This window comes from Bos javanicus, chromosome X (assembly GCF_032452875.1).
Source record: "Bos javanicus breed banteng chromosome X, ARS-OSU_banteng_1.0, whole genome shotgun sequence".
Classification (NCBI taxonomy): Eukaryota; Metazoa; Chordata; class Mammalia; order Artiodactyla; family Bovidae; genus Bos; species Bos javanicus.
In genome coordinates this window covers 16,035,667-16,324,024 of record NC_083897.1, presented here as the reverse complement: position 1 = coordinate 16,324,024, position 288,358 = coordinate 16,035,667, and the positions used below count along the sequence as shown (strand labels likewise).

Here is a 288,358-nt window from a genome sequence, read left to right as displayed (position 1 = left end):
TAGCACAGAGAACTATATTCAACACCCTGTGATAAACCATAATGGAAAAGTATATGTGTGTATATATATAACTGAATCACTTTGCTGTACAGCAGAATTTAACACATCATTGTAAAATAAGTATACTTCAATTAAAAGATGTTAAAAATCCCTGTTTTCTTGGAGATGACATTCTATTTTGTCATTGTAAGAGCACTTATCCCCATTTCTAACTAACTGGTTTCTTTGTTTACTTCTACCCTACCCCTCCCCAGAATGTAAGCTTCATGGCAGCAGACAATGATTTTAGTTGCCTTTCTAGCTTTCGTTCTCCTTTCTCCAGACAACAGCCCCTGACAATTTGGGAAATGCCCCAAAGATGAGTTTCAGCCACATGCTTGGAGTTCATCTGTTGGCCCTATTATCTACTCCAAACCCAGTGGCATGATTTACACCCCCTGCTGAAATTTTGATGATTGTGTCAGAGATGGAAATGTATATCCCGGGCTTAAGCTGGTCCAGTTAAGGTAAACCTTAGGACATATGCTCTTCCGTGGGTGTGAAAGTGTGGGGCTCCCACCGCTGATGGCCATGAGGGGAACAGTCCGTGCTGCTGAGGATCACCACGTGAAACCTGAGAGTAAGGCTGACACTTCAGACGAGAGCACACAGGGACACAAAGAACCCTGGTGACATTATTGAGTTGCTAGGTCAAGCCTCATTGGAATCCAAATCTGCCTCTAGACATTTCAGTTAGGTGAGCCAGTTTGAGTTAGATTTTCTGTCATTTGAAACAAAAAGGTTTGAGAAAGGGACTTTATTTTCCTTGTTGCTGTGTCTTCTCTAGAACAGTACCTGGCACCTAGCAGGAACTCAATATTTTATTGAGTGAAAAAGGGGGTTAAGGGGGAAGTGACCCCGTCTTTTTTCAATGTATTTAAAAATTAATATATTGCTTTAGGTTTAATTTTTCTGAAGCACATCACACATACAGAAGTGCTTGTCCAACATAGGTATATTTTAAAGACTAATATTAAGGAGAACGTCTGTGTAACTTTCACCTCAGTTAAAAATAGAACAGTGCCATTTCATGGTGGGGAAGGGGGCCGGCAGGGTCCTCTCTGGTGGCTCAGCAGTAAAAAATCTACCTGCAGTGCAGGAGACGCAGGAGACTAGGGTTTGATCCCTGGGTTGGGAAGACCCCCTGGAGGAGGGAATGAAAACTCACTCAAATATTCTTTTTTTTAATTAATTTATTTATTTTAATTGGAGGCTAATTACTTTACAATATTGTGGTGGGTTTTGCCATACATCAACATTCTGAAGGAGATCAGCCCTGGGATTTCTTTGGAGGGAATGATGCTGAAGCTGAAACTCCAGTACTTTGGCCACCTCATGTGAAGAGTTGACTCACTGGAAAAGACTCTGATGCTGGGAGGTATTGGGGGCAGGAGGAGAAGGGGACGACAGAGGATGAGATGGCTGGATGGCATCACCGACTCGATGGACATGAGTCTGAGTGAACTCCGGGAGTTGGTGATGGACAGGGAGGCCTGGCGTGCTGTGATTCACGGGGTCGCAAAGAGTGCACACGACTGGGCGACTGAACTGAACTGAACATGAATCAGCCACGGGTGTACATGTGTACCCCCTTCCCACCAATATTCTTACCTAAAAAACCCCATGGACCTAGAAGCCTGGCAGGCTGCAGTCCATGACTGAGCAACTAAGCACACAGCACACATTTCACATGGAGAGATTAGATAATGGATGAACCACAAACATACTGAAGCAATTTTAAACATTAGAGCAGAACTTGGCATATGCATTGCAGGTTTTAGATGAATTTCTTCCCAGTAAAACTTGTTGTCAATTGAAAAAAAAAAAAAATAGAACAGTGCCAGCATCTTGGAAGGTCCCTTTGCTTCTTCCTCACTTTCTTCCTCTCCCTCACAGAGCAAATCACAGTGCTGACTTTGCATTAATGATTCTCTTGCTTATCTTGCCATTACCTACAATACCCTGTAGTACTGAGCATGCATCTCTATAGTTTGCCTGCTTAAAAAATAAACTTTATGTAAATTGTGGAGTTATGCTGTAGGCTGTTATGAATGGCATGGTTCACTCTTTATATTTGTGAAACTGATCCTTGTTGCATGAACTGGTAGTTCATTCATTTAATTGCTGTGCAGCATTACATTGAATAAAAATCTTCTAGTCTTAAAAAAGAAAAAAAACATTTCACCACGTATTCATCCACATTATTATTATCATCTGCGTTATTATCAGTGTTGTTATTACTTACATTTAGGCTGCTTCCAGTTTGAACCTCTTAAAATAACAATACTGTGGACATTCCTGTGCACATCTCCTGGGACACAGGTGCCCAAGTCTCTTGGGTATACACCTAGGAATGGCTTCACCGAGTCAAAAAGTACCCGTATGTTCATGAAGGTAACTGTTTTTAGACTGTTATACCAGGTTGAAGTTTATTTTTTTTATATTTAAATTTTTAATGGAGTATAGTTGCTTTGCAGTCTTGTGTTAGTTTCTGCTGTACAGAAAATGAATCTGCCAAACGTATACATATATCCCCTCTTTTTAAATTTCCTTTCCATTTAGATCACCACGGAGCAGTGAGTTTCCAGAGTAGGTTCTCATTGGTCTTCTATTTTATGCACGCATGCGTATGTGTGTGCACGAACTCAGTTGTGCCTGCCACCCCATGGACTGTAGCCCACCAGGCTCCTCTGTCCATGGAATTTTCCAGACAAGAATACTGGAGTGGGTTGCTATTTCCTTCTCCAAGGGATCTTCCCAACCCAGGGACTGAACCCATGTCTCTTACGTCTCCTGCATTGGCAGGCAGGTTCTTTACCAGCTGAGCCACTGGGGAAGCCCATTTTATACATCTGAAAGTTAGTTAAGTCGCTCAGTCGTGTCCGACTCTTTGTGACCCTGTGGACTGTAGCCCACCAGGCTCTCTCTGTCCATGGGATTCTCCAGGCAAGAATACTGGAGTGGGTTGCCGTTTCCTTCTCCAGGGGATCTACCCGACCCAGGTCTCCCACATTGCGGGCAGACGCTTTAACCTCTGAGCCACCAGGGAAGCCCCATTTTATACATAGTAGTGTATATATGTCAGTGCCAATCTCCCAGTTCACCCCATCCCTCCCAACCCCCCTTGGTGTCCATACATTTGTTCTCTAACTCTGTGCCAATTTGCAATCTAACCAACAATGTGGGCGAGTTCCCATTGCTCCACAGGCTCATCAACAGTTTGTATTTTTAGATTATTTCTTTCTCAACAATCTCTTGGGTCTCTCCTTGAGGTTTTCATTATCCTTCAGTGCAAATTAATTTCTGACTTTCAGTATAATTTATTTTACCCATTTAAAATGTTTCTTAATTTACAAATGATTTTCTAGCTATCTTTGTGGTTATTGATTTCTAGCTTTATTGCATTGTTGTAAGCTAAAGGGAATTGTGTGGTTTTGAAGACTGAAAATTTGTTGAAGCTCTAATTTTATAAACATGTTCTATGAATGCTTGGGGAAAACGCATATTTCGCAGTTTTGTCATGTTAAGACCGCTATTTGTCCCTTGTGTATTACATGTATTATTTAGATCTTTCCCCTCCTGCTCGTTCTATGAATGACTGAGAAAGGTGTGTTTGAAATTTCCAATTATGTTTTTTTTTAATAGGCCTCTTATATTTTTGAGGCTATGGTATTAGGAGATACAACTTTAAAATTGTCATATTTTTATGAATTAAGTTTATTCCCACTACAAAGAGATCTTCTTCATCTTTATTTTTTAAATTTTATTTTATTTTTAAACTTTACATAATTGTACTAGTTTTGCCAAATATCAAAATGAATCCACCACAGGTATACATCTTTAGAAATAATCATACTTTGTGCCTCAAAGTCTATTTTAAACAGATATCCCTTGCTACACTATATTCCTTTTTTTAGCATGTTCATGGCCTGCCTTCACTCCATGTTTTGCTTCCAACCTTTCTATATCTTTAGTGTTCCACTGGGTCCCTTGTAAACAACATTTAGTTGATCTTTTTACCAATTCAGCCTGAACGTCTTTCTTATTACCTAGAGCTTTTAGTCCACTTACATTTGATTTAATTAATTATGTCTTTGGGTTTATATCTACCATATTATTTTTGTGCTTTCTAATTGCCTCGGCTCTTCCATTTCTTTTGTGCCCTTGTTATCTATTTCTTTCTCCATTATTTTAGATGGATTTAGTATATTTTGCCATTCCACTTTCTCTTCTACTAATTTGGACGTTATAGACTCTGTTTTATGCTTTTAATGGCTGTGTTTGAAATGGCAAAGTGCATACTTACCAAAAATATTTTGCTCATATCCTTACTCTTCTGGACAATTATTAGACCTCATAACACTACCTACATTTATCCTTCTCCTGATAGAAAGATATTTGCTGTATATATTTTAGTTTGGTTGTTTTGACCCCACAAGGCATGATAATTATATAATCAGTATTTTTTTTAATCAAAGTCTAGTTGATTTACAACATTGTATTATTTTCAGGTATACAGCACAGTGATTCAGTGTTTTTGTAGATTATGCTCCATTATAGGTTATTACAAGATAATAGATATAATTCCCTTGCTATACAGTAGATCTGTGATCCTGGTCTATTTTATGTCAGTATCAGATCTAATCCTGGGTGGCTCTGGACTTAACCTTTTGTCACCCACACCTCAGGAGGCTGTGACAATTTAAATTGAGATGCTCCAGGTTTAGTAAATGCCTTTAGTTCTGAAGTACTATTTATGCTCAGGTACCAGCCTTCACTTATGCTTTGGCTCAGTAGCTCCTAACCTTTTTTCCAGCTCCTCGATGCATTAAAGATATTTGGGATATTTCATTCAACATTTTTAGTTTTGTGTGTATGTGTGTGTGTGTGCGCTTGTCTGTTTGTTTAAGGCAGGAGCATCAGTCAAGACACTTATTCTGTGAAAGCACGGGAGATAAGCTTGGTCTTGTATCTTTCTATACAATTTCATTTCAGTCTCTTTTGTAAATTTTGGGCTTTGACCACCTTTTAGTTATTTCTTTCTTTCTCAACTCAGAGTTTACCTCAGGAAAGTTTCTTTTTTTTTATCCTTGTCTCTTTCTATACTCATCTCATTTGAGTGTCAAAAAGAAAATAAATAATGACTCTAATCAGGTCTAAAATGCATAAGAGTAATGATAGTGATATACTTGAATCAAGGAGAAATTCATAAGTTATGATATGAAATTATACAAAGAACCAGTGCCCTACACTGCTAAAGTCCTTGAAACTGTCAAAGACCCCTTCAAAATGTCAACAAAAGTACCTGCCTACCTTTCTCATCTTCTTCTAATTAAACCTGCTTTTCCTTAATTACCACCACCATTCAAGAGAAGTTAAAAAATCTATTTTTTCTGTTTATTGCAACAATGTAGTTTTATACTGCTTTTAAGTAGAAAACTCAGAGTCTTTGACTTATATTTTGGTTATCTTCAGGAGAATGTTTTAAAAATATTTGAGCCTTCCCACCACTACCATGTATAATATTTTGGTGTACCAAACACACAACTTACAAATGAATCTCAGGATCATAATCTGTTTTTAAGATGTGCTGTGTGTGCTTTCAGAGAAGGCAGTGGCACCCCACTCCAGTACTCTTGCCTGGAAAATCCCATGGACGGAGGAGCCTGGTAGGCTGCAGTCCATGGGGTCGCTAAGAGTCGGGCACAACTGAGCGACTTCACTTTCACTTTCCACTTTCATGCATTGGAGAAGCAAATGGCAACCCACTCCAGTGTTCTTGCCTGGAGAATCCCAGGGACGGGGAGCCTGGTGGGCTGCTGTCTATGGGGTCGCACAGAGTGGGACACGACTGAAGCGACTTAGCAGCAGCAGCAGTGTGTGCTTAGTCGTTCAGTCATGTCTGACTCTTTGCAACCCCATGCACTGTAGCCCACCAGGCTCTTCTGTCCACGGGGATTCTCTAGCCAAGAATACTGGATTGGGTTGCCATGCCCTCCTCCAGGGGATCTTCCCCACCCAGGGGTCGAATCCAGGTCTCCCGCATTGCAGGCAGATTCTTTACCATCTGAGCCACCAATTTTTAAGATGCGGTCCACTTATAACTTAGTTTTTTAAAATAATTGTTAAAATAATGCTATAATCATATTAAAGGGCATTTAAAAGAAAATGTTTTCAATCTCTACAAACTAAATTTAACTGTTTTCATGTCCCCTTATTCCCTTCCAAAATTTGTGTGTGTGTGTGCACGCTCAGTCATGTCTGACACTTTGCAACTGCATGGACTGTAGCCTGCCAGGCTCCTCTGTCAGTGGGCTCTTCTGGGCAAGAATAATGAAGTGGGTTGCCATTTCCTACTCCAGGGGATCTTCTTGACCCAAGAATCGAGTCCATGGCTTTTTGCATCTCCTGCATTAGCAGGCAAATTCTTTACCACTAGCACTACCTGGGAAGCCCTGAATATACAGTGCCGCATTCTCCTTTTGAAACCTTTGAGTGCTTCATAAATACTCCTTTCTGTTGCTATGCGCTTTCTTGTCCATCTTTTTCAATGGCAGCCTACTATTCCACCAAGCTGACAAATTTGCTTAATAGTTTTCCTACTGTTGAACTTTTAACATATTTCAGCATTCTTCCTATATACTTTTGTAAATGTGTTTGTGCATGTATTCATTTTCTTCTTTTGACTTGTTGTTTAGAAGTTTCCAGAATTGAATTTACTGGGTTTGAGACTGGTAACATTTTATGGCCTTTGACAGAGACTGGGCCCTAAAAATATTGTACCAGTGTATCCTGGCACCACAAGGTGATGTACGGTATGCTGGCAGAACTGACAGAAATGAGAAATCTAAAAATTATTTTTCTCTTTTTTTGTCAGTTGAATAATGTGTATAAGTGGTGCATGTATTCAGCATGTCTGTTGAACTCATACTGAGGGGGACATTGTGCCAGGTACTAGGGAATCTGTGTGCAGGTCAAGAAGCAACAGTTAGAAATGGACATGGAACAACAGACTGGTTCCAAATCAGGAAAGGAGTACGTCAAGGCTGTATATTGTCACCCTGCTTATTTAACTTCTATGCAGAGTACATCATGAGTAAAGTTTGGGCACCACCTAGAAGGAATTCACGACCCAGTGGGACAGATAAGAAGAGAGCGTGGTATAACAGAGGCCTGTCTGTATTTCCACAGGAATGCAAATGAGGGGGTAGATTAATGTTTACTTCTGTTTTTCTGGAACATAGGCAGACTTACCCTGAAAGTGGATTCCTGCAGAATGTGTTGGAGTTTTCCAAAGGATAAGACATACCTCATTCTGGGTTTTGTTTTCATCTGTATTCCCTTATTTATTACATTCACTCTCAGTGTGTTTGCTTTCTGTAGTTTCTCTTGCATGGATTACCTGTTTATTTATTTTTTGTAATTTTCAATTGCATTAATAGTAATATTTGTGGGAACTTAGTATCATAACAAAGCAAAGCTAACAAGGATAATAATGTCACAACAACCATTTGTTGGAAGGGAAAGAGAAAGGATCATAATGTTGAGCTGAGATGTAGGAGAGCATGAATACCTACCTCAGAAAGAAAAATGATGTGCCTAAGCTCACTCCCAAGACCAGATAATGACTTTCAAAAAAAGACATATCTACTTCATTTTAGAAATCATTTTGAAATTTATTTGTCCTTGAATCATGGCAGAGTAGTTCCCAAGTACTGGGCCAGGCTTATGAGCTGGTTCATCATATGATAAGCAATAGAATGTCATACAAAGAGCATGAATTTTGGAGGGAGACAACCTGGGTTTAAGTCCTGGTTTGACCACATACAAGCTGTATTGGTTTTCTCCTGTTTCTACCTTCTCAGCCTATTTTCACATCTCTTAAGTTGGAGGGTCAATCATACCTACCCTCTAATGAAAGTATTAGAGTTAAATTAGGTAATAGGTAGAAAGTAGTTGAAGAAGGAAATGGCAACCCACTCCAACATTCTTGCCTGAAGAATCCCATGGACAGAGGAGCCTGGCAGGCTACAGTCCATGGGGTCACAAGAGTCAGACACAACTTAGCCACAAACTACCACCACCATAAAGTAGTTAGTACATCACAGGACACATGGTATCCATTCAATAAATCCTAGTCTTGCTCATTGTTACTGGGTTGGGAAGATAAGACAAAATTCTAGGAAGGACTAATTCTCTCCCATCTTGTTGACAGCACAAATTAACTGAAGAATCCTAACAAGGAGAATCCCCATACCACCAAGATGGAGAAAGTCATGTTATGAATACATAAACAGTCTGATAAGACAATAGAGAATTTCAATTCAGTTCAGTCGCTCAGTCGTGTCTGACTCTTTGCAATCCCATGAACCACAACACACCAGGCCTCCCTGTCCATCACCAACTTCTGGAGTCCACCCAAACCAATGTCCATTGAGTCCATAATGAGAGTGGAGTGGCTCTGATTCTCCAGGGTAGAGTTGAAGAGATTTAGAGGTAAATTGCAATTCTGCTTTCAGCATGACTAATTTTCACTTTGAAAATTAGCAACTCTTTAGTAAAACTCTTGATAGAGCTCCATTAGGATTTATGTGTGACAAAGAGTAGCTACTAATGGCCCTTAATGACGAGTATGTGTTTTGCTCCGAATATGACTTATTTAATGGAAAGTAATGGCTGTCTCACTGCAGCAAGAAGAGTGATGCTAAGTGGCCTCTTCACATGTATGTTCCTTTTAGTGCTGGCCTTGGGTGGACCACACATACTTGAGAGACACTAAACAAAAAGGACTGAGGCCCACCTGGTAATAACCAGTATACAATGCACCCAGAAATTGCTTTCAGTCCATTTTCCTCGTACTCCATGGTGCTTCCTAACCATTCTCAACCTCTTTGTGGTTCTAAAGGTGGAGACTATTGATTGAATGGAAACAAACCAGAAAGTAAGGAAGTCTAATTATTTTCCCTCTCCGAATCAAATCTCCACTAATCGCACATGAGAACATCTGTATCTTCATCTAGAAAATGAGGCTTGGGCTCAAGGACCTTAAAGGCCTGTCCTTGTGAATCTGGTTTTCAGTGTTCCCCAGCTTCTGTTTCATTTCTAAATGGAAAGATGGGATTACTGAAGCACACACTTGAAACATGAAATTGATAGGTTGATTGAAAGCAAAAAACAAAAAAATGCTTCGCAGGCTGGCTGACTTCTGCATGTATTCGGCATGCCAGAGGGTAGCACCCTAGCCCACTTTCTTCCCCAAAAGTATTTGAGAGCTGTCATAGCAAACACCCTCTTCCAACAACACAAGAGAAGACTCTATACATGGACATCACCAGATGGTCGACACTGAAATCAGATTGATTATATTCTTTGCAGCCAAAGATGGAGAAGCTCTATACAGTCAGCAAACACAGGACTGGGAGCTGACTGTGGCTCAGACCATGAACTCCTTATTGCCAAATTCAGACTGAAATTAAAGAAAGTGGAGAAAACCACTAGACCATTCAGGTATGACCTAAATCAGATCCCTTATGACTATACAGTGGAAGTAAGAAATAGATTTAAGGGACTAGATCTGATAGACAGAGTGCCTGATGAACTATGGACGGAGGTTCGTGACATTGTACAGGAGACAAAATCAAGACCATCCCCAAGAAAAAGAAAAGCAAAAAAGCAAAATGGCTGTCTGAGGAGGCCTTACAAATAGCTGTGAAAAGAAGACAAGCAAAAAGCAAAGGAGAAAAGGAAAGATATACCCATTTGAATGCAGAGTTCCAAAGAATAGCAAGGAGAGATAAAAAAAGCCTTCCTCAGAGATCATTGCAAAGAAATAGAGTAAAACAACAGAATGGGAAAGACTAGAGATCTCTTCAAGAAAATTAGAGATACCAAGGGAATATTTCATGCAAAGATGGGCTCGATAAAGGACAGAAATGGTAGGAACCTAACAGGAGCAGAAGATATTAAGAAGAGGTGGCAAGAATACACAGAAGAACTGTACAAAAAAGATCTTCATGACCAAGATAATCATGATGGTGTGATCACTCACCTAGAGCCAGACATCCTGGAATGTGAAGTCAAGTGGGCCTTAGGAAGCATCACTACAAACAAAGCTAGTGGAGGTGATGGAATTCCAGTTGAGCTATTTCAAATCCTGAAAGGTGATGCTATGAAAGTGCTGCACTCAATATGCCAGCAAATTTGGAAAATTCAGCAGTGGCCATAGACTAGAAAAGGTCAGTTTTCATTCCAATCCCAAAGAAAGGCAATGCCAAAGAATGCTCAAACTACCGCACAATTGCACTCATCTCACACACTAGTAAAGTAATGCTCAAAATTCTCCAAGCCAGGCTTCAGCAATACGTGAACCGTGAACTTCCAGGTGTTCAAGCTGGTTTTAGAAAAGGCAGAGGAACCAGAGATCAAATTGCCGACATCCGCTGGATCATGGAAAAAGCAAGAGAGTTCCAGAAAGACATATATTTCTGCTTTATTGACTATGCCACAGCCTTTGACTGTGTGGATCACAATAAACTGTGGACAATTCTGAAAGAGATGGGAATACCAGACCACCTGACCTGCCTCTTGAGAAACCTATATGCAGGTCAGGAAGCAACAGTTAGAACTGACTCTGTTCTGGGTCTCCTCCTCGGTGGCAGCTCTTCAGGCTTTGGTCTCAGGGGAGCACTCTGATGTCTCCACTGAAAGCTCACAGAACACTTGCCTACTTCTCTGGTCATTCTGGACCTCAGTCTGTCCAGGTCATTTGGTGCACCCAGCAGGCCACAAAAGAATTCTCTTTTTAGTGGACGCCAACTCTTGCCTGTCCCAATATTTCAGTAGGAGATTTCTACCTAGGCTAATCTGAAAATGCAACAGTAGAATGAATGGATTTGGGTTGGTCATGACAACAAGTTGTTTTTATTTCCTTGTGGCAAATCTGCTTAGTGGGGCAAGAGAAGTCTTAGTTAACAGACAGGACAAAAAAGGTGGCCTACCTACATGATGTCATTTAAGATCTGGGAGAGTCCCCTCCCCATCTCCACTTTGTTCTCACTCATCTTGTCTTTGATCCATCCCATTGGTTTCATTAGCGTCCTCTTCCAGATGAAAATTTCCCTAGATTTTTGATTGTTTGAGTCATCATTCTGAAAGTTCTAGCATGGGTATTGGTACTATTTCTTGACTAGATATTCAGAGATGAGTCAGAACAAGGAGTAAGAAAACCAGAGAAAATTAGGGGCAGAAATGCTTAAACGTTATATTCATGAATAAACTCATAGATAAGAGAAACTTGATTTCCTTGGCCATCTGGTGGTTCGTGAATTTAATTTTTTATTTTTACATGATAAATAACAGAGCCATGGATGACTTTGGATATCTTGTTTCCTTTGCTGGGTTCAGGATTAGGAGATAATCCTGAGACTGTTCATTGTGTATTCTCAACACATGTAGGCATTAAACCCATCAGGAGGTTGAGTACTTTGTGTTTGCCAGAAGACCATTTCAGTTGAAAATGCTTTTTAATTAACAGGGGCTTTGCATCAGCTTTCCTATCTACCCAGCTAGAGTTCCCAAGTCTGGGCAGGTGCATCCTGTTATATATTACAGAACAACAAAGGGGAGTACAAGCGCAGGGACACTTCAGACAATCATGATCCGATGCGCACTTGCTTCCTTGCGCTCTGTCTCCAGGTGATTCTGTTGCTCCTTCTGCCAAATTCCCCAAAGAAGTTTTCTTTAAACAAACTGTGTCTCTGGTTGCTTCATTCATTCACTCATTCACTTAAGCATACCTCCAACAAATTATCTACTGAAAATCTTCTCTGTGTTATGGGCTGGGGTAGGCCCTGGGCATATAGTGTTGAACAAAGACAGCTTACTATCTAAGACTGAAGACAGTTATTCATGAAATCATAAAGATTGATACTTTAGTGCCAGAAGTCTTGGGAAAATTTCCCACGTGGATTCATACCCTTTCCTCTCAATAGTGTTTCTTTTTCTGCCTTTAAAGGCCTGTCTCTCTGATGAAAATGGAATACCCCACTCAATGATTCCATGGAATCCTAAGAAAGATGTCACTGCCCCCACTGCCCAGGAATTTGAGGTGGTAAGGAGTGCTCCCAAAGCCAAGAGCTGGTAGGATCATAGAACCGAGTGTCAGGACTACTAACACACATTTTATATACAGCACACAAGCAACTGGACTTGGAATATGGGGCCAGATGTGGCGGTGGTCTTCCTGAGTGCGTGCGTACTAAGTCACTTCAGTCTTGTCTGACTCTTTGTGACCCCATGGACTATGGCCCACCATGATCCTTTGTCCATGGGATTCTGCAGGCAAGAATATTGGAGTGGATTGCCATGTCCTTCTCCAGGAGATCTTCCCTACCTAGGGATTGAACCCGCGTGTCCTCCGTCTCCTGTATTGCAGGGAGATTCTTTACCGCTGAGCCACCAGGGAAGCCCAGTGATCTTCCTAGTTCCCCATTTTACCCACCTGCCCAAACCAGCAGAGTCACTGAAGGCTGATATCTGCGGCCAATCCTGACCCACAGTGTGGAGAGACAGGGGTGGGAAGAGAGTGGTAATTACACATAAGGATCATAGAATTTCAGAGTTGGTGTGGTCTTCTATACACTTGATACCCATAGTATAGTCCATAGACCAGCAGCATAAACATAAGCTGGGAGCTTGTTGGAAAAGCAGAACATCAGGCTCCATCCCAGACCTACAGAATCTGGATCTGCCTTTGTACGATATCCCCAGGTGATTTGTAAGCATATGAAATTTTTATAAAGATACTTATATAAATTAATTTTTATTTATTTATATTTTGGCCATGTCACTCAGCATGTGGGATCTTAGTGCAATGGAAGTGTGGACTGCTTAAGTTGCAGGGGGCATGGGTTCGATCCCTTGTCAGGGAACTAAGATCGGACCCTGACCATCCTCTCTCTCTGTCTTTTAAAGGATTTGCAAGCCTCAGTGATAAGAAGAAGAAAGTCTAGAAAGCAAAGTTGAATCTTCAGATTACCAAAGGGTTGCTGCTGCTGCTGCTGCTAAGTTGCTTCAGTCATGTCCGACTCTGCAACCCCATAGACGGCAGCCCACCAGGCTCCCCGTCCCTGGGATTCTCCAGGCAAGAACACTGGAGTGGGTTGCCATTTCCTTCTCCAATGCATGAAAGTGAAAAGTGAAAGTGAAGTCACTCAGTTGTGTCCGACTCTTAGCGACCCCATGGACTGCAGCCTACCAGGCTCCTCCGTCCACGGGATTTTCCAGGCAAGAGTACTGGAGTGGGGTGCCATTGCCTTCTCCGACCAAAGGGTTGGGGGAAGTTAAAAAGAATAGCTTTCATTTTCCAAAGATGAAAATAAGAGCACCTCTTTTCTGTGTCTAGAGTATAATTCAGGACAACTCAAGCTGATTTAGATTCCCCAAAGGTCAACATTTTTAAAAGGGCAGATGGTAGGTAGATAGTATCTTACTACTAATGCAATTTATTGCCTTTAATTTTGATATCTTTGCTATTAATAAGGAATATGTCCCTGAATACAGTCCTAAGAAACATGATGAAGTCCCTGAACCATCTCACCTGCACTTGGGGCCCAAGGCTTGCCCCAGGTAGCATAGGAAAAGAGTGAAGCTGATCTAGAACATTCTTCTTCCGTTGTCACTTCTTTTGGGGCTGGCTCTTGCCCCTTTAGGTAATGCTCCCTTTTTATTTGGTCCCTAATGCTCTCTCCCTGCCTGTTCTCTCCCCTAGCAAAGAAGAGGCCACCTTCTAAAAATATCCAGTCATGTAACAGGTTACTAGAGTGTCTGAACATGAAAAAAAGAAAAGAAAGAAACCCATGAAGAGGGGAAAACTTAGCCCAAAAGAATGGTTGCTCAAGCTGGAACTCAAGCTATGAATGTGGATGAATGTATGAATGGGATCAGTGGGGCCCTCAGATCCCATCCATTGCTGTTTGCTTGCTTTTCCCATAGAAAAGGTCAGATCTGAGGATGACACCTGCCCCTGCCTGGCTTCGTAAGAGGATTAGTAAGGAAAAACTAGGTCAGAAATGTGAAAGTGCTTTTGACACAAATCAAATCAGGGTTTTGATTTTTCCCAATCTAATATCTCCATGCCTTAGGGTCAGTTTCTGCCCCAATCTCTCCACCTTTCAAACTGAGAATACTATATACTCGCGTTTCTTTGCAAAGCTGCTGGGTTAAAAGGAAACAATTGTGTTGATTGCAATGCCCATTGGATCAAAAATGTGTGAGATGATTGTCTTAACTGGACCAATGGCATCACAGAAGAACTGTGGTGGTTTTCAGCCTGCATTTCAATTTGGTCTGGAGTTAAGCAAGGCTCAGGCAGGTGAAAATTTGGCACCTTGGAACCACACACCAGAAGAATGAACACTCCTGCTGTGTTTGATGGCTGGAGGACAGAAATAGTTCCGCTTCATTTTAAGAACTAACCGCATGCCATTTACTTGTTGTTTTCTCTGGAAGTTAACCCAGATGCCTTTGGGAGACAAAGGATACTTCTGAAGGTGTGGTCTTTGGACCCACTGCATCAGAATTCCGTGCTTGCTACAAATGTAAATTCTTGGCCCAAGCATCTTGCCAAAGCCACTGATTCAAGATCTCTTGGGGTGGGACCAGAAATGCCATACAGTAAACAAAAGGATGATTCTCTGACAGACTAATGTATGTGACCCACAATCACCAGTGGATTGAATTCTTCAAGTACTGCTGTCAGAAAGTGGTTCTCCACCCTGGCCATGTACAAGAATCACCTGGAGGACTAGTAGATAAAACGCCCGTGGCCCGCACATCCTGGACTGATTAAATGAGAATTTCTAGGGCTGAGGCCCTAGTATCTGCATTTCTTAAAAGCTCCTCTGGTGATTTTAGGTGTGCAATCAGGGCTGGGGACAACCTTTAGTACCATTGTTGGAATCCCTCCCCAACTCCCCCTACTCAAGGGCGCTCCCAGCCCAGGTACACTGCCTCCCAGCCCTTCTCGAGCTTCTTTTCTGCATGCTTGTTAAGGGTCAAAAGACCCCCAACGGCACATACCGTGTGCTTCATACTGAGGAAGTCAATGATCAACCAAAGAGGAATAGATTTTGTTAAGGAGCCCAGTCCAGCAGGAGAAACAGTCCCAATCACAAAAGGCAGATAGAATCCATCTCTCTAGTTGACCCCTGTTGATACTCTGGGTTCTTGACATAAGGCCCTTGGTCTACCATCCACCAGAGAATTACGTGCTTATGAAGATCCCTTGCTTTACCCTTCTCTTATCTCTTTGTTCAAAGCATCTTTTAAAAGATCTGATTTTGAAAGTCCCTGGAAGGCATTGTAGTCCTCAAATTATTTGGGCCTATGTGACTTTCTACCTAGATCCTGACAATTCTGTCAGGTATGAGTTACAAATTGTTTGGTCTCAGCCCTGGGACCCGGCCCGGGCTAGCACGTGAATGTAGCAGAGCAGAGGGAGGGTGACAAGTCCTGACTCACAATAAATCTTTATGTTCGAATTCAGTGTCTGTGAAAAACCCTTTCTTAAACTCATCTCATTGGATTCTCCCTGGAGATGATGAGGTTTTAGGCAGCAATTCCATTCAGGCTACTGTATGGAGTTATTTATAATCTACTTCCCCTCCTATAAAAGGACTTAATTAAGGTTAGAATTTTACTCTTTAATCACCTAATGCAGAACAGAAGGCATTGACATTAGACAGCTCCAAGAGTCAAAATGAGTCCTCCTTATTTTTTTTTAACTTTATTATTTTTTAGAAGTCTTTCTTGAACTTGTTACACTATTGCTTCTATTTTCTGTTTTCTTTTTGTGGCCGTGAGGCATGTGGGATCTTAGCTCCCTGACCAGGTAGTGAACCTGTAGCCCCTGCATTGGAAGGTGAAATCTTAACCCACTAGACCACCAGGGAAGTCCCATGGGCCATCTTTAGGCTGGCTGCCTGGTTTTTCAGATGGTAGCTTTTGCTTCTTCCCCTTCCTGTAATAAGTAACTTTTTATAATCTATCAGCTAAGAAATTATTTAGGCACTGTAAGTCATTTCCTACTTAACACCAAAATGTATTCTCTTCAGAAAAAGGGAGAAGAAAGTTTTCGGTAACCATGATCTTGTTTACTTTGACATTTGAAGGAGCCACAAAGGAACCTTTCTCATTTCATTTTATGGAATTCATATGTTCTCACTCCTACTCTGATCTGGTATACCTTTCAGAAATCTAGCTTTGTGAGAAAAATTCTGCTTATTTTTTAACCCCAACTTGGAAATGATGAGTGCTTGCCTGGAACAGATAATTTAGGCTCCTAGCTTCTCATTTAATGTTAAAGTTTGTCTCTTTTATTTATACCCATTTAGGGAATGGTTACAGTTTTGATTAGCTACCATTTGTAATACCTCAGCTGCTCAATGGAGGAAAACTGACATTAATGGCCAATTGCAGAGTAGTGGGAGGCTGTGGCAACAGACCTAAGCATAATTATCAACTGAGCAGAAGGGCACATGGAGTGAGCTAGCACTCAGTAATATGTAGGAAATTCATTAAACTAGCTAAGGATCAATAGTAAGGAACTTAGAGTCCTTTAAACATCCGGCAAAGGGATTACTTTTATCACTTACAAATATGTTATTTAATAATGATTAGCCTTTCTGCTTCCACTGAGTTCATTAGTTCTATTACCACACATGATAAGCAGCAGTGGTAGAGAAGGGAGTAGTTTAGGAGCAAAATAAACATTCTGAATCCCAAGAGAGTCAATTATGAACACGGGATATAGCAGTGGGATGTTTTAACACCTGTATGAAATATGGTTCATTCTACATGCATAAAATACAGCTCACCCACTGAAAGTGTACAGTTTAGTCATTCTTGTAATCATCACCACTACCTAACTTTAGAACATTTTTATCACTCCAAAAAGAAACCCCACATCTATTAAGCAGTATCTTCCCTGTCTTCTCTCTCCTCAGCCCCTAGCAACTGTTAATTTACTTCCTGTTCCTGTAGATTTACCTATTGTGAATATTTCAGATAAATGGAATCATACAATATGTGATCTCTTGCATCTGGTTTCTTTCACTTGGCATAATATCTTCAAGGTTCATCCATGTTGTATCAGCCACAGATTTTTATAATTTTTTAATTTATTTGTGTTAATTGGAGGCTAATTACTTTACAATATTGTATTGGTTTTGCCATACATTGTCATGAATCAGCCATGGGTGTACATGTGTTCCCCATCCTGAACCCCCCTCCCACCCCCTCCCCACCCCATCCCTCTGGGTTATCCCAGTGCACCAGCCCCGAGCACCCTGTCTCATGCATTGAACCTGGACTGGCGATCTATTTCACATATGATAATATACATGTTTCAATGCTATTCTCTCAAACCATCCCACCCTCGCCTTCTCCCACAGAGTCCAAAAGACTGTTCTTTACATCCGTGTCTCTTTTTCTGTCTTGCATATAGGGTTATCGTTACCATCTTTCTAAATTTCATACATATGCATTATTATACTGTATTGGTGTTTTTCTTTCTGACTTACTTCACTCTGTATAATAGGGTCCAGTTTCATCCACCTCATTAGAACTGATTCAAATGTATTCTTTTTAATGGCTGAGTAATACTCCATTGTGTATATGTACCACTGCTTTCTTATCCATTCATCTGCTGATGGACATCTAGGTTGCTTCCATGTCCTGGCTATTATAAACAGTGCTGCGATGAATATTGGGGTACACGTGTCTCTTTCAATTCTGGTTTCCTTGGTGTGTACGCCCAGCAGTGGGATTGCTGGGTCATATGGCAATTCTATTTCCAGTTTTTTAAGGAATCTCCATACTGTTCTCCATAATCAGCCACAGATTTTTTAACATACTTTTCTTTTTTTTTAAGTTCATAACTAAAATGTTTAATTTTAACATGCTTTTCTAAGTTTAATTGAATTTAAAGGGATTGTAAATGAATATGATGCATAGGTTTGAGCCTAATTTTTTTCTTGTTACCATATGTGAAGTTGTATTTAAAACTCAAAATAAGCTGACGAAAAGACATGAATCCTTCAGTTTGCTTCCTAATTAGATGATTAGTCACATCTGTACATTTTAATATCTTATGCAGATACTCTGTTTATGAAAGAAAACAATTATAGAGTGATAATGCATGAACTAATTTTGACAGTTCCCTGGATGTTCCTTCCTTAAAATGAATTTGCCTAAAGAAGAAGGAAGAAAAATAGCTTTTCCAATTTGACAGGTAAGTGGTCGGCTATGTTCTTAGTTGTTATGACCACAGGTGTGACAATATCAGAGCTTGAGGGGCCCTCCTAAGGTGTAGTCAAGACAGGCTCAAATGGAATGAAGTCCAGGCAGTAGAGGTAAGGAGAGTTTGGGAAAATAGGGCCAACTTTGCAGCTCATTAATTTTAACATGCTTTTCTAAGTTTAATTGAATTTAAAGGGATTGTAAATTAATCCCTTTGGTGGACGGTACTCAGACAATAGCAATATCACATTTTCGTAGTGCCTTTGTATAGCCTGCCGGTGTGCGAAGTGCTTTATATGCCTCATTTCATTAAACCCATTTTACAGGTGGGGAGACTAAGGCCCAGAGGGTTAAGTAACTCAAGGTAACACTTATTTAGCAAGTACTTATTATAATATATATTACATATTATAATATTTACTTGTAATAAGTAAATATTTGTTGTTGTTCAGTCGCTAAGTCGTGTCTGATTGTTTGCGACCCTATGGATTGCAACACACCAGGCTTCCCTGTCTTTCACTATCTCCTGGAGTTTGCTCAAACTCAAGTCCATCGAGTCAGTGATGCCATCCAACCATCTCATCCTCTGTCGTCCCCTTCTCCTCCTGCCCTCAATCTTTCCCAGCATCAGGGTCTTTTCCACTGAGTTGGCTCTTTGCATCAGGTGGTCAAACTACTGGGGCTTCAGCTTCAGCATCACTCCTTCCAGTGAGTATTCAGGGTTGATCTCCTTTAGGATTGACTGGATTGATCTCCTTACTGTCCAAGGGACTCTCAAGCATCCTCTCCAGCACTACAGTTCAAAAGCATCAATTCTTCAGTGCTCAGCCTTCTTTCTGGTCCAACTCTCATATCCGTCCGTACATGACTACTGGAAAAACCATAGTTTTGGTTATACAGACCTTTGTCGGCAAAGTGATGTCTCTCTCTCTCTCTCTTTTTTTTTTAGTATGCTGTTTGACATAGCTTTTCTTCCAAAGAGCAAGCATCTTTTAATTTCATGAACGCAGTCACCATCCACAGTGATTTTGGAGCCCAAGAAAATAAAAGCTGCCATTGTTTTCAGTTTTCCCCATCTATTTGCCATGAAGTGGTATTATAAACAAGTAAATGTTTACTTATTATAAGTGTATAAGTGTGAATAAGTAAATCCTCCTCTGTCCATGGGATTTTCCAGGCAAGAGTACTGGAATGAGTTGCCATTTCCTTCTCCAGAGGATCTTCCCAACCCAGGGATGGAACCTGGGTCTCCCACATTGTAGGCAGATGCTTTACCATCTGAGCCACCAGGGAAGTCAAATAAGTAAATAATAAGTGTAAATAAGTAGAATTCAAAACCCAGGTCTGTCTGAATCTAGAGGTCAAACTCTTGAAACTTTTTTTTTTTTAAATTGAACTATAGGGACTTCCCTGGCAGTCCAGTTGTTGAGAATCTGGGCTTCCACTGCAGGGGGTGAGGGTTCTATCCCTGGTCAGGGAACTGAGATCCTGCATGCTGCACCATGAGACCCAAAAAATAAATACATAAAATAAAAATTGAAGTAGAGTTGGTTTTAAACCTTGTGTTAGTTTCTGGTGTACAGCAAAGTGCTTCAGTCTCTCTCTCCATATATATATATATGTGGACAGAGGACACGACTCAGTGACTAAGCATAGTGTCTTTGTGACCCTATGGTCTGTAGCCCACCAGGCTCCTCTGTCGATGGGGATTCTCCAGGCAAGAATACTAAAGTGGGTCGCCATGCCCTCCTCCAGGGGATCTTCCCAACTTAGGCATCAAACCCATGTCTCCTGTACTGCAGGCAGGTTCTCTACCATCTGAGCCACCAGGGAAGCCTATATATATTTATGTTCTTTTTCATATTCTTTTCCATTATGGCTTATTACAGGATATTGAATACTGTTCCCTGTGCTATACAGTAGGACCTTGTTTATCTACTTTGTATACAGTAGTTTGTATGTGCTAATCCCAAACTCCTAATTTATCGCTCCCTCATCCCCTTTCTTCTTTGGTAACCATAAATATGTTTTCTGTGAGTCTTTCTATTTCTTAGATAAGTTCATTTGTGGCATATTTTACTTTTCACATATAAGTGATCTTACATGGTATTTGTCTTTGTGTGACTTACTTCACTCAGTATGATACTCTTTAGGTATCCATCTATGTTGCTGCGAATGGCATTATTTCATTCTGTTTTATTTAGAGCCCACCCTCTTAACTACCTAAACTCTACTGCAAGGAGAGTCTAACTTTACAGCTATGTACTAAGTCTTCTTGTCCTACCTAAGAGCTTTAGAGAATTGTTTTCTCTTCCATACATTCTGGTTACCAAATGGCAGTGAAGGTACATGTTTTCAAAATGGCCCTTTTGTTTCCAGATATACCATACAAATAGCCTAAAAGGGAATAGGAACTTGCTCCTCCATCTCTAACTACAGTAACTACATGTTCTGGATTTTCCAAGAAGGAAAGGAGGGGAAGAGGAAAAGAGGAGGGACTTGCAATACTTTTCCTGCTCATGTCTCCATTCTCACCTCCAGCAACTTGCCCTCATATGTTATGCTTCTCTCATACTCAAGACCCAAATGATCATAGTGTCTTGCACACTTGATGTTCCTCACCTTTCTGACCTCTGGCCTTTGCTCAGATTGCTTCTATTGTGTGGAATGCCCCTCTACTCCCCTCCAGCTGAGAAAGCTCCCAATTAATGATTAAGGTTCATCACGTACTTCAGAAAGCCTTCCTTAACCCTTCCTTCTGTTTCTTCATGATAGCCTATGCATAGCTTTATAGTGTCAGATTTTCCATACAGTATCTTGTAGGTTTCTGGGTCTTTAGGTCTTAATTGTGACCTCCTTTGGGCTTCCTTGATGGCTCAGATGATAAAGAATCTGCCTGCAGTGCAGGAGACCTGGATTCAATCCCTGGGTTGGGAAGATCCTCTGGAGAAAGGAACAGCTACACACTCCAGTATTCTTGCCTGGAGTTCCATGCACAGAGGAGCCTGGTGGGCTATAGTTCATGGGGTCACAAAGAGTTGGACACAACTGAGTGATTAACACTTTCACCTTCTAAGCATGAACACTCTATTCCACTTCTCTTGGTAGTCCCAGCACCTAGCACGAAGACTGCTATACAAAGAAAGTGTTTTATAAATGTTTGTTGAATGAATAAATAAACTATTATTTGTGGAGCACCTATTATATAGGCCAGGCCTTTTAAAAATACCAAGTCATTGAGCCCCAAAAATAAACCTGGAAAGAATGTACCAATATGTCAGTGTTGAAAGGTGAAGGAATTTAAGTCCAGACTTACTCAGTTATTAAGCGGTGGTGCTGCGATTCAGACCCAGGCCTCAGTGACTTGAAAGCTTGGCTCTGTCCATGTACCCTTACTGTCTTCTACTATAGAAAACTGACTTTGGATTGAAAATATCTGTTCTGTGTGGCCACATACCATGGAAATGGTCCCCAAGTTCAAACATTTCCACATACAAGTTGAATTCAGTTGCTCAGTCGTGTCCAACTCTCTGCAACCCCATGGACTACAGCATGCCAGGTCTCCCTGTCCTCACCAACTCCCGGAATTCAAACGTTTCCACATGCAAGTTAGTCTCTCAAGTGTTCTGTCACTTAGAAGCAACTCACAAATCCTCTTTCATACAGTATGCTGCTGCTGCTAAGTCGCTTCAGTCGTGTCCGACTCTGTGTGACCCCACAGACGGCAGCCTTCCAGGCTCCCCGTCCCTGGGATCCTCCAGGCAAGAACACTGGAGTGGGTTGCCATTTCCTTCTCCAATGCATGAAAGTGAAAAGTGAAAGTGAAGTCGCTCAGTCGTGTCCGACTCTTAGCGACCCTATGGACTGTAGCCCACCAGGCTCCTCCATCCATGGGATTTTCCAGGCAAGAGTACTGGAGTGGGGTGCCATTGCCTTGTCCGCTTATACAGTATACCTTGTTTTTTTTTGACAGTTTTGTAAATAGAGTCATAGAAGTTTGGCTGGAATTCAATACCAGCTTCTTCATGAAGCTCTATCATTCAGTATTTTCAATCAAGAGTGATCACCCCACTATGTTTGTCAAAGGCAAGCAGAGATGATTTTCTGCTACTGATAAGCATGGAAAATAAAAAGCAAGCAGTAGAAATTCAAGAGTGATATACACCATTTACTGCCAACACTTCTGTAAGATTAGTTTTGGTTAAAGAATTTAATATTTTAAAATTCACACAGCATCTAATCAATTCATCCAGATGGTGGGCAAGGGCTCCTGGAAAGGCTCAGAGGCTTTTAAAAGTCTTTGTTTACACTCAGATATAAGATCTTTTATACCTTCCCACTGAGATCATCGTCTGATTTTATCAGGCAGTAATGGCTGGTTTATGATCTCTGAAGCATTGCTAGAACCACCAGATTTGTTATAAATATCTTTCTTTGATATAGATCATTGCCCTCACCTAGCACAGGCCTCTTTCTTTTTCTGTCTTTCATAAACAAGAAGTCATCTCAGGCCACCTCCATTGTTATAGGCTGTGAAACTGTGTTCTAAGTTATTAAGAGGCACTCTTCCTTTTCACAGCTGGCACAGCGGTAAAAAATTCACCTGCCAATGCAGGAGACACAAGAGACAACAGTTCAATCCCTGGATCAAGAGAAGATCCCCTGCAGTAGGAAATGGCAACCCATTCCAGTATTCTTGACTAGAAAATTCCATGGACAGAGGAGTCTAGAGGGCTGGAGTCCATGGGGTCGCAAAGAGTCGGACACAACTGAGCACCTGAGCATGCACTTCCTTTTTCCTCCTCAAACTGTGTTCAAGGTAAAAACATAAGTAGCAGAGCCAGAATTTAATGCCTCATCGGACCCCAAGGCCTATGTCTTTCCTGCTACATTAAGTTGCCTCCCAAGTTAAAATCTGTTGTTCTTCTAAGTCAGTGGAACCGTTCCCCAAATTCTAACATTTCAGTGTCCAAATCACCTCTTCCTTGTGGCTCTTTCATTCCAAGAAACAACAGAAAATATCCTCTATATTTTCTTTAACAGGAAGATTTTATGTTATTCAGAATAAGGTTCATTCTGCTAACCACAGCAATAAGAGATTTATAGGAATCACTTTCCTTGAGGACACTTCTAGGAGAATTGCATGGGATACTTCATGTAACTTGTCATTCATTATGTACAAGCCTTCCAGCCCAACGGTCAACATACCTTTAGTCAAAGATGGGAACGAAAACACCATATTACCTTCTTCAAACAGCTGTTACTGTGCTATCATTCCTAATCCTCTGGTCTTATTCATCTTTGGCTATATTTTCCCAAACTGGAACAAAGAGTTTGATTTCTTTGATATTTAATCTGTATTTGTTCTCAACATACTACCTAGATTCAGATATGTCTGTTTGAAAATAAAGAGCTTGAAGTTACAGATGTAGATTGGAGATGATTGTTGAGGACAAGAGAAGTGGAATTTCAACATTTTGATCTCCCAAGTGATGGGGAAAATGATCTGATGCATGTAAGCATCAGGAAACTGTCAAAAGTACATGAAACCAGCTATGTAATGTGTGATACATTAATTTTTTCAACAAATATTTATTGAGTGCCTGTTGTGTGTCGAGCCCTACTTTAGATGCTGGAAATACATCACCGAAAAAAATGACAAGAGATTTCTGCTCCCACGGAGCTTGTATTCCAGCAGGGAAGGAGAGACAATAAACAGCATGCATATACATGACTGCTGCTGCTGCTGCTAAGTCGCTTCAGTCGTGTCCGACTCTGTGCGACCCCATAGGCGGCAGCCCACCAGGCTCCCCGTCCCTGGGATTCTCCAGGCAAGAACACTGGAGTGGGTTGCCATTTCCTTCTCCAATGCGTGAAAGTGAAAAGTGAAGTCGCTCAGTCGTGTCCCACTCTAAGCGACCCCATGGACTGCAGCCCACCAGGCTCCTCCGTCCATGGGATTTTCTAGGCAAGAGTACTGGAGTGGGGTGCCATTGATGGTTATAAATGCTATGGGATATTTAACAAGAAGGTAGAGCAGAGTGAAGGGGATCGGTAGCACAGGGTGGATTGGGTGGGTTGCTCTCTAGAATAGGATGATTGGGGTAGATGATACTGAGAAAGTGATTCTAGAACAAACTCCTGAAATAAGGATGTGAGTTAGCCTCCAAAGACCTAGAGAAAGAATATTCCAGGCATACAGAAGAGCCAGGAACAGTGCAAAATATATCAAATTTGATATATTATATATTTTATTTTATATAAATATATATATATTTATAATAAATATATATAATAAATATATATATAATAAATATATATTTTATTATATCAAGATAGAATAACCTACTCCTACTACATCAAAGTAATCAGTAACCTTTGTCCCTATTTTGCATATATTTAGTTGCATTATGCCTATATTTCTAATTACAAAAATCTCTGTTTCTGAAGCTTCTATCTAAAAGGCAATTTCCTTTATGGACTATGTTATCTTACAATGACTTCTAGGTAGAAAGAAATATATTTTTTATGATTTACTTTTTATTGAGGTAACTGGTTTATAACATTATATGTCTCATGTGTGCAATGTTATATTTCTAATGCTGGCGTGCTCACTGCTAACAATTTTATTTCCATATGTCACCATATAATTGATCCTCTTTACCTATTTTGCCCTCCCCAACCCCGATACCCCTTACCCTCTGGTAACCACTACTCTGTTCCCTGTAGCTACATTTTTGTGTGGTTTGTTTATTTTGATTACTGTTTTTTATCCCATGTATGAGTGAAATCATATGATATTTATCTTCCTCCATCTGACTCATTTCACTTAGCATGATACCCTCTAGGTTCACCCACATTGTCCCAAATGGCAAGATTTCTGTTTATGGCTATGACCAACCTAGATAGCATATTCAAAAGCAGAGACATTACTTTGCCAACAAAGGTCCGTCTAGTCAAGGCTATGGTTTTTCCTGTGGTCATGTATGGATGTGAGAGTTGGACTGTGAAGAAGGCTGAGCGCCGAAGAATTGATGCTTTTGAACTGTGGTGTTGGAGAAGACTCTTGAGAGTCCCTTGGACTGCAAGGAGATCCAACCAGTCCATTTTGAAGGAGATCAGTCCTGGGATTTCTTTGGAGGGAATGATGCTAAAGCTGAAACTCCAGTACTTTGGCCACCTCATGCGAAGAGTTGACTCATTGGAAAAGATTCTGATGCTGGGAGGTATTGGGGACAGAAGGAGAAGGGGACGACAGAGGATGAGATGGCTGGATGGCATCACTGACTCGATGGACGTGAGTGTGGGTGAACTCCGGGAGTTGGTGATGGACAGGGAGGCCTGGCGTGCTGCAATTCATGGGGTTGCAAAGAGTCGGACACGACTGAGAGACTGAACTGAACTGAGTATTCCCTTGGAGAAGGCAATGGCACCCCACTCCAGTACTCTTGCCTGGAAAATCCCATGGATGGAGGAGCCTGGTGGGCTGCCATCTATGGGGTCGCACAGAGTCAGACACGACTGAAGTGACTTAGCAGCAGCAGCAGCAGTATTCCCTTGTATCTATATGCCATATCTTCTTTAGCCATTCATCCCCTGATGTGCACTTAGGTTGTTCCCATGTCTTGGCTGTTGTAAATAATGCTGCAATTGAACATAGGGGTACATATCCTTTTGGATTCGTGTTTTCATATTCTTTGAATAAACACAAGAAGTGGCATAGCTGGGATATATAGTAGTTCTGTTCTTAATTTTTTTAGGAATCACCACACTGTCTTCCATAGTGGCTGCACCAATTTACATTCGCACCAGCAGTGTATGAAGGTTCCCTTTTCTCTATGCCTTCATCAACACCTGTTATTTCTTGCCGTTTTGATAATAGCCATTCTAACAGGTGTGAGTTGACTTGTTATTGTGGTTTTGATTTGCATTTCCTTAATAATTAGTGATGTTGAGGATCTTTTCATTTGCCTGTTGGCTGTCTGTAGGTCTTCTTTATAAAAATGTCTTTTTATCACATTCCCTGATTACAAACTATATTACAAAACCATAGTAACCTAAATAGCATGGTATTGGCAGATAAACAGACACCTAGATCTATGGAACAGAACTGAAAACACAGAAATAAACCAATGCACATACAGACAATTAATTTACAACAAAGGAGCAAGAACATACAATGGAGAAAGGAAAGTCTCTTCAGTAAATAGTGCTGGGAAAATGGGACAGCCACACACAAGGAAAAGAAGAAAGAGAAAGAAAGAAACTAGACCACTATCACATACCATACACAGAAATCAATACAAAATGGATTAGAGACTTAAATATGAGACTTGAAACCATAAATCTCCTAGAAGAAAACATAGACAGTACACTCGCTCTTTGACCCTGGTCTTTTTTCTTTTTTTAGACCTTTTTTTCTTTTTCTTTCTTAAAAGCAATTTCCCCATTCTCAAGTTGACCCAATAAAGATTACATGAAAACTGGCACACCTATCAGCTGAAACACAGATGTACTAAATGAGGATTTAAAAACTTTCAGAGTGGAAAGTAGAACAGAAAGAAAGACGAATCTCCTAGCATTTTCCTCAAAGATTTCACTCTCCTGCCACACACATTCTCCAGATCCAACTCTGCAAGAGAGGACAGAGCAGTGATACCGGTCTTAGAAATATCTTTCTAGATATACTTCCTCAGGCAAGAAAAATGAAAACAAAAGTAAACAAATGAGACATCAAAAGAAAATGTGTTTTTGAAGCAGAAGTACCCATAGCCAAGGGTGTCAACTGAGCAAACTCTTATTGTAGCTGATGAAGGAATTGCTTTAAACTAGATTTTTCAGGCCAGCAGGATCTTTCCTACCTCTGTCATGACTGAATTTCTCAAATTCTTGAACATTAAATCACAATTTTTTTTTCCTCACACTGTGAAGAAGATGTAGCAAGCCCAGAGATGGCTACAAGGAATTCTGAACCGATGCAGAATTCAGAAGCTACCCTTCTCTGCACTGTGTCAGACTTTCTGTACAGTTTTCCTTGGGCTAATTTAATCTGCCTCTGTGATCTATCACACCATTCTTTCAGCTTTCAGAGCAGTAATTATGGTCTTCTACTTGCCTCTGGGTGGGGGGAGGGGGCATGCTACCTTTTTCCTCCCCTGCCTCCTGCTCCACCTATTAATCTACTTACTGTGAACTCTGGTTCTCTTAGCTTCAATCATGCGCCTCCTTGTCAACCGTTCATCTCTGCTTTCCATGAAAAGCATGGAATCTGCCCACCTACCCAAGAGTGCCTCTTTAAACCCACATCGACACCTATTGTCCCCCACTTTCCATAAAGGAGTCTTTCTAATAGTGTAGCTCATAGCTGTCTGGGCTTTGTGAGAGTCCTTCTCCACAGTGCTAATTCCCTTTCCATCACCAATATTTTACTCTCCTGTTCCCTTTACTTGTTTGTCCTAACGGAAACTTGTCTTTCCTCAGACCCAGAGACCTCTCTCAGACCATTTATCTAACATAGTCATTCTGCCATTTTTTTTTTTTACTACATATCCATTTTTAAACTGTGTGTGTGTGTGTGTGTGTGTGTGTGTATTCACAGAGAGGTTATGGATTACCTCTGATTCTCTTTTGAATTCAGATTTTATTTATGTTATTTGCTTTTATTTTTACTGAGATCTAATTCATATATTATAAAATTCACCCTTTTAAATAATTCAGTAGTTTTAGCATATTCACAAAGTGTGCAGCCATATCTATGATCTAATTTCAGAATATTTTCATCACCTCAAAAGGACACCCCATGCCCACTAAGCAGTTGCTCTCTATTCGCCTCTCAGAACCTTGGCAACAACTGTGTAATCTTCTTTATATATAGATTTATCTATTCTGGATCTTTCTTGTAAATGAAACCATGCAATATGTGGTATTTCGTGGGTGGCTTTTTTCAGTAGCATAATATTTTCAAGATTCATCCATATTACATCATAAAAATCCATTCCTTTTGTAGATGAATAATAGTCCATTGTATGAATACACCACTTTTTATTCACACATTCATCAGTTGTTGAACATTTGGGTTGTTTCTACTTTTTGGCTATTGTGAATAATGCTGCTATCAACATTCATGTACAAGCATTTTTTGAATACCTGTTTTCAATTCTTTTGGATATATATCTGGGAGTGGAATTTCTGGGTCATATGATAATTATTAAAAAGTAGAGCCATCATTTTGCCAGCAAACTCCGTATAATTAAAGCTATGGTTTTTCCAGTAGTCATGTACAGATGTGAGAATTGGACCATAAAGAAGGCTGAGTGCCGAAGAATTGATGCTTTTGAACTGTGGTGTTGGAGAAGACTCTTGAGAGTCCCTTGGACAGCAAGGAGATCAAATCAGTGAATCCTAAAGGAAATCAACTCTGAATATTCATTGAAAGGACTGATGCTGAAGCTGAAGCCCCAATACTTTGGCCACCTGATGCAAAGAGCCGACTCACTGGAAAAGACCCTGATGCTGGGAAAGATTGAAAACAGGAGGAGAAGGGGGCAATAGAGGATGAGATGGTTAGATGGCATCACAGACTCAACGGACATGAGGTTGAGCAAACTCAGGAAGATGGTGAAGGACAGGGAAGCCTGGTGTGCTTCCATAGGACTGCAAAGAGTCGGACATGATTTAGCAACTGAACAGCAAAAATAACAATGGTAATTATGTACTTAACTTGTTGAGGAGCTGTCAAGTTTTTCCTACAGCAGCTGCAAAATTTTACATTTCCACCAGCAATGTTTGATTGTTCCAATTTCTTCACATCCTTATTGACACTTGTTATTGTCCATTTCTGGAATTTATAGCCAGCCTAGAGGAAGTGAAGTGGTATCTAACTGTGGCTTTGAGTTGCATTTCTAGCGTGACTAATGATGTCGAACATTCTTCTATGTCTTTATTGGCTATTTGTATATCTTCTTTGGAGAAATGTCTATCCAAATCATCTGCCTGTTTTTAATTGGGTTATTTGTCATTTTGTTGAGTCATGGGTTCCTTATATTTTCTGGATACAAGTTATATGATATATGATTTGCATATATTTTCTGCCATTCTGTGGGTTGTCTTTTCACTCTCTTGATGATATTCTTTGTGGCATAGAAGGTTTTAATTTTAATTTTGATAATGTTCAATTTATTTTTTTCTTTTGTCGCTTATAATTTGCAAGTCATATATAAGAAAAAAATTGCTAATTTAAGATCTTGAATATTTACTCCTATGTTTTCTTCTGGGCTTCTTGTAATTTTAGCTGTTGTGTTTATTTAAGTCTTTAATCCACTTTGAGTTAATTTTTGTATATAGTGATATGTAGGAGTCCAAATTTATTTTCATGAATGTAGATATCCACCTTTCCCAGCATCATTTGTTGAAAATATTATTCTTTCTCTGTTGACCAGTCTTGACACACATGCCAAAAATAAATTGACTGTAAGTTTTAGGGTTATTTCTGAACCCTCAATTTGATTCCATTTATCTGTATGTCTCCTGCTGCTGCTGCTAAGTCACTTCAGTCGTGTCCGACTCTGTGCGACCCCATAGACGGCAGCCCACCAGGCTCCCCAGTCCCTGGGATTCTCCAGGCAAGAACACTGGAGGGGGTTGCCATTTCCTTCTCCAATGCATGAAAGTGAAAAGTGAAAGTGAAGTCGCTCAGTCGTGTCCAACTCTTAGTGACCCCACGGACTGCAGCCCACCAGGCTCCTCCGACGATCCTTATGCAAATACCACACTGTTTTGATTACTGGAGGTATGTAGTAAGTTTTGGAATCAGGAAGCGTGAGTCCTCCAACTTTGTTCTTTTTTGAGATTTCTTTGCCAACTTTTGGTCCCTTGAATTTTCAGCTAGGGTTTTCATGGGGCACTTTGTTTAACCTGACTTGATGGCTCAGATGGTAAAGTGTCTGCCTGCAATGCTGGAGACCTGGTTTGATCCCTGGGTTGGGAAGATCCCCTGGAGAAGGAAATGGCAACCCACTCCAGTATTCTTGCCTGGAATATCCCACAGATGGAGCCTGGTAGGCTACAGTCCATGGGGTCGCAAAGAGTCGGACATGACTGAGTGACTTCTCTTCACTTCACTTTTGTTTAATCTGTAGATTAGTTTGGGATGTAGTGGCATCTTAACATTCAATCAATGAACGTGCACATCTTTCCATTTACTTAGATATTCTTTAATTTCCTTTAACAATGTTTTACAGTTTTCGGTACACATGTCTTTCACTTCCTTTGTCATATCGGATGCAAATATTTTATTTCTTTGACACTACAGTAAATGGAATTGTCTATTTAATTTCATTTTATATTGTTCATAGACACTATATAGAAATGCAATACGTTTTGTGTATTAATCATGTTTCTTACAAACTTTGAGCTCCTTCATTAGCTCTAATACTATTTTTAGTGAAATCTTTTAAGATTTTTTTATATGCAAGACCATGTTATCTATGAAAAGAGATTGTTTAGCTGCTTCCTTTCCCATCTGCATATATTTTATTTCATTTTCTTGCCTAACTGCCCTGGCTAGAACCTCCCATAAAATGTTGAATAGAAGTGGCCAAGTAGTGTGCATAATCCCAATCTTCCAATGTATCCCCCCTTACACCCTAGTAACCATGTTTGTTTTCTACATCTGTAATTCTATTTCTGTTTTGTAGATAAATTCATTTGCAGCCTTTTTTAGATTCTACATACATTTGATATCACATATGACAATCTCTAGGTCCATCCATGTTGCTGCATATGGCATTATTTCATTCTTTTTTATGGCCAAGTAGTATTCCATTGTATTGGGTTGGCCAGTATACATGTACTACATCTTCTTTATCCAGTCCTCTGCCGATGGACATTTAGGTTGTTTCCACGTCCTGGCTATTGTGAACTATGCTTCAGTGAACACTGGTGTGCATGTATCTTTTGGGATCATGTTTTTCTCCAAATATATGCCCAGGAATGTGATTACAGGGTCATATGGTAGGTCTACTTTTAGTCTTTTAAGGGACCTTCATACTATTCTCCATGATGGCTATACCAATTTACACTCCCACCAACAATGAAGGAGGGTTCCCTTTTCTCCACATTCTCGCTGCTGCTGCTAAGTCACTTCAGTCGTGTCCGACTCTGTATGACCCCACAGATAGCAGCCCACCAGGCTCATCCATCCCTGGGATTATCCAGGCAAGAACACTGGAGTGGGTTGTCATTTCCTTCCCCAATGCATGCATGCATGCTAAGTTGCTTCAGCCATGTCCGACTCTGTGTGACCCCCATGGACAGCAGCCCACCAGGATCCTCAGTCCATGAGATTCTCTAGGCAAGAGTACTGGAGTGGGTTGCCATGTCCTTCTCCACCACACACTCGCTAGCATTTATTATTTGTAGATTGTTTGATGACGGCCTTTCTCACTGGTGTGAGGTGATACCTCATTGTAGTTTTGATCTGCATCGCTTTAATAATTAGTGATGTTGAGCATTTTTTAGAAGAGAATTTATTTAATAATTTTATTTTTTTTATCTTTTTGGCTGTGCTGGTTCTTCATTGCTGTGCAAGCTTTTCTCTAAATTTGTATTGGTGTATAGTTGATTTACAATGTTGTGCTAGTTTCAGGCATATAACAAAGTGAATTAGTTATAACATACATATATTCACTCTTCTTTAGATTCTTCTCCCATATAGCCATTACAGAGAACTGAGTAGACTTCCGTGTGCTTAAAGTAGGTTTTTGTTAGTTATCTATTTTATGTGTGTGTGTGCGAGGCGGGGACTGCACTCTAGTGGAGGTGCACCTGCTTCTCATTGCAGTGGCTTCTCTTGTTGCAGAGCATGGGCTCTAGGGCATGCAGGCTTCAGTAGTTGCGGTTCCTGGCCTCTAGAGAACAAGCTCCATAGTTGTGGTGCACGGGCTTAGTTGCTCCATGGCATGTGGTATCTTCCCAGATCAGAGAGTAAACACACATCTCCTGCATAGGCAGGTGGATTCTTTACCAGTAAGCCACCAGGAAAACCCGAGCATATTTTATGTGTTTTTTTCAATAGCTATTTTTACTCTGCATGCAACTCATGCTTCACATGTTCTCCTGCCCACCCAGCTCTCTGCTTCACTTGACAACCTGTGTTCCGAAGAAGATGAAGTAATAGAGTATGAGTTTTCAAAGTATCATCTCTCTCTGTCCATCCTCCAAGGCCTTCCCTTAAATCTCAAGGATATTGATGCTGCTCCTCTAATTGAGTATTACATTGTCTTCAGCTCATGGCCAAAACCCTAGATTGAGTGATTGGCAAATGCTCCATTGTAGAGTGATACTTCCACCAGACTGACTGAAGGTTGGTGAAAAGGTTCATTTGACAAAAGGTCTCTATCTCTGCTGCCTTTACTTGTCACCATCTATTCTCTCTCTTTTTAAAATTAATTAATTTTAATTGGAGGCTAATTACTTTACAATATTATATTGGTTTTGCCATACATTGACATGAATCAGCCATGGGTGTACACGTGTCCCTCATCCTGAAACCCCCTCCCTCTTCCCTCCCCATCCTGCTGGAGAAGGTGCGGAGAAAAGGGAACCCTCCTACACTGTTGGTGGGAATGCAAACTAGTACAGCCACTATGGAGAACAGTGTGGAGATTCCTTAAAATAGTGGAAATAGAACTATTCTCTCTTGAATCCATGTACCTTGGCTTCCTCCTGCAATAAACATTTTTTTTCAAAGATATCCAGTGATATCTAAAATTGTGAACCATAGCCTTTTCTTCTAATTCCATCCTTCTCTGTGACTTCCCTGATGGGTCAGATGGTAAAGAATCCACCTGCAATGCAGGAGAGCTGGGTTCAGTTCCTGCTTTGGGAAGATCCCCTGGGAGCAGGGCATGGCAACCCACTCCAGTATTCTTGCCTGGAGAATTCCATGGACAGAGGAGCCTGGCATCCTAGGGGTCGCAAAAAGTCTAACATGACTGAGCAACTAAGCACAAGCACTGTGACTTCACTATGGGATTAACATGGAAAAGTCTTTCCTTTGCCCTTTGTGGGAAAAAATATGTGGAATTTTCCTCTACTCTTCCCTATCTTTTATTACTCTTACCCCAGAAACATCAGCATTTCTCAAATGTCCGTCCTAAAGTCTCTTCATTTTCCTCTTGCTCCTCTCACTTTCTCAAAGTACATATTCCTACCACAACCGTCTCCTAGTCGTGGAACACTTATAACTCTTCCTCCTTACACCTCCTTTCTGTGCTCAAGCCTATGTCCATGTTTGTCTTGAAGATTTCCACTGAGATGCTCAATTGCTGCCCCAAATACACCTGTTGAAAACACACCACAGCCTCTTTCCTTCAAAATATTCTCCTGTCATAAAGTTTCCATTCCTATTAATGGCTCCACCACACTGTCAGTTACATAGACACAAAACCACTCTTACCTTGTGCTTCCCAACCGGTCATCCACCAAGCCCTGTTGATTTCAATTCTTCCATTGAAATAACAGATACCTCTATATGTTCTTTTATTTCAGTTACTACCATCACTATTTTATTTTTACACTTATTTTTCATTGGAGGGTATTGCTTTACCATGTTGTGTTGATTTCAGCCATACAACAACGTGAATCAGCCTTAAGTGCACATACGTCCCCTCCATCTTGAAGTTCCCTGCCCTTCCCTACCTCATCCCGCCCATTCTAGATGGTCATGGAGCACAAGGTTGAACTCCCTGTGTTATACAACTTCCTGCTAGCTATTTATTTTATATATATGGGAGTGTATGTTTCAGTGCTATTCTCTCAATTCGTCCCATCCTCTCCTTGCCCTGCTGTGTGCATGTCTGTTCTCTCTGTCTGTGTCTCTATCCCTGCAAATTGGTTCATCAGTACCATTTTCAGATTTCATAAATATGTGTTAATATATATCTGTTCTCCTCTTTATGACGTACTTCACTCTGCATAATAGGCTCTATTATCCACCTCACTAAAACTGACTCGTTTGTTCTTTTTAATGGGTGAGTACTATTCCAGTGTGTGTACCACATCTTCTTTATCCATTTATCTGTTGATGAACATCTATGTTGTTTCCATGTCTTGGCTATCATAAATAGTGCTGCAATGAGTATTGGGGTACATGTGGCTTTTTGAATTATGGTTTTCTCGGGGTATATGCCCAGTGGTGGGATTGCTGGGTCATATGACTACCATTACTATTTTAATGGTGTTAAAATACCATTACTCTGGTATTTACCACTACCATTACTATGTAATGCATACTATGTAATGCTGAACAACCATTGACAGGAGAATGTTGGATCCAACCACAAAAAGATACCCCATGTCCAAGGGCAATGGAGAAGTCCCAGCAAGATGGTAGGAGTGGTGAAATCACGTTTAGAATCAAACCCCAAACCTGCCAGAGACTCTTGGAGGGCTCAAACAAACCCTGTGCACACCAGGACCCAGAGACTCCAAAGAGACTAAGCCAGAACTGTGTTTGAGTGTCTCCTGTGGAGGCACGGGTCAGCAGTGGACTGCTGCAAGAGCAGGGCCTCAGGGTGCAGCAGACCTGGGTGTGGCATAAGCCCTCTTGGAGGAGGTCACCATTAACCCCACCATAGAGTCACCAGACCTTACACAGGACTGGAGAAACAGACTCTTGGGGGGAACAAACAAAAGCTTGTACACACCAGGACCCAGGAGAAAGGAGCAGTGACCCCGCAAGAGACTGACCCAGAGTTGCCTGTGAGGGTTCAGGAGTCTCCGCAGAGGCCTGGGTCGGCAGTGGCCTACTTCAGGTATCAGGCACTGAGTGTAACAGTGCCTGCGTGGGACCTTTTGAAGGAGGTCACCATTATCTTCATTACCTCCACCATAGTTTGGCCTTAGGTCAAACAACAGGGAGGGAACATAGCCCATCAACAGAAAATTGGATTAAACATTTACTGAGCATGGCCCTACCCATCAGAACAAGACTCAGTTTCCCACTCAGTCAGTCTCTCCCACCAGGAAGCTTCCATAAGCCTCTTACCCTTCTCCATCAGAGGCCGATTGAACCCGGGTCTCCCACATTGCAGGCAGACACTTTACCATCTGAGTCACCAGGGAAGCCCCCATCAGAGGGCAGACAGAATGAAAATCACAATCACAGAAAACCAAACAATCTGACCACATGGACCACAGCCTTGTCTAACTCAATGACACTATGAGTCATGCCCTGTAGGGCCACCTAAAATGGACGGGTCATGGTGGAGAGTTCTGACAAAACGTGGTCCACCAGAGGAGGAAATGGGAAACCACATAAGTATTCTTGCCTTGAGAACCCCATGAACCAGTATGAAAAGGCAAAAAGATAAGACACTGAAAGATGAATATCCCACGTCGGTAGGTGCCCAATATGCTACTGGAGATCAGTGGAGAAATAACTCCAGAAAAAATGAAGAGATGGAGCCAAAGCAAAAACAACATCCAGTTGTGGATGTGAGTGGTGAAGAAAGTAAAGTCCGATGCTGTAAGAGCAATACTGCATAGAAATCTGGAATGTTAGTCCATGTATCAAGGCAAATCGGAAGTCGTCAAACAGGAGATAAGACTGAACATGCACATTTTAGGAATCAGCGAACTAAATTGGACTGAAATGGGTGGATTTAACTCAGATGACCATTATATATACTACTGTGAGCAAGAATCCCTTAGAAGAAATGGAGTAGCCATCATGGTCAACAAAAGAGTCCAAAATGCAGTACTTGGATGCAATCTCAAAAATGACAGAATGATCTCTGTTTGTTTCCAAGGCAAATCATTCAAAATCACAATAATCCAAGTCTATGCCCCGATCAGTAATGCTGAAGAAGCTGAAGTTGAATGGTTCTATGAAAACCTACAAGACTTTCTAGAACTAACACCCCCAAAAATTGTCCTTTTCATTATAGGGGACTGGAATGCAAAAGTAGGGAGTCAAGAAATACCTGGAGTAACATGTAAATTTCACCTTGGAGTACAAAATGAAGCAGGTCAAAGGCTAAAAGAGTTTTGCCAAGAGAACGCACTGGTCATAGCAAACACCCTCTTCCAACAATACAAAAGAAGACTCTGCACATGCACATCACCAGATGGTCAACACCCAAATCAGATTGATTATATTCTTTGCAGCCAAACTTGGAGAAGCTCTATACAGTCAGCAAAAACAGGACTGGGAGCTGACTGTGGCTCAGATCATGAACTCCTTATTGCCAAATTCAGACTGAAATTGAAGTAGGGAAAACCACTAGACTATTCAGGTATGACCCAAATCAAATCCCTTATATGGTGGAAGTGACGAAAGATTCAAGGGATTAGACCTGATAGAGTGCCTGAAGAACTATGGATGGAGGTTCATGACACTGTACAGAGGGCAGGGATCAAGACCATCCCCAGGAAAAAGAAATACAAAAAGGCAAAATGGTTGTCTGAGGAGGCCTTACAAATAGCTCAGAAAAGAAGTGCAGCTAAAGGCAAAGGAGAAAAGGAAAGATATACCCATTTGAATGCAGAGTTCCCAAGAATAGCAAGGAGAGATAAGAAAGCCTTCCTCAGTGATCAGTGCAAAGAAATAGAGGGAAACAATAAAGGGAAGAGACTAGAGATCTCTTCAAGAAAATTAGAGATACCAAGGGAACATTTCATGCAAAGGTGGGCTCAGTAAAGGACAGCAATGGTAGGGACCTAACAGAAGCAGAAAATATTAAGAAGAGGTGGTAATAATACACAGAAGAGCTATACAGAAAAGGTCTTCATGAGCCAGATAACCATGATGGTGTGATCACTCACCTAGAGCCAGACATCCTGGACTGTGAAGTCAAGTGGGCTTTAGGAAGCATCACTACAGAGCTAGTAGAGGTGATGGAATTCCAGCTGAGCTATTTCAAATCCTGAAAGATGATGCTGTGAAAGTGCTGCACTCAATATGCCAGCAAATTTGGAAAACTCAGCAGTGGCCACAGGACTGGAAAAGGTCAGTTTTCACTCCAATCCCAAAGAAAGCCAATGCCAAAGAATGCTCATACTACTGCACAATTGCACTCATCTCACAAGCTAGCAAAGTAATGCTCAAAATTCTCCAAGCCAGGCTTCAATAGTATGTGAACCGTGAACTTCCAAATGTTCCAGCTGGATTTAGAAAAGGCAGAGGAATCGGAGATCAAGTTGCCAACGTTTGTTGGATCATTGAACAAGCAAGAGAGTTCCAGAAAAACATCTATTTCTGCTTTATTGACTATGCCAAAGCCTTTGACTGTGTGGATCACAACAAACTGTGGAAAATTCTTAAAGAGATGGGAATACCAGACCACCTGACCTGCCTTCTGAGAAATCTGTATGCAGGTCAAGAAGCATCAGTTAGAAATGGACATGGAACAACAGACTGGTTCCAAATCAAGAAAGGAGTACGTCAAGACTGTATATTGTCACCCTGCTTATTTAACTTATATGCAGAGTACATCATGAGAAATGCTGGGCTGCATGTAGCACAAGCTGGAATCAAGATTGCCAGGAGAAATATCAATAACCTCAGATATGCAGATGACACCACCCTTATGGCAGAAAGGGAAGAAGAACTAAAGAGCCCTTGATGAAAGTGAAAGAAGAGAGTGAAAAGTTTGGCTTAAAACTCAACATTCAGAAAACTAAGATCATGGCATCTGGTACCATCACTTCATGGCAAATAGATGGGGAAACAATGGAAACAGTGAGAGACTTAATTTTTCTGGGCTCCAAAATCACTGCAGATGGTGATTGCAGCCATGAAATTAAAAGACACTTGCTCCTTGGAAGAAAAGATATGATCAACCTAGACAGCATATTAAAAAGCAGAGACATTATCTTGCCAAGAAAGATCTGTCTAGTCAAAGCTATGGATTTTCCAATAGTCATGGATGGATGTGAGAGTTGGACTATAAAGAAAGCTGAACACTGAAGAGTTGATTCTTTAAACTGTGATGTTGGAGAGGACTCTTGGACTTCAAGGAGATCCAACCAGTCCATCCTGAATTAAATCAATCCTGAGTGTTCCTTGGAAGAACTGATGCTGAAGCTAAAACTCCAATACTTTTGCCACCTGATGCAAAGAACTGACTCATTTGAGAAGACCCTGATGCTAGGGAAGATTGAAGGCAAGAGGCGAAGGGGACAACAGAGGATGAGATGGTTGGATGGCATCACCAACTCAATAGACATGAGTTTGAGTAAGCTCTGGGAGTTGGTGGTGGATAGGGAAGCCTGCAGTCCATGGAGTCACAAAAAGTCAGATATGACTGAGCGACTGAACTGATTATTTTAATTCAAATTCTTCTTGTTACATGTCAGAATTAATTAGATAGTCTCCTATTTTCTTTCCTGTAATTTCTCCCATATCCTTGTCCCTACTACACAAAGCCACCAGACTTTTTATATTAAGCATTTATTTGTCCATGTCACTTCCCTGCTCACAAAGCATCAAGGACTGTCTACTGGACAAAGTACAAACTCTTTGTGATATAGTTAAGTCTCTATATTTTCTGGCTCCAAGACAGTATTTTGTTCATGTCTATTAATATTCTAATTCCATTGTTGGATAAGTACTCAATAATGTGACCATCACCATCACCAAACTATGAGTTCTTGCTGCTGCTGCTGCTGCTAAGTCGCTTCAGTCATGTAACACTCTGTGCAACCCCAAAGATGGCAGCCCACCAGGCTCCGCCATCCCTGGGGTTCTCCAGGCAAGAACACTGGAGTGGGGTGCCATTTCCTTCTCCAGTGCATGAAAGTGAAAAGTGAAAGTGAAGTCGCTCAGTCGTGTCTGACTCTTCACGACCCCATGGACTGCAGCCCACCAGGCTCCTCCATCCATGGGATTTGCCAGGCAAGAGTACTGGAGTGGGGTGCCATCGCCTTCTCCTATGAGTTCCTAGAGGCCAGGAACTGCTATATTCATCCTTGTAGCTCTAGACCTGGCTCATATTTCATGTTCAATACCCATAAGTTAACCTGAATAACACCCTCGTCATATTAGATCTCAGAAATCACCTGAGAGTGAAGTAGATGGGTGGGTGGTCCAGTATGTTACTTGTCCTTTGCATGAAGGAACCCTTTTTTCTCACTTTTCCTCCTGCTCTGCTTTCTCAAATAGAAAACTGCCCTTCAGATTTCAGGACTGCAGTTGGTGGCTATAGATTTTATTACCCTGTTTGCTCTGGCACATGCACATCCAATTGCTCCCCTTTGACACCATAAATGTTCTCTCACCACACAAGACTAACAAAGATTGGTCAGTGTTTCCCGACCAAAGGCCTGCAGGTCCACTCTGATCGCCCACATCCATGAATGGCTCCCAGGAAGCCAATCACATTCATGTTCTGCCTTTCATCAAACAGTAGCCAAAGTGACCATCTGAAACTCTTAGAAAATTAATGACACCACAGCCTGGATGTTATTACAGATGTTGAGACTTCTAGGTAATTTTTAAGGTTTCAATCATAATGAGCTACATTTGTAAGTGCTATTAGCAAACTGAAAGAGAAAGTTTCTATGAAAAAATTAAGAACTGAGAATATTCAATAACTTTGCAACTGTGTTCTGTGCTGCTGTGCTTAGCCACTCAGCCATGGACTATATACCCTTCAGGCTCCTCTGTCCATGGGGATTCTCCAGGCAAGAATACAGGAGTGGGTTGCCATACCCTCTTCAAGGGGATCTTCCCAACCAAGGGATTGAACCTAGGTCTCCCACATTGCATTACCATCTGAGAAATGTATTTATAGTAATTGGTTTAAACATCCATTTTACCACAAAGCCATCTGAAAGTTATAATAAAAATATGGCATCAATAATACTCTTGCTCGTGTACTTTAACAATGATTGTAAATATAACCATTATTAGATGTGGGCCCTGACTTAAGAAAATCTGTTGTAAGAAAATTTGAACTTATGAAATTGATAAATTAGAATAGGCCATTATTTATACTAAAGAAAGATTCTTAATTTGTACCAAAGGGTTGCTGAACTCATGCTTCTCTAGTTTTGCTAGTTTATTTAGTTCTATTGTTTAAATAACTTGTATCCTCCAAAATCCATCCGGTCCCATCACTTCATGGCAAATAGATGGGGAAACAATGGAAACAGGGACAGACTTTATTTTCTTGGGTTCAAAAATCATTGCAGATAGTGACTGAAGCCATGAAATTAAAAGATGATTGCTCCGTGGAAGAAAAGCTATGACCAACCTAGACAGCGTATTAAAAAGCAGAGACATTACTTTGCCAACAAAGGTCTGTCTAGTCAAGGCTATGGTTTCTCCTGTAGTCATGGATGCATGTGAGAGTTGGACCATAAAGAAAGCTGAGCACCGAAGAATTGATGCTTTTGAACTGAGGTGTTGGAGAAGACTCTTGAGAGTCCCTTGGACTGCAAGGAGATCCAACCAGTCAATCGTAAAGGAGATCAGCCCTGAATATTCATTACAAGGACTGATACTGAAGCTGAAGCTTCAATACTTTGGCCACCTGATGTGAAGAACTGACTCATTAAAAAGACCCTGATGCTGGGAAAGATTGAAGGCAGTAAGAGAAGGGGACAACAGAGGATGGGATGGTTGGATGGCATCACCGACTCAATGGACATGAGTTTGAGCAAGCTCCCAGAGTTGGTGATGTACAGGGAGGCCTGGGGTGCTGCAGTCCACAGGGTCACAAAGGATCAGATATGACTGAGCGACTGAACTGAACTGAACTGATCCTCCAAAATATTAGTTAGGTTTGATGCAGGATAAAATCTATTATTCTTGTGTGTCTTAGTCAATATCTAACACTTTGTGTTCAGTTCAGTTCAGTCTCTCAGTCGTGTCCGACTCTTTGCGACCCCATGAATCGCAGCACGCCAGGCCTCCCTGTCCATCACCAACTCCCGGAGTTCACCCAGACTCACGTCCATCGAGTCAGTGATGCCATCCAGCCATCTCATCCTCTGTCGTCCCCTTCTCCTCCTGCCCCCAATCCCTCCCAGCATCAGAGTCTTTTCCAATGAGTCAACTCTTCGCATGAGGTGGCCAAAGTACTGGAGTTTCAGCTTTAGCATCATTCCCTCCAAAGAAATCCCAGGGCTGATCTCCTTTAGGATGGACTGGTTGGATCTCCTTGCAGTCCAAGGGACTCTCAAGAGTCTTCTCCAATACCACAGTTCAAAAGCATCAATTCTTTGGAGCTCAGCTTTCTTCACAGTCCAACACTCATATCCACACATGACCACAGGAAAAACCATAGCCTTGACTAGACGGACCTTTGTTGGCAAACTAAGGTCTCTGCTTTTGAATATGCTATCTAGGTTGGTCATAGCTTTTCTTCCAAGGAGTAAGCGTCTTTTAATTTCATGGCTGCAATCACCATCTGCAGTGATTTTGGAGCCCCAAAAAATAAAGTCTGACACTGTTTCCCCAGCTATTTCCCATGAAGTGATGGGACCAGATGCCATGATCTTTGTTTTCTGAATGTTGAGTTTTAAGCCAACTTTTTCATGCTCCTCTTTCACCTTCATCAAGAGGCTTTTTAGTTCCTCTTCACTTTCTGCCATAAGGGTGGTGTCATCTGCATATCTGAGGTTATTGATATTTCTCCTGGAAATCTTGATTCCAGCTTGTGCTTCTTCCAACCCAGCGTTTCTCATGATGTACTCTGCATAGAAGTTAAATAAGCAGGGTGACAATATACAGCCTTGACGTACTCCTTTTCCTATTTGGAACCAGTCTGTTGTTCCATGTCCAGTTCTAACGGTTGCTTCCTGACCTGTATACAGATTTCCCAAGAGGCAGATCAGGTGGTCTGGTATTCCCATCTCTTTCAGAATTTTCCACAGTTTATTGTAATCCACACAGTCAAAGGCTTTGTGTTAGCTCAAGGTTATATGAAAGATTTTGCTATTAAGGTGTAATGTTTCACTGAATAATCTTAAAAAATAAACAGAAATCTGCATTTGCTTTCTTCATTCCCAGAATAAATCTATAGGTAAAATGATTCTGTCCTTTTTGTTTGACTGTGATGTGTTATGTCATGAGCTTTCTTTTTGCTTGTGTTTATTTCTTTAGTTCTAACAACAACATATACCAGACCACCTGACCTGCCTCTTGAGAAATCTGTATGCAGGTCAGGAAGCAACCGTTAGAACTGGACATGAAACAACAGACTGGTTCCAAATAGGAAAAGGAGTACGTCAAGGCTGTATATTGTCACCCTGCTTATTTAACTTCTATGCAGAGTACATCATGAGAAACGCTGGGTTGGAAGAAGCACAAGCTGGAATCAAGATTTCCAGGAGAAATATCAATAACCTCAGATATGCAGATGACACCACCCTTATGGCAGATGGTGATTGCAGCCATGAAATTAAAAGACGCTTACTCCTTGGAAGAAAAGCTATGACCAACCTAGATAGCATATTCAAAAGCAGAGACCTTAGTTTGCCAACAAAGGTCCGTCTAGTCAAGGCTATGGTTTTTCCTGTGGTCATGTGTGGATATGAGTGTTGGACTGTGAAGAAAGCTGAGCTCCAAAGAATTGATGCTTTTGAACTGTGGTATTGGAGAAGACTCTTGAGAGTCCCTTGGACTGCAAGGAGATCCAACCAGTCCATCCTAAAGGAGATCAGCCCTGGGATTTCTTTGGAGGGAATGATGCTAAAGCTGAAACTCCAGTACTTTGGCCACCTCATGCGAAGAGTTGACTCATTGGAAAAGACTCTGATGCTGGGAGGGATTGGGGGCAGGAGGAGAAGGGGACGACAGAGGATGAGATGGCTGGATGGCATCACTGACTCGATGGACGTGAGTCTGAGTGAACTCTGGGAGTTGGTGATGGACAGGGAGGCCTGGCGTGCTGCGATTCATGGGGTCGCAAAGAGTCGGACACGACTGAGCGACTGAACTGAACTGAACTGAACTGAACAACAACATGGAAGTAGATGTCACTGTTTTTATTTCAATAGAGATTAAGAAAATGAAGCTGGAAAAGGTAAGCAATGTTATTTATATAAGTACACAAATGAATTACTAGTACAGCAGGAGAACAAATCCAGGTCTATCTGACTCTAATTATCCAGTTTTTCCTCCTGCTTGCCTAGATAGTCTTGTACTATGGCGGCCCCTTTTTCTCTACCTACCCCTTATGTAATAGCATTCTTGCTGTTTCTATCCTGCGTTCTTGTCTCTTTGCACTCTGTATACTCTCCCCTGCTGCTGCTAAGTCACTTCAGTCGTGTCTGACTGTGTGTGACCCCATGGACTGCAGCCTACCAGGCTTCTCCATCCATGGGATTCTCCAGGAAAGAACACTGGAGTGGGTTGCCATTTCCTTCTCCAATACTCTCCCCTAGGACATGTTAATACATCTCATGGCTCTCATCACTGGCTGTACACTGAGGACTCCAATCTCAATGTCTCCAGCTCAGAGCTCCTCCCTGAATCTAAACCCATGTTGCCAACTGCTTACAACCTATTGGATCTTCCCTTGAAAGTTCTGTTGACACCTCACCACAAACTACAGTTTCAAAATTGATCTCATTGGAACTTCTCTCGTGGTCCAGTGGCTAAGAATCTGCACTCCAGGGCTCAGGTTCAATCGCTGGTCAGGGAACTAGACCCCACAAGCTGCAACTAAGAGTTTGGATGCCACAACTAAAGATCCTGCATGCCACCACAAAGATTCAAGGTCCCAAGCACCACAGCTAAGACTGGGCACAGCCCAATAAAGAGTTTTTTTAAACTGACTTTGTCATCTTTCCCCTAAAGCAAACCTGCTCCTCTTCCTATCTATATTTTCTGGCTCCATGAACAGTGTCACCATCCACCCAGTTGTCCCAGCCAGAAATCAAAGAGTCTTACTGAACATCTCTCATTCTCCTCCTTTATACCTCCCATATCCAGTTAATCACCAAATCCTTTTGCGTTTCTCTCCTAATATCTTGTTCAGCTCTTCACTCAATCTCCATCTTTCACTCCATCTTTTCTTACCCAAACCACTGTACCACCCTGTAATTGGTTCTCCTGCATTTCCTCTTGCCATCATTCCTATTCCCCACCAGTTTCTTTGGCACACAGCCACAGTGATCTCATTATTTCATTTCCCATCTTAAGCTCTTGAATAGTGTCCTATCACCCTAAAACTGAGGCTCGACTCTATGGCCTGGAAGGCTTTCCGGGACCCTCAGGGCAAGCCTTGGTTGGGGCCCCCTCTGGCTGCTTCCCCAGTATCCTATGATCAGTTATGCTCTTGGAACATTCTCAGTTTAGATTGAAACTTGCCAGTTTTTGTCTCTCTGTGACTGTGCTGAAGACTTTTGGAGGGTAGAGACTATGCTTACCTTGTATCTCCAGGGCCCATCGTGCGTGCTCAGTCCATGCTCAATCCTGACTGACTCTTTGCGACCCATGGACTGTAGCCTACCAGGATCCTCTGTCCATGGGATTTCCCAGGCAAGAATACTAGAGTGGGTTGCCATTTCCTTCTCCAGGAGATCTTCCTGACCCAGGGATCGAACTCACATCTCCTGCATTGGCAGGTGGATTCTTTACCACTGAGCCACCTGGGAAGCGCCCTCCAGGGCCCATGCTGTCCCACAAAATGTTTGTTGACTAAAATAATTCCTAAGGCAGTCTGTACTTCTGTGTTTCTGTTTGTGATACTGGCTTGGTCTCAATCGTCTTTCGGTATCCACTCGTGGCAAAGTCTGAGGGGGCAAATAACTGGTGCTTTTCAACTACTTAAAGTTAGTAGTGATTGGGCAGGGAAGCAGAAAAAGGATGCTTTGCTTTCAAGAGCAGAGGGACTAACTAGTGTGCCCCTACTGCTAGTTCAGTGGATTTAGTTAATGTGAGGAGCTGAATATTTGGTCCTGTGTGGAATCTTTTGAGCTCAGTATGAACACAGTGCATCAATACGTATATCAATACTTTCTTATTGAATTAGTAGAAATGAGCAGTGAAAATCTCCCTGGACCTCTTCTTTCTAACAGAAGTTTTCTAGTTTCTCCAGAAAAATGTCAGATATACAAAAAAAGAAAAGTAAGAAATCATTTTGCAAAAAACAAAAATAGGAAAATTCAAAAAGATCTGGGTCTGTATCAGAAGTATAGGAATTCTCCATACCTTACCTCCTAAACCAATATCCAGTTACACAATTCAGGTTGTTGAAAATTGAAACTAGAGCTGTATTACAATCATGCCAACGGGATCTTGGTCAAGATATGCCGATGTGAGGAAAATCGTGTCAGCGCCAAATCGTGTCAGTTGCAGTAATGAAGGCTGCATTAGCTTGTCACTAAATAGAAAGCTACAAGGTAGAGTGTATGTGAGTGTATTTTCACACACACAACTAAATGAAAATTAAATCAATTATCAGAATAATTCAAGCCCCAATTCCCCAAGGTTTGCTTCAATTAGATAATTGATGCAATTAGGTGAAAGGTTTTGGGGTGGATTTTTCTGGTCTGAATTATCTCAAATTACTTTAATTCTCCACTTCACTTTGATTATGTAGACCCAGCTCATGCTTGAGTGTGAGTGAATTTAGCAGATAATTTCTTGTTATATGAGCATCGATTTTTTTCTCCCATAAAATGTGCATGGCATAGTATGTTTACAAGCTAATTTTAGTGACAAAATCATCACTTTATGGAATAAAAGTGTAGGACTTTCTGGTTAATGCATAATGGAAAACAATTACTGGGGACAAAAAGTTAAATGAAACCTGGTTAAGAGTGGACATTTCTGCCTCTAATATTTTATTCCTTTTGTTGGAGAGGTTAGGCTGGGGGGCAAAGTTGAGTCAGGACAAATAATATCAACTTATGTAGTCTTGGCCTTAACTGAAAATATTTTACAATGATAAGAACTTACTGCCTTGATGGGAACACCTTGATTAGCTTCAAATCAGTTCTTTCCAATCTCAACAACTGTACAAAGATGTCAACTGGGAAGTCAGTGTCAAAGGATTCTGAGAAGCAATATGCCACACTGGAGTGAAAGTGGCTTCAGGTCAGTCTATTGCCTGAGAATTGGATACAAATCGTGGCTTAATAAACTTAATTATTGGTTTTTTCCTCAGTTCTTATTAGATTATTGATGTGGGAAGAGGAGCAGAGGGAGGAAGAGAAGAGAGGGATGTTATATCCCACACACTAGAATATGATAATGTAAGGAAGATAGGAGAATTTGGGGCCTTTTTAGTGTGGGAGCGAAGAGTCCAGAAAAACTCATCATGACTTGAACCTTCATTTAAAAAGTAATACTGATTAATATTGAGCATAGTCTTTTTAAGAAATCAGGAGGTTATATGGTACATTTTAAGGACATATTTTAGCCCAAGTAGCCAAAAATTATTGGGTATCAAAACAGGTATGCCCTAGGTATTTCCAAGGAACTATGAATTCCTCTATGGTAGCATTTAAATGATGTCATCAGATTGCTAAAGTAGACTTTTAGAGCTGTCTATGGCACCCCACTCCAGTACTCTTGCCTGGAAAATCCCATGGACGGAGGAGCCTGGTGGGCTGCAGTCCATGGGGTCGCTAAGAGTTGGACACGACTGAGCGACTTTACTTTCACTTTTCACTTTCATGCATTGGAGAAGGAAATGGCAACCCACTCCAGTGTTCTTGCCTGGAGAATCCCAGGGATGGGGGAGCTTGGTGGGCTGCCGTCTATGGGGTCGCACAGAGTCGGACACGACTGAAGCAACTTAGCAGCCACTAATCTTGCCTCAAAAGCAGACTAAGCAAAATGTAAAATGCACATGTCCTTTGACTCCTCAATCCTCAGTCTAGGAATTTACCCCAGGAGATTTTCACCCAAAGGCAAAAGACACATAAATATCATTGATCTCTTTTTTCCTTGTAATGAAAAGTTTGAAACACCACCAGTGTACAACCATAGGTAATTGGTTATGAAAATTATAATTGATCCATACAGCAGATACTAAGGGGCCATTAAACAAGATGTTATAGAAGAATGTTTAGTGAAATTTGAAAAGATAGTTATATTTTTAAGTACAAAATTCAAAAAGTACTGTGAAATAACATGTAAGGTATGACCTCATTCTTGTAAATGCCTATTTCTATGTGTGTACATCTAGAAAGATGAATAGAAACAGGCCTCCAATGTGTTTAAAATATGGTGGTTTCAAATGTTCAATCAACATAGTAGCTATTTGACAGTTCATGGCACTATTTTTTTCAAACTTTTTGTATGTTTGAAAAACATCTAACAATAAAAAATTGAAAGAAAAAAGACCACTAAGATTTGGCCTGGGCTATGTGTAATATCACAGGGTTTTCTGATTTATGAGGAGATTAATCACATTCCAACTGTATTTAAGTGTCAAGTGTTAGTTGTAGAACCATTAACATCAGTCTGTTCAAATACTATTGGAAGAAATTTCATAGTTCCATACCTGATCTCCATTCCCCCAAAATCATATCACTCCAACGGCATGCAAGAAATTATGCCAACTGAAGGTTCAGACAGAAGACATCTCCTACTCAGCTCTAAATGATGTAACAGTATTCAGAGAAGATGGAGAAATTGCCTGGTCAAATAACCACAGCCTTTCATTTGTGAAACACCCAACAATGGGCTTCAGTGAATCTGGTAATTTGCTATTCATGGGAAATAAAATGACAATGATGACATCTATACCAAAAGAATCCATATGTTATACTCGTTTTTTTTCAAACACAAGTGTTTCAAATAAAAACAAACTAAAATTGCTATGTGATATTTTTTCCAAGTCCGTCATTACTAGTGAGGCTGATTGTCTTTTCATTGTATGAGATGGACATTTACATATCTTCTTTTCTGAATTGCTATTTACATTGTTTCCCTATTTTCTCTTGAGATATTCATTTGTCATTTATCTGTTAGAGCTCTTTGTTTATTAGATCTAATAATCCTTTGTTATATGGGACAGTTATTCCCCCATCCCCAGGCTTGTTATTTACCTTGACTATGCTGTTCTTGCCTGGAAAATCCCATGGACAGAGGAGCCTGGCCCACTACAGTCCATGAGTCACAAAGAGTCGGACATGCCTCTGACTTCACTTCACTTTATACTGTTCTTACAATATATAAATGTTTTTCATTCATATATATTCACATCTATCCATCTTTAATGGATTTTGCCTTTTATGTCATCTTTGGAAATGCATTCTCCACTACAAAATTATAAAAATATTCATCTATAGGTCCTTGAGGGCTTCCCTGGTGGCTCAGTTGGTAAAGAATCTGCCTGCAATGCAGGAGACCTGGATACGATCCCTGGGTCAGGAAGATCCCCTGGAGAAGGGCATGGCAACCCACTCCAGTATTCTTGTCTGGAGAATCACGATGGACAGAGGAGCCTGGCAAGCTATAGTCCATGGGGTTGCAAAGAGTTGGACTCAACTGAGAGACTAAGCTCAGCATGGCATAGGTCCTTAAATACTTTTTGTATTTCTTTTACTTTAGTATTTTTTTTTTACATTTAAATCTTTAAGTTATGTGGAAATCATTTTGATTTAAGGCATCAGATAGGATTTGATTCCTCTCCCCAAATGACTAGCCATTTCTTCCAGTATCATTTATTTAAAAATTCTTCCTTTTCCTCTACCTTCATCTTACTTTTTCCGGAGAAGGCAATGGCAGCCCACTCCAGTACTCTTGCCTGGAAAATCCCACGGATGGAGGAGCCTGGAAGGCTGCAATCCATGGAGTCACTGAGGGTCGGGCATGGCTGAGCAACTTCACTTTCACTTTTCACTTTCATGCATTGGAGAAGGAAATGGCAACCCGCTCCAGTGTTCTTGCCTGGAGAATCCCAGGGACAGCAGAGCCTGGTGAGCTGCCGTCTATGGGGTCGCACAGAGTTGGACACGACTGAAGCGACTTAGCAGCATCTTACTTTTTCTGTATGCAGATCAAAAGGAAAAGATTACCTAAAAAAAAAAAAAAAAAAAAGGATACCAGCATTCTGATGTGCATGGACTATAACTCGGCACTTATGTATAAGTCCAATGGTAATTTCTGTCCCAAATAAAAATAAGCTTTGTAGTTTACATGCAATATCTGGTTCCTCTTCTAACATTGCTATACATACAAATGGAAATCTAACCTTTTGTGTAGAAGTTCAGGTTCCGATTAGATCATACCCATATTAAAATTGTTTTTCAAAAGTCACTTCAATGTTATTGAAAATTCTATTTGCAGAAAGACATGTGAATATTATAGAAACTCAGATTCTGTGTGCAATGATTTTTCATACTACTTCAAGATTTTTTTACCAACCCACAGGCTACCATATCATCAGGTATAGAAAATGACATATAATTAACCTGACAATATATAAATCAACGTATAATTTTTGATGTGCCCAAACTCCATGAAACCTCATTCTGGGAAAATAGCCAGCAATGTGGCTTTATCATATTTCTCAGTAGCAATATAAGTCAGCAAATTGCAGATAATTTGGCCAGGTAATTTTTATTATTTTTCAAGGTTTATTTTTTTCTTTACCTAGTAATCAAGAAAATGAGACTAAAAACTCAGTGACAGATTAGAAAAATGTAGTCTAGCATGTTATTTGATTCAGAAAACTCACCCAAACCTGAGAGTAAAAACCAAACCAGTTAGCCCTTATAAGAAAACTATCAGAAGGAATTGGTCCAATGGTTTGGACTCTGTGCTTTCACTTCTGGGGACCCAGGTTCAATCCCTGATAGGGGAACAAAGAGCCCACATACTGAGTGGCAAGATAAAAAAAAAAAAAAAACTATCAGAGACATTTTCCCTCCATCCTTTAGTTCCTTATTGACATTTTTGAGGCTTTCTTATTTGGCAAAAATGCCATCACAATGCTAATACTTTTTATTTTTATGGAATAATAATATTTCTGTGGTATGTTACTGGATATAAAACTTTGTTGCCTTTTTTTGACTTTTCAACTTGTGTCATGACCTCCATTCTTGAAGCCTAAAACAAGAAGGAGCACTAAGCTGGGAGAACACCTAAGTAGTCTTGACTCTACTTCTCTCTAGCTGTTCTGTATCCTTAGGCAAGTCAGCCCCATCTTTAGGCCTCAATTTTTTTTTTCCATCTGCAAAATGAAGCATTTGCTTACATGAACTGAAGATTTCTTTCGGTTCTAAAAGTCCACATCTTAAGTTCACTGACACAGTTGCAAATGTTTATTTCTTTGCAGAAACTGCCTGTGGGTAGAATCCAGCAGGTTTTGCCAGGCATGTTAAATGGAGCAAGTCCATCCAGATACAGATTATGTACTATCGTGCCCTAATGTGACCTTATGGGTGGTACACAGTGTTCCCTATCAATGAAAGAATGATTGATCATTAGAGTTTGACAGCCCCAGGGAAAGCAAGCCAAGGAAATCCCCAAAGGCTTGGCTCTCCTTTTGCTCTAAAAGTGCGTGAAGTACAGGCTGCACCCTATGCCACTGGGCATATGTCCAACAGCCTTACGAAAAGCCATAATGTGAGTTTTAGAGAGAATCTAAACAGAAACATCAGATCAGACAAAACCAAAACTTACAAAAATCCTTAATTTTTTCATACTTAATTTCAAGATATTGAAATATTTTTAACAGATGAAAAACTATGTGTAGTATGAGAGTCTGGGAATCTATGGTTTCTATGAAAATTACAAACATTAGGATAAGAAGATTGACTCACTTGCTTATTTGCTTCATGTGGAAAAGAACGTGGGATGATAGACTTGAGGAATGACTGGGGACCAAACGGAGCTACAAAAGTGAAATTGCACATCTTCATCTCTATTACTTTTCCAGTTTCTCCATATTGTTCTTCCTGCTTTGCACAGTATCCCAAGATGAGATGTGCATAATGAAGTTACAAAGCAAAAGACAATTCTAGGGTATTATTGAGTTAGTTCAAAAGTTTGTTTGGGTTTTTCTCTAACATTGTATGAAAAACCCTGAATGAATTTTTTTGCCAATCCAATACAGATAGTATTCATATTCAATCACTGGCTTTATAACGTTGAAGTCTTACATATTAAGCTCTAATTAAATCCTTCTTTATAGAACAAAGTAGCTGTTTTGTGACTCCAGAGTATGTGGCCTTCAACAAAAGAATTCCTCTAAAATAACTCTGGGCTCTAGAACTTGAGTCAGATATTATTTTTGAATCTGCTCCTATCCGGTACATTAAGAACACTCCCTTTTTTTCTGAGGCCAAACACAGGGCAATGAGGTTGTTTCTAACCAAGCCTCGGTGTCGCTGGATCTGCAGAAGAGAAAGAGAACTATAACCATTTGCCAGCTACATCAAGCCAAAATGAACCCATCCCTAACTATGCAGAAATGGAAAGTAAAATGGATTTGGTTTGGATATTTCCAAAAGCTCAGCAAACCTCCATGCTTCTTGATTCCTTAATATTCATTAATACAGTTGGTGACAGGTTAGGCCTGCACATTTCACCATTTTCCCTATGATATTTAGAGCTTCGATCAGGTTTACTCTATTTAGTCTTTACAGCAGCTCTACTAGGTATGTATTAGTATTCTTATTTACAGGTAAAAAAAAACAACTGAGATTCAGCCCATTGGATAGCTTGCCTAGAATTAATCAACTAGGAAGTACAGAATTTGTAACCCAGGTATGTTGAACTCCCAATGTCTGTTGCAAGATTTGATACTTAGCTATGATAGAAACTCTCAAAATGTGCTTTTTAAAGAGATTTGCACAGTCTGTTCTCTGATGGGAAGAAAACATGCATCAATGCAATCATATTACAATACTCAGTAGTATGGGCTGAGAAGGGGAAGAGATAGCTCAGACACATGGGAACATTCATCATCTGAAACAAAGTTCTATGAAACAACAATACCTTATAATTTTTTTAAAAAAAGGAAAGAAAGAAAGTGAAGTCGCTCAGTCGTGTCCTACTCTTTGCAACCCTATGAACTGTAGCCCACCAGGCTCCTCCATCCTTGGGATTTTCCAGGCAAGAATACTGGAGTGGGTTGCCATTTTCTTCTCCAGGGGATCTTCCCAACCCAGGGATCAAACTCAGGTCTCCCGCATTCCAGGCAGACTCTTTACCCTCTGAGTTACCGGGGAATCCTTTTTAAGCAGTAATTTTGCCATTAAAAAAGTTTTGGTCTTTTGTTGTAGCATGTGGGACCTAGTTCCCTGACGAGGGATTGAACTTGGGCCCCCTGCATTGGGAACACAGAGTTTTAACCACTGGACCACCAGGGAAGTTCCTACCTTATCACTTTGATTTAATCATCTGCCCATGATTTTTCACATACTAAGTGCACAGTTAATATTTCACCAACAAATAAAATGCACTTACTTCAAAAGGCTTTTTCAGTCTTATAAACGTTCAGCCACTGATGATAATAATGACTGAGATTTATTGAGTACTTGCTCTGTGCCAGGCACTATTTTAAGCATATATTCCTGCATTATTTCATTTAATTTTCATAATCACCATGGACAGTCAATATTATTATTGCACTTATTTCACAGATGAGGCAACTAAGACTTCCTACTGTAATCAATTCTGATCGTGTTTCTGCCTGGCTTAAAATCCATCACAAACAATGTTCTTTTTTGTGAACAGCAGCTTTCAAAGGATTGTTGGTGGACCCCTGGGCATCCCTAAGACCCTTTCACGGGTTGACAAGGTCAAATCTATATTCATAGTAATACTAAGAGATGACTTGCTTTTTTCACTTGTTGACAATTTCACAGATGGGGCAAAGCAACAGACATTATAACTGCTGGTGCCCTAGTGTAAATCAAGGCACTGGCACCAAAATGTACTTGTTAGGAATTGTATTCTTTACCACCACACACTTACAGTTAAAAAACATAAAGCCAATTTCATATAATAGTGTCCTTCATAAATGAGTAAATCTTTTTACTTTTTATGAAGTATTGGCCTTTGAGTATATTAGAGAAGGAAATGGCACCCCACTCCAGTACTCTTGACTGGAAAATTCCATGGATGGAGGAACCTGGTAGGCTACAGTCCATGGAGTCGTAAAGAGAAGAAGACTGAGTGACTTCACTTTCTTGAGTATATATTTTTTAATCTTCCGTGTTATAAAATTTAAAAAGTACATAGTGCATCTCTGTTGTAGATTGAAGTATGATGGCTGCCTTGAGGAAAAGCACCTATGTAATTGTTTGAATGGTGAGCTGAACTAGCCACTTTCCCCCATGGAACCCCACTTTTACATGAAAGAACTACTGGCAAACAAACAAACTATGGTTAAACAGGCTTGGGTATTTTGCAGATATTTTCTTAAAAAATGAAATAAATGAGCCTGGCACTTCAAGGAAAAGACAGCATTTTGTGGCCATGATGAAATTCCCACTTTCAAGTGAAAATTAGAATTTTGGAAGACTTACACCTGCCACTTGAACATGAAAGATTCCCAGTATATAAGACTTTTCTGATGAGACTGGTAGTGAAATCAATGAATGTGATTTGGTATATTGGATGTCAACACTTGGAAGGTCTGCATAAATCACTCAACCAATATTATTGAAACTACCAAAGCAATGTGCTATAAAATTATGAGTGGGCGGAAGACTCATTCAAAGGGTGTACCAATACATACTTTTCAAAATGAGTGCATGAATTTTGTTGATATGGTTTCAAATTTCACATTGAACTTAACATTTTAGAAGCTGCTATTCACTGAGTTTTGGTCTAGTATCAAAAATGAATATTCAGATGAACCTAGTAGAGAACAGATTTGTGGACGCAGCGGGGGAGGGGGAGGGTGGGATGAATTGAGACAGTAGCATTGACATATATGCACTATCACGTAAAACAGATAGTTACTGGGAAGTTGCTAAATAACACAGGGAGTCCAGTCTGGCCCTCTGCTTTGACCTAGAGGGTGGGATGGGGGAGGGGAGGGAGACTCAGGAAAGAGTATATATATGTATACACACACACACACACACACACACACACACACATATATATATAGTCTTCCTAGGTGGTGCTAGTGGTAAAGAACCCATCTGCCAATACAGGGGACAAAAGAGATGCTGATTTGATCCCTGGGTTGGGAAGATCCCCTGGAGGAGGGCATGGCAACCCACTCCAGGAACCTTGCTTGGAGAATCCCCATAGACAGAGGAGCCTGGCGGGCTACAGTTCATAGGGTCACAAAGAGTTGAACATGACTGAAGCAACTTACCAAGCATGCATGTATATACATACAATTATTACTGATTCATGTTGCTGTAAGCAGAAACCAACAGAAAACTGTAAAGCAGTTTTCCACCAATTAAAAAATAAAACAAATTAAGAAAAAAGAGAAAGAAACTAATATCCACAGTTATCTGAGATGGCTATTTAAATATCTCTCCCTTTTCCAACTATATATCTTGGTGAAGCCAAATTTTCTTAAAATAATTCAACCAAAACAATATAGCACAACACACTGAATGCAGGAAAAGAGATGAGAACCAAGCTTTTTTTATTTTATTTCAGTTTCGTTCAGTCGCTCAGTCGTGTCTGACTCTTTGTGACCCCATGTACTGCAGCACACCAGGCCTCCCTGTCCATCACCAACTCCCAGAGTTCACTCAGACTCATGTCCATGGACTCAGTGATGCCATTGAACCATCTCATCCTCTGTCATCCCCTTGTCTTCTCACCTTCAATTTTTCCCAGCATCAGGGTCTTTTCAAATGAGTCAGTTCTTCAACAGGTGGCCAAAGTATTGGAGTTTCAACTTCAACATCAGTCCTTTTTTTGTTTAATGAGAATTAAAGATGTGCAAAAATGTTAAACAATGCCACTCTTCTTTCTGGTTTGTTTTAGAAAATACAGCTAATTTTCATTTTAAACTGTTAATGGGTTTATTTGTCTTAAAATGAATAAATATTTTTAAACATTTCCTTGCTTTCAATTCTAATGGAGTAACTATCTGAAAATATAACTCATAATAACAAAAACCTTTGGTGGTAGTTGGTGAGGGTTCTCCATAATTTTTAAGAGCATAAAGGGGCTCTAAGGTCTAAATTTTGAGAATGACCACTGTTTTAGAAGAACAAACTTTTTACCTCGGCCCACAAAGGTACGTTGGTCTCCTGATGACCTGGCTCCTGCCTCTCTCTCCAAACGAGTTGGGCTGGTGTCTCTCTCTAGGAGCCAGTCACACTGGGTTTCTTTCGAGCCTCACCCTTCCATCCTTCCTCCTGCTCAGGACCATGCGTGTTACCCTGTCTGCTTATAATAAGTCTGTCTCCTCCACTCCTCTACCCTTCACCCAACTGAAGCCTAGTCAGCCCTCAGATTTCAAATCTGCAGCTAGTTTTCTACTGCTGTGCAACAGATTGCCACCATATAGTAGTTGAAAGCAATCTATTATTTCACGCTTATGAAGTCAGAAATCCAGATGGGCTTAACACAGTTTTCTGCTCCAGGTTTTACAAGACCTAAATCAAGGTGTCAACAGAGCTGTGCTTCTTTTTCTGGAGGTTCTGGGGAGAATCCATTTCCAGGCTCATTCAGGTTGCTGGCAGAATTCATTTCCAAATGGTCATAGAAGTCAGGTCTCTATTTCCGTGCTGGCTAGAGGCCAGAAGTCATTCTCAGTTTCTAGAAGCCACCCACATTTCTTGCCTTGTGGTCCCCTCCATCTTTACACCAGCTGAGCCCAGCTGAGCCTATGCATAACATCAGTCTCTGCAGCAATGGCCAATTTGATTATGAGCACAGTGGCAATGCTGGAGATGGCTGTGGAAAGAAGCTAATTGGTGTTTACTTGGTAATTAAAATCCTCCTCTCCTGAAGTTGCCCTTTGGTGGGCATTCACACGGGACACAAAGTATCTACACGTGTTTTGACCATTCAGAGAGGTCTGCTGCTGCTGCTGCTAAGTCGCTTCGGTCATGTCCAGCTCTGTGAGACCCCATAGACGGCAGCCCACCAGCTCCGCCGTCCCTGGGATTCTCCAGGCAAGAACACTGGAGTGGGTTGCCATTACCTTCTCCAATGCATGAAGGTGAAAAGTGAAAGTGAAGTCGCTCAGTCGTGTCCGACTCTTCACGACCCCATGGACTGCAGCCCACCAGGCTCCTCAGAGAGGTCTATCCATGTACTTTCCCCCCAAATTTCTTTGTAACCAATTTCCCAACTGTGATCCTTTCAAGTCTTAGAACAACCAGTCCAACCACTGGACACAACCCATGAGTAAGATACATAGTTGCACATCTGGCTATTTCTCCTTCCAAGCAGAGTGAACACACTGGTACACCTTTTGGAGTTCTGCCCACTGGAAGGATGTTTTTCCACCACTGTCCTTCAGAGATGTCCTAGAAAGAGGCTGCAATGCTACAGCTGTGCGCTTTGGGATAGTGCCTGCTTATTGTGCAGAACCATCCCTAAACCAGGTCCAAGTCTTCTCTTTCTCTGTCAACTGATTGTGCCATAGGTGTGCCTATGTTGTGCCATAGGTGTGGCTATGTAGCAAGAGTAAGGACAATGAGCACTTGAGCCACTTTCTCAAGTAACTCACTGTGCCTTCAGGGCCTGCTCCTGTCTGATCACGTTTACACCACTTCCATTTGATGCCAGATGCTGCTCTGCATGCCCAGCTTTATGGCTTGGTGGGTCAGATCACACCCAGTTCATGATGGGCAGCTCAGCCCATATGGTAACTTGGTGGCTCATAGGTAAACATTCAGTCCTTGCTAATATGCAAAGGGCTTCCCTGGTGGCTCAGCTGGTAAAGAATCTGATTGCAATGTGGGAGACCTGGGGTCGATCCCTGGGTTGGAAAGATCCCCTGGAGAAGAGAAAAGCTACCCACTCCAGTATTCTGGCCAGGAGAATTCCATGGAATGTGTAGTCCATGGGGTTGCAAAGAGTCAGACATGACTGAGCAACTTTCACTTTCAACGTGCAAAGAGCTATTTTTCAAAGGCTTTCCCTTGTGGCTCAGTTGGTAAAGAATCCACGTGCAATTTGGGAGACATGGGTTCAATCCCTGGGTTGGGAAGATCCCCTGGAGGAGGGCATGGCAACCCACTCCTGTATTCTTGCCTGGAGGATCCCCATGGACAGAGGAGCCTGGTGGGCTGCAGTCCATGGGGTCGAAAAGAGTCAGACACGAGTGAGCGACTAAGCACACATGTATGTTTTTCAAAAGGAGACAATTATGCGTGGACAATGGTAGATCCTTGCTTCAAAATCCTAAAGGCCTGCATGGCCATTTACCTATGGTGCTCTACCAAAGGCTCCAAACATCGTCCCTTGTCTGTACTAATGCTTCAAGCACCTTTGCATCTGCTGGATCCTCTAGCCCACGTGGCAGAGCAACTTGCACAGCAGCCTGGACCTGGTGCAGAGCCTTTGGTTATAAGCCCCATTCAAAACTTTTTGAGTTATTTGGTAAACAGGCTGGAGTAATACATAAATAAAGAATATGTTGCCTCCAAACTCTGCCTGGCACCCTGGGATCCAAGCACTCCAACTGCATTTAGGTTTCTCAGTTCAGTGACAGTGGTTCCCACTGTAAGGTCTGGCTTACAGAAGAGTGATCACGGAGCTCTTCAATGATGCCTAAGTTCCCTTCACAAATGAATTCCTCACAATACGGGTGAAAAGTATGTCTTCTGGAAACTCCGAATACATATGAGCACATTTTAAATGACAATCCACTCTAATATTCCAATCTTCCTAAACTTTTGGGTCCCTTCCTCTACAATAAACCAACAAATGTAGAAGATTTCCAGCTCACCCCACAATGGGCCACCTTTTAGTCCACGATCGAGTCTACCACCAACCAGACTGTTAGAGCCCTTTTCTTTCACCACTTTGTCAAGGGACATTAGGAGCAAGCAGCTAACAGCATTATACTTGTTAGTGTTCCAAAATGTTCAAAAGTATTATATGGGAAGTCATCCAGCTCTCTGCTTCTCCTAAGCAGTCCATTAGGAGTATCCAGTAATGAAAGTGTTAGTCACTCAGTCATGTCCAACTCTGTGACCCCATGGACTCAGTAACCCCATGGGCTACTCATGGTAGCCCACCAGGCTCTTGTGTCCACTAAATTCTCCAGGTAAGAATACTGGAGTGGGTTGCCATCTCCTTCTGCAGGGGATCTACCCAACCCAGGGATCAAACCCAGGTCTCCTGCACTGCAGGCAGATTCTTTACTAGGTCTGAGCCACCAGGGGAATATCTCTGTTGCCAGATCACACTGTGGACAATCAGTGTTCTTGCTATTACTGGAAATACTATAGAGTCATTAGTGTATTTTAATCTAAACAGATTAAAGAATAAATTCCAGGAATCTTAGAAGCAATTCAAAAACTCATCCTTAATATTTTGTTTCTCTAGAACCACTCCAGACCAAAACCAGTCTAAGACCAATTTAAAAATATAGCTGTGTGATAGTTTCTTCATTAACGCTAAATTTTGAAAAATATGATTTTTATCACTTTCCTTGTTCCTATGATATGCCTTACCAACTGTTGCTCTTTTTCTCTATCCCTTTTTTATTAAAAAAAAAAAAAAACATTAAAACAATTTTACATTCCAAATGAATTATTTCTTATTTTTCTCTTTTCTAAAAATAAAAATGCCAATGTGTACTTCAAATATTGAATATTTTCCTATTGGAATCATCCTCCTCTTTATCTGTACCAGATACTCTTTTTGATGTAAAGAATTTTGATGCTATTAGTCACAGTCGTGATCTTGTCTTTTTTCCCTTAAGGTAACTGGTCCAATGATTTAATGGAATAATTAAGTGTTCCAAGATAATTGCTGTCATTTTTAATTCTAAAAGGAATACCATTCAAGAATGTTTACAAACTATTTCCCCCAACACACCACGAAACTAGCACAGCCTTCACAAAGTCCTGGAACATCTGTTCAGTTTAAAGGCGAATAAAAACAAAGAAAGAGAGAGAAGGGAGAGAGGGAGGAGAGAGGAAGGGGGAGGGAGGGAAGGAAGGAAGGTGGAAGGAAGGAAAGAAACAAAACTTGAATACATAACTCATATTTCCAAAAACCTCAATATCTTCTACTTCAGTTACCAGAGAAAATGGGAGCTACTGTTAGATCCCATCTGATTCATGGTTATCTATTTATTTCGGTTACCTTGGGACGATACTAGAAATTCATCTGGTGCTAGGGTATGTTCAATTCTTTCCTTCCTTCATTTATTCTGTAACTACTTACCGTTGATTTCTTTATGCATAACACTATGCAAGATGCTATGTAAGATATAATGAAATTTAATGCAAGGCTAATTCCTATCAATGTTCTAAAAAACATTAAATACCCTTGTGGAAAAAAAGAGACACACAAATTTAATTAAAGTTTGTCAGAATTAAGGTGATTCATGCTTCAGAAGACCTAGTTCTCTGAAGTCCAGATTATGTGTGATACTTTTATGAAGCATCAGTTGCTGAGATACCAAAAAAGAAAAAAAAAGCCTTTGTGAATGTCAGATGAATACAAAATGGTACTTGCAGAATTCACTTTATCCCTGCCCCTTGAAACTCATCACTTTGAGTGTGAAGGACATACTCTGGCAACCTATCAAATATTTGGATTATTTTTACGTCACTTAAATTTTCAAAGAACACACTATGTTACTTACTCTTCAATTAAACAGATTTTTATGGAGTGCTACCATGTGGCTTCCCTGGTGGCTCAGAGGGTAAAGCGTCTGCCTACAATGCAGAAGACCTGGGTTCGATCCCTGGGTCGGGAAGATCCTCTGGAGCAGGAAATGGTGACCCACTCCAGTATTCTTGCCTAGAGAATCCCCATGGACAGAGGAGCCTGGTGGGCTACAGTCCATGGGGTCACAAAGAGTCGGACACGACTGAGCGACTTCACTTCACCATGTGCCTCACACTGTCCTGGTCTTGAGGATACAGCAGAGAACAAAAGTGACAAAAATTCCTGTTCTTCTGGAGCTTACCTTGCAGCAGAGGGAGATAAACGAGAAATCAAATAGGGACATGAAACAGGAAAATCTCATACAGGGATGTGACATGCAGTTATAAGAAGAATTGGCATGCTCATTCTCAAATATTAGCTATTTTTTGTCCCATAGCAAATGGAACTAACAGTGGTTTCCTGTTTCCCACTTTGCTCTTCATTTGTGCTGTTAACAGGCTGTATCTGCAATATCTAACCATCTTGTTTGAGGGATACTTTCATAGATTCAAAGATTCATTGAAATAGAGTCTATTTTCCCCAGATTCCACTGAGCAGATTGTACTAGGATTGTGGCAAAAGTATCAAAAACTTGCCCACTCTTCAGATCCCACTTATTTGACCAATATCACCTTCGATAGATACCCCCAATTTTTCTGAGAATTCCCATGAGTGCTGTCAGTTGATGACAAATTAGTCCTGGTTATCATTTACCACATCATAAAGAGCTTAGAATCCACAGATGCAGACCCCAAATAATGTCCACCACAGTCTTCTCTGACACTGGAACTCTGTTTTAATCACTGTGATCACTACCCTCCCGTTAGATATTGAGACTGGAAATCTATTAATACTATGCTTGACGTTGGGGATGTGGCACCCTGATGCTGAAGATCTATCTCACAGTTCTTACAAAGTTAAACTACTCTCCTTTCTCCATTATTTTTTAAATTAAAAAATGTTTAATGTATTGACTATGCTGGGTCCTCGTTGCTGCACACGCTTTTCTGCAGTTGTGGCGGGTGGAGGGCTCCTCTCTAGTTGCGGTGTGCGGGCTTCTGGTTGCAGACCACGGGCTCTAGAGCGCGTGGGTTTCAGCAGTTGCAGCACGCGGCCTCAGTAGTTCTGGCATACGGGCTTAGTTGCTCCGCGGCAAGTGGGAGTTTCCGGGATCAGGGATCGGACTCCTATCTCTTTGGCAGGCAGATTCTTTACCACTGAGCCACCAGGGAAGGCCTCCTTTCTCCATTCTTAATTGCAGGTAGAGAGGCTGCCCACAGAAAAGTTGTAGTCCGCTGGGGCACACACATTCTGTCAGGGTGGTATACCGAATCACCCCTCTTCTCTCAAGGCAAGGCCTTGGGGAGACCTGCTTGTCATTATAGATTCCTTATTCTTTCATTTTAAAATCTCTCTTGCAATCTGTTTTGTTTCTCTGTGCAGTGTGAGTTCACTTATGGTCATTGTAGTCCATGAGACCCAGAAGGTGGACACAAGTTAAATTCTTTTCCTCCAGTAGGTTCTTCAATGTCTATAATGAAGAGTACAATGTTGGATTTTGGCTACCTAGCATCTTGATTTTCTCAAGGAGAATGAACTCTTTCTTATGAAGGTCCTGATGTACCTTGGCCATGGGGTAGGCACATAACCCAAGCTAAGCCATTCTCAAAATATTAATCTTGAGAAGAAATACCTAAGGGTAGAAAAATGACTGAAACGTGGTTATTTCAGTGTGCTCTCCCTAGCAAGACTAGTGAGTAGTTCCTAATTCCTACCCCTGGAGCTGCTTATTTACTCCTTAAAAAAAAAAAAAAACTTGGTTCCCCATTTTACTATAAGCTATTTTATTTATTTTATTATGAGTCATTTTATATTACTTCATTTTCTACTTAAATTAGCCAGAAATAGTTTCTGTTTCTTCCAGCCCAAATTTAAAATAGAGTCTGAATATGAAATAGCTAATGTAAGCAACTATGAGGCTGAACAGTTATCTCCTAATTCCACTCACCAGAAGCATTTGAGCCCCAATGCCTTCCCAGTCTACACACCTTATTACTAAAAATCAGACTGTACATCTTTTAAAGGCATCATAATCCACATCTCACATCTCATAGGTAAGCTAAAGCTTAGAGAAAGGAAGAGGCTTACCAACGGGCGGCCATGCCAACTATAAGCATGAAGTGTCTGTTGAGCACAGGCTTTCCTTTAAGTACTGAGGGCATGAGAGGTAAAGCTTCAGACATAGCCCATGGACAGATAAATGGATAAACAAAATGTGATACACACACACACACACACACACACACACAATGAAATATTATTCAGTGTTAAAAATGAATGAAATTGTGGCACATGCTATAACATGGATGAACCTTGTTATATTAAATGAAATAAGCCAGATACAAAAACACAATTACTGTATGATTTCACTTATATGAGTCCTTAGAATCATTAAATTCACAGATTGAGAGGAGAATGGTGGTTTCTAAGGGCTGAGAAGAGAAAAATAGGCAATTATTGTTTAATGAGTACAGAGTTTCAATTCGGGACAATGACAAATTTCTGGAGATAAAGAGAGGTGATGGTTGTGTAACAGTGCAAATATACTGAATCCCACTGAACTCTACACTTCAATGTTTAAAATAGTACCACAGTAAAAAAAAGAAAAAAGAAAAGAAAAATCAGACACAAATATAGTCCTTAGAGAGTTCAAAGTCTTCCATGGCATATAAATCAAGTTTGTAAATAAATGAAAACTCATGGTGGAAAGTGTTAAGCACCAGTGCAGAGACATTGATACAGTGCTCTGGGATGGGAAAATTCTAGTTTGATGAGTCAGTTGAGCTAGTCATGGAAGGACGAGTTGCTAATAGAGGGAAGAATAATCCAGGCAAAAAGTATAAGCAAAAGCATGTCCTACATACAGATGGGGCAAGGTTTGTGGGGGAGAAGGAAGAGTAATCCCATTAGGTTGTCATCAAAGGCCCATGCTGCTGCTACTGCTGGTAAGTCGCTTCAGTCGTGTCCAACTCTTCACAACCCCATAGAATGCAGCCTACCAGGCTCCTCCATGCATGGGATTTTCCAGGCAAGAGTACTGGAGTGGGGTGCCATTGCCTTCTCCATCAAAGGCCCATAAAGCAGAGTAATAGGACATGTAGTTGGAAAACTAGATTTATGTCAAATAATAGAAGGTGTTAAAAGCCAGCCTAACTAGTATGATGAATGAAGAAAATCAATTGTCATGAAAGGTTTGGAAACACAGGAATGAACTAGCACAGTGAAATTTCAAATAGAAAGGAATCAACAGCAGAGATCTGAGAAGGTAGAACTGAGAAGCCTCGAATGTGAAAGTCAAGGCAGATGGAGGACTGAATACTTTCTAGGGAGAAGATGTTGAATGAATTTGGTGATGTTCTGCATGTAGGGTACTGTTGAGGCATCCAGAAATGACAGGTAGACCATGGGGAAAGGATAGCAGTAAAGATTTGGGAACCACCCTTAGGCAAATAATATATGAAGGCATAAGCTTGGGTAGCTCATCCACAGACAAGAGAAAGGCTGAAAGCAGAGACTCTCAGAATCCATTTGTCTGGGAAGGGGAGGGAAGGAAAGAGAAACAGAGGGGCACACAGCCGGAAGTGACAAAGTGCGGACTTTGCTTTTGTGTTCTTCTCTCCACACAGCTGCCAGAGCTGTTTTCCCCAAGGTACAAATATACTCATACCATTGCCCTTCTTAAAATATTTTAATGCAATCTCTGTAAAGATGTCATCTGTAGAGAACTTTGCCTGGTTACCTTACCAGCCCCCCTTTTTTCTTTTCTTTATTTGCTGTTTTATTTTTTTTCCCTAGTTGCCAGTCACAAAGAAACAGTGTGACACAAAGCATCAGGTGTGGTTTAAAAAGGCAGGTTTCCAGGCCTGTCCTACAGATTGTGACTTATATTCTTGAGGAAACTTTACTTTTCAGAGTGTAAGAAACAGTTTTGTAAAGAAGACTGAGGAAGAAGAGTAAGAGAGGAGAACTAGGAATGCAGTGTCAAGGGACAGCTGTTTCTCAAAGTTTGGGTTGACTTTATCAGGACCACCTGAAGGATGAGTTAAAATGCAGATTTCTGAGCTTTGAACCTACCAACTCACAGTCGGTCTCTGGAGGGGGGGTCTAGGAAACATGGATTTTAAATGGTGATTTCCTTTGAGAGCCGCTGGTCTTGGCACCTCAGGCAGCCTCAGGAGCAGGAGGGTCTGTACCACACAGCAGTAAATGGGTTGTACATATGGTCCATGGTTTAAGATGGCAGATTGGAAAGGGTCCCTATTCAGAGGTGACTCAGTTCAGTTCAGTTCAGTCGCTCAGTCATGTCCAACTCTTTGCGACCCCATGAATCGCAGCACGCCAGGCCTCCCGGTCCATCACCATCTCCCGGAATTCACTCAGACTCATGTCTATCGAGTCAGTGATGCCATCCAGCCATCTCATCCTTAGGAGAGGCTAAGATACAAAATGAGGAGATTACTGCCCCCCCCCCCCAACAACAAAAAATGATAGCTGAGGATCAGAAACTAGTAGAAAGAGTTGAGGCATCTTTCAGTCAATAACCATCTTCAACGGGCCATTGGCTGCTCTATGGTTGTTCTGAGGCCTCTTAAAAACGTTGCCCAGCAGCCAAAATAAGGTTTCCTATAACCTCAAGATTCTCTGATGATTGAACCAACAGGTTTCCATTGTATGTATGCGTGCTAAGTCGCTTCAGTCATATCTGACTCTTTGCAACTGTGTGGACTGTAGCCCACCAGGCTCCTCTGTCCATGGGATTCTCCAGGCAAGAATACTGGAGTGAGTTGCCATGCCCTCCTCCAGGGGATCTTCCAGACTCAGGATCGAACCTGTATGTCTTATGTCTCCTGCACTGGCAGGTGGGTTCTTTATCATGAGTGCCACCTGGGAAGCCCAGGTTTCCACTGAGAATAATGCTTTCTTATTGTGGTCACATCATCTGATGAGCACTGAAAGTGTTAAGAGTAGTATGGGGGTGCTGGTTATGTTCTAAGTTTAGAAAGTATAATTCTCAGAACATTCACATCAAAGTAGTGAGTCAGCCTCCAGAATAACATCTTATGAGAGAAAGGAAGCTGGGGTGCAAGGGGAGTATGAGGCCAGGCACCTATAGAAAGAAAGAAATACAGTAAATACAGAATGTTGTCTGTAAAGTTCAGTTTCAACCAGGCAACTTCTGATTACAAAGCCCCATGCGACACTTCCTTCAAAGCCTAAACAAGCACATGGAAGACAAGCACATATTTCAATGTTAGCGTCCCAGGGCCTGTGGAATTGTTGGCAACAGAGCAACAGGATGTGAGGGAGCCAGAGGATTAGGTGGGTGGGAGACCGGGAAAACAACGGCAGGGGTAGCAAGAGTTGCCGGATAGGAAATTCCACAGCCAGTCCCATAAAGCTTTTTTTTTTTTTTTTTGACAAGTAAAGGCTCCGTCTTCCTATATCTCCAAAGCATTATATATTACTAGTCAGGAGAGCCCAAATCTCTCCACCAGAGAAGCAGGGACCAAATTCCATGGCTGGGTTGGCAGAGCAATCGCAAGGGCATTTTCTTCCATTGCTCAGGAAAAATGTTGAAAGCAAGAGTTTAATAATGAAACAACTTTCTCAACAGTTTTCTTGGACTCCTGCTTGTCACTGTCCAGCGCTGGCTACATAAATCAAGGGTGTGGAAACTTTTTCTTCTGACCATTGGTCTTCAGGGGAAAAACAAGTCCAGGTCATATAAGTAAAAAAGAAACCTTGTTCTCCACCCCCCGAGAGGAACAAATATAGGGTTTTCTTTGTCTGGTTTTTTAAATTAAAAGTTACATTCAGTTCAGTTCAGTTCAGTTGAACAGTCGTGTCTGACTCTTTGCGACGCCATGAACTGCAGCACGACAGTCCTCCCTGTCGATCACCAACTCCCAGAGTTCACTCAAACTCATGTCCGTCGAGTCGGTGATGCCATCCAGCCATCTCATCCTCTGTCGTCCCCTTCTCCTCCTGCCTCCAATCCCTCCCAACATCAGGGTCTTTTCCAATGAGTCAACTCTTCCCATGAGGTGGCCAAAGTACTGGAGCTTCAGCTTTAGCATCATTCCTTCCAAAGAAATCCCAGGGCTGATCTCCTTCAGAATGGACTGGTTGGATCTCCTTGCAATCCAAGGGACTCTCAAGAGTCTTCTCCAACACCACAGTTCAAAAGCATCAATTCTTCGGCGCTCAGCTTTCTTCACAGTCCAACTCTCTGAGGTAATTTGGAGCCCAGAAAAATAAAGTCTGACACTGTTTCCACTGTTTCCCCATCTATTTCCCATGAAGTGATGGGACCAGATGCCATGACCTTCGTTTTCTGAATGTTGAGCTTGAAGCCAACTTTTTCACTCTCCACTTTCACTTTCATCAAGAGGCTTTTTAGTTCCTCTTCACTTTCTGCCATAAGGGTGGTGTCATCTGCATATCTGAGTTATTGATATTTCTCCTGGCAATCTTGATTCCAGCTTGTGCTTCTTCCAGCCCAGCGTTTCTCAAGATGTACTCTGCATAGAAGTTAAATCAGCAGGGTGACGATATACAGCCTTGACGTACTCCTTTTCCTATTTGGAACCAGTCTGTTGTTCCTTGTCCAGTTCTAACTGTTGCTTCCTGACCTACACACAGGTTTCTCAAGAGGCAGGTCAGGTGGTCTGGTATTCCCATCTCTTTCAGAATTTTCCACAGTTTGTGGTGATCCATACTGTCAAAGGCTTTAGCGTAGTCAATGAAGCACAAGTAGATGTTTCTCTGCAACGTTCTTGCTTTATCTATGATCGAACAGATGTTGAAATTTTGATCTCTGGTTCCCCTGTTTTTCGAAAATCTGAAAGTTCAGTTCACATACTGTTGAAGCCTGGCTTGGAGAATTTTGAGCATTACTTTACTAGCATGTGAGATGAGTGCAATTGTGCAGTAGTTTGAGCATTCTTTGGCATTGCCTTTCTTTGGGATTGGAATGAAAACTGACCTTTTCCAGTCTGTGGCCACTGCTGAGTTTTCCAAATTTGCTGGCATATTGAGTGCAGCACTTTCACAGCATCATCTTTTAGGATTTGAAATAGCTCAACTGGAATTCCATCACCTCCACTAGCTTTGTTGGTAGTGGTGCTTTCTAAGGCCCACTTGACTTCACATTCCAGGATGTCTGGCTCTAGGTCAGTGATCACACCATCATGATTATCTTGGTTGTGAAGATCTTTTTGTATAGTTCTTCTGTGTATTCTTGCCACCTCTTCTTAATATCTTCTGCTTCTGTTAGGTCCATACCATTTCTGTCCTTTATCGAGCCCATCTTTGCATGAAATATTCCCTTGGTATCTCTTTTTTTCTTGAAGAGATCTCTAGTCTTTCCCATTCTGTTGTTTTCCTCTATTTCTTTGCATTGTGTGCTGAGGAAGGCTTTCATATCTCTCCTTGCTATTCTTTGGAACTCTGTATTCAGATGCTTATATCTTTCCTTTCTCCTTTGCTTTTCACTTCTCTTCTTTTCACAGCTATTTGTAAGGCCTCCTCAGACAGCCATTTTGCTTTTTTGCATTTCTTTCTCTTGGGGATGGTCTTGATCCCTGTCTCCTGTACAATGTCACAAACCTCTGTCCATAGTTCATCAGGCACTCTATCAGATCTAGTCCCTTAAATCTATTTCTCACTTCCACTGTATAATCATTAAGGATTTGATTTAGGTCATACCTAAATGGTCTAGTGGTTTTCCCTACTTACTTCAATTTAAGTCTGAATTTGGCAATAAGGAGCTCATGTTCTGAGCCACAGTCAGCTCCCAGTCTTGTTTTTGCCGACTGTATAGAGTTTCTCCATCTTTGGCTGCAAAGAATATAATCATTCTGATTTTGGTGTTGACCATCTGGTGATGTCCATGTGTAGAGTCTTCTCTTGTGTTGTTGGAAGAGGGTGTTTGCTATGACCAGTGCATTTTCTTGGCAAAACTCTATTAGCCTTTACCCTGCTTCATTCTGTACTCCGAGGCCAAATTTGCCTGTTACCCCAGGTGTTTCTTGACTTCCTACTTTTGCATTCCAGTCCCCTATAATGAAAAGGACATCTTGTTGGGGTGTTAGTTCTAAAAGGTCTTGTAGGTATTCATAGAACTGTTCAACTTCAGCTTCTTCAGCATTACTGGTTGGAGCATAGACTTGGATTACTGTGATATTGAATGGTTTGCCTTGGAAACGAACAGAGATCATTCTGTCGTTTTTGAGATTGCATCCAAGTACTGCATTTTGGACTCTTCTGTTGACCATGATGGCTACTCCATTTCTTCTGAGGGATTCCTGTCCGCAGTAGTAGATATAATGGTCATCTGAGTTAAATTCATGCATTCCAGTCCATTTTAGTTCACTGATTCCTAGAATGTCGACGTTCACTCTTGCCATCTCCTGTTTGATCACTTCCAATTTGCCTTGATTCATGGACCTGACATTCCAGGTTCCTATGCAATATTGCTCTTTACAACATCAGACCTTGCTTCTATCACCAGTCACATCCACAACTGGATATGTTTTTGCTTTGGCTCATCCCTTTATTCTTCCTGGAGTTACTTCTCCACTGATCTCCAGTAGCAATTTGGGCACGTACCGACCTGGGGAGTACCTCTTTCAGTATCCTATCATTTTCCATTTTCATACTGTTCATGGGGTTCTCAAGGCAAGAATACTGAAGTGGTTTGCCATTTTCTTCTCCAGTGGACCACATTCTGTCAGAAAATTACATTACACTGGCAAATTATCTTTTTTTTTTTTTTTTAACCCTTGTTCTATGTTATAGCCAATTAATGGAGGGTGGACAAAGATGGATGGAGGGAACAGGGAAGACGATACTATAACAAGGATTGGATGAGGAAGAAAAAAATGGATATTCACCTAGTGACAGAGGCGTGAGGTGAAAAGATACAGATGGAGACGCCTGTGGAAGATGGCGGCCGGACTCCCTGAGGCTTTGTGTGGACACTGGCCTTTGAAAAGTTGGTGAACGTTTTAGCAGTTTAAAAGCATTTAGCAAATTTCAGCCATATTTTCTGCATTATAAGATCACATTTCTGCTTTTATTGTCAAATTTCAAAATTGATTTTTCAAAGAAACCTTTATTTTCTCGTAGAATCTGAAAGGCTTTGCATGTTTGAAAAAGAAGGTGTTCTTTTGTTCCTGGAGGTGTTTTAAATTTACTAGCTAGACCTCCAAAGTCTTGATATAAGGAAAATAAATTGCCTGGTTACCTTATTAGCCCCCCCTTTTCTTTTTTCATTTCTTTAATTTGCTTATTTTGTTTTCTTTCTAGTTGATGGTCATGGAGAAACAGTGTGACCCAAGCTGAACTAAAAGTCTGGGTAATTACATTTAGGATCAAGTAGGCATTTTTCATAACTGGATTTCATAAATTAAAAATCTTCTTTCTGATAAGGCCTTATTGGATCAGTTGACATTTATGAAACACTCAATTATCTAGAAATGGGTTAGCGTTTCCTTGGTATTGAATCTGCCATTTAGGTCACTGCCCTGTTAGTGGCACTTGTCAATGTAGTATAGGTCTCTGTAGTTCAGCTTTCTCCAGGGTTACATCAATGAGAAGCAAATTTTAAAAGATGCAATACAATTAAATGTTGCTCCTTTCTTTTCCTTTAAGATATGCATAAATATAAAAATAAATTGTAAGATATGAAATATGCACATAAAATGGATACCTTTTCTTCAGTCTCAAATTTTGTTTTGTTTTGTTTTGATTTTTTTGAGTCTCAAATATTGAACTAATCTACATGGGTTTCCCTTCCCTGGCTGAGCTACAGCCCCCTTACATTCACCTTGTTCTTAAACTCAATAGAGTCTCACAATCCTGCTAGTGTTTATCCAAACTCTTGTGTTGCTACTTACACAAAGAAACAAACTTGTCTGCTTGTGGAGCATCAAAACCTTGTAAATGCCTACTCTTTCTCACTTACAATATCATGTCTTAAACTGCCAGCTTTTTCTATTCCTTCTGTGGGTCTACTGTGGACTCATTTAGGACCTTCTGATTTTCAGTTCAATTCAGTTCAGTTGCTCAGTCATGTCTGACTCTTTGCAGCCCCATGAACCACAGCAGGCCAGGCCTCCCTGTCTACCGGAATTTATACAAACTCATGTCCATTGAGTCAGTGATGCCATCCAACTATCTCATCCTCTGTCGTCCCCTTCTCCTCCTGCCCCCAATCCCTCTCAGCATCAGAGTCTTTTCCAATGAGTCAACTCTTTGCATGAGGTGGCCAAAGTACTGGAGTTTCAGCTTTAGCATCATTGCTTCCAAAGAACACCCAGGGCTGATCTCCTTCAGAATGGACTGGTTGGATCACCTTGCAGTCCAAGGGACTCTCAAGAGTCTTCTCCAACACCACAGTTCAAAAGCATCATTTCTTTGGCGCTCAGCCTTCTTCACAGTCCAACTCTCAAATCCATACATGACCACTGGAAAAACCATAACCTTGACTAGATGGACCTTTGTTGACAAAGTAATGTCTTTGCTTTTTAATACGCTGTCTAGGTTGGTCATAACTTTCCTTCCAAGGAGTAAGCGTCTTTTAATTTCACTGTTGTAATCACCATCTGCAGTGATTTTGGAGCCCCCAAAAATAAAGTCGGACACTGTTTCCACTGTTTCCCCATCTATTTCCCATGAAGTGATGGGACCGGATGCCATGATCTTAGTTTTCTGAATGTTGAGCTTTAAGCCAACTTTTCCACTCTCCTCTTTCACTTTCATCAAGAGGCTCTTTAGTTCTTCACTTTCTGCCATAAGGGTGGTATCATCTGCATATCTGAGGTTATTGATATTTCTCCCAGCAATCTTGATTCCAGCTTGTGCTTCTTCCAGCCAGCATTTCTCTTGATGTACTCTGCATATAAGTTAAATAAGCAGGGTGACAATATACAGCCTTGATGTACTCCTTTTCCTATTTGGAACCAGTCTGTTGTTCCATGTCCAGTTCTAACTGTTGCTTCCTGACCTGCATATAGGTTTCTCAAGAGGCAGGTCAGGTGGTCTGGTATTCCCATTTCTTTCAGAATTTCCCACAGTTTATTGTGACCCACACAATCAAAGGCTTTGACATAGTCAATAAAGCAGACATAGATGTTTTTCTGGAACTCTCTTACTTTTTCGATGATCCAGAGGATGTTGGCAATTTGATCTCTGGTTCCTCTGCCTTTTTAAAACCAGCTTGAACATCTGGAAGTTCGCGGTTCACATATTGTTGAAGCCTGGCTCGGAGAATTTTGAGCATTGCGTTACTAGCATGTAAGATGAATGCAATTGTGTGGTAGTTTGCACATTCTTTGGCATTGCCTTTCTTTGGGATTGGAATGAAAACTGACCTTTTCCAGTCTTGTGGCCACTGCTGAGTTTTCCAAATTTGCTGACATATTGAGTGCAGCACTTTCACAGCATCATCTTTCAGGATTTGAAATAGCTCAACTGGAATTCCATCACCTCCACTAGCTTTGTTCATAGTGATGCTTCCTAAGGCCCACTTGACTTCACATTCCAGGATTTCTGGCTCTAGGTGAGTAATCACACCATCCTGATTATATGATTTTAGGCTGCCATAATGTTCCCTCTTAAGTCCATTCAATATCCAAAGAGTTACAGGGAGTTTTAGAGAAAGGTTTGGTTTACTGGGCTGCACTACATTAAAAATTTTAAGCTTATCACTTTTACCAGAAAGCGCCTAAGTCATAAAAGAGCTTATCCTTTTAATTTTATTTTTAAAACCTTTAAACTATTGGAATACACAAAAATATTTAAACTTTAGTTTCTAGTTAATATCTTCACGAACATATATCATTCTGCCTATTGGTACTTGCCCCAGTAGTTGGATGATACAAGGTAAAACTTGGATTTAGTGTTTCTCTTGCAAGTTTTTGCTCATTTGGCTTTCAATCCTTAACCTTTATTCTGCTGCTCATTAATATACACTTCTAGGACAACTTCGGTGACTCATCTAAGGGTTTACAATAAATATTGACAGTAATCTATCTGTGGATCTTCTCAAGGGTACCTGATGAACCTGTGCAGAGAGGAACTGTTCCTCAGTACTAATGTCAGTTTCTACTCAGAAAAGAGCCAACATTTGCAGAGAATAAATATTTTGTTTGCAGCTTCCTAGGTGGCTCAGTGGTAAAGAATCCACCTGCCAATGCAGGAGAACCAGTTTAGATCCCTGTGTTGGGAAGATCCCCTGGAGAAGGAAATGGCCACCCACTCCAGTATTCTTGCCTGGAAAATCCCAAGGACAGAGGAGCTAGGTGGGCTACAGTCCATGGGATTGGAAAAGAGTTGGACATGACTGAGCAACTAACAACATGTATTTTACTTAGCCTAAAACCTAATGTGAGCATCATAAATGCCTTTGCCTTAAAGATAATTTCTAAGTCTTAGAGAAAGGACCTTATTTTCATTTCAAATCAAAACATGAAGAGGAACACCTTTCTTTTTAAAAATCTTTATTGAAATATAGTTGATTTACAATGTTGTGTTAGTTTCAGGTGTGCAGCAAAGTGATTCAACTATATATGTATTCTTTAAAATATTCTCTTCCACTATAGGAGGAATCCTTTTCTGATCTCTCCCTCAAACCCCTGCTACCCAACACCACTTCATTCTTCAAGTAGGAGTATATCCCCAGAGGAAGGATAAAATAATTTTCTGCTGCCCTGAATCTCCATCTTTGTGAAGAAGAACAGGAAACAATTAGCTCTTTTCAATTTATTGTTGTTGTTAGTGGACATGGAGCTGCCTATATTCCCATAAATTTTTGAGCTGCAGGTGCTCTGAGATGAAATCTGAATTTATTTATTTTTTGCCCATAAATTAACCTGGAAAGTTCTATCCCAAGTTAGTGGCTGTTGTTTATATTAAATCTTTGCAAAACCTGGTTGCCAAAAGAAGGAGAAGAAGGAGGAAGAGGAGGAGGAGACATGGAGCAGGAGAGGGAATCTATCATTTATCTACCTTAGAATCTAGGAAAACAAACAATTGACATCCCCCTTTTTGTGAACAGAATTAATTAATCCTCAGCTTTTGTGTAGGTTTTTGTTCTTGTCTTTAAATTTCCGGAAAAAAAAAAAAAAAAACAGTGTAACAAATATTAGTAATTTTGCCACTACTAAGTAGATAGGAAAGAATGGGGAGTAGTAGTTACTAGAGGCAATAGATGAGAACATAAACGTAGTAAATGCCAGTCATGTACCAGTCACTCTGCTAGCCACTTTTTAAAAAAATATTTTATAGCTGTGTGGCTTTTTATTTTATTTTTATTTTTTGGCTGCACTACGCAGCATGTGGGATCTTATTTCCCTGACTAGGGATTGAACCCTTGGCCCCTGCATTATAAGTGCAGAGTCTAAACCACTGGACCACCAAGGAATTCCTTAGCTACTTAAAAAAAAAATTTATAGAGATTTAATTGACACACAATAAACAGGTCATAATTAAAGTGTCCATTTTGATAAATTTTGGCATCTTTACACACTCATGAAACCATCACCACAATCAAGATAATATTCATTACCATTCACTCCCCAAAGTTTCTTCATGAACCTTTGACTCTGTGCCCCTCCTCCCTCCCCTCTTCTCCTGCTCCAGGCAATCATTCTTCTGCTTTGTGTCACTACTGATTAGTTTCCGTTTTCTAGAATTTTCTATAAATGGAATCATTCGGTATGTGCTTTCATTTGTCTGGTTTCTTTCACTCAGTATAAATATTTTGAGATTATCTAACTTGTTGTATGTATCAATAGTTAATTCCTTTTTAGTGCTAAGTAGTTTCCCATCACATTTTGTTTACCTATTCACCTGGTGATGGGTATTTGAACAGTTTCCAAGTATTGGCTATACAAAGAAAGCTGCTATGAACATTTTTATACAGGCCTTTGTGTGGAAATATGCTTTAACTTCTCCTGGGTTAAAGCAGTGGAGGGGCTAGATTGTAAGTTCAAGTTTGATTTTTTAAACAAATCTCAAAATATTTCCCAAAGTTGTTGCCCTGGTTTTTAAATTCCTACTAAAATTGTAAAATAAAATTGCAATTTTAGTGAGTGTGAAGAAGTAAATGGTAGTTTTAATTTACCTTTCTCTAATGACCAATGAGATTTGTCACCTTTCCATGTGCTTGTTTGCTGTGGGTATATCCTCTTTGATGATGTGTCTGTTCAAATATTTTTACCATTTTCATTAGTTTTTTTGTCTGTTTTGTTTTATTATTTGGTACTGAGAGTTCTTTTGCTGTACTTCTAGCATTCTGTATTTTCTGCCATTCTCTGCATTGCCCTAGTTAGTTTATGTAGAGAATGGTGTTAGAGACCAAGGTCCCTAACTTGGTCTTTTAAAAATTTAAAAATTTTTAAAATTTTTAAAGCTTTTTAAAAATTTCCTGTGTTTACCATCTTGCAAATTATTATGGATTTTTGGATCCAGGTCTTTTATTTGGATACAAGTTTTTCGTATGTTTTACAACTCTTTTCTCCTAATACATGGCTTGTCTTTTCACTCTCTTCACAGTGTCTTTCAAAAGCAGAAGTTTTTATGTTTGATGAAGTTCAATTTACCAATATTTTTATAGGTGTGTTTTGGGGATTGTATCTGAGAAACGTTTTACTACTAAAAGTTTTTGTTTCCTCTTTTCACTTAGAAAAAAGTTCAAACATACAAAAATATTGCAAAAGTCAGATAGCATAGAGTATACATGTATAACCTTTATCTAGAGTCACTCTTTTTAACATTTTATCTCATTTGCTTTATCATGTACTTGGCCCTCCTTCTCTCTCTCCTGCTCCTTTCCTCCCTCCTCTCTCTATTTCTGTCTCTGTCTGTCTCTCTCTTCCTATCCACTCTTTTCCTAAAGCCCTTGAAGGTAACTTACATACATCATGTCTCTTTACCACTAAATACTTCAGTGTATGACTCTATAGAAGGCAGTGGCACCCCACTCCAGTACTCTTGCCTGGAAAATCCCATGGACAGAGGAGCCTGGTGGGCTGCAGTCCATGGGGTCGCGAAGAGTCGGACACAACTGAGCGACTTCACTTTCACTTTTCACTTTCCTGCATTGGAGAAGGAAATGGCAGCCCACTCCAGTGTTCTTGCCTGGAGAATCCCAGGGACGGGGGAGCCTGGTGGGCTGCCATCTCTGGGGTCGCACAGAGTCGGACACGACTGAAGCGACTTAGCAGCAGCAGCAGCAGCATGACTGTATAGGGAAGTCACCAACTTCATAAATTTCCATAGATATGCTACTTTTATCTAATCTAACATCCATGTTCCATTTTGCACTATTTTTGGCTTACCTCATAACACACTTTATAGTATTTCCCTTCCTCCAGGGCAGAATTTAGTCTAGGATCAGGTATTGTATATGGTTGTCTTGATTTTTAGCCTCTTTTAATCTGGAACATTCCACAGGCTGTCTAGATTTTATATGACATTAACATTTTCAGCATTTCTTTCTGGGGGAGATTTTGTCTGATCCATAACTAGATTCATGCTGTGCATTCTAGGCTTGAACGCTACATCAGTGCTGTAATCTTCTCAGGGCATCACACTGAAGGCACACAGTGTTCATCTGTCCATCAATAGTGAAGTTAACGCCCATCACCTGACCAAATAGTTGTCCAGTTTCCTCACTATATAATTACTACTTTCCCCCTTGCAACTAGTAAGCAGTCTGTATGAAGACATTCTAATTCCATGCAAATATCCTGCTCCTCACCAAAATTTCCACCTAGATTTAGCATTCATTGATTTTCATTTTATCCAATATTCATTATGATGCTGACAAAATACTAACTTTTCAACTCCAGCACCTTGTCCACATTTCCCAGATAGCATTTAGTATTCGACTCTTGGCAACAGCTATCCCTTCTCCCTGGTTATTTATTATTGATAGGACCTCATCATTTCCTAGTTTTTCCACAATGGTTTATAATTATTACTTAATTATCATTATGCTCAGATTGTCCCAGATTTGGCCAGTGGAAGCTCATCCAAGTCAGCTTCTGTGTTCTTGTGACACGTTCCCTTTATTTTTTGAGCACCTCATTGCTTTCTGTTATGACAAAATGTCCCAGGCTCATCTTGTACCTTCTCTGTCCTCACCTCAAAATCAATCATTTCTCTCTGTTGACTTAATTCCCATAGGCGGAGATTGATGTAGAGACCAAGGTCTTGGCTCAGATTTCCAGTATTTATTACCATGCAAATCATTAGTTTATAAGTGTAAGTCTACATGGTGAAATAGTGCTAAACAGCTATTTGGAGAATTACTGGCCTAATATGATTGTATGACTTTTATTCCAAATTATGTCTTAAACATTTGTTTTCTAAGGTAATGCCATGAGTCTGTTGACTGCAATGCAAATCTGAACACAGAATTTGAGAAAGCAGAGCTGCAAGAGCCCTTGGTGATCAGCTATTCTATCACCTCATTTTAAAAATAAAGAAACTGAGTCTCAGACAAGATAAGAGTGTTATCTAAGGTCATAAAATCAGCCAATAGAAGCTATCATCTGATTTTTATCCAGTGCTATTTTCATGACACTACATTTACAGCTATGTTTTCTTTCACCAAAAAGTTAAGAAATGGTAATCATACAATATTTTTAAACCAAAATACTTGAATAAAGGAAATTCCTGTGAATTCTAAGATTCTACAAGGACTCTAAGAATAGTTAAGAGTTAATACTTTGGTTCTAGTCTGGGTGAAACTCTCCATCCGGTGGTCAGCATTAAGCACAATTTCTTTAACAACTTTATTAATCGTTTCAAAGAGGAGGGCAGCTATTCATCAGCTTTGCAGCTTTTAGAAAAATAAGCCCAGAGCTAGAATCTTAATTATCTAAGCCCCATACTGGCCTGTCCACTGCTTTTGCCTCCGTTTACCAGACAAAGTTATTGAAACTCAGGGAGCTTAAGTAACTTGTCTAAGATCAATGCATGTAATGACAACAAACGGCATTGGTTTTTTTTTTTTAATCAAAGTAGAGTTGATCTACAATATTATGTTTGTTTCAGGTGTACAACAAAGTGATTCAGTTATATATACAAATATATATGTATATTCTTTTTTTATTCTTTTCCATTATAGTTTATTACAAGATATTGAATATAGTCCCCTATGCTATATAGTAAACCCTTGTTCATTTTTATACAGTGGTGTGTATCTTTTAACCCCATACTCCCAGTATATCCCTCCTTCTTTCCCCTTGGTAACCATAAGTTTGTTTTCTATGTCTGTGTTTCTGTTTTGTACATAACAAAGTCATTTGTACTATTTTTTAGATTCCACATATAAGTAATGTTGTATAATATTTGTCCTTCTCTGCCTCACTTACTTCAGTTAACGTGATAATCTCTACGTCTACCCATGTTGCTTCAAATAGCATTATTTCATTCTCTTTTATGGCAGAGTAGTATTTCAGTCAATATGAGTATCACGTCTTCTTTATTCCTTCATCTGCTGATGGACATTTAGGTTGCTTCCTTGTCTTGGTTATGATAAAGAGTGCTGCAATGAACATTGGGGTGCATGTATCTTTTGGAATTCGAGTTTTCATCTTCTACAGATATAGCATTTGATGCGTTTGATATGACACCTGGTGTCTCTAAATCCTTATCCCTATAACTGGTCTGTTGTTCACCTCTGCAACATGAGGGTAGGGCATATAGGCCATCCCCAGAAATGACTGAATATGTCAGCTCAGGGAGAAGCAGAAGCCTGGAGAAATGAAAAACTGCCCTGAGTTTCACTGACACAGATGTCTGAGGCTGGCAGGGAGCCTAAAATGGAGGAGTTATTAAGTGCTGCTACGTTAGCTTGTGGAATGAGAAGTGCAAGCCAGTGGAATCCCCTTTGCCTGAGGTGTTCTAGGAGAGATTATATAACCTTCTCTCTGGAGTTACTAAAGTGATATGCATCTATATAGACTGGTTTATACGATGGTTCTAGACTTTGGATCACAGAGCTCTTGGAGGGTAGTCAGTGGGATGGTGCTGGAGAAGTTGCCTAGAGTTATAAGCCCAATAAATGTTATAGAGAGATTGAATAAATGATAAACCTTTCACATACATATCTTCTCATTCTTCAAATGCATCTAGATGCTATTATAAGATAAGACCATTGTGCTGAATTCATAGGGGATTTTTTTGGTCACTATGCATTTTCTCATTCAACAGATAGCAAAAGTCCACAACTTTTCTTATGCTCACATTCTAAAAGACAAAGCCTTTAGACTATACAATTATCAAAATTTCCTTATGCAAAAGAAAATTTTCTCACTCAGAAATGAATTTCTGTATACTTTTACATAACCCACTTTCATCCCTGAAATAGCAAAGACATCATTCAAGGATCTTCACGTCCAAAAAAGGCAGAACAAATTGGAGAGAGTTCTGAAAAGTGCAGTGCCATGATTAAATAAAAGATCGATTACAGAGACTTCTTACAAAAAATAATTGAAGTGTACATGAGTTTGAATAAGCACCAGCAGGGAGATAAACAGTGGGGGTTTATAAACACCCTCTCACAGAGAGGGTGAGAGCATCATGATTACCTAGGAGATGTAAGTGCCAAGAGTATAGAAGTGTTATTTTGCTGCATGGGAGCTAAAGTAGGCTATCTGTGATTAAAGTAAGGAAGAACAGGAAGTTTGCATTTCCCACTGGTACTTCCTGTTTCACAGTGATCATGACACAGTGAAATTCAGAATAGAAAAGTTAAGAAATAAATCCATTCTGCATTCAATATTTTGAAAGGAGAACCATAGAAAAGCTGTGGATTTCAAGGAGAAAACCAAAGAGTTTATACATTCAATAACTTACAAGATGTTGAAAGACTATTTTAAAACAACTTGTTGGAAGACAAATGTATGCCAGAGTTCAAAAATTATCACGTGCTTGGAAAAGAAAGTCCTGTATGGCTTGCTGGGCTGTGAGAAACTGCCAATGTTATTTTTTAATTGTGTTTTAACCACATAACATAATATTTACCAACTTAACCAGTTTTAAGTGTACAATTCCCTAGTGTTAAGTATATTTATGTGGTCGTGAAACAGATCTCCCCAAACAGATCCCAAAACAGATCTCCTTTCAAAACTTTTTCATCTTGCAAATCCGAAACTCTATACCTATTAAACAATAACTTCCCATTTCCCCCTCCCCCCAGCTCCTGGCAACCACCGTTATATTTCCTATTTCTATTAATTTGACTACTTTTAGATACTTCATATAAATGGATTCATACCGTATTTGTCTTTCTGTAACTGCTTTATTTTGGTTAGGATGATGCCCTCAAGCTTTACCCATGTTGTAGCATGTGTCAGGATCTCCTTTCATTTTGAGGCCACATACTGTTTCATTCGGAGAAGGCGATGGCACCCCACTCCAGTACTCTTGCCTGGCAAATCCCATGGACAGAGGATCCTGGTGGGCTGCCGTCTATGGGGTCGCACAGAGTCGGACACGACTGAAGCGACTTAGCAGCAGCAGCAACTGTTTCATTGTGGGGGCTTCTCAGGTGGCTTAGTGGGAAAGAATCTGCCTGCTAATGCAGGAGATGTGGGTTCGACCTCTAGGCCGAGAAGATCCCCTGGAGGAGGAAATGGCAACCCACTCCAGTATTCTTGCCTGGAGAATCCCATGGACAGAGGCACATGATGGACACAACTGAGCACACACGCACGCACGTACTGTTCCACTGTACGTACATACCACGTTTTGTTTATCAGTTCATCCATAGAAGAACACGTGGACTGCTTCCACCTCTTAGCTATTGTGAATAGAGCCTGCCAATGTTTTTTACTTGGATTTGTCATCTGAGGTTTAATCCATTTATATGAACACATATGTGTGTGTGTGCTTTGTTCCTCAGTCATGTCCGACTCTTTGCAACCCCATGGACTGTAGCCCAGCAGGCTCCTCTGCCCATGGAATTTTCCCGTAAAGAGTACTGGAGTGCGTTGCCATTTCCTCCTTCAGGGGATCTTCCCGACCCAGGGATGAACGCACATAATGTTTGCTATTTCCTCCAACACGAGGGATAGAGGATTAACTGTTCAAAACTGGTCTTTTCCTGTCTTTAGCAAACAAGCCAAAAATTTAAAAAAATTCTACCACTAATAGCCAAAAGAAGCAAGCAAGCAACAAACAAGTAAATAAAAATGCTGAATATCTGAGTAGTCTGTCACCAAACAGCAACAGATCCACTGGGTGCTTATTAAACTGTTAAAGTTACACTTTGTCTTGAAAATAGAAGGGAATTTTATGCTCAAATATCACAGATTTACAAGTAGAAATTATCTGCAAATTCTTTGTTTATTATATAACTCTTTAGAAAAAAAACAGTTGGATAATATAGCCTAGATAGAATTCAGGTCGTTTTTGCATTTACTTCCTTCTGAAACAGTGGTTGTCAAGCCTGGCCATGTATCAGGATCTCCTGAAGATCTTAAAAATATATTTTCTTGATTTCCATTCATAGTTACTGAATAAAAGACTCAGGTTGAGAGCCAATGCTTCAGTTTGATCCATAGACTCTGACTAGAATGGATCATGTGGTCACCAAGTCATCCTCCTTTGTTATCATGGAATCTTAAGCCCTTTCAAGAAACCTCTAGTTTCACAGAGAACTCTGCTCAATACTCTGCAATAACCTAAATAAGAAAATAATTTGAAAAAGAATATATACATGTGTATGTATACCTGAATCACTTTGCTGCACGCTTGAAACTAACAACGACAACAAAAAAATAGAAAAGGAGAAGAAGATGATGAAGCCTCTGGCTTCTTCTTTATCAGAGGCTTCTTTTTCATCAGAAATGAATATAGCCATTTTATTTCTCTGTGGCTCTAAATGATTTCCGTGGTGTCTACCCTGTCAGCACTCTGTCATTATGGGCCACCACTTCCATGCCCAATGCCCATTGATCTACACAACCACCCTTGATTTTTCATGTTACCACCCCCAATACAATGTCCTTTTTTTCCCATCTCTGGATCAGAACCTCTGTGATTTCCAAAATGGCATTTAGTCAAACTGTTAAAGTATTCATTGAGAGGTACCAATAAGTTGCTCCACTGTTCCCAAGTGACATGTTCCTTTTGTAGAGGCTTCCAATGACCATGCCTTTTACTTTACAGGTTATCTTTCTCTCTCTCTCAAAGCCAGTACCATTTTTGTTGCCTCATCTGGGAAATATATATTTTAGACGAGATGAGAAAGGGAGGGAAAGAAAGATTTAATATCTTTCTCATTATGCTTGAAATAATCAAATCCCTGGCCTCTGCTCACCCATACCCAGCTACAGATGTTTTCCAAATTGTCACAAGTTTGTCATTTTTCCCCCTCCCTTAAATGTTCCCAAACTAACAGGACATTAAATGAGAAAATGCCTCTCCATAAAATTTGCTTATTTTACTATTTGTCTCCCTCAACATAGCATCCTTCTCATCATTTGTAATGTGCAATCAATCGCATACCCCTGGGAAGGTTGTTCATTGGTCATTTACATGATTAAAGAATGGAGAAAATGAGACACTTCAAAGAATAGAGGTGTTTTAATAACCTCCAATTTGAATCTCTTCTTACTATCTACCCCCTGCTGACATAATATAACGAATATCACTACCTTCACTCTCTGAAAGCTTGGTTCAGATTTCCCCCCGTGTGATGCAGTGTTTTATTTACTAAGGATGCTAGAAATATGTCAGGCCATTAAGCCCTATGGGAATCCCTATTCTGGCTGGAACAAGAAGATTACCATGGATACGTCTCTGCTCCACTGGATGATCAGTAACAGCTGTTGAGCCAAGCTTGGGAGCCCTCTCAGACTGTTTATCACACAAATTGCATTAGGTAAAACTATAAATGCCACATCTCACTAGTGTCAGAGGAATTAGACATCTTACAGTAGCTTTGCCTGAAAGCAGAGTAGTCAACAGTTCCCAGAATTTCCCAAACCTATTTGCAATTCCCTGACCTTCAGTGACTGTCCTTGCTATCCAATGAGATGGATAGAATTCCTCTGTAATTGATCTCCACCCAAAGTCCACCCCAAGCCATGAGGTTAGCAGGTGGGGGAGAACAAGACAGTGGGGGGGAACCACCTTCAGAGGGCAGCTTAGAGTCCTTGGATTTTTTTATATTATATAACACAAATATAGGGCTTCTGCCAAATATACATTGAGTCCTGTAAGTGTCAGACTTGCAACTACAATATGTCATAATCAACTTGCTTTATGAAAGTATGGCGAACCTTGGAGAATCAGAGCTGAATTGACAGCCAGCAAAGAAGTAAAAGACCTTGAGTGTCCTGTAAGAGTATGATAAGCAAATACTATGGCTACATATCATTCACAGCGAGCCCAACCCCCAGGTTAATTTATTTGTGAACCTCACCACTTCTACTGTGCTTCATATTCCACACTTGTGACCAGCAACCTGCGCTCTACCACAAGTGAGTTTCTCCTGTTGGTAAGGGGGAAAGTGGTGCTGGGGAAGTGAAAGTGATGGAGTTCATGTCACAAATACTGATGATGAGTTAGTTAGATTCTACTTCGGAGTGATGATTAACTCTTCACTACCTACAAAGTCTGGTCTCAGACTTGCAGCAAAGGTGGAGTCTGGGTTCTTTGATATAAAGTTAAAGAAAGACAAGCAAAGTCATTTTTTCTCATCAGTAGTGTCCCCATGGAAGGTCTTTCTTGACAGCATACTGCATTTAACACACCTTAAAAGAACTCTGCCCAGATAACTCTCTACAGGTGTCATTTTGTACTAGGCAAAACAAGACTTACTTTTGAAAAAAAGCTTCAGGGATATTGAGATACATGGTAGGGCAGGGTTTGTGGAGATAGTGAAAGTACATAAAAGTAATAAATAAAATGAAGTTCTAAACAAACAGTTCTATAAAAGAAAAGGCCAATGAAGAAAACACATTACCAGGGATATCAAGAAATCTCCCATTTTCTCTTTGAACAATGCAGTCAGTCTCCAAATGTATATACCAATGCTGACAAACCTGCATTAAGAGCTCCTAATGACAGCATTAACACAACCTGAAAAAGATATTTAGCATTAATTATATGAAAATTAATCAAATTAATGAATATTGATGAAAATCAGAGCTTTGAGCTGTAAGAACTCAAGCAAATAAAGCTATATGTAGAGACCTGATTAGCATCAAAAAGGAAGCTCCTAGATTAAAAGTGAGAGAAGTAGCTCTAAATTCAAGTTTAAAAACTCATGATCACAAACGAAGGAAGAGCTGTGTATGTTTCTTGATTAAGAAAGCAAATAGAAACAAAAAGCATGCATGCACTCTCCAACATCAAATTGGTTAGCACAAACCTTCCAACTAGAAGGAAGAGAAGTCCCAATGACAGTAAACACTCACTGAGTGGGGGCTTTATCATCAAAGTTCAGTGCACACCCAAGGATTTTGCAAGATTTTTAAACACAAGGATCAAAGACAAAAATCTGAAAGGAAGCAAAACATAGAAGATTCTTACAATACCAAAATAAACACATTGCTCTATTTCAAGATATAGCATAAGAAACATTAAGAAAAGGACAGGAGATGAAAGTGATAATAGAAGTCCTAGTCATTGCAGAATGTTGAAGCTCATTGGACTGTTAACTCATTTAAAACGTGACATTTTTCTGCAAAGATTCTTGGACTGGGATTCTAAAAAGCTAGGAACAGAGCTGGCTTTATGAGTGTGTGACTTGTGCAGTCACACAGGGTTTCACACGTCGAAAGGCCCTGCACTTGGTTTAATGCTCTCCTGTTGCCATCTTGAAACTGTTAATAGTTTTGGAACAAGGGACCTCACATCTTCAATTTGCACCCAGCCCCATAATTTATGTAGCTGACAAGCTCATAATCGAGGAATTTTTGAAGATGTGGAAAAACATGGCCTACTTAAAACAAAAGTATTAGAAAGTGGTCATTATTTTTAATTTTTAGTTTCTGTAACAGTTCTTGAAGCTACTGGTTCATCTATTAGGAAATTTACCCCATATTAAAGATCTTATTCTGAGATCTCCCCATTCCCTTACTGTTAGTTTTTTTAAAAGATGAATATGCTGTATATTTATGGTTCCTACCACTAAATTCAGTTTCTAATATTTTTGGTACTCAAAATGGATTTTTAACCAAAGATGTTACCAATCCTTTCATGAAGTAATATTGAGGATTTAGAATCCATACCTGAAGTGGAAATTGTTGAAATCTTCCTAGCACAATTAAAAAGTTTCTAAAGAAAAACAACCCGATGTGGTTGTATTAGAAGAAATGCATGACAAATTGTCCTCTCAGTCACTACTGAATTATAAATATTTTAAACATCAGCTTATTGCTTCAGGGATCTCAAAAGCAAGAGGTGATGCCTTCTAATTGCTTTAAAAATCCCCATTTGATGTTCAAGGGCTTGAAGCAGAGCCTGATGGGTAATTGTATCTTAGCTAAAGGCAATCAGCTAAACAAATCATTAACAACATGCTCACTTTAAGCGCCATGTGCCCACAAAAGGCATTTTATACCTCAATCCTTTGAAAAATACATAAAATTTGGTGATGGGCGATGGATAACTAGCAGACTCTTTAATGCCCTGCTAAATGCAAAAATAGATCCATCCTCTTTTCCTGTCACTAATTTGGAAGTAAGTCACTGGGGAGTCTCACACTGCAATCTCAGCTGTCCAGTGGACAGACCATCTATAGGAGACTATTTTTTTATTCAACCATCAAAAAATTACTCCATATTGGATTATATTCTAACTTTCTCAATTTGAGCATGTCTGCATCAGCTGAAAAATAACATTGGCCAAAATTGCCTGAGTCTCTTACAAGCTTTCTGAAAATAGAAACATTAAAAAAGGGTTTAGAATGCAAGCATTGCAACTCCATTTTGTGAAGTGACAAAGTAGTAGTCAAGCTTTAGCAACAGTTGCTTTTTATCTTCACCCTAATTATACATGTGGGGTATCATGTGATATGCTTAAGATGCATTTAGTCTAATGGTTAAAAGGATCTGTGCTATTGCCATCTTAAAAAGTGTGAAGTTCTGAGAAAAGAAAATTGTTGCTTCTGGCTGAAAAGTAGGTGCTCTCACCAGGAGGACTTCCCCATAATTCTCCATAATAACACTGCTGCTGCTGCTGCTAAGTCGCTTCAGTCGTGTCTGACTCTGTGCGACCCTATAGACGGCAGCCCACCAGGCTCCCCCATCCCTGGGATTCTCCAGGCAAGAACACTGGAGTGGGTTGCCAGTTCCTTCTCCAATGCATGAAAGTGAAAAGTGAAAGGGAAGTCACTAATGGTGGTCAATTTGTATTTTATGCTTAACCTATGTCAAATACTTTGTACACGTTATCTCCCGAATCCCAACCTGACTTTAAAGATGAAGAAATGAAGACTCACTAAGACACCCGATGAGTAAAAGGCAGAGCCAGATATAGAAGAAAGGAAGTCTATCTGACTCTCAAGCCCCTGTTTTTGACCAGTCCATTCCACTGGCTCTCAGCACATGGCTAGAGATGCTATGAGCAGAAAGAAAGAGGTATAGTTCCCATGAGGCAGGTAGGGTCTAAGACATTTAAGTTTGAAACATCCACTTAACCTATGCATTTTGTCTCTTTTCTGCTCAAAAACCTTTGTCTGGCATAGCAGATTTCTTACCTGGAATTCCAAATTCTCTGTGATCTGGCCCCACCCGCATTTCTACACTTATTTTTTCCCACTTTTTTTTCACGTATTTTCTGACTCAATCATTAACTGAACCAAAGAAAGAAAAAAAGTAGGGGCCCCTGAGCTAGTTCCTAAACTGTTTTAAATGAAATACTCCCCTTCCTCCTTTCTCAATCACTAGTGACTTTAAGCGTTTTGGGGGTCACCAACTATTTGCCTCCTCAGACTTTGCCACTAAGAGTCTTTGAGGACTATTTCAACCAAACTGGTATCACAGAGAGAAACATGTAAGTACATACACCTGAAGGAATTATTTCACTTAGCAAACATGTAGTGGGACTGGACTGGGTCCTAGGGGCCAAAGCAAACACAGTCCCTGCCTTCCAGGAGTCTTCAGTCTAAAATCTCAGGATCTTTTCCAACTGCTGCCCTAATCTTTTCACCTTTATAGTTACACTTCTTGAAAAGTCTGTATTCATCGCACACACTGCCTTATCTCCAATTCTCTCCATAAACCACTGCAGTATACCTTTTTCCTCATAGTGAAATCCTTTTTAGCAAACCATTAACTACTTCTCCCACCTTTTTAGTATAAACTAAACAGAACTGGTTAGTCTTATTTCTTAACATCTCTGGAGTATTTGGCATTATTGACCTCATCTGCCTACTTGAAATTCCCTTTCCCACCCTCCCCCCTTTTTATGGCATAATGCTCTTCTGGTTTTCCTCTCTATCTTTCCCTACTGGATCACTCATACGGGTTCCTCTTAAATGGTGGTATGCCTCAAGGTTCTGCTCTTATCTCCCTCCTATGCTCACTCTACATCATTATTTTTTAAGTATGATTCTGAGATCACTTGGGTCATCATGCCCTAAGATGCTCAGCACAAATGTAAATTTAATTAATCGCCCCTTATGACTTCCCTGGTGTCTCAGATGGTAAAGAATCTACCTGTAATGCAGGACACCCGGGTTCAATCCCTGGGTTGGGAAGATCCCCTGGAGAAGAAAATGGCAACCCACTCCAGTATTCTTGCCTGGAGGATCCCATGGAAGAGGGGCCTGGCAGGATATAGTCCATATAGTCCATGGTGTTGCAAAGAGTTGGACATGACTGAGAGACTAACACTTATCATTTGAGAATCTCACAACATCCCAACATCTGCATTTTAATTCAGCATCCTAGGTGATCCAGATTATACCTTAAATACTGAAAATCAGTGTGCTATGTACACACTATCTCCTAGACAATGTTAATCTTTCTCACGGCTTCAGTTACCAGCTATATACTGGATGTGGAGAATGGTAAGTTAGTGGCTGGAAGACAAGGAAATGAGAAATTTTCCTTGAGATGGCTTCTGGTATCTCTGTGAAGCAGGAGTTGAAATTATATTCTGAAAATGAGAGCATAGATAGGTTGGGAATGGAAAAAAGCAGCAGATCAGGGAAATACAGAAACTCAGCGAGTAATGTGGAAGACCCAGTTGAGACAGCAAGCAAATTAGGAAGGTATCATGAAATTCTCTGTATATTGCAGAATTTGTTTCCCCAGCAGCCTTGGTATTGAAGTAGAGAAAGCAAATCGATTGATTGATCCAGAAGTTGAATTTTTGCCAGGAGGTATGAATATAAAGTTATGTTTCAAGTAAGGGAAGATACCAATACGAATATGGACGCTGTAGACCACAGGATCCAGGCTACATAGAGAAGGGAGTAATGAGACGGGACCAATAGAGGTCTTGGTACCATCAAAGTACAGGTGTAGTAAGAGGAACAGAATGAAAGAACTGGAAAAATGCGTGTCTGTTGATAGAGTGGGAAATAGTAACAGAAGATGTCAAATATGAAGCAGTTTTTGGTAATGACTAAGTACAGAATGCTGCCATGGAAGTGGGGAGTTAACAAAGATAAAGGAATAATGGTGTTGGAGAAGACTCTTGAGAGTCCCTTGGACTGCAAGGAGATCCCACCAGTCCATCCTAAAGGAGATCAGTCCTGAGTGTTCATTGGAAGGACTGATGCCGAAGCTGAAACTCCAATACTTTGGCCACCTGATGAGAAGAACTGACTCATTTGAAAAGACCCTGATGCTGGGAAAGATTGAAGGCGGGAGAAGAAGGGGACGACAGAGGATGAGATAGCTGGATGGCATCACTGACTCAATGGACACGAGTTTGAGTAAACTCCAGGAGTTGGTGATGGACAGGGAGGCCTGGCGTGCTGCAGTCCATGGGGTCCCAAAGAGTTGGACACAAGTGAATGACTGAACTGAAACTGAAAGAAATAGAGGCCAGTATATTAGAAAGGTTGTCCATTTTGGACATTGGTGTAACCAAGGATGAAGGTGGAGCGTCTGAAATGGTGAAGGCTGTGAGTCAAAGTCCCTAGTGGATGAGGGAATGTGGTCAATGGCAGCAGAAGGGACTGAGTATCTTGTGTGCTGGAAAACATCTAATTTATTTGTCAGATTTTCTACCGCAATATCCAAGATTTTTCATAGTCTATACCAACCTAAATTTCTAGCCTGATGACAATGTATTCATCTTCGTACAACCTTCATTTCAGCCTCAGTGGCTATTGCCATTCCATGAACCAATGGCATATGGTGCATTATGCATTTCTTTATTCCTTCTCTGAACTTCAGCAGTACTTGACTGGAGCCACACCTACAATTAAGTTCTTTTATTACAGTTATGTGCATACATGCTTTCTAACCCTACTAGTATCTTTGATTCCAGGGATGATGTCATATTTACCATTGTAACACCATTTTAGCACCTAGTACAGGGCTTTTCACACAGTAAGTAATTGACAAATATTCAAATATTTGTTGAATATTGATAAGGTTGTAAAATTATGAATGGAATATGTCTCAGCTAATTACAGAACTGCTAAGTTAGTTAAGCAAAGATACATGTTTATTCATTCCCATTAAAGAAGTAATTTACTTTTTATGGCTGGAAAGTTCTACAAATTAAACATTGGCAGAAGAAGAATCTGCACAGAGTCTGGCTCAATAAGATATAGAGTTTTTGATAAGAGGTGAACAGTCATAACAGATTGAAACATTCTTGTAACTCCAAGCACAATATTGATTTCCTAGGATGTAGGTGTCTCTTTAGAAAATGTCATTGACAAGAAGGTTTGAAGGTAATCTATAGCCTATGAACACATCAAAGAATAATGTAAATAGGATGAGATGACATAAAATAAAATGAGACATAAATATCCTCGTTATTATGTTCCCTGTACATTGTGTGCCTAATGCCTAATATTAAGATATGTTATGCAACCTGATTTTATGTTTCACTTTCTAATAAGTTAATGTTAATCTAATATCTATATGCATAGTTGTTACATAGACTATAGATATAGGTGGCTCAGGCTGTAAAGAGTCTGCCTGCAATGTGGGAGACCCAGGTTCAATCCCTGATTTGGAAAGATCCCCTGGAGAAGGAAATGGCAACCCACTCCAGTATTTTTGCCTGGAGAAGTCCATGGACAGAAGAGCCTGGTGAGCTACAGTCTATGGGGTTGCAAAGAGTCAGACATAACTGAGCTACTAGCACACACACATTATATACAGTATATATGTTATATATGCCCATATTTTTAAGTAGTATATGTACATATTTTTAACTTAAAATAACATTCCTTGATATTTTCAGCATAAAATTACTCATTGAAAATCTAAATTTGTGAGATAAAATAGATCTCCTTTAAGATTTTTCTTTAAATTATAGAGAAATATAACAATCTATTCAGGAACACTCTCTTTTCTCTCAGAGCAATCCTGAAAACACATAGGTCAAATTCAGTAATAATGAAATCAGAGGGTCGAGTCCTTTTATTGTTCACTGTTGCTTAGAATAAGTAAGCTATAAACTGCACGTTTTTTCTTTAAAAATTGATTTGTTAAGATATGATTAACAAATAAAAAGCTTGCATATGTAATGTATATAATGATGAGTTTGGAGGTAAGTATACATTCATTGAAACCATCACCACAATCAACACCTCAAACCTACTTATTATTTCCAAAAGTTCTCTCCCACCTTATTTGTTTGTTTAATATGATAAGGACACCTAACATAAAGTTCACCCTTTTTGGCAATTTTTAAGTACTATTAGTTATCTAAAACAATCAAACTTAAAGAAACAGAAATTAAAATGTTGGTTGCCAGAAGGTCTGGAAAGAAGAGATAGAGAGCTATTAGTCAAAGTGTACAAGTTTCAGTTATGCAAGATGGGTAAGTCCTAGAAATCTAATTGCAGCATATACATAAAAACCAGAGCTTTGAAATTTTTTGTTATAGAGGTTTTGTTACAGAGATGGCACTTTACTAGAGATGTACTTTTACTTTTAGCATAAGGGTTAGCGTTTTCTCCCCCAGAATAAGAGGACCTTGGAACATGAACAAAGAAAAGTGTAGAAGTAGCAGAGTTTTCGGAGAAGGTGATGGCACCCCACTCCAGTACTCTTGCCTGGAAAATCCCATGGACGGAGGAGCCTGGAGGGCTGCAGTCCATAGGGCCGCAAAGAGTTGAACACGACTGAGTGACTTCACTTTCACTTTTCACTTTCATGCATTGGAGAAGGAAACGGCAACCCACTCCAGTGTTCTTGCCTGGAGAATCCCAGGGACGGGGGAGCCTAGTGGGCTGCCGTCTATGGGGTCGCACAGAGTCAGACACGACTGAAGCGACTTAGCAGCAGCAGCAGCAACAGAATTTTAGTTGGGAATTTAAGAGAGACATACAGGTTTCAGTTTACAAGGATAAAGGTGCAGTCACCATTAGGTGAAAAGTATTAAAACTAAGAACTTGTTCATATTTAAAGTTGAAAACTAAATTCCACATGTAGCCCATTCTCAGGTGTTCCTAACGTATTATGGTACATAATAATGGAGACCACTTTACACCTAGAGTTTTGTCTTGGGCATGATATAGTCAAAGGAGTCCTGAAACCACCCCACAACTAACTTTTTTTGCCAATATCAGAGCTGATACCTGCTCCGAACATGTATTCTTCAGAAGGGCCCACTGAGCTCCCTTAATGTGGAAGAATCAACTATAGGAAATGGCCACCAACAAGGGCTAAAAAGAGGATTTTTTAAAAAATAGATAAGGCTGAAAATTTTCACCTTGGTAAGCTAGCTGAAAACTGCCTGTTATGGGAAGGCGAGATGGAGAAGTAAATTTGATTGAGGTTAGTAGAGGGAAGGTCAGAGAACTTCAGTAGGACAGGTCTGGGAACCGTGGTGCTGGGAGGTGCACAGAGTAAGCCTTGGACAGTCAGGAACAATGGGCAGACGGGGTGGCAGAGGCCCCAAATGGACAGCAGGATCCCAAACCACAACTGTGTGCTTTATCATTTTTTTAATTAGCTTTTTGAGAAATAATTTACATAAGGTAAAATTTACTCTTTTAAAGTACACATTAGTGAGTTTTGAGAAACATAAACAGTCATGTAACTACAACCCTAGTCAAGATCCAAGCTATTTTCACCACATCAAAGACTTCATTTGTGCCCCTTTGAAGTCAGTCCCCTCTCACACCCTGGTCTGTTTTCTCTCTCTGTGGCTTTGCCTTTTCCAGAACTCCATATAAATGGAAACATATAAGATGTAGTCTTTTGTATCTGAGTTCTTGTAATCATCAGGCTTTCGATACCCTCCAGTGTTGTGTTAGTAGTTCATTCTCTTTTTTATTGCTGAGTCGTAGTCCACTGTGCAACTGTACTGCAATTTGTTTATCAGTTCCCAAATGGCAGACATTTGAGTAGTTCTAAATTTTTGGCTTTTATGAATAAAGCTTCTGTGCACATTTTCATACAGATCTTTGTTCTAAATTTCTCTTGGGTGATTAAGAATTGGATTAATAGGAGACATGTGTATATATGTATGTATGTGTGTATCATAAGTGCATGCTTAATAAGAAATTGTCAAATTGTTTTTTAATGGCTTATTACTTTGCATTGCCACCAAAAATGCCTGAGAGTTTCCTACTTACTACCACAGGTAAGTTTTTGTCTTGTTTTAGATATTAGTCATTGCAGTAGGTGTGTAGTGATATCTCATGGTAGTTTTAATTTGTATTTCCTTAATAACTAAAGACATTGAGCATCTTTTCATGTACTTATTGATCATCCATGTATTTTTTTTGGTTAATGTCTATTCAAATATTCTTTCTTTTAAAAATTTAATTGCTTATCTTCCAACTATTGATAGCAAGAGTGTTATACGTTTCCTGAATACAAATCTTTTATCACACATGTTTTGCAAATATTTCCTCCCAGTATGTGGTTAGCCCCCTCCTTTATTACTTTCTTTTTTAATAAAGACTTTCAAAGACTAGCAATTTTTAACTTTTATGAAGTCCAGTTTATCTATTTATAGCCTCTTATGGTTCATGCTTTTATGTCAAATCTGATTTCATCAAAATTTAAAACTTCTATTCTTCAAAGGTAAATGTTAAAAAAATGAAAATATAAACCACAGAATGGGAGGAAATAATTGTAATAAAATATTTGCTGAGGAACTTGAATCCAGTGTGTGTCTATATCTATTTATAGATATATCTGTATATATCTATATATCTATATATATGTATATCTATCTATAGATGTATCTATAGAGAGAAAGAGACAGAGACAGAAAGAGAAACTCCAGCATAAGAAAGCAAACAACCTAATTTTAAAAGATGGCAAAGAAGATAAAAGGATGGCAAATAAACCATACAAATATGTTCAACATGGTTATTATTAGGTAAATTCAAATTCAACTCTGCCATGACAATAGGAAAAACTAGAAATGAAAAGGCAAGGGAAAAGAAGAAATTGAGAAAAACAAAGGGGCCAGTGGAGGAAAGGTAAAGACAGGAGAGAGAAGAGGAGAAGGAGGTGGATGGCTTGAGAGGAGAGGATGTCAGCAAAGGAAGGGAAAGAACAGAAAGCCCGTCAGCACAGGGTCCATTTGGGTCCCAGGAACACCTTTCGGGGGGCTTCCCATGTGGCTCAGCAGTAAAGAATGTGCCTGCCAAGAGGAGACTCAGGTTCAACCCCTAGGTCAGGAAAATCCCCTGAAGAAGGAAATGGCAACCCACTCTGGTATTCTTGCCCAGGAAATCCCATGGACAGAGGAGTTTGGCAGGCTACAGTCCATGGGGTCTCAAAAGAGATGGACCTGACTTAGCAACTAAACAACAACAGCTATCAGAGCACTAATGGAGTCTATCTCCTTTCTGTAGGGTGGGAGTTGTTCCCCATCTTTCCACTGGGATTCCACTGTGGGCCAATGGGCCAAAATCTTTTTGAGATTCTCAACAGCTGGGATCTTCCAAGTCAGTGGCTTTTGGGTATAGTATCAATCAATCCACGTTGAGCAGTCATTTGCATTTGTTATTTGGTAAGAGGAAATCAATTTGAATATAGACAAGCTATAAGATGCCCTCATTCCATTAGACAAAAAACTATTAATAGATAAGCCCCCTGCTTGAATTAACAATTGAGAATGACATCCCAGACATGTGTAACTCTAGTTTATGACATACTTTTTCTCCTTCCCTCTTCAAGGCAAAAGATACAGTGTCCTGTCAGTAAAGACACTTTCTAATGAGGCGGCAAGAAAGCAAAGGTCTTTCGTGCAATTGAAGATCAGGGCAAAAAGTACTCCTCCTGCATTCGCTTTGGTACAATTAATGATTGCTAAATTTAGCGTGGATTTTCAGAGGTATTTTCCCCTCCAGCCCTCCCCCAATAGGGCAAATGGCAGATAAAAATCTTCTACTGATGGTCAGCAAGTTATCACAGCATACTTGTGTGGAGTCTGAGTTTTGTAGTCAATGGTTTATTTAGCTACTTTCTTTAGGGGCCTACATCACATCAAAGAAATACTTTGTAAAGTAAGAAGCAAGCAACTAGCCTCAAGAATAAAAGATTCAACACAAATAGAATGCATGCTATGCTTACCGATGCCATTTAAATCAGCAAACAGCAGCTAATGATGTCAGCAGCCATATCTTGTGTTTTGGAAGACACAGGGACCAGTCTAATAGAAGATTCAGAGTCAGGATAGCTCTTGGCATGCGGCTCCTCCCTAAGGTCCATTTTAGATGGAAGTGGTGCCCCAGCATCTCGGGTGCCCAGGAGCACTGCCCTAGCTTCCCAGCTGAGCTCCTTGTCAGTAGGCTGCTCTCAAAGTGGCTGCCTTCACTGTAATATCGTCTCAGTTTCTCTTCAGAGAGATAACTGCTTTCACACTGACCTGCTGCAGAGCCATCCTGGGGGTTGGGCCCTGGACTTCTCTGCTTTCTCCCTCTCTCCTGTTCCCCTTCGCATGGATATCACTTCAGCGTTGTTCTGGGACAGTTCTGAATTATCAGCTTGAACTCTGCTCGCCCTAAAAAATTCATGCAGAAGCTCCCCAGGCAGTTTTCAAGAGCCAACCTCTGTCTGCTGCAACTGCCACTCTAGCCTCAATCAGAGTGGCCTCTGTTCCAATCTCTGGGGCTGACGGTGTGAGGTCCTGGGGGTCAGACACGTGTTCTGCTGGGATTGAAAGCAGAACCCCCCAGGCTTGACTGGGAAACATCCCTGTTGAGCCAGGTTGCCTCTGTCAGTGACAAGTCTGTGGAGGAATATACCTTGCTATCTCCTTGCTGGGCAACCTTTACCTAGGCTACTTGGATGAAGAATGTACACTCTAAATACGTAGATTTCATTTTTGTTTGTCAGTCAGACCTCAGTAAAGCTCTGGGGGAGAAAAAATAAATTTAAAAAGAAAAGCAGTATTTTATACCACTGAACTATACACTTAAAATGTTAAGATGGTAAATTTTATAGTATATGTGTTTTACCACAAAAAAAAAAAAGTTGAAAAAAAATGCAAGAATTCAGCTTTCAGTTCAGTTCAGTTCAGTCGCTCAGTTGTGTCCGACTCTTTGCAACCCCATGAATCGCAGCACGCCAGGCCTCCCTGTCCATCACCAACTCCAAGAGTTCACCCACACTCACGTCCATCGAGTCAGTGATGCCATCCAGCCATCTCAGCCTCTGTCGTCCCCTTCTCCTCCTGCCCCCAATCCCTCCCAGCATCAGAGTCTTTTCCAATGAGTCAACTCTTCGCATGAGGTGGCCAAAGTACTGGAGTTTCAGCTTTAGCATCATTCCTTCCAAAGAAATCCCAGGGCTGATCTCCTTCAGAATGGACTGGTTGGATCTCCTTGCAGTCCAAGGGACTCTCAAGAGTCTTCTCCAACACCACAGTTCAAAAGCATCAATTCTTCAGCACTCAGCCTTCTTCACAGTCCAACTCTCACATCCATACATGACCACAGGAAAAACCATAGCCTTGACTAGACGATCCTTTGTTGGCAAAGTAATGTCTCTGCTTTTGAATATGCTGCTTCATAGCCCACATCATTATGCAATAGGCAGCATAATAGTTAACGGTATCAGTTTTGCAGCTGGCCATCTTAGTTTCTATGCCAACTCTGACCATGGGCAAGTTACTTCTCTGGGCCTCAGGATCCTCATCTATAAAATGGGAATATTGAAAAAGAATAGGTATGGATGTCAGTAAATGAATCACTTTGCTGTACACCTGAAGCTAACACAACATTGTTGATCAACTACCCACCAATATAAAATAAGTTAAAAAATAAATAAAATGGGAACAATAATCATAACTACCTGACAGGATTGCTGTGAGCATTAAATGAATGAAGACTTAGGAAGCACTTAGAATAAGGCCTCAGCATTATAAACACATTGTAATTCTTAATTATTATTACGATCCTTGGTTACTTGTCATGACCTCTCTATGAACTTTCAAGGTCACAGACAGACCCCTCCTACTGAAGCAAACACACACACACACCCTTTGTGCACTCTCAGCATTCTCTAAGGCTCACACCGATTTCATGAACAAACCCCAAGGTTGGAAAATGAAATGTCAGCTTAGGACCAAACAACTACTTTGTCAATCCCTGATGGACATTAACCAGTTCCCTTTGGCTGCAGGACAAAGTTCTGCATTTTTCTTTTAATGGAAGGAGGTTAATCCAACCTAATCATAACACACTTAGACTGGACAGATTTACTGATTTGCTTACGTTTGGGAGGATATGAATCTTTTAAAACACTTACATAAAACAATTGCCCTTTGAACTACAGACTACTAATTTAGTGAGTTACTTCACTATTTCTAGATGCTCTGATAACTGAGGTTAATGAGACAGCCACACGAACAGACAAGAGGCTGGATCGAAGTAGGAAAGGCAAATTCACAATCTAGGACAAAATGACAAGAAATTCAGACTCTATCTCCAAGGTAGTTCTGTCCTTTTTTATGTTATGTAAAGTGCTGAATTTAATATGAGGTAAAGCACAATATTATGTAAAGCACTAAGGATGTGCGTCAATTGAACAGCATAATATCTGAAAGAAATATCATCAGGAACAGAAAACTGAGCAACAGTCTGCAAAAAAGGAGCAGTGAGTGAAACCCTGACAACCGACTTCTCTTTACAGCAAGACACTGAGGACGAAAAGGAGCTGCCACAGACTGAATATCTATTCCAGGCTAAATTCTATACACACCTGACCACACCACTTCCTCACAACATTCTATACGGTATTATTATTCCCATTTTTCAGATGCAGGAAATTGAGCTTGTGAAAGATTGCCCAACATGCCAGAGAACCCCCAGCGAGAAAGTGGGTGAACTGTGGTCTAAAACTGAGCTTATAATCCAAAAGACATCTTGGTTTTCTAAAAACACTTTATGATTGGTTACTGTTGGTGAGAAAAAAAAAAAAAAGCTTTCATGTTTTGTAAGTTGACCTTACTGACAAACTTGCAAAAACAAACTTAGCTCGGTTTCATTGTTGTTGTTTAGTCCTTGAGTCGTGTCCAACTCTTTGCGACCCCATGGCCAGGAGCCCTCTCGGCTCCGCTGTTCATGGGATTCTCCAGGTAAGAATACTGGAGTGGGTTGCCATTTCCATCGACAGGGAATTTTCCCAAACCAGAGATTGCATCTGCATCTCTTACCTCTCCTGCCCTGGCAGGCACTGGCAGGCAGATTTGTTACTGCTGAGCCACCAGGGAAGCCCTTGCATTATCTTACTGATTAGAATTATTTTCTGATTGTGTCTTTTTACTAGCTAGAAGATTATACTATTTGCAAATAATGCTGGGTTTTTTTCCTCTGTCTTTTCCCCCAATCAAGACACTTTTTTCTTTTTATTCCTTTATAACATTGGGCAGATACCTCATCAGTTCAGTTCAGCCACTCAGTCATGTCCGACTCTTTGCGAACCCATAGACTGCAGCACGCCTGGCTTCCCTGTCCACTACCATATCCAGGAGCCTACCCAAACTCATGTCCAGTGAGGCGGTGATGCCATCCAACCATCTCATCCTCTGTCGTCCCCTTCTCCTCCCGCCTTCAATCGTTCCCAGCATCAGGGTCTTTTCAAATGAGTCAGTTCTTTGCATCAGGTGGCCAAAGTACTGGAGTTTCAGCTCAGCATCAATCCTTCCAATTAATACTCAGGACTGATCTCCTTTCGGATGGACTAGTTGGAACTCCTTGCTGTCCAAGGAACTCTCAACAGTCTTCTCCAACACCACAGTTCAAGAGCATCAGTTCTTTGGTGCTCAGCTTTCTTTATGGTCCAACTCTCACATCCATACATGACTACTGGAAAAACCATAGCTTTGACAACACGGACCTTTGTTGACAAAGTAGTGTGTCTGCTTTTTAATATTCTGTCTAAGTTGGTCATAGCTTTTCTTCCAAGGAGAAAGCATCTTTTAATTGCATGACTGCAGTCACCATCTGCAGTGATTTTGGAGCCCCCAAAATAGTCTGTCACTGTTTCCATTCTTCCCCATCTATTTGCCATGAAGTGATGGGACCAGATGCCATGATCTTAGTTTTCTGAATGTTTAGTATTAAGCCAACTTTTTCACTCTCCTCTTTCAATTTCATTAAGGGGCTCTTTAGTTCTTCTTCACTTTCTGCCATAAGGGTGGTGTCATCTATATATCTGAGGTTATTGATAGTTCTTCTGGAAATCTTGATTCCAGCTTGTGCTTCATCCAGCCCAGCATTTCACATGATGTACTCTACATATAAGTTAAATAAGCCACGTGACAAAAGACAGCCTTGACGTACTCCTTTCCTGATTTAGAACCAGTCTGTTGTTCCATGCCTGGTTATAACTGTTGCTTCTTGACCTGCATACAGATTTCTCAGGAGGCAGGTCAGATGCAGTACTTGGATTCAATCTCAAAAACGACAGAATGATCTCTGTTCGTTTCCAAGGCAAACCATTCAATATCACAGTAATCTAAGTCTATGCCCCGACCAATAATGCTGAAGAAGCAGAAGCTGAATGGTTCTGTGAAGACCTACAAGACCTTCTAGAACTAATATCCAAAAAGGATGTCCTTTTCATTATAGGGCACTGAAATGCAAACATAGGAAGTCAAGAGATACCTAGAGTAACAGGCAAATTTAGCCTTGGAGTACAAAACAGGTCAAAAGGTAACAGAGTTTTGCCAAAAGAATACACTGATCATAGCAAACACCCTCTTCCAACAACACAAGAGAAGACTCTATACATGAACATCACAAGATGTTCAATAGCAAAATCAGATTCATTCTATTCTTTGCGGCCAAAGATAGAGAAACTATATACAGTCAGCAAAAACAAGACAGGGAGATGACTGTGACTCAGATCATGAACTCCTTATTGGCAAATTCAGACTTAAATTGGACCTAACAGAAGGAGAAGAAATAAAGAAGAGGGGACAAGAATACACAGAAGAACTATACAAAAAAGATCTTCATGACCCAGAAAATCACAGTGGTATGATCACTCACCTAGAGCCAGACATCCTGGAGTTCGAAGTCAAGTGGGCCTTAGGAAGCATCACTATGAACAAAGCTAGTGGAGGTGATGGAATTCCAGTTGAGCTATTTCAAATCCTAAAAGATGATGCTGTGAAAGTGCTGCACTCAATATGCCAGCAAATTGGGAAAACTCAGCAGTGGCCACAGGACTGGAAAAGGTCAGTTTTCATTCCAATCCCAAAGAAAGGCAATGCCAAAGAATGCTCACACTACCGCACAATTGCACTCATCTTACACGCTAGCAAAGTAATGCTCAAAATTCTCCAAGCCAGGCTTTAACAGTATGTGAACAGTGAACTTCCAGATGTTTAAGTTGGATTTAGAAAAGGCAGAGGAACCAGAGATCAAATTGCCAACATCTGTTGGATTATCAAAAAAGCAAAAGAGTTCCAGAAAAACATCTATTTCTGCTTTATTGACTATGCCAAAGCCTTTGACTATGTGGATCGCCACAAACTGTGGAAAATTCTGAAAGCGATGGGAATACCAGGCCATCTAACCTGCCTCTTGAGAAATCTGTATGCAGGTCAAGAAGCAACAGTTAGAACTGGACATGGAACAATAGACTGGTTCCTAATAGGAAAAAGAGTACATCAAGGCTGTATATTGTCACCTTGCTTATTTAATTTCTATGCAGAGTACATCATGAGAAATGCTGGGCTTGATGAAGCACAAGCAGGAATCAAGATTGCCAGGAGAAATATCAATAACTCAGATATGCAGATGATACCACCCTTATGGCAGAAAGTGAAGAAGACCTAAAGAGCCCCTTGATGAAAGTGAAAGAGGAGAGTGAAAAAATTGGCTTAAAACTCAACATTCAGAAAGCGAAGATCATGGCATCTGGTCCCATCACTTCATGGGAAATAGATGGGGAAACAGTGGAAACAGTGTCAGACTTTATTTTTTGGGGCTCCAAAATCACTGCAGATGGTGATTGCAGCCATGAAATTAAAAGATGCTTGCTCCTTGGAAGAAAAGCTATGACCAACCTAGACAGCATATTAAAAAACAGAGACATTACCAACAAAGATCTGTCTAGTCAAGGCTATGATTTTTCCGGTAGTCATGTATGGATGTGAGAGTTTGACTGTGAAGAAAGCTGAGCGCCAAAGAATTGATGCTTTTGAACTGTGGTGTTGGAGAAGACTCTTGAGAGTCCCTTGGACTGCAAGGAGTTCCAATCAGTTCATCCTAAAGGAAATCAGTCCTGAATATTCATTGGAAGGACTGATGCTGAGCTGAAACTCCAGTACTTTGGCCACCTGATGCAAAGAACTGACTCATTTGAAAAGACCCTGATGCTGGGAATAATTGAAGGCGGGAGGAGAAGGGGACGACAGAGGATGAGAAGGTTGGATGGCATCACCGACTCAATGGACATGAGTTTGAATAAACTCCAGGAGTTGGTGATGGACAGGGAGGCCTGGAGTCCTGCAGTCTATGGCATCACAAAGAGTCGGACACAACTGAGCAACTGAGCTGAACTGAAGACTTAAATTGAAGAAAGTAGGGAAAAGCACTAGACCATTCAGGTATGACCTAAATCAAAACCCTTATGATTATACAGCAGAACCGACAAATAGAATCAAGGGATTAGATCTTGACATAGACAGAGTGCCTAAAGAACTATGGACAGAGGTTCATTACATTATATAGAAGGCAGTGATCAAGACCATCCCAAAAAAAAAGAAATGCAAAAAGGCAAAATGGTTTTCTGAGGAGGCCTTACAAATAGCTCAGAAAAGAAGAGAAGTGAAAAACAAAGGAGAAAAGGAAAGATATACCCATTTGAATGCAGAGTTCCAAAGAATAGCAAGGAGAGATAAGAAAGCCTTCTTCACTGATCAGTGCAAAGAAATAGAATGGGAAAGACTAGAGATCTCTTCAAGAAAATTAGAGATGCCAAGGGAACATCTCATGCAAAAATGGGCTCAATAAAGGATAGAAATGGTATGGACCTAACCAAAGCAGAAGATATTAAGAAGAGGTGGCAAGAAGACACAGAAGAACTGTACGAAAAAGATCTTCATGACCCAGACAACCATGATGGTGTGATCACTCACCTAGAGCCAGACATCCTGGAATGTGAAGTCACGTGGGCCTTAGGAAACATCACTATAAACAAAGGTAGTAGAGGATACCTCATACTTTGTTTAATACTAACAGTGATATTGTCCCTGATTTTTTTTCTAAAGGGAATGCCTCTTAAGGTTTCTTCATAAATTATGAGGTACATTGCAAGTTTTTGATATATCCTTTACTAGCTTAGTAAACTTTCCATCCCCATCTAAAAAAAACTGAATTTGGTATCAAAAACTGTATTTACTACATCAGACCACCAGTTCAATATTTATGTTTGATAAAACCAATATCCACAAGAAAGACTCAAAGCTACCTATGCCTTCTCAGTAGAATAATTGTCTGGGAATTTCACCACTGCCCAAGGACCCTGAGTAGTATATGCAAAGGGTGAGGTGGCAGATAAAGTAGAGAGAGGGGAGATCAATGAAACACAGAGGAATCAAAAGAAAAGCATTAAGAATCAAAAGAATGGGTCATTGACAACACATTACCTCAGTGAAGCAGTTTTGAACTTGGATTACTAGATCTCTCTATGTCTTTGACCCTTTACTTGGATCACATCTACTCTAATATGACCTAACAGAAATGGCCATTTTACCCAACTGAAGCACCTGGAGTAATGGGGAAAAAACGTTGAATTTGGGTTCTGGTCTCAGCCCCATCACTGTGGAAGCAATTCACAATTTCTCTGGACTTCAGCTTCATCCTGTTAAAAAGAAGGTGGGGGGATTAGGATTTCTGGAATGATGGAAGCAAAGAACTCAGTTAACCCTCTCCAGCAAAATAGCAAACTGTTGAAATTTATATAGAATAATCATTTAAAATCTTGGGATATTGTCTTCAGTTCAGTCCAGTTGCTCAGTCGTGTCCGACTCTTTGCAACCCCATGAACCACAGCACACCAGGCCTCACTGTTCATCACCAATTCCTGGAGTTCACCCAAACCCATGTCCATTGAGTCGGTGATGCCATCCAACCATCTCATCCTCTATCGTCCCCTTCTCCTCACGCCCTCAATCTTTCCCAGCATCAGGGTCTTTTCAAATGAGTCAGCTCTTCGCATCAGGTGGCCAAAGTATTGGAGTTTCAGCTTCAACATCAGTCCTACCAGTGTACAGCAAATAGAGAAACATTCACTGAAGCAAGGTCTGCAAGAACAGCAAAAGCCTTGCTCACCCCTCATAGTTCTGTGTTGCAGAAGCTCTAATTTGGGTACATGCCACCAGGAAGACAGGAGCTCCCTATATCCACAGTTTCCAGTGTGGGGCTTTACCAGGGAGGGTCAGGATGCTGGTGTTTCTCATCTCCCTGGCATCATGTTGTACAAATTCTGTTCCAGTGTGGCCAAAAGAACTGGCTTCTTCTTCCCCCCACCAAGTCCCCACTTGTAGGGTGGAAGCTGTACCTCAGGTACAGCAAGCCAAGGATACTGGCCTGAATCACCCCAGCTTGCTCACAGGTTGAACGTTTTGAGCCTGGAGAGGCAAATGAAGAAGATCAGAAGTTGCCACAACTGCTCAGTATCAGAGAAGGCAATGGCACCCCACTCCAGTACTCTTGCCTGGAAAATCCCATGGACCAAGGACCCTGGTACGCTTCGGTCCATGGGGTCGCTGAAGGTTGGACACGACTGAGCAACTTCACTTTCAGTTTTCACTTTCATGCATTGGAGAAGGAAATGGCAACCCACTCCAGTGTTCTTGCCTGGAGAATCCCAGGGACGGGGGAGCCTGGTGGGCTGCCGTCTATGGGGTCGCACAGAGTCGGACACGACTGAAGTGACAGCAGCAGCAGCCATTCAGTATCAATCTCATAGGGTGAGGATGTCCACCTGGGAATATTTGTCTGGCCTCTGCTTCAGTATAGTGGCATAGGGATTCTTCCCAGAGGGAAAGGCAAACTATGAGGGTGAAGAGCTCCAGAGCTCTCATTCAAAAGGTGGAAAGAGTGAGGGAGCTCCCCAGGGCACCTTTTATAAGGGCACAAACCCTGTCCATGAGGGTTCCATCCTCATCACCCAATCACCCCAAAGTCCCTGCTTCCCCATATTATCACTTCATGTATTAGGATTCCAACATGTGAATTTTGTGGGGACACAAACATTCAGACCACACCATGCAAACTGAAGAACAGAATTTTTGAATGAAGAAAATTGAACAGACCTTCAGAGAAGTGTGGAGCATCATTTAGTACACCATTCTACCGCTGTTGTTTTTAATCATTTCCCTACTTCTTTCTCTTTATGCTGGTCATTTCCTTAAGACTGAGGATGAAAATATACAAATAGTCACGCTTCCTCATTTCCTAAACACAACTGTTTCATGACAGGCTTAAAAGAACAAGAGTTCATTTGTCTGTTACTTGTAGCCATGATTGCCTCATATATTTGCCAATTTGTGAACTGAAGGAGCAATCCCCTTGGGAGTAGAGCTAAGTTGTAGATTTCTAAAGCTAGCATTTGGGAACAAATGTGCCAAAATTTAATTCATATTTTAGAATTTTAGGTAAGCAGAAATTTAATCGTTGCAGTTATCTCTTACAAACTTCAATAGCTGTTATGTATTTATTGTCACCTTTCTAGAAATTATTTATTGTGTTTAAACATATAAAACTGAATAATTAGAATAATTATCTCTAACCAAGAAAACAAAAGGCAAAGCATGAGAGAAGCTAATTATTTCTAGACTCCTCCCCTAAGTCACTTTCCGAGTCCTATTTTAATAGTTTACCCAGAGACAGGCTTAAGAGTACCAGTTTTGCTGAACGCTGGTTACCTAACAGCTCATCCTCTCAAATTACTGACCAAGGACTGGTCATTTTCAGAAATGGGACTTGAAACAAAATGGAAAACATTATGCTCCATTTCTTCTATAAAATTAGAATTCTGTCACAACATAGACCACTATGTGCAGGTCTGGGGAAGAGTCAAAACAGGAGAGTGAAATGAGAACGTTTGCTCATAATTTTACATAAGGGAGAGTAGCAGAATGACATACCAAAGAGAAAAGGTGCCTTCAATATGAAAAGCAAAGGAGGGTATAAAAAAATATATGAAACTCAAAACGGCACTGTGTTGTACCGAGAAGGCCACCCACCACAGGATTGTCACATGTGCTGAACCTTATGTGCTTAGTCACTCAGTCGTGTCCAGCTCTGTACAACCCCATAGACTATAGCCCACAAGGATCCTCTGTCCACGGAATTCTCCAGGCAAGAATACTGGAGTGGGTTGCCATGCCCTCCTCCAGGGGATCTTCCCAACCCACGGATCGAACCCAGGTCTCCTGCATTGCAGGCGGATTCTTTACCATCTGAGCCACCAGGGAAGCCCTAATATTTCATTCTAGAACCTGGAGAAGGTGTTAGGATAGATGAAATTAAAATGAAGTAGTAAAAGGAATGACAATCAGCACAGAATAGAGGTTAAGAATACAAACTTAAGTCATTCTGTCTGGTTTCAAAGCTTGTATGGACAACTTACTAGCTGTATGACCTTGGGCAAGTTACTTACCTTCTCTTTGAAATGGGGTGACAATAATATCTACAAATATTCTTTGTTATGAAGATTAGAAGAGTCAATATTGCTATAAAAAATAGACTCTATGAGTGTAGTGTTCGTTGCTCAGTCTTTTCCGACTCTGTGACCCTATGGACTGTAGACGTCAGGCTCCTCTGTCCATGAAATTCTCCAGGCCAGAATACTGGAGTGAGTAGTCATTCCCTTTTCCAGGGGATCTTCCCAATCCAGGGATTGAACCCGGGTCTCTTGCACTGCAGGTGATTCTTTACCATCTGAGCCACCAGGGAAGCCCCAGTAAGCTCTATGGAAGTACTCAAAGAATTTAAAAAATAATTTCAATAATGATGACTTATATTTTTTCAGAGAACATTAGAGTTCACGTATCACTTATACAAATGTTATCTTGGTTAATACCCTCTGGGATATGCGTAAATAATCCCATTTTAGAGGTGAAAAAAAGGAAGTGCCAATAATGACAACAATCACTAACATATATGTGGCATCTATAGTGCACCAAGCACAGTAGTAACCCCTTTACACTTGAGTGTGTGCTCAGTCCCTCAGTTGTGTTCAAGTCTTTGTGACCCCGTAGACCGTAGCCCTCCAAGAGCTCTTCATGGGATTCTCCAGCCAAGAATACCAGAGTGGATTGCCATTTCCTCCTCCCAGGAATCTTCCTGACCCAGGACCACATCTCTGGCTCTCCTGCTTTGGCAGGTGACATCAAAATATGGTCATGCCTAAAACTTTATCATTCTAAACACAGGTATTAAAATGAAGGCAAATAATGCAACTAGGGATTACCATACTAAGTGAAGTAAGTCTCCTGCAGCTTTCTCTTTAATCCTTAAAATGTCTCTACAAGGTAAGGACTTTCCTACATATGTATATGTAACATATATGTATGTTGTGCTGGCTCAGGTGGTAAAGCATCTTCCTGTGATGCGGGAGACCTGGATTCGATCCCTGGGTCAGGAAGATCCCCTGGAGAAGGATATGGCAACCCACTCCGGTACTCTTGCCTGGAGAATTCCATGGACTGAGGAGCCTGGTAGGCTACAGTCCATGGGGTCGCAAAGAGTTGGACACGACTGAGCGACTTCACTTTCACTTTCTTTCCTTCATACACATCATATTACATATATACATATAATATATGCAATTAGACATTATTTTATATGCATGTTATTTGTCCAAGTCATTTGAGAATAATTCGTAGACATAATGGCCCTTTATCCCTAAATACTTTAGTGTAAATTTCCCAGGGGTTTCCCGAGTGGCCCGGTGGTAAAGAACCTACCTGCCAATATAGGAGACATGGACTCAATCCCTGGGTTGTGAAGATACCCTGGAGAAGGAAATGGCAACCCATTCCAATATTCTTGCCTGGGAAACCCCACAGACAGAGGAGCCTGATGGGCTACAGTCCATGGGGTCACAAGAATTGGACATGACCTAGAGACTAAACCACCACATAATTTCCTAAAAGCAAAGACAGTGTCTGACATAACAACAGCACTATGATCAAAATCAGAAAATTAACATTGACACAGTATTTTTTACCTGTCTACAGACCTCATTGGAAAAGTCCCTGATGCAGGGAAAGACAGGGCAGAAGGAAAAGAGGGTGTCAGAAGATGAGATAGCTGGATGGCATCACCAATGCAATGGATATGAACTTGGGCAAACTTTGGAAGATGGTGAGCGAGAGGGAGGCCTGGCATGCTGCAATCCATGGGTTAGCAAAGAGTTGGACATGACTGGGTGACTGAACAACTACAGAGCTAGTTCAGATTTTGCTACTTGTTTCAATAATGTTCTTTTTAGAAACAAAATTCAGAAACACATGGTGCATTCATTTAGCTGTCACGTCTATTCAATCTCCTTTAACCTGAAACACAATCTTTTATGTTTAAAGACTTTTTAACAGCACTGACTAGATAGAATATCCCTGTTTATGTTTGTCTGAGGTTTGAAAGTGAAGTGAAAGTTGTTTAGTTGTGTCTGACTTTTTGCGACCCCAATGGACTTTATAGTCCATGGAATTCTCCAGGCCAGAATATTGGAGTGGGTAGCCTTTTCCTTCTCCAGGGGATCTTCCCAACCAAGCAATCAAACCAGGGTCTGTTGCATTGCAGGCAGATTCTTTACCAGCTGACTCCTACTTATATTCAGGTTATGCATTTTGGGCAGGAATAACTCTGAAGCGAAGTTGGGTTCTTCGTGCACCTTATCAGGGGACACATGATGTTGATCAGTGCCATTAGTGGTTATGTTAACTTTTTAATTTATTTTTTATTGAAGTATAGTTGATTTGCATTGCTGTGTTAATTTCTGCTGTACAGCAAAGTGATTCAGTTATATACATTTATAAATTACTTTTATATTCTTTTCCATTATGGGTTATCATAGGACATTGAATATAGTTCCCTGTGCTATACAGTAAGACCTTGATGTTTATCCATTCTATATATAATAGTTTGCATCTATTAACTCCAAACTCCTCCTTCATCCTTCCTCCATCTCTTCTCCCTGCTGGCAACCACAGGTCTGTTCTGTATGTCTGTCAGCCAATTTCTATTTCATAGATAAGTTCATTTGTGTCACAGTTTAGGGGCTTCCTTGGTTGGAAGAAGGAAGTAGGTAAAGAATTATTTACCTGATGGTAAAGTATCTGCCTGCAATGCAGGACACCTGGGTTCCATCCCTGGGTCAGAAAGAGCCCCTAGTGGAGGGCTCGGCAACACACTCCAGTACTCTTGCCTGGAGAATCCCATGGATGGAGGAACCTGGTAGGCTACAGCCCATGGGGTCGCAAAGAGTCGGACACGACTGAGCGACTTCACTCCACACACGTCATAGTTTAGATTCCACATATAAGTGATATCATATGATATTTGTCTTTCTCTGGCTTCTACATTTATTAGTTGGCTTCCTACTCTAGGAAGGATCTTCCCCTTCTCCTTTTATTTCTTATATTAATATGGACTCATGGATTCTTATTTTATTTAATGAAATAAAACCCTTTAATATCATTTATTTAGAAACTTGAATTATCCTTCATCTGGTTGGTGGAAGTCCCTAACAAATGGTTCCTGTTTCCTTTTGACATATGCCCTTCATGCTTTGGACAGTTTCCTACTTTCTGGCACACTTAGGTATTACAGACTCATCTTGCTTTTTTTTCCTGCCCAGTCTTGAAATCAGCCATTTAATGACTTTAGGTTCCTTTGAGCATTTGGAAATACCGGGCGTTAGATGTGCCCAATGTTTCTTGGATGTTATTCCTTCTAGGCCCCCTCTGTGAGCAAAGCTAGAAAGTAGACACATATATTCACCCATATACATCTATATCTATTTACATATCTATATATTAGTACACATTCAGTTCAGTTTAGTCGCTCAGTCATGTCCGACTCTTTATGACCCCGTGAATCACAGCATGCCAAGCCTCCCTGTCCAGCACCAACTCGCAGAGTTCACTCAGATTCATGTCCATCGAGTCAGTGATGCCATCCAGCCATCTCATCCTCTGTCATCCCCTTCTCCTCCTACACCCAATCCTCCCAGCATCAGTCTTTTCCAGTGAGTCAACTCTTCGAATGAGGTGGCCAAAGTACTGGAGTTTCAGCTTTAGCATCAGTCCTTCCAAAGAAATCCCAGGGCTGATCTCCTTCAGAATGGACTGGTTGGATCTCCTTGCCATCCAAGGGACTCTCAAGAGTCTTCTCCAACACCACAGTTCAAATTAGGTCACTCTAAATCCAATGGCACCCCACTCCAGTACTCTTGCCTGGAAAATCCCATGGATGGAGGACCCTGGTAGGCTGCAGTCCATGGGGTCGCTAAGAGTCAGACATGACTGAGCGACTTCACTTTCACTTTTCACTTTCATGCATTGGAGAAGGAAATGGCAACCCACTCCAGTGTTCTCGCCTGGAGAATCCCAGGGACGGGGAGCCTGGTGGGCTGCCATCTGTGGTGTCGCACAGAGTTGGACACGACTGAAGCGACTTAGCAGCAGCAGCAAATCCAATCCAACAATACATGGTTCATTCTATCTTCCCCATCTTCTGCCATTTGTAACTTCCTTCTCCAACAATGAGAAACCTGGCTGACTTTATCTACAGTATATCTATGTATTTGGTCAATCCTAGAATACACAGAAAGTAATTCTGCATGGCAAACCCATGCCTCTGAGTAAAAGAAGCCTACAAACTAGAGTTTAATATTTTTTTTAGGGTTCTCTCCATCTTCACCCTGAGGTCATTGTCCAAATATTGTGTTTAAAAGTTACTGGAGGGCAGAAGGAGGGACAGACTGGCATCCCTGCTTCCAGAAGTGTCTCTGCACTAAGCAGCTTGTAGGCTCCGGGCACACGCCAAAATGCCCCAGAGGAGGGTCAGCGCAGTCCAAAGTGCAGTGAAGAGAGAGCCCAAGAGATGTGCAAGGTTGTCAGTTAAACTTGTTGCTACAAATGTGAAAATGAATCCCGAGAAGGCAGCAGGAAAGGCTAAATCCTTAGGCAGAAAAGTGCAAACAAATGGGAAAAGGGAAACAAATGGCAAACAGGCTGAAGAGACTAAGGAGCTGAAGACTGACCTGCCAGAAAAGAACAGAGACCGAGCAGAATCTGGCCTCTCATGAAGCAGGAGAGAAAGAGGCCAAGTCAGATAATGAATGAATGAAGCTTGTATCTCTGCACCACCATAGCACTATTTTTCTCAACTATTTTGTAAATGCAAGCTTTTTTAAAGTAGCCTTAGAAACCTTCTTAAGAAGGGAATGCCTCTCCATCTCATTTGTTAAGTGCAAATGTTTTTATTCCAAAAGTGAAATCATTTGCTTCATTTTTGGTTTTGATTTGCTTTGGTTTTTGTTTGGGTACAAACAAAATGGGGGAATATTGAATTATGGGTGGGTTTGACTATCGTAGGTATACATCTAATATTTTATAGATTGAGAGGAGGTAGATTTTATATCCTATAATACAAAGTATGTGAAATGGCAATTTGGAACCACAGTCATGCATTTAACATCTTCATCATTTTAAATGATTTCTATCCCATGTTGTTTTTAATAGAATTGCTTCTTAAAGAAAAACAGTCCTTAACCTTGGTTTTCCCTGTCAGAATTGTGTGCACTTTGTAATGTATTTTTGGTTGGGATAGTTTGGTTTTCCTAATAACTTAGTTATATGCTGTGAAAGATAAAAAAAATCATGTATGTAGTGTGTATGATATTAAATTGTGAACCAGTGAGACACAGTGCAGCAGCTTACCAAACTTTTGAAGGTATTGGTACTTGATACCTTTTTAAGGAAAATTTGCCTCCAAATTTTAAGCTGAAAATCACTTAAATAACTATTTAGAAAAAATTACAAGTACATGGCTTTGTATATTTTTGGTGCATTCATTAAAACTTGAACAAATTGTTTATCATATCTGCATACTGAGCTTGAAAACAACCAACAAAACTGCATAACTTTACAAATTAATTAAAAAGGTATTTGAATTAGTGTAGTTATGTTATTCATTAAAAATAAAATCTACTACATCTGTTACTATTCATGTTCCATTGTAGGGTTTTCCCCAATCCTTGTTGATTTTCTGTTTATGAGTGTGTGCAACATTAGCATGGTTCAAAAAGTTAGAAATATTCACAAAGGAATCGTCAGAGAAGTGTCACATTTACTTTTCCACCGTGTTCCCACCCACCCTAGAGGAAACAGATCTGTTAGTTTCTAGTTTGTTCTTCTTGTGTGTTTTGCATAAATGACCAGATGCATGTACATTTTCTTATTTCCCCTTATTTCTCAAACAAAATGTAGCATATTGCAAACCTGTTTTACACTTTGCTTTTTTTAACCTAACACTATCTCCTGGAAATCACCCCACATCAGTTCATAGAGATCTTCTTCATTATTTTCTGAAAATTTTTATTTTATGAAACTGCATAGTACTCCACTGTATGGAGGCACCATAGCTTAGTCAACCACTTATAATATTTTGCAGCTATAAATAAGGCTGCAATGAATAACCTTGTGCATGTCTATTTTTGTATTGGTGGAAATGAATCTTCAAGGTAGAGTGGGCTCACTAGGTCAGAAAGCAAATGCACTCGCAGCTTTGTTAACTATTTCCAAATTCCCCTCCATAAGAGCTGTACCAATTTGCATTTAACCAGAAAAGCATGAGAATGCCCATTTACTCACAGCTTCACCAACACAGTCTTTATACTTTTTTGTTTTTGAAAATCTGGTATATGAGAAATGGTATTCCAGTGTAATTTTACTATGCATGACTCACTATGAAGGAAATTGAATATCTCTTTATATGTTTAAGGACCATTTTAAAAATTGGGTGTCGGTAATTTTCTTTTCATGTCATTTGCCCATTTTCTAACAGATTTTCAGCCTTTTCTTTCACTTTTTTATATGGTAGAGATATCAGCCCTTTGTTTATGATATATGTAGCAAATATTTTCTCCCAGTTTCTCTTAGTTGTTTTTGCTTTGTTTCTTAATATTTATTTATTTCTATTTTTTGGCTGTGCTAGGTCTTCGCTGCGGCACGTGTGGCCTTCATCGTGGTGCGCCGGCTTCTTTCTAGTTGCAGCTGGTGGGCTTAGTTGCCCCTCAGCATGTGAGATCCTAGTTCCCTGACCAGGGATGGAACCCTCGTCCCTGCATTGGAAGGTGGATTCCTAACCACTGGATTTCCAAGGAAGTGCCCCTCTCAGTTGTTTTTTGATCTTGATTGTGATGGGGGTGTGTGGTTTACATGCATCAGTTTTTATGTAATCAAATTTATCCCCCTTTTCTTTTATTTCCTCTTCATTTTAAGTCATATTTAGCAAGCCTTCTCCCACATCTAGGTTAAAGAGGAATTCACTCATGCTTTTTTCCCCCTAGGATTTGTTTGCTTTCATTTTTTCCATTTAGATCTCTGATCCATATAAAATTAATCCTAGCATTTAATGTAGAGTTGTATTCTAGTTGTATTCTTTTTCCAAATGGCTAACTAGTTTTCTCAGAATCATTTATTAAAATCTCCATCTTTCTTGATAAGAACTCTACTGTCTTTTCCTTGATAAGGTCACTGAGGCTTAGAAAAAGTGAATGGCTTACCCAGTGCTACACAGGTGAGAAAATATAATCAGACATCTCTCTCTGAGGGGATGATGAAGACCTGAAGGGTAGGAGGGCTACTGCTATGTGAATATTTGGGGGAAAAAATGACCCAAGTAGGGGTAACAGCAAATGCTAAGACCCTGAGGCAAGAGCAAAATTGGCCCATACAAGGAGAACGTGTCTGGAGAATGATAAGCATGGGAAGAGTGTATGAAATGATGGCAGTGTTGGCAAATCCTTGGTGAGGATTTTGATTGGACTACAAGTGCCATGGGAAATTTCTGTAATAGTTTTAAGAACCTAAGTAGTGAGCTCTCATTTATGTTTTTGAATAATCAGAGCTGGCTACTGTCTGAAGAATGGCCTGAGAACTGGGAGACCAAATATGAGCCTGTTGCAGAATTCCAGGAGAGAGTTGCTGGTAGTTTGCACCAGCATGATGGCAGTAGAGATGGAAAGTGGTAGATAGATTCACTTATCAATGAATGTAGTGAAGTCCAGAGCAACAAAGGGCTTTGCTTTGGCAAACTGTACCTCATCCCCTACCATTCTAGCAATGGTAATTTGAGTTGAGCTCTACAGTGATAAGCAGACAAACTTAAGATGCTTAATCTACTAGATCTTTATTAGCTTCAAGTATGAAATGGTATACAGACAATTGTGTTCATCTTTGACGCTTCATGGTTTATTAAAACGATGACTGCAGGCTTTCCTGGTGGCTCAGTAGTAAAGAATCTGCCTGCCAATGCAGGACGTATGGGTTCCATCCCTGGTTCTGAAAGATCCCTCATGCTACAGAGCATCTAAGCCCTTGTGCAGCTAAGCCTGTGCTCTAGAGCCTGGGAGTTGCAACTACTGAACCCAGGTGCCACAACTACTGAAGCCCACACGCCTATGTCCTGTGCTCCACAAGAGAAGCCTCCGCAGTGAGAAGCCCACGCACGGCAACTAGAGAGCAGCGCTGGCTCCCTGTAGCTAGAAAAAAACCCACACAGCAATGAAGACCCGGCACAGCCCAAGATAATGAATAAAGAAATAAAACTTGGCAAAAAGACAGAGACGAATAACAAGTGTTAGCAAGGATGTGGAGAAATAGGAACCCTTGTGCCCCTGTTGGTGGGAATGTAAATCGGTGCAGCCACTATGGAGACAGTATGAAGGTTCCTCCAAAAATTAAAAATAGAACTACCATATGATCTAGCAATCTCACTTTTGCTTATATATCCGAAGGAAATGAAAACAGAATATTGAAGAGATATCTACACTCCTATGTTTATTACATTATTTACAATAGCCAAGATATGAAAACAACCTAAGTGTCCATTAATGGATGACTAAATAATGAAAATGTTGCACACCCCCCCACACACACACCTGGAGGAATATTATTCAGACTTGGGAAAGAAGGAAGTTCTGACATTTGTGACCACATGGAAGGACCTTGAGGGCTTTATGCAAAGTGAGATAAGAAAAACAGAGAAAGACAAATACTAAATGGTATTACTTAAATGTGGAGTCTCCAAAAGTCATACTCTTAGAAACAGGAAGTAGAAATGGTGGTTACCGGGGTCTGAAGGATAAGGAAAATAGGCAAAGTTGGTAAAAAAGCTAATCTAAACTTCCATTTGGAAAATAAATAAGTTCTGGCATCTAATGCATAACATGGTAAGTATAGTTAACAATACTCTATTATAATCTTGAAAATTGCTAAGAGAGTAGGTCTTAAACATTCTCACCACATGCAAACTAGTACAGCCACTATGGAGAACAGTGTGGAGATTCCTTAAAAAACTGGAAATAGAACTGTCATATGGCCCAGCAATCCCACTGCTGGGCATACACACCAAGGAAACCAGAACTGAAAGAGACACGTGTACCCCAATATTCATCGCAGCACTGTTTATAATAGCCAGGACATGGAAGCAACCTAGCTGTCCACTGGCAGACGAATGAATAAGAAAACTGTGGTACATATACACAATGGAATATTACTCAGCCATTAAAAAGAATACATTTTAATCAGATCTAATGAAGTGGATGAAACTGGAGCCTATTATACAGAGTTAAGTGAGCCAGAAAGAAAAACACCAATACAGTATGCTGCTGCTAAGTCGCTTCAGTCGTGTCCAACTCTGTGCGACCCCACAGACGGCAGCCCACCAGGCTCCACCGTCCCTGGGATTCTCCAGGCAAGAACACTGGAGTGGGTTGCCATTTCCTTCTCCAATGCAGGAAAGTGAAAAGTGAAAGTGAAGTCGCTCAGTCCCGGAGAAGGCAATGGCACCCAACTCCAGTACTCTTGCCTGGGAAATCCCATGGACAGAGGAGCCTGGTAGGCTACAGTCCATGGGGTCGCAAAGAGTTGGACACGACTGAGCGATTTCACTTTCACTTTTCACTTTCATGCACTGGAGAAGGAAATGACAACCCACTTTGGTATTCTTGCCTGGAGAATCCCAGGGACGGGAGCCTGGTGGGCTGCCGTCTATGAGGTTGCACAGAGTTGGACACGACTGACGTGACTTAGCAGCAGCAGCAACACATATATATGGAATTTAGAAAGATGGTAACAATAACCCTATATGTGAGACAGCAAAAGAGACACAGATGTAGAGAACAGTCTTTTGGACTCTGGGAGAAGGCGAGGGTGGGATGATCTGTGAGAATAGCATTGAAACATGTATATTATCATATATGAAACAGATCACCAGTCCAGGTTTGATTCATGAGACAGGGTTCTCAGGGCTCGTGCACTGGGATGACCCAGAGGGATGGGATGGGGAGAGAGGTGGGAGGGGGTTCAGGATGGGGAACACATGTATACCCGTGGTGGATTCTTGTCAATGTATGGCAAAACCACTACAATATTGTAAAGTAATTAGCCTCCAACTAAAATAAAGAAATTAAAATAAATAAATAAATATTCTCACCACAAAAGAGAAATGGTAATTAGGTAAGGTGATGGAGGTATTGACTAATTGTGGTGGTCATCATATTGTAACATATATATATCAAATCAATACACTGTACACTTTAACTTACACAATCTTATGTAAATTATATCTCAAGAAAGCTGTAAAAAGAATTTAGTTCATATTGTGTAAACAAAATTAAAAGAAAAACTAAAATTACAGGTTGAAGCAAATATAAGATTCTCATTTTTAATTTTTTGTTAATAAGAAAAACTTCATTATTTCCATTGGTTGATGTTATAATGAGTGAATATTATAACTTACAAAAAGCCTTTATACTAAAAAAATCTTCTTATTGCTTTTTATCAACTATTATTAATTATATTGTGTTAAGCTTTAAAATAGTAGTCAAAATAAGCACTTCGCCCCTCCCCACCCCCGACCCCAGATATCTCCACATCCTAATCCTCAGAACTGGTGGATATGTTACCTCACATGAAAAAAACTTCAAAGTTAAGATTAAGTCCTGGATCTTGTGACTGGGAAATTATCCTGAATTATCTATGTAGGCTCAATCACAGAGGTCTTCATAAGCAGAAAGGCAACGTGACCATGGAAGCAGAGAGAGAGAGAGAAAGGGAGAGAGATTGGAAGCTAGCTTTGAAAATGAAAGAAAGGAGCGAAGAGCCAAGGAATTCAGGTGGCCTCTAGAAACTAGAAAAGGCAGGAAAGGGATTCTCCCTTAGAGCCTTCATATGGAACCAGTCCTGCCCACACACTGATTTTAGCACAGACTCATTTCAGACTTCTGATAACCAGAATTGTAAGAACCTAAATAAGTCACTAAATGTGTGGTAGTTTGTTAGAGGCAATAGGAAATTAATACAGATTGACTATAATAACGTCTTAGATTAGTTGTTCATTTGGACAATCAAAGGATTAGATTGCCTTTTTAGGCTGAAATTTGACTGGTGTACGTTCTGATTAATAGAATTTGCAGTTTTATCTTATTTAGTTAAATATGAAAAATTTTAAATACAGAAAGTACAGAAAATAATATAACCAACTATGTATCTGCTAGCTAGACTTAAGAAACGACATTTTGTCATATTTGCTTTGGAACTCTCTTCCTTCTTAAAGCATAAAATATTACTGAAAATATGTTACACTCTCCAACTTTTCCCCTTCGCTTCTCTAGAGCTTGGTATATGTAAATACAGTGTATATTATTACATTACACTATACATGGATGTATTCATAAACATTTTGTTTCTGTGCTTAAGCCTATGTCCAGCTATGTGCTGGAAATTGACACTAAGATGCTCAGTTGCCTCTTTCCTTCAAAGTATTCTCCTGTCATAAACTTGCCGTTTCTATCCACCACACTATGAGTTCAGTTCAGTTCAGTTCAGTCGCTTAGTTGTGTCCGACTCTTTGTGACCCCATGAATCGCAGCACGCCAGGCCTCCCTGTCCATCACCAACTCCAAGAGTTCACCCACACTCACGTCCATCGAGTCGGTGATGCCATCCAGCCATCTCATCCTCTGTCGTCCCCTTCTCCTCCTGCCCCCAATCCCTCCCAGCATCAGAGTCTTTTCCAATGAGTCAACCCTTCGCATGAGGTGGCCAAAGTACTGGAGTTTCAGCTTTAGCATCATTCCCTCCAAAGAAATCCCAGGGCTGATCTCCTTCAGAATGGACTGGTTGGATCTCCTTGCAGTCCAAGGAACTCTCAATTCTCCAACACCACAGTTCAAAAGCATCAATTCTTCGGCACTCAGCCTTCTTTACAGTCCAACTCTCACATCCATACATGACCACTGGAAAGTTACATAGACACAAAACCATTCTTGTCTTTCTCAACTGCTCAGCCACCAAGTCCTACTGATTAATAGAGATAACAAACACCTCTACATGTTCTTTTATTTCAGTTACTACCATCATTATTTAATTCAAATCCTTCTTGTAAAATATCAGAACTAGTCTCCTAAGTATTTTCTTTCCTATAATTTCTCTCACATGTTTGTCCTTACTACACAAAGTCACCAGATTTTTCAAAACTTTTACTTGACCTTGTTGTCAATTCCCTGCTCACAAAGCATCAAGGACTCTCTACTGGACAAAGCACGAACGCTTTGTGATACAGTTAAGTCTCTGTGCTTTCTGACTCCAACCTATAGCCCTTTGTTCACACATCTGTTAAAGCCCTAATTTCATTGTTGGGTAATTACTCATTATTGTGCCTTAAACCCTCACCAAACTATGAGTTCCTAGAGGCCAGGAACTGCTGAATTCATCCTTGGTCTGGTTCATGTTTCATGTTCAATACACAGAAGTTTACCTGAATAACGCTGTAATTTTAAATCACAGAAGTCGCCTGAGAGTGGAGTAGAAGGGTGAGTGGTCCAGTATGGTACTTGTCCTTTGCATAAAAGAGAGCTGTTTTCTCATTTTTCTTCCTCTCTTCCTTTCTCATATGGAAACTAAACTTTTGAGGTGCTGCTCTATAGTTTTCTTTTCTTACAATGTCCTTGTCTGGTTTGTTAGCAGAGTAATAACTGGCTTCATAAAATGAGTTGAGAAGTGCACTGTCTTCTATGATCTTTTGGAAAACTATGTGAAGTATTGGAGTTAACCTAATTTAAACATTTGGGAGATTTTACCAGTGAAGCTCTTTGGAACTGGGCTTTTCTTTATGGTATTTTTAAAATTACAATTTTAATCTGTTTATTTGATATAGGTCTACTCAGATTCTCTACCCTGATATCTCAGTTGGTGAAGAATCCGAGTTGATTCCTGGGTGGGAAAGATCCTCTGGAGAAGGGATAGGCTACCGACTCCAGTACTCTTGGGCTTCCCTGGTAGCTCAGCTGGTAAAGAATCTGCCTGCAATATGGGAGACCTGGGTTCCATCCGTGGGTTGGGAAGATCCCCTGGAGAAGAGAAAGGCTACCCACTCCAGTATTCTGGCCTGAAGAATTCCATGGACTATATAGTCCATGGGGTCGCAAAAATTCGGACACAACTGAGTGACTTTCACTTCACTACTCAGATTCTTTACTTCTTTTTAAGTCACTTTCTGTAGTTGGTGTCCTTTTCTATGTTAGTTTATTGTCTTGCAATTGTTAATAATTTGTTGTTTAGTCACTAAGTCCTGTCCAACTCTTTTGCAACCCCATGAACTGTAGCCCACCAGGCTTCCCTGTCCATGGGATTTCCCAAGCAAGAATACTGGAGTGGGTTGCCATTTTTCTTCTCCAGGGGATCTTCCCCACCCAGGGATCAAACCCTTGTTTTCTGCTTGGCAGGCAGTTTCTTTACCACTGAGCCACCAGGGAAGCCCAATTGTTAATAATATACTTGTATAATAATCTTTTTTATTTCTGTAGCATTGGTAGTAATATCTCTCGTTTAACCACAAGTTTAGTAATTTTAGTTTCCTCTCTTTTTATCTTGGTCAATCTAGCTAAACTTTTGCCAGCTTTCTCTGTCATTGCAAAAATCTAATTTTGGTTTGGTCAATTTTGTCCTTTTTTTTTTTTTTTTGTCCTATTCTCCATTTCACTCATTTCTGCTCTAATCTTCGGTATTACATTCATTTTGCACACTTTAGGTTTAGTTGGCTCTTCTCTTTCTAGTTTCTTAGGTTAGAAGTTTGGACTATTTGTTTTAGATCTTTCTTGCTTTTTAATTTAGAGCTATAAATTACCCTTCAAGCTTAGCTTTTGCTGCATTCTGTAAGTTTTTGTTTGCTGTGTTTTCATTTACATTTATAGTAACATACTTTCTCTTTTGTTTTCTTCTTTGACCTGTTGTCTATACAGTGTGTGTGTATTTGGTAGTGTGTTAGTCTCTCAGTTGTGTCTGACTCATTGCAACTCCATGGACTGTAGTCTGCCAGGCTCCTCTGTCTATGGAATACTCCAGGCAAGAATACTGGAATCGGTATCCATTCCCTTCTCCAGGGGATCTTCCTGACTCAGGGCTCAAACATAGGTCTCCTGCATTGCAGGCAGATTCTTTACCACCCGAACCACCAGGGGAGCCTTATTTACACAGCGTGTTGTTTAATGTTTACATGTATGTGGCTTTCCTAGATTCTCTTCTGTTACTGATTTCTACTTTTACTCCATTGTTGTTGAAAGATGTACTTTGTGTGATTTCAATCTTTTTGAATTTACTGAGACTTGTTTTATGGTGTACCACATGGTCTATACTGGGGAATGTTCCCTGAATTCTTGAAAAGAATATTTATTCTGCTGTAGTTGTGAGGCATGTTCTATAGATGGACGTTAGGTCTAGTTGGTTTACTAGTTGATTGTTCAATTCCTCCATTTCCTTGTTGATCTATCCATTATTGTTCTATTGATCTACTGTAATTGTTACATCCATGATTGCAAGTGGGGCATTGAATTCTCTGTTTTTATTGACCAATTTGTCTCTTCAATTCTGTCAGTTTTGTTTTATGTATCTTAGGGCTGTTAGGTGTCTTCTGTTGTCAGGTGTCTATATATTTATAATTGCTATGTCTTCTTGAACGATCAACTCTATATCATTATGAAGTGTTCCTCTTTTTCTCCATTAACAATTTTTGTCTTAAAGTCCATTTTGCATAGCTATTCTAGCTCTTTGTAATCATTTGTATGGTAAATCATTTTACAGTACTCTGGAAATTAACAAAGACTTTCAGCTATCCAGAGTTCAGCAAAAGTTGTTTCTGAAAGTTTTTCCAGTTTTTTCACTGCTTTTAGGAAAGAAATTTCAGAGGTCCCCACTTTGTCATTTTTGCTGATGTCACTTCTTGATTCATTCTATAAGGACATTTAAATATTTTCCTAAGCATCAAGTTTTGGAATAATTTTGGTATTAATGTCTAATATTATTATGTTGTGATCTGGGAACTTACTCTATATGAATAACTTTATTTTGTTAATTGATGGAAGTTTTTGTTTTAACCTGGAATTTAAGAATTAGAAAAATCCATATTTAACTGAAGTTTAAATGGAAGCCTGCTTTAATTTCATTTTTTGCTGAAACTTTTTCTTAAGTATATAAATTTACTTTCATGGACCACTCAGGACAGAGATATTAATGAATATCAACACAATAATTTTATGCTGATTGAGGATTTTGCAATGTTCAAGGGTTATTCAAACATGTGCTATGGTATGTAACAGACCTGGGTTCAAATACCAGGCCTATTACTACTATGTGAACTTGGACAAGTGACCTAACTTCACGGCCTCAGACAAGTGACTTAATATCACTAAGCCTCAATTTCCTCATCTACAGAATTAAAATATGTGACTTTTTAAAAACAGAGTTATTGTCAAGATTAAACAAAATGGCAGATGTTCAGAATGACTGGAAGAGAGGATATGTGAAGAAATACGTGTAAAATGTTACCCAGGGCCAGATCACAGAGATGGGCACATGCAAAGTGTTTCATAAACCTTTATTGCTTTCCCTATTTCCTTATATAGATATCATAGGAAAATTGTAGAAAACTGTGCTCAGTGTAAGACTAAGACATCCTTCCTTCCAGAAGATTTGGGGGTATTAACGAAATTGGCTGACTTCCATCTGTTTTTTGTTATTTGCTTCTCTCTGTGTAAAAGTTAATAACAGCAAGATTCCAGTAACTTGAGAGTTCTGATTGGTTGAGTTCCAATGAATTGAGTTTTTACCTACCACTAATAACTGAGAGTTGAGTTTAACTTGAGAAATAGCCTCATGATTCTTTGAGTATATTATTTGCAAAGGAAAAGTATTAAAACATGGGGAACACATGTATACCTGTGGCGGATTCATTTTGATATTTGGCAAAACTAATACAATTATGTAAAGTTTAAAAATAAAATAAAATTAAAAAAAAAAACTAATCACTCAAAGACCTATGATAAATTCTGTATTTGATTATTTATTTTAACAGTCTTGAGCAGCATCAAGTATTATACTTCTACGAAGAAATTCATTCAATAAAGTTTTCTTCAAATGAACTAAAATTAAGCTTTTCCCATTCATTTAGCTTCCTTTGTTTAAATGTGTTTTGTGTTGAAATACCAGTAGAAGAATAAACGCTCTTAAGTCAATTTGGGAATAATTTAGCAGCAGCAGCAGCAGTTACTGAGAATTCTTCTTTCATTATATTTAAATGTAGTCCTCTCCTCAAGGGTTTTAACCTCTTTTCAATAGCACCATTAGGCATTAACATAGAAAAAGTGAATCAATAGTAAATCTCAAGCCTCCTTATTCTACTTTTAAGTCGACATTCACCTTTCTATTCTATTAATCTATCTAAATTCAAAAGTGTATTCCTTTCAATTCCATTCTCTTCAACTCTTTCTTATGTTCCCTTATAGAGATGACAGGAATACAATAGCATTGGTTTTTGTAGTGTGTAAATATGTATAAATATTTATCCCTACTTATCTACATACACATACATCTTATTCTTGAATGTCTGCTTTGGGGTCTAAAAAATGTATCCATCTATCTCACTTATTTATCACAAAAGCCCTTTGAAATCAGTGCCTTTAACCCCAGGTTTTGTCTTCAGAAATAAGGGAGCCTAGATTTTCTTAATCCATCTTAAATTGAGTTTCTTACCCTTTCCTCACTATTTAAATAATATTCTATATTTTTTAAACATAGAAATAAGTGTTGTCCCTTTGGGGGTCGTGCATTTATTCCAGTGGGATTCTGAGATTTTGACCCACACTTTTGGGAACTGACTTCAGGGCTTATTCTAAGACTCTCAGTGGTATAAAAATTTGGTCTTTTGAGAGTGGATTTAATTTTTGGAAAGGATATACTGTCTCCAAAAGCCAAGCCTGATGAGCAACTGGGGGTGGATCAAACTGGGTAATGCTGTTTTTGTTCATTGATAAGGTGTGAATCTGAAGGAATGAGTGTGCTTTTTTTTATATGACTCAGATACAGGCTCTAAAGGCATTTTCCCAAAGGTGCTCCAAAATGTGAAGTACTGGCACTTAAGAGGTTACTTTTGAAAGACAAAAGTCACTTGTTTTAAATGCTGAGAATTTTATTGAAACAAAGCAGGCTCTTTGCTTTTTAGGCAGGCAGTGGTCATTACAGCACAGGGGACCAGCCTGTTCTGTGATGATTTAAGTATAATTTTACATTCACTGACCGCACCTTCTATAGAACAAAGGCTCCAACCACTCAGTAGGAGTCACTTACTTTGAAAACTCTAGGCTTTGCCTACTTAAATAACACATAACCTCTTCAATGTCCTTAGTAAGCACTGGATCAAAATGAAGAGTGGACTGAATGTCCTGCTGCCGTAGAAATTGAAGTCGCTCAGTCGTGACCAACTCTTTGCTACCCCATGGACTGTAGCCCACCAGGCTTCTCTGTTCGTGGGATTTTCCAGGCAAGAATACTGGAGTAGGTTGCCATTTCCTTCTCCAGGAGATCTTCCCAAGCCAGGGATTGAACCCAGGTCTCTCGCATTGTAGGCAGATGCTTTACCATCTGAGGCACCAGGAAGTCCTGCTGTGCTGCTGTAGGAAATACCTTAATGAAGAGAAGTGCCTCTGTTAATCGGATTGAAGAATCCCAAAAGTTAGGTAACCTACTCCAAACCTCCCAAATATAAAGAACTGGTTGTAGATTTATCCCGTGCTAGTAGAACTGAGTGCTAGTAGAACTCAGTTCAGGACTGAGTAACTAATGGAATAGGCAACATTCAACATCCTTTCAATCCTGGGTGGCCACAGTGTGAAAAAGGACTTTAAGGGTCCAGTGACAGAAACATGCTGGAAAATAAATAATGGGATTCAGGAGAAATCACACTTAAAAGCAGTAAGGAGCAGTCACAGCTCTGTGGCACCTTTCTTCTTGCCACTGAAATGTAGCCAACACTTCATGGCAGGGTGTGCAGCGCATTGCACGCAGCACATGGCACAGTGCTTTCCTGAGGGTCACTAGATTTTCATATTCCTTTGAAGAAACCCTGATGCCTCTCCTTCTAATGCTTTGTTTGCAAAGTACAAGCATATAGAAATGAGCCTTGCTGGAGTTCTTAGAAGCTACAAACCCACGGTTGCCAGCTTTGGGTTTTTCTATTATATTATGCAATGACACAATCAAGGTGCTCAGTTCTTGAACCATTATGCAGTAAATGAGCACACAGGTACTCCTTTAAGAATGTCCACTAGTAATTCAAGTTTGTTCTGTGGCATATGTTTCCTTAAAAGAGAAAGAGCCCTTCAGAGGGATGGTACTGGCCAGAGAGGGCTACCACTAATGGATGCTTTGACAAGTGACTTTTACAGCTAAAGTTGGACTACTCTTTTCCTTCTGGCTTTGATCTAAGCCTTAGTCATTCATTACACATTATTATAAACCGTCGATTTAAATTCCACTGCCTTTCCTCACACTATCCTCCTTGGTCTTCCTTTCTAGGCCCATTAAAGGAATTGTTTCTTAGAAACAGTATGAAGAGAAACCAACAGCCCTGCGATATCTCCATATTTCCTTCTTTCCCCACCTCTTACTTCTCTCTCTCAAAATCACCTGCATTATGAAGTCTTCCATTTGTACCTGAGTGTGTGAACCTTTTAAATTTCACATAATACCAAAAACATAAGAAAAAAACTTTAATAAATGTACTACTTAAGCATATGCCATTTTAAACGTTAACTTTTCCTCTGACCTATGTAAAATGTAAAGATCTAAACAGTATCATAATCACCCTCCCACTTAATTGTCACCAAGGCAACCGGAACCTTCAAGCAACTGGCAAAAGTTTCCATTGCAGGTAAAATCTGGGGAAGCACTGCCCAGGAAGCCTGCATTCCAAAGCTGGCTGTCTAGGTCTTCCCACACATGGGAAACGTTGAAGTTACTCAGAAATAGATTACATGTGCTAATTGCAGCCATAGATGGTTTTGGAAGAGAAGGGATTCTGTGACTTTCACCTGCTGATTGTGACACATTATTGGTTTGTGTGCATCTGGGGCAAAGGGTTCAGGGTGGTATAAAAAGGGTTGCGTTTACTAAAGAAATATTGTTCCATACACGAATTGTCTTTAAGGTGCTAGAAAGTGGGTTTCTTTTATTCTTTTTTAGAGTAAACAATGACACAGACTAGTGGAGAAGTGCAAATGTCAATTTCTTTCTCTCTTTGCCTTATGAAATAGAAAAGCAAATCTTAGCCCTTAGGATGAAGTGGACAAAGATGGAGGGTACTGGGGGAGGTAGCGAAAGGAATCTGAGAGATTTAACACATTCATCTCTAATTTCCTACATTCTTCTGAATCATTCTCTTCTCTATTCTTGGACCTATACAAAATTTGGTTTTCATCGGTGTAGGGAAGTACTGATTCAGCTTGTCGTGGGGCACTCTCAGAAGATATCTAGTCCAGCCCTTTTCACTATTCTTTTGTTCTTTCCTTCATTTATTTACCAAACATTTTAAAACACTCACTCCATTCAAGGTGAAAGTGATACAAATATAAATAAAGCATAGTCCCTGCTCAGAAAGAGTTCACAGCCTAGTCGGGGGAGGCAGAGATGTAATAACAGAAAAGGAAGGGATTGAGTTGTGTCCAAAGTACAGTGGAGGCACAAAAGGGAGAATGATTACTTTTTCCAAAGGAAGTTTAAATAATGATAATAATCCAAAGAGCAGGTGACACCATTACTGATGAAGAAACGAAGCACAGAGAAGGCAGGTGAGTTGCCTAAAGTCTTGTGGGAGGCAGACTGTGACATCACCTTACCATCGTCACCGATGTCACACTTCAGCACAGTAATAATAAATTTTAGCCTTATTCCTATACATTAGTGAGGATACCGGAACCATTCCCTCAAAGAACAACACAAACAAAATTATATTCTCTTGTGGAACACAGGATGCCAGAAAGAATGATTAGAGGGAAAATTCAATACTTCCTCTCCTTTTACTTCTTCTTTCTTTTACTTCTCCCCAGCATTATTCTGCTCAGCCAGAGCTACCCAAGACAGCCTAGACTTGGGGCTTCATAAGTCTTTGTCTAAATAAGCTGTCACAAAGGTTCAAGGTGTATTTGTAAGAGTGAAGTCTTAGAGTTGATAAAAGATTGTATTTCTAAACATCCATAGCTGAGAGCTTACACCAATGAGTGCACATGTCACCCTCATCTGGGAGTAACAAGGAGTCCACTCTGCTGGGGCAGCATCAGTAGAGAGGAGTTTTACTGCATGAAAGGAATACAGTCTTCCCTTCTCTCACATTAATCTAAACACCTCATTCCCCAACGATGCCACTCTCTGGAAATGTTACTCAAGTTACTTACAATACAGAATTCAAGGGGCTCCTTTATGAAGCCATCATCTGAGGGTTTTGCTTCACAAGGTTTGAACATTAAGAAAAATAACAGCAACAGCCGACACAATCTGGTAATCTGCTTTTATCATTACTTGTTAATAATAAAGACAAAGTTAAGGAATAATTAGCTTACTTCTTTCTGTAGCATATTTGTGAAATACGCCCATATCCCTTTTAGAGATAAGACATGTACATTAGAGGCCTTCCCAGGTGGCTTAGTGGTAAAGAACCCACCTGCCAATGCAGCAGATGTGGGTTTGATCCCTGGGTTGGGAAGATCCTCTGGAGTAGGAAACGGCAACTCACTCCAGTATTCTTGCCTGGAAAATCCCATGGACAGAGGAGCCTGGTGGGCTGCAGTACATAGGGTCACAAAAGAGTCGGACACAACTAAGCAACTAAAACAACAGCAATAATGTATACCAGAGGGAATAAGATGGTGGATGATTTATCTAAAGAATATGGAAAATATAATAAATCGGTAGTGCTAGAGGCAATGACACAGACACTCAGACTATATCTCAGGAGCAAAGATGGCTTGGGGTCCATGTATCATGACATGCTAAAGCTGAATGCTATTTTATTGCTCTATGTTCTCTTACCCAAGACTTCGACTGTCTTATTGGCTAATTTTACTTGTGTGAAAGAGGGAGACCAATGGATCCAGCTGCCAAGACAGACAGTGTGGACATGCGGTGCCAGGTTCATGCCGTAACTGGTGATCACACCTCAGTAGAACCTTGCAACATTTCTTGTAATCCCAGTGGGGCATCCCCTGAGAGGAGACAGCAATTACGTGTAGTGGCTTTCAGATGTAAACAAATGTTCATGGGGGACTGGCTTTTAATCAGTCAAGTCATTTCATTCATGGCTTGGGTCAAACTGGAATGAAGGTTTCTGATCAGGGAAAGAACGTATTCATTTACTGTGTCAGCCAGTGTTTTAAGAACTTAGGTACATTTCTCTTTTCCTTCAGAGATCTGACTGTACAGTATATTTAAGGCTCAGAAAGCACTTTAGAAACAGACTGTATCTTAAAAATAACTCTGTATCCCCTTTTGTACTTATCTCAAGTACACTAGTATGCATTTGACCGTTTTCCATGGCTATTATTTCTTATGACTCAGGGCCATATGCTGGAAAGGGGTAACATAGAATATTATGTTTTTATGGGAACTGTGGTAGTACCATATGGCTTTTGTTTCTCTGTCTCTATCTCTTATTAACTGTTCTTCACAAAATGCTCTAAGATGATAACAACTGAGAAAATCATTTTAAAAAATCCACAGAAAAGACATGTTAAAACTTTATATCAAAACGAGTTAGAAACTATAGTATCATTTCTTCATTCATTGGTTGGAATGAAACCAAAACTGTGCAAATGAATGGGCAGATGTGGAAAATGTGCGCTGTATACACCAAAGGATCCTGAACCATGATAACCTGCAATTCCCTTGTCTCACTGAAAATTTGGTAAGACCACAATTCCTCTGAAGAGCTGTGGGCAGGATGTCAACCCCAAACAAAGAGAGATGCTAGGCACATTGTGGCATAAAAAGAGGTAAGTCAAATCCTTAAGGAGAGTTGTATAAGCTAGTCTGGGAAATGAGATAACATGCAGAGGAAAGAAAAACACGAAATCATTAGGCTAGCAGTCTGTGACTGATTATTAAGCTGTGAATCAAAGTAGGGAATGGTTAGGGGCAAGTTTTCTGGGAGTTTGAAGACTTCAAGGAGTCCTTGCAGAAAAGTAAGATTTGGGTTTGGGTTCCTTGGAGGAGTCAAGAATTGTGCTAGGACTGAAACCTAGACAGTGTATTCAAATGCAGAGACATAACTTTGCCAACAAAGGTCTGTATACTCAAAGCTATGGTTTTTCTGACAGTGATGTATAGATGTAAGAGTTGGACTATAAAGAAGGCTGAGTGCTGAAAAATTGATGTTTTTGAATTGTGGTGTTGGAGAAGACTCTTGAGAGTCCCTTGGACTGCAAGGAGATCAAACCAGTCAATCTTAAAAGAAATTAACTTTACATATTCATTGGAAGAACTGATGCTGAAGCTGAAGCTTCAATACTTTGGGCACCTGATGTGAAGAGCTGACTCATTGGAAAAGACCATGATGCTGGGAAAGATAGAAGGCAGGAGAAGAAGGAGCCGACAGAGGACGAGATGGTTGGATGGCATCACCAACTTGATGGACATGAACTTGAACAAGCTCCGGGAGATGGTGAAGGACAGGGAAGCCTGGTGTGCTGCAGTGGGTCGCAAAGAGTCAGACACGACTAAGCAACTGAACAACAGCACTCATTTAACATTCCATAAGTGGTAGACACACTTGTAAGTGCTTTGTAATTCATTTGTCATAATCATTCTATGAAGTAAGCACTATCATTACTCTCATTTTTACTGAAGAGGAAACTGAGGAACAGAGAGATTAAGTTACTTGCCCAAAACCACCCAGCTAATGAGTGGCAGAACCAGGATTCAAATCCAAACAGTCTAGATCCAAGTCAATGCACTTAGCCACTACAGGATGCTACAATTTGCTGAACTTTTCTGAGATCAGTTTTCCCATTTAAAAAATACGGAAAATAATTCCTTTTGGTCCAATTTTGAGGAAAGATTAGACAGGCAGTGAAAGGAAGGCACTCCATAAAAAGCTGCTGCTTTTCTTAATTTCCTCTCTTGGAAACTCAGCCTTTTTCTGGTTCTTAGAAGGAACCCTGATTTGGTATTTTCCAGAATACCTTTCCACTTGGATCTTCTACCCCTGCTTGATTCTTGAGCCCATCACCATATTCCATTTGTTTTTTGAGTGCTCTCTTAGTACATATTATGTCCCCAGCCTCCAGTGCCTCCCTCACTGTATGGAGTAAGTAAACCTCCAGAATATAAGCCCTCCTGGTCAGTAGTTACAGAACCATACCCAGCTGTGTTAAGACAGCACATCTCCGAAGTAATTGGAGACTTCTGTCCACTATAGGCACTTATGTACTCAGCAGGTACTTCATAAATATCTCTGTTGATTGTGGGCTTCACTCTGTGCTATGTGATGCATAGTATACAAAACAAATAGAAAAAAGAAAAGGAATACAAAACAGGATAAAGGGAGTAGGGAAGACAATAGGGGCCAAGAAGTTCTTCCTCCAGGGTATTCTTCCTACCCCGCCCCCACCCCTGCCTGCACCATTTAGCCATTCTTCATCTGCTGGGCTGAGGTGCCAGCTTCCAGTGTCTAAATAATCTGATAAAAGTAACCTGTGCTAAAAGTGTTCATCTAGCTAACAGGTTAATGTGTTATTCTTCCTGGGTAATTTGTTCATTTAGAGAAGGGTTTTTTGAGGACATTATGGCATGATGTCAGGAAATTTCACATCTTTTTGCAGCTTGGAGAGGAAGAGAATGCCCCCCTCCAACCTAGGCTTTCAGGATTAGCCTTCGTCTGATTTCTGTGGTCATTTTCAAAATCTCTCTGGTGCCAATGCGACTGTCTGATGTCTTTTAATATGCCCCACCCAAGTGTGATTCAAAGGGAAAAACTCATGGTCCTCTTCTTTTGTATTTGGGATGCATGTGATCAGAGGTAAAGAATCTGCCTGCGGTGTAGGAGACTTGGGTTCAATCACTGGGTTGGGAAGATCTCCTGGAGAAGGAAATAGCAACTCACTCCAGTATTCTTACCTGGAGAATCCCATTAATAGAGGAGCCTGGCGGGCTACAGTCCATGGGGTTGCAAAAAAGGCAGACATGACTTAGCAACTGAACAACAAAAATCTCTCTGGCTGCTAAGTCACTTTAGTCGTGTCCGACTCTGTGCGACCTCATAGACGGCAGCCCACCAGGCTCCCCTGTCCCTGGGATTCTCCAGGCAAGAACACTGGAGTGGGTTGCCATTTCCTTCTCCAATGCATGAAAGTGAAAAGTGAAAGGGAAGTCACTCAGTCGTGTCCGACTCCTAGCGACCCCATGGACTGCAGCCTACCAGGCTCCTCCATCCATGGGATTCTCCAAGCAAGAGTACTGGAGTGGGCTGCCATTGCCTTCTCCGAATCTGGACCCAGGAAGAAAATTCTCCTGATTGCAAGAGGAGCTGAGAAATGGGCTATTTGTCCATGGATGAAATTAGTCAGCACTCTTGATCTGGTAGGCAGAATTCTAAGTGCTTTACCTATGTTATCATTTAATTCTCACCACAAACACCATGACACAGGTGCTATATTTGTCTCCAGTTTTAAAAATGAATCACAGAGAGAGTAACTTGTTCAAGATCACACTCTTAGTAAGTGAGCACAGGGAATGGGGCTGTAGGATCTATACTTTTAACCATCACATTGTATCAATCAACATCTCAAATTCAAGTTTCCCTTCTTGAATAGCAACAGCAGATGGACCAGACATAGTCACTGGCTCACAGCGATTCACTACTGAGGCACACATTCTCATGCCACGCCTCCCATTTGCAGGCCAGAGACAGATCACTCATCTGGCACTCTGACCTTGCTAGTAAGAGCTAGTAGGAGTTACTCTGGGGCTGATATCACCTTGTTCTTTTCTGTGTTGCACAAGATTGACAAGGAACTGGCTCTCAAGTTCTCCTTTCTCCAGTCCACACCAAAAAGGGAAGGAGTGCTTAAATCCCAGTGGTTACTCTGAAGGTTTGGTAAGGAGTCATTCAAGTGTGACTAATTCTATTTTCTAAAAGTAAAAGGAAGATGTGCCAAATTATGCCTCCTGTATGACTATAGCCAAGACAGTCTTGTCTTTGTCACAGGCAAGCCCTCCAAATCTGCAATGGCCTCCACCTACTCTCACGAGTGGAGCACTGTGTTCCAGGGCCTGTAGGTGCTTTCAAACCTTCATCATATATAACACTATAATATATGCTAAAAGGAAGGTTCTAGAATTTTCTGAATTTCATTCATGAGGAAATTGAGAGAGATTAAATATTGTCTGAGGTCACTACATTACCAATAGATATTTTTTAGCTTCTTGCTCATTTTCTGCCTTTGTTCATTACCATTCAGTATCATCTCAGGTTCCATGATTAAAGGTACTGGTTCATACTGATATTATATTCATAATATCATGAAAGCAAAAATGTAATGAGATCATAATTATTTTTTCAGAGACCATAATCATTGTACCAACATGTTGCATGGAGGTTAGAGCATGTTTTAACATGAGTAAAAGTTAGATATTTAAAACCTCAAAAATTGGAATAGGAAGGATTTCCTATACATGCGAATGTAAATCTTTCATATTTATGTTTACTGTTTTTTCTGTGGTGACAAATCTAATGAAATTATGATATGGAGTGTTTATTACTTCACATCGTTTAAAGCCTGGCAAAAGTATCTGATTCGGCCTTGGTCAGGCACAGATTGTTAAAAGACAATTCAACTTGGGTGCCTTTTAAAAAAAGAACTCAAATCTAATGAATTTGTCTCTCATTTTTAAAAGTAGTTGCTTTACAATGTTGTGTTAATTTCTACTGTGCAGCAAAATGAATCAGCCATACATATACATACATTGCCTCCCTTTTGGACTTCCTTTCCAGTCAAGTCACCACAGTACATTAAATAGGGTTCCCTGTGATATACCAATGTTCATTCACTTTCAAAATGAACAAAAACAGGAGGACTTCCCTGGTGGTCCAGTGGTTAAGAATCCACCTGCCAATGCCCAGGACATGGGTTTGATCCCTGATTCAGGAGGATTCCATATGCCGCAGTGCAGTTAAACCTGTGTGCCACAGCTACTGAAGCCTGCGTGCCCTACAGCCTGAGCTCTGCAATGAGAGAAGCCATAACAACAAGAAGCCTGAGCTCTGCAACTAGAGAGTAGCCCCTGCTTGCTGCAGCTAGAGAAAGCATGCTCGCAGCAAAGGAAGACCCAGCACAGCCAAAAATAAACTAATTTCAAAAATGAACAAAAACAGTGTTTATGTCAACACTTAAAAAGAATACATTTCTGTCTCATATTTTAACCATTCCAAAAGCAGAGGTACAAGAAAAAAGCTAAGGAGCATAAAAAGGGGGAAAAAATGTGGAGTAAAACAGGAGATGGGCCTCCCAGGTGGCAGTAGTGGTAAAGAATCCATCTACCCATGCGGGAGACGTGGGATCGATCCCTGGGTTGGGAAGATACCCTGGAGGAGAAAATGGCACCCCACTCCAGAATTCTTACCTGGAGAATCCCATGGACAGAGGGACCTGATGGGCTACAGTCCATGGGGTCGCAAAGAGTTGGGCATGACTGAGCAACTCACAAACAAAGGGGGTGATAGAAGAGAAAAAGAGAGTTGAAATACAGAGAAATGAAGAAAGAGGCAGAGGGCCAGAGGAATATTCATAAAAAGTAAAAGAACAGACGTTGAGAAATGCAGGGGAAGCAGAAAGAAAAAGCAGAAGGTGAGAGAAATAGAAGCAGTTTGTTTGATATAGAGGTCAAATATTTCTCGAATTTAATAGTGTTTTATTGGACAGGTTGCCAAAATAATAAAAAATTTTTTAAATGTCCACTATTAGGTTTTTTAAAAAAAACCTAACAGATTTAGATATAAATCTGTAGGCTTTCCTGATCATTATCCTTATGAATACTCATGGATGCATTTAAAGTGAAAAATCTAATCTTGCAGTGTAACATTTAATTAATGTTATTTCTTGTACAATTTTCTGCTTTTCTACAATGCTCACATTATTTCATTGTATTAATATATAGTAAATAGCTCAATCATTCCTCTATTGTTGGATATTTAGGTTGTTTCAAGGTTTTTTTGATATTCAAAATAAGCTGCTCTTTTTCCCCTTTCTTTTGAATTATTAGTTTAGGATAATTTCCCAGGGTTGGGATTCCTAGTTTGAGGACTATGAACATTTCTATGATTGTTGACCCAGTTAGCAATGCCATCAGCAACTTGAATGAGTCTATTCTTCCAAAGTCTGTAGAGTATTGAGTTTTATATTGTTATTTTGGGCAATTAAATTAAATATCAAATGGTGCGTCCTAGTTAGAACAATATACAATTCTTCTAGAGTGATATTCTTTGACCATTTGTCCCTTGAGGATCTGGTAATTGTCTTGTACAGCCTTAGTACCTCTGTCTACAGTTTAGATGCTAGTTCTATATCTGTGATCTTCCTAGCATGCTCTGGTGCTCAGTAGTGTCCGACTCTTTGTGAGCTCGTGGACTGCAGCCCACCAGGCTCCTCTGTCCATGGGATTCTCCAGGCAAGAATGCTGGAGTGGGGTGCCACTTCCTTTACCAGGAGATCTTCCCAATCCTGGGATCTAACCCTAGTCTCTTATGTCTCCTGCATTGGCAGGTGTATTCTTTACCACTGAGTCACCTGGGAAGCCCCTCTTCCTAGCATTTCCACCATTTAATCCTAGTTTTGAAAATGGTTTTACATTGTTTTTTTATGTTGTACTCTCCAACCAGTTTTTCCTTTACTATGTTTTCTATTACTTCAAGGGCTTCCCTGGTGGCTCAGCCAGTAAAGAATCCACCTGCAATGTGGGAGACCTGGGTATGATCCCTGGGTTGGGAAGATCCCCTGGAGAAGGGGATCTCCAGTATTCCGGCCTGGAGAATTCCATGGACTGTATGGGTTGAAAAGTCCATGGGGTTGGAAAGAGTCGGACATGACTGAGCAACTTCCACTTTCACTATTCAAAACTTTAAAAATTCCTATGAAAGTGAAAGTTTGATCTCTTTGTTACCCCAAATTCTCCAGGCCAGAATACTGGAGGGGGTAGCCTTTCCTTTCTCCAGGGAATCTTCCCAACCCAGGTATCAAACCCAGGTCTCCCACACTGCAGGCTGTTTCTTTACCAGCTGAGCCACAAGGAAAGCCCAAGAATACTAGAGTCAGTAGCCTATCCCTTCTCCAGGGGATCTTCCTGACCCAGGAATTGAACCAGGGTCTCCTGCATTGCAGGGGGATTCTTTAACAACTGAGCTATCAGGGAAGTCATAAAAAAAATATAAGAAAAATTCCTATAGTTAAGTTAAATACTCTAGTCTATTCCTATTTTTTTTAATTTTGTTTTAAAGAAAATTTTAAAAATTAAAGAAAATTTATTTAATTTTTTATTTCACGTGGCAAGAATCACTATATCTGGTAAGAGATAAAGCCTTCTGTTGATTCCTCTCCATACTCATGACCAGTTACCCCAGGTGAATTTACTTAATAATAGGTATTTTCCCCATTGTTTTGTTATGCTTTATTCATCACATATTCTATTCTTACATTTATTAGAGCCTTTTTTGAGGTCTCACTTTTGTGTTTACTGATCAATATTTCTGATTTTCATCTGAATTCTGCCATTTCAACTAGTGTTAATTTATAACACATTCTAATATTTGATAATTCTTTTAGACTTTTGTTTCCCTAGGATGGTGATGCACAATTAATACTACAAATGAATGTGGTATCTTTTTTGGAATGAGAGAGAGCTTCATTTGAATAGTCTGCCTTTATAAATCAATTTGTGAAGTATTAGCTTTACACTATTGTTTCTTACCAAAAGGACTATTAGCTCAGTCGGTAAAGAATCTGCCTGCAGTGCAGGAGATCCGGGTTCGATCCCTGGGTCTGGATGATACCCTGGCAAAGGAAATGGCAACCCACTCCAATATCCTTGCCAGAAAATCTCATGGATAGAAGAGCCTGGTGGGCTGCAGTCCACGGGGTCACAAAGAGTCGGGCACGACTGGGCGACTAACACTTACTGACTTATTGGTCTTACCATTCAGAAATGTAGCATGACTTTACATTTTTTCATACTTTCTTTATTTCTGCCATTAAGATTTCATATTATTTCTTTTTCTCACACTCTTGAATATATTGACTTATTTCCAAATACCTTAGTTTTTTTCTTTTTTTGCTTTATTGGAAATGTATTACTTTTCTGACTTAGTGATAGGTATTTTGATGTGTTGAACTCTGTAGTTTTGTCTAATCGCTTGAAGTCAATTCTGTGGCTTTTCCAGGTATCTACTAATGTTATCTAAAAATTATCTATCTTTAATTTCTTCCTTTCCAATAATTCTAATTTATTTTCATACCTTATTACCCAAACAAGAATTTCCAGAAACACCAAACTTATACATGAATAAAAGCTCTCTTGTTTAGGTCCAGTTTCTAGGAAATGACTTTGTTTTTCTAACAGGCAGAAGACTAATTCTTTGTTTTTTAAATACACATCCTTTATTATATTAAAGAGGTAGCTCACTATTCCTATATTTGAAAGATGTTAACTATAAGAAGGAGTTAGATTTTACCAAATGCCTTTTTGGCATTTACTGAGATGATCACACATTTGCCAATAATATTGATATTTTTTACTAACATCTTTACATTTCTCGGATAAACAATATGTGACCAAGGCTTAAAATTATTTTAGTACATTTCTATATTTTGCTGGCATCATTTTGATAATGCCCACATCAGTGAGAGGCAGTATGGCATAGCAAGTGTCTGAATTCAAATCTAACTGGACCCCACAATTGCTTAATTCAGTACTGGGTTGTAATTAAAAGCATGGGCCCTATCGGCTGAGACAACTAACTTTAGATCCTGGTTCTGCCACCTAATAGCTTTGCTAGTTTCTTACTTTGGATAGCCTCACTTTCCTGTTCTTAACATGGGGACATGATAATATTTACCTTATAGAGATTGTTGTGAGGATCAAGTGAGCTAACTTGTGAAAAATGCTTAGCACAGTGCCTGGCATGGAGTATTTCCATATTAGATGGCTGCTATTATAAAGATCAGGCTTGCCTGGTAGCTCAGAAGGTAAAGAATCTGCAATGCAGGAGGCCTGAGTTTGATCCCTGTGTCGGGAAGATCCCCTGGAGAAGAGAATGGCAACCCACGCCAGTATTCTTGCCTGGAGAATTCCATGGACAGAGGAACCTGGCAGGCTATAGTCCATGGGGTTGCAAAGAGTCAGACATGACTGAGCGACTAACACTTTCACTTTCATTTTAAAGATCATATTCCTAAGTGATAATAAGCCATGTTTTTCATATCACTTTATCTTTTGAATCTATTCTTACATTTGCGCATCATTTTTATCTGTATCATTCTTACTATATTTCCCTCTGAAGATAATTTTAAGAAATATACTGTACATTTCAAAACTCATGGATAATTTGTATAATGTATCAAAGGATAGATTATATAACGTATTCAAAGGATCCTTCAAAGGCTTGGGGAAGAAATTGCCTTATAAATCCATTTGGCCTGGGTTTGTTTCAAAGAGAGTGATTCATTAATTTCCTGTTTTCTTCTCTGTTTATGAGAATATATTCAGGTAATTCTGAAAATTTTGTCAAAGTGAAAAAAAAAACTGAATTTCAGAAATTTTCTTTCCAACCTGAGAACTGTTGATCTACTTATCTATCTTTGCAATGATTTCAGAATGCAGGCTGGTTAATGGATGGCTTTATCATGCCTTCTGTAAGAAATACGGTCTTCATCACTTTACAAAGGGGTTACCTTGGAAGCTGACATTTATTTGATTGTCTAAACCTTTTTAACAACTAGACTCTGATGGGTTTTATTTTCCTGTTTATCTAATCAGAACTTTGTGTGAATCTCTCAATTCCCAACTACGAATGGAAAAGACTTTTCAGAAATGGATGAATAATTAGTGTCTGTAGCCCTTCAGTTGAGTTCAGTGGGCTCTTTGCCATCTCATGGACTGCAGCATGCCAGGATTCCCTGTCCATCACCAACTCCCAGAGCCTGCTCAAACTCATGTCCATCGAGTTGGTGATGCCATCTGACTATCTCATCCTCTGGCGTCCCCATCTCCTCCTGCCTTCAATCTTTCCCAGCATCAGAGTCTTTTCCAATGAGTCAGTTATTCACATCAAGTGACCAAAGTATTGGAGCATCAGCTTCAGCATCAGTCCTTCAAATGAGTATTCAGGGTTGATTTCCTTTAGGATTGACTGGCTTGATCTCCTTGCAGTCTTAGAGACTCTCAAGTCTTCTCCAACACCACAGTTCAAAAGCATCAATTCTTCGGAGCTCAGCTTTCTTTATTGCCCAATTCTCACACCCATACATGACTACTGGAAACACCACAGCTTTAACAAGACAGACCTTTGTCAGTAAAGTAATGTCTCTGCTTATGCTGTCTGCTGCTGCTGCTGGCTAGGTCACTTCAGTCGTGTCTGACTCTGTGCGACCCCATAGATGGCAGCCCACCAGGCTCCCCCGTCCCTGGGATTCTCCAGGCAAGAACACTGGAGTGGGTTGCCATTTCCTTCTCCAATGCATGAAAGTGGAAAGTGAAAGTGAAGTCGCTCAGTCGTGTCAGACTCTTAGCGACCCCATGGACTGCAGCCTACCAGGCTCCTCTGTCCATGCTGTCTAGGTTGGTCATAACTTTTCCTCCAAGGAACAAGCGTCTTTTAATTTTATGGCTGCAGTCACCATCTGCAGTGATTTTGGAGCTCAAGAAAATCAAGTCTCTGTTTCCATTGTTTCACCATCTATTTGCCATGAAGTGATGGGACCGGATGCCACGATCTTTGTTTTTTGAATGTTGAGTTTTAAACCAGTTTTTTCACTCTCCTCTTACACTTTCATCAAGCGGCTCTTTAGTTCTTCTTCGCTTTCTGCCATAAGGGTGGTATCATCTGCATATCTGAGGTTATTGATATTTCTCCCAGCAATCTTGACTCCAGCTTGTGCTTCATCCAGCCCAGCGTTTCTCATGATGTACTCTGCATATAAGTTAAATAAGCAGGGTGACAGTATACAGCATTGACGTACTCCTTTTCCAATTTGGAACCAGTCTGTTGTCCCATGTCCAGTTCTAACTGTTGCATCTCGATGTGCATACAGATTTCTCAGGAGGCAGGTAAGGTGGTCTGGTATTCCCATCTAAGAATTTTCCAGTTTGTTGTGATCCACACAGTCAAATGCTTTGGCATAGTCAATAAAGCAGAAGTAGATGTTTTTCTGGAATTCTCTTACTTTTTCTACAATCCAGTGGATGTTTGCAATTTGATCTCTGGTTCCTCTGCCTTTTCTAACTCCATCTTGAACATCTGGTAGTTCTTGGTTCATGTACTGTTGAAGCCTAGCTTGCAGAATTTTGAGCATTACTTTGCTAGTGTGTGAGATGAGTGCAATTGTGTGGTAGTTTGAAGATTCTTTGGCATTGCTTTTCTTTGGGCTTGGAATGAAAACTGATTTTTTCCAGTCTTGTGGCCACTGTCAAGTTTTCCAGATTGGGTGGCATATTGAGGACAGCACTTTCAAAGCATCATATTTTAGGATTTGAAATAGCTCAGCTGGAATTCTATCACCTCCACTAGCTTTGCTCATAGTGATGCTTCCTAAGGCCCACTTGACTTCGCATTCCAGGATGTCTGGCTCTAGGTCAGTGATTATACCATCGTGATTATATGGGTCATAAAGATCATTTTTGTATAGTTCTTCTGTGTATTCTTGCCACCTCTTCTTAATATCTTCCACTTCTGTTAGGTCCATACTGTTTCTGTCCTTTATTGAGCCCATCTTTGCATGAAATGTTCCCTTGGTATCTCTAATTTTCTTGAAGAGATCTCTATTCTTTCCCATTCTACTGTTTTCCTCTACTTCTTTGCATTGATCACTTAGGAAGGCTTTCTTATCGCTCCTTGCTATTCTTTGGAACTCTACATTCAGAGAGATATATCTCCTTTTCTCCTTTGCCTTTCGCTTCTCTTATTTTCACAGCTATTTGTAAGGCCTCCTCAGACAACCATTTTGCCTTTTTGCATTTCTCTTTCTTGGGGATGGTTTTGATCACTGCCTCCTGTCCATAGTTCTTCAGGCACTCTGTCTATCAGACAAACAGATTCAAGGGATTAGATCTGATAGACAGAGTGCCTGTAGCCCTTCAGCCACCCTTAAATAGCCAGAGACTTCTGTATGGAGTCACCACAAATAGTGTTGTGGGTTGTAGGCTGCGGAGCTGTCGCTAGAACACAGCAGCAGCAAACAGTACTATTTGCTAATAATAATAGGTAATTATCACACAAATTCAAAAGAGGAAGGTGATGTTTCACATTTCTCTGCATAGCATGACCCTGCCTGCATGTCTAGCAGTATCAGCTGACCATCTTTTAAAATGAATAATGAGTTATGTGACTTAGGAAAGGAGTAAAAGCATAATTCTGATAGAATAAATTGAGAATTCAAAAATCCCTCGGAAGCATGGTGCACTGATATATGAGAGAGTTTAACTTTTCACCTATTCAGTATCTTTAAAAAAAAAATACAGCAACATTTGTTCAGTGGTGGATTACAATAATCCTTTTGTTACTAAACCATTACATAACTTTTAGAATTCTTTCCTGTATCAGTCAAAGTTAATTAGATTTATTGGAAGAACACGCCACTTGAGAGGCTTCTACATCCTTACCTCCAGTCTTAGCTTTTACATCTGTATGTGAGAATACGGAGAGTATGTTCCCTAAGTGTGTTTAAATGTTTGGTTATCCACCTCTATTTGACTGATGGAGGGAGAGTGAAGATCCATTAGGACTAGTGGTTCTGAGACTAGCCCAAAATGCAAGGGGAAAAGAAGTGTTAAGTATTCAGAGACTATAATGTACATACATTAAGAACTCATCTAGTGGATCAGTGAGTATACAACTTAATTTTTCCTGGGTCGTCCCCTCCAATCATGCCTAAGGAAAAGAAAATAAAAGAAAAGGTTGTCTAGCTCTACCCACTCTACTAAATTGGAAAGTAATTCCAAGGTGAGTCTACCCCCTGAGAGTAAATGGACCCTTTTAAAATGCTGAGGGAAGGGGACAGCAATTTCCTACCGCTTTTGAAAACACTCCCTAATGAACCCGTAGCATGGAAATTTGCCTACCTTCATTTGTCACACCAGCCTGGATACAAGGAGGACAGTTTACCAGGCTCAAATTTGTTTATAAGGTTTTTCTTCCCTTCAGTGTGGAGAAGAGAGAATAATGAAGTCTCATTTGCAACTTTCACCAGTCAGAAATGTCCAGCAAGAGACAGTGTTTAAGCTGTGCTACCCAGAGAACAACCAAGCTGTCCTGTTTGTGACCTGAAATTTATGATAAAACAATTATTTCAGCCATGAAGGAACACTAAAATCAAGCCAGCTTGTGTGGAATTAGGGAAAGCCAGTGTCCCATAGGAGATGTGGTTTGCAGTGGTGGGCAGAGGTAAGGGAACTGGTGTTGACCCAAGTTACGTTTAGTATAAAGAGGCCTTTGTTGACTTGCTGTGATAACAGTTCCTCATCTGTTAGATCATTGGGTATAGAGTTATATAATTCAGCCTTGCCCTTCTCTCCAGCCTACTGCGGTAGCCAACACCTCCTACTTTTAGTCTCTGGACTGCAAAAGCCACTTCCTATACATCAGCCAAATTTGATTTTTAGAGTAGGGCAGGTCATTTGGTAAGTTGGAAGGGAGGTGCAGAAAGGTGGCTAGGAATTAGTCTCTTTTTTCCCCCTCTCCTTCTTTTCAAATAACTAGAAACTCCTGCCTTTTGTTTGACTCATGCTTAGGATTCTACTCAGTATTACAAACCTATCAGACATCGCCCCTGCCTGTTGTCCTGATAACTTTCACAATGCTTGTCAAATGCCACAGAGGGTTTTTCTCAATTATTTAAAGGACAGTTTGTGCCAGTGTTCTTCCAACCATTATGATCCTGCTCCTATTATCTCACATTTAACAGAGATTGATTTCTTGCCTAATATTAGCTGGAGAATTCTATTTGGATCAGTCCGGTAGAATTTTTAAAAATGTAATTAGCCTGAGAATTCACCCCACTCTTCGATTTAACTGCTGCTTGAATACCTCCTGTGACGTTTCTGCACTTTCTGCAGGGCACGTGGAACTCTGTTACTGGGGTGAAGCAGTTCATGGCAGGAGAGCAGCCCATGAATTGCTATGAGCTTGTCACGGAGCATCCTGCATATACGTGTGTTTCAGACTACAATTGTCCTTCTAAGATTAAATAAAAAGCATGCATTGATTACCATTGGGCTCCAGTTAAGGAACAGCTGGTGTTCCTATCACACTTGCATTAAAAAGAAACTTGTAATTTAGCTATCCAGATGTACATTTTTTGAAAAAATCAAAATATATAATTGCATTTGCTTTGTCCACTTGTCATTCAAAAGTATCTGGAACTCTACCTTAGGGCTCCTCCTCCCCTTCAAACTCCGTTAAAGAGGGGAGCTATTCGTACAGACCAACATTTCCCTTTCTGAGATCAGGGTTTTAAAGGGAAATAAAGAATTTATAGAAAAGAGAGGACTCAGGAAGGCAGCTGATGAGTGTTGGTGAGTATATAAATATATATGTATTTTGTCTTCAGTGGGCCGACGTATTTATTGACTAAGGTCATTTTTGGAATTACCTATTTCATCTTATATCCAGAGTGTCTAGAAGCGTCCAGCTTCGAACCGCACTGCATTTCTCATTGGCACTTCAGTTCCTGCAGCTCTACAAACTTTGCTGCCTCCCTCCCCCACCCCCACCTCCACCCCCACCCCCATCCCCTCTGGGGCAGTGTGTAAGTTCTGTTCTCGCTTTTGCAAAACCTGAGCGTTATGATTTGCTGCCCCAGCCCCTTCCCTTAATAATGAAATGGCAAAAAGCCCTTGAAGTGGGGGCTGGGCTGGCGGGCTGGGGGAAGAGGCGCCACACCCCCTGAGAATAAAGCCCGCGCTCCGCTCCACGAGACCCGTGAGCTAAAGAAAGACTCAAAGAATATACACATCGCTACAGGAACACAGTGCCAACACTCGGAGCGAGCGGGATCTGGAGCGCTACTTTTTGGCGCTCTCTGGGAGCAGCGAGGGAGGCGGAGGACCGAGAGTCCCGGGCTGGGCGCGAAGTCGGGGGCTGCACGCCGCTGGATTCCCGCCGCGTCCGGAGCTGCGAGCCGCGCGCGCCGGGCCAGGTGAGGTCGGCGGCGGCGGTGGGGCCGGTGCGGGGCGCGCCGCGCTACCTGGCCGGGCGGGGCAGCGCGCCGCTTCCCAGCCCGCCGGAGTTGGGCGGGAGTTGCCGCTGGGGCGCCGGGAGTCCCCTTGCCGGCGCCGTGCCCTCGGCGCGCCGCGCGTGTGCCGGGCGCGGGGCACCGCGAGGGCCGCCGGGTCGGCGGGCGCTGCCGAGGACCGACCGACCGGCCGGCCGGCGGGCCGGCGGAGGGCACGCCTTTGGCTGCGGCCGGGCGGGGTTTGGTCCCGGGTTGCCATGGCAGCCGCTCGCCGGGCCCGGAGCCCCGCGCCCGCCCGCCTGCCGCCGGGGAGCCCGGAGCGCGAGGTGTGCTCCAAGTGGACTAAACCAAGCGCTCGGGAGGCGCGGGGAGGGCCGCCCCCGGGCCCCCACTGTCCCCCAGCCCGCCGGCGGGCCCCAGGAAAGGGTCCCGGAGTAGTGGAGAAAAAGAAAATCCTCAGGTCTCTGGACTCGCAAGGAGGCTCGCCCGAGCCCGGGGGGTGGCGGCGAGGGGGGAGGGGGTCGGAGGGATGTCGCCTCCGTCCCGGAGTCCCTGTGTGCGTCTCTCACTTGACATTTTCTACCCCACCGCGGCCGACTCGAAGCCGGGTTGCCCGTCCCAGCCCCGAAGTTCTGTAGGTGGGGCGGGCTTTAATTTGCTTATATCTAATGATTTCAGGAGCCTCGCTTTAAAATGGCGGCATTGGGTAGCCACCCGTGCTAGAGGCTCTCCCCGCATCGGGGCCACCTAGCGCAGCGCGGCTTTTGCTTCTGTCGCTAACAGATGGCATGTGCCACTGTCCCCGCCACCGCCGCCGCTGAGAGCGGGACCCCTTAGCCCCTGGGTTCGCGCTAGCAGCAGAAGGTAAGGCCGGCGAGGAGTTGGGGTTGCCGAGCGTGGCTGCCTTTCTAGGGCGCCGGCGAAATCGAATGCTTTTTAAACTTTTATTTTTCAAAATGGCAAGTAGAAGGAAAAGTAGTCCTACAAGTTTGTTAACGTTAGGGGCTTTAATCTTTCTTCTTTTTCTGCTTCCTTTTTTCTCCTTCCTTTATATTTCTGTATGGCATATATAATGCCTATTTTGTCATTGAAAGGAACTTCTTGTATGGCATACCATCCGCAAGTGCTTCTAGCCGCTCACGTTCCCGGGGCGGTGCGGTAACGTGGGCAGTGCCCTGGCTTTCCTGTTGCGCGGTCTGGTCTCTCTTCCCGCTGCAGAACAACACATTTAGGCAGCTTGCTTTTACTATCGGCATCCGAAAGGGACTGAAGGTAAATTTCAGGAGACTCTTGAAAAGAGAACGTTCATTTTTAGCGTTCACACGATAAGCTTTTATGGTCAGAAAATGAAATTAAATAGACCAGCAACCCAAGTTAACATTCGGGTGATTCAGTTGTGTAGTTTTATCGTTAGAAGACCTACTGTGTGTTTTTCTGTCTGCTGACCCTTAGTTGGTGGAGCTTAATACAACAGTGAGGGTGAATTTATTGTTGCTGTAATTAAGATAGCATGTTTTCCAAAAGTTCTTCTTTTCAGATGTTCCTAAATTGCTGGTGTTTTTGAATTGGGTATGAATCCTCACAGCATAATGCCACAGGTTAATTGACGAGAAAACACCAATTAAAACAAAACTTGCAAGATTTAATTTTGAAATAATTGCTAATTTTTCACTATGTTGACCCCTTGATAAGTCTTTGGGTAGTTACTGGTATAATGGTTGGAAAGTGGACTGTTGAACTAGCTGTACTAATGACCACACGTTAGTGTTTAATACAGTTCACCTGAGGTTTTTCCCCTCCGATGAAAGGCATATTGACCATGGAGCTTACCAGCGCCCTCGGATTTTTCTGGTTATAATCACATTTTTCCATTTTGCCTATGAGAAATCTAGTCCTTAATGTTTAAATACTGTTAAAAGTTGTTTTTGAAATGTTTCTCAATGTGTAATACTTCAGGGAAATGCTTTCATATTTGTTGAAACTTCCCTGAACATAGCCTAAAAGGGCTTCTACCCATAACCCAGGTGATATTCTTCTACCTCTGTCCACTTTTGACTTCTCCCAAAGCAATAGGAGCAACTTGGCTGGCAGATTCTCCTGTTATTAAAATAAGCAAGCTCCCCCAGGAGTGGTGGGGGTGAAGAGATTGTTTTGCACCTGTGCGAAATGCTGCAGTTTTCCTGTCTAGGTGCTGTGGTGTGCCTAGAAAGAACTTCACTGTTTGCAGTGGAATTTACTGTATAATCCATTTTTCAGATTATTGGTGGCAGAAGTGTTCAGGGAAGTTCATCACTTCACATCGAAAAGGAGAGTTCCTCTTGCAGGTAGAGAAATAGATACCTGCATTTGTGCAAGAGAGCAGCGATGACACAAAGGACCTTCTCTAGCTTTTAGTGATTACATCCTTAGACTCCAGCTCATGAAGCTTTGCTTCCTCACATCCTGCCTTGTTGCTGAATGACTTTGGGCAAATGTATCCTTAAAAGAGTGGGGGTGGCATGGGGTGGAGGGCTAAACCTTGGGGACAGAATAGACAAGCTGAACTAGTGTCAGACATTAGAAGACATTTTGTCAGTTACACATTCAGTGGCTTTCTAGACTGATGAGATTGGAGACCTTGTATGAAAATATAAGCAAAGGAGTTTGTCAGAAAAAAAAATATTTTGAGAGAGAATTGATATGGTGCTGGGCTAGAGGTGGTGACTGCATGTTTCACTCTGTTTCTTACCTCTTAGGTACTTCATTTCTCCAATTTCCTTTGCTGCTTTAATGATTCCCCTCAACTGTTCAGCCCACACGTTTCACAACAGGTGCCTTTTATGGGGGATAACACCTATGATTCTGAGCTGGTATCCGAATTCTCTTTGGTAATCTCCTGCACCTACCTAAGCAATGCTTGGCACAAATTAGGTGCTTAATACATGTTGAGTTAAAAAGAAAAATGAGTAGTTGGTAAACTCACAGAGGAGCAGATTTTGTGCTCAGCTTTTAATTTAAACAGAAGATAGTTTGCTTTTTGTGCCCTGGCTAGAACCTCAACATTTGAAGTCATTTAGAACATTCTTTCCCTTCATTTCCTGCATTGTATTAGCCTCAAATGGGTTCCCTCGCTTCTCACTGCACTGCTAGGCTCCTGTGTAATTCATCATTCTGACCGGTAGGTGTACTATTATCTGCCCAGCTCTGCCATATGAAAAAGTAATCACAGCAGCCTGGGGAAAGAAAGGTCTTGCCTTTGGAGGCTGTACAGTACTGCACGTGCTTGGAACAGTGGCCGTGTCTGGGCTGCTGTGCAGATGCTTACTGTGTAGCTGGAGGTACAGTTTTGTCTCTCCCCAGATGTCTTTATATGTGAGAGGGAAGGGAAGGGAAGAAAAGAGTAAAAACTCCTAATGTGATGAAGATTTTCCTTCTGAAAACTGCACATTTATCCTGCTTATTAATAGCACAGTCCTTTCAGGAAGGTGGCAGAGTTGTTCTGTTTTGAAATAAATCAAACTGTCTGATAGGATTACAAACAGAGATTGGGGCCTAGCAGACAAGAATAAGTTACAGTCCATGTTTGACAAGTAATTTGATCCCGTAATTAAAGTTAGATAATGATCACTGCCATGTTACAGCTCTCAAGTGTCTGAAAGAGCATGCAGGCTACGTACACCTTGACTTTGTCAAGGTGCTCCATATGGTTGAGTTTTCTTATAACAGTGTAGTAGGGTCAACAGATGGATTTTTCTCCCTTTATAAATGTATGTGATGTCAGGAGAGTATAATTCAGAAGTTTTGTTTCTTTTGGGGGGTTTTTCTGTCCCTCGGTCCATGTGACAGAGCTCTCAATTCAAAAATAAAAGGAAACCTGTGCCTCAGATGAAATGACGTGGGCCCTTTCCCTCTAAGAGAATAAACTGGGAGCAAGTACCTTTAATTGCTGACCAACCCAAAACAAACACAAATTATGACCCAAAAGAAAGCAAATAGAGCCATATTAATGTAGGCTTTTAGATCTTATGGAATCTGGTTCTGAAGCATCCTGCTCTTCCTGAATGGTTATATATTGCTTGAAGACAGCCAGATGACAGTGTTGGAAAGACAACTTTGAGAATTAGGATAAATAAGTTATCAATTACATTATCAGGTGTTAATGCTATCCCTTTGACCTAAAAGGGGTCAGAAAAGTTTTTTGCCCCAGATCCTTCTAATAAATACACAATATAAAACCATAATTTACTTCTCCTTGGTATTAAGTTGAGCGACTATGGGGAAAAAAAGAAAAAAAGAAAAGAGGGATGGGGAAATAATGCAACTGGAAAGAAGGACCTTATTTTTATTTGCGAAATAAAGGTACGCCCAGGTTGTCTGGGCACATAGAAGCACACGCATGTGCACAGTGTACAAAATAGTCTTCATCTTAGGACAGTTTATACAACCATGCATTGATTTATTCCCAGATGATTATAGAAAAATACCTATTTTTACAGCACTCCTCCAATTCTAAGAATGAAAGAAAAAAACTTCACAATAAACTATAGTAAATGTTTGCATTACACTATGTCTCTCCAAGGCTCTGTATGTTGAACTCCAGTAAGTTAATTAGAATATGTTGATTAGAACTCAAGAGGAAGCAGAAATGAGAAAGCTTGATTTAAGTATGTGTGTGTGTAGGGGTGTATACATGTAAGTTAATATACATGTGAATGTATATAACATGTACAGTATATATAACATGTATGTTATATATTCACATACATGTCACACACACATACATATATATTTTTTTTTCTCCTTCTATATGTATATGATCCTTTTCAAGGAACTCAAGCATAGTAACCCCAGAACTCTTCATGATAGCCATGAGACCAAAGTGTTAAGGGAAAAAAAGGAGACTGATTAATAGAGACTTAGAAATCAATTAGGCATGCTATTTAAAATATTATGTCTACTCTTAGGGCCTTTTTTTAATCAGCATTACATTGGCTCATGAGTAGAAGGAGTGATTTGTTTTTAACATTAGACAGAGGTCAGTTTTATGACGACACAGTGGATGAACTTGAAGGGCCCAGAAGGAAAGGGCCTCCAATTGAGAAAGGCAGTCTGGGCAGAATTGCAGGAGATTGGCACTGGACTTCTGACAGGCTGTGTGATCTCCTTAAGGCCGTAGGAACATCCTAGAGACCGGCAGTTTGCTTCATCTTGTTGTCCAATGTGGATTACTCAAATTAACTTAAAATTGTCCCACCAGTTTTTTTGAATCTTGAGCTCCTTGGCATCGCCTGCAACTGGTGTGGAAATTTGAGACTACTTTCTTAAGGCTTATTCAGGTTTCCTTGAATGTATGCTGCTGCTGCTGCTAAGTCGCTTCAGTCGTGTCTGACTCTGTGTGACCCCATAGATGGTAGCCCACCAGGCTCCTCTGTCCCTGGGATTCTCCAGGCAAGAACACTGGAGTGGGTTGCCATTTCCTCTTCCAATGCATGAAAGTGAAAAGTGAAAGTGAAGTATGAGTAACTCCTTAGTAGGCAAGTTCCTGGGTCTCCTTTATATCCCCAGTGCCTGGACATAGTAGCTGGTACTAGTGTTAGTCACTCAATTGTGTCCAGCTCTTTGCAACCCCACAGACTATAGCTCCCCAGGCTCCTCCGTCCATGGGATTCTCCAGGCAAGGATACTAGAGTGGGTTGCCATTCTCTTCTCTAGGAGATCTTCCCAACCTAGGGATCAAACCCTGGTCTCCTGAGTTGCAGGCAGATTCTTTACCATTTGAGCTACAGGGAGGGCTCTCAGTAAAACCTGGTTAAGTAAATGGGAGAATATTCTTTCTAACTTGTTGTTTTATTTTATGAACAGCCTTTCTGTGATTTCAGGTAGCGTTATCTATTTTTTATTGACAAAAAATTATCAGTAACAACAAACAGGATATCGTGCTTGACGCCATGGTAGCAGCTCTGCCACAAGTCCAGGGAAAAGCAGGCAATGGCAGCCTTTGGGCTGAGGCCTCAAGGAGTAGCCTGAAAGCCAGCTGCTCTTTTCCCGTCACCTGTATTTGCATTTAGTGTATCCCTAGCACATCCCAGAGAAATCAGTCCGCAACCAGAAGTTGTGTAGAAACAGTCCTTCAAACCGTTTTACCAGGTTAAAAAAAAAAAAAAAAAGGAACAAAATCAGAAATACCGTGACTCAGATGCCTCATGTCATGTATAGTTTAGAAAGTGATGAAGTCAGACAAAACCCCAAAAGGACACTGAGAGCTGTCTCATTTTCACTCAAAACACTGATTGCCCATTTAGAGGGTGAATTTGCATAGGTTTTTATTTACCAAGATACAGGTGTGAATAGCGCCTCTTTTTACTGTATCCAGAAAGCAAAGTCCACCCAGTGGAAGAGACGAGCTGCCATTTCAGATCCACCACAATCATCTTTTGTGCCCAGAGGACCATGAGGCTTTAGGTACAGCTTTTGCAGTCTCTCCTTATATAGCAGCATGAAGAAACCAGACAAGGGGCTGTGTTTTTATTTGGCAGGGGGCAGTTGGCCTGTTAGCAGAAACCAAGAGAGTGGAAGAACCAGAGAGCTTGCATTTCAACTTTTGTTTTTAGTCTTCAGCCTTCACGCTGGAAAACAAAGCAGAAGAAAAGTACCATGTATAATATTAATTTGGACATATGTCCCATAGTATAATTTCTCACTTTTGTTTGCTTTACAAACTGAGAAAATGAGATTTTCACATAATGTTAGGGTGGTTGCTTTATTATGATTGGATCCATGTACTCTGTAGTGGTTTTTCCAAGTTCTATTTAAAATATATAGAAACACACTCAACTAGATGCGTGACACGCTGGCAGAGATCACATTCCTTCTCAGCACCCTACTGTCCACCGAAATGCAGGCACTCCATAAATAGCCCAAATTTTTATTAAATAACAAACACATTGATGTGTCCCCCCGTCCTTGCTATCTGTTATCAGTGAGGCTCCCAGAGAAGAGGAGTGGATTCTTTTCAGAGGTGATTTTGAGCAAAATTTAAACTCAAGTTGTTGATGTCAGCATCTTTCCTAAGTGATTGGATAGCATGAAGAAAACCTTCTTAGCTCACCCAGAAGTATGAGGTGAAAAATATACAGATTATAGGGTCACTTTTTATGTCTAAGAGCTTCAAAATGTAGAAAACCATGGGGGTGGAGGAGGTGCTGGGTAGTCTGATCTTTTATAAATGCCTGTAGCACTGACCACAGCCACGGGAAGGGACTGTCTATAAGTGTTCTGCCGGCTTTCTGAAGCCAGGGTCTGGGCTGGGATCACACTCACAGTGTCTCCCCAAGGGAAGGCCTTTTTTCGGAGAAAGAGTTTGGCAGAACTTTGGCCAACTAGCTGCCCTGCTACCGTTTAGTAATCCTCTTTCTTTGATAAACCTGGTTTTGCTGGGGGATTCATTTGGACATCCCGAGAGCTTCAGTGTAACAATAACATGAGAGCAAAACGCTTGTACTTTCCAGTTAAACTTCCCCTCCGAAGATCTTTGGTGATTGAGAAGTTGAGAGGCTACAGAAATGTGACATAGGGCTTGGCATTTCACAGTTCTGGAAAAAAGACAGGAATCCCTCCATATGGTGTGAAGTGTGTGTTGACAATAGTGAAGGATCTAAAATGTGATTCCCTTAGAGACCTCTCATACCTGCACATACTTTGAGGTTACACAGGTCATATTGTGGGCTGGTGAGAGACAGAGGGAGAGAGAAACCAAATTGAAGACGCTAGTTCCTCTTCTCTGGGGTATTATAGTCTGCAGTTCTCTCTTTACTCATCAGGTGCATGCAAATTGTTCTGAAAACTGACCTGAAATTAACAGGAAACATCTAGGTTATCTAATGTCTGATCCTGAACACTTTTACTTTTTACTTTTTCTCATGTGGTCTGTTATTCCTGTATTCATTAAAATGCAGAAGTTCAAGTGACTGGTTGTGTGACCAGTCCTAAGGAAATTTTTTGGTAAAAGTTACATTTTTCACTTTCAAGTCTAGATCATCTAACAGCTCCCTTCATTGCCTTCCATCTTATCCCCAAAGAAATTTCCATAATATTTTTAGCCATCTATGAAAACAGTTCCGACAGAGGCACTGAGAAATAGTGACAAGCAATGACAGGAAATGCCGTTTGCTCTGGTCTCCTTCATAACTTAGTGAGGCCACAGCTGCCTATTTGCTTTTCGCTTCCTGTTTGGGGGCTATTTGGGTCAAAAGTAGCAGTGTTTTCCGTATAGAGATGATTTTTTTTTTTTTTTGGCTTTATTATGTAGGGCCACGGTAAATCTGTCACTGGACTGTATATTTTGTATATTTTATGAACTGTATCATGTGGTTTGAGTTTAATTTGGAAGGCAGTGCTTTTACAATAAAGATCTGCTCACCACCCCCCCACCACGTGCAGCTTTAGGGTCTGGGGTTGCAGGGGCATTCGAAAGTTTATAGCTCTATTTACACAATAGTGATTGCTGAGAAGGGCATTTCCTGCCAGTTAATGACTGGTCGGAAAGGCCAACGGTCCAAATCCAGGGAGAGAGGACCATTCATTAGATGCCACGAAGGGAGCAGGACGCTTTTATCATGAAGTGGGGGGGAGAAAGTGAAAACACAGTCTGCCTTTTGAAGAGCCCAAAGCAGTGCAAGCAGAGCCAGATATGGAGGTGCTGCTTTGTGGTGTGAAAAATGGACCTTTTTTTCATGACCAGGACCAAGTGACTTTCCCAAGAGGGTACCCAATCAAGACGTGGATGAGGAGGGCATTTCCTGCAGGTTGATGACCCATGGAGAGAAGACAGAGAAAGATGAGGGCCCTGAGCTGGCCCAGGATTAGCTGCCGAAATGGTCAACTCACAGGTGTTACAGTGCCCTTAAAAACCTTTAAGATCACAGGATTGAATTTCCTAACTGGTTGGATAACCAATTCATTGTGAAGTGGACAAGCATTTAGGGATGGGAAGAATGATCTCTTTTCAAGGTCAGTTAAGCAGGACACCAATATTCTGTTTCAGTTTCCTAATATAAAGAAGGTAAATAATATGTATGAAGAATGCTTCACCTCTTGTGAAAGGAAGTATCTTTGAGGGCTGTAATAGTGACCATTTAACCTAAGACATTCTCAGGAAACAGTTTCGTCACAAGTATAATTCTTGCCTGCTATAAAGCAGCTGAGGTGTGAAGCATTTGGCATTGATTTAGAGCAAAAGCAGAATAGGCCCAAGATTAGGTTCACATCCAGGAATCCCTGACTTCCTGGCCTGTCCTTCACTCCCTTAGCTTCTTAAGCCTTCATTTTGCAAAAATGTTAAATGTTTATAAAGGGTAAACATCTGCTCTAAGTTGTTTAATAGATACCTCCATGTAAGGGGGTTCTGGGACACCCCCACTTCAGAACTTGGCTTAGTCTTTTACCTTGAAATTTCCTTCCATATCTTCCAAATTTGGTAGGGGAATGGCAGGGGTGGGCCCGGCCTCTGAAAAACAGGCGATTGTAATAGGCCAGGCACCTGGATTTCTTCATGGGATTGAGTCATCTGTCACAGGCAGAGCACACCAAATATTAAGTTTCATTTTTGGGTCTGGAAAATGTCATTATATGCTTTTTAAATATTCAGTAATCCAAAGATTGCTGGTCATCACCAGCTCCAAAATGAAAAGAGTTTTCTGAAGTTTAAAACACTCTACAAATTAACTGTATACCAGTTACTGTTGTTATTATTAGATGATACCTCGAACACATTTATAAACAAAAAAGTGACTTGGATGAACTAAACAAAAAATTACAACATGATTTTATTGTTGAGAATTCTAGCATTTGAATGTTAAGATACACTCAGATTTTTCAAGCTCAGATTCAATATAATATTCTGATTTACAAAATGTTTTGGATTAAGAACAAACAAGGTTCTTCTGAGTAGATGTCCCAATGACCTGAATATTAACATGCATTTATAGTTAGCAACACGGCTGCGTTTAAATAATGATCCAGAAACCTTAGAGGTATCTTGTTCTAAGAGGTTAAATACCCCTTCCATCTTCTTGACATCATGTTTTGTTTAGCAAACCCTTTCTTTGTGGGTTATCCCCAAATATATTTCATGCTGGTTCGGATTCAGTTACTGTAGTCTGTACTAGTGGCCTCATAATTAATGAAGATTTACCCAACTATTAGCAGAGCTAATACCATTACCGTGTGTCATGTGGTAAGTCTATTTTTTCTATCAGTGCAGTCTTCAAGTGGTGGGCAGCAAGTCATGTGCATAATGAAATCCACTTAGGAAGTTATGACTAGCATTTCTTTTAAACAAAATTGAATAGAATATGTAGCAAGAAAACATCAAAATATATCAGGTAATACATTTAAATATTTTTGATGAGACTGTTATTTCAGATCTATACATATATATATACTTAAGATGTTGAACTGTGTTTCTTATTATTTGTTGCTGTTGTTTAAAAGTTTAAAAGTCAATGTTTTAGTAGATTTTATTTCAAACCAGGTCAAAAATGATTTTTCCTCTTTTTTTTGAAGGGAAGGTAGTCAAGAGATACAAGGGACTTGGTTGCTGACATATTGAATGATGTTGTTTAAGTACCCTGACAGTTGTGTGTCTGTTTTTCAAACTAAGAAGTGAGACATTGCTGTAGGAATGCTGTAAGATTTAACATCTATGATATTGTTGTAGTTCTCAGGGTATGCACTTTATGTAAGTATTATGTTTTTACCAAGTGATGTTGATAGACCATGAGACACAGGAAACAATGGTACCTATGAACAGAAGTCAAAAGAGGACATCTTAGAAAAACAACAACAATAACTAAAAATCTTGAGATGGCTGGATGTGAGGTGCTTCTAGCAGCAAAAGAATGGTCAAAAAATTTATGTGTAGAAAAAAAGCTCACATTATTGTAGGATGAATTTAATGTAAGTGTAAAAAATTTAAAAATTGGTTTTTACAAATCTAAAATGGTCATATCAAGAAAGAAGAAAACTGATTTTTAAATAAGTTGTAAATGTACACATTTACCATATGTTGGAAGAAAAACCTGTGAGTGGCTTTTTTTTTTTCTGCAGTGAACAAAGGCACACATTAAAATGAATTGTAAAATTGTGGATGGGAGGTGTAAGATGGAAGTTAAATATACCTAGGATGTTGATGAGAAAGTGAAAGTCACTCAGTCGCGTCCAACTCTATACCACTGAGCTATCAAGAAAGTCCTGTTGATGGGAATGATTACACAAATAAAGACGACAATAGTCATAGAGCCTTCCTAATTACTTTTTTGGGGCTTCTCTTGTGTCTCAGCTGGTAAAAGAATCCACCTGCTATGTGGGAGACCTGGGTTCCATCCCTGGGTTGGAAGATCCCCTGAAGCAGGGAAAGGCTACCCACTCCAGTATTCTGGCCTGGAGAATTCCATGGACTGTATAGTCCATGGGGTCGCAAAGAGTTGGACACGACTGAGCGACTTTCACTTTCGCTTTTCACTGATAAGAATTAAACCCAGCACTAGAGAAGAAAGGATTTACTCACATAAGGTACTGAGTATAATCCATTAAGAGGTTGGAAACAGCTTTAGAAATCTGGACAATTTGTGCATATTCCTTTGAATTAAATCATTGTTAGGGAGAGTACAACATAGCCATCTAGGGTACTGTTGTGTGTCCAGTAGGATCATAAGGATCCACCCCCATCCCCAGTTCTCTCCCAGTGCCATGAAGCCTCTTTTATGACTGGACATGTTGACTTCATTCCCAAAGGTCTTTTACTGTGGACATCTTTCAGAGCCTTTAAGCACTGCTGTTTTCTCCACACTAAGAATATGAAATGAAATTAGGCTTTTCATCACAGACATTTAAATGTTAAACTTAAGTTACTGCTCTGGAAATAAAATACAATCTTAGTTCTAATGAGTTGATAACTAAACTCTGTCACTGTAAATGAGTTTCATCTCCCTCTTCAGATATACCATATTTAAAACTTAAGAATAGAGAAAGGCTTACACATCTAATGGTTGTGTAATTAGCAATCAATTTATTAAATGGGATGTAAAACAAATTAAGCACTGTAATAAAGTGTTATACCATCACTGACAGAAATGTTCCGTGAATTACTCTATTCATGATGATAAAAACTAAAAAAGGATGGCTGAATCTGCATATATTTCCCTATCTTTGGAGTGACAGGTTTTAACCATTTCTTGTTCTGTTCATTAAAGCTGTTTAGAGAGCACTAATATGTATGTTTTTAGGCCACAGGATAACTTTGCCTATAGCATCTGTTTCATCATAAACATTTTAGTAGCTAGAGTAGTTAAAATAAGATGTGGGCCATTAAAGTGTGAGTTATTCAGGATTTTCAGCTGCAACAAGGATGTGATGGTTTTGTGTGTTTGGGGCAAACAAAATTTGCCATTGATTTGGGATGTCAGCTACTTTTCAATTTTTTAATACAATTTTAAAGGTTCTATTCCATTTATAGTTACTATAAAATATTGTCTATATTCTTTATGTTGTACAGTACATCCTTGAGTCTTTCTTATACCTGATATTTTGTGCCTTCCACTCCCTCACCCCTCTGTTGCTCCTCCCCTCACTGGTAATAACTAGTTTGTATCTGTGAGTCTGCCTCTTTTTTGTTATATTCACTAGTTTATTTTCCACACATAAGTGATATTATACAATACTTATTTTTCTCTGTCTGATTTGTTTCACTTAGCATATGTCCAGCATAATGCCCTCCAAGTCCATTCATGTTGTTGCAAATGGCAAAATTTCATTCTTTGTTCATTGCTGAGTAGTATTTCAGTATATGTATTTATTTTTATTTTTAAATTTTATTACAGTGTAGTTGATTTACAGTATGTTAGTTTTCTGTATACAGCAAAGTGATATATGATCTATACATGATATCTATATATATTCCTACTATATATATGATCTAGTCTATATATAGTAGTGTGTACATATTAATCCCAAAGTCCTAATCTATCCCTCATTCCCACCTTTGGTGACCAGTAGTTTGTTTTTGAAGTCTGTGAGTCTGTTTGTGTTTTGTAAATAAGTACATTTGTATAATTTTTTTTTAGATTCCACATTTAAGTGATATTGTATGATATTTGTCTTTCTATGTCTGACTTAGTGTGATAATCTCTAGGGCCATCCCTGTTGCTGCAAATGGCATTATTTCATTCTTTTTTATGGCTAAGTAGTATTCCATTGTGTGTGTGTGTGTGTGTGTGTGTGTGTGTGTGTGTGTGTAGCACATCCTCTTTATCTTTTCATATGCTGATGGACACTTAGCTGCCTCTTTCACTTTAGCCCTGTGGGGTTTTTTGTAAATACTTGGCAAATTAATAGGAATAAAAAGAAGCTATGGAAGAAGGTGTGTTACATCTGCCTAAACCCCAATCTGTCATTCATTTCACATATCATCCTAGCTTTTCTCAAGTCTGAGAAATATAATGATCTCTTGTGTAACACATCTGTCAAATTTCACTGAAAACCTCAAGGTATACACGGAACATAAGACCCTCAGTTGGTGAGTTTGTTGATTGTGAATGACTATTTCCCTTAGAAGGCAGTGAGACTGTGAGGGCATACTGTCTTCTAGAATGAAGAAGGAAGATTGAAAGAAAGAGATGCTCTATTTACTAGTCTTTTGCTTTTGTAATTCCCTATAACTTATTCCTCATTTTTGTGGGACCCTATCCTAAAGGAGATCCGTCCTGGGTGTTCATTGGAAGGACTGATGCTGAAGCTGAAACCAGTACTTTGGCCACCTCATGTGAAGAGTTGACTCATTGGAAAAGACTCTGATGCTGGGAGGGATTGGGGGCAGGAGGAGAAGGGGACGACAGAGGATGAGATGGCTGGATGGCATCACTGACTCGATGGACGTGAGTCTGAGTGGACTCCGGGAGTTGGTGATGGACAGGGAGGCCTGGCGTGCTGTGATTCATGGGGTCGCAAAGAGTCGGACACGACTGAGCGACTGAACTGAACTGAATGGCCAAGAAAAATTAAGATGTTGGTATTCCTATTGGCAGAATTTTTCCTAAGTGAGGAAAGCTTCTTGGTTCTAAGAATTGCCACCATTTTATTTCAGGAAGCCTGCAACAATTGGACATAGGAAAAACAAAAGCTTGGTCCTCTCGGTTTCAGGAGAGGAGCTCTGGTTCCTGTTGTTCCTCATGTCGGGTAATAATTCAAACAAAACAAAGCAAACGCCTCTTGAAATGAGAGGTTGACTGGTTGGTTTGTTCTTAAGTGAAAATAAGCTGGTTTCCTTGAATCCCTGTAGAGGGAGTGTTGTGGAGGACACATCCAGACTTTGGAGTCATTAAACTTTTAGCTTCCTAGAGCAGAACAGAACTGAGGCAATAAGAAGTCGGAAAGTAAAATCAACACCCATTGCTTTTGTGTCATGAAGGGTCCCTTTCTGATTTGCTAGGTATAAAACTTAAGCATGTGAGATGTCAGAGGCTTGCAACTTCCCTTGACACCTTCTTATGCTGGCAGGCCCGGAGTTCTTGGGTGGCAGTGCTTACTACCACCTTTGCCTCTAGTAATGTATTATACTTTTTAAATCTTAATATCTGTAGGCAGGAGTTTATATATAGGAATAAAATTTGAACCCCCATTTTCACAGCCAATAAAAAGGTCCTATAATAGGTGTTTATTTAGAGTCAACTGACATTTATCGAATAGTTACTGGAGCCAGATGCTCTGTGCCCTGCTGCTGCTGCTGCTAAGTCACTTCAGTCGTGTCCGACTCTGTGCGACCCCATAGACAGCAGCCCAGCAGGCTCCCCCGTCCCTGGGATTCTCCAGGCAAGAACACTGGAGTGGGTTGCCATTTCCTTCTCCAATGCATGAAAGTGAAAAGTGAAAGGGAAGTCGCCCGTCGTGTCCGACTCTTCGCGAAGCTATGGACTGCAGCCTACCAGGCTCCTCCGTCCATGGGATTTTCCAGGCAAGAGTACTGGAGTGGGGTGCCATTGCCTGTGCCCTGCTAGGTGCTTTCATTGTTGTTATGACATTTCCTCTAGGTACAAAATGCAGTTGGTTCTAGCTAGGCAAGTACGCTCTTTCACACCAGTAGATATTGGGCTAAAGATTGTACCTTCAGCTCTTTGCTCACTTTTTAATACAACCCCATACCACCGTCACAAACACAAACTAATTTCTTCATTGTCCAGTCATATTCTCTTCATTATTTGGGGACCATCTCATGACCTATGGCCTCCCTCTTCCATCAGTGAAGAAATTTATTTCCTTTTCAGTCAAGCCAACATTAGTCTCTCAATCATCTTGATAGAACAAATGACTGGTGGATGGTGCTACAGTTGTTGTTGTTGAGTTGCTAAGTTGTGTTGTCTCTTGATGACCCCATGGACTATAGCACATCAGGCTCCCCTGCCCTTCACTAGCTCCCAGAGTTTGCTCAGACTCATGTCAGTTGAGTCAGTGATGCTATCTAACCATCTCATCCTCTGCTGCCCCCTTCTGCTTTGCCTTCAATCTTTCCCAGCATCAGGGTCTTTTCCAGTGAGTCAGCTCTTCACATCAGCTGGCCAAAGTATTAGAGCTTCAGCTTCAGCATCAGTCCTTCCAATGACCATTCAGGGTTGATATCCTTTAGGACTGACTGGTTTGATCTCCTTGCTGTCCAAGGGACTTTCAAGAGTCTTCTCCAGCACCACAATTCAAAGGCATCAGTTCTTTGGCACTCAGCCTTCTTTATGGTTCAATTCTCCTATCCATACATGACTACTGGAAAAACCATAGCTTTGACTAGATGGCCCTTTGTCGGCAAAGTGATGTCTCTGCTTTTGAATACACTGTCTAGGTTTGTCAGTTTTCCTTCCAAGGAGCAAACGTCCCTTAATTGCATGCATGCAGTCATAGTCCACAGTGATTTCAGAGCCCAAGAAAATAAAATCTGTCACTTTCCACTTTTTACCCTTCTGTTTGACATGAAGTGAATGAAACTGGATGCCATGATCTTAGTTTTTTTAATATTGAGTTTCAAGTTCTACAGTAGGGTGGGAAATAACAGAGGATGAAGCATAAGGAGTCAGGAGTGTGAAATGATGTTGAGTGAAAGTGCTGCTGAAACAGCTACATAGAAAAGCCTAGAACAAAGTTGTATGAAACTTTTTAAAAATGCAGAGACATAGCAGAGTAAAGCCTTGGAGTCAGTCAGAGGAGGAATCGCTTTGTGCCACAGAAGCAAAGTAGAAAGTTTTTAGAAGGAGAGTGCGATATCAACCAATATCAAAGGTATTATGTAAGTTGAGTTTTGGTATTTTGGTATTTGGTTTTGGTATTTTAAATGTTACGGGTGACTTTTTAAAGACACGAAACCAGTTTGCAGAGGGTTGAGGAGTAAATGAAAAATTGGGAAATGAAAGTGGTAATGATTGCTTTTTTGAGACACTTGATTAAGAATGAAAAATGTTGGAACTTAACAAGGAAATAGGATCCAGGGAAGGAAGAGTTTGTTGTTGTTTTAGGGTAGGAGTGGCTGAAATGTGCTTACTGGCTGACAGGGAGGCAGAGGTGAAGCGCTCTTTCATCCTACTTTTACTCTTCAAATGTAGAATACGAGAAATGTTTGTAAGTCACCAAATAGATATTGAGTGCCTACCCTACTTGCCTTGCGTCTCGGTTAATATGCACAGTATTATTTGTGCAATCTGATTGAGTAATCTGTGAAGGGCTCTGGTGTTTATTCTCTTTGTACAGGATTAAGCCCATCGTAAAAGAACTGGGATAGGTTTGGACAAAAACAAGACAGTGGAACTCAGCCAAAATAATAGATAGGGTTGTTTTTAAGTAGCTTTAGAGACAAGTCAGTGCTACTGAATTAGTGAAAATGTGACTGACATCTTTGTATAAGTCAGGCTCAATGAAAATGAAAGAGAAGGTGGTAAAAGCTATAAAAAATAATGATTCCAATATAACTGCCAAGGATGGACTTTTACTCTGTGATTTCCCTTTAGACTCAGATTCAATGTCAGTCCTTCATCAAGTTAGAAATTTTAACATGGTAAGCAGCTTCCCTAAGTTGTATCTGGCAACTTTAGTTTTTTGTGGATTTTATACTTTTTAATATGTAATTTAAAAAATAAACTTTGGGTCCAGATTCAATTCCCCTCATTTTAATCACTCTCCCAATTCTCTCTTCTAGGATGTATTTTGTTCTTCCTTTCTTAGAAGCTGATGATAATTGGTACGAATATCTCTAATGTAAGCCTTGTATTTAATGTCTAGGGTGATGTCTGATTCTAGACAAAAAGAAATGGTTGCTGCTTTGAGATTCTGAAAATGCTTTTTACTCTGGAGAGAAGACAAAATGATGCAAATTTTGTGTCATGTTGAAAAACTTAAATCTTTGAAGTTACTGTAAAGGTACTGATGAGCTAAATCAGCATTTGCCAAACTGTGTTTATTTTGCCATATTTTCTTAAGTGGAATGCCTGGGACTTGATGGTTAAAATAAATACCATATTCTGAGGATTAAATTATACTAAAGTTACCATCCCTTTTCCCCCCACTCCCAAACTATGTATGTATGTGTGTGTGCTTAGTTGCTCCGTCGTGTCTGACTCTTTGCGACCCCATGGACTGTAGCCCACTAGGCTCCTCTGTCCATGGAATTCTCCAGGCAAGAATACTGGAGTAGGTTGCCATGCCCTCCTCTAGGGGATCTTCCCAACCCAGGGATTGAACCCAGGTCTCCCACATTGCAGTCAGTTTCTTTACCATCTGAGCCACCAGGGAAGCCCCATATATATATATATGCACATACATATGTATACACACACATATATGTATAGATACATATATACATACATATGAGTGGGTATGTATGTGTAAATACATTTTTTCAGCTTTTTTAATGCTACATTATAAATTTCTGTGCAAACATGACTTGTTGAGAAGAATTTAAGAATACTCCATCAACAGAAATCAAAATGGTTTAATAATATATTCCTGCCAAGAAGACACACTCTACAAAGTCAGCAGTAACTTAGATTAAAAGATGCCCCCCTCCGCTGCAAGGGAAATGTTTGTTAAGTATAATTCTAAAATGACTATGAAAAATTTGCCTTTAATTTCTTATTTATGATTTCTAGTTTCAGCTTCTTCCTTACCATTTTATACTGGAGAAAATAGTATTTCTATACTATCCTAAATAAAGAAGCAAACGAATTGGTCTCACATTTAAGTTACTGAGAGTATCTTTTTACTTTGTTCTGGTAAAAACAGGCAGCAGATCCAAACTTGAAATAATAGCCTGAATGCGCTGATTAAATCTGTGATCAACAATTTAAAACTCTTTGCTTGATAATTGGAAGAACTGCAAATGAAGACAAGTTTATATGGTTGGTTTAAATTAAGGCTATTGTTTTGAGGGAACCAGACAGCTTGATAATCAAGTTGTGAACTCTGTGCATCTCTTAACAAGTTAATTTAATCTGATATGTCTTCAAAGGCCATGTTCCGTGTTACCAGTTAACAACACCTCACAGGCATCTGAGCCCCTTCTCCAGAGTCTGCTCTCTGGTTTATTACTGTAACAGTGATTTATTGGATTCAGTAAAGACATTGAATTTGCAAATGAGCCCTTTGGGGGTTATAGTATCAATAATAACAACCTCGCTGAAACTATATTTTTTAACAATGATGTTTACACATTGAAATTAAATAATCAAAATTATTGATACTCATTTGAATTTTTCACAATTAGTGATTAAAATAATTTAAAATATATATAGAAAATGTATTTTCCCCAAAGTCTTTAATGCATTATCTTTGTATGTGTGTTTGCATGTATGATTAATACTGTAATAAATGCCGAAGAAATGACAACTTGTTTGTCGAGCTTTGAGTGGAGAAATTCCAGCAAGGAAGACAAAAGTGAGTGATGAGAAAGTATTTCCAAACAAACCTCTCTTAAAATGGCTTTTCAGTAAAAGCCTTTGTGTCCACTTCTGCCCAGCTGCATTAAGTTGCGAGAAACATTTAATTTACTTTAGAATGCCAAGTAACTTGTCTTTTTCAAAGCTAAGGAAGTCTGGTTTTGTCAAACTTGCTGTCTTTTTTTTTTTTTTTTGAAAGCACTAGCCGTCTGTCTTTGAGAGGTAGTTACTCATTTCTTCAGATTCCACTTCTATTCGATTTCTCTTGTGTCTGTTCATCACTGGAGCTCCCTTTTATCTCAAAAGGTAAGCTTGCATTTGTCCCTTTAGCCTCAGTTCCTGGAACAACAGTAATGTTCCTCAACATCCATGTTGACATCCAACGGTCTGTAGTTTCTTTTCTTGGCAGGAATTTGATTCTTCCAATATTCAAATTGAAAACCATAGTCTTATATGTGCAGAGCAGTTGACAAAGAGAAGGGGGAAGGGGCAGTTTATCTGACTGCAGTCAACAAGCTAAACAAATTCATATGGAAAAAAAGCAAATCTGCAAAACATACATGGAGAAAAATTAGGTATACCAGCTATGTGTGATTTGTGCTGTTGATTTTCTACAGCATGTCAACCCTGGCACCACTCCCGCACCCCCTCCACAACACATATTCACACAAACATACACAGGAACGGTTTTAACTTACGTTATAGATTTGTAGTATCTGTGGATCTTTTGCAAGTATATCTTCCTATGTAACATCTGACCTAAAATAAAACAATCATACTTTTTTCTTTAAACATAACATTAACTGACAACCAGTTTTTTAGTGTCAGAGAAGGCCTAACCCTAGAACAATTTACTAGGAAGAAAAGAGGAAAATGGAACTAATATTAAGACTATATTAAGAAGTGATAGGAAGAGGTGATGCAATTTTGTACTGTTTGCTAATGGAAACAGCTGCCGACTTTGTGCCAGGCACTGTGATAAGCACTATACACGTATTATCTCATCTAACCCTCATTGCAACCTTGTGAGGTCGGTGTTATATCTCCTTTTTACAGATGGTGAACCTGAAGCTCAAAGAGATTAGGTAGCATGCCCAAAGACGTTCTGCTAGTAAACAGCAGCGTCCAAACTTGAAGTTTTTCAACTGTGACTCCATACTCTGTTTATATTGTGGAAATATAGAAAAGGTTTCATTGAGAACCTGAGTTTGCTGCCTGTCGCTTTCACTGTGTGATCTGGGAGTGAGCACTGGATAAAGCAGTGCTGCTTGAAGGAAGTAAAGATCTGGAATGACCAGACGCTGTAGACTTTGCAGTACACTTCTAAGTTACAGACCTACAAACTGCTACAAGTGGGAGGGAGAAAGCATCACTCAGGCAATAATACCTTTGTGCAGAATAAGTCTGCTTGGCACAATATTGTCAGTAACAGCAGACTTTTTAAAAGTCATATTATGGTGGGATAGAATATTAATTTATTTTATTTTATATTGGAGTATAGTTGATTTGTGATGTTGTGTTAGTTTCAGGTGTACAGCGAACTGATTTGGTTATACATATGTATACATTTATTCTTTTCTGGATTAATTCCTGATTAGGTTATTACAGAGTATTGAGTTTAGTTCCCTGTCCTATACAGTAGGACTTTGTTTATGATTTTATATAGAGTATATATGTTAATCCCAACCTTCTAATTTACCTATCTCCCCACCTTTTCCCTTTGGTAACCATAAGTTTGTTGACTAAGTCTGTGAGTCTGTTTCGGTTTTGTAAATAACATATACTATTATTTAATGGTGGTAGTGCCTGGTATTTTTATAGGAATTGTTTGTTTAGGAGATTTTCATGTCAATTGTGCTGAATGCATGTAGTTATCACACACATTTTAAATCTCAGGTTGATTTTTCCCTGATACTTGACTTCCCAGGACTCTTTCTGTTTCACTCTGCTTTCTATCCCACTTTCAGCTCTCTTTCTTCCTTTTTTTTTTTTTTTTTTTTTGCATTGGTTATTCATTCAGCGTATCTTTATTGAGCACATCCCGTGAATCAGCCATATTTCTTGGTGCTGAGGTTTTAACTCTGAGAAAGTATTCAAATAAGTTGTAGTATTAAGATAAAGAACCTAGTTTTTTTTTTTTTTTAAATAACCTGAGCATCACAAAGCATCATTATCCATAATGCCTTGGGTCTCCTTCTTTAGCCTAATCATGTTGTTTTAAAATTGTACTGACTTATTCATAATAGCCCAAAATAGGAAACAATCCAAATGCACATCAGCTGATGAATAGGTAAACATATGTGGTATACTCACACAATGGAATACCATTCAGGAATAAAAAGGAAGGGTATGTGTATTCAACAACATGGACGAACCTTTAAAATTTTATTTATTATTTATTATTAAAATTTATTCTTAGGGAAAGAAGCCAGACACAAAAGGCTACATACTGCATGATTCCTTTTATATAAGATGTCCAGAATAGGCAAATCCACAGAGACAGAATGTAGATTAGTGGTTGCTCAGAAATGGAAGGGTAGGGGCATGTACAGAAATGCTTTGGCTAGGGGATCAAAATATTCTAAAATTGTGATGATTTTGCTCATATCTGTGGATATACTAAAACCACTGAATTGTACATTTTAAAGGCTGAGTGTCATGGTATGTGAATTGTATCTCAATAAAGCTGTTACTAGAAATTATATTGACTTATGTATGATGACAGTTATATTATTCCCATTTTAAGAATTACAAAAGTTAAGGAACAGCTAAAGGGAGGGGGTTGTTGATCTCTTAAAGAGAAGCAGTGGATTGGGACATGTTGAGATTCGCACTCATTCTATAACCTTTATGGGGAAAGTTGATTTGTTACAGAAAGATTCACGCTCACCTTTTCTGTTATTTGGGGCGCCGCCACTATTGCTCCCACTTTGCCATGCTACCCTCCACATGGAACAGATCTTTTTCTCCCCCACCAGCAGAGTGTCTTCCATATAGCAGATACTCACTGCTTAAGTTGGTTTAGGAAGTGTTTTGTCAGTAACTTAGTATATATGAGGTATTGAGCCAAACACTGAAGATGAATAACACATGCCCTTGAGGAGCTCACAGTTGAGCAGATAAGCAAGGATTCCACTATAGTATGACAACTGTTGAGATAGAGATGGGCAGATGTGTTTGATGGGGATGCTGAAATCCTGAGTATAGTTCTGTATCTGGATCTCATTCATCCACTCATCTGATATGCGTATCACGGCTGAGGCATTCTCCTCTACATTTCAACACATCCAGTAAGAAGGCTTCCCTGGTAGCTCAGCTGGTAAAGAATCCGCCTGCAATGCAGGAGACCCCAGTTCAATCCCTGGGTCGGGAAGATCCCCTGGAGGAGGGCACGGCAACCCACTCCAGTATTCTTGCCTAGAGAAACCCCATGGACAGAGGAACCTGGCAGGCTGCGGTCCTTGGGGTCACAAAGAGTCAGACACGACTGAGCGACTAAGCACACGTGCACATAATAAGAAGGCTTTCCCCTTTTACCGACATGGTGAAGTTTAACTGCATTTTTCTCATCTACCAAATGCCATGTATTTTGACATTAAATCTATGAATACAATGCAATTACATACTTCATTTGTAAATAAAGCTTAAGTAGAACTGTTGTTAGTATTGCTTGGCACCTCCAGAAATGATATCCTAATAGAACCTAAAAGTACTGGGATTCATTCTGTGCCCAAATATCTAGGAATACGCCTATAAATTTTAGGTTATGTTTGTGTACTTTTGTGCCCATGGGAGGCAATACAGACTAGTGATTGCAGCAAGCATTCTAGAGCATGCCCCACATTGACAAGGGCTTTTCCACTAATCCACTGTGTGACCTTGGAGCAAGTTACTTAGTCTTTCAGAATCTCAGTTCCCCCATTTGTAAAATTGGGAAAATGCTGGTGTCTACCTCATAGGATTGTTATGAGCAGTAAATGAATTAATGTACATGAAAATGCTAAGATTAGTGCCAGGCTAAGATTAGTGAACACAATGTGCATGTTTCCTGTTGTTATATTTTCAAGTCATCTGAAATTTTATGCTTTAGTATTCTGTTTTTCATAAATCATACATACTCACCTTTAAATGAAATTTAAATCACTGGAGGTTGATGTGAAGTTTTCTCTATAGTCCTTTGAGTCTTTTCACCCCAAAAGCCAAGCAGATTCTCCATTATCTGTACTTGGAAATGAGAGGTCAACTTTGACATTCCTTTCTGCTCCTTTTACAAGGCCGCAGAATTTTACAGTAAATTACGTGGCTATCTGTCAATTATCTTGATAAAATTTCCATAGCTCACACACTACTCGTGCTAAGGGATCAGTGCTTTTAGAATGTTTGATGTGTAGTTTATAAACCACAAGAAATAGAGCATACCACAGAGTTGGATTTACATTTCTTGACTGCATTGATGCCATTCTGTTGGCAAGGTTTACATGGGCATTTTTTTAGTCAGCCACTAGCATCATTGGCAACCCACTCCAGTACTCTTGCCTGGAGAATCCCAGGGACGGGGAGCCTGGTGGGCTGCCGTCTATGGGGCCGCACAGAGTCGGACACGACTGAAGCAACTTTGAGGCAGCAGCAGCATCATTGGCCAGTACGCTATCTAGGAGCTAGGATTTAGTGGTGACTTTCAGTCTCCTACTGCTGATAAAGGTTTTTACTTGGCTCAAACAATTGACAGATACAGTCATTTAGAATAATAATAAATTAACATTGAGATTACTGGTTTTGTCTTAATTTATGGTATCATTAGCCTTTCTTCTTTCTATATTGTGTCACATTATTTCTAGTACAATGATGATATAGTCATTTTCAGGTTTAAGCACATGAAAAAACACTGAGAACGACAGGGAGGAGTGAGGGAGCCAGTCTGGCACAGAAAACAGAAGACTGGAGAAACTAGACGCTATAGTAAGTGCAGCTCAGTCCAGGGTCCCAGGGAAATCCACTTTGTTCTTTTAACCTTTATGGACCAAGTTGTTGCAATGTCCTCATCATTATACTTAGATTACAATTTTATCTTTGTCATTAAATGCTAGCATATTTATATTGTGCCCACTAAGAAAGCTTTCTCAGTAGCAGTAAGCAAATGGCTTAATTATAGCTTTCACATATATGGTCATTATCAATTTTTAGTCTGAAGTTCCCTTAGATAAAATATGTAAACAGTTAAGTTGCGCTTAAATATTTACTAACAAATAGAATCCACCTGCCAATGCAGGAGACACAGGTTCGATCCCTGGGTTGGCAAGATCCTCTGAAGAAGGAAATGGCAACCCACTCCAGTATTCTTGCCTAGAGAATCCCCATGGACAGAGGAGCCTGGTGGGCTACAGTCCATGGGGTCGAGAAGAGTTGGACACAACTGAGTGACTGAGCACACACCCACAGTCTTTATAACGTACTGTAATTATCTCTAGAAATCATCATGTGTTCAGTGACTAATAATCTAGAGCTTGTACTAAGGTAAATAAACAGAAGCAGCAATAACCAGTTCCCTTGTATTTCCTAATCATTGGCATGCCTTTTAGTCACATTTTAGATTTAAGGCGGGCTCTGTCTCTCCCTAGGAATTCAAACTATGCTTTCTCTTAGTTGGCTTCCTGGAAAATCTAAGCCTCCCTCTTGCTCAACAACTTAAGTTCAAGCAAGCCCTTTTACATCCCTTTATAATGTCAAGGGACCTGAGTATATGGCCTGCATTAGCAAGCACCTAGTGCAAACTATCTGTGATAGTCCAGCAGTGTATGTCTGTATAGGCATATTTTTCTGAAATATTTATTAGAATAATTCCTTATTGGCTGGTAGATAGACACTGACCAGAGCACCCTTTCCACTGGTCACCCCCATGATCAGTCCTGCTTGGCTTGGATGTATGTTTAATATTTTGGATTTCATTTCTGGCTCATAGCCAACAGTGAGATCTGTCCCCTTCCCACCACCCATGCGATTGGAGCTCTGAGGCCTCCACAGTCTTTTCATTTCATGGACTGTTTGTCCCCGGTTGCATCTTAAATGCTAACTAGCATTCTGCGAGAAGAGTCATGTCCCATAAAAAGATGGGGCGCTACTCCCAGACCTCAGCTTCTAAACAGACACTTGAGATCTTATGAAAGCCAGATCCTAAAGCATTTGAACTGTCCTCATAGAGAAGCCCCCAAGCTCTCCCTGAGAGCATTCCAGAAACCACGTCATTTGTGTCTAAGTTAAGACCTTACACAGAGCAGTTGTTGCCATGTTTTCTTTGTTTAAATCTGATTTTGTAAAGTGGAAGATTTAATCAGTGTGTGTGTTTGGGAGGTGACAGAGGCAGTTGTACTCTTGAAGTCATGGCTAATAAGCATTTGCCAGTGAGGACAAAGACATACAAACTACAAAAGTAAACACAAGAATTCCAAGCATATAGGCGTTTGGGACATTTAAAAAGTGTTGAACATTTCCTTCAAGGCATGACCAATGTTTTCTTTGTAATGGTAATCTAGAATTATCAGAAAAAGCCTAATTTTTTTTTTTTACTCTCCTGTGTCTAAGGAAGCAACAAAATTTTAAAAAGCATTTCAGAAAGATTTGTTTCCAGATCAATGATAAGAGACAAATATTCATGTTTTTGAATTTTATTTTTTGAAATACAATTTTTGTTGAACACCTCCTTGCCTGATAGTGTTCCAAGAAATGAGGTGTTACTGTAATAAGACCTTAATGTGAACTTATGCAGTTTTGTAGTATCTGATGGGCCAGCAATATTAATAAAAATGATTTGTCATAGAAATTATATGGGACCAGAATCAGTAGTATAAAGAGGTAACTACTTTCATTAAAAGCACTTCCAAATTCATAGAGTTTGTTTGTTGGGGGTAAAGAATACAGAATATTAATCTTCTGTGTCCTCTTTTTCAATGAAATATAATTGAATTATTTTCTCACTAATAATCGTTTAAGGGAGCCTGATGAAAAAGGCTAAAACTGGTGTCACTATTGAATTTTTGCATGTGCACCTTTTTGCTTGTAAATATGCATTTGTATCTGGAGGAAAAAATATTTTCTTTCATTAATATCATAACATACTCAAATATTTCTTTAATAATTAAGAAATAGAAGTGTGGGCTAAAATAAATATTTAAAAAATTTTTTTGAGTTTCAGTTTGCCAGTGGAAGTTTTTTCAAATGACAGTAACACTTTGCTTATCCTGCAAAGGCTGTGTGGATGGAATTTTCATGCTATCCTGTGTTAGAGGTAGTAATCTCCTGAAGAGCGTGCCATATAGATGGACATGTCGCTTGTGCATGCTTGATGAAAAACCACATGCATTTTCTTCAGAAGCAGAACTTTGAAAGTTAAGTTCAGCTTTGTTTCATTCACACTGTAAGGAACAACAACTATTCTAATTTATTTTTACTAAGTTCCTGGTATCATAACAAAATAAATACATACTAGTTTACAAGATGTACCGTAGAGTTTTCTAGGTGCAAATATATATACTCAATGTATTTGAGGGAGGCTTTCTGATCGGCTCTATGTTAGAATTGATATTTATGCTAACATGTATTTGTGAAAACCTACTATTCCCTGGTGGCTCAGAGGGTAAAGCATCTGCCTGCAATGTGGGAGACCCGGGTTCGATCCCTGGGTTGGGAAGATCCCCTAGAGAAGGAAATGGCAACCCACTCCAGTATTCTTGCCTGGAGAATCCCATGGACAGAGGAGCCTGGCGGGCTACAGTCCACGGGGTCGCACAGAGTCGGACACGACTGAGCGACTTCACTTTCATTTTCACTTTCACTATTCACTCCTGGGCTTCCCAGGTAGTGCAGTGGTCAAGGCTCGCCTGCCACTGCCAGAGGCACAAGAGACGCAGGCACGATCCCTGGGTCGGGAAAACCCCCTGGAGAAGGAAATGGCAACCCATTTCAGTTTTCTTGCCTGGAGAATCCCATGAATGGAGGAGCCTGGTGGGCTACAATCTATGGGGTCCCAAAGAGTGGGACACGACTGAGCATACACACACACACGATGCACTCAGCACTAAAAAGTCTATTATAGCTCCCTTTCTTCTACATTACTCCCTTTCCTTTTCCTTTTAAATTCTATCATTTCAGCTTACATCTGGTTTTAGAAAATGGCATTTGTGTTGCATCAGATAGTTTTAAAAGCAGGCTCTTCTTACCTCTGCTTAGCATAACTGGTATATTTGGATAGCAAACCCAGTACCATCTTCAGCAGGCACAGCACTACTCCACTTAATTACTAATCATTTCTCTTGGTATGAATAACCTGGTAAAGGAATGGAATATGGAATGAGTGTTGTTTTTCTCGGGTTTTAAGTCATTTCTGATTCCTACTAGATTTGAAAACTGAATGTTCTTCCATTCTTTACGTTATCATATCAACCTTTGCAATTGTGAAGAGCGAAGTTTCTTGATTTTTAGCTAGCATTATTTGTCTTACCGATTCTCAGGTGGCAGTAGTGGTAAAGAGCCCGCCTGCCAGTGCAGGAGACGTAAAAGATGGAGGTTCGATCCCTGGGTCAGGAAGATCCCTTGGAGGAGGGCATGGAAACACACTCCAGTATTCTCGCCTGGATAATCCCATGGACAGAGGAGCCCCAGTCGGTGGGCTACAGTCCATAGGGTTGCAAAGAGTCGGACGCAACTGAAGAGTCTTAATACACACACACACATAAGATATATTTAATTTTGCATTTACATTGTAAGATCATAGTTTTCCTTTTACTGAGGGTTGTTTATACATTTTTTTCAAATACAGTGAGCTGCTAAATGGAACTCAATGGTCCAAAACCCACAATCAATAAGAATTTTATCTGCATTTGGTTATTAGGAGAGAGAAAACATGAATGTACCAGAGATTATAAGGAAGATTATCCATGTTGTAGTCTAAGGTCAATTCATATTGAAGCCAAACCCCAACAGCTTCTATTAACTTTAATAAAAATTGATGCATAGGAATGCTGCCCTTAAGCCATTAAAGTATGTCCAGTAGTAAGAGAAAGATTGAATTAGGTTTACTTTCCTGGGTGTTCATTGGAAGGACTGATATTGAAACTGAAACTGCAATACTTTGGCCACCTGATGCGAAGAGCTGACTCATTGGAAAAGACCCTGATGCTGGGAAAGATTGAGGGCAGGAGGAGAAGGGGATGGTAGAGGATGAGATGGTTGGATGGCATCACCGACTCAATGGACATGGCTTTGGGTGGACTCCGGGAGTTGGTGATGGACAGGGAGGCCTGGCATGCTGAGGTTCATGGGGTCACAAAGAGTCAGACATGACTGAGTGACTGAACTAAACTGAACTGAACTGTATGTTGTTTATTAAGACCAAAAAAAAAAAAAGAACATATATTGAAAAGATTTTTACCAAAGTGGTTTCTAGTAACCACAATTTTTAAAAAGGCTCACCCAGTGTTTTTATTAATTGAATCTATTTTATATGAACTATAGATTTTATACAATAATGTGCTTTATCTCTTCATAAAACTGATGAGGAAAAGCTATTCTCATTCATTCATTTTATATGTTCATAATCTACTGCCTCTTATCCATTAAAAAATTTTTACCCAACCTCTTTTTAGGTACAGTGATAGCTGAGCCTTTGTTTAATCTACTATCTATATAGAATATATTTGTTTAGGAATGAAAAATCCACTCATTTTCTAAATCTTATCCACTGATAGAAGCTGATGTCCAGTTAATTCAGCTGTAATAATATGAATATATTTGAAATACTATAAAAGTGAGAAAAGCAGTTATTGTAAAGGCATGGCCTTAGTTGTTTGGTAGCATTTGTGCTTGTACTGCTAGCCTTATGAAGGCAAGCCACTATGCTTGCAATTCTATTTGCTGCCATTAGGTGGTGCCTGTTTGTAAATTTCACCTTCTGGGCTTCCAATGCATGAAGAACAATGACCATGAATTTATAGTATACATGTGGATCAGATTTTTTCAATGAAAATTAATTAGTTATTAAATTGTTCAATATAAATATTCAGTCAGTCACTAATTATAGACAGGTCAATACACCACTTTAAATAATATTTAAAGACATGAAAGTACATAATTATGAGTACCTTTATCCCATCAGACTTTATTATTAATAACCTCATATGCTTTCTTTTTTTTCCCTCAGGGAGAATTTTTCTCTTCCTTTTAACTTTGTGTTTTAAGAAGCTTTAGGCTATACGCCTTTATACAGCTTCTTGTAGGCTTTCTGTTATAGCTCTCTTCTGCTGACCTAGTTATTGTTTTTGCTGCTAGTTCTAATTACTCTAAATGACTAAGCCTGGTTTCTCTAGGTCAGGTGAAGTATTATTTCTCGGCATTTTTTATATAGAAAAGAAGCATGTCATGTATTCAGTACGATTACTCACTAGGTTTAGCTCCTTTGTAGCCAGCAGTTATAACATTCTATGCCTTACCTCAGTAACACGCACACACACACACAGCCCGAGTGCGTGCACCCTTCCCTCTCTTCATGCACTGGTTTCCAGCAATATAATATACACATGTAGATAAGTGGCTGTATCTTCTTTTGGTCTCAGAAAATCCTGTGGTGGTCTCATTTCCACCAGCTAACTGCCAGCCACTGTCATGAATTCTAACTCCTCCTTCCCTTTGGACTTTGATGCTTGTATTGTTTTGAAAGCTAATTTGCATCAAATAGTAAAGATTATCTATTAACTTCCCTAGCAAGTTCCTGGCAGTTTTATAGGCTGCTTTGTAGAAAGAGGCCAGTACTCTGTTTCTTTTGAACTTTTGAAAGCATTTGTTTCAACTTCCCTTTCAATAAAAAGAATGGTATTAAGTAGAGACACAGTGGCTTCAGTTCTTATGATCACATGTATTCTCATGTGTGAAAATCAAGAGTTTAAATATGAAGAGAAAGGACAGAGAGAATGACACTGATAGAGGAAGAGAAGAAGGGAGGGGAGACTCAGATACATATACACACACAGACCGAGAAGGAAAGAAAGAGAGATTAAAATTTCTCCAAGATGTAGAACAAAGTGTTCAATTCTGATACTGAGCTCTTGTGCTGGCTGTGTCACTAACTTTCTTGTAACTGTCACCAAGTGATTTATCATTTATAGTCCTGTTATCTTGTCAGCAAAATGAGGAAACTGGCCTGTAGATCATCATTGCCCATGCTGTAAGTCTGTGACTTGTGCTCATATTAAAGCAAAAATGTGGGGAATGTATCTTAGCTTCAGATCTGCTTGAGTTCATGACTAAACAACTCAACTGCCAATATAAGGCACAGATTTTTGTGTGTCTTATTTTATGTGCCTTCATTTTTATAATGAAGATGTATAGGTTCACTCTTTCTCCTTTCCTTTCCTTTATTTCCTGGACCTGCTGCTATCAAGGCAGTGCTTCGCATTTGGGAGACATTGGTAGATATAACACTTTCATATTCACACTAAAGGAAAACAGGAACCCTGGAGTGTGTATTTCTTTCATTCACATAGACGCAGTCATTCTGATTTAGAAGAAATATTACCTTTGGATAAGACAGTATTCTAAGAGGACACAGCTTGTCTCTGTATTTCTAGGAGTTTGTGGTTATAAAACAAAGGACGTTCAGAACTTAATCGTATGCTACCTCTAATAATTTGGAGAGGTAAGGTTATCTCCCCAAATAGATTATAAACTACTTGAGGGAAGGGAATCTATCTTAAATATATTTTTTGTTACTCAAAGACCAAATGTAGTGCTATGCATATAGCCTACAAGTTAGCAATGTACTTCCTATCTGATAAAAAGTTACTGGCTTAATGGCGTCTTAGTACGGCGATTTTGATGTTTCTAATGCAACTTCCAATGCAGTGTGATAGACATGCAGCGCAGAGGAGTAAGCACATCACCTAGCGAAGCAGGTCAATGCACTGTTGCACAGCTCAGGCTCTGAGCTGGCTCTTCACTGCGTTGAGCTAACATGTGCATCTCCACACTCTATTTTCGCCCCTAGATCCATCTGGAAAAAAGAAAACACGTAAGCTTCTTGCCTTTATATTTGCTTGTTTATCTGCAGAGTTCCTCATTTCCTAAGTGTGTATATAAGGAAGTTGATGGCTTCAGAGTAAATTCACAGCAAAACACTAAAAAAAATTTTTAGTCATTGTAGTCATGGGATGAAGTTTGTCAGATTCCTATTTCCATATTGAACAAGACAAGTCTGATGATTTATTTCAGAAGCACTTTTTAGTGCCAAGCACTGTCCAGAGTGCTTTGTAAATATTAATATTAACACATTTTAATCTGCAAACCAACCCTCTGAGATTGATAGTCATTAGCACCATTTTATGGTTGGGGAACCTGAAATACAGATGACTTAGATAAGTTGTCCAAGGTCTTTCAACTGGGAGGCGAGAGGTGTGATTGTGAACAAGGACTTCTTGTTTCAAAATTCTATATCAACCACTATGCTGTGGTAGGTTTTATTTTTTAATTTTTTAAGCTGAGTCATTTCATTTTTTTCTCTTTTTTGTTCTCATAAGTAAGTACCTAGTTGTTTAAAGTTTTCCAATTTTTCGTGAGACTTTATTCAAGTTTTCTTTATAAGGTCTGAAAAAGGTACTGCTTAAAGATTTGGAAAAATTCTACTTCCATTTATTCTGTTCATTTTTGCCACCTTGAAGCACTGTACCTTTATTTTGATCATATAAAACTTTTTCCTTTTTAATTAACTGATGTGCTAATATCTAGTTAAGTTCTACTTCAGTCTCTAAGGATACAGTTACATCAGCTCTGTTTTCTGCCCCAAGGGGAGCTCTTTACTTTTTTTTCCATCTAGGTCCTTTGTTCTCTCCCACACTGAATTTATTTAAATGTTTGCTTTGACTCAAGTCAAACCTAAACATTAAATTAATACCATAATTTGGTCATTTATACATTTTTCACTTTCTTTAAATGCCTAACAACCAGCCTACCATGTCTGAAACCAGTTCTATGTCATTAGCCTGGATCTTCGATTTATGGAGTGTCTACCTCACACCAGGGATTTTCACATCTGTCATATGATTGAATTCTACTAGGAAACTGAGATGATGAGGTTAAATGTCTTGACCAAGGATCAAATCCAGGTCTTTGTGATTCTAAAGCTCATTCTATATGCTACAGAACTGACCTTTTCATTTTTCTGGGCCTTAGTTTTCTCATCTGTGCAATGAAAACAAATGGATTGAGAGCCTATTAAGTTTCAGGTACCAGGCTAGGTCCTGTGCAAAAGTGGTTCACAGAAATAGTTGCACAGCTATGATCTAACAGGCTCATGATGAGGAGTTCTGTTTGAGAACTGTTTGAAGCCTTCTGCTTGATGTAGGTGAGAAGCTGCCCCCTGAGAAACAAGTGAGATTTCTCCATTTCTATGGAAGCACATTCTACAATTCTATTCTGCCTTAAAATATACACATTAATCATGTTGTACCCTTCTTTCTATAAACAGTCTTATTAAGTGTGCGGCATCACAATTGTAGTTTGCTAGAGTATTAAAGTCCATGAGAGGGAGCTCACCTCCCTCTGTGATAACCTAGATGGGTGGGATTGGGGGGAGGGAGGTTTAAGAGGGAGGGGGTATTTGTATTCATATAGCCAATTCATTTTGTTGTACAGTAGAAACTAATACAACATTGTGAAGCGATTACACTCCAGTAAAAGATTTAAAATGAAACATAAAAAAAGTCCATAAGAAGAGGAACCCTATCCAGTGCCTTGTAGATAGTGCCTAAAAGATATTTCGAGGATAAATAAAGGGGAAAAATAATTTTTGTAAATATATGCATTCTTGCACACAATGGACAATTAAAGATTTTTTTTAAATGAACACTATGTTTTGTATACTGCCACCTTTATTATTTATATAGTTTTCAACTTAGCATTTATTGAGAACCTAGTTGCTCTAAGTACTGTGCTAGGGGAGGTAACATTAAACATACTTACATTTCTGGCAGTGTTAGCATTATTCGGAGAAGGCAATGGCACCCCACTCCAGTACTCTTGCCTGGAAAGTCCCATGGACAGAGGAGCCTGGTGGGCTGCCGTCTATGGGGTCGCACAGAGTCAGACACGACTGAAGTGACTTAGCAGCAGCAGCAGCAGCAGTAGCATTATTCTTTTATTCTTGAGTGCAGTTATAGAATCTAGAACAGTTTTAATAGAATGGTGGAAATGGAAGTCATCTTGTAGTGAGTGCAAGAATGACTGGGAGTGAGGAAGAGGAAGTATCAGTTGGAAGATATTCTAGCAATGAAGGCTTAGGAAGTCTTCCTTGAGACAGACACAGAGCTGAACTGTAAAAAGTCGCATGGATATTTGTAGGAAGATGCCTGAGGAACATGGTCACACATGGAGTGAGTGAATTCCTAAGGATATTATAGTTTGGCCTGTTAGACAGTAACCTTGTGGGCCTTAACATAAGTCATAAGTTATTTTTAAATGAAAGGTATGTAACATCTGAATTCCTAAAATCATGTCATCTATCCATTAAGATTATCTTTTCCAAATTTGTTAGAATTTGAAAATAAAATGCAAACATGAGGAGCTGTGACTTTCCCATGTTTATAGCCTTGACATCTAGTTATATATAACCAAAGTTAATCCTTAATAAATGTCTGGGATTTCCCTGGTGGCACAATGGATGGGAAGCCCCCTACCATTGCAGGGGACACAGGTTCAATCCTTGGTCTGGGAAGATCACACATGCCAAGGAACAACTTAGCCCATGCTCCACAACTACTGAGTCTGTGCTCTAGAGCCCTTGAGCCTCAACTACAGAAGCCCACATGCCATAACTACTGAAGCCCGTGTGCCTAGAGCCCGTGCTCTGCAACAAGAGAAATCACTGCAATGAGAAGCCCGTATACTGCAACGAAGGGTAGCCCACCTCACCACAACTAGAGAAAGTCCGTGTCCAGCAACGAAGACCCAGCACAGCCAAAAATAAATAAAAATAATAAGTGTGTGAAGAATGTATTTATGAGAGAGATTATGGTGAACTACGATCCATATGTATTCAGTAATTGGACATGCGCCATCTACCCTCACTGGCTTAAAGTCCTTCATTTACCTGCCTGAAGCTAGACTTGATCTTTCAGGATTATTTGCAACTCCAGCATTCTTAAAGTCTTTATCCCTTGGTGAAAGAATCTTTTTTGACTTTTGACAAAACTAATAACCCAAGTTGTATTGTTTTGGTGATTACTTATTGGAAAATTGTTTTCTTCCTTGAGGCTTGAATGATTTTAGTGGAACAAGTACAAGTGATGATATCATCCATATTTGGACACTGGGAATTTAAGCTCAGTTTTATGTCAGTGTAAATTGAAGAAGTTTCTATTATGCTGAGAACCTTTATGATCCTTTGTGACATATGTGTGTTAGTCGCTCAGTCGTGTCTGACTCTTCATAACCCCCATGGACTGTAGCCTGCCAGGCTCCTCTGTCTGTGGAGTTATTCAGGCAAGAATACTGGAGTGGGTTGCCATTTCCTTCTCCAGGGGATCTTTCTGACCCAGGGATCGAACCCCAGTCTCCTGCATTGCAGGCAAGTACTGTTATTTAAAATAGAATCGAGGCATTTTGATTTCCTTCATTGATATATTGAATTATATGGCAGTTCAATTTAGTCATTTTAGTCATTTAGTGCTTGGTGATAGAGATGATATCATGTTAACCTAATTTCCTTATCATTCATATAAGATATGCTCACATGATTTTAAGTTGATGAACACAACTTGGTAACTGCAGTATAGAATTTTATTCATTTTAATGAGATTCCATTCACCTGAGTATAAATGTAAATACTCTCTGTAATTCAATGTTTAAGCCATTACTCCTTTTCTTCCTCCTCCCCCTTTTTTGCTTGGCCATTTAAACTGAGTTGATTTTTGAATGATTCTTATCTAAAGTTATTAATAGTTTCTTATTTTCCATATATGTTGGTGCTTACCTTAGTGAACAGAGTTCCTTGTTGGTTTGATTTCACCATTTCCTTAAGTTTTATTTTAAAATCCTGCTTTCTTTTCAGGCTCTTACTCAGATCATGTCCTGAAATCTTCATGTAGAAAAATCATTTTTATTTTGCCTTCTCATTTTGATTTACATCCTCCAGGTTTTGATATAGCAAGTTTACAAATTATCACAGAGAGAGGAGATTTAAAAGGTGCTGGCTACTTTGCTGTAGTATTATAGCTTCACAGTTTTTTCATAATTTCTCCATCTTGGTTCAGTTTTCACTTTGATTCGGATAGCCATTTTTCTTATAGAGAATTTTATTATTGGGGGAGGGATTTAGTATGCCCAAAGGCTTTTATGCTTCCCTTCTGCCAGCTGGATGCCAGATTTCTGGACCACATGTTCATTTGAATGGGTGATTTTAAACCCAATGTGTCAAGCATTTTCTAACTTATTTGCCGGACATGCATGAAAAGATATATTCAAAAAATTTTAAGCAATTCACGATCCTCTGGCTTCCATGGATAGGCAGTAATGAGCTTTCATATTGTAATTACAGGAAGCTGGGAAGAAAATTGAGAAACTGGTGATTTTTAGATTAGAATCCATGACTCTATTACTGTGACATCTGAGAACTTTAAGTATTGAAAAACTCAGCACCACTATTTGGTGACAAGTCTGGAACTGAGATTTGTGACAGATTTTGTTTTGAAATTAGACTTTAACATTGCTCGTTAATATTATCTACTTCATAGAATATTGGGATGATTGAATGAAATAATGAATATAAAACTCTTAACACAGTGTCTGGCACAAAATAGAGCTCCATAAGTGTTAACATCTAGAAATACCAGTTGTTTAATAACTAAGATACCACTTTAGAATACATCTTAAAGTCTGTTCAGCGAAACATTTATCCTTCTCATTGTGTTTTAGTGGTTATTTTGTGAACCCTAAACACACTCTTGGAATTTTTTACTCAAAATTTCCAGTATCTCAATTGATTTGAAATTGATATAGAGAATATTTTTAATGGAATAGTTGGTATATTTATTCTGACCACAGAGGACAGAAGGAAAAATGGACTCATAGACAGAAGTACGAAAAGAGAAACCAAAACCAAACATTGGGTTAGCAGGAGGAATATGCCAGATTGTATGTTTTGGCTAGCTATAATAGCAGGAGGGTCAGATGGTTATAAGCATGTGAGCTCAGTCTGATTCTAAAAAGGTTATAGAAATTAAAGAAGACCAGGTAGACCGTAGTAGAAGAGTAGAGTCTAAAGTTTGTCCACAGTAGAGAGGAAATTTAGACAAAATCATGTGTGCAAAGGTGGTTTTCTCTGAAACTGAAAGAGGGTGTTGGGGCAGTTGCATTGAAATTAATGGAAGACACAGGCCCACTGGGGTCAATAAGTCCTTTTAATATTAGTGCCAAGGGACTACCTTTTCCCAGGGATTCAAAGCTTCAGAGATCACCCTTCTGGTTTTCAGAAGTGTGAAATTCACCCATAGCCAGGAATTAAGCTCAAACATGGAAACGTGATGTCAGTGAAAGGAACTAAATGAATCAGGACAATTGGGTTAAATGTTTGGAATCTTCCCACCCATCTGACCATAAGATATCAAATATGATGAAATCAGACTATGCACTCTTCATGTGTAAACTAACAATTTCAGGCATTTTAGCCAAGTAGATGAACCTTTCTGGGCCGCTCTGTTCAAGGCTGAAGTAATCAATAGTTTACTTTGCTCCTTACTGGCTTTGATAATTCTGCTGTAATTTACAGTTATTTGGGGTTTTTTTCATATTTGATATGGGCTTGATTTTTCTATGCCTTCCTTTTTAAAATCTGAAATCTGGATTTAAACTATACACCTTACAGAAGTAGAAACATAAGTTATTTTCTCATTTATTGAGACAAGCTAGAATTGAAGTTGATAGATTTCAGAATTGTTCTTATAGAAGATGAGTATTATATTTCAGGGTTTAGGTGTTGCTTTCCATTCTCAGGGTACAATTAAAGAGATCTTTTTTCCAATTCCTTTCAACTTTGGGGGTTTTGTAATCTTTCCTTTGAGACTTGTTGACACTGACCTTAAAAGATAGAAGAGAACTATTCTACCTGGGCCAGGAAGACAACTGTATAATGATAGTATTATAGTTACACATCTTTCTTTAGTGTTAGCAAAGCCATTTACTACTTGTCCAAAATTCGGTTAAAAGATGTTAAAAGAACAGCCTATTTTACATTTTCTCTAAATTTTTCTATAAAGAAACACTCATAATTTCCAATCCAGTATAAATCACTCTGAAATATCGAGAGAGAAATGGAATTCTTATTTTAGAGGCCACTAAGGATATTCTCAGGACAGTATAAAGTTTGGGAAATAGAGAACTTAAGAGTCTGTCCTGTCTGTTCTCCAAACTCTTCACTTCTAATTCTTTTTAAAAATTTCAGTTTATTGAAGCAAACAAATAAAAATATTCATCCATTTCTGCCACCCTCACCCCTGGCAGCCACCAATCTCTTTTCTGTATGAACACTTTGGTTTTATATATGTGTATGTATGTATTTTTTTCCATATGTAAGAGATCATATGGTATTTGTCTTTCTCTGACTTATTTCACTTAGCATAAGGCCTTCAAGATCCATTCATGTTGTCACAAATGGCAGGATTTCATTCGTTTTTATGGCTGAATAATATTCCATCATATATACATGTATATCACAGTTTCTTTATTCATGTACACTTGGGTTCTTTCTATACTTTGGCTAATGTAAATAATGCTGCATTGAACATGGAGGTGCATATATCTCTTCAATTTAGTGTTTTTGTTTTCTTCAAATAAATACCCAGAAGTGGGATTGCTGTATCATACGGTAGTTCTATTTTTAATTTTTTGAGGAACCTCCAACATTACCGCCAAGAGTGCACTAATGTTCCTTTTTCTTCACATCCAAACCAACATTTGGTATTTCTAGTCTTTTTGATAATAGCCTTTCTAACAGGTGTGAGGTGATAGCTCATTGTGGTTTCTCTGATGATTAACAATGAACATCTTTTCATGAATCAGTAGGCCACCTGGATATCCTATTTGGAAAAATGTCTATTCAGATCTTCTGCACATTCTAAAATCAGATTCCTTGGCTTTTTTTGCTCTTGAGTTATAGGAGTTCTTTATGTATTTTGGATGCTAGCCCTTTATCAGATATATGATTTGCAAATATTTTCTCCTATTTAGTAGATTGCCTTTTATTCTGTTCTTGGTTTCCTTTGCTGTGCAGAAGCTTTTTATTTCAGTGTGGTCCCACTTATTTTTTATTTTGTTGCTTCTATTTTTGGTGTCAGGTTCAAAAAATCATTGCCAAGATCTTTATCAAGGAGGTTACCACCTATGTTTTCTTCCAGCAGTTTAGTGGTTTCAGGTCTTATGTTTAAATCTTTAATCCATTTTGAGTGAATCTTTGTGTGTGGTATAAGATAATGGTTTCGTTTCATTCTTTTGCATGTGGCTATCCAATTCTCCCAACACTGTTTATTGAAGACACTATCCTTTCCTCATCGTGCATTCTTGGCTTCTTTTGTTATATATTAATTGACCATGTATGAGTGGGTTTATTGATGGACTCTCTATTCTTTTCCATTGAACTGTGTGTCTGTTTTTATGGAATACTGTAATTACTATAGCTTTGTAATATAGTTTGAAATCAATACCATGGTGTGATCCCTCCAGCTTTGTTCTTTCTCAAGATTCCTTTGGCTCCTTGGGGTCTTTTATAGTCCCATACAAATTTTAGAACTGATCCACTATTTTTGTAAACAGTCTCACTGGAATTTTGATGGAGCTTGTATTGAACCTGGATATTGCTTTGGGTGATATGGACGTTTTAACAATATTAATTATTTCAATCCATGTGCACAGAATATCTTTTCATTTATTTCTGTCTTTTAAATTTCTTTCATAATGTCTTAACAGTTTTCAATATATATGTATTTTACCTCCTTGGTTAAATGTATTCCTATGTATTTTCTTCTTTTTGATGCAATTGTAAATAGGATTGTTTCCTCACTTTCTCTTTCCAGTAGTTCATTATTAGTGTATAGAAACACAGCAAGCTTTTTTGTATTGATTTTGTATCATACAACTTGCTTGAATTCACTTAACTAGTTTTAAAAGTTTTCTAATGGAGTTTTTAGAGTTTTCTATATATAATATCACATCATCTGCAAATACTTTTTCCCATTCAATTTGGATTTCTTTTTGTTTCTTTTTCTTGCCTAATTTCTCTGGATAGGATTTTCAGTACGACATTGAATAAAATATGTCGGAAGATGTCACTTGTCTTGTTCCTGATATTAGCAGAAAAGCTTTAAGCTTTTAATCATTGAGTATGATATTAGCTGTGGGCTTGTTGTATATGGCTTTTATTATGTTCCTCTATACCCTTTGTTGAGAGTTTTTATCATAAATGGGTCCTGAATTTTGTCAGATGATTTTTCTTGAGATTATCATATGATTTTTATCCTTCATTTTGTTAATGTTGCATAGATGTTAAACCAGCCTTCTATCCCTGGAATAAATCCCACTTGACCAGGATTTTTAAAATAAATAATAAAAATTTTAAAAAATAAAATAAATTTCATTGAGGTATAATTGACATACATTATATTAGTTTCAGATATATTGCATACTGATTTGGTATTTGTATATTATATGAAGGTGTATGATCTTTTTAATGTATTATTGAATTCAGTTTGCTAATATTTTATTGAAGATTTTTGTATCTATGTGCATCAGGGATATTGACCTGTAATTTTCTTTTCTTGTGACAGTTTTGGCTGGTTTTGATAGGGTAATGCTGGCCTTGTAAAAATGAGTTTGGAAAAGAACCATTCTCTTCTATTTTTTGGAAGACTTTGAGATGGATTGATGTTAATTTTTCTTTGAATGTTTGGTAGAATTCACCAGTGAAGTCATCTGGTCCTGGACTTTTGTTTGTTGGGAGGTTTTTGATTACTGATTCAATCACCTTATTTGTTATTGGTCTGTTCTGGTTTTCTGTTTCATCATGATTTGGACTTAGTCAGTAGTGTGTTTCTAGGAATTTATCCAGTATTTCTAGGTTGTCCAATTTGCTAGTGTTTAATTCCTCATAGTAGTCTTTTATAATCCTTTGTATTTCTATGATATCAGTTGTAATATCTACTCTTTTATTTCTAATTTTGAGTCCTCTCCCTTTTTTTTCTTGGTGAATAACTCTTTACTAAAGTAGCCAGCTTTCCAATTAACTCTAGGCAATTAGCTTACAGACATACATTACAGCCATGTGTATAATGTGAATGTGAAATCATGCTTCTAGCAACAATAACTTCAGAGATAGAGGATAGAACTCTTGTGTATTCTTGCTCAGGAAATTTACTTTCCCAGAAAACTCCCTTCAAGTCTACTAGAACTTTGGGCATTGATGTATTAAATTACTTGATCCTTGAAATCAGGGTGTGTTTGGTCCTCGTCCAGCTTTTTCAGCCATAAAGCTTTTTTCCTCTATCCTTTCACTAGTCTTATAAGTGCTCCTAAAAAGGATTGGAGGTTTTGTACTGAGATTGAGAGTCTGAATTTATTGGACACAATACCAGGGATGAAGTCAGGTAAGGATGCCTACGAGATAGTGATGAATCCCTTTACATGATCAAATCATGTAGATGCTACTTTAGTTTACCTCTCTGACAATAGTCATTCTTATGTGACTCACAAATTCGACTAGAGTTCCTTGAGCTGTTTGTAAGTATTTAAAGGATAATTAAACATTTTGTGATAGCTTCTGATGATTGTTTTGCAATTTGTTGCACGTGTGTGTGTTGGTGAATAGTCAGTGTTCGACCAAATCTTATCAGTGAGTAAATTGGCCATGAAAATTCAATTGAGTTCAATTCAGTATGTACTTTGGGAGGAGTGTGAACATTTTCCAGTCACTGAGGTACTGGTTAAAGTCTTGTAGCAAGAATTTACAGGATGCCGTTACAGGCAAAAAATTGCTGTCTAAATGTAATTCCTGGCATGTGCTTGTTCTGTAAGAAAATCTGAAAAAAAAAAAAGTCCTTGTTGAAATTTCAAGTATGTTTTTAAAAGGAATTTAAAAGATTGAGATTGAAAAGCATTTGAGCTACTTTGTAAAATTGGGATAGTTATGTGACCTTAATGATGGGGGTCATTGATAAATGTGTAATTAAAATGAAAGCAGGAAGCTGCACTTTCCATTTGTTTCTTTATCTACTTTTCATGCCAGCCTGATTTGAATCATTGCCTGTCATATCCTCCCAAAGCCTGTGAACTAGAGAGAAACACTCTGGCTTCCACCCACTTCTCTCTCATCTTTTCTTCTTCCAGAGTGTGTCAGGTGTGTAAACTTTGCTCTGATAGTGTTTTGGGCTCCTTAAATAAAACAATTTTTCAAGGGCGGATCATTGTTAACCATACTGTGTTTATGGCCACTAAGTTTCTACTCTGCTTAAAATCTTTGATTTGTGTAGTAAGCATACACTCCTGGAGCCATTTTTAAGAATCTTCAGAAACTACCTACACCATAGTTTCTCTACCACAGTATAACCTGCTATCCTAGCTAGCCCATGTCTGCTCACCATCCTACAAAAGCTTCTCATCCTCATCTGTGCTGTTCCTCTCTCCAGAAAGTCTCTCTGACCCTCCACCCTCACCTAGGTTCTGCCCTCACCTAGGTCCTTCTCATTCTTTAAGGTCCAGCTCCACTTTCTCTTCTTAGAAAACTCCCTTGACAACTTCAGGCCTGAGTGATATCCTCTTCTCAGAACTCTCATCCCGTTTGTTGTTAATGTCATTGAATTTTGCCGTTAATTGTCTACATTACTGCTGCTGCTGTTTCGGCGCTGAGTTGTGTCCGACTCTTTGTGACTCCAAGAACCATAGAGCCCACCAGGCTCCTTTGTCCATGGGATTTCCCAGGCAAGAATACTGTAGTGGTTTGCCATTCCCTTCTCCAGGGGATCATTCCCACCCAGAGACTGACCCGGTGTTTCCTGTGTCTCCTGCTTGGCAGGTGGATTCTCTACCACTGAGCCGCCTGAAAAGCCCCAGTTGTCTACATTGTTAGCTTTTATTTCACATCATGTTGTTTGTATCTCCCAAACTCGATAGAGGTTTGTTGAGTACAGGCAGTGTTTTAAACTCATCTGGTTCCCCCGATGCGTGTGACATAAGTCTGTGCCTATAGTTGGTGGACATAATGAATGTTTGTTGATTAACCGATATTTTCCCACATGAATATTTTTTTAATTTATTTATTGAGATATAGTTGATTTATGATATTATTAATATAAAAGTTTCAGGTATACAACATAGTGATTCACAATTTTTGAAAGATTGTACTCTGTTTATAGCTCTTATGAAATATTGGCTATATTCCCTGTGCTCTACAATATATTCTTGTAGCTCATTTTATGCATAATAGTTTGTAGCTCTTAACCCCCTACCCCTAAATTGCCCCCTCCCCTTCCCTCTCCCCAGTGGCAACCACTCATTTGTTCTATGTGAGTCTGCTTTTTTGATACTCATTTAATGTTTTTATTCCATATACAAGTGATAACATACAGTATTTCTCTAACTCATTTCACTAAGCTTAATACCCTCTAAGTCCATCCATGTTGTTGCAAATGGTAACATTTCATCCCTTTTTCTTGCTGAGTTGTATTCCATTGTATATGTATTCCACATTTTCTTTATCCATTCATCTGCTGATGGACACTTAGGTTGTTTCCATATCTTGACTGTTGTAAAGAATGCTCCTTTGAGCATTGGGGGTGTGTGTACATTTTCAAACTAGTGTTTTCAGTTTCTTGGGATATATTCCCAGGATTTCCTGGATCATATGGCAGTTCTATTTTTAGTTTGAGGAACCTCCATACTGTTCTCCACAGTGGCTTCACCAATTTACACTTCCATTGACAATGTACAAGGGTTCCCTTTTTTCCACATCTTCACCAACATTTGTTATTCCACATGAATGTTTTTAAAGACCTCATCTGTTTGAACTTTAGGGAATCATAATAGGTATTTTTTAAATAGATAAAATGAATGATGGTACAAGTTTTTGTTTATTTTCGCCACTCTCCCATCTCCATTCATGGCCAACCAATTGAATGTACATTTCTCAGGACCAGGATTTAATCTTGTTCACCTTTGCATCCCCAGCACCTGGATCAGTGCCTAGGTCACTTGGATACCCAATAAATATTTGTTGAATGCATCTTCAGCAAAATCACCCTACACATATTAAATGCAATCAGTCTTGTGACATTTTGTATTTCTTTCATCTCAAATGCTTAAACATTATAGGGTTTTAATTGCCAAGTATATTAACTTCCTGTCGTCTTCAATTTTAAATTCAGTTTTTTTGTTATCTTTTAGTGGCTCTGGGATTTCTGTCCCACAGACATAAGCAATTAACCAGTGCTTTTATATAACGACTGTGTTCAGAATCCAGTTTTAGGTTGTTTTTACGTTAAACTGGATTAGTTTTAAATATTTACATGGCATTTATTAGCAAATTCTCATAATGTAATATATTATTTTTAAAGAGATCTTTTTTTATTTTTTTAAAAAGATGAACTCCTCTGACCAACAAAACCAATCACATATGTTTGAAAGAGACACTGTAGCACCTGTTTTTTTTTTTCCCTTTTATGACCAGTGTATGAACTGAGGTTTTATGAAATAAAATAATGAAATATGAAATAAAATAATAAAATAATTGCTTTATGAAATAGAATACTTTGACTTACCTGAGTTTTGTAAAAGATAAAGCTATTATCCTGGGAATATTGTGAAAAAAATTCAGTGAGGCTTTTTTTTTTTTTTTTTAAAAGCTTAATGAAAAAATTCTGCACATAGGTGAAATATCCTTATTTTCAGAGACTTATTTTTTTGTTCAGATAGAAAACTCAGTTTTCCATCAGATGCTTGTGAAATCATGGTTTCCATCTGTAGATCTGAGGACCTCTCATATGCTTGAAGAACACAGATTGGTGGACCACTAAGCAAAACACGTGAGGGAAATAGAACTTGAAGCAAATTCGAAAACTTGAAAGCTTTTAAACTTTGTCAGCCTGCCAATTCAAGCAGTGTGTGGCAGGCATGTCATATATTCATAGAGCCAAAATAAATGGCCACAAGGAATTCCGAGGTAATACAGATGTAAGGAAAGCTTAAAATGGAAAGAAAGAAAACATTGTTTTCATTGTTTATTCAGGAGGTTGATAAATGCATTTAAAGAAATGCCTCTTGAGATATTGCTTTAGCTGCCAGAGAACATCTTTGTGATCTTCTGGACCAGGCATTGGCAATGTTTCTGTGTTATGTGCTGACTTGTGAAGGGGAGGTAAAAGAAAGGAGGAGATGAGGAAAATGTAGCAAAAAGTGAGGGCGAAAGTAGCTGCTGTCAGTGACCTTGCAAGCCGCTCTGGAGCAAGGTACTATTTCCATTGTATCAGTTGAAAATATTTATTTATTTTGTTTTACCATCAAGAAAAATTCCATGAGAAAATGTGTGAACCTTTAAATATATGTAATATATATATTTTTTCATGTTCTTTTCCATTATAGCTTATTATAAGATATTGAATATGATTCCCTATGCTATACAGTAGGACCTTGTTGTTTATTTGTTTATGTATAGTAGTTTGTATCTGCTAATCCTAAATTTCTAATTTATCTCTTCCTGTCCCTTTCCCCTTTGGTAACTGTAAGTTAGTTTTCTGTGTCTGTGAGTCTGTTTCTTTTTTATAAATAAGTTCATTTATATCATATATTAAATTCCACATATTAGTGATATATGATATTTGTCTTTGTCTGACTTTTTTCACTTAATATGCTACTCTCTAGGTCCATCCATGTTGCTGAGAATGGCAATATTTCATTTTTTATGGCTCAGTAGTATGCCATTATGTGTGTGTATATGTATATATACATACACATACATACATATATATATATAGGCTTCCCTGGTGGCTCAGATGATAAAGAATCTGCCTGCAATGCGGGAGACCTGGGTTCAATCCCTGGGTTGGGAAGATCCCCTGGAGGAGGGTATGACAACCCACTCCAGTATTCTTGCCTGGAAAATCCCATGGACAGAGTAGCCTGGCAGCCTACAGTCCATGGGGTTGCAAAGAGTCTGACGTGGCTAAGTGACTAAGCACGCACACACATACACATATATACACACCACATTTTCTTTATCCAGTCATCTGTTGATGGGCACTTGGACTTTTTCTTTATCTTGGCTATTGTACATAGTGCTGCAGTGAAACTGTCTTTTCCATCGTATCTTTTTGCCTCCTTTGTTGAAAATTAATTGACTATAGGTGTGTCAGTTTATTTTCTTGCTCTCTATTCTGTTCCGTTGACATGTGTCTGTTTCTGTGTCAGTACCACACTGTTTTGATTACTGTAGCTTTATAGTATAGCCTAAAGTCAGGGAGCGTGATACCTCCAGCTTTTTTCTTTTTCTTCAAGATTGCTTTGGCAGTTTGGGGTCTTTTATGGCTCTATATTAATTTTAGGATTATTTGTTCCAATTCTGTTAAAAAAAAAATCCCCTTTAAAAATCACATGAAAAAATACTTAGGAATAAACCTGACCAAGGAAATAAAAGACTTATATTCTGAAAACAATAAAACATTGCTAAAGGGAATTGAAGATGATTTAAAGAAATAGAAAGATATCCCATGCTCTTGTATTGGAAAAATTGGCCATGCTACCGAAAGAAATCTACAGATTTAATGCAATCCCGATCAAAATAATCATGACATTTAAAAAAATCCAAGATAAGATATTGTTGCTATCAAAAGAGCAGTAATAGACCATTCCTTATGGAAACTGAGTGCTGTATATATCAATAATTTCAAATATTAATCAGATCAGATCAGTTGCTCAGTCGTGTCTTCAACTTGAAAGCTAGAATTATGAGAAAATACTCGACTTTACGTGTCTGATAGATATGAAACTGACAGAGGTGGCCAAAGCTCAGTCAGCCTAGAAGGTTCTCAACTGACAAAACTCCTTGCTTGAAAGGGTTAGTTACCATTTAATCTTTGACCTTTCACAGTAAGAATCCCAAGAAATGCTTAAATGCTCGAATTTGAAATGAGAAAAACTAAGTAAGACATGGTCTCTATTTTTATGGAATTTACAATCTAATAAGGGAGAAAAGTTAAGAGCCTAAAAAGTGTGATCTGTACCATAAGAGAGATACAATATTGTGACATGATTAAGAAGGTGGGCTCTGGTCTCAGACTGGTGGGTTTGAACCAGGTCTTGATGGTAGCTACATGAAGTTGTGTAAGACTCAAACCTTCCCCACCTCTGTTTCCCCATCTATAAAATGGGAACAGTAGTACTGTCTTCAAGAGGAATCCTAAAGGCAGTAAAACTTGGTAATTTCTGGGATACTGCTTTTAGTGACTTGTTTCTTTCTTTTTTTTTTTTTTTTGACTTGTTTCTATTCAATAATGTTTGAGTGTGTGTTTAAGAGTGTCGTTAAGTTACGGTGCTTGATGTACCATTCATGGGTGAATTGGAGGCTCATGTTAGAATACCTAGAGTCTGCTTCCAGCCCTTCATAAACTCTCATAATCATTCTACTTAACTAGGCCTTTTGTTTCTTCTCTATTTAAATGAGCATAGGAAGTTCCATGACAGCAGGGACCTTATCTGTCTTGTTCCACATCTAGAACACTGCTTGGCATATAGTAGACATGGATAAATGTTGGTATAGCACAACTTGGAGATATTATGAAGATGGCAGTACAATATGTGTGAACATAACTTTGAGAAGGAATCATAAGTACTACACAGAAATGCTTGATTTTCCTTCTTTAAGAATCCTGAGAGAGATAAGAGATAGGAAACTGCTACATTTCTCTTCCAGGATCTAAGCATGAGATTTAGAGTCAGAGAATCTTGCCAGGAGCTGTGCTTCTACCACTAAAGGCTGTGTAACTTCAGATAAATAATTTAACCTCCTTGAACTTCATTTCTTTCTCTGGTCTTTTTTGGGTTATCTCCTATGCTGTAGAGTATTTTTTAGGGCTCCAAAGATCAATGAGATAAAAACACTATAAAAATACTATACAAGTACAAATGTACTAAGAAATGGTAACTTTTTAAGTTCTTCCTTAGAATCATGAAAAGCAAAATTGCATTCCTATTACTCAAGTCTAAAGTAGTTAAGATAAAGTTGTGTTGTCTCCCAAACAAAGTTGATTTTTAAAATGGACCCCCTCACCCCTGGCTTTTATACACAGATGAGCAAAGCTGCACGAGGGAACCAACGTCTCTGCAGTGTCACGCCAGCTCTTTTTAGCTGTTGCACCTAGCTGGTTCTGTGCCAGCTCCAAAAATAGTTCCAGTCTGAAGGAAGACATGCAGACAAGTTCTGGCTGGAAATGTTTTGAGGAACTGGCCAGGGGCCCATCAGAGGTTACAGGCCAATTTTAAAAATGAAGAAAATTCCTTCTCCCATTCCCTCTGTCTTATATAAAATGCATGGCCAGAGTTCAATTCCTGTTTGTATTTTTCCTTTGTCAAAGTTTAAAGTTCAAATTTATTATTTATTACTGTTCCTGTACTTGATAGACCGATAGAAAAAATCTTCCTCCAGAACCTTACTCACTGTCTTACGCGCTGAGAAAATAAATGTTATGTAGCTATACATTCTTTTGTGTTATTTTTTCTTTCATATATATTTAGGCAACCTATATGATTTAGTTATAGGACTAAATTTGACTACTTCTTTAAATATAAACTTACAAACTCACAGGACATACTCATTTAGAAGTACTTTCTATAACACAGATGTGGAAATGAATTTACTCTTGAAGTTCAACTTAGGAATACTACTTAGAAGAATTTGTATCTAAGAAAGAAAAGATTGGGGTAGCCAATTCTATCACCTGTGAGACTTTTTTGTTGTTGTCGTGTCTCTTTAGACTTAATAAATAGCTTTTTCAATATATAATCCACATACTGTCCAGCTCACTCATTTAAAGTACACAGTTTAGTGAATGGGCTTTTAGTATATTTGAAACCTTGCAACCATTACCACTATCTAATTCCAGAATATTTTCATCGCCCTCAAAGGAGACCCTATACACATTCAGTAGTCATTCCACTTTCTTCTCTTCTCCAGGCTCTTACAACCATTAACTTGCTTTCTGACTCAGGATTTAATATCAATGGAACCATACAGCATGTGGCCATCATGACTGGCTTCTTCCACTTAGCATCATTTTTTCAAGGTTCATTCATGTTGTGGCATGTGTCAATACTTTATTCCTTTTTAGGATAGAATGATATTTCATTGTGTGGATATATCACATTTTGTATATCCACCCATCTGCTGATGGACACTTTGAATGTATCCACGTCTTGGCTACTATGAATAGTGCTGCTATGAACACGAGTGTACAAATATGTCTTCAAGACCCTGCTTTCAGTTCTTCTGTGTCTATACCTAGGCATAGAAGTGCTCAGTCATATGGTAACTGTTCAACAGTTTGAGGAACCATCAGACTGTTTGCCACAGCAGCTGCACTATTTTACATTCCCACCACCAATGTTCAATAGCCCCAGTTTCTCCAATTTTTCTCTTTTTTTATTGTAGTCATCCTAATGGATATGAAGTGGTATCACTTTGTGATTTTCATTTGTATTTCCCAATCTGGCTGCTTAATTAAAGAATATACTTTAAATGTTTAGCTTGCTAGAGGTCATTCACCTGACAACCTTAACCCTCCAGAATATACTGCATGGAACATATTGCAAAAGGGTTTCCAAATCTGTAAGAGTAGTCACACACCACACACCTTCTGCATGAAAGCCTGGTACTTTGTCCCCAGACCTCTCTTATAGTGAATAACTAACTCTTAATTAACATTCACGATTATGTAGTCCAGAAAGGAGCTGGACAGTCCACCATGGCAGATACTGTGGCAAGAAGGGAAGTTACCAGTAGAAGTGACGATTAACAATCTGCTACTGAAAGAGAATTATAATACTTCCCAGGACATTTATAACCCTAAGTCTTCAACCAGAGGTCAAATTATGCTCAGGACTTTTTAAGAAGGCAAAGCTACATATAATACGTTTTGGAAATATTTCCATGAAGAATGACTTAGAGAAACACGTTTTGCTCTTAAATGGATAAGCTTGGGTTTTCCGTATATTTAATTTCCTAATAGTATCTAAAAAATCAGGTGAATGTAAAGATAAACCAAAAATTCAGATTTTGTAAAATTACTGAAGAAACTATTTAAAAACGATACTGGATGCTTGGGGCTGGTGCACTGGGACGACCCAGAGGGATGGTACGGGGAGGGAGGAGGGAGGAGGGTTCAGGATGGGGAACACGTGTATACCTGTGGTGGATCATGTTGATATATGGCAAAACCAATACAATATTGTAAAGTTAAAAAATTAAAAAAAAAAAGAAAAAAAATAAATGAAATGTTTTCAAGAACTTTAATACTGCTTTTTTGATGGATTAACAATCGGTTGATTTGTCTGATACTCCGAGCTTACTTTGGCTGTAGAAAATCCCAGTTAATTTTGGTACGTGTTCATGGTAGAATGCTGGCAAATTAATATTTATCTTCTCTGAGTTCCTGGAAATCGTTGCTGGCTGACAGTGGGTTGAAGTGCAAACCCTAAAACTGCACAGTATTCAATGTATGACCAGTGTATGAAACAGTGCGTTCTGTCTCACTTATTTGTCCACGCTGAAACTTCCTTCTGAGTTTCTCAATATCCCTTCATAAAGACTGAGACCTAAATAGAGAATACACAGAAAAAAATAAATCCAGCATCATTTCAAGGGTTTCTTTCTTGAACTGAAGCACATTTTCCATTTTGCAGTCTTTCCCCTACCTCATTTGCAGTGGGTCTCCAGCTAGTTATGTCATGACTGTTTTATGTGATCATCAACAATTACATTTCAAGTACACAGTGTCCTCTTTCTGATTTCTGGATTCTGAGAGCAGAACGAGCCTTCAAGCAGACCACAGTAAAGCCAGTTTAATGGTAGGCCTTTGGTAGCCTCTAAAAGCTGGAGACACACAGGTGTCTAAAGGTGCATAAAGGGATGTCACATCAGGGTCTGGCATTTTCTGTGCAGTGGAACCCCAAATGAATTTCTGCCCCCAAACAGATCAAAATGCAAGTCTTTTTTTCCTTTTAATTGGGCTGTTGCCAAGTCTTATATTTCAACAGTAAGTCAAAGAGGTGGCTTTCTTTTACTAGTAGAATTCTACACTGGGAAATGGCCTTCTTACTGACAATGGCTGACTATGCTGCGCTGCACCGTCGGTATGTAGATGAATGCGTGTGTGCTTAGTTCCTCAGTCATGTCCGACTCTTTGCACCCTATGGACTATAGCCCACCAGGCTCCTCTGTCCATGGAATTCTCCAGACTACTAGTAATACTGGAATGGGTTACCATTTCCTCCTCCAGGGGATCTTCCTGACCCAGGGATTGAACCTGCGTCTCCTGTGGCTCCTGCATTGCAGGCAGTTTCTTTACTGCTGAGTGACGGGGGAAGCCCCAGTATCTAGATGCTTCCTGTTTTAAAGAGGTTATGTTACTGCTTTCCAAATCTAGAGTTTAAAACAAAAGCATTGTGTTAAATTAGCTAATTTTAATCTATTTTATTTTTGCAGGTTTCTGGAAAAGTGCCTTTTCTGAAAACGCTGCAGCTTGGATTCCACCTCAGAGCTGTATCTTTCTAAACCCGTGTCCCTACCACCATCACTGCCCCCTCTCCCCACCTGTGCCCCCAAATTTTCTTAATTTTCATAGTCATTTTCTCTCCTCCTGATTTTGCAACCAAAAGAAAAATCTTGCAGTTCTAACATCCTACCAATCCTAATCTTTAAATCCACGATATAGGGAGAAAACCTTTTCTCCCCTTGATCTGAGACCATTCCACAAATTGACGGGCAGCCAGCAGCATATGCTCTTTTGTAAGAATAATTGAAAACATCAACTGGAGAGCACAGAATCCTTTTGAAATTCTGCCAGTTATTTGAAGTAACTTTGGCAGAGGAAAAACAAAACACTCAATATCTTAACGTTGACAGTTGCCTTCTTAAGAGTTGGTCTCTAATTTGACTTTTGGTTATTCTGATACAATTTTTATTTTACGGTGGGCCTTTTGTTTGACCACTCAGACCGAATTTGACTTAATTCAACCCTAAGTGCTAACAAAGAAGCATTTCACCAAAGCAACCTGTTAGCTTTTCACATTTAGCTGGAATTTATTTTTAACCTTTCAACAGCAGCACTAATAGTGCCCTAGAGAAGGTGTACTTGATTTTGAGTTCACTTTCAATATGACGGCTTTCAGTATTGCCCTGGTTCGTGATGCCAAGTGGCTGACTTTGGAAGTGTGTAGAGAATTTCAGAGAGGAACCTGCTCTCGAGCTGATGCAGATTGCAAGTTTGCCCATCCGCCAAGAATTTGCCATGTGGAAAATGGTCGCGTGGTGGCTTGTTTTGATTCTCTAAAGGTGAGTCTCATCTAAATGCATATCATTTAAAATTGACACTTGTTGATTTCTGGGCATTTTGAAATATGTTGTACTTTGAAATTAGTCAGGTTAATAGTATGAAAGTGATAGGTTTGTTTTTTAAGGCAGGATGGAGACTTTGTATTTGTAGAACTAAGCCAGACTAAAGCACACCCATCAAAGCTCACTGACCAAGATAGATAGAGAAAAAAGTTCAAGAATTTTTGTAGGAGAAACTGTAGCCTTGCTTTACTTTACTTCTGTATTTATTATTTAGATTTTTAATGCAGTGATCATAATCCTCATATTAACTTAGAGAAGTCCTTACTGAAATAGTTTATTATCTGTGTTACCAAAAGATACTTGGCAGGGACCAATCAGAGGGTAAATAAAGTCAGATGGAGAGAGTAAAATGTGAAAATCTCATCATCCAGGAGGAAAATGATGGCATTTTGAATTTTCTTAGTCAAAGTCTACTTTGAACCTTTAACTTGAACTTACTGCTACAATACTAGGTTCATATCATTTTCTTCCTAAATAACTGATTGACCAATTTCAGATTTGTGAGCACATTTTATAAGGAAAGTTTTATTGCCAAGGTTATCAAACCTGAATATTATGTAGTAGAGTACAAATAAAATATGAGGGAGGATGAAATATTATATAGAATAGAACATATATGATTGCAGAACAAAAAATATACTGATTTCCATGTTTTATTCATGGTTATCCTTAAATTAGGGGTAAACATGTACAAATTAAAGCATAGGAGTTAAAAATGGTCATAGATTCCTGGTTTAACTAATAAGATTTGCTATGATGCATTTGAGATTTTTTTCAAAATATGTTAAAATGAATTGATATTAATAAGAACCTTTTCAATTTCTTAATACTGTTTTACTTTATCAAGACCAATTTTATCTCATTAACATTTTTATTTATGGCTGCATTGGCTAATAGAGATGTATTCTTTTGTATGATCACTTATTCAGAAAACATTTTATCATGATATCCTATTTAAGTAGTTACTTTTGCTTATGTTTTGATTGCTAGTTTTTGTTTCAAACCATTCCAGTTCAAGAATGGTCACTAGTTATAAAGATAATGGCAACTCCTAACATTGAAAATGTCTGAATTGCTCTTTTTTGTAGCAGATATTCTGACTAAAGGGCTTATTCTGTTTTCTTTATTTCATTTTCATTCAAGTTTCATCTATAATTATTTTACGTATTATTTAAATCATTTATGTATTGTTTAAATCAAGGACTGGGCAGTGCCTTGAATAGAAAAGAGCACTGGACTAGTTCGGGAGTAGGAGGGAAGGAAATGCCTTTTAGCCAGTCCGTATAGAGGGTCCACCACTGCACTACGCACTTTACGTATCTTTTAGCCAGTCCGTATAGAGGGTCCACCACTGCACTACGCACTTTACGTATCTTGTTTCAGAAGTTCCAGACAAAGCTTGAGTTGCTTCATTTCTAATGCATGGATAATTCTTCTCTCCCTAACTTCCATGATTATTGCTGAGATTCCAGTAAGATGACATAAATGAAAAACTGTGTATCACTATAAAAATGAATTAAGGCCTTCCCTGGCGGTCCAGTGGTTAGGACCTGGTGCTTTCGTGTCATGGCCCCAGATTCAGTCCCTGGTCAGGGAAGATCCCACTAGCCAAGTGGCATCCCTCCTCCCCACCCAAAAAGTGAATTAAGTGCAAAGTTACCTTCTTACTATTAACTAAACTGTTGTTTTAGGAGTTCTTCAAAACAGTTGTTTAGTTAAGGCTCTATTATTTAAAACTACACATTCATGTTTCAAAGGGACACGCTCATATCCTCAAGCAAAGTATCACTGTCTTTATGGCTTGCTCTTAAAAATAGAGTTCCTTGCAGGCTTTGTAAATTCTATCTTTTCAGGCATCTGGCAGGAAGAGATGTGTGATCTTACTAATCATTGATATAGTTCACATCGATTTTCCCATTTAAAGGCAAAAGAATGCCATAATGAAAACATTTTGAAGAAAAGTAATACGGAGCATGATTGTTAACAAAATGCAATACTGCACTACCACTTTAAAGCTTGGAAAATGTTTAGTTCAAAAACTACAAAGATACTGGCCAATGAATACTAATAAGCCACTTAATTATTTAAATACACTGTTTACTCACTGTATCCAGTGTTTTTTAAATAATTTTTGATATGTTAAAATTTTGATGACCAGACACACAGGATAAAGACGATTTGCATAATCCTTACATTCTCAAATTTTAATGAAAATCTTAGAATTTCAAATATACAATGCCTTTAAAAAAATTAATTTGCCATTTAGATAGCACATGCATCACAGTTCCATATCTGCACAAAAGCTTTGTAGTCCTGTTGTATTATTCCTTATCCTTGATATACACAAAAACCATACCATGGTATGCATGAAAACTATGCATGAAAACAGTTGACCTAAGTGGGTTGTACTACTACCATATCTACAATATACAAATAACATACCTCGATGGTTACTGCAGCGTTCACTACCACTTTGAGTTTCTGTGATTGAAACACTTTTGAAATGTATCTGTGTACTGTTTCTTCTTCCATGAGTGGTTAAATAACTGAAGCAATCACTTGATGAGCTTTGGGTGACTGCTTTTGGTTTTTTGGTTTTTATAAGGATTCCATTAGCACTAAGTACTCTACCAGATGATGATGGTTCTTTGCCTTCATAATAGGCATAGTAGTTCACAATATCCTATACTCATCTCATAATGAGGGAATGTTAGGAAAATAAGGAGGTTAAGCTTGATGGCTTATTGTGCATTATGCTGAAGTGCTGGGCCTATCACTCTATGAATGTTGAGTATTCAGTGATGAAGCATGCACCATCTTCAGTTAGAGATCTAGACATCACAGCCCATAGATTAATTTCCAGCTACATAAGAGTCTCATTTCATGTTGATATGTAGCTGTTTTTCTTATAACTCAGTTGTCCTGTCCACTTGGCAAAATTGATTTCAGAAAGTATTGCTTAACCCATTCTGTGCCAAATTCTTGATATTACAGTTCACAATTAATCTAGGTTAGTATTTTTAGTGACTCTCCCTTGACTTTAACGAAAGATCGTCACAGAAAATCCCAACCCAAAATCTGTGATTGTTTTCATAGCCAATATTATCTTCCTCCATACTTGAAGCAGTGTGATATCTGCCACTTGTTATCCAGGAAGGATATAAATTCTGTCATTATCTAATTATGAAAGGTCAACATCCATCACATCTGCCCACCCTACTTACTACCTTGTGTAGTTTTTTAACAAAAATTTCCTGGCAGGGGCCTTAGCAGCTAGCATAGTCACAGGACAGCCATGTCAACCTATATACATTCCTAGAAGATGGGAACTGAGCGAGGAAAAACAGAAAGCAGTGCCACACTTTCTTCAAATACTGCATATGATCACAAGCATAATAATAATATTTCGGCAAGTGAAACCAGATGTATAGGTATATTGATGTGAATATATCCTGTTAGGTCCTGAGTTAACTTTGTCCTGAGTTACCAGTATATTCTGTGTAATTATCACTAGTCACAGCAATTTCCATCCATTTGAAATTTGATTATTTTTGACTGAATATTTACCACATCCCTGTTTGCTCAAGGAAAATTTAGCAGGAGCAGAAGACTCCTAGCAACATAATCCCAAGGGTTTCTGGATTATTCAAGTTTTAGAACCATTTATGAGCTGATCAGAGAGGTCTGCCTGCACTGGAAAGAATATATAGACACCACCTGTCATCCTGAGACTCAAGGAAAGTAACATTTTACTTAAGGATCTTCTTACATTACTGACGTTAAAAAGGAAGTATCTTTGACCAGTAAAAGTCAATGCTATTTTGGACATTTCAAAAACCTCTCTTGAAAGAAAAATGGAATTAAAATCAGCATCCAAGTAAATACATATAGATGGCTCAGCCTCAGTTTAAAGTTTTTATTTTGAAGTAATTTTAGGCTTATAGAAAAGTTTCAAAAATAGTATAAGGAGTTCCTGCATACCCTTCACCCAGCTTCCTGTAATGTCAACAACTTACATACCATACATAGCACAGTTATCAAAACCAGGAAATAACTGTAGTTCGATACTATTAAGTAAATTACAGACGTTATTTGAATTTCACAAATTTCCCTCCTAATGACCTTTCTGGGCTCCAGAATTCAATCCAGGACCCCACATTCTGTTTGGTGATCATGTCTCCTTAGTCTTCTCCAATCTGTGACAGTTACTCAGTCTTTCCATATCTTTCATGACCTTGGCACTTTGGCTGAATACTGGTCACTCATCTTATAGAATGCCTCTCAATTTGGGTTTGTCGAATGCAATGTCATGATTTGATTGAGGTCGTGCATTTTTTGGTAAGAAAACCATAGAAATGATGTGCATACTTGAGGGTACTTGATGTATCTCCTCTCTCATGGTTACCTTTATCACCTGCTAAACATGGTGTCTGCTGGCTTTTCTGCTGTAAAGTGATCAGTTCTCCTTTTGTGAAAATCGATAAATATCTTCATTTATTCAACATCTCCTCAACATACCATTGATTGAAGGGTCACCCAGTATCCAAGCTGTCAAAATGTGGAAAAGTATCCATCTTAGAAGTCTCTACTTATAGTCAATCAAGAAAGATAGGAGAAAATGGACCATAAGAGAGAAACAACAGTATTACTACTGGCCACCAGAAAGACAGAACCCTGGAGAATGGGAAGCCCAAGAAATGTTGTGATGTGCTTGTCCTTGTCACCTGCTCCTATGGAGCGGCCCCTGTGCTGGAGTCAGCACCGCCCCCCCTCCCCGCCCCCAGCACCTCTAACTTCTGCATCAGGAAACAGACTTTCTGCCTTTTGTTTCATGATAAATACCATTTTCCCCCAATTTAGAAAGTTATTCATCTTTATGAAGGGAAGGAAAAATACAAAAGAAATTTTTTAAATCATACACAAGAAGATAAAAATAAAGTGTAATAAACTGTAATAAAATGTCATCCCCAGTACCACTGCCAACATTATGCATTTCCTTTCACTCTGTATAGAATTGTGTGTGTGCTGCATAAACCTTGCCTTACCTTCTGCCTTCTTATAGACCTCTCTCTTCCTCTCACTCCCACTTGCTGATCCTGCAAAGTCAACCTCTCCCTCCCTTTATCCTTCCTGTCAGCTTCAGATTTTTCCCAGAGTATCAGAAAATATCTAAATACTACTTGATCTTCTCCCATCATAGACTTTTAAAAAATATACCAATTATCATGGTTATTTTTTTTTCTGATCAGAAAATAAAAACATATGCTTTCTAGAAAACTGTAATATAGAGATAAAAATAATTATGAAACCTAACCTGTAATTCCATTACCCAGTGAAACCCTTCCCATGTTGGTATATGTTCTTTCAATATTTAATGAGAACTGTTTCTTTTTTTAAAAAAATGTTTCACTTGTTCCATGCAATGCAAAAGGCTTTTAAAACTTAGGAAGGAATGGTATTTTATAAATATTGTTAAATTAAAATATATTACTTTTCAAATTCTATGAGGCCATCAGAAATTATGTTTATGAGAACCATGTAATAATAATAATAGTAGTAAATTCTACCTTCTATTGACTGGGGCTTCCCTGGTGGCTCAGATGGTGAAGTGTCCGCCCTCAATGCAGGAGACCCGGGTTCAAGCCCTGGGTCGGGAAGATCCCCTGGAGAAGGAAATGGCAACCCACTCCAGTATTCTTGCCTGGAAAATCCCATGGACAGGGGAGCCTGGTGGGCTATAGTCCATGGGGTCGCAGAGAGTTGGACACGACTGAGTGACTTCACTTTCACTTTCTATTGACTACTATGTTCGAGAAATTTTTCACGTGCCAACTGTATTCCTTAACCCTGTTTAGGCTTTCCCACTGATGGGTCAGGTTTCACCAGCTATATGGTCTTGGGTAAGTACCCACCCTGCCTGTTCCTAAATTTCCTCCCCTATGAAAACAATGTTCCTATTAGCATGTACCTCCTGAGTTCCTGAGCATTCAGATGTGGTGGTGGCTCACGGTAAAGAATTCTCCGTGCAGTTCGATCCCTGGGTTGGGGAGGATTCCCTGGAGAAGAGAATGGCTACCCACTCCAGTATTCTTGCCTGGAGAATCCCATAGACAGAAGAGCCTGGCGGGCCACAGTCCATGGGGTTGCACAGAGTCAGACACAGCTGTGTGACTAACACCTGCGTTCCTAAGCATTCAAATGTGATGATCCGCCTAAGGCACTTGGAATAGAACCTGGCACACCACAAGCATTCCAGACATGTCTTTTCACCAAATAAATTCCATTCTCCATTAAAGGAACCAGGGAATCCTCAGAGTAATGACTAGAGCTGGATTGAGGCAGGAAAAATATGAGTCTGTGACATCTTGTGCTTCCAGAAAGTAAGGAAGTGCTTGGAAAAGGAAGGGGCCTGATAGCTGGACACTGGAGCCAACCTGAAGAAGCACCCAGCGAGCAAAGTGTCAAGCTCATGGAAGACAAGGAAAGACTGAGAAACTGTCAGAGATTGGAGATTAAAATAAACATGACAGATAAATACTATGTGGGATCCTGGATTGGATCCTGGAGTGGAGAAAGCACATTAGAGGGAAAATTGGTGAAATTCAAATAAGGTCTCCAGTTTACTTAATAGAATTACAGTAAAGTTAATTTCCTGGTTTTGATAACTGTGGTATGTATGATGGATGTATAAGTCATTGACATAGGAATCTAAGTTAAGGGTCTCCAGGGGTACTCTCGGAGAAGGCGATGGCACCCCACTCCAGTACTCTTGCCTGGAAGATCCCATGGGTGGAGGAGCCTGGTAGGCTGCAGTCCATGGGGTTGCTAAGAGTCGAGAACCACTGAGCGACTTCACTTTCACTTTTCACTTTCATGCATTGGAGAAGGAAATGGCAACCCACTCCAGTGGTCTTGCCTGGAGAATCCCAGGGACGGGGGAGCCTGGTGGGCTGCCGTCTCTGGGGTCGCACAGAGTCAGACACGACTGAAGCGACTTAGCAGCAGCAGCAGCAGCAGGGGTACTCTGTACTATTTTTGCAATTTCTCTGTAAATCTAAAATAATTTCAAAGTTAAATGTTTTAAAAAGAACTTTCTTAGTCTTGCACATGCACCTTCTGTTTTTTTTTGGTGCTCAGAAATACAGTGGAGTATTAGTTTTTTTGCTTTTCTTTCTTCTTCTTTTAAACTCTGGGTGTGGTAATGAGAAAGCTCTGAAATCCATGCAATGGCTGATCCTGAAACTCACCTCAACCAGCTAGATGAGTCAGATAATTGAAATAGTTAATGAGAGCACTCATACCCATAATAGCGCTTCACAAACCTAGCAAATCAAAACCTGCGAATGTAGAATATTCAGTTGAGATTGTTACAACTTACAGATAGGAAACTAGGGACCTAGTGAGAGCGAGAGTCCCTTGCCCAGGGTCACATAAGCAATAATCAAAAGAACCTGAAAACTGCAGTGTTCTTCCAATCATTTCAGTCTTTTTTCCCATGGAGAAAAAGGAGATAAGAGAAAACATCATTTGGGATTATTGTATTTTGTTTCTGTTTTTGACCTTTGCAGCATTCATTTCATTCTGAGGAGAAACATAGAAACATACTGCTCAAAAATATGGAACGCTTCACAAATTTTCATGTCATCCTTGTGCGAGAGCCATGCTAATCGTCTCTGTATCTTTCCAATTTTAGACTATGTGCTGTCAAAGCAAGCATTGGGCTATTGTTTTACTAAACCAAAAGCATCCAGCGCTTATGGTCAGACTGTCCCATGTGACACTGGGATGCCCTGCTTTCGACGTTGTGTGGTTCTCCTTTACTTTTTGTTACTTTAGAAAGGGGGAAAAGTCATCTTTCCTTTTCCTAATATCTCCCTCATTTGTTGTTTCACAATATTGTGTTTAGATGAAGACTTTAAAATTCTTTTATTTATTTCTTTGACAATTATTCTGGCTGTTAATTTTGAAAACAAGAAGGAAGAGGGGCCAGGGTGTTTTATTTTTAGAGCAAGTTATCTAACTTAGTGATACTGCGCTTTTTTAAATCACTGAGAGTCAGAACACTGAGCTGTCTCTACTCACTTGCCCATCCTTCTCTCCAAACCCTGCAGCACTGAGTTAGCTAGCCAGAATCGGGGATTGTAATGGGCTGTGGATCATGTATAGCTTCACTGCAAGAAACTCTTTGATGTCTGATGCCGTTATAGATATACTCATTAGTACAAAGTCTGGGCCAGCTAGGGAGGTACCTGTCACAGATCAGCTGAAGATATTGCAGTAGCAGGTCAGCCTTGTTATGGGTCAAATACAGTTTTGTAAAGGAAAACAGAATCTAATCCAATGAATTTAAAATGTTGTTTTATGGAAGCATAGCTCAAGATCATTTCTCACTACCCCTTGCAGCCAAGGCTGCAGTTGGCTGCATAGTAAGAAAGGAGTTGTGATATAGCCAGGAAGGTATTTTTCAACCACAATTTGATACCATTAAGATGGACCTTTTGTCACAGGAACCCCATTTAGTATGAGTGATCTGAAGTTTGAATACTGTCTACTGTATGTCAACTCATGTGTGGAAGAAGCTCTTTATATGTTAGGGACATAGATGTCTGATTTTACTTTATCATCTAATACTTCTCTCATGTCACATACTGTATAATCATTACAAATACTTTTTCTCTACTTCACCTTTTTGTGAAATGTGGACACAAGATACTTTTGTGCATCTGGAAATAGCAATTAGTTCTTCTAGGAACATGACTTTTCTCATATAACATCATTTACTCACTGCTGTTTTTGCCCTTACAGATTAGTTTTCTGATTGTAACATCCCCAAGGTTGTCTTGTTTTCCTCTGTCTCAGCCTGCCACTTGATTGTTGACCTACAGGTTTATATATTCCAGAGGAATTTTAGCTGTCTGTTCTTTCCTCAATATTTCTAAATAATCTTTTCATTTTTTTCTGTATTTCCTCCACTGTATAATAAGTCTTTGGTTTCTTAAATTTATGTTTTTTGTTCCTGTTAGTGTCTAATCCAGATTTGCAGCCCTGCTTAGGTTTTCAGTGTTTTTATTACTGTGCATTCAGTTATCACCACAGGGTCCAGTTTTACTGCTAGACGTAATGAGAAGTTTAACTCATGCTTTTTCCTATCTTTCTTGATACTGTTTTCTTAAAAGTCAGTAAACAGTTCCATTTGTTCTACAACCTTTTATTTTGTAAATCTCCACCATTTAGATTAACCATATTGTTTAGAGTTCAAGTAAATTATTTTTCCAATATTATTCATGATGAGTTTGTATAATATGGCTTAGTGTTGCTTAGTTGCTAAGTCATGTCCACCTCTTTTGGAACCCCATAGACTGTAGCTCGCCAGGCTCCTCTGTCTGTGGAATTCTCCAGGCAAGAATACTGGAATGGATTGCTATTCCCTTCTCCAGGAAATCTTCCTGATCCAGGGATTGAACCCAGGTCTCCTGCGTTGCAGGCAGATTCTTTACCTCTGAGCCACCAGGGCTTAGTGTCATGCCTAATCTGTTTAGTGAAATAGATGTAACAATAGGGTCCATCAATTTTTGCAGCTGTTACTGGTTCATAAGCATGTGAATATATGCTTTCAGTTGGATTTTTTCTACTGTAAGTAGACATTTTATTGTAGTTGAAACTCAAATTTTTATTTACACAGTGGGAATTGGTAGAAAAGAGATATTAGCCTTTTGCTCCTCCCCATGTTCTTGTGGGTACACAGTAGACAGTGAAGGCAGTTTCCACACTGAAAAACATCCAGTGGCTTGAAAACATAGAGTCCACAGTGATAGAACCAATTTCCTGAACTAAAATATAACCAGTGTGTTAGGCATGATTTGCCTGCTAACTAGTTAAAACTAAGGTTCTGGTTTCTGTCTTTAGCATGCAGAAATGCAAACAGAAAATGTTTTTTCTCTGTGACTTTAAACTTCACCCATCTTCTATATGTGTCTGGGTACAGTGAGTAGGCAGCATTATAGTATCGATCATCTCTTATTCCATTCCAAATACATTTTGGAGATTATATTTTTAAGATGACATTGTGTTAAGATCACACTGTCGTACTGTCTTAAAATTTTTGTTCATCCTATTTATGAAAAAAAAAATAGTAATCCTGAAGTAGCCATTTGAGAAGTTTGAATATTTAAAAACTCTATGTGGTTTGAAAACATTTGCTAAATACCTGTCCTAGAAGTTGTTTTTCTGTTGTTAATGTTTATACTTAGCACATGCTTTGGTAAACGAACTTAAATCTTTTACCAACATTTGTAAAAACATAATCTCTAGAGGGTTTTTTTTTTTTTTTTGCAATTTCCTGGTTATTTCACTTTTTCTCTTAGCCAGAAAAGCATTCTATATGGACGCAAATTCAATTTTAACTTCCAAGCAACCGAAAAAAATTTTTTGTTTATTTTTATTCTGCTAGCACTACAACAAAGAAAGGATTTTTCCAGCTTTATTGAGATATAATTGACCTATAACATTGGTTAAGTTTAAGGTATAAAACATGATGATTTGATACAACTATATATTGGGAAATGATTACCACAGTATGCTTAGTCAACACCTCTGTCACCTCATATAATTACTCTTTTTGTAGAACATTTCCAGACTTACTCTCTTAGCAACTATCAAGTATATAATACAGTTTTGTTCACTATGGGCTTCCTTGGTGGCTCAGATGGTAAAGAATCTGCCTGCAATTCAGGAGACCTGGGTTCGATCCCTGGGTTGGGAAGATCTCCTCAGGAGGAAATGGCAACTCACTCCAGTATTTTTGCCTGGAGAATCCTGTGATCAGAGGAGCCTGGAGGACTATAGTCCATGGGGTCACAAAAGAGTCAGACATGAATGAGTGAGTAACACTCTCTCTGTTCACTATGATGCTGTACATTATATCCATAGAACATATTCATCTTATAACTGGAAGTTTGCACCCTTAGATCATATCTCCCTATTTTCCGTACTCCCCTGTCCCTGGTAACCTCCATTCTACTCTATTTCTATGGGTTTGGCTTTTTTCAGATTCCTCATGTCAATGAAATGATACAGTATTTGTCTTTCTGTGTCTAGCTGTCAAGGTACATGCATGTTGCCAAAAAAGGATTTCCTTCTTTATCATGGCTGAATAATATTCCATTGTGTATGGTTTGGAATATTGTCTTGTCTTTCAAAGATGCCCTAGAGGTAGTCTTCATAAATACCTCTTTCTTCAGTGAACCACAGATGTAACCATGGAAATGTTTGATGTGAATCATGGTATCAGCAATGGAATAAACATAGAAAATGCTGCCTTGTAATAACAGCTCTAAAAAGGGCTCCTTGTGTGGCCTTGAGCAAGTCATGAGAATCCTCCTACCTCTGTTTCTCTTCATACAAGAGCACGGAGCAGCACTCAATTTGTAGGCTTATTGATTATGGTTTACTACAAGGATTTTAAATATTAGGGGTCATTTGATGCTGAAAGTCCTGTTAAATCCATTAAGAGTTCTATATACACCCAGTTCCTCAAAGAAATTATTCATTCAGCAAATATTTATTAAAACATGTTACTTGTTAGGCAAGGACTGCACCGAATGCAAAGTTGTGGAAGATGTGGTCCCTGCCTGACCTCCTAGTAGGAAGCTGCTTGTGTTATGTGCCATAAGCCAGGTACAAACTAATCATGAAAAGAATCCAAGGGGGAAGGCAGGGGGCTGGAATTACACCCAGCTGTGGTGGTTAAAGAAATAGTCATTAAAGTGGTACCATGTGAGATATTCTTGGAAGGAGGGATAGGAAGAGATTCCAGGCAGAAAGGATAACCTCAGCAAAGACAGAGGAAAAACTGTAGCATGGATTTGGGGAGTTGAGTGTTAAGTCAACCTCTGAAGTGTAGATCGTACGTTGGTAGAGGAGTAGCCTTAAAAGGAAGTGAGGAATTTGAACTTGATTTTGTAGCTCTGAGGAATCTGACAATTTTTAAGTAGAGAAATGGCATCACCAGCCTATGTAAGATGAGTGGATAGAGCCAAAGGGACTGGCGACAGGGGAACCGCTTAGAAAGCTCCTATTGAAGCTTAGAAAGCTTCATATTGATGGAATGAAATGATAAGAACTTGAATTAGTGGGAAGGAAAAGCCACTGATGGGTTTGAGATGTTGTTCAAGTCAACATGGTTAAATAAGAGGGGGTTGAAATTTTACTTCTGCCTACTGCTGTTGTGTTCACCTCCATATCCAATTTCATCACATTTGAAGTGAGTATTTCTCAGACTTTTTGGGGGGTTTCACATTAGATGATGTCATTTACCACCACAGCTTTTGTGCCTAGCACACACAGTACATATTAGGAGTTTGAAAAGTGTTCATTGAATGAAACATACCCCCACTTTGTTGCATCATTTTGACAGAGGAAGAACCAATATGGGCTCCCCTACAAGGGGAGTCATCTCTCCATGTGTGTCTATATTTCTACTCCCAGTTCAGTTTTTACCTGAATATGAATGAAAATTGTGTACACCCATGTGTCAACATTCCTCACTCAGTCACATTTTAACCTAGATTCGATAGCCTACCGATTGCTGATTTTTGTGAATTTCTGTCCCTTAGCATTATAGAAATGTTCCTTGGCCAAGCACCTTGGATGCTCTCCAAATGTTGCATTTTGAGTGTTTTTACCCTCTATGTGGATTTTTTTAAAAATTGCTGAGTGGCCACTGTAACATCTTGGGTTTCCCTGGTGGTTCAGATGGTAAAGAATCTGCCTGTAGTGCAGGAGACCTGGGTTCGATCCCTGGGTCGGGAAGATCCCCTGGAGAAGGAAATGGCAACCCACTCCAGTATTCTTGCCTGGAGAATCACCATGGACAGAGGAGCCTGGTGGGCTACAATCCATGGGGTTGCAAAGAGTTGGACACGGTTGAGCAACTAAGCACTGTAACATTAATATCTTAAAGTAATTAGTGTGATAAGCTAGTAATATTCAAGCATCGTTTTTTGCCTTTGAATGTTTGAAATTTAATTTCACAACAAATGGCTACCTTGCAAGTAAAGGTATTCTTGGAAGCACAATTAGTGCTAATAAGGTCATTCTGAGTCACTTACAAGGTCAAAATCTGCAGAAAAGTGTTTTGTGTAAAAGGTAACTGCCTATTCCAATAAAACTATATATTTAAAGTTTAATCAATAAAGACTGTCCTGAATGTACAGTGATCTTTTAAAAGTCCAAAGAGTTTGAGCATGGAAAGGCAAAGAAAAATTCTTAGAGAGCCCATGTATTGACATTCTAAAATAAATGTACCAAGCAATCTGCTTTTTCAAAGACATCTGGAAATAATGAGAAATGTGAAAGTAATTTCAAGATGGAATTTTTAAAAGGGATTTCTAGGCTTACGCGCTGTACCTTGATATTTGTACAGTCAGTTCAATCTCTTATACCATCTCCATCTTCATCTCCATTTCACATAGTGATTTCAGTTTTTCAGGACAGACATCCTGAGGCCTTGGGTGAATCAAGACATGATTCAGGGTTAGGCAACTGACTCTAGTTCAAAAATAAGAAAAGTACCTGGGACATTTTTAGAAAAATGTTTCAAAAAAGAAGAAAACTTAAGATGGTTTTAAGTATTTAGCAGCATTCAGCTGATGTCATTAATAGTTTATAATAATGTTCATAATTGTAACTTGCATATTTGAATAAGCGACTGACAGCTAAGATGAAGCCAAGACTCTCTTTCACTCTTCCCAACTTCTAAAGGTGTCACTCTGGTGGCACATGACATTTACTCCATCTCTGAAATATTCATGATAAATTTAATCATCACATTTCACTATTCCTCCCTCAAATCGCCTACTAGAGAAACACATAAGAAAAAAAAAAATAATAACATTACTTCCTAGCCAGAGATTGTAGAGAAAAAAGAGAGAGAAATTTGGAGACATCTATCTATCGCTTCCCTGATAGCTCAGACGGTAAAGCGTCTGCTTGCAATGCTCAAGACCCGGATTTGATCCATGGGTTGGGAAGATCCCCTGGGGAAGGAAATGGCAACCCACTCCAGTACTCTTGCCTGGAAAATTTCCATGGACTGAGGAGCCTGGTAGGCTACAGTCCATGGGGGTCACAAAGAGTCAGATACGACTGAGCGACTTCACTTTTCTTCTTTTCTTTCATCTATTGAGACAGGCTTTTCATTCTGAAATACTTCAGCTCTAATAATAATGTATTTGAAACAAAACCAGAATGAAAGTGTAATGAATAAAATAACATGCTAATGAAAGAGGGGGTGATAGAGAAAGGGAGACTCCCCCAGAGAGAGAATTATTTGTGCCATTTTTATCACAGATTATAAACTCCATTATCAATTCCTTGGCTTTCCTTGAAGCAAAAATGAAGAACTGTGATTAATTATGGCTCAGAGACATCTCGTTCTCCCCATCAGATTTCTCCTCCTCCTCAATAGCATCTCTAGACCCCTATTTTAGCCACCTTTGATTTCTACCCCACTGTCTTCCTTTGATTTCTATCCCATACTGTCAAGTGCTAGAGCCCCTCTCAGCAACAGTCCCCAGGCCCCTGCAATTGCAGGAGAGAGAAGATGTATAAACTCCTTGTAGGCAGGTTCCCTGCCTTACTCTTTGTGTCGTCCATAGTATCCAGCAGTCTTTTTACAGAGAGGTGCTTATTAACCAGTGTACTTTCTTTTATCGAGCAATAAGAACAATGCAGTTCAATACATTTTCCTCTCTACAGTAGTTATCAGAAAGCTCAGAGCTACACTTAGGGCCCAGCTGAAGTGATTAACCTTATCTAGCTTTTTGAAGTTTTTGATGTAATTGCCACCACCTTCCCCATTACATCACTCTGATTCTTTGCTGCTGCTAAGTCACTTCAGTCGTGTCCGACTCTGTGCGACCCCATAGACGGCAGCCCACCAGGCTCCTCTGTCCCTGGGATTCTCCAGGCAAGAACACTGGAGTGGGTTGCCATTTCCTTCTCCAATGCGTGAAAGTGAAGTCGCTCAGTCGTGTCCGACTCTTCACGACCCCATGGACTGCAGCCTACCAGGCTCCTCCGTCCATGGGATTTTCTAGGCAAGAGTACTGGAGTGGGATGCCATTGCCTTCTTTAGGCCCATGATAATGGTGTTTTTGGAAATGTGTCCTTATAAGAAGGACATTTCCAAGCCATTTTGGGAGAATGTAGTTGTGTAACTAGTGAGAGGGCAAGGGAAGAGGTTAATTCTATTTCCAGATTTCTTATTTGCAGCTTATTAAGCTGTTTGAGTGTTTTTTATTTTTGACATGTCAATGTATTACAAGCATTACGGTATTGCAAACTGGGGGCTTCAGTTTAAGTAAGCTGCCAGTGATACTCAGAAGTAAACTGCGTGCTGCTGAGACTACTCTTAATCAGAAGGGAAAGAATAGCGAATACTTGGAACTCCTTAGCAAGGTATTTATTTTCTTCACAATGAAAAGACGAACGTATCTTATGGGATGTCCTGTTTCCTTACTGCATCACTGCAGGGTACAACCGATGAACTTTGGTGCTTGCTTTGAGGTTTGGGAGTCTACCAATACTTCACCTTTTGGTTATCCATGTTGAAATGCTGTGGTCAACATTGTGTTGTTTGCTTGTCTAATGTGAAAAGTATTTCCTTCCTTTGAGCTTATCCTTTTTTTCCAAATACCTTTTCTGGGAGTGAAGAGAAGAGGTAGTGCTTTCAAATGAGTGTGGTTTCTGCAGTGTAGTAAAGGTATTAATTTATTGGAGAGCCAAGTTGAATTTACTAGAAAATCTTCTGCCTGCTTAAATTTGGGTACCTAACAAACATTTCAAAAGCACACCCTAGGGAGATTTGTAGAGCAAATATAGGCAACGTAGTACAGAGCTCTTAAGTACTTATCTCCATAGCTAATTGCACTACGTTTGTAAACAGAAAATGAATGTAAGTACAATAGAATTTTGAGAGGTCCAGTCCTTGTTTTTGCATGACCTGGACTGGCCTTCTTTTATGCGACTGCTAACATCATTACTGAGGTCAGAGATGTGGAATTAAGATATCAAAAGCCCTTTGATATGACCTTTTAGAAACTGAATTATCAGCAACATAAGAAAATGCTCAGTAAATGGCTCAATCTATTTTTGGATTAGACAGCTGCGTTCCCAGTGTTGGGAAAGTGTTGTTGGCTGACTGGCAGCACCACCTTCACCTGGGAACTTGGTAGAAATGTAAATTCTTGGGCCCCACCCAGAACTGCTGAATCACAAACTTTGAAGGTGAATCTGACAGTCTGTTTTAAAAGGCCCTCCTGAACACTCGAATTTGAGGACCACTAGTTTAGAGAAACCAGTGGCTCAGTTGGTAAAGAATCTGCCTGCAATGCCGGAGACCTGGATTCGATCCCTGGGTTGGGAAGATCCCCTGGAGAAGGAAATGACAACCCACTCCAGTATTCTTACCTGGAGAATTCCATGGACAGAGGAGCTGGGCAGGCTACAGTCCTTGGGATTGCAAAGAGTAGGACACGACTGTGTGACTAGCTTTCACTTTCACTGTCTAACAGTCCAGGAGAGTATCAACTAAGAATAATGTATCTCAGTTTCAGAATTCTCAGCAGTTATTATTCCTTCAATGCTTTTTCTTTTTTTCCACTTTTTTTTCAAATGGCCTCATCCTTGGCTTATTGTTTATATTCAGATCTGGTGGAAAGAAAATGACACATGTTCTGGAAGACATATATCTTTGGGAAAGTTATATTATTCTCCCCAGGGAGCACCACAATGCTTATTAGCTGAGAGAAGACATACTGCATGAGACGTACTGCACGAAAGAGCAGTTTACTTTTGTTGCTGTTCAGTCGCTCAGTTGTGTCCAACTCTGTTACACTCAGCATTTCTCAAAAAATATTTCACCACAGAACCCTCTTTTTGTGGAGCTCATGGAAACTTTCCGTGGAACATCTCATCACAGGTAGTTGGGCAAGAATACCATTGGTACGTAAATGTATGAAACCGAAAAGAAAAAGATTCTTTTAATCATTTGTCTATTGTAACACTTTGGAAGGATTAGTGACGTTTTTTATACTCCAAAAGCTCTAATGTAGGTGTCGCTAGCTGCCACAGGTGGACTTTCAAAATTTTATATGCAGCAAGTGTGGGGACAAAAAGGGTCTAGATATGTATATGGTATATATAATATGCGTTTGTATATAATATTTATTATTCTTTATAATAGAAATATATTCAATATAGTATTCAGTATAATGAGAATATTCAGTAAATGAATAAATATGTTCAAATGTGTTTCACATTTATGTGAGTTGCTCTTGGCTTCTAAGCAGTTGGCCTATTGAGAAGAAAAACAAGAAAAATGAAAAACTAGTTCAAATATTTAGAAACCGTTTTATAATGAGATTCATTTTTATTATTTTACCAACTTAGATGAATCATATTCAAAATCCCTTTGTGATAATTAATTATGTGTTAGAATTTTAAGCACCATTAATATCTTTTATAGCCTGTTATTTGTTTTGCTTTATCCTCCTAACTTTCTAGGAAAAAATGACTTGCCTGATTTTATTATTTTAATATGTGTTATAAATAAGATATAGATGGCCCCAAGGGCTTAGTGGTAAAGAATCTGCAATGCAGGAGCCACGGAAGACATGGGTTCAATCCCTGGGTTGGGAAGATCCCCTGGAGGAGGAAATGGCAACCCACTTCAGTATTCTTGCCTGGAGAAATCCCATGGACAGAGGAGCCTTGTGGACGACAGTCCATGGGGTTGTAAAGAGTCAGACACTACTGAAGCGACTTAGCACAGCATAAATAAAATACAACAGCTGTTTTGGCAAAAATAAAATATAGCAAGTACCAACCAAAAAAAGTGACACTCCAAACTTTTTTATATGATAGAAATTACTTTGAATGTTTTATTCACTATTAATTCTATAGTGAATTTGTGTTGTGTGAGATCTTAAAGTAAGAAGCTTGTAATAGTAGAGAAGTGCCTCTTGACTAGATAAACTTGTCTTCTAAGTAGGCACTGGCTTATTGCCAGTTGTAAAGGGAGCAATAATTCCTTTCTCTTTTCACTTATTTCCAAGGATAAAATTAAAGCCTGGATCTGCTTCTTTACCCTCTGCTCTTTCACCTACCATTACCAGCGAGCTGCGGGACAGCAACTGTATAACAGTCTCCAGTTCTAAAAAGAGAAATGTCCTTGGTTTTTTAACACTGTATATAAATTCCCTCCCTAGGCACATGATAAGTTGTATTACAAAATCAAAAATTCCTCATATAATGATGCATTATTTTTTGTGGGGAAATCAAATGGTAAAACAGTTTGTAATCTATCAATTTTGAAAAAATTCACAGCAACAATTTTAGCTCTGTTGTAATGAACTAATGAAAATAAATTTTTTTTTTCTGATTTGATCTCCAAAGCATACTAAACTTTACTTTTTCCCTTTGTCCTTTCAAAGTAGTTATGAAGTGTGTAGGAGCAGGAATTATTCCTAGAAAAACTAATTAACAGATTTGGAAAATAATTTAGTCGTGATCTAAAGGTAATTAGAATCCAGGGCATTTAAATCCCAGTTTAGCCCTCTTCCTAATAAAATACTACATTTATACTTAGTAAAATACTACATTCATATTAAAAATTTAGGTTTATTCCTGCTTTGTCTTGGAATAAATGCATTAGAAGTCAGAGTGTGAACTGCCGGTGACCTGATTCCAAACAGTAGATTCATTTCACCATTGGTTTTATTTATCATGATTATTTTCCCCATCAAATTGTCTTTGAAAGTATAAATACCCTTTTGGACTCTACATGTTCAATTGTGTAGTCACTTAAAAGATCTAGATTCCCTACTATATATATCATCAGTAAATATCTAGAACATTTTGATTTTTCAAAGCTGTGGAAAAACCTCAATGATAAGTTAGATTGAATAGAATTGATACGTTGACATCATATTTATATGTTTACCTGATGGATCCCCATGTTAATTTGCATTTGAAGTCTTCAGTCTTATTTTGTGAATAATGTTTACTTAACCAAAAATAAATTGACCATATAGAAAAGAAAATAAACATAACTCTTGCTTACAGGCCGAGTGGAAGCACTGGAAACAACAAATCCTAGTTCCCAGGTTCCCATATCATCACCCCATGTAGCACTTTGTCTGGTCATTAAAATCAGGTCCCCCCTAAAACTGAACCTTTGGTGGCATGTCTTTCGTGAGGTGTGTGTGAATTCTTATTTGTCTGTGTTCTTTGTGGAATGAAATGCTTCAGAAGAACACTTTGTACTTCTTTGCAATAAATTCAGTCTTCTGTCATTGTTTGGGATCTTCTCTGCTTTGTCATAGTGTTGAACCTACAGCCCTCAGCACTTTTTGTAGTCTGAGTAAACCTGCTTCTAAATGGCCCTGCCGTGTTCCTGTTTTTAATTCTTCTTTTAGTGTGGCAATAATAATAGTCCCAAAAGGCACACAACCAGACCTTTCACCGAGCCCCACTTCTATCCATTCTCTATGTCCATGGGGTTTTCAGGACTGTTACTCTTGTCAGGCTGTGGTCATTTGTGCTTAAGTTTTCATAACCCAGCTCCTGATTCCAGGACACTGCTTCTTCCAGACCAACTGGCAACATTCCTATTATGTATTTACTAAAAAGCTGTGCTAAGAGATGAGATATCTGTACTAATTGTTCTGCTTTGGTTAGGATAAAAGACTTAATAATGCGTTTAAAGCCGTTTGAACAGTGCCCAGCACATGGTAAATACACAGTAAAGTTATTCAGGTGGATGTGGTGTAAAAAAAACACTGGACATTCAGTTACCTTGTCTTACTCATTCTCAAGTCACCCAAGATGCCCAGGTACTTAACAAAACAGGCCACTTGGCATACATTCACCATTTGAATAGTTTGGGGACATAGCTGACAGCCAGTTGGTATGTAATCTTTATTATAATCTTAGACGGGAAAATAGTGACCGGAACACTGGAAATATTTGAACAAGTTCGTTCTTCAGTTTAGCACACCGAGATGCTGGGAAGCGCTCGTGTACATGTTCAAATCCCAGCTCTGCTGCCTTACTTCTGTTACCTTGCGCGTGTTCCTTCTGCTCTCTGTGCCTCAGTTTTTCAGTAGAGCACTGACTTCCTAGGGTTATACTGTGCAGATTACAGGAGGTAATGCACAGACAGCACTTTGAACAGTGTCTGACATATGGTAAATATACTACAAAGTCAGCTGATATTCAAGTGGACATGGTGTGAAAAAGATGCCAACCCAAACAGCGTTCAGTAAAGCCCGCAAATGAGTTGTACTTTTATGACTACTTTCATGAAATTAGTAGAAAATATAATTTTACAAGGGCCCCAACCTGGTCTCTAAATGTGGGTCAATAATCATCACATGCCAAGGAACATGAGCTAAACCTGTAGATACCATTACTCTGTAGCCCACTCATAAAAGGTCAGAATTAGTTCACATCTGAAGGGGGTCATTTGACCTTATATGCCAGAGTCTAGTATATAAAATCAGTGTAAAACATAAAACAACGTTAAATGCTCCACTTATCTTCAGGAGAAAAATAAGTGTGAAATATTAGCACACTTACATATATATATTTTTTTATATGGCCTAGTTTACTTCATTGTATCACTTGATCAAATATTCTTCTAGAATGAAATCTGGTTTACCTTGTATAAGAGACACATAAACTGGACTCTATTTCGGCAAGACACCTTTTGTGAAGTTTTCTAATTTTATTCTGCTTTTCAGGAAAGGCACAACAAAGCTAGAGTAGATTTAACTTTTCCCTCACCAGAAGAAGGATGCTGCTAATTAAAAGGCAGGGACTAGATCTCAGAAACCTTGCTGTGCTCTAGAGGGTTTATGTTTTTAAGAAACACTGCATCCTTACAAACATTCTGTTCTCCCCATAATTCTTGTTCTAACTGCTTAAACTGACTTGTGGAGTACAATTAATAGATTTTTTAAAACTAATTAACTTTTGCTGTCCTTTGCTTCACTTTGTTTTAGATGTGGAGACAGGCATTCTCTGGCAGAGGTCTTATTTCAACTTCTCTGTAAAGCTATGAGAGTTTTATGGTTGAGGGATTGATTTATTTTAAAACATAAAACTTCCACTTATCATTTTATCTTCTTTAAACAAGCCCATTTCTAGTTACATTGTTTGTGGATGGCCTTGTTTAGTTCTTTAAATACCAGGAACAGTTTCATCATCATCAAATATTAACTGCTCGCTGAAAGCAAAAGGTGAGTTTAACAAGGTTGCCATATTTACCAAGTGAAACTGAGAGAAGATCATTGTAAAACATTTCTTTTAAAAAAGTAGTCTTAGTAGTTTCATCAAGAAGTTTTCTAATTCTGTTCACATCTCTGAAATACATTTTGGATGAAACAGTATATTTGGTAGATATTCAGGCCAGGCAGAATAGATCTTTATTTTTAAAGAGAAAGAATTTATATCAATAAACTGCTTGTTTTTATGTCAGAACAAAAACAGCAACTTGGCCTAATAAAGAATCACTTGGCAAAAAAAAATAGCCACTTTATTTAAATACACACTGCATTTGGAATTTGGAGCTTTCTTTGGAGATTGTCTGATACTCTTAAATGCCTACAGTTTTAATAACAAGTTAGTGTAAAGGGATATTTCAGCAGGACTTTTGGTGATAAAAAATATATTATCATTAACAAAATGTAGACTTAATCCATGCCTCTGAGTATTCTCATGGCAGTCCGTGTCACCCAGTAAACCTTTCTGCTTGGAAGCTTCATATTTGTTACTAATCAGGTAGTTGGGTAGGAGCGTGAGCTTATTTTAAAGTGCATACATTTGGCTCTATTGTTTGAAATATTTCTACTTATGAATTTAGCAAGACCCTGTAAACAGCCATTTGGTATGCTTTTAAATTTCTTTATCTGAAAGAAAACTTACGTTTAGGAAAAAGAAAAAGAGCGAGATGGGGACTGATTTTCATCTCTGTGCCTCTAATTTCAAAAATACATAGGTAAATCAATAACTATATTTGTCCTTTATATAACCTCTGGGTGGAGGGGTAGTGACTGACTCTAGAGATGTAATTATTTAATTTATTCTTAGCAGCATACTGAGCTCTGCAAAGATAAATTGTTTAAATCTAAACAATAATCAGTGCCTTTCTCACCTTTTACTCCCCTCAGTTTGCAAGATACTTGTCTACATTTAATTCTTCTTTGAACCTTGCTTTTTACTTCGAGACAGGAAATTTAATTTTGCCAAGTGGAAACCGCAAGGCTTAAGTTTAGTGCACAGCTAAGACCCTTAGGAATTGAAGGGATTGCCAAATACCTTCTGACTTCCCAAATTTTAGTGCCGTTAGAACTCACTAGAGACCCTTAAGTCATGGAAAACCTAAGGTAACTGGCATGGTTTCAAGGGTTAGAAGTCACAGTGTAGGAAAGCCAGTTAGACAGAGAAGGCTTGAAGTTGTGGTTTTCAAAGTTGCCTGAGTGAAGCATTCAAACAAAAGAAGAAAGTGCAGCAGCCTTTTGGAAAGCTCTGGCAGAACTTACAACTTTGGCCAGGGGTGCTGGGAAGCTGACTGTGGGATCTTTGTAGCCATCATAGGAAAAATCTCCATCTTGTTAGCTGTGTGGAGATCAAATATGGACAGAAATGTTCAATGTCATTTTAACAGGCCATCCAGTTCCTTGGAGTTCACTGAATGCCATGGGGCTTGCTTTGAGTTTTAAAAGGAGGAAGTTAAATTAGTATTTTCATAAGGATTCTCTAATGAAATATGTTACAGGGTATCTTAGGGAAAAAAAAATGAGGGAATGGTTTCTGCGACTGAACTGTGTTTCTTAGTTAAAGACCGGCCGATTTCTTTATTTAGGACATGTGAGAGGGAACCTTTACTCAGCTCTGGTGGACTGTTCATCTCCAAGAGGGGAACAGAGTGTGCCATTCCTTACAAGTATTTCACCAGGAAGCTCAGTTTCTGAGCCTCCTCTCTTAGGAATATTACACAGACTGATTTCTAAGAGCCTTTCCAGCTTTACCATTTAATGTTTTTATGACATGTTGTCTATAAACATATAAGCTTCCCCAGTGAAGTGCAATTTCCTTCTCTCTGATCTAATTCTGACTCTTTGATAATCCCAACAAAAGAGCCTGAAATCTTAATAAAAAAAAACTTTAGGACTGTGTCTCGTAACTGATTCCTGAATTTTCACCACTGCCACTTTTGTGTTATACCTAGTCTGTCATGCGGGGCTGTTATGAATCACCGTTTTTCCTGAATATATTATTTTGTTCATTAGAATTAACCATGTTCCTCTATATCTGCCTCTGTTTTAATATGAGTAATCAAGGCTTGACTGTAAAAGACATCTATGCAAATAATGGCTATTCATGCCGTTTTTTGCACGTTGTGAATATGTATCTGCATCCATCTTCTGTGTGCTTGTAGAAACATGATGCTTAAGCAGATGTTTTCCTGGGCTTCACTGGATGACTTTTGCTTGAATTTGAGTATGCCACCGACAGGACTGAAGAAATGAAAGTTAATCTGCTCTCCTCTCCCTCCCCCTGCTAAAAAAAAAAAACAACTTTAAAACATAAAAGCCTCCTCTTCCTGTAATAATTCATATGTTCAAGAAAATTTATATAGACTTAAAGAGTCAGGAGATCGGCACAGTGGTCACTCACCACGCCCTCCCCCCATCCTAGTCTAAAGGAGGAGCTCTGGCAGGCAGGCATCAAAGTCATTTGAATACACAGTTGTTGCGCCACAGTGGTTGGGAAAGTGGAGTGGCTGACTGGGTAGGGAGCCGTGTGAAGCTTTTGGTGGGAGGAGCCAGGGAGTAAAAAATTGCTTTCTCCAACAGTCAACTTCCTTAAATTCCTTGCAGCTGGTCAGGTAAGCTGGGACTGAGAGGGCCTTCTGCTTTGCTCTGGGGGAACTGAAGGCCTAGTAGAGCCTAGGCTGTTTCCAATGGAGGGGGCTGCTTATGACCTTAAGGTAAAGGGAGGTAAATGGGTTTTTGAGGATTTGACTTTATTTAGCTTAACTCACTGGAGTGGACGAATAGATAGGGAGAGGGTTGCCAGATAATATTTCGTATGGGGCATACTTATCCTAAAAAAAATGAGTCCTTGTTTATGGGAAATTCAAATTTGATTGGGAGTCCTGTGTTTTCATTTGATAAATCTGGCAACCGTAGATGTGAGCCCAGATGGAAGCCCTAGCCGGGAAGAAAGGGTACAGGCAGCCAGTGTCCATTCTGTCCTGGTTCTGAGTCGCTGTAGTGACTGGACGGGTGTCCAGAAAAGGGAGCCGAGGCAATGCTGAGAGCCAGAGATCTGACTGCCTAAGGGTGGAGGGAGACACCCCTTTTATGTTGCTTCCTAAGAAGCCTATGTAGCAAGTAGCTTCTTGAAGGTGCATGATTTTCTGTGTATTTTAATTCTTGGAGTAACAAATTCAATGTCATTCTTTTCATTCTTTCCTCTTTTTCTGTGTTTTAATGACATTTTCTGTTGGCAGCCATCAACTACTTTAAAGACAGCTTCCATGAATACTTAGCATCAGAAACGCCTCTGACTTTTGGTAACTCGGTACCTGTGTGCTTCAGTTGTTTGGGGATTTTAATTTGATTCTGGTTGTCTGTTTTGTAAACAGAGATGATACATTCCTGAGGAACATATTGAACAGATATCACATTTTTCTCAAGCAACTGAAGGTGTTAGACCACAGGGGGAAAAATTGGGAAGTGGGCAGGGAGCAGACCTGGGGTATTGGGGAGGCAGGCTTGGTTTCACTATGAACAGCAACTATGATTTTTGGTGTTATTTGTTCTTCAGAAAAAGTTCAAGCTCATGATTATTTGGGAATCAATGTTCAACGTGAATACAGCTGAATTATGGGTCTTAAGCACAGCAGAAACATTTTTGTTGTAAGAGGTCAGTAGAGATGCACAGGAAGGCCTCACCCGGTGTGATTATCCTAAAGCCTTATATTCCACCTTTGTCTAAGTAGCTTCAGGGAATTTGACTTGCAGCTGGTTAGAGAAATGAAGAGTGGGAATGGAGCAGTTGGAGGAGGCACTTTATTCTAAACTGACCCTCGAAAAGCAGTGCTCCCCTTGGGCAGGCCCAGGTGCTGATTAAATATGAATCTGCTGCAGGTTCCTTTATTCAGTTTTATAGGGGCTCTATATCCTGGGCGGTTCTTGTGACCACAGACCCCTGGGAATTATACCAGGGTTTGTGTCTGCGTGCCTTGGGTTCGTAACATTTCTGATTCAGTGTATACTGAATGACCAGGAATTTTCAGCCATGGTGGTCACATACATGTCAGAGTATATATTCATTTAAAAAAATAAGCAGTAACAAATGAACTATTTACTATACCTGAATAAAATAACGGTTCATTTGAATCAGAAAACCAGGAACAGCTTCAGTCATGTGTTGGCTATTGTTCTCTTCTGGAGGAAGAAGAAAGAACTTAGGGAAGGAAATAGCAAGAGAAGCAATTAGGCTTCTAAGGCAGGCTTAGTGTGATACCCTATAAAATTATTCCCACAAAGTTTATCCACTCAGCAAACTTTTATAGAGTAGTCACTATTCACCAGGCACAGAAACAGCCCTGGAGGTTCAAAGATGAGGAAGATACAGTCTTGCCTTTAAACAAACTCAAAGTCAAATGGGAAGATAGGCATGCAAACAATTTATCAATGTACACAGTGATAAGTGCCATGATAAAACTGAGTACAAGATGCAGCTGGAAGCACAAACGAGGGAGAGATAAAAGGGAGTGGAGGAGTGGGGGTGGGAACATGGTTTCAGGAAAATCTTTATAGAGAAAGAGTCATTTGAACTGAAAATCCATATTGGGTAGTGAGAGTCTGGAAACTTGGCTTCTGTCCGTACTGAGCTGCCTGTTAATTAGGACGAGCCACATCATCAATTTGGCCTTCACTTTCTCTGTAAGATAAAGGTGCAGGAGATGTTCCTTAAAATCCGGTTCAGCCCTACATGTTTCAGTTCTGGTAATCAGGTTATCTCGTGGGCTGTTGCAGAGAACAACAGTGTGATTGTTGAGTTCCTCCTCCCTTCATCTTTTGGAGGTCACCATTCGAAAGCTTTCTTGAGGCAGATAGGCAAGAAAATTCTTCTGCTCTCCTCCCAGCTTCTTACTTATTCAGACTTGGTCTCTGGTTTGCACCAAAGTCATTGCCCTCTGTATATGTATATGGGATGTCAAGAAAGCAGAGTTCATGAGTTTGGGATGAGCAGATGCAAAATATTATACAGAGAATGGATAAACAACAAGCTCCTACTGTATAGCTCAGAGAACTATATTCAATATCCTGTGATAAGCCAGCATGGAAAAGAATATGAAAAAGAATATATATATATATATATATATATATAAAACTTAAATCACTTTGCTGTACAGCAGAAATTAACACAATATTGTGAATCAGCTAGACTTCAATAACAAAAAAAAAAGGAAAGCAGAGTTCAGAAGAGATGCAGTGCTGACTTGGGGGGGCGGTGGAGTGCTTGCCTGCCCTCTCCATGGTGGAGGGACGGTCAGCCTCATTAATTTTGCCTTCAGTATACTCAGGAAGTGGTTTATTAAAGCCTTTTTAAAGAAAGATTTTTTTGTCTGTATCCCAAGTTTAAATTGAGTTGTATGTAAGATTTTAAGGATGCTTTTTGTGCATATATTCATAAATGGTACAATTCTGGAGGATACACATTTTTATAAAAACAACTCTTAAGAGAAAGAAAGTGGGAAATTGCCATTAGTGTGTTGATATCTGGTGATACTCAGTTTATGTTGATGTTGCCTTTTAGCTGTTTCAGATTGTTCCTAGCCTTAAAAGGTCCGTGATGGTTGTAGGAACCATGCAACCTAGTACGGATCATGTGTTGATTGTTCCTAGCCTTAAAAGGTCCATGAGGGTTGTAGGAACCAGGCAACCTAGTACGGATCATGTGTTATTCTAAAATCACTGTTACTTCCTCTGAGAAGCCATGTCCATGCATGTAAGTATGTTTTAGTTGGGCAGTATAATCAAGAGGTTTTTTCATTTAATACATGATCATTAAAATGAAATCATTTTCTTATAGAAATCAAATCACCTATTTGTTGGCTTTATTTAACATTTAACTCTAGGTAGTGTAGCAGAGCAATGAGATGTCTTTGAAAAGGTAATCCAGTTATTATTATATTTGAGAGGTTCCCCCCCGCCTCCCATAATTCCTAATGTATTTGAAGAAGCAAGTCATTCTGCAAACAGCTGTTCCTGTTAAGATACTGGTGACTGACAAAGGGTAATTTTCAGCTTCCTGGGGTCCTTTTCTTATTCTGATGGATGGTAGAGCTTTGTCTCATGAACATAAAAAAGTACTTTTCACAGGAGTTTTCTACCACCAAGTGCCTGGAAAGTCTTGTCTCTGACAGACTCATTCTCAAAACTCCCAAGACTTAGGTGGGATTTGAATGTCTACAATGCTACTTTTCTCTTTCAGTCGAAGGCTTTGTACTGTGAAGAGCCTGAAGGTAAGGAAAAGGAATAGATTGAATTTTGGAGGTTTTATGAATGCTCTGCAACTTTTTCCTTTGTCTGTCATCAACTTTTTGATGTATTTCAGAAATTTCATTGGTCATTTTCTCCCCGTGCTGCTTTTTGGGTGTTTTTTTTTTTTTCAAAGAGAGTAGATGGAATAGGGGAGCAGGGAGATGTGTAGATATAGTAACACTTATTTCAGTGGAGAATCACTTTCTTATCAAATCACTTTGCTATTTTCTTGACTCAGTATCACAGTGAAAGATCTGATGAGAATGATTTGTTTTTAAGGCCAAAGGAAATGGAAAAGGCGTGAAATTGAGGCAAGCCTAAATGAGCTTGCACTCTGATTTCTTTAATTTTGTGAGTCTGCACTGAGCACATGGCAACTCTTGAACCTGTGGGTCTAGAAGGAGGTTGGACACCACTGACTTGGCTTGGGAAACCCAACAGGTGATATTTTTCTGCCAAGATAGCTTCTGGGCTGTTACAGACCTGGTGTGATAGTCTTGTGGCCCATTCACAGTGCTTAGCTGGCCTCTGGAAAACTTCACAGTCACTGGTTTTCCAAAGGACAGAAAAACAATAAGTGATTACATACTGTGGTGGGCAAATCCATCCTTTGCCTCCACCCCATCTCATCCATACGTGCTTATGAAATCCTTAATCCCCTACAGGGACTAAAAGCAAATGTTAGCAAATGTCAAAAACAAAGTTCGCCACCCCCTCCCCAACTCCAATAAAAGTATTTTGCCCTATAATTAAGTTTGGGCGTCTTGAAGAATGAATACAGAGGAGATTTATTGCTACCAAGTGTTGTGCATATAAATATATTACCCTGAGTCCTAAAGTTGTTTTGAAAAAATTTAAGGGGCTTGGCTTTCTTTTGAAATATTGTATTTCACAGATAACATTGATATTAAATTATTTGGTCTCATCTATTGTTTCGATTGAAAATGCAGGGTTTTTTTTTTCTCTTTTATAAGCGTTCTTTAACATAAGCAGCAATCTCTGGTAAGGTAGTGTTGTGCATTTGCATTGTTATAGAATTAAATTATGGATTCTGTCATTCAAAAAAGAATGCTTTATAAATCAAGTACAATCTCATAACTAAGATGAGTAAGTTTTTTTAAAATCTTAGGCTGCGTCATATTCCATACTTTAGTTTTATAACCTACCTTGATGTGATTTTTAAAGTGTAATTCTTTTTTTTTTTTTCTATTTCTGTATACTGTGTTTGCTTGGTAAAAATCTCATTAGTTTCCCAAGAAAAAACTTAAGAAAACTTATTATTTGTAAAGGACAGTAATGTAAAAGCACAGAGGCAGGTAGCAAGCCTTTATCTGTACATTGGCAGGAAATGGTCCAAATAAACCCTGTTCTCTCCCGCCCTCCTCTCCCCTCTTGATTACATTCAATGTAAATGATGTTAAAAGTCTACCCTACCTGGAGGGAGGTGGGAGTGGAGTTCAGGGTGGGGAACACGTGTATGCCCGGGGCAGATTCAAGTTGATGCCTGGCAGAACCAATACAATATTGTAAAGTAATTAGCCTCCAATTAAAATAAATTAATCAAAAGATCCCTCTAAACTGTTAACAAATGGCAAAAACTTATTGTATTCCTTTTCCTTTAAAAAAAAATAATCTATTGTTTTTTGAATTCCGGAGTATAAGAGACTGTCCTCGTCTGATTGGGGGTGGGTTACAGATTGTGTCCTATTTAAATGGTTATGGTTGTGTTTGCCACTGGTCAGGGTAAACTATCAAGGTGGGTTTGTGATCCTAAGGCAGTCCTGCTCAGCAAGAGCCTGGTTTCTTTTTTCAGTGCTGCTATGCACCTATCTCAAAGCCTGGGAACTGGAGCAATAGTCCTAAATGCTAGTAGGCAGGAAGACAAAAGATAGTCTAAGGAGAAGGAAGGTCAGGAGTAAGTTATTTAGAGCTGGTTAGGGGGAAGGATTTCTAAATGCAACTGCAGTTAGTGATTTTAAAAAAGGCCTGAAATTCAGAAGAGAGGTCAGAGATAGAGATCGAGATTTAAGATCTGAGCAATTGCAGTGAGAGATGAAACTTTACCCGGACTTTATTTCTCCAGGGGAAAGAGAATAAAGAGGAGAGCAGAGGATTTAGGACTCTCCCTTGGGGAAGTAGGAGGAGAAAGAGAAACCCTAAAACTGCCATGCTTGGCTGTGGAAGGCTCCACGTGCCACCAGTTCCCTTGAGCTGTTAATTTTGACCCAGATAATCCCAGTTACGCTGGGTAAAGAATCTAGAGACTGAAATCATTGTGACTATCTTTGCCTTGCAGTAGATGTAAAGAGAATTAACATTTTCTCTTAGGGGGACATGTTAATGGAGTGGGGGGACTTCCATTTCCGCCAGTTTTAGTGCATATAAGGATTTCCTTGGGGCTTCCCTTGGGGCTCAGCTGGTAAAGAATCCGCCTGCAATATGAGAGACCTGGGTTTGGGAAGATGTCGTGGCAAAGGGAAAGGCTACCCACTCCAGTATTCTGGCCTGGAGAATTCCCTGGACTGTATTGTCCATGGGGTCACGAAGAGGCAGACACAACTGAGCGACTTTCACTTCAATTACAGTCCTTATATGTGCTGAAATTATGTGGTTGTTCCTACCTTTATGAGTTCAGCAGGACTGAGTTCATACCACCCTCAACTCTACCGATAAATGCTTTCTTTTCTAAGGTACGTTGAAACTAAGAAATTGTTTGATTTTATAAATAATTTGATTAAAAATAAATTGATCAAATTGGAGAAACAGAGTGAGAAGCCTAATGGAAAATAATAGTGGCTACCTTTATTTATCAAGCTATGTTTTAAGTTATACTCAGTTCCCTGCCAGGGGAGGTAAAAGAGCCACCTCATCCCATTGACCTGATATTTAAAAGAGCATTTGCAGTGCTTCTGGTTTTGCATTATATAAAGTGAAAATCGCTCAGTCAATATCCGACTCCTTGTGACCCTGTGGACTATACAGTCCATGGCATTCTCCAGGCCAGAATACTGGAGTGGATAGCCTTGAGGGGATCTTCCAAACCCAGGGATCAAACCCAAGTCTCCTGCATTGCAGGCAGATTCTTTACCAGCTGATCCACAAGGGAAGGCCAACATTATAGGTAACTCTAAGTTTCAGGGCCACACCTTGTTCCCAGTGAAATTACGGGAGTGCTTTAATAACAAGATAACTAAATATGAAGGAGTGATTAATATAGTCCATTCAAGCATCATAAATACGGAAAATTCATAGCATTTGTTGAAAACACTTGAACTGATTTTCTCCTGGGAATTCAGGTGGCCTAGCAACTTGCACTCTTGGGTACAAAAAAAGTTGCCTTCCCACCCCGCCCCCAACCCTTCCCTCCAGTAAGCTCCTGCTATAAAGCATCTAAGCAACTGTGGGAAAAAGAATGGCTTGCAGTTGTGCTTATCTTAAAGGGATTATGGCAGACTTAGTAATCCAAATGGGATCATCATTAGCTGCTTTGTACAGTACTTGAGTTAAACAAACACAACATAACACATTTGACAATGTGATAAATACCTGGTCACTGACATCCTTTGCTGCCACACAGTAAACACCATAATTAGCAGCCACATCAGCATGTAGGTAACACCAAAGCCATGTTTGGTTCCACAGGACTGCCATATGATCCTGTCTGGAAGTGCTGAAACCATCTCTAAAACATTCAAATACCTGACACTCCCAAATATACTTGGGTGTCAGTTATCCAAATGATCCGGGGCCATTCCCTCTAGAATCTAAAGAACAGCATAACTGTGAGGTAGAAGAGGTTTATTCTTCAGTTAACAAAATATCAGTGAATTTCAAGCAGTTTCTCACATTATATGGATTCAGGAAAAAGAACTTTAGAGCCAAAATTGTCCAGAATAATGGATCTAAAAGTTACAAGATACATTTATGTGTATATATTTAACATTTTTCCGTATTTTTCCTGATTACATATGTAGATCCACATCCTAGATCATATTTGATTTTATATCTCACGTTGGGAAATTTCTGTTTACGTCTGTAATGTTATGATTATATACTGTCCCTGATATTTTATATTTTAAATGTAAGTTGATGCATACCAAAGTGGAGCAGAGCAAGGTGGCTATGAGAATGAGTTCTGGGGTCAGACTAACTAGGTTTTAGTTCTGGTTTTGTCACTTGTTAGCTGTGCAACTCCTCTTCATCTCCTCATCTGGAAGATAAAAATGATGAGAGTATCAGTCTTAGGGGTGGTGTGTCAAGACAGAATACATTAATTCACATAAAGTACTTATAACAGTTCATCCCGCATGCTAAGAGATTAATAAACTTTTCTTATTTTCTTAGCCACACCAGATTTTTAAATATATTAATGTCAATTAATAAAATCCTTCATTTTTAGGGCCGGTGTGCCAGAGAGAACTGCAAGTACCTTCACCCTCCTCCACATTTGAAGACGCAGCTGGAAATTAATGGACGGAACAATCTGATTCAACAAAAGAGTGCCGCCGCCATGTTCGCCCAGCACATGCAGTTCATGTTCCAAAATGCTCAGATGCCATCAGTTGTAAGTCACAGCTCTGCTTTTTCAAAATTGCATATGTATGTCCTTTTTTTGAGGGTGCATATCTACACTGGAATAACCTGGCAAGGACTTTGGGAAGTTGTCACCGAAGGATTGAGGATGCGAACTAATATGTTAATTGACACTCCAAAGATGTTATGCATGTGAAGGGAGCAATCAGGTGTGAGATTTAAACACTGGGTTGCAGGCACCCAGAATGTAGCTTATAGGGACTTCCCTTGTGTTCTAGTGGCTAGGACTTCATGCTCCCAGTGCAGGGGGCCTGGCTTCTATCCCTGGTTCAGGGAACTGAAGATCTTGAGTGCCAGAACTAAGACCCAATGCAGTAAATTAATAAATCAAAAAATGTAATTTATTGAAGAATACTAATAAAAGGAGCAGGGACATTTTGAGAGGAGGTTTGATGATTATTACATAAAAACCTTCTAATTTAGGATATTAATTCAGATAAATTTCCTTGCTCTTTGATAGTTCTGTTGTTACTTTTAAATAGATTTTTCACTTTAAAATAACTTTAGATTTAAAGGAAAGTTGAAAAGATAGTACTGAGACTTACCATATTACCCATCACCTGGTTTTCCCCACTTTTAATATCTTATATGCAGTTTATTTGTCAAAACTAAGGAACTGACATCTACACATTACTATTAACTAAACTCCAGACTTTCTTTAGACTTCACCAGATTTTTCACTAGTGTGCTCTTTCTGTTACAGTGTCCAATCCAGGGTATCAGTGTATTTATTTGAATCCTATCTGTGCTCTCTCTTCTGGTCTGTGATTGTTTCTCGGTCTTTCTGTTTCCCATGACCTTAACAGTCTTGAGGGATACTGGCCAGGTGTTTGATGGGGGTTTTAACTTAACCTAGCCACAGAGTTTCCCTTTGGTGAAATTAATATTTTGGTGTCATTCTAGACCAATGTCTAGTATTTGGATCATTGAGTTTAAATGGATCACTTAAAAAGTGATTTAAGTGTCCTACAGAGAATTCATTTTGTCTTAATACCTTAAAATATACAGTTGCAGTTTGGCCTTAGACTCTTTGAGATGGAATTGAAAACTGTCCCTGTCTACTGAGTTCTTCCAGGTCTCATATTTGGTTCCATGGTGTCTCATTCTAATTCCAGCTGGCCTACTTCCTTTAAACCATTATCAGGCTAGTACTTGGAAAGGGTTGTGTTATCTTTATTTGTAACCCATTTCATTGGTGACTACTATATAATGAACACACTGAAAACTGAAAGATGTACGTAATATTTAGATACATGGAAAGTGTGGGAGTAGGTCAGTCTGCTCTCAGCAAAACCTATCTCATTACAAAGTTGTTTCTCAGAATTCAAGGACATCTGTGTAGATAGGGCACCCCTTAATTGGTACATCTTTATGAATAATGCAAAAAACGGGTCCTAGGGGCATTAACAAGTCACTAAAATTTTGTTCCATGATACTTTTTCCAGGATGTCTAGAAAATGTTAAGTAAAATAAATAGATTTCATGTGTTTACTCGTTTGCCAAAAATACTCGCCTTGGAATTCAGTGCTGATTAATTACATTGATAAATTCGTTCCCAGAATGTCACCAGTGAGCTCCCTGGAGTTCCTCTTTGACCTTTAGTAATACTTTATATGGTTGAACTCCTCCAAACTCTGTCCTTAGCTTTCAAACGCTGAAGCATTTCAGTTTGTTCTTGGTTTTGAAGGGATAGGGAAGAGAAAGTGTTCTAGATACTGAGAATAGTATAAATAAAGCCACAGAGAAATGAATATGCTTGGTGAGTCCAGAAAATGTGAGTAGATGGGGAGTAAAGCAAGGGAGCCTTTTACCCACCGTTACCACTCTTGGCCTCTTGTGGGATGTCCCATTTTCAGACTGAGCAAAGAATAGGAGCCAGATTTTATCACACACCTGAGCCCAGCATTTCGTATGCAGCTGGAGCCTATATTTTTTCAAAGGTCAAGGGACATCAATCAACTGCCCTATTTCAGAGAACCAGAGAGCAAGGGCCTGGGGTAAAATAGGGGTAAAGACAGAAGGCAGACTATTCATCTTCTGTTGAGCCTCCTGTTGAGTATCTCCATGCCAAGTCTCCCCCTTCATGCATTATTGATCAGGGAGTGACTTTTTTGGAGTCCAGTGAGAGATTCATTGAGTTTTTCAGCTTCTTATGCTTTCTAATTTGATTCTCCATGCTTTCTATAATAGAATACATTTCCCTTTTTTCTTCAATGAGGGTAATTTCAGGCTGCAGAATATGACTGTTATGACTCACAGGAGTACTATTTATTTTGTAGCATAGCAGAAGACATGAGACATTACTTAGAAGACCCCAGGGAACAATTGGAAATTGCTTTTCTACCTTGTAGATTATTTAACAATAGCTGTTATGATGTGATAAACTGATGAAAGATTAATTTCTTCAGTTATTATGTGTACAAAAAGCTAACCTCGAGATGGTTGATATGATCCTCTTTTGTGGTCTAGAAAGCTGCCTTGTGGGCATGTTGTCATTGAGCTAGTGTGAGCAATTTTAAGTGACATTTACCAGTCTGACTTGAAAGAAATTTTCTTTATTATGGATCTTGATTTTACTATGGAAGTAACATATAATTTTACTTTGTTTCTTTGGTACCTAGTCTCCCTAAACAACTGTCTATCCCTTCTAACTGCACATCCCTCCTGCTCTGATCATCTGATTCTTTTCCCTAAAATATTCAAGCTAACGTTTAAATTTCCAGTCCTGTTGTTTGTCTGCCTGCATATTAAGACCCATTGGTATCACTGCCTTGAACCTTATGTCTTCCACAAACCACTCTTTGATCTGTTTCTAGGATACCGGAAGAGCATGTCTGCTTTTGGAAAATTGAGTACGGTTTGCTTATTACAAGGCCACAGATAAAGGGAATGACAACCTAGATGTAGCCAGAGAACAGATTCTGTTCAGTGTGACTGAACAATGAAAAAAAAAAGCCACACCTAGTCAATTTGGGTGGAATGCTTGCTGTAGCAGGCAAGTTTGTTCACTGTATCTAACAGATCTGAATTGACATTTGCAAGTATAAAATTCCACCTCAGAAAGCTTTTGGTAGCTTTATTGAGGAAGTTTAGTAAGTGACACAAAGGCTGCGACTCCCTAGTATTTTTCAGTGCAGTTTAAGAGACAGAGCTGCTGATGTTCACAGCAAAAAAAAATTATACAATTAAGAACTCCCTTTGGCATAATTAAGAGACAAACAGCACTGGAGAAGAATTTTACGGCAAGCGGACACACTGGGTTCCAACTTCTGAGAACAGATAATGTTTGGAATTTCAGATCTTTTCATAATTTGGAATATTCATTACAGAAAGAAATTTCCAAGGAAGGATTCTCACTGCTACATGTAATGTGTGTGTGTGTGTGTGTGTGGTGGATATGATGTTATAGGCTATAAAAATATTTTTGAAGCAGACATTTTGTATAATGTAATAAATACCTTTCCTTTCTCTGTTTGAATGTGGTTGATTCACATGGAGGCGGTTCTTTACATGAAGGTAAACTTGACCCAGTTGAGTGTATGCACCTGATGATTTATATAGAGGTTATTGGCTCAGCCATAGCAGTGTGCCAAGTCCTCTGGTCTGCTGTATGCTTTTCATGGCTTGCATTCCTGTGGCCAAGTCATAGTATTCCAAACCACCGAGTCTATAAACACAGGACTTCAGCCTTTTTCTTTATCGCAGATAGAATCATCTGATGTTGTCTAGACCTTCCCCACCATTTTACATCATTTTTACAATTCTATTTACCACATACATTTCTCAGAAACAAGCTTATATGGAAAAAAAAAAAGAAACAAGCTTATATGTCTATCTGAAACTGTACTAAGGAATAAAGGTGAGGTGACATTTCAGGACCAAACAGGGATAAGTAGGAAGTTCAGTAGATAGGAGGAAGGGATATATACTAATTAATAATATCAGTATTTTTAGACTCTAGTGTTTCAAGTGTTTTTATTTAATTAAATAGGAGCTCTAAGATATTATGTTACTCTGTGCACTTTTGGACTAGGACAGATTTAAACGAATAGAAGTAAAATTGCAAAATATTTATTTACTTTTTAATTTTTGAAAATGCTAAATCATTTCATAGTTAAAGATGAAAGGATAATATCTTTTCCTCACCATGATACATTATACATTTTACATAGTCACGTCAGAGTTATAGATTTTCTATTTCATATAAACTATTGGCAGAAGTATTTCTGCTATCTCCCTGTTTTCAGGGCTCTTCTGTTAAAAATTATTAAAATTTTCTAGATTACCAGTCTCATGGTCAGTACAGAAGTTACAGTGAATGTTAATGAAGATTCTTCAATGAGTTTCTCAGTTTACCTACTCATGAAATAATAAATGATGACATTTAATCTCTTTCATCTTAATGTAGTGACATTCAATATTTTGTAAAGTGATTGTTGCAAAATGTTCAAGTCAGTAGAAGACAGGCATTATGTAGTTATAAGATTAATATGCTCTTAATATATTTATGGCTGTTACGTCGTAAATATCCACATTGACTTGAGGTTAATCAGATCATATCACAGGAGTGTTTGAAGTGGTACCATGCTACGAGCCCCAAATTTTATCAAGATTTTACTAAGTTTTCTAAAAAATTAGAAAAGATTTTACTTTTAGATAGAGCAACTGAGACCTAACATTATGTGTTTGTTCTATAGATTGTTCCCAGGCTTTCCTTGAGGTTAGCAAAGGAAGGCTCTGGGCCCCTTATTTGCATGGTCTCCTTCCAAGGCCCTGGGAGGAGGCCTAGCAATGTGTTTATAAAATTTGCCAAAAATATTTGTATATTCTTTGTTCTTAAGGCTCCCCTCCTCTACCCAACAACCTAAACTGCAGGCCCCTCAGATCCTGGATTCATTCCTGATTGCAATTACTGGTCCAGGGTAGAGTAGTTATCGAGGTCCCTTCCTGAGGCTGTGTATGCCACACAGCTTAAAGCCCCTTTAACAGTAAAACAAAAGAAATCACAACAGCAGGAGCTTTGCTGCCTTGTCCCAACTCGGTTTAATACAGTGAAACGAAAATGCTACACTTCTGCCACCAAATAGAGGGCATTTGTACATGCTGTCTTTCACAGTGCGTAGTTTCTTTGATAGTAACCAATCTCAACACTCTCCCTTTATCCTCCCTTGTATATTCCCAGGGGATAAATTAAAATGTAATCGTCTCTCAGCCCATTTTGTGTCTTACTCCTCTGGGGCCGGTTAGCTCAGTTGGTGAGAGTGGGGTGCTAATGAGACCATGTGGGCCTATTAGCTTTCCTGCTCATGGTCACAGTCTAAGCTCCAGCAGGTACCTCAGCGTGGCTTGCCGTTCATCGCCATCGAGATGAAGGCAGGAAGTTGGGAAGGTCTGTGAAACTCATTTTCCCTGGCGGAGGATAAAGAAATCACAGCAGCAACAAGAAACAAACCCAATGCTTGGTAGCCTCACCTAGAGAGGATTTTTTTTTTTTCTTACCACCATCCTCTTGCCTAGATCAATAAAATTCAATGGTTTGTCAGTGACAGGGCCATGAGGAGACCTAGTGTGAAAAAACATGGCTGCCCTCCCCACCCAGTAATCTTTCCCCCCAATAATCCTAATCTGCCATAATAATCTTTATGTGCGTGCTAAATCACTTCAGTCGTGTCTGACTCTGCGACCCTATGGACCGTAGCCTGCCCAGCTCCTCTGTCCATGGGATTCTCCTAGCAAAAACACTGGAATGGGTTGCCATGCCCTTCTCCAGGGAATCTTCTCGAACCAGGGACCGAACCTGTGTATCTTATGTCTCCTCCATTGGCAGGCAGATTATTTACCACCAGGGCCACCTGGGAAGCCATAACAATCTTTATAGATGAACTAAATATTATTTGAAACCTTCCTTCACCTAGTCTCCTCTCTTCAGCCATTCTGTGAATATCACATTAGCAATTCACTTGTCCCCTGGAACCACATTTTTTGTAATATGTTGTATATTTCAGTCTATATCACCAAACCTTTTTTTTTTTTCAAAACTCTTCATTGGATACCTTTTGATAGTGATGACTTAGCCACTCCAGTTAAAAACTGCATGCATACATATGTGTGGGTGTGTGCATGCACGCATGCAGGTATATTATACAATACCCCGTGGTTCTCATACTGTTTTTATGTAGCATTTCACATCTGTATCAAAAGACAGTTTGGGAGTGGTCTTCTGCTTAAAGTTTTCCCCACCAGAGAGCAAAACAGATGGAATCTCTGCCACTGGTTTTGATCCCTGAGTGCTTGTTTTGTTTGTTTTTTATTTTGATTTTTGTAACTGGTCAACCTAAAAGTAATCAATGGCTTAGGAATCCATTTTGACTCAATTCACTAAATATTTCTTGAGTGTCTACTCATGCCAGGCATTTAAAAGAGTAAGAAACAGATAAAAAGGTAAATTAGAAATAGTCTCTATCCTCTACGAATATATGATCTAGCAATAGTAAGATGATGGATTAATTTTTGTTTTTGATCCCCTTAGTTTCTGATTTCTACCTGATCCTTTGTATTATTTAGCTTTGAGCTTTTTTTTTCCCCCTCTGTAGAGTGATTTTTTTTATATGAGCCATTAAAGGTTTTGTTTTATTTTGTGTTGTTTTGGTGGTGGTGGTGCTCTGTTAAACCGCTGATAATTAAAACCCCTTGCATCCATTTATCATGGATTTGCATTGAGATATCTCTAGTCTCCAGGCTTTCTGTGGCTTTTTTGCTTTTCTCAGCTCTTGTTATTTCCCCCTTCCCCCCAAACCCTTTTTCTCATGCCTGTTGTTAAAATTAAGTAGTCATTGATTTTTAAAATACTTTTTCTTTCCTAGTGCTATACTGAAGTTAATTGAATTACCAATGTTATTATATAGTGATTTAGCAACAAATAATTTTTACGGCACTTCTTGTTCATGTCTCAGTAACAAAGTTAAAATCCACCCCCCCCCCCAACTAAGAAAAAAGTCATTTACCCTTTTACCAGATCCTTCTCTAGGAATCACCTGCTATTATGCTGTTGGTTATAATTCGTGGCCTGCTCTACAGCTTCTTACCACCTACAGGGAGATTCAAACCATAACTTGTTCCCTCTTGCTTGCTCAACTTTATACCTATGATACCCACAATAATCTATCAATCCTTCACCTACCTTCTTCCCTTCAATGCTTCCCCTTATTTGGAGACTTCCATGATTAATAAGGTCAGAAAAGCCAGGTTTAGTTGAGGATAACTATTCACTTTTGATTCTTGAATGTATTTTTCTTCACTCTCTTTTGGGCCACAGTGGCTTATTTATTAACAAGTATGATTAGTACATAAACACCACTATCAGCTTGCATCTGTTTATAAAGTTCACTCTCAATTACTGAGGGACCAATCAACTAGTCTGGAGATTATGTGGGCCTCCTTCAGTGTCCCAGTAACACCAGTCGAAGAGTGTGGAGATGACCAAGGAAAAACTGAAAATGATTCACTTGTGCTCCTTGTGAACATCTAGTAAAGTCTGATGAAAATGAAAATGATACATTTCATTGTGCTTTGGGATTATCCAAGGATAGAAATATGCATGGTGATGGTGAAAGGGACTGCTTTTTATACTATATAAATGCTTGTAAATGAGTAATAAAATTAAGATATTATGAGTGCTAAAAGTTAAGAGTGCTATATTTCTGGCATTAAAATCAAGTCAACCAATTGTTACCAAATGTTTCAGTTCAGTTCAGTCCAGTCACTCAGTCGTGTCGGACTCTTTGAAACCCCATGAATCGCAGCACGCCAGGCCTCCCTGTCCATCACCAACTCCCGGAGTTCACCCAGACTCACGTCCATTGAGTCAGTGATGCCATCCAGCCATCTCAACCTCTGTCATCCCCTTCTCCTCCTGCCCCCAATCCCTCCCAGCATCAGAGTGTTTTCCAATGAGTCAACTCTTCACATGAGGTGGCCAAAGTATTGGAGTTTCTGCTTTAGCATCATTCCTTCCAAAGAACACCCAGGGCTGATCCTCTTTAGGATGGACTGGTTGGATCTCCTTGCAGTCCAAGGGACTCTCAAGAGTCTTCTCCAACACCACAGTTCAAAAGCATCAATTTTTCAGGCTCAGCTTTCTTCACAGTCCAACTCTCACATCCATACATGACCACTGGAAAAACCATAGCCTTGACTAGATGGACCTTTGTTGGCAAAGTAATGTCTCTGCTTTTCAGTATGCTGTCTAGGTTGGTCATAACTTTTCTTCCAAGGAGTATACGTCTTTTAATTTCATGGCTGCAGTCACCATCTGCAGTGATTTTGGAGCCCAAAAAAATTAAGTCTGACACTGTTTCCACCGTTTCCCCATATATTTGCCATGAAGTGATGGGACCAGATGCCATGATCTTAGTTTTCTGAACGTTGAGCTTTAAGCCAACTTTTTCACTCTCCTCTTTCACTTTTCATCGAGAGGCTTTTTAGTTCTTCTTCACTTTCTGCCATAAGGGTGGTGTCATCTGCATATCCATCTTATAAAAGAAAATGTTTAGTTGTCCACCTTTAAACAGGAGCTTAGAGGGAAGGCCTCAATTATGATATTGACTTCAGGCCAGGATTAGCCTAAGTGAGTTAAGTATCTTGCATTCATCCAACAATAATTTTACTGACACTGGATATTATTCAAGTTACTACAAAGAGATCTAGGCTGTTATTAGGTTTTATTTCTTTATACTACCTTGAGGAATAACTCATTTTAAGTAATAAATCAATGTTCCTAAGATGTCTGTGTAAACTAGAGATATTTATTTGAGGCATCGTTTTTCACTGAATTGTATTATTATTCAAAGGTGCTTCAGAATCCTTTAAGATCAAAATGCGGTGGCTCCTAAAGTTTTTCCTTTACAGGATTCCATCTATCTCCCCATTCTTAGTTACCAAGTAGTTATTATTCTATAAATAAATAGTTAAGAATGTGAATTTTAGTAATTATGTAAAAGAACATTTACGTGAACACTTTACTATTTGTTTCTAAAGTCTGACTTCTTCAATTTGTGTAATCTTGCTACAAGTATTAAATTCACATCCATAGATTTTAATACAATTAGCGCTTTACTTCGGAAATTGAGTGCTTTATATTTTTGAATCCTGTAGAATGAGGGTCAGCAAAATTTTCTCTAAATGACTAACAAATAGGTCAGCCTTTGTGGGACAAGAGACAAGATTTGAGGATACTACATAGGTTCTTCTGTAATGAGAAAAAACAGATATCCATGCTTTTCGTTATGTCAGTCTACGAGTGAGCAGAGTGGAATTTATTTATGGAAACTGAAACATGAATTGCATATAATTTTCATGTGTTATGAGATATTACAATGTAGAAAATAACAAATGCTGGAGAGGATGTGGGACAAGAAAACCCTCCTATACTGTTGGTGGGGTTGTAAATTGGTCCAGCCACTACAGAGAATGGTAAGGAGGTGCCTCAAAAATCTAAAAAATAGAGAGTTGCCATATGATCTATTACAGGCTTCCCAGGTGGCTAAGATGGTAAAGAATCTGCCTGCCAGTGCAGGAGATGTGGGTTCAAACCTTGGGTCTGGAAGATCTCCTGGAGCAGGAAATGGCAACCCACTCCAGTGTTCTTGCCTGGGAAATCCCATGCCCACAGGAACCTGGAAGACTACAGTCCATGGGGTCAAAAAAGAGTCGGACATGACTTAGTGCCTAAACAACAACAATGACATGGATCCATGAATACCACCCCTAAGCATAGATCCAGATAAAACTTTGAAAAGATACATGCAGCCCTATGTTCATATCAGTGCTATCTTATAGTACCCCATATATATATATAAAAGGTAATTATGTGTATATATATATATATATATATAATGTAATATTAGCCATAAAAAGGAAGAAACTTTTCAATACCATTTACAGCAAATAGATGGACCTAAAGATTATCATACTAAGTAAAGGAAGTCAGAAAGAGAAAGACAAATACCATATGATATCGTTTATGTGTGGAATGTAAAATCTGACACAAAGGAAGTTATCTATGAAACAGAGACAGACTCACAGATACAGAGAACAGACTTGTGGTTGCCAGGAGGATGGGTGAGGGGGTTGCATTGAAAGTTTGGGACTGCAAACTATTATTATTATATGCAAGCTATTATTATTGTAACTAGAATGGATAAACAGTAAGGTCCTGCTGTATAGCACAGGGTGCTATAGTCAATACCCTGTGATAAAATAATATTTAAAAGTATATGCATATAATATATAAAACTGAACCACTTTGCTGTACACCAGAAACTAATATTGTATATATCAACTACAAACAAAATAAAAATAGAGAAACCACTCTTAGCATTCTGGCCATACAAAAACAGGGCAGGCTGAATTGGTTCAGGGGCTGTGGTTTGCCAACTATTACCCTAGAACACAAGCTCTTGAACAGTAAGTACTCTATAATCCCGGGGTGAGTTTCATGAGGTCCTTGAACTTCTTGAGATCACAGTTTGTACCCATATGAATTTTTCCATGGGCAGGGTCCACAGCTCTTATTAGACTCCCAGAGAAGTTCAGGACTTGAAAAATATTAGGTGCCACTGTTCTAGAGACAATTCGCCAAATTTTAGAATGCATTTCCTAAGGCCCCGATAGTTCTAGGTACTTGGGGCTTCCCAGGTGGCACTAGTGGTAAAGAATCTGCCTGGCAACACAGGAGACAGAAGAGACGTGGGTTTGATCCCTGGGTTGGGGCGATCCCCTGGAGGAGGGCATGGCAACCCACTCCAGTATTCTTGCCTGGAGAATCCCATGGACAGAGGAGCCTGGCGGGCTACAGTCCATAGGGTCACAAAGAGTCAGACGTGATTAAAGCGACTAGCACACACACACGTGCAAGTAACTAGTAACTTGTGGGAATTCCTACCCTAGCAGCTAATACTGCAAGACACATTGAGGGTAAATAATTGTCTAGGTGATCTTTTTATTCATATAGTCAGTTGTTGCCATCATTCTTGTTGGTTTTACAAGATTCAAGAAAGATGAAAATCCATACCCTTTGTTCTAAGAGAAAAGCTTTCTCATATTTTCAAATATTTAGTAAACGATTTGTAGGCTTGAGTGAATATCTGAAACATATTTAAGTGCCTGGTCAATTTGGGCTGTATATAGAAATCAGATTCAACCTGTTAGGTACCTTTTTATTTAAAATTAAGACTACCCCACAGGTTGGTTCATGTTTAGCTCAACTTACATCAAGGGCTGCAAGACAGGTACAGGAAGGATTAAATTTGCTTATTAAAATTGAATGTGTGAACTTGCGGCTGCCTGATATAACAGGTGGCTGTTAAATAAAGCTAAGCCCTTGAATGTTCAAATTCATGAAATGGAATACTTACCCTGGGGCAGAGGTGGTGGTGAAAAACAGAAATGTCCATTTGAAAATAAATAAGAAACTCAGGAGTTCCAGCTGTGCCCAAGGGTTGAGAATTTTAAAAAAGAAAAAAAAAAAAAAAAAAAAAGACCTACTTCTTCTCAATAAACAGCATTATAGAATCAAGTTTATACCAAAGAGGAAATAGTTGTAAAATCTACAATGCTAACTTTAAAATGTAAATATGATACAGTATAATCTTACAAACCCTAAGCTTTTTCAGCAAGCCCCTTGCACTATTTATATAGACTTCCAATTAATTTACAGCTTGTTTTCATGAGATTGGAACATATAACAAACCTAAGAAGGTTAAAATATATTCCAGGTTAACCAGTAAATTTTCCCCCAAAAATGAAGGAAAAAAATACAGAAGTTCAGAGCTATTATAACAGGAAGCATTGCTACATGTCCATTATTCCTAAATATTATTAATTGATCAGTATTTATTAGTGATTAATAATTTTGTAATCTAGATAATTCACTCATCTGCCAGTTTTCCTTTTAATTCAATAGCTTTAGAAAATATAATAATGGCTCTTCTTGGTTCTGTACTTTTACCATTTGAGATTTTTGCTAATTTTGAGACAGCCTGAATCATCAAATTGATAGTCTGTCTTCAGTTCAGTTCAGTCGCTCAGTCGTGTCCGACTCTTTGTGACCCCATGAATCGCAGCATGCCAGGCCTCCCTATCCATCACCAGCTCCCGGAGTTTACCCAAACCCATGTCCATCGAGTCAGTGATGCCATCCAGCCATCTCATCCTCTGTCGTCCCCTTTTCCTCCTGACCCAACCCCTCCCAGCATCAGGGTCTTTTCCAATGAGTTAACTCTTAGCGTGAGGTGGCCAAAGTATTGGAGTTTCAGCTTTAGCATCAGTCCTTCCAATGAACACCCAGGACTGATCTCCTTTAGAATGGACTGGTTGGATCTCCTTGCAGTCCAAGGGACTCTCAAGAGTCTTCTCCAACACCACAGTTCAAAAGCATCAATTCTTCGGCGCTCAGCCTTCTTCACAGTCCAACTCTCACATCCATACATGACCACTGGGAAAACCATAGCCTTGACTAGACGGACCTTTGTTGGCAAAGTAATGTCTCTGCTTTTGAATATGCTATCTAGATTGGTCAGAACTTTCCTTCCAAGGAGTACGCGTCTTTTAATTTCATGGCTGCAATCACCATCTGCAGTGATTTTGGAGCCCCCAAAAATAAAGTCTGACACTGTTTCCCCATCTATTTCCCATGAAGTGATGGGACCAGATGCCATGATCTTCGTTTTCTGAGTGTTGAGCTTTAAGCCAACTTTTTCACTCTCCTCTTTCACCTTCATCAAGAGGCTTTTTAGTTCCTCTTCACTTTCTGCCATAAGGGTGGTGTCATCTGCGTATCTGAGGTGATTGATATTTCTCCCGGCAATCTTGATTCCAGCTTGTGCTTCTTCCAGCCCAGTGTTTCTCATGACGTACTCTGCATAGAAGTTAAATAAGCAGGGTGACAATATACAGCCTTGATGTACTCCTTCTCCTATTTGCAACCAGTCTGTTGTTCCATGTCCTGTTCTAACTGTTGCTTCCTGACCTGAATTCCTGATTTCTCAAGAGGCAGGTCAGGTGGTCTGGTATTACCATCTCTTTCAGAATTTTCCACAGTTTATTGTGATCCACACAGTCAAAGGCTTTGGCATAGTCAATAAAGCAGAAATAGATGCTTTTCTGGAACTCTTGCTTTTTCCATGATCCAGCAGATGTTGGCAATTTGATCTCTAGTTCCTCTGCCTTTGGTAAAACCAGCTTGAACATCTGGAAGTTCACGGTTCACGTATTGCTGAAGCCTGGCTTGGAGAATTTTGAGCATTACTTTACTAGTGTGTGAGATGAGTGCAATTGTGCAGTAGTTTGAGCATTCTTTTGCATTGTCTTTCTTTGGGATTGGAATGAAAACTGACCTCTTCCAGTCCTGTGGCCACTGCTGAGTTTTCCAAATTTGCTGGCATATTGAGTTCAGCACTTTCACAGCGTCATCTTTCAGGATTTGAAATAGCTCAACTGGAATTCCATCATTTCCACTAGCTTTGTTCGTAGTGATGCTTTCTAAGGCCCACTTGACTTCACATTCCAGGATGTCTGGCTCTAGGTGAGTGATCACACCATTGTGATTATCTGAGTCGTGAAGATCTTTTTTGTACAGTTCTTCTGTGTATTCTTACCACCTCTTCTTAATATCTTCTGCTTCTGTTAGGTCCATACCATTTCTGTCCTTTATCGAGCCCATCTTTGCATGAAATGTTGCCTTGGTATCTCTAATTTTCTTGAAGAGATCTCTAGTCTTTCCCATTCTGTTGTTTTCCTCTATTTCTTTGCATTGATCGCTGAGGAAGGCTTTCTTATCTCTTCTTGCTATCCTTTGGAACTCTGCATTCAGATGGTTATATCTTTCCTTTTCTCCTTTGCTGTTCGCTACTCTTCTTTTCAAAGCTATTTGTAAGGCCTCCTCAGACAGCCAGTTTGCTTTTTGCATTTCTTTTCCATGGGGATGGTCTTGATCCCTGTCTCCTGTACAATGTCACGAACCTCATTCCATAGTTCAGCAGGCACTCTATCTATCAGATCTAGGCCCTTAAATCTATTTCTCACTTCCACTGTATAATCATAAGGGATTTGATTTAGGTCATACCTGAATGGTCTACTGATTCTCCCTACTTTCTTCAATTTAAGTCTGAATTTGGCAATAAGGAGTTCATGACCACAGTCAGCTCCTGGTCTTGTTTTTGCTGACTGTATAGAGCTTCTCCATCTTTGGCTACAAAGATTATAATCAGTCTGATTTCAGTGTTGACCATCTGGTGATGTCCATGTGTAGAGTCTTCTCTTGTGTTGTTGGAAGAGTGTATTTGCTATGACCAGTGTGTTCTCTTGGCAGAACCCTATTAGCCTTTGCCCCATTTGCCTGTTACTCTGGATGTTTCTTGACTTCCTACTTTTGCATTCCAGTCCCCTATAATGAAAAGGACAAAGGTCTTGTAGGTCTTCATAGAACTGTTCAACTTCAACTTCTTCAGCGTTACTGGTCGGGGCATAGGCTTGGATCACTGTGATACTGAGTGGTTTGCCTTGGAAACGAACAGATATCATTCTGTCGTTTTTGAGATTGCATCCAAGTACTGAATTTTGACTCTTTTGTTGACTATGATGGCTACTCCATTTCTTCTAAGGGATTCCTGCCCACTGTAGTAGATATAATGGTCATCTGACTTAAATTCACCCATTCCAGTCCGTTTTAGTTCACTGATTCCTAGAATGTCGACGTTCACTCTTGCCATCTCCTGCTTGACCACTTCCAATTTGCCTTGATTCATGGACCTGACGTTCCAGGTTCCTATGCAATATTACTCTTTATAGCATCAGACCTTGCTTCTATCAACAGTCACATCCACAACTGGGTGTTGTTTTTGCTTTGGTTCCATCTCTTCATTCTTTCTTGTGTTATTTCTCCATTGATCTCCAGTAGCATATTGGGCACCTACCCACCTGGGGAGTTCCCCTTTCAGTATCCTATCATTTTGCCTTTTCATACTGTTCATGGGGTTCTCAAGGCCAAGAATACTGAAGTGGTTTGCCATTCCCTTCTCCAGTGGACCACATTCTGTCAGACGAAGTCTTAGCTCATTATATAAAATAATATCACATCAGTTAATTCCTGAAGCTTTGTATCTCATTCTATGAGATGTATGATATGTTCCTATAACCTGTTATATCACAGTGCTAGTTAGGGTGGGTCAGCCTTTGGCTTTTGTCCTCAAACCTTAAGGCACTTCCTCTGACTGCCCCATCATCTTTCCTCCCACGTGGTGTCACCCCTTTCCTCTTAAAACTCTTGGCCACCATGCCTTCTCTACTTACCGTGATGAGTCTTACTAGTTTGGAAGCGGGCGGGACATGTTCTTTCCATTGTTCCTAATTTGCCAGTTAGCTAATGATAAATTCACTGTGGAGAAGGAAATAATAACCCACTCCAGTATTTTTGCCTGGAAAATTCCATGGACAGAGGAGCCTGTGGGCTACAGTCCACGGTGTTGCAAAGAGTTGGACACAACTTAGCAAGTAAACAAAACTCATCTAAGGCTTCCCCAGTGGCTCAGTGGTAAAGAATCCGCCTGCAGTGCAGGAGACACAGGAGCCACACGTTCAGTCTTTGGGTGGGGAAGGTCCCCTGGAGTAGGAAATGGCAACCCACTCCAGTATTCTTGCCTGGAAAAATTCCATAGACAGGAGGAGGCTGGCAGGGCTACAGTCCATGTGATTACAAAAGATTTGGAAACAACTTAGTGACTAAACAACAAAGTCATCTTAAGGTAGAGTGCTAATGGGGAAGCCCTTCCTTCCAAGGTGAATGTGGTTTATAACACGGGTTTCATGGAGAAGGCTATGCTGGTGAAAATTTCAACTCCAGCTAGGGGGTGGCTGCATGAATATAGACTGTCCCTCACTTCCTACTCTACAGAGTCCTACTCTACCTCCATTTAGAACCGTTCCTATTATTGTGATCTAGCACAGGATGTGGGCACAGCTTGACAGTACAACAGATGTTTTTTTTTTTAGTGAAAGAAATTAAAAAGAAAGCAAGAACACATGCTCTTAGTAATACATGAGACATCACCGGTTGTACCGCAGTGCACCTACCTTATAAAGTCACTATTAGAAATATACTACGTTTAACCAGGATTTGTTATTCATTCATTAAAACGTTTACATTTATTTTTAAATTATGTCATTGATTTTATCAGTCATTCACTATGTATATTGGGTGCTGTAGGGGAGGCAAGAGAACTATCAAAGAAATTATCACCACATTGAGAAGAAAAGATGCTCCCATGTGGAACACACTGGAAAACAGCACAGTAAAGTGATAAATTATTTCATCACAGATAATAATAAAGGCAATACATATATTACACTCTTTGAGATCAGGACTGGTAAAAAATTAAAAACCCAGTAATAGCCTTTTGCATTTCCAAGACTTTTACCAGTTATACTCTAGTGTATGTACCTTATAATCCTGTTATCTCTCCCTGCCTAACAGGAATCCTATTTAGGATATTTAGGGCCCTCTTTTAAACTGTGCATATTATCTGGTCCCTTAGATAAAGACAAGGCTAGTCAAGTCAGATTCGTTTGTAAAATAAGACCTCTTTTAAAAAAATGACCATACCATTCTCCTTTTAGGTAGACAGCAAGAAGTTGTGAAAGCTCTCACCTTTTAAAATCCACTCCTTTCTTCCTCCCTCTTTGCCTGTCTTCATAATTGATAGTGGGCTGGGAAGAAAAGCAAGTGTTCGGTAGGGCAGGTGGGAACCATGGTAGGACCAGAAGCTTTGGAGCAAAGCAGTACTGCCAGGAAGAGAAAGGAGGACAGTGAAATGAATGGGGCCTTCAGAATGCCCACATATATGATATCGATGGTGACAAGGTTTTTACATAAAAGTGGAAGTGCTAGGGAAAACATGTTTGGAACAGACTCCATCAGTGCGATTTGATTTACCTAACTCATAACTGTTAAAATTATGTGGCTTGGTTTATCAGCTTACCAGTAAGTTTGTTACTCAAAGAGATTTGTTGGTTTAAAAGGAACTCTTATATGGGAATTAATATGATACTAAAAATAAATCAGACAATACAGTGGTAAATTTTGATATGGCTTATGCTTTTTGAAAGACTGCTTCTTTGTGTAATAATAGGAATAATCTATTGACCTCTAACACCTTTTTTTCCTCTTTTAAACATACAGAATTCTTTTCCTGTGAATCCTGCAATTGCAGCTAATCCTGCCATGGCTTACAATCCTTACTTACCTCATCATCCTGGGATGGGCCTGGTCCCCGCCGAACTGGTACAAAACGCACCTGTTCTGATTTCTGGAAACCCACCTCTGCCACTGCCAGGGCCTGTTGGTCCAAAACCGATACGTTCAGATAAACTGGAGGTATTTGTGTAGAAATCTATGAATACTCATACGGGTAGATATTAGCCTTATGCATAAACATTTCCAGAACCTGGTGTCTTAAATGCTTTAAATAAGTACATCTGGGTTTTAAGCTGCTGGAATATAACCTCAGAGAAGTATTAGACGTTTTACTGCTGCAGTTTTACCCTGTTATGAAGTGCACAGTTGTACAGTAGGTCAAACAATGTCTTAGTTTGCCCGGCTGCCGATTGTGTGTCTCCTCTGTTATGGCACAGAGAGTCTGGTGGGCATGCTCCAGCTTTACAGTCTGGAATTACAGTCTGTATTCACTGGTGGATCTCTACTTGCTAGAATAATCAAACTGAAAATAAAAGACCCATTAACTGCCTATGAATGCAGAATGTAAATGAGTCTCATAGAGTCTAAACCTGTTTCTCCATATTATGAATGATGTACTAGATCAGAAATATCCTTATACCTAAGAAAAGGAAACTAAAAGAAAATTGCAAACAGCTTTTTGATTTATGGAAGTCCTTCAAACTATGTCCTTTTTCATAAGTTGAAATAAATAACTAGTCAGTTTCTTACAAAGTCAGCTCCATTGGCAGCTCCTCAAATGCTTGGCTATGTATCGGACTGGAATCTGTACATGTCCTTTAGTCATGGTTCACACGTCTGCTTGTAAAAAGCACATTGTTGTGTGATAAAGACATATCTTGGCCCTTAACAAAATAATCCTCTCCTGCAAATATAGCTAATTACACTTTAGGCTGTGTATCAAGTGGAGGATTAAAAACTGGTTTTCAATAATTGGTTGTTGTTGGTTAATCGCTAAGTTATATCCAACTCTTTTGCAACCCCATACATTGTAGCCTACCAGGCTTCTCTGTCCATGGGATTTTCCAGGCAAGAATACTGGAGTGGGCTGCCATTTCCTACTCCAGGGGATCTTTCCAACCCAGGGATCAAGCCTGCGTCTCCTGTATTGGCAGGTGATTCTTTATTGCTGAGCCACCAGGGAAGCCTAATTTTCAAGAATACTTTCATTTCAATGTAAGGAAAGCTGACAAACTTCCTTTGGGGACAATGGATTGTTATCTTTCTTGGAAGAGAAATTTTGTTTATGTTTATGTCTCATAGTGACTATGGCTTGACTTTATCCTTCAAGTTTTGAAATTTTTCCTAAATAGATGACAAAAGAATATGTACTGTTGCTCTTACATTCACTGGCGAAATAAATAAAAACTGATAACCTTCCAAGCGTCAATGTGATTTTTTTTTTTTTAAGGTTTGCCGTGAATTTCAGCGAGGTAATTGTACCCGTGGTGAGAATGATTGCCGCTACGCTCACCCTACTGATGTGTCCATGATTGAGGCAAGTGATAATACTGTGACCATCTGCATGGATTATATCAAAGGTCGATGCTCCCGGGAGAAATGCAAGTATTTTCATCCTCCTGCGCACTTGCAAGCCAAACTCAAAGCAGCTCATTACCAGATGAACCATTCAGCTGCCACTGCAATGGTAAGAACAGGCTAGGACTTGTCGACTCTCTGTTTGGGGATAAATGATTCATATATGCCTCAATTTGTCTAATACCCTGGAATCACAGTCTTGGATAGTCATGAGTGGACCTTAAAATGAATCTCCTAGGATATAAACTGGAAAGGAGAGAACCTATTTATTCTAATTCACTAAAAGTTTCTAAAGGTAATTATTTAAAAGCTTTCCTAATGATTCTTACTGTGCTTTTTCTCCCATTTTTTAAGAAGGAGTGAATTATACAACTTAAGCAGTAAATTATTTTTGAGTGATTTTTACAGCCCAACTAACCTTAATATCCTGTGAGCCACCTAGATGGGCACTTTGCTGGTAATATCCTTAGTAACTTTCAAAAACAGAGGACTTGGAGGATGAGTTGGTAATTAAGTTCTGATTCCCAAAAGTTGATGATTTCAAGGCAGCAGCCAGGCAAGGCTTGAGGGGGAATTTCTATATGGTTGGGAGAAGAGACCTGACTATTGGGTTGCCATAGTAAGTAAATTTTGGAGAAAAGTTAGTTGTACTTAACTATGTAAGGTAGGAGGTAGAAAAAATACTTTCATAACACTATTGTGTGATAGGCTGAAAAGTAGGAATTATGATTACTTAGGTTTGTCATAGTTGTCAATTATTTTGATAGGCTGTAAGCTATCCATTTCTTTTACATCCTGGACCTTTCCTCATGTAATACGGTATAACCCAAATAAGGGACAACATTCTGAGGAAAGCTCATTTTTCCTGGCTGTGGGAGAAAATCACCTCCATGACCCTGAAGCCCATGACAGAGATCTTTCCTTTTCATAAGAGAGATACATTTATTTTCAGGCATCCCTATTTATTGAGAAGGTTTTCTCATACTGAGTTAAAATCTACCTCACTTTAACTGGCACATACACTTATTTTATTACCAAAAAACGTCTATCCCTATTTCATAGGAACCTGATTCTCATGTCTTTTCTCTAAACCAAATGCCCCAAATTTCTCCAGACTTCTTTCACAGATGACAGCTTTGGGGCCACCGCACCAATGTTGGACTTGTCCCTCTTTCTCAGTAACCCTGCTCTCTCATAACTGAACCCAGGACTTTGTGAAAGAGCTGAGCACCAACATAGAACACACTTATTTTCTCCCTTCATCTGGACAGCAGAATCTGTGAATGAATGTTAAAAAAAAAAAAAAAAAGACTTCTTCACATTTTTTGTCTTAAATTCTTTTGAATGAGGGAGTTTTTAGCTATGAAAATAGGAAGGTATTCAGAATATCAATGCAGAATTTAAGCCTCCAATTGTTAGTTATTTCTGTTGGTGGCATAGAGAAAATACAGTTGGCTCCCTAAAAATAAAGGTTCTCAGATGCATGGGATGCATGAGAAATGGCTTGCCTGTGCTTTGGTAAACCTGTCCCATGCTCAGTCATGGGACTTTCATATGTATGTGCCTATTTCTGATGATTTTGGTGTGTTTGGTAAGATATATATGTCAGTCCCAAATTTCCATGTAGAGTTAAATATACTATATAATAGGCCTTCAACTGATATTTTTGAACATCAATATAAAATGCCTTTCTGAGTCATCAGAGCAGAGTCTTCAAGGTAAAAGTTGCATTTACCCATAGGAATTTGTGTGAGATAAGATTAAACAAAGGGGGCTGCATGAAGAAGTTTAAACTTTCTGTATTGTAAGGATTCACAGTTGAAATGCTTTTTGAAAGGAGATTTTTTTTTTTTTACTGTGTTCTTGTTCATGCTCAGGTTGAAATCACTGAAAGCAACTTGTATGCATATAAAAGACTTGACATCAGTGTCTCTTTTGCTGTCTCATAAAAAAAAAAAAAAAAAAAAAGACTTGAAGACGTGCTATAAAGTTCCCAAATAAAAATAGAGATACTGTTAGGCCTTCTTTATCCACAGGAATAAGGAGGTCATGGCATGCCCTCTTTGGCATATGGAAGGCTAGGTACTCAGCATAAATGTGCCCATCTCCTTAAGAATTTAGAGCATACCCAGTTGTCGGCAGGACGTTTTTAAAGTACTCTGCAGTTAGTAGAGGGAAAAATGTCAGGTCCAATTTCTCTAGTGAATCTGATCCAGGGGCAAGTTTGACTGAATATTATAAGCACAGTAGGATTTTAAAGAATTGTAGACATGAAGATTTTAACACAGTAAGAGTAAAACCTCTTACCTTAAATTCAACCTTACAAGGTCTTAACAAAGCAAATGGTACATACCGAAATGCCTGGCGGGTCTCTAAATAAATGAGAATTGCGTACATTTTGCTAACTATGGTTTCTAGGTGAGGTGGATGGTGCAGGCGATTCATTCATTTGCTTTTTCCTTACACATTAGTTGGGAAATATACAGTTATAGGGTTTGGACCTGAAATCCTTGTATAAATTGAATTTTGGAGCTACAGAATCAGACTCAGATCTACTGACATCTGTTTTTTTTCACCTATATGCCATTTATCTCCTTGATTTAGATCAGTTTTAACTGGCAAAAATCCCTTTCCTGTTAATAAGTTGCTTCTGCTAATCTCATTGTAATAGGTGAATAGATGAGCATCGCTTAGATGATAGTTTTATGTATTTTTCATTTTTGTTTGTTTCTTTTTGGTTGCACAGGGTCTTTGTTGCTGCGTGCGGGCTTTCTCTAGTTGTGGTGCACAGACTTCTCATTGCGGTGCCTTCTGTCGTGGCGGAGCACAGGCTCTAGGGTGCCCAGGGTCCAGTAATTGCAGTTCCTGGGCTCTAAAGCACAGGCTTTGTAGTTGTGATGCTGGGGTTTGTTGCTCCACAGGCATGTTGCATCAGGGATCGGAACTGTGTCTCTTGCATTGGCAGGCAGATTCTCCACCACTGAGCCACCTGGGAAGCCTTCGATGTTAATTTTAAATGATTCTTTGCTGTCAACAGCATCCTGTCACATCTTGCCCACCTGATGAAGTCCTTTTCAACTTCACTCATTTGTCTAAATTAGTGAAGCTGAAAAACTTCTTCCACCCCTGATATGTTCATTTTCTATTTTGGACTGAGTATGTAGTCATATAGTGAACGACTTCATCTCTTTAGTTGGTTACCTTGCTCAATGGTGACCCTCACAAAGGGTGCCCAGGCCAGACTTTATTTAACTGCTGCTTGCTTGGTCTGAGTACATATTTTACTTTCCTTGGTATTACTTATTAATCTATCCTTCCCTCACAGGGCCTACAGCCTGGTACACTGCAACTGATACCAAAGAGATCGGCACTTGAAAAGGTCAGTTGTGCCCCACCAGTCTTTAATCCCAATGTGTTCCACCGCCAACAGGCTCTGCCTAACGTGCCGATGCCGCAGCCGCAGCCGCAGCCGCAGTTCATTCCTACAGGTGAGAATGGGGCTGGGCCCTGTAAGTTGAGTGGTGTTGTGAGTGAATACACTTTACACCAGCTTTCAAAGAAATGGTCAATGGGTATTTTGATTAGAAATAAAACAACGCAGTTATGCTCAGTCTGTTTGTATACAGAACCAACTGTTTTCCTGTGATTCCTGAAAATTAATGGTTTTGAAATCAAACTAGGAAATGCTGTCAGCATTTTTCTTTTGAGCATTTCTTAATTTTTGCTTTTCATGTTTGATTCACTTGTTTCAGTCTTAAACTAATTCTTTGACTCTTAGGTATCACTTTCAAAGGCAATGGTCTGATCTCAAAAAAGTTTCTGAGCTTCAGCATTGCAAAAATAGGTAGTCTGTAGGTCTTTGATATGCCAAAGATAGCTATAATAAAACTACCTTTAAATTTAGATTACAGAATAATACAGTGTATATATATGTGTGTATATATATATACACACATATATATATACAGTATAATACAGTGTGTATTTATATAATACAATATAAAACAGGGAGTTTTAGCCTCTACTCTTAAATCAGTTAATATAAAATATATGGAAGTTTATCACATTTTCCTAATACTTTGCAGCGTATTCTATTACCTCCTATATTCAACTATATTTACTAGTATAACAGTTTTGTACAAAATTGAAAAATTTAAGCCATAGTCTTTTAAAATAAACATCATATAATAGTATTATATGCCTGGACTTAAAGAAACCCATTGATTCACTGATATATTAATCAGTTAATTAATTTTGAAAGAAGCCATAAAAATCTTAACTTCTGTCTAGTTACTAACCATAATAGTTCTTCATGATACCATTTAAAAACACAATTTTTAGCCTTTTTTGACCTGGATTTGGCTAATTTAAAACTCTAGATTTATAAGCAAAACTGTCAGAAGAATCCCTTTCCCCTTAATTTATGGCAAAATAAAACCTGGTCAGGTTGAGAGCCCCCCTTGATGAAAATCCTGTTCGCCGTATGTTCACAGTCAAGCCATTGATCACTAGGTGGGGGCGGGGGGGGGGGCGGGACATAACAGTAGATTAGTGCCCTAAGTAGAACTTCCTGGCACCAGCTGCCAGGTCTTGGTGCATATTTTGAAAATCATATATGTAATAAATTAAAACTCTCCCTTTCATAATCAAAAGCACTTAGGATATATTAGTCCAAAATAAATATACAACTAAGTTGAGCTAATGCCTTTAAAGAAAAAATTAACATTCATTTTTATACCTAAGAATCCAAGAATTACTCTGATCACCTGGGTTTGGGGTCTTAAGCTGTAATTATGAGCATGGGAGATTACTGGATATGCATGTGCTGGTTCATTAATATTGCTAAGAATATCATTCTAGTTAAAAATTATTTCTATCAATAAAGCTTTAATAATGAAATATCTCTTTTCTTTACTTTTCACGCTTTTCTGCATGGTGTCCAGGGCCAATACTGTGCATGGCACCCGCTTCAAGTGTTGGTAGGTTTTGTACAAAAATTCTCAACTTTTTCTAATCTGAAAAGAAAAGTGTTTTTTATTGTGACTGTGAAAGAAACAAGCAACTGGATGATATAGCTGAAAATTTTCTGAGTATTTCGGTTTTAATATGGTGCTGTCTGTTACATGTTTTTGTGAAATCACAGCAGTCGTACACTCTCAAGTTCTAGTTCATTGCTGCTGTGGTTGAATACTGACCTTGCCATTTCTGTATTTTCACACTAAAAATTGTAGCTAAAATATCTTGAAACATTTCCTTATCTAGCCAGAATGGGCAGTTTTAAGAAACTAAGAAATTGTAAAATATTTAAAATACTTCAAATGTATAATTTGTAAAGTACAACAAAACCATTCCTCCCAAAAAAGGTTACCCAAAAGATCAAAATCATTCAATATTTAGATGTTGCAAAAAAGCAAAACTAGAGCCTTCTGTAGTGTTTTGTAATGCTGTCTATAGTGTTCTAGGATGAAGTGCCATCTGCACAGAAACAAGGCACCACAAAATCATTTCAAAATGACTCTTTGGGGGTATGTGATTTTTAATAACCAGTAACACACAGAACGTTTAATTAGCCACCCATCCAATATGGTAGCCATCTCAAAACCATTCTGTGCATGCGTGTGTGCTAAGTCACTTCAGTCATGTCCAACTCTGTGACCCCATAGACTGTAGCCCACCGGGCTCCTCTGTCCATGGGAATTCTCCAGGCAAAAAGACTGGAGTGGGTTGCCATGCCCTCTTCCAGGGGATCTTTCCCACCCAGGGATCGAATCCTTGTCTCTTACATCTACCTGCGTTGGCAGGCAGGTTCTTTACCACTAGCGCCACCTAGAAAGAAAACAAGGAAAGCGACTGGTTTGCCTCTCAGAACTCCGGGGGAGTTCACGGCTCCTGTCATTTCCATAGGCACCAGGAACAGACCAGGAGAAAATAGCTCTGTTCCATACAGGGAAGAATTACCCCACCTCACCCCACCATCTCCTATCAATCCAGTTCCTTTTATCCTTTTCGAGAGTTTGCAACAGCTTGACCGCCATCTCATTGGTCAGCCAAAGTTGATGCAGAGTCAAGGGGTTTATCAAGATAAAGCAAAAACCTCAAGATGACAGCCACATAGTAGATGCACTCACTGACAGGTGAGGCCACTGTTATTAGTGATGCCCTGTCAGAATTAAAAACGTCTCCACTGATACTAACAGAAGCATTATATGCATATGATTAGGAGAACAGACTTTTGCAAGTTCATGAAATGTGTCTCCATCTACCCATTTTGGGCCTCTGCTCCCTTGTCCTTTTGCCTAAGAGCTTTGTGTAGGAATGCAAACTGCATGCTCCACTGGTACTGCTCCCTGTGCAATTGCTGTGCTCCTAAAGGGGAAACAAGAGTGTTTTTAGAACTCACATGTGCTACAATAAGGGATGGACTTCCCTGATGGCTCAGATGGTAAAGAATCTGCCTGCAGTGCAGGAGACCCGGGTTCAATCCCTGGATTGGGAAGATCCCCTGGAGGGGAGGGTATGACTACCCACTCCAGTATTCTTGCCTAGAGAATTTCCATGGACAGAGGAGTCTGGCAGGCTACAGTCCATGGGATCACAAACAGTCAGACGTAACTGAACGACTAACACTTTCACTTCACTTTTCACAATAAGGGGTGTTGATAGGTAGAGATAGATGGGCATGAGCAATTATTGCAGAGTTTCTGTTAATCACCACTTGGGGTACATTTATGGTTTCTATGACGTTGCATACGTTGATTTTCCTCTCCCTAGGCCATTCACTTTCTCTGTCAACTTTCAGAAAATCTGAATTCAATCGATGTAGATGCAAAGTATTACATATGCCCACTTGCCATTCACACATTAATTCCTTGGTTGGCTTTGCAAAATGAGTTAGAAAAAAAGAAGAGCATCCAAGAAACTTTGAAAATGACATAGAAACTAGAAAAGGCAAAGAGAAATCCACCTGAAAAAAGTTGTTACTGCTGCTAGTCACTGTCGCTGTACTATTTGCAGTGAAGGCAAGATTTCATTGGATATTTACTATGAAGTTCCCCTTGGAAACTTGGGCTATTTATGAAACAATAAATAAGCAGCCTGAGTAGTTTCATAAGTAGCCCAAGTTTCCAAGGGCTTTGCCACAGATGTGCATAAAACCTGCACACATAGTCCACTGTATTCTTTGTATATGCTCTCTACCATATACCCACCAAACTATAACCTTTTTGTATGCAAATCAGGTAAGTATATTTATATGAAACTGTCCCTCTGCACCTACAAATCTAGTGACAGCACTCATGTCTGTCATGAGTTAATGAACCCAAATACCAATTTACAGTTCCATACTCCCATTGTGAATACACAACCAAGTTACTTTTCTGCTTGACTAGCTATTCATAGAGATAGCCTTGGTAAAAACAGATTTGTCCTAGGCACCCGTTGTAACCCCTTCTGAAAATTTGGCCCTTGAAGTCAACTACAGTGTGATTCTGTTCAAAAACTAACTATTGGTAAATGTTGAGAATGATTCCATTTTCCTTAATGGTAACTATAATTGGCTTTCCCCTTTTCTCTTTTTAAATTTTCCCCCCTTCCATGCTGTGTTGCTTTGCACTGACTGTGATTGCATGTTTCACCCTGGCGTATTCATCATGATGATGTCACATGGCTTGTTGCTGCGATACCTGCCACGCCCCATTCCATCGTTTATATCATGGTTGCTCCACCCTCTCGTGTGTTGCTTCCATGATTCCTACTGAAAGTGCCCATGATGCACAGTGCTGCACCCACCACTATGTCTGCAGCACCACCACCTGCTACCAGCATTCCCTTCGTTGCAACAGCTCCAGGCAATCAGGTTTGGCCATTTATTTCACCTGTTTGGACCTAGCTAACTACAGTGTGTTGATAAGGCACAGTATATGATTTGGGGATTGGTGAGAGATATTAGTCTTTCTTAAGCCATTCTTAGATTTAGAATTTTTCTTTTTCTGTATATTCTGGACAGATGTTCCTGCTTTGCTACACATCCTGAGATGAATCAGCAGAATAGGCTCTTTTAATTGGTTACAGATGTTACCCAATAGATTATATATACAGTTGTTGCTACTACACCAATCCTCAAATACATATACTAATTTTTTTTAATGTTTCCTCATTGGTTGAGAACAGAATTTACTTTACTACCATTTCTAGTTATTGCATTTGAACTTTTGCTTAGTACTATCATCACCTTTGTCTTCAGGTCTACTGGAAAGAAAGATAACACATTTCTTTCCAAGGCACAGATATGCTTATCATGACCCAGTGATTACATGAGAAATTCCTTCTTATACATTAGATGTGTTTGTCATGTTTTAATTTTCATTTGCTTGAGGTTTTTACAGGCAGAGTCACAAGACAAATGATGAATTTGGGGGAAGTCTTGAAATTGTAAGGAGATACTTAAAATAATTATTGTGTAATATGATGGGTATTTCACCTTATTAAAATGGTAACCACACTTTAAGACTTTAAGTCCACTGTTGTTTTAAGTACAAGTTTGATAACCCTATAGGACACAGAGCATTAATTCATTGGGGAAACAAACCACATTCTAACCTGTGCTTTGCAACATTAACTATTACTGGATATGGTTAATATGTCAAAATTTTTCTATGAAATTGATTATGGTTTTTGATTACCATGTCCAAGCAGTGAACAAAATAAATGGAATTCTCTCAAGAAACTGTTTTAATCTAAAATCTTTTTTACTACTATAGATACCCCCATTATCAGTAGATGAACTGAATAACAGCATGTTTGTTACACAGATGTAGAAGTTCCCAGTAGAACAGTAAGTTTCTTTAAGTATTAATGTAATATTTGTAGGTTATATCTTTTATCTACGCAGTTGCATTTGCTAAAGAGTTTGGTAAATATTTTCATTAATAGACATTGCTTATCATTTTAGAGCTCAATTTAAGCATTCTAAATTTTCCACCTTGAATTGTGGAGAGCAAATATGCGATTTTTTAATATGAAAATGACAGCTGGTATTGTATTTTCCCAATGAACTTATAAATTCCTAAATGTTTTCCCATTATTAAAGGGGTATGACTGGTTAGCCAAAGACACAGATCGCTTCTGAATTTTAATCTTTTAACATTTTTCTAGCTTTGTTTTTTTTTTTTCAATTGAAATAAAGCTAGGTAATTTTGTCACAATTTGATGAAGATGATTGTCTTAAAGATAGCAAGCAATGCACTTCTCCTGAGAATTAAAGAGCGCCTCCACATTCTGCCACTTTGTGTCGCTCCCCATGTAGGTCTAGCAGATTTGCTCCAGCTGTTTGCAATTTTCAGCAACTTAATTTAGCAATTTAATCATTATTTTCATTCAAATCATGACACCTTTTTTTGTGGTTTTTGTTGCTGTCTTCAGAGATTCCCCCCTTCACCTTTGATTTCCTATGCTTGGTCCAGAGCCTGGTCCAGAGCAACGCACTTAAATTGAGCAGTCCTTCACTTGGAACGAGTGACTTTGGAAGTCACTTAAGACTCTGAGGCATCTTAATTGATTATAGGGAGTTACTAAAAAAAAAAAAAAACAATACCCTGGTTCTGAATTGCATCCATTAGTCAGTGAAAGCTTGAAGTTTTCATCATGGGAGTGTCTGACTTGGTTGAAGCAGGCAACAGTGCCAATCTCTTGATGGACTGGTTCCCCAGAAGCTGACTAGCATTTGTTTCTTGCTGAGGACATGCAGGCCCAGAACACTAATGGTTCTGGACAGAGCATATAGACAACTGTACAGTACCCAAACAGGTCCCCTTAATCATAAGGAATGTTCTAAAAAGACATCTTGGCATATACAGAATAACTGAAGTAGCTGTATATTGTAGTCATCTTCAGAGGTATCGTTTGTTATAGTGGCAACTTGGGAATAGTACCAAATGTGAGAATAATAGGTTTTATAAACATTTGCCTGATTTTCATGGACTGCTTCACATCAAGGTAAACAAAAGTGGTCAAATACAGTTAAGTTTCCAACAGAACATGTTTGGGAATAGTGATTCCTTTTTGCTTGATTCCGTGAGAGAAGTTAGATTTGGCACACCATAATCATTGCAACATGTAACACATGTTGATCATTTTTCCAGAATGCAAAAATGTAATCTTGTAAAATACTGTGTACCCAGAATTCACACTTAGGCCATTCATGTGTAGGTCCAAAACATTCAGATCAAATAAAAGTTTGTTTAATACTTGCATATTTCAAAATGGAATCAAATATATTTTCTCAATATATGCTTGTTGGAGGAAGTGAATGGATGGGTGGATGTTCATCAAAAAGTTTTGGCATTGTGCAGATAATACCTGAAACAGTTGAGTGCTTCTCTGATAACTTAAGGGCAACTGTCTACATTGGCATTCAGCGAGAACCATGGACTGTCATGGTATGTGACTCCTTAGTAAACATTCCCAACAGTTCAGTTTTCACAGATGTAGACTATGAAATTCAGGATGGGGAATATCTTGGCATATGGTTCACACACAGAACTAGAACAAAAACCAAATATCCTGACTCCTACCTCTATAACCATCCAATATTTCTCACTCTTTTTTTTCCATTTCAGTTGAAATTCTGAACAACAGAGTTACAGATTACCAGAATCTCTCCGTGAGGACCTCCACATGGCCTTTCTATATTCATTCACGTATGTCCTCTTCTACCAACACAACAATAAGCGTGGTGCAGTCAATATATTAAAACAAACATGCCAACCAACACATTCAGAGAAAAAATAAAGCATTAAACAAAGGAGATGTTAAAACACAAATGGAAAACAAATAACTACCATCTGTCTATCTTATTTGAATTACTATGTAAAACAGCATAACATTTTGTAATTTATCACGTGTTTCTCTGTGATTTCCCAGTAACTGTTATGCTGAGTGAATCTCTACAGTGGACTGTTGGCTTATTGTGCATTCTTGGTGGATAAATATTCCTCTGTTTTGAAGTGTTAACCTTACCAGTTTGTTTACACAGTAGTCTATTGGGCTGATTCAGAATGTAACACGTATGTCCAGTACCATTTTCCTCATTATTGTATCATATTGGATTGTTGTGTGTTGTTAGGTTTTTACATAGTATATAGTGTTTTACTGTAATGTGTGATGTTTGATTTTAACTAAAATGTTATCAATGGGAAACAGAAACACACGTGCTTGAAAAACATGACAGGTTAATATTGATATGCTCTCTCTTTAGAATATTTCTGTAGGTTTCTTGAGGCAGACATTTAAAAGGCCTCTCTTTTGAGTATGTCTAAAACCTGTCCATAAACATGCATGTATATAATTTGTACCTGTAGATCTGACTTTGTATAGTACAGTCAACGTTACTAGATTTTTTTGTGAGAGAGGAAAATTACCTGAAAATAGCCGGGAACGTCTTAAAACATTAACCTGAATTTCACTTCTTAAGTAGCTTGCAAAAGCTACTTAAGGTAAATTCTGGATTTACCTTTAAATGGTTTTCTCAGCATTTAGACTATAAATTGTGTAAAGTGCCCATTACAGTTTTTGTGGCTCAAGAATCCTGTCTTCTAGGCTGAGTGTCTAAAACTGAGCGATTTGTAATCTTCAGCTGAAAAAGTGGTTCTTGGAAGCTTAAAGGTATTTTAATTACAGGTTATAAATTAAACAGAGAGAGGGGGGGCGTGGAGATAGTTTTTACATTTTGGAGGAAGTGTGTAAAAACCATTGCAATGTAACCTTTGATACAAGTGCCATTTTCCAAGTGGAAATGGCTCATGCTCTTTACACTACTCTTTGAATAACAAGGAAGATGCAATCTGGAAAAGTCAGTCAGGGTGAAGGAAAATTGGTTCCAAGTGAGGCCTTTCCTCCCCAAATGGACAGTCTTTTCTGTTGATCACAGTTGGAGACTTTGAGTATAGGCTTGGAGAAATGGCGGGGCTGGGGAGAGAGGGAGCCACTTGAAATTACTCTTCGATTCATTTAAACTTTCTTGAAAGGATGGCCACAGTTGTCTTTAGTTTCAGTTCAACTGAGTTTTCCATTTTGTTAAAACATTTCAGTGAAGGAGCAAGCACCTGGGATATATGTTATTAATACATTTTCGCCTTCCCAAACTTTATTAGCAACAGAATCTCTCATATCACAACCAAGCCTCTTTTTTGTTTCTTTGGATTTCTTTTTTTATATGTTTTGAAAATTGTAAGAGTTTGTAACACCCTTTAGGTGAAATGGAGTGGCTGCACTCCACAGAACTGACCTGAATTCACACTACTAATACTTTTGAAATAATTGAATAGCCAAGTAGAAGAGTAATTAATTCCTATGGTATGTCACATACCTCCTCCACCCCACTCAGTTATTAAAGTTACTATTATTGATCAGTGGTAGAACCACGTGATAATTTGCATCGGTTTAGATAGATTTAGTATTTTCTAGTAAATATATGTTCCCTCACTGGAAAGTATAAAGTCATCAAATTTGTTGTATGTCCCAAGTTTACTATTCTCCATGAAAATGACAAGCCAAGGGAAAATCAGGTTTTGGATACCTCAAGCCAGCCAGTAGTATTTGAAGCACAGACCAATGGAACTGGCAGAAACCTTTTCACCACCAGGGCATGTGACTTGTCCAGGACTGCCTAGCTACTTGGTAGAAGTTGGACCCAGAAATATCTCCAGACCCCGGTTGTTCCTCCATTTCATGTTGTCTGTGCTTCAGAACATTTGAGACTCCAGCCCCAAGCAGATCAATTTGGCTCAGAATACAAAAGAGCAAAATTAGCTCTTCAGTGGCTCATATCCTGTTGATCTTAATTACCAATTTGAATTGTGATCATCAGTGATTTCTAAGTGATCTTGCTTGTATTACACCATTGTCATCTGCTAACAGCATTGTCTGGAGTTAGAGAACAGGAGGCGTGTTGAATTTTACCTACTGGTCCTTTGAACCACTTAATTTCTATTTCCCAAAATCTTGACTCTGCACTCTAGCAATGTTACTTGTGTTTGGAGCTGAGTTTTATAAAACCTATCCTCGGGCCTCTCCAGAAGGGCAGATTTGATCGAGGAAGGATGTATACTCTAGATGTATTCCTTAAAAGAGACAGAGACATCTTCAGTGTGATACAAAGTTTTTTGGGTCATTTGACGTTTTGTTACAGCATACTGTCTCATTTTTTAAACTTCTGACAAGGATGTACATGAACAATAAACCTAGAGTACAGCTGTTTGCGTGTTGCCTTAAGCACTGGAAGACATGAATAGTGATGTGTTTTTGAGTAAGAGGTTCAGTGAGAGTTATTCAGGGTAGTGGTATTTTTGGTGCCACAGTTTTTTTATGTTGTTGGCATTGTAAAAGTTGCTTTGTGAGTGAATTTAGAGAAAGAAAACTCAAATCACTAAGGTTCTGATGTGAAAGAATTTTGACAAAAATGCAATATTAAGATAGCACTCTTTAGTTGTGCAATGACTTATTCAAATGATCTTTATTCAAGAAAAGACAAGTCATAGACTATAAAGTTCTGGTGAAAAAGAGAAGTCACAAAACTAATCAGTGACTCTAAATGACAATTAGTAGATTAAGTGTATATATGTAAAATTCTAATCACTTGTGATTCTTAGTTAACATTTTATAAGCTTTGTAGTTTACAAGGGCCTCTTTTTTATTTATCCAAAATTATTCTTTTTGTCCCCTTCTCTCAGTCTCTTTCAAAAATACACAACTGTGCTGCAACTTGGAAAATAAATGTTTAAGAAGGTTTTAGTAATGTCAAATTTCCAAAAGCACTATGTGACCGTAACATACGTACGTTTTAAAGAGGGATTACAATTACATTTAAATGGATTCATAAAATCGCTATGTGAAGTATAGTATTTGCTTTTGCAGTTGGAGCATGATTCCTCAGCTAGCTGTTGCATTTCATTTCACTTGTCTAGAGTCTTTAATTTGTAGTTAATTGCAATGTGTAAAGCCATCTTCTGCCTACTCCATCAATCTTCTCCATCCATTCCTGAACACACTGAAGCACTTTGATCTTGCCGTAAGTGTTGTCCTATACCGCTAGGCTGTGTTCACTAATGGGCAGCCTCAGCTCACCAGCTTTCCAATTTGGGCAAAGCAAGTACCTCCTCCCTACCATCAGCAGGAACCAAATAAAAATGAATCATTACAGCATGAATCTCTTTTTCATGATACGACCAAGAAGCACAGTGAGGTCCAATTAAGGACAACATTGGCATTAAATTTTGTTAAATAACGTATAGGGAAGGCCCATGTGCTACTTGGAACGTTATTTCAGCCTTCCGCTACTCCTTTAGAGAGTTTATGAGGATGCTCTTAGATGAAATGCAGCCACAGGTTTTCAAGTTATTTCAGTCTGTAGGGTAGGCTGTGATGCACAGAATGAATAGAAACTGGAATCTTCTTTCTTTGAATCTCTTCTGCATTTCACACATGTTTAAATAGAAATAGGTACATATGATTTCCCAATTCTGTTGAATAGATTTAGGAAGATGGTGGCCTCACTTTTTATTTTATCAGTGCCTGGCAAAGGCAATACAATAAACACTAGGTAACAGAGTATCACAACTTTTTTTTGCAAGTTTAACTGATAGCACCTAATCCAACTGTAAATATAATTACAAATAAGGTTCTGAGCACCAACTCACTAATCGGTGCCATGTTTTCCTTTTTCTTGTTTTTAAAGTTTTTATTTTGTTCCTTTTTCATATCTTTAAGTAGTTCACGAATTTAATCTTGAAGGAGAGTTAGAGAAAATTTTAAGATTTTACTACGTGTATTCAACCCGCCTAGATAGATCTTCAACTGACACTGAAGCAAGGTGTAGAGTCTAGTTCATGACTATTTCTTACAGTTCACAATTTAAGAACAAAGTTAACTTTATATACAAATAATAATTTTTAACTAATTATATTTAGTTGTTGCTTCAGCAACAAACCTACAACATGGCTACCTTTAGACATTTTTGTGTGTGTGAAAATTTTACTTGTAAAACTGTGGCTTTTTTGACAGTGTAGCATGTAGCAGATACAACTCAAAGCGCAGATATAGATATGGTTGATTTTTCTTTTTAATCCCAAAGTTCCCTGTGAAAACTGAATTTGCGTCCTTCTGTGACTTTTTGAGCAAAAAGTTTACAACATGTGGATTCTAGATCAGGCTTTAGAGCTGATAGAATTTGTTGTGTGGATAGGGTTATTCCACAGTATTTAGACACAATTGTATTCATAATACGTCCTGATCTCTTTTTATGACCTTATTCAAAATTACTCAAGTGGCATAGCTGTAGCTACAAAAATTTTCTTACTCAAATCTATCCAAAGGAGGGTTAAAGAATGACAAAAGCGCAGATTACATTCATTCACGTTGGTGAACTCATTCATACAGATACTGTGGAATGACCCCATAACAGTGTTGAAGAGACATATGCTGCAGTTAACTGATGGTCTCAGTTAGGGTGCGAACGTGTGAGACACACCTTTTTTGCACTTATGTACATAGTTCATGAAAGTGACCCTTGGAGTTTTTTTTTTTTTTTTTTTAATATAAGAAGTCTGTGATAATAGTGGAAAAGTTAGTAAGAGAGAGTTATTTCTAAGACTTTGAGAAGAAGGTGTTTTTTTTTTCCTACAAGACTTAACTAAAGCATGATGTTGCTTTCCTGTTGTGGAGGCTTTCTAGTTTGCTACGGCTCACCATAAGACAAGACTGGTGGCAGGTAACAGGTCAGCTTCAGCCAGTGGCACTAAACAAAAGTTCAGGTACTTCACCTTTTAGCAAGATCGCTAGCAAAGATTGTTTTGTGAATTAATCCTCAAATGCACACACACAACCCCAGGCAGGTTTGTGGTGCTAAGGTCTTTTTTCAATGGTTACAAGCAGTGAAGTACCTTGTAAGCTGCAAGATGGATATTCCCATTCTGATCCAATTAGATTTCATCTTTCACAGAAAATGATCAATTGAGATATATCGGTTACATCAATTAATATATATTTATGTGACAATCAAATTGTTAACCCTGGCCACTATTTCCCCTTCAAGATCCAGAAGCCAAAACCAAATTGGCAACTATTGAAAGATATAATTTAACAGTTAAGTATGGCCAGCACAGAGCATTTGATCCCCTCCAACAAAGGGAAAAAAATGTTCCTGACACAATTTTATATTTACTTTATACCTGTTCAGTGGAAGCTATTTTCTGACTTAGCTTTAGCAGATTAGACAGTGCTTCACTGTGCCACTTCAGCCTCCTACTTTTTTAATGAAACAGAAGAGAACCAGCCAAAATCTTACATATTAATACACTGGAGCTAGAAAAGAATGTCAGACCATCTCTTTCAGCTCCCGCGTCACCTACAAATCACCATTTATCTTTTTGTTGCCTCCAGGCAATGAGGCTTAGAAAAAGGTCAAGATTAGAAAGGTTTAAGGATAGATCATCATACAGACTTTGAGTCCTTCCCATCTTGAGACCCGTTGCCCTTGCCCTGGAAAAGGAGCCCATCTTGGGGTTGACAGAGTTGGTGTTAGTATTGTTACTGATCTTGATAGTTCTCACTTACAGAGACATGAAAATAAGCCAAAGCCAGAAAGCAATCCAAGCCTTACAGTTGTCCAATAGCTCAGGGCCAGTTGGTCAGAAATTTGTTCCCCCCCACCCCCCACTTCAATCCATGATCACTTACAGCTAACAGCCTGACCATCTGATCAGCATTTCCATTGATGTAAAATGTAAGCATTCATTCATTTTGTAGTTACCACCAACGTATTTTCCCAGCTTAACCCATGTTCTTGTGTTAATATTTCCTTGTGAAAATATAAGCCACACGGATATATTTTCATAAGGTCAATAGAAATATAGTAAGATTTTAAGTTAGGCAGAATCAACTATAAAATAGTAAGAGTGAACCTAGAAGCATCACAAAAGATAATCAGTTCACCGATGGCATGTTGTACGTACTGACAGCCACCGGGTCACATTCTTTGGAGCTTAAACACAGTGCTGTCTTTTGAGTAAGTAAAATTAGAGGATAAAAGGACCTCTGTTAAACCCAGAAAAGGATTTAGTTTCGTTAATTCAGTTTCCACCCGCTACACTTCTTCCCTGGAAGAGAACTACCCATCAACACCCCAAAGCAGGATTATCCCAGAGGCATTTTCTCTTTAACCATCCTCAATTATAGCATACTTAGGAAATGTATCACTGTGAAATAAATCAAGCTGCATCGTATTACTTTAGTTGTTTTAAGAAAAAACCTCTATAAAATAACCCAACTTTAAGCAGTCCTCTTTCCCCACACACAACCTAAGCATTTATCTGTCATAGAACTGCATGATTACAAAGCTTTATTTCTGTATACAGATGCTATTTGTTAATGATGGAAACCAAATTATTTTGTTGCTGTGTCTTTTGTCTCTAGCAGTTGAGAGAATTATTATGACTATTATATCATTGGATTTGAGGGTTGCCATTGTCAAAATCAATTTTCTTGTATTACTGTAGTTGCATTAATTATTAGAAAATGAACCATTCGTTACATGCACCAAAATTACAATAATTTAAATAAGACTTTTAAAAGATGCTCCTAAATATATTCTTTTGTAAGATGCTAACTATGCATTCATATAACAGCAGTCCGGTATAATGTAGAAAATGGAAGCACATATTTTGGACAGAAAAATGCCAATTTACATACAATATAAAATTATTAACCCTGTGCAACAATTATAGATTTAAATAATGGTCATAATATTTAAAAAGTATAGACTGTTCCCATAATATTTTGCCTCCAAAATGCAATAGCTCATTTCCTCAACTGCTATCAGTAGGTCAGATGCTTTGATTTTCTTGTTTTTGTTTTTCCAAGTTATAGTGCTATACTGCTTGTTTGTGTTTAGAAGTGTGCATTATGCGATTCATTTTAGTATGCTATTTCCATGTTGTTTATTTTTTGTTCTTTTAATAAAACGTGTAAATTTCCTGGTTTTGTCTTTTTTTATGAATCCATATTCACACATTAGGAGTTCACTTAAAAGCTATTTGTCTTCTAGTATATTAATCTTAATATTTAGTAATTCTAATGTAAAATTTGATTTGGTTTAATGCTATATTTCATACATAGAATAAATTTATTTCTAAATATATACCTTCAGTATTTTGAATTATATAGCTAATACATCCAGTGTATTATATTATTCTTATAATATTGAGGTCACTACCACAAGAAAGATACACTTAGATTTTAGCAAAAGAATGCTAAACATTGTGAGATAATGCTCACTGGTTTCTATTGTGCTTCAGAAATTCCGAGGCATATTCTAAGATATATTATTATTAGGAGTTTGTATTTTCCTGTTATTGATTTCTATCCTTTATCTTGAGTGTCATGAATGAAACCAGTGTCATTCATTTTATTCTTTTCAAGATGGGCATCACTGGTTTCACAACACCAGGATGGATGACTTTCCTTTTAAATGTTTTCTCTCACTTCAAATTGGCTTTCTCCAACCAATGGCACAGGAATGAAAGGATAATCAGTTTTGTTCTTTAAGGAAAGCAAAATGTAACTTGGTAACACTTTATTTAGTCAGATTTCTGAATACTTAAAACACTAATCAGGAACTTCTCCACTGTCCAGTAGTTGGCTTATAGAAAACTGAGGTGAAGAGACTTTGGATAAGAGGTTGTGACAGAGTGAAAAAGCCCCTGATGCTGGGAAAGATTGAAGGCAAAAGGAGAAGGGGGTGGCAGAGGATGAGATGGTTAGATAGCATCACTGACTCAATGGACATGAACTTAAGCAAACTCCAGGAGATAGTGGAGAACAGGGAACCCTGGGATGCTGTAGTCCATGGGGTCGCAGAGAGTCGGACACGACTGAGCAACTGAACAACAAAGTATTATTCACACATCTAGGACAATGAAAAGGGCCAGAAAGGAGGCTGCATTCTTGTCCAGTATCAGTTGAGTCATACAGAGCTACTAGCTTCCTGGCCCCTTGTGCCCTGCTAGACTATTTCTCGGTGTGGTTCCCACTGCAGCATTTCTTGATAAGCTGACTTTGAGCCCTTTGATGTGTTTGATATGTTTCTGTGACTGATAATTCCACACTAAAACCAGTTCAGTATATAGACATTTACAAGAGGTCTTTGGCCTCTAAATAATTCAGCTAATGTCTCTCTCTTTGAAGCTGCTGAATGATAACAGCAAGAATTCAGGGCAGGCATTCTCGACTGTCATCAAAATGGAGTTTCTACCAGGCAGAGGGAAGTTGACCCAGGGGCAAAACCAGGTGTTAACTGAGTTTACCTTGGCATTTGCCGACCATTTCCACAACATCCTTTTAAGTCCCTCCTTTTCTCATCCCCTGGCCTTCCAGAAGCCCCAAGATAGCAACTTATCAGGCCTGCTTCCCCAGATATGGGTTTTTTTTCCCATTAGAACTTTCCTATTGGTTATCTCAGGCTATGGAGAGCAGCTCATCACTGAGATCTAAGAGACAAAACACACTAAGGTGTTAGCAGCCGTGCTTAATGTGCGGCCCCTCCTGGGAGTGTTTATATTTTAAAAGGCATGACTCTGGTGGTCAAGTATCAGAGGCCACATGCACGGATGAGGGAGAAACGCTTTACTGAAGCAAAACCCTGGGCACTTGAATCACAATATTTAACCAGCAACCAAATTGCTATGGATGGGCGGTACAGCCATTCACTACCTCAAGAAGGCCAAAAAAGGCAGACTCCTGTAATTTTCTCATGGTCAGGAAAGTTCTGATATAATAATGAGTCTAAAATACTGACTTGATACTGAATATCCCCAAATTCCACAGACCTGAATCCACCCTCATGGTCCACTTTGGTAGTAAAGAGCATAACAGAGTGATAGGCCTTACAAGTGATGACATTTCTGGAGTAGCCTCATGCCTGTACTTGTTAATCTCCAACAGATGGATGCACATACTTGGCCTTTTTACTTGACGCTTTCCTGTACTAGAAGTGTCCGTTTAACCGAGCCCTCCCAGATTCTTCTCTGTGTCTGGACTCTCCCGTCAACAGGAGGACAGTAGGAGTCTGGGGAACAAAAGCCAACAGCTCCACTGATAGAAAGGATAGCCACCCTGACAGAAGGGTGAGGTTTGTGAGAGGAACAGGAGATTTGATTTCTGTCCTCTCAAACAGATGCTCCATTCCAAAGTGCATGCTGAAACCTGGATAAGAAGGAAGTTCTGGTCAGCCCAGCATTTTTCTGTTTTTCCTGTTAACAGTGCAGTGCAGAGGCAGGCAGGACACCCGGGCAAAGCAGATGCAAGAAAAAGCAGAGTTTTGCTTTTTCACCCTATAAGTGAGGTTTCACCCTATAAGTGATTTAGCACACCACCCAGCATGTATGTCTGAGTGCAAAGAGAAAATCTGGTGGAAAATCATTGAATAACTGGATGCATAGCAGTAAGCAGTAGTAACAGCACCTGTTAAAGCAGATAGCCTGTTCATGAGCTGGACCTGAGAATGCAGAAGGAACCTGAGGTGTATCTGCATTCTCCATGCTTCTAGAGACATTAATGGCTACAGGAAATGATGGTCAACCCATGGAGAATCAAGAAGTGGGTGGGGATTGAGACTTTGCCTTTTGCCTTTGTGACCTGAAGAGGTGAATAATTCTTTGGGGAAACTGGTAGTTAAGGGAGAATCATATGTGTATTAACTATATATAGTAAGTGGTTATTGCTGTGCCTTTGTTAACTGTTTAATAAATGTATATGGAGTTCATTCACAGTGTTTTGACTCTTCTCAATTTCTGTTTACAAAGTCCCAGGTGAAAGAAATCCATTTAATGGGTTGTTTTAATAGGAAAGCCTGAATCACATGGATCCAAGGAGTCAATGGTCACAATCAGGGGCTTCCCAGTAGGGGCTGCCAATAAATGAGGCATCTGAGCTAACTGGCACACCTCAGTGCGGCTGGTTTATAGGACCTCCCTAAATATCAAGCAAGTGTTTATCATAAACCAAGCACCAGCCAATGGTAGACATCCCTGCAATATAAGCAAGCCCCTTCTCCTGATGGGAATCACCAGAGATAGTCTAGAATCTGAAGATACTGAGGACCTCAAGAGCCACTGGGTGGAGGCTGTGGGGCCAGAGGAGCTCCCAAACTATAGAGGAAAAACAGCCAAGGAGCGTCAGACATGCAGCTACATTCACTATTGTCCACTACTCTCTATATCCTGGAATGCAGATATTGGTAGGGGGCTTAGGGAAAGGTCCGTCCAAGAATAATCTTTGGGTGATATACACTAAGATTGTGTCCACATGCGGTGCTATGTCACTACATGCTTCTCCCTTCCAACCCACCACATACACTACTGCCAGGGTCATTTTTCTGAGGTAGAACATTACTTCATTTCCCGGATTAGTTCTTCCATAGCTCCTTCCTGTCTAGAATAACACTGATCTGCTCACATAGCCCACTTGTGCTCTGGCCTTAGGCTCGCCCTCTCACTTCCTGTCTCACCCACCTTCTGAAACCTGAACACTCCAAACAAGCCAAACCCCTGGTGAAAGTGAAGTCGCTTGGTTGTGTCTGACTCTTTGCGACCCCATGGAACCCACCAGGCTCCTCCATCCGTAGGATGTTCCAGGCAAGAATACTGAAGTGAGTTGCCATTTCCTTCTCCAGGGGATCCTCCCAACCCAGGGATCAAACCCAGGTTTCCCAGATTGCAGGCAGACTTACAAGCTGAGCCACCAGGGAATCCCCAGACCCCTGGTGGGGAAATTGAAAAAAATGAGATCTTCCAGCCCCCAAATCCTCTCCACAAAAATAGTCATGAAGAAAAACATGTTTATTATTGAATAAACATTAAAGCAGAATGGGATGAGCATCAGAGGCAACCCACTATGTGACTGCAGAGACAGAAAGGAATCTTGCCCCTCTTTTGCGGTCAAACAGAACCAATGCCATACGTGTTTTCAGGATACACCATAACTAATCCTCAATTAAGAGCACTTGTGGTCATTCAGACTCTGTCCTAGCTTTCTCATCTACTGGGGAGACCACCTATGTAGACTGTATCGCTTGGAGAAACAAACTTAACATATCTTTACCACAGGAGATAGTTTTGCAAATTGGAGCAAGGTGCTCAGAGAAGTTAGACTCCTAGACTCCTACAGCAACTGAGAGATGGGGCTATACTTCCCTTGATATTTGCATTTCAAAGAGAGAGTTCCCAGGTCCTCCAAGTAATATTCCAGAGCTGTGAGACCTTTGAGAGGCTTCTTTAGCCATTTAAAAGATTTACATTCATTTGAAAGGGACAGGGAATGAAATTTGGAAACACATGGGAGAAGTGGGGAGAAAGTTTCCTCCCTTATTCTCAACCAGGAGAATTAAGGGTCTCATTTTTAATCTGCATTTGCCTTACACCACTCACTGTTTCACACACCCCATCGGTTCCCATATCTTTGTGCTATTTTTCTATTTGGAAGACCTTCCCTTCTGCTTTCTCCCCTTCTTTGCACTCATTATTCAAGGTATATATTAACTACCGCCTCTTCCTTGAGGTCTTCTTTGGCCTTGCTAGATATTGAGATGCGGCTACTACAGATGGGCCCTGACCTACAATTTTTTGATTTTGCAATGCCGGTCAGCTGGGTGATCACAAGAGTAAACATCCAAAACACAACCATTCTGTTTTTCAGCTTTAGCACAGAATTCAAGAAATTACATGAGGCAGTTCACACTGTATTGTAAAATAAGTTTTGTGTTAGGTAAATGGGCCCAACAGCTGCTTAATATAAGTGTTCTCAACACATTTACCAATCTCAGTTCCTTTCAGTTCAGTCACTCAGTCGTGTCTGACTCTCTGCAACCCCATGCACTGCAGCACGCCAGGCATCCTTGTCCATCACCAACTCCTGAATTTACTCAAACTCATGTCCATTGAGTCAGTGATGCCATCCAACCATCTCATCCTCTGTCGTCCCCTTCTCCTCCCTCCTTCAATCTTTCCCAGCATCAGGGTCTTTTCAAATGAGTCAGTCCTTCGCATCAGGTGGCCAAAGTACTGGAGTTTCAGCTTCAGCATCAGTCCTTCCAATGAACACCCAGGACTGATTTCCTTTAGGATGGACTAGTTGGATCTCCTTGCAGTCCAAGGGACTCTCAAGAGTCTTCTCCAACACCACAGTTCAAAAGCATCAATTTTCTGGCGCTCAGCTTTCTTTATAGTCCAACTCTTACATCCATACATGACTATTGGGAAAGCCATAGCTCTGACTAGATGGACCTTTGCTGACAAAGTAATGTCTCTGCTTTTTAATATGCTGTCTAGGTTGGTCATAACTTTTCTTCCAAAGAGCAAGCACCTTTTAATTTCATGGCTGCAGTCACCATCTGCAGTGATTTTGGAGCCAAAAAAAAAAAAAAAGAAGTCTGTCACTGTTTCCACTATTTCCCCATCTATTTGCCATGAAGTGATGGGACCAGATGCCATGATCTTCGTTTTCTGAATGTTGAGTTTTAAGCCAACTTTTTCACTCTCCTCTTTCACTTTCATCAAGGGGCTCTTTAGTTCTTCTTCACTTTCTGCCATAAGGATGGTGTCATCTGCATATTTGAGGTTATTGATATTTCTCCTAGCAGTCTTGATTCCAGCTTGTGCTTCTTCCAGCCCAGCATTTCTCATGATGTGCTCTGCATATAAGTTAAATAAGCAAGGTGACAATATACAGCCTTGACATACTCCTTTCCCTATTTGGAACCAGTCTATTGTTCCATGTCCAGTTCTAATGGTTGCTTCTTGACCTACATACAGATTTCTCAAGAGGCGAGTCAGGTGGTCTGGTATTCCCATCTCTATAAGAATTTTCCACAGTTTGTTGTGATCCACACAGGCAAAGGCTTCAGCATAGTCAATAGAGCCGAAGTAGATGTTCTTCTGGAACTCTCTTGCATTTTTGATGATCCAGTGGATGTCGGCAATTGGATCTCTGGTTCCTCTGCCTTTTCTAAATCAAGCTGAACATCTGGAAGTTCATGGTTCACGTACTATTGAAGCCTGGCTTGGAGAATTTTGAGCATTACTTTACTAGCATGTCGGAGAAGGCAATGGCACCCCACTCCAGTACTCTTGCTGGAAAATCCCATGGGTAGAGGAGCCTGGTAGGCTGCAGTCTGTGGGGTCGCAAAGAGTCAGACACGACTGAATCAACTTAGCAGCAGCAGTTACTAGCATGTGAAAGAAAGTGAAAGTGAAGTCATTCTGTCATGTCTGACTGTTTGCGACCCCATGGACTGTAGCCCACCAGGCTCCTCTGTCCATGGGATTTTCCAGGCAAGAGTACTGGAGTGGGTAGCCATTTCCTTCTCCAGGAGATCTTCCCGACCCAGGGATCAAACCCGGGTCTCTCACCAGGGAAGTCCACTAGCATGTGAGATGAGTGCAACTGTGCAGTAGTTTGAGCATTCTTTGGCATTGCCTTTCTTTGGGATTGGAATGAAAACTGACTTTTTTCAGTCCAGTGGCCACTGCTGAGTTTTCCAAATTTGCAGGCATATTGACTGCAGCACTCTCACAGCATCATCTTCTAGGATTTGAAATAGCTCAACTGGAATTCCATCACCTCCACTAGTTTTTCGTTTTGTTTTGTTTACCAACATAGACAGCATATTAAAAAGCAGAGACATGAGTTTGCCAACAAAGGTCCATCTAGTCAAAGCTATATTTTTTCCAGTAGTCATGTATGGATGTGAGAGTTGGACTGTGAAGAGGGCTGAGTGCCGAAGAATTGGTGCTTTTGAACTGTGGTGTTGGAGAAGACTCTTAAGAGTCCCTTGGGCTGCAAGGAGATCAAACCAGTCCAGCCTAAAGGAGATCAGTCCTGAGTGTTCAATGGTAGACCTGATGCTGAAGCTGAAGCTTCAATATTCTGGCCATCTGATGCAAAGAACTGACTCATTTGAAAAGACCCTGATGCTGGGAATGATTGAAGGTGGGAAGAGAAGGGGACGACAAAGGATGAGATGGTTGGATGGCATCACGGACTCAATGGGCATGAGTTTCAGTGAGCTCTGGGAGTTGGTGATAGGCAGGGAAGCCTGGCGTGCTGCAGTCCACGGGGTTGCAAAGAGCTGGACACGACTGAGTGAATGAACTGAACTGAGGCTAAGCTTCAATGTTCTGTGGGCTCGATGTTTCAAATGCATTTTCAACTTCCAATGGGTTTATGGGGATGTAATTCCATTGTAAATGATGGAAGATCTATATTTAGTTTTTATCAGATAATCTCAGAGTTCAGGAGCCACTTCCCCTACAGGGCTTCTAACATTCCTCCTACATTAAATGGAGCCTCGAAAGGGCAATAACTAGGTAGGTCTAGTTGATCTTGTTATCCTTTATAATGTCTTGTACAGTAGCCATACAGTCAATGCACAATAGATTTTTGGAAAAATAGAAAACTAAGAAATCAGGCATTTTATTGTAAAGAATAAAACGTCATTCAAATAAAAGGGATTTGTGTGATGATGCAGGGAAATTTCACAAACTCCAACTACAGGAAGAACAACTAGGACTCATGGAACTGGGAAGTTATCAGGTAGCTTGTTTCTCCTCTCTCTGTTTCTTTGCCTGACTGCCTGTCTCTCTTCAGCCTCCTGCTTCTCTCTGCAAATCAGCTTTCTCTGCTAACTTATTATCAGCACTTGGTTGCTTGATCAGGGTTACTTCCAGAATGGCAGTCTTATCCTTAGAGTCTCTATCAGTGATAGCCTGTACTGGAAAGAAAGTGTGTAAAACATATATTACTGAGACCCATTCAACAGGCTCTGATTCAGTAGCCAGGGGAAGAGGTATGAGATTTTACATTTCTAACAAGTTCTCAAATGATTCCGATAATCTGGGGATGCAATTTGAGAATGATGGATCTATCTGACCTTTAAGTTCGATTCCCCATGAAACAAAGTCATGGGGCCCCAGTGCCTGATTCTCATGAGAGATCGTTTCAACAGTGGGTCAAATGTTTATCCCTATAACATTCAGCTGTGGACAAAGTTTGAAGTCACATGGTATATAGAAAAGGTTGCCTTTTTTGAGGCTGTGGACTGGGAAGCTTCTCAACACAGGTGGATCTCTGGTAGAGTCATTCCCATAAGAATTTCCACACTGAACTGGATTCTTGGTCTATGCAGTTCATTTCTCCATAGCCAATAGAGCCAGTAAGAACATAATGACCATCTATTGGGCATATCCAGCCCATCAAGGTAAATAAAATCTTTATATCCAGCCCTAAATCATAATCTTCCATCTTAAATATGCTGCTTCTCCATCCAGTGGTCCAAGCAGGAAACCTAGGAATCACTTTTGACTCCTCCTCCCCATCCTCTATCTTTTTTTTAATTAAATTTATTTATTTTAATTAGAGGCTAATTACTTTACAATATTGTATTGGTTTTGCCGTACATCAATATGAATCCACCACGGGTGTACACGTGTTACCAATCCTGATCCCCCCTCCCACCTCCCTCCCCATACCATCCCTCTGGGTCATCCCAGTGCACCAGCCCCAAGCTTCCTGTATCCTGCATTGAACCTGGACTGGTGATTCGTTTCTTATATGATATTATACATGTTTCAATGCCATTCTTCCAAATCATCCCCCCACTCCCTCTCCCACAGAGTCCAAAAGACTGTTCTATACATCTGTGTCTCTTTTGCTGTCTCCCACATCACTCATTATCAGAGAAATGCAAATCAAAACCACAATGAAGTACCATTTCACGCCAGTCAGAATGGCTGTGATCCAGAAGTTTACAAGCAATAAATGCTGGAGAGGATGTACAGAAAAGGGAACCCTATTACACTGTTGGTGGGAATGCAAACTAGTACAGCCACTATGGAGAACAGTGTGGAGATTCCTTAAAAAACTGGAAATAGAACTGTCATATGACCCAGCAATCCCACTGCTGGGCATACACACTGAGGAAACCAGAATTAAAAGAGACACGTGTACCCCAATGTTCATTGCAACACTGTTTATAATAGCCAGGACATGGAAGCAACCTAGATGTCCATCAGCAGATGAATGGATAAGAAAGCTGTGGTACATATACACAATGGAGTATTACTCAGCCATTAAAAAGAATACATTTGAGTCAGTTCTAATGAGGTGGATGAAACTGGAGCCGATTATACAGAGTGAAGTAAGCTAGAAAGACAAACACCAATACAGTATACTAACGCATATATATGGAATTTAGAAAGATGGTAACGATAACCCATCCTCTATCTTTAATCTATCAAGTCCCATCAGTTCTATCTCCTAGTTATATTCTCTATCCCTGCTATACCTGGTTGACACTTTGCCTCTGGTGCTGTTTTCCTCCAACCTGTTCTTCACATGACTGTCACCATGATCTATCTAAAACACTTTCCCAGCAGTCTCTTAGCTCTCGAGACAGCTGTGTTGGACCTGGGGAAGCTAAAGCCTGGGCTTGTCATCTCCAGCAACATGCAGCTGCAAGTATACCTACCTCAGAATGCCATACAAAACTCATCACGCTATGTATACCATGATATAATATGAAAAAAGATTGGGAAGATTTGATCTAACACGCAAGTTTCACTATGTAACTCCTCTGTTTAAAATTCTTGAATGACTCCCCAGAGCTCTCAGGATAAATCATAAATATACCTTATAACAGCTTATAACATCTGGCATGATCCAATCCCTGTCTAGCTCTCCAGCCTCATCTCTTGTCCTTGCCTTCAGTGGACTTCCCATTCCATCAGCAGGGAAATGCTTGGAGTTTCCAACATATGCCCTGCTGTTCCATGTCTGCAAACCATTGCTCATCATTTCCTTTCTGCCTGGAATGTGAACCCCTTTCCCTTTTTTATCTAGCTAGCATCCTTTGAGATTCTAAGTACCATATCACTCAGGAAAACTTCCATGTCTGTGTCCCACCTCCACTAGTGTACCCCTCTTTGAAACTCGAATAATATCTTGAGCATATAATTATCACTGGGTTCACCACACTGCATTAGAATATTGTCTGCTTCTCCCACTAATTTGTGAGTTTCTTGAGGACAGGGTCTATGTCTTACTCATTACTATATTTCCAGCATTTAACATTGTGATTCAAAAAATAGAATCATACAGCTCAACAACAAAAAAACAAATAATTCAAAAATGGACAAAGGAAGGACTTGAACAGGTATTTCTCCAAAGAAGGTAAAGAAATGGCCAATAAACACATGAATAGATGCTCAAAATCATCTTAGTTCAGCTCAGTCGTGTCCAACTCTTTGCAACCCCATGAAGCACAGCATGCCAGGCCTCCCTGTCCATCACCAACTCCTGGAGTCCACCCAAACTCATGTCCATTGAGTCGGTGATGCCATCTAACCATCTCATCCTCTGTCATCCCCTTTTCCTCCTGCCCTCAATCTTTCCCAACATCAGGGTCTTTTCAAATGAGTCAGCTCTTCACATCAGGTGGCCAAAATATTGGAGTTTCAGCTTCAACATTAGTCCTTCCAATGAACACCCAGGACTGATTTCCTTTAGGATGGACTGGTTGGATCTCCTTGCAGTCTAGGGCCTCTCAAGAAGACTCTTGAGGAGTCTTGAGGAGACTCTCCAACACCACAGTTCAAAAGCATCAATTCTTCCCACTCAGCTTTCTTTATAGTCCAACTCTCACATCCATACATGACTACTGGAAAAACCATAGCTTTGACTAGACAGACCTTTGTTGACAAAGTAATGCCTCTGCTTTTTAATATGCTGTGTAGGTTGGTCATAACTTTCCTTCAAAGGAGTAAGCGTCTTTTAATTTCATGGCTGCAGTCACAATCTGCAGTGATTTTGGAGCCCAAAAAAATAAAGTCAGCCACTGTTTCCACTGTTTCCCCATCTATTTCCCATGAAGTGATGGGACCGGATGCCATCATCTTAGGGAAATGCAAATCAAAACTACAATGAGATGCCACTTCACATTCACTAAGATGGCTATAATTTTAAAAATGGAAAATAACTAGTGTTGTTAAGGATGTAGAGAAATTGGAACCCTTCTGCATTGCTGGTAGCCATGTAAAATGGTATAGCCTTTTTGGAAAACAGTTTGGCAGTTTCTCAAAAATTTAAACATAGAATTACCGTATGAATCAGCAATTCCACACCTAGTATATATCCCAAAGAATTGAAAACATGGATTCAGATACTTGCACACCAGTGTTCGTAGCAGCATTATTCACAATAGCTATAAGGTAAAAACAATCCAATTATTCATCAATAAATGAATGGATAAATAAGATGTGATTCACATGTGCAATGGAATACACCCCACCATTAAAAGGAACAAAATTCTGACACATGCTACAACATGGATGAACCTTGAGGACATTATGCTAAGTGAAATAAGCCAGACACAAAAGGCAAATATTGGATGATCCCTCTTGTATCAGGTCTTCAGTTCACTTCATTTGCTCAGTTGTGTCTGACTCTTTGCAACCCCATGGACTGTAGCCCATCAAGTTTCTCCATCCATAGAATTTTCCAGGCATGAGTACTGGAGTGGGTTGCCATTGTAAAATAAGGCAGTCACAAAAGGACAAAGACTCTGATTCTACTTATATGAGGTACCTAGATTAGGCAATCATAAAAATAGAAAGTAGAATGTGTGTGTGTGTGTGTATATATATGCACTTCCCTGGTGGCTTAGACGGTAAAGAAAATCTGCCTGCAATGCAGGAGACCTGGGTTCAATCCCTGGGTTTGGAAGTTCCCCTGGAGAAGGAAATGGCTACCCACTCCAATATATGTATATATGGTGATATACATATACATACATATATCTGTATATCACCATGTGTGTATGTATGTGTGTCTGTAAGTATGTATGTATATATGGCTTCCCAGGTGGCTCAGTGGTAAAGAATCTGCCTGCCAATGCAGGAGACATGTCTTACCCATTACTATATCTCCTTCATTGTACCACCCAGTCATTTCCTTCTGGCGTTCTGCCATGGAGCACTGAAAGGGTACAGTGTGGGCAACAAAATAGAAATTGCTTTCTAATTGAATGCCCTTCCTTCTATTTAGTGCTTTAGGTCTCCCACGGAGTTTCCCAGACTTCTCTCCCATTGAGCCTTCTCCTGTGTTTTCCAACTCCAAGCCTTCACCTCTATTCCTTCTCCCTTTAGGACTATCCAGAATAGTTCTTTGCACAAGGCAATGCTTAAGAACAAGCTGCATCAACAAACAGGGTGGGAATTGGCTTCTCACATGTAGTTTAAAAGTGGATCAGATAAGGAGGAATAAATGTAGAAGGGAAAAATATCAATAGATTTGAGAAAAAAATGAAAGCTACTATCAGTAAACTATTCTTGCATAAGTATAATGTGGGCAGTGGGGGGCATTATGGGATATGGGTATCTATTTGTCAGAATTCTTCTGGTTATAAGTGACAGAATTAAAAATAAACTGGTTTAAGGAAGAAGGGCATGTATTAGGTCAAATTGTTGAAAGGTCCATGCATGGTTTCATTTCAGGCACAGCTATTTGCTGGCACTCAAGCACTGTGTTTATCACTGGAAGGTCCACATTTGCACCTCACTAGATTAGAAGAAGAGACTACATTGTTTCCAATAGTTCCCCTGTAATTCCAAGGGCTGGTTCACTGCCCTAATTCACCTCCTCTTTGAACCAGGGAATGGGACATCTCTGCACAAACCTATGGACTGAGAGAGAGAGAGCTGGTTCCTTAAAGGAAAACCAGAATAATTGGGAATATATATTGAACAGACAAAAATAACATATGAACTTCATAGCCCACATCATTCACAAAACATTTTCAACTAATATAATGCCACTATTCCACATACAAATAAAAATGTACTCATAGCTTCCATACAGAGAGTCAATCCAAATTCATGTATCCCAATGATCAGTGCACCCAAGTCCAAGATCTTTGAACTCCCAACTTAATAATATTTTCTGGTGGTGAACAAGTTCCTCCTTGCCACACTTCTTCCATCAAGTGATGACTATGGCCTCATATAAGAGTTCTTGATAACTAATAAATCAATAATGAAAATACTAAGTGAAGTGAAAGTCGCTCAGTTGTGTCCAACTCTTTGCAACCCCGTGGACTATACAGTCCATGGAATTCTCCAGGCTAGAATACTGGAGTGGGTAGCCTTTCCCTTCTCCAGGATATCTTCCAACCCAGGGATCGAACCTGGGTCTCCTGCATTGCAGGCAGATTCTTTACCAGCTGAGCCACAAAGGAAGCCCAAGAATACTGGAGTGGGTAGCCTATCCCTTCTCCAGGGGATTTTCCCAACCCAGGAATTGAACCTGGGTCTCCTGCATTGCAGGCAGATTCTTTACCAACTGAGCTATCAGGGAAGCCCCCAAAATACTAAAGATGAATATAAAAGATGTCTCTGAATATATCCTGGTACCAGCCAGAAGAATTCTCGATTAGGAAGCCAGAGCTTTTGCCTGAAGATATGAAGATAGGACAAGATATGGTCAACACATTTCATAGCTTTTCTGGGGCATGAGTATGATCTACCCAAATGGGCTCCTCAGAGCTATTATATGCAGGACTTGAGTAACTAAGCAAGAAAAAGAAGCTGTGGTCATATTATATACATATTTTAATATATTACATTTATATTCTTAATATTTCTATCAACAACAGTGGATGAGATGGTTGGATGGCATCACTGACTCAATGAACATGAGTTTGAGTAAGCTCCGGGAGTTGGTGATGGACAGGGAAGCCTGGCGTGCTTCAGTCCATGGGGTCACAGAGTCAACACGACTGAGCGACTGAACTGAACTGAATATTATTAATATATTATATGATATATATATTATATTATATATAACTATATATAGTATATTTTAGTATTCTTTCTTACCATTTCCCAATGATAACAATAACGTTAGATCTAGAATCAGAATCAGAGACAGGACAAGATCAGAGAAACCAGATATAGTGGATGTTAACCTTATGAAACTGAGCCTAAGGAAAAAAACATGCTATGTTTATTAGACAAAGAATCCAGGCAAAAAAAGTAATCACAAGTGGTTAACCCATGATTCTATCCCTTTGTGTTCTTTAAGATAGGAATTATAGAGATTTAAAAGTATATGTAGACAAAAAACAACTTCTGAATGCTGGCAGAGGTCATCAGACACCCAGAAAAGCAGCCCATTGTCTTTGAAAGGAGGTAGGAAAAAATATAAAAGATAAAAACAGAGACAAAAGAGGTAGGGACGGAGATCCTTCCTGGGAAGGGAGTCTTAAAAAGAGAGAAGTTTTCAAACACCAGGAAACACTCTCACTGGTAAGTCTGTGGCGAGCCTTGGAACTTCAGAGGGCAACATAACTGGGAGAAAAAATAAATAAATAATTAAAACCCACAGATTATGTGTCCAACGGTAACTCCCAGCAGAGAAGCAGTGCAAATGCCCGCATCCGCCATTAGCAAGTGGGGGCTGGGCAGGGAGGCCTAAATGCCCCGAGGGCGATCTGAGGGAACTAACTTGAGATAGCAAACCAGACTGTGGGACAGCTATCCCATAAAAAGCCCTAACCTAAGACACCACCAGGCCCGCTCACAGAACAAAGCACTGAGCAGAGCTAGCCAGCTGCGGACCGGCCCATCCCCCACTGGAGACAGGCAGGCGAGGGCAGCCAGAGCCGGAAGTGGGCAATCATGGCTGCAGAGAGGCATCCTCTACCAAACTGCAAGCAGGCTTCACTGCTAAACAAGACTTCTTGGGATTCTGGATGGTAGACATCCGCCGGGAGGATCGCAGCCAGAGATTAGCTCCCCAGAAGAGACACATGGCACACATGACAAGGCATACCCGTTGTACACCCAGAAAACCAAGCAGCAGGGACGGGGGAGGTGATAAGTCGCAGAGACTGCTCTCGCCAAGCACCTGGTCACTTGAGCTGCTCAGACCTGGGAAGGGCACAAAATGCAGGCCCAACCGAGTCTGCACCTTTGTGGAGTACCCAAGTACCTGAACCTGAGTGGCTTAGACCTGGGAAGTGCATAAAACCCAGGGCCGCCTCAGACAGTTCCCAGCAGAGCAACATAGAGCCTGAGCACTGTAGACAGGGAAAGCACACACACCGTGAATGGGGCAAACCCAATGTGGCCGAGACACTGCGAGCACACGCCAGAGTTATTTGTTTGCAGCGTCCCTCCCTCCCCACAGCCCCACTGAACAAGTGAGCCTAAAAAAGTGTCCACCACTGCCCCCTTGTGTCAGGGCGGAAATTAGACACTGAAGAGACCAGCAAACAGAAGAAGCTAAAACAAACAGAGGGAACTGCCTTGGAAATGACAGGTGGAATAGATTAAAACTCTGTAGTTAGCACCGACTACATAGGAAGGGGCCTACAGATCTTGAGAAGTATAAGCTGGATCAAGGAACTATCTGAAAATGAACTGACTCCATACTGTCCACAACAACACCAGAGAAAGTCCTAAATACATTTTTACTATTATCATTTTTTAAATTTAAAAAATAATTTTTTTATTTTTAAGTTCTCTCAGTTCAGTTCAGTTGCTCAGTAGTGTCTGACTCTTCGTGACCCCATGAATTGCAGCACACCAGGCCTCCCTGTCCATCACCAACTCCCGGAGTTCACTCAAACTCATGTCCATCCAGCCGTCTCATCCTCTGTCATCCCCTTCTCCTCCTGCCCCCAATCCCTCCCAGCATCAGAGTCTTTTCCAATGAGTCAACTCTTCACCTGAGGTGGCCAAAGTATTGGAGTTTCAGCCACAGCATCAGTCCTTCCAAAGAACACCCAGGACTGATCTCCTTTAGGATGGACTGGTTGGATCTCCTTGCAGTCCAAGGGACTCTCAAGAGTCTTCTACAACACCACAGTTCAAAAGCATCAATTCTTTGGTGCTCAGCTTTCTTCACAGTCCAACTCTCACATCCATACATGACCACTGGAAAAACCATAGCCTTGACTAGCAGACCTTTGCTTGCAAAGTAATGTCTCTGCTTTTGAATATGCTATCTAGGTTGGTCATAACTTTTCTTCAAAGGAGTAAGCATCTTTTAATTTCATGGCTGCAATCACCATCTGCAGTGATTTTGGAGCCCCAAAATAAAGTCTGACACTGTTTCCACTGTTTCCTCATCTATTTGCCATGAAGTGATGGGACAAGATGCCATGATCTTTGTTTTCTGAATGTTGAGCTTTAAGCCAACTTTTTCACTCTCCTCTTTCACTTTCATCAAGAGGCTTTTTAGTTCCTCTTCACTTTCTGCCATAAGGGTGGTGTCATCTGCATATCTGAGGTTATTGATATTTCTCCCTATTACTCCTTTAATTTTCATTTTTATAACCTACTATTACTTTGCAAAAAAAGACCCTATTTTTTAAAGCAAACTTCATATATATATATATTTTATAAATTTTGTGACTTTGTTTTTTCTTTAATATTATAGTTTTGAGAACCCAACCTCTACTCTAGATTTTTAATCTTTGCTTTTTGCTATTTGTTATCAATTTGGTATCTTTAAGAACCCAATCTTCAGTACCCATTTTTACTTGGGAGAGAGATTACTGGCTTGACTGCTCTCTCCCCCTTTGGACTCTCCTGTTTCCCCACCAGGTCGCCTCTATCTCCTCCCTCCCCTTCTCTTCTCTACTCAACTCTGTGAATCTCTTTGTGTGTTCCAGTCTGTGGAGAACACTTAGGGAACTGATTACTGGCTGGATCTGTCTCTCTCCTTTTGATTCCCCCCCTTTATCCTCCTGGCCAACTCTGTCTCCTTCCTCCCTCTTCTCTTCTCTGTATAACTCTGTGAACATCTCTGAGCAGTCCAGACTGTGGAGAGCACATAAGGAAGTGATTACTGGATAGCTTGCTCTCACCTCTTTTGATTCCCCCTCTTCTCCTCCTGGTCACCTCTATCTCCCTCCTCCCTCTTCTCTTCTCCATGTAACTCTGTGAACCTCTCTGGGTGTCCCTCACTGTGGAGAAACTTTTCATCTTTAACCTACATGTTTTATCATTGGTGCTGTATAGATGAAGAAGTCTTGAGGCTACTGTAAGAATAAGACTGAAAACCAGAAGCAGGAGGCTTAAGTCCAAGTCCTGAGAACACCAGAGAACTCCTGAATCCAGGGAACATTAATCGATAGGAGCTCATCAAACACCTCCATACCTACACTGAAACCAAGCACCACCCAAAGGCCAACAAATTCCAGAGCAAGACATGCCATGCAAATTCTCCAGCAACACAGGAACATAGCCCTGAGCTTCAATATACAGGCTGCCCAAAGTCACAACAAACCCACTGACGTCTCATAACTCATTACTGGACACTTCATTGCACTCCTGAGACAAGAAATCCAGCTCCACCCACCAGAACACCGACACAAGCTTCCCTAACCAGGAAATCTTGACAAGCCACCCGTCCAACCCCACCCACAGCAAGGAAACTCCACAATAAAGAGAATTCCACAAACTGCCAGAATACGGAAAGGCCACCACAAACACAGCAATATAAACAAGATGAAAAGGCAGAGAAATACTCAGCAGGTAAATGAACAGGATAAATGCCCACCAAACCAAACAAAACAGGAAGAGACAGGGAATCTGCCTGATAAAGAATTCCAAATAACAATAGTGAAAATGATCCAAAATCTTGAAAATAAAATGGAGTTACAGATAAATAGTCTGGAGACAAGGATTAAAAAGATGCAAGAAAGGTTTAACAAGGAGCTAGAACAAATAAAAAAGAGTCAATATATAATGAATAATGCAATAAATGAGATCAAAAACACTCTGGAGGGAGCCAACAGTAGAATAATGGAGGCAGAAGATAGGATAAGTGAGGTAGAAGATAGAATGGTAGAAATAAATGAAACAGAGAGGAAAAAAGAAAAATGAATTAAAAGAAATAAGGACAATCTCAGAGACCTCTGGGACAGTGTTAAACACCACAACATTCGAATCATAGGAGTCCCAGAAGAAGACAGAAAGACCATGAGTAAATACTTGAGGAGATAATAGTTGAAAACTTCCCTAAAATGGGGAAAGAAATAATCACCCAAGTCCAAGAAACCCAGAGAGTCCCAAACAGGATAAACCCAAGGCGAAACACCCCAAGACACATATTAATCAAATTAACAAAGATCAAACACAAAGAACAAATATTAAAAGCAGCAAGGGAAAAACAACAAATAACACACAAGGGGATTCCCATAAGGATAACAACTGATCTTTCAATAGAAACTCTTCAGGCCAGGAGGGGATGGCAGGACATACTTAAAGTGATGAAAGAAAATAACCTACAGCCCAGATTACTGTATCCAGCAAGGATCTCATTCAAATATGAAGGAGAAATCAAAAGCTTTACAGACAAGCAAAAGCTGAGAGAATTCAGCACCACCAAACCAGCTCTCCAACAAATGCTAAAGGATCTTCTCAGGACAAGAAACACAGAAAGGGTGTATAAACTCAAACCCAAAACAATAAGTAAATGACAATGGGATTATACTTATTAATAATTACCTTAAATGTAAATGGGTTGAATGCCCCAACCAAAAGACAAAGACTGGCTGAATGGATACAAAAACAAGACCCTTATATATGGTGTCTACAAGAGACCCACCTCAAAACAGGGGACACATACAGACTGAAAGTGAAGGGCTGGAAAAAGATATTCTGTGCAAATAGAGACCAAAAGAAAGCAGGAGTAGCAATACTCATATCAGATAAAATAGACTTTAAAACAAAGTGAAAAAAGAGGCTGTGAAAAGAGACAAAGAAGGACACTACATAATGATCAAAGGATCAATCCAAGAAGAAGATATAACAATTATAAATATTATGCACCCAACACAGAAGCACCGCAACATGTAAGACAAATGCTAACAAGTATGAAAGGGAAATTAACAATAACACAGTAATAGTGGGAGACTTTAATATCCCACTCACACTTATGGATAGATCAACTAAACAGAAAATTAACAAGGAAGCACAAACTTTAAATGATACAATAGACCAGTTAGATCTAATTGATATCTATAGGACATTTCACCCCAAAACAATGAATTTCACCTTTCTCTCAAGTGCACACGGAACCTTCTCCAGGATAGATCACATCCTGGGCCATAAATCTAGCCTTGGTAAATTCAAAAAAATTGAAATCATTCCAAGCATCTTTTCTGACCACAATGCAGTAAGATTAGATGTCAATTACAGGAGAAAAACTGTTAAAAATCCCAACATATGGAGGCTGAACAACACGCTGCTGAATAACCAACAAATCACAGAAGAAATCAAAAAAGAAATCAAAATATGCATAGAAATGAATGAAAATGAAAACACAACAGCCCAAAACCTGTGGGACACTGTAAAAGCAGTGCTAAGGGGAAGGTTCATAGCAATACAGGCATACCTCAAGAAATAAGAAAAAAGTCAAATAAATAACCTAACTCTACACCTAAAGCAACTAGAAAAGGAAGAACTGAAGAACCCCAGGGTTAGTACGAGGAAAGAAATCTTAAAAATTAGGGCAGAAATAAATGCAAAAGAAACAAAAGAGACCATAGCAAAAATCAACAAAGCCAAAAGTTGGTTCTTTGAGAAGATAAATAAAATTGACAAACCATTAGCCAGACTCACCAAGAAATAAAGGGAGCAAAATCAAATCAACAAAAATAGAAATGAAAATGGAGAGATCACAACAGACAACACAGAAATACAAAGGATCATAAGAGACTACTATCAGCAACTATATGCCAATAAAATGGACAACTTGGAAGAAATGCACAAACTCTTAGAAAAATACAACTTTCCAAAACTGAACCAGGAAGAAATAGAAAATCTTAACAGACCCATTATGAGCACAGAGATTGAAACTGTAATCAGAAATCTTCAGCAAACAAGAGCCCAGGACCAGACAGCTTCACAGCTGAATTCTACCAAAAATTTAGAGAAGAGCTAACACCTATCCTACTCAAACTCTTCCAGAAAATTGCAAAGGCAAACTTCCAAACTCATTCTATGAGGCCACCATCACCCTAATACCAAAACCTGACAAAGATGCCACAAAAAAAGAAAACTACAGGCCAATATCACTGATGAACATAGATGCAAAAATCCTTAACAAAATTCTAGCAAACAGAATCCAACAACACATTAAAAAAATCATACACCATGACCAAGAGGGCTTGATCCCAGGGATGCAAGGATTCTTCAATATCCGCAAATCAATCAATGTAATACACCACATTAACAAATTGAAAAATAAAAACCATATGATTATCTCAATAGATGCAGAGAAAACCTTTAACAAAATTCAAAATCCATTTATGATAAAAAACCCTCCAGAAAGCAGGAATAGAAGGAACATACCTCAACATAATAAAAGCTATATATGACAAACCCACAGCAAACATTATCCTCAATGGTGAAAAATTGAAAGCATTTCCTCTAAAGTCAGGAATAAGACAAGGGTGCCCACTCTCACCACTACTATTCAACATAGTTTTGGAAGTTTTGGCCACAGCAATCAGAGCAGAAAAAGAAATAAAAGGAATCCAAATTGGAAAAGAAGAAGTAAAACTCTCACTGTTTGCAGATGACATTATCCTCTACATAGAAAACCCTTAAGACTCCACCAGAAAATTACTAGAGCTAATCAATGAATACAGTAAAGTTGCAGGATATAAAATCAATACACAGAAATCCCTTGCATTCCTATACACTAATAATGAGAAAATAGAAAGAGAAATTAAGGAAACAAACCCATTCACCATTGTAACAAAAAGAATAAGATACTTAGGAATATATCTACCTAAAGAAACAAAAGACATATACATAGAAAACTATAAAACACTGGTGAAAGAAATCTAAGAGAACACTAATAGATGGACAAATATACCGTGTTCATGGATCAGAAGAATCAATATAGTGAAAATGAATATACTACCCAAAGCAATCTATAGATTCAATGCAATCCCTATCAAGCTACCAACGGTATTTTTCACAGAGCTAGAACAAATAATTTCACAATTTGTATGGAAACACAAAAAACCTCGAATAGCCAAAGCTATCTTGAGAAAGAAGAATGGAACTGGAGGAATCAACCTACCTGACTTCAGGCTCTATTACAAAGCCACAGTCATCAACACAGTATGGTACTGGCACAAAGACAGAAATATAGATCAATGGAACAAAATAGAAAGCCCAGAGATAAACCCACGCACCTATGGACACCTTATCTTTGCCAAAGGAGGCAAGAATATACAATGGAGAAAAGATAATCTCTTTAACAAGTGGTGCTGGGAAAAAAGGTCAACCACGTGTAAAAGAATGAAACTAGAACACTTTCTAACACCATACACAAAAATAAAATCAAAATGGATTAAAAATCTAAATGTAAGACCAGAAACTACAAAACTCCTAGAGGAGAACATAGGCAAAACATTCTCTGACATAAATCACAGCAGGATCCTCTATGACCCACCTCCCAAAATATTGGAAATAAAAGCAAAAATAAACAAATGGGACCTAATTAAAATTAAAAGCTTCTGCACAACAAAGGAAACTATAAGCAATGTGAAAAGACAGCCTTCAGAATGGGAGAAAATAATAGCAAACAAAGCAACTGACAAAGAATTAATCTCAAAAATATACAAGAAACTCCTGAAGCTCGATTCCAGAAAAATAAACGACCCAATCAAAAAATGGGCCAAAGAACTAAATAGACATTTCTCCAAAGAAGACATACAGATGGCTAACAAACACATGAAAAGATGCTCAACATCACTCATTATCAGAGAAATGCAAATCAAAACCACTATGAGGTACCATTTCACGCCAGTCAGAATGGCTGCTATCCAAAAGTCTACAAGCAATAAATGCTGGAGAGGGTGTGGAGAAAAGGGAACCCTCTTACACTGTTGGTGGGAATGCAAACTAGTACAGCCACTATAGAGAACAGTGTGGAGATTCCTTAGAAAACTGGAAATAGAACTACCATATGACCCAGCAATCCCACTGCTGGGCATACACACTGAGGAAACCAGAATTGAAAGAGACACGTGTACCCCAATGTTCACCAAAGCACTGTTTATAATAGCCAGGACATGGAATCAACCTAGATGTCCATCAGCAGATGAATGGATAAGAAAGCAGTGGTACATATACACAATGGAGTATTACTCGGCCATTAAAAAGAATACATTTGAATCAGTTCTAATGAGGTGGATGAAACTGGAGCCTATTATACAGAGCCAGAAAGAAAAATACCAATACAGTATAATAATGCACATATATGGAATTTAGAAAGATGGTAATGATAACCCTGTATGTGAGACAGCAAAAGAGACACAGATGTATAGAACAGTCTTTTGGACTCTGGGAGAGGGTGAGGGTGGGATAATTTGGGAGAATAGCATTGAAACATGTATATTATCATACATGAAATGAATTGCCAGTCCAGGTTTGATGCATGATACAGGATGCTCAGGGCTGGTGAACTAGGATGACCCAGAGGGATGGGATGGGGAGGGAGGTGGGAGGGGGTTCAGGATGGGGAACACATGTACACCTGTGGCAGATTCATGTCAATGTATGGCAAAAGCAATACAATATTGTAAAGTAATTAGCCTCCAATTAAAATAAATAAATTTATATTTTTTTAAAAAGTATATGTAGTGATTTTTTTCAACTTCCTGCTTAGCATCTTTATTAAGATCAGATCATAAAGCTCATCAGATGAGTAGAAGATTTTTCAAGACATGCATCAGTGAAACTCCTCTTACATGTGATTATATCTAAATCATCTATATCCTTTTATGTACATAAACTTTAATGGCTGTCAAGGTGAATCAGTTTGCAAACATCCGGGCTGGATAATTAGCCCTGCCTCTTTCTATTCTTCATATTTACCATACTAACTCTTCTTTTGATGCTTTCATCCCGGTTAGATTCTCCCCAACTCTTCACCTCCTTCTCTTTAAAAATGTGAATCATATATTCCCTTCAGGGCTCATTTTATAGCCCGATGATAGCCATGGCATGATACATTTGGAGATACCCTTAGAGCTCTCCAAAGCTCCCTTACTTGTTTCATAAATGAGAAAGCTAAATCCTAGAGAAGAGATGTGATCTACCTGCTGGTTTGGAGACCTAGGTCACCTAATCTCCAACTTGGTATACTTCCTATCACTGCACACCAATTCAAGTGGTCATATCCCTTTGACCATGCACATTTAGAAACATTTCAAAAATAGATATGGAGTCAGAGACCAAAATATCAGCTTTCCTTCTGCTAAGGTTTGATTGGAAAATGTGGCCTGGATCTGTGGCCACAAATGGGATTCTAATACCTGTCGCTTTGCCCCTCCCCAAGTCAAACTGGACTGACTAGCTACCGAGACAAAGCAGCCTAGACTCAGTGCATTTACCACATGGCCACATAGTGGGGGAAGGCAGGTCTGAGCTACACATAATCTCTTTTCCCAGTTTCACCAAACACATAACTCATTCCTCTTGGACAGAAACAGTGAGTGAGAGGTAGGAAAAGAGAGCATAATCTCTAAATTTATGAAGGGGTCAGAATTCCTCTTCAATAGACCAGGGTGGGAAGGAAGACATGAAGAAGAAAATTGCCCCACAAATCTTCTATTCCCAAAGAGTTTGTTACTCAAATCTAGGACTGTGCTTTGCCAAGATACTATAAATAAACAACTGCTATTTATAACTGCCCAACATCTTATTTTGCTTCTTTAAGTAACAAAATCCTGATTTTCCTTTGAGAAATCTCAACTCCTATTAACTCAATCAATAGAGTTGTAGCAGAGCTCACACCCCTTTTCTGCCCCCACATAACATAAATAAAATTTACCATCTTAACCACTGTTAAGTGTACAACTCAGTAGTGTTAAGTATATTCACACTAATGTACAAATAATCTCTAGAACTTTTTCATCTTACAAAACTGAAACTCTATACTCATTAAAAAGCAGTTCTCTAGTTAGGGAGCTTGGGATTGACATGGACATACTACTATCTTTAAAGTGGATAACCAACAAGGACCTACTGTATAACACAGGGAAAGGAACTCTGCTGAATACTATGGAACAATCTAAATGGGAAAAGAATTTGAAAAAGAATAGAAGCATGCATGTATATATATATAACTGAATCACTTTGCTGTATATCTGAAAGTATTACAACATTGTTAACCAACTATATTCCAATATAATATAAAAAGTTTAAAAAAATAAATAAAACAATTTGCTTTAAAAAACAATTCTCTCCCACTATAAGTTATTAGATGATATTGCTTATACTTCCCTGTGCTATGTAGTAAATCTTTGTTGTCTATTTTATATATGGTAGTGTGTATCTGTCTATCTCAAATTCCAAATTCATTCCTGCCCACTTTCCCCACTGGTACAACTGAAACTAATGCAATATTGTAAATTAATTACACTTCAATTAATAAAATAATTCATCAAAACTACAATGAGGTACCACCTCACCCTGGTTTGAATGACTGTCATTAAAAACTCTACAAATAGCAAATGATGGAAAGGATGTGGAGAAAAGGGAACCCTCCTACACTGTTGGTGGGAATGTATAGTCACTATGGAAAACAGTATGAAGGTTCCTCAGAAATCTAAAAATAGAATTACCATATGATCCAGCAACCCCACTCCTGGGTATATATTCAGACAACACTCCAATTCAAAAAGATACATGCACTCCTATGTCCACAGCACTACTATTCACAATAGCCAAGACATGGAAACAACCTAAATGTCCATCAACAGATGAATGGAAAAAGAAGTGGTACATATCTACAATGGAATACTACTCAGCCATAAAAAGAATAAAATAATGCCATTTGCAGCAGCATGGATGAACCTAAAGATTATCATACTAAGAACAGTAATTCAGAAAAAGAAATAAAAATACCATATGATATCACTTACATGTGGAATCTATAATATGACACAAATGAACTTATCTATGAAACAGAAACAGACTCACAGACATAGAAAATAGACTTGTAGTTGCTGAGAGGGAGAGGGTTGGGGAGTGATGGAATGGAAAGTTAAGGTTAACAGATACGTTATTATATATAGCATAGACAAACAGCAAAGTCCTACTGTATAGCACAGAGAACTATAATATATTCAGTATTCTAAGATACACCATACTGAAAAAGAATATTTTAAAATAATATATATAACTAAATCACTTTGCTGTACAGCAGAAATTAACACAACATTGTAAATCAACCATATTTCAATACAAAAATTTAAAAACTCTCCACTTGGACCTCCCTTCAGCCCCTGACAGCCACCATGCAAATTTCTCTATGACTTTGACTACTCTTTATACTTTATATGAGTCAAATCATAAAATATTTGTCTTATTGTGACTAGCGGCTCATTTCACTTAACATAGTGTCCTCAAGGTTCATCTTGTTGTAGCATGTGTCAGGGAAAAAAACTCCACACTTATGCATATTATAGTCAAGCTGCTCAAACCAAAGTTCAAGTGAAAATCTTTGAAGTGCCTAGAGGGAAAAGAAACATGTTTCCCTAGGAGAACAATACAAGGAAATAGTTGCCTTATCAACAGCAACTATGGAAAGCAGAGGACAATGAAACAACGTCTTTAAACTGCCAGAAAGAATAAAGGAAAGACAAAAATATGACCAACTTAGAATTCTATACCTAATAAAAATATATTTCAAAGGTCATTGAAAAAGAGACATTCTCAGACCAAGAAAGGCTGAAAGATTTTTTAACAGCCACCTTAAAGTAGAAAAAATACTAAAGGAAGTTCTTGTAAACTGAAAGGAAATTTTTCCAGATACAAGCATGGAAGTCTAAGAAAGAATGAACAGGAATGGAAAGTATAAATATTTTGGCAATTATAAAAGACTATTTAAAACAACAATGATAATGTTTTGTAGGGTTAAATGCAAAATAAACTATGTTAATTTAAAAGATTGGAGGGGTAGATAGAGCCAAACTGCTATACGGTTCTTGTATTGTTCTGAATGTGATAGAAATACTAATTTAAGACAGATTGTAACAAGTTACAGATGGATTTTTAAAATTTTTTAGAGTGACTTCTAAAAGAATGATGCAGAAAGGTGTAAGAAAAAGGCTAATAAAGGAGATAAAATATAGAATAATAAAAAAACACTTCTTTAAAATAAAGAAGGTAGAAAAAGGAAGAATAAAGAAATTAAAATAGATGAGACATAAAGAAAGCAAATAGCAAGGTGGTAGACTTAAGATCAACTGAATCTACCTGCCAGTACAGGAGACATAAGAGATGCAGATTTGATCCCTGGATCAGGAAGCTTCCCTGAAGGAAGGCATGGTAACCCACTCTAGCATTCTTGCCTGGAGAATTCCATGGACAGAGGAGCCTTGCGGGCTACAGTCGTATGGTTGCGAAGAGTCAGACATGACCGAAGCAACTTAGCACGCATGCGTGCTTATCAGAAATTACACTAAATATAGACAAAACACTCCAATGCAAATAACTAAATTATCAGACTTGGATTTTAGAAAATATAGCCCTCAACTATATCTATTTACAGAAAGCACTTTTTTCTTTTAGGCCACATCATGTGATATGTGGGATCTTATATCCCTAATCAGGGATCAAACTCATGCCCCCTGCAGTGGAAGCACAGAGTCTTGGACCACCAGGGAAGTCCCAACAAACACACTTTAAATGTAAAGATAGAAATAGATTGAAAGTAAAATTAAGGGAAAAGATGCACTATGCAAACACTAATCAAAAGAAGTGTGACTATATTAGCA

At 39.5% G+C, this 288,358-nt stretch overlaps 1 protein-coding gene, 1 non-coding gene and 1 pseudogene across 8 annotated transcripts; 2 read left to right on the top strand and 1 right to left on the bottom strand.

Annotated features, from left to right (window-relative positions):
- Window positions 1–108,786: 108,786 nt before the first annotated feature.
- On the top strand, window positions 108,787–109,084 carry LOC133242350 (non-histone chromosomal protein HMG-14-like; annotated as a pseudogene).
- Window positions 109,085–140,434: 31,350 nt separating this feature from the next.
- Window positions 140,435–261,473, top strand: MBNL3 (muscleblind like splicing regulator 3). Of its 7 annotated transcripts, none has more exons than XM_061408335.1 (11): window positions 140,435–140,748; window positions 191,491–191,547; window positions 192,109–192,339; window positions 224,428–224,592; window positions 241,855–242,049; window positions 243,320–243,556; window positions 246,773–246,935; window positions 248,391–248,426; window positions 251,208–251,302; window positions 252,207–252,280; window positions 254,064–254,154. In XM_061408335.1, the coding sequence occupies exons 3-10, from the start codon at window positions 192,163–192,165 to the stop codon at window positions 252,261–252,263; spliced, it is 1,125 nt and encodes a 374-aa protein (XP_061264319.1). In that variant the 5' UTR covers window positions 140,435–140,748; window positions 191,491–191,547; window positions 192,109–192,162; the 3' UTR covers window positions 252,264–252,280; window positions 254,064–254,154. The 7 variants fall into 7 exon arrangements, with proteins under 7 accessions (XP_061264319.1, XP_061264318.1, XP_061264316.1 ...); XM_061408332.1 differs by lacking the exon at window positions 140,435–140,748 and adding an exon at window positions 141,299–141,648; XM_061408334.1 differs by having other exon boundaries at window positions 191,491–192,339.
- Window positions 200,013–200,115, bottom strand: LOC133243554 (U6 spliceosomal RNA). Its single transcript, XR_009735110.1, has one exon. It is a non-coding gene; the product is annotated as a U6 spliceosomal RNA (small nuclear RNA).
- Window positions 261,474–288,358: the final 26,885 nt, after the last annotated feature.

Coding starts and splice junctions, on each gene's coding strand:
- MBNL3 (XM_061408335.1), top strand. CDS start 192,163: ATGACGGCTTTCAGTATTGCCCTGGTTCGTGATGCCAAGTGGCTGACT. Junction 248,427..251,207: donor GGCACCCGCTTCAAGTGTTG/GTAGGTTTTGTA, acceptor TCCTACTGAAAG/TGCCCATGATGCACAGTGCT. Junction 251,303..252,206: donor CAACAGCTCCAGGCAATCAG/GTTTGGCCATTT, acceptor TTACTACTATAG/ATACCCCCATTATCAGTAGA.